This window comes from Thamnophis elegans, chromosome 5, assembly GCF_009769535.1.
Source record: "Thamnophis elegans isolate rThaEle1 chromosome 5, rThaEle1.pri, whole genome shotgun sequence".
Taxonomy (NCBI): Eukaryota; Metazoa; Chordata; class Lepidosauria; order Squamata; family Colubridae; genus Thamnophis; species Thamnophis elegans.
Genome location: NC_045545.1, coordinates 51,252,685 through 51,504,927, shown reverse-complemented (window position 1 = coordinate 51,504,927; position 252,243 = coordinate 51,252,685). Strand labels below are relative to the sequence as shown.

General features: G+C 39.6%; 8 protein-coding genes and 1 pseudogene across 15 annotated transcripts; 6 read left to right on the top strand and 3 right to left on the bottom strand.

Moving 5' to 3' along the window:
• Window positions 1-2,447: 2,447 nt before the first annotated feature.
• BYSL (bystin like) lies at window positions 2,448-25,807 on the bottom strand. The gene is made up of 7 exons (XM_032217448.1): window positions 25,468-25,807; window positions 24,247-24,407; window positions 16,565-16,703; window positions 16,085-16,218; window positions 15,436-15,596; window positions 6,311-6,413; window positions 2,448-5,165 (listed from the first exon to the last, which is right to left on the bottom strand). Exons 1-7 carry the CDS (start codon window positions 25,747-25,749, stop codon window positions 4,820-4,822), a joined length of 1,326 nt encoding a protein of 441 aa, XP_032073339.1. The 5' UTR covers window positions 25,750-25,807; the 3' UTR covers window positions 2,448-4,819.
• A 1,676-nt stretch (window positions 25,808-27,483) lies between these two features.
• Window positions 27,484-35,117, top strand: MED20 (mediator complex subunit 20). Its single transcript, XM_032219024.1, is given in 5 exon segments — window positions 27,484-27,749; window positions 29,528-29,682; window positions 32,042-32,295; window positions 34,456-34,528; window positions 34,531-35,117. Coding segments are annotated over 4 exon segments (612 nt in total). The 5' UTR covers window positions 27,484-27,749; window positions 29,528-29,537; the 3' UTR covers window positions 34,671-35,117.
• Window positions 35,118-49,934: 14,817 nt separating this feature from the next.
• On the top strand, window positions 49,935-82,683 carry USP49 (ubiquitin specific peptidase 49). 2 transcript variants are annotated; one of them, XM_032217974.1, is made up of 7 exons: window positions 49,935-50,009; window positions 64,383-64,514; window positions 66,979-68,389; window positions 69,517-69,721; window positions 72,588-72,696; window positions 75,046-75,251; window positions 75,894-82,683. In XM_032217974.1, exons 3-7 carry the CDS (start codon window positions 67,007-67,009, stop codon window positions 76,076-76,078), a joined length of 2,088 nt encoding a protein of 695 aa, XP_032073865.1. In that variant the 5' UTR covers window positions 49,935-50,009; window positions 64,383-64,514; window positions 66,979-67,006; the 3' UTR covers window positions 76,079-82,683. The 2 variants fall into 2 exon arrangements, with proteins under 2 accessions (XP_032073865.1, XP_032073866.1); XM_032217975.1 differs by having other exon boundaries at window positions 75,046-75,100; window positions 75,894-76,016.
• Window positions 82,684-82,979: 296 nt separating this feature from the next.
• On the bottom strand, window positions 82,980-86,622 carry TOMM6 (translocase of outer mitochondrial membrane 6). The gene is made up of 3 exons (XM_032217976.1): window positions 86,411-86,622; window positions 85,705-85,804; window positions 82,980-83,235 (listed from the first exon to the last, which is right to left on the bottom strand). Exons 1-2 carry the CDS (start codon window positions 86,530-86,532, stop codon window positions 85,708-85,710), a joined length of 219 nt encoding a protein of 72 aa, XP_032073867.1. The 5' UTR covers window positions 86,533-86,622; the 3' UTR covers window positions 82,980-83,235; window positions 85,705-85,707.
• A 6,926-nt stretch (window positions 86,623-93,548) lies between these two features.
• LOC116509111 lies at window positions 93,549-138,262 on the top strand. 3 transcript variants are annotated; one of them, XM_032218082.1, is made up of 21 exons: window positions 93,555-93,982; window positions 99,596-99,677; window positions 103,763-103,869; window positions 107,497-107,597; window positions 108,319-108,368; window positions 110,993-111,100; window positions 112,306-112,449; window positions 117,944-118,084; window positions 123,425-123,565; window positions 123,730-123,873; window positions 124,046-124,189; window positions 124,363-124,506; window positions 124,679-124,822; window positions 128,872-129,015; window positions 129,405-129,509; window positions 130,146-130,615; window positions 131,105-131,256; window positions 132,131-132,186; window positions 135,030-135,134; window positions 136,726-136,857; window positions 137,818-138,262. In XM_032218082.1, exons 2-21 carry the CDS (start codon window positions 99,606-99,608, stop codon window positions 137,989-137,991), a joined length of 2,778 nt encoding a protein of 925 aa, XP_032073973.1. In that variant the 5' UTR covers window positions 93,555-93,982; window positions 99,596-99,605; the 3' UTR covers window positions 137,992-138,262. The 3 variants fall into 3 exon arrangements, with proteins under 3 accessions (XP_032073974.1, XP_032073975.1, XP_032073973.1); XM_032218084.1 differs by lacking the exons at window positions 131,105-131,256; window positions 136,726-136,857; window positions 137,818-138,262 and having other exon boundaries at window positions 93,550-93,982; window positions 135,030-135,117; XM_032218083.1 differs by lacking the exons at window positions 131,105-131,256; window positions 135,030-135,134; window positions 136,726-136,857; window positions 137,818-138,262 and having other exon boundaries at window positions 93,549-93,982; window positions 132,131-134,290.
• A 2,816-nt stretch (window positions 138,263-141,078) lies between these two features.
• PRICKLE4 (prickle planar cell polarity protein 4) lies at window positions 141,079-171,920 on the bottom strand. 4 transcript variants are annotated; one of them, XM_032217951.1, is made up of 10 exons: window positions 171,527-171,920; window positions 167,548-167,668; window positions 158,546-158,633; window positions 154,424-154,595; window positions 152,156-152,263; window positions 149,856-149,993; window positions 148,742-148,945; window positions 146,867-147,053; window positions 144,248-144,571; window positions 141,079-142,512 (listed from the first exon to the last, which is right to left on the bottom strand). In XM_032217951.1, exons 4-10 carry the CDS (start codon window positions 154,577-154,579, stop codon window positions 141,947-141,949), a joined length of 1,683 nt encoding a protein of 560 aa, XP_032073842.1. In that variant the 5' UTR covers window positions 154,580-154,595; window positions 158,546-158,633; window positions 167,548-167,668; window positions 171,527-171,920; the 3' UTR covers window positions 141,079-141,946. The 4 variants fall into 4 exon arrangements, with proteins under 4 accessions (XP_032073842.1, XP_032073843.1, XP_032073844.1 ...); XM_032217952.1 differs by having other exon boundaries at window positions 167,548-167,665; XM_032217953.1 differs by lacking the exon at window positions 167,548-167,668 and adding an exon at window positions 159,582-159,647.
• Window positions 171,921-188,461: 16,541 nt separating this feature from the next.
• FRS3 (fibroblast growth factor receptor substrate 3) lies at window positions 188,462-211,578 on the top strand. 2 transcript variants are annotated; one of them, XM_032217851.1, is made up of 8 exons: window positions 188,462-188,577; window positions 191,653-191,767; window positions 194,331-194,462; window positions 195,357-195,451; window positions 196,347-196,533; window positions 199,845-200,000; window positions 201,625-201,767; window positions 204,438-211,578. In XM_032217851.1, the coding sequence occupies exons 4-8, from the start codon at window positions 195,386-195,388 to the stop codon at window positions 205,374-205,376; spliced, it is 1,491 nt and encodes a 496-aa protein (XP_032073742.1). In that variant the 5' UTR covers window positions 188,462-188,577; window positions 191,653-191,767; window positions 194,331-194,462; window positions 195,357-195,385; the 3' UTR covers window positions 205,377-211,578. The 2 variants fall into 2 exon arrangements, with proteins under 2 accessions (XP_032073742.1, XP_032073744.1); XM_032217853.1 differs by having other exon boundaries at window positions 188,463-191,746.
• Window positions 211,579-222,004: 10,426 nt separating this feature from the next.
• Window positions 222,005-230,036, top strand: LOC116509384 (gastricsin-like). Its single transcript, XM_032218536.1, has 9 exons — window positions 222,005-222,060; window positions 223,459-223,606; window positions 224,058-224,175; window positions 224,320-224,438; window positions 225,286-225,485; window positions 227,354-227,476; window positions 228,459-228,606; window positions 229,159-229,257; window positions 229,884-230,036. The coding sequence occupies exons 1-9, from the start codon at window positions 222,005-222,007 to the stop codon at window positions 230,034-230,036; spliced, it is 1,164 nt and encodes a 387-aa protein (XP_032074427.1).
• Window positions 230,037-243,374: 13,338 nt separating this feature from the next.
• Window positions 243,375-251,406, top strand: LOC116509379 (annotated as a pseudogene).
• Window positions 251,407-252,243: the final 837 nt, after the last annotated feature.

The following is a 252,243-nucleotide window of genomic DNA, read 5'->3' as shown; positions in this document are numbered from 1 at the left end:
TGTTTTTCCACTTCTGGGCAAAAGCGATCCTTGCTGCTCTAAGTATATGTAATATTAGATATTGTATTTCTTTTTTGTATTTCACTGACATAATTCCTAATAGAAAAACTTCAGGTTTCCAATCTATTTTAACCCTTGTTATTGCCTCCAGCCAATTTTGATCCTTTTCCAGAATTTTTTGGCCTCTTCACAGGTCCACCATAAATGATATGTTCCATGTACCGAATTACATTTCCAGCATTTTGGGGAGGTATTTGTTGAGATTTTAGCCAACCTTGATGGTGCCAGATGCCATCTATAAAGCATTTTGTACTGGTTTTCCTTGTATGGAACTAATAGTGTCATTCTTAAATTTATTCCCCAAAATTTTTCCCATTTGTCTAGTTCAATGTTACAGCCAAAGTTCTGCGCCCATTTTATCACTTGTTCTTTCACAATTTCCTCTTCCATTTGATACTTCAGGAGGAATTTATATATTTTCCCTATCATCTTTCTATTTGGACTTTGAATAATTTTATCCAATTCGTGTGGTTCTGTTTCAATGCCATATATTTTAGTATCTTTATTGTATTTAGTTTTAATTTGCAGGTAAGTTAGCCAATCAACTTTCATATTCTGATCTGCCAATTCTTCAATTGTTTTTAAGTTTCCCTGTCTGTCAATTAAGTCTCTGTATCTTAGAATCTCTGAATTTTAATCTATCCGAAAAGCTGCAGTAGAACCATCCTGGAATCAGCATCTACATTTCCTTTCAAACATAGATAACCGGTGCAATACATCGTGTTAATGGAGGGTCTTTACGAGGAGCTTGGAAAAGCAGAATAAGGAGCTGCAGGCAGGAATATATGAGCACATTCATATTAATTGATCCAACCAAGTATGGCAAGTGAGTCTTAGGGGAGGGGGGGGGGCTCTTAAAAAGCCTCCGTAGCTGACTAGTTTAAGAGCAGAATGTCACCTTTATAGTAGGCAAAATACTACTAAATACTAAAATAGACGATCCTCCCTATGGTGAATTATGACCCAATTCAGAAATTGCTGTTAAGCAGAAGACTTGAATGTGTTCCATGGGAATAAAGGGAAGCAAAACTATAATGTAATGCACTAAAAAATCTCCACAAAGACTTCACAAGGAGGTACCTTGTGGAGTTTTTTTTCCTTTAGACCTTCTCTAAGGTATAGTAGTGAACTTGTCAGCTCAGAAGCCCCACCCCTCTTGCCCTTGTTTTTTTTTTAAGATTGCTCAACCTGAAAGTGTCTAACGTCCATTTTATGCCATAATGTAATTTGCTTGTGTGAATATGTAGTTAAGTGTAGTTTGTTCAGTAAATCTTAACTAAGTAAATGCTTTGAGTGAAATTGGCCAATTATATGATTAGGGTTTAATGGAAACTAGAATTCAATAACTAAATTGTCAGATACATTGATAGGTTCAAAAAAGAAAAAGGAAATAATTATATCAGTTGCTCAATAAAGATAGCAAAAAGCTTATAGATAACAAAAGGCAGAGTTTATTTTGGCTTAAGCCTTTTCTGAGAAGAGGATATATATTTCACAATACAACCATGAAGAGAGATAAAAGAGCATGTTTGCAGATTTTGCTTGGTATACAGACAATGCCTTGACCTTCAATGAGGGCAGATGACTTGTACCTTAACTACTGAAGGAATTTACTGATCTGGCCTGATCTTTTTTTTAAAAATTAGAAAACAGGTGATTGGAGATCATGTGTTTCAAGAAGGGGAAACAAAGGAACTACAGACCAGTGATTGATACCTAAATGAATGCTTTCATTTGGATTTCTGCATTGGGCAACAGGTTGGACTCAATAATCTAGATCAGGAGTGTCAAACTGGATTTCATTGAGGGCCGCAACAGAGTTGTGTTTGACCTCGGGGGAGGAGGGCAGCTCGACATTATTCATGCCAGTGGCTCCTGTGGTGGCTCAAGCACTCTTCCAGTGAAAATGGGCTCTCGAGCTCCATTTTCCACTGCCAGGACCTCCTGCAACCCTCTGCCAGCAAAAATGGAGCTCAGAAGGGCCGCATCACGGGCCAGTCCTTCAGTTTCCAGAGCAGCTCTGCAGGCCAGATCTAAGCACTCCCTTGGACCAGATCCAGCCCCCAGGCCTTGAGTTTGACATCTCTGACCTAGATTGTCCTCTCTCTCTCTCTTACAGGTTGGACCCCAAAGTATGTTAGGGATTAACAAAACACAATGGCTAACATTCATGGAACATGCTATGTCCAAGTAGTCAATATTTAGCAATGCTGAACCACAAACAAGCCTTAGCCTATTCTACAGGAATCCTAAAATTCAAAAGATTCTGAGATGATTCTAATGAATGTAAATGCAACCAGAAAATAGTCACACAAGACAGAGACTCCATTCCATTCACTTTGCACAATGTGTACAAGGTCTATTCAAGAGGCTTCTTGACTTGGTTCCTCTGCCTAGGAACACATTCCAGACATTGCCTTCCTTTGGCTTGGCTTTACTGCTTTCACCCTTCAAGAGTCATGCTAGCAACCTGTTCTTAGTCAATAGCATAGAACTCCATCCACGGAAATGGTTTAGGCTGCATCAGACGTTAATTTACCAGCTCTATGTAACATTAACCGCTTCAGCCTATGACCACTTACACTGCCAAATCGATGGATGGGTGACATGCAAATTGTTCAGTAATCAGTGCTCTAACAAGTGTCTTGTCCTAGGGGACGTATGGTAACACGAAAAGCCTGCTGCTCAGAGCAGGCACTCAACCAAATCTCCCCTCAAGCTGAAACCTATTCAAACCAATTACTCTTCCATTCCCAGCTGCTGCAGGAATAGCCAATAAGCTTATTCACAGTTCAAAAAAAATAATGAGTTCTTAGTGCCCCAAAGCATAAAAATCCTAATGCAGCCTGGAGCTGCATCAGTTTGAAAAGCACGGGAGAAAGTGTCTTGCTGACTCCCTGCCAGTAAGTAGGCACTGACCTCTGGTATCCTCACATCTGTGCTAATAATCAGTGTTAGAATATAACTACGGCAGACCCCAGCATGTAATGGGAAGGAAATGTAGTATGGAAAGAATAATGATGACAACAGCTACATCAGAACCATCACAGATGGCATCTGAAGCCAGCCGTTTCTCATAGTTAAAATCTTACATTCTACAATTGTGCCCATCCAACATTCCTGTGGCTTGAATGATAGCTCAAATATATTCCATTTTGGCAAGAGGGAGCATAAAACAAAACAAAACAGTTGGATGTTGTTAGGCATACAACATTAGAAAAGCATTCTGAACAAATCAGAGAGAATTCAGGACACATGAATATAGAATACCAATTCCACTTCAGTAAGGTCTAATACTGACAAGTTTAGTATTTGTGGTCATCTGCTGATCCTCTGAATATTACTTTGCCAAAAAGAAAAAGTGCCATAAGGATCACATCATGCTTATTAAGAATATAGCAACAGGTGTCTATGTATTCAAAGCAGGAAAATTTCCTCTTATGTCCCAAAGATCCAAATCCTCCTCAATTAAGTTGCTTGAAAGATGTATAGCATCTGCCCAGACCCCAGCAAACTTTATATTGTCCTAGATACCTTAAGGGCATTTCTCTATGACAATATTAAGATAATCTAGTTTAGAAGCAGTTTATGAAATAAGCCATTTTCTAAGGACTCAACAATAACATCATTTCTCAACTTCTAGTTGAGATGAATTGATCTGAGATTAATTGTAATATCAGCCAGAGAAGCAAGATAGCAGAAGGCTGCTTCTCTTGACTTTTGAAAATAATATGACTGTGTAGTAAAGATGACCTTTCTGGATGTATCTGTTAAACCAGGAAGAGCAGCTGCAACAAGATTGCTTATTACTGTCCCCATCAGGAGGTGTTTAAATGCCACTTGTCCTTGGACAATACAACTGAAACATGCTGTAGATATCAACTAGTGCCTCAAATTGGCCTCAGTCAGGTCAGCTTCAGGGTTGACAACTAGTGGATCAAAGTCTGCTGTTCATATATGTGCATGTGTGTTTGAGGCAGAGAATCATTTCATAATCATACAAAACTATCAGGATTCAAAACACTGGCTTTCTAAGTGACCAAAATTGAGAATAGAAATGGTCATGGACTTATTAAAAAGTGGTGCACCCTATGCAACACTCGGACATCCCTCTCAGAAAGCAAAGCAGCTCAAGTTCTATCTTGCATGCTCAACTTGCACATCCGTCTGGTCTTTTTATTCAGCACTTGAAAGGGGTAACCCAAATCAGCAACATACACACACCATTTCTGAATCCATAGGGATTGGGTAAGGTGCTTGGGGTCATAGGTCACTATGTGATCATTCCTATTTTAAAGGAACAAGACCTTGATTATCCACACTTATAAGGGGCCCTATTCTACAAAGCAACAATGTCTCTCTTCAGATGTCTAGTTTGCCTCTCAGAATTGGCACTCTTTTTATCTGCCCATTAATCAGCATTGCAACTCTTCAGCTTACTGCTCTTTATCAATATTCCTCTATCAATGCCTCCAAAGGTCATGTCGTTATCAGAGTCCTTTCTGAGAGAGGGGTTTTCCAAGAAACTTATAATTCTATTAACATTATTTAATAGAGGGTTCTCATCTGCAAGAATAATCTTATTTTGTCCCAAGCATAGTGTTGATTTTTAAAAACAACTCTATAAAAGCCTTAATTCCTGCAAAAAAGCTTGCTAAGTTTCAACATTGTAGGAACATTTTATTCTTTTAGTCCCATCATAAACAAATCACAACCATTGAAGTGAGCCATAGAGAGAGTCCTTCATCCTTTACTTTGTTTACTCCATTACAACTGGAATCCCCTCAATGTCCCGACATTTGGAGTTCACCAGCTCCCTGCGGATTTCTGGAGAAATCTGGGAATGGTTGTGAAACTTCAGCAACTCCAAGAGAGCTTCTTTCTGCTCAGAGGACAGGTCTTCTTTGTAGCGCTGGGCGAATGTCAAGAGGCACTGGTGCCAGAGGACAGGTAAGGTTCGCTGATCTTTCCGAAAAGCTAGAAAGTGAAAAACTAGAGCATCTACAACACGGAAAGGCAAGGCATATTTCTTGTCAATCAGCAGACGGAGAAAAATGCTGTTGGCGCCACTGTATTCCATCTCAGCAATCTTTAGCATAGCAGCTCTAGCACAAGAAAAGGAGAAAAGAATGGAAATTCAATTCAATTCAATTCAATTTATTGAACTTGTATGCTGCCCTATTCCCGGAGGGACTCAGGGCGGCGAACAAACACATGGGGAAGGGGCCATACAAAACACACAAGACAAAAAACAGAAAACAGAGACAATTTAAAACTACTCAACAGACGCAGCAATTCAAGTGGGGCCGGGAACTCATCAGCCCCAGGCCTGCCGGAACAGCCAGGTTTTGGCGGCTTTGCAGAAAGACTGAAGGGTGGTAAGGGTCCAAATCTCCACAGGGAGATTGTTCCAGAGGGACGATAATACTTGAAATAATACTTGAATGTATGTTTATATAACAATTTGATCATCTGATTGCAAAACTTAAGTGAAGGGTGATCAGGCACCAAAGCATTAAGGGACTTTCCTTGGGCTTTTAATTTTGCTTTGAAGGAGAAAATTGGGATTCCTAGTGATGAAGGTAGAGAAATAGCAAATCCTGTCCTTCTGCCTCAAATCCAATGGCTCCTGGCATTGGATTTGAGTTGAGTTTGATTATAGTTAAGTCTAACACATGCAGAGAACACCAAATTGGGGAATGATGAGTAAACCAGATGGACACCGGCCAAAAAGCAATTTGGATTGTGGTTGGAGCAATGAAATGCAAAATGTCCACAATTCAGGTTGCTAATGTCTGTTACAGATGGTGCTTCTGTGCTTTGGAGATTTGTATAAATAAGAATCTGAGGCTTTTCTTTTAAGCTTTACCTTCTCCTTGCATGGCTACCTGCTATTGTCAGGGCATCAGTGGAACCAATGGAAAAATTTGCAACCCTATTCTTGCCATGAAGTAATTTCCCCAAAACATTTAGGCCACAACAATCATATTACATTGTTGAACCAAAGGGATATGTAAAAGCTTAAATACAAGAATATTACAAATCAAGCAAGGATTTTGGTTTTCATAATTCCCATTACAGATTATGAATATAGTCTGAAATATATTTTTTCTCCCAAGACACTAAAATAAAATTTGTCAGCAAGATTTCAGAGCCAAGGATACATGGATAAATGGCAAAGGAGACCCTTCTCCACATTCACATCCCCGGACTATTTTCCTTCTGTTGTTAATTAACTCAGTTCTCTTACCCTGAATGAAGGACTGGAATAGAGCACTTGGTGAGGATGCTGCCCACAATGATTGCTTCTCGCAATGTGCATGTTCCAGACTCACACAGAGGGATGAGAATTCCTGAGAGGAAAGGGGTCAGAATTAACATAGCCTCTTTTAATGTAACACACACAAAATTCCCACCAGGAGTTCAAACAAAAACAAAATTCCTATCAGAAGCTCACACTAGCACACCAACTTGAACTTAATTTTTCATGCTTCAAGAACCTGACACTTCAAGAATTGCATTGCTCTTAGATTAACCAATGTCCTTCTACTGACCTTATGGAGTGGACCAGCTACAGGTAATCCTTGAGTTACGAATGTAACGGAGCCTGCCAATTATATTTGTAACTCAAGGATTCATAGGAGTGAATCATGTAACTTGAACATGGTCACTCCCTGCTTTCACCCACAGTTTCGCTAATTAAGTGTGCAGGTCAAGTATCTCAGGGTGGCGAAGGCCAGGAGTGGCTTTGTGATGGAACAGGTCACCCAAGGCCTCCCCAACCCATTGAGATACCTCGTGCTTCTCCCCTCCATTCTGCCATGCAGGAATCACTTAAGTTTGCAAAGATCTGTCTCCTCTCCCGCAGTTTCTTTGCTTTTGAGGGAGATGAGAGGACAATTTCCCTTCCAGTGTCCAGTTGGCTTGCAAATGTTTTTGTGCCGAGAGCAAAAGTTTCTGGGGGCCTTGATCTTGCATGACTTCAGGCACCCATTCTCTGCAAAAACGGGTGGTGCCTGAAGTCACACAAGATCAGACAGCAGAATCTACTCTCGGCACAAAAAGCATCTGCAAGCCGACCAGACACTGGAAGTGAAATCATCCTGATCTCTTATCACTGAAGGCAAATAAACTGGTGCAGAGAGGGGACAGTTCTTTGCAAGGTAAGTGAGTCCAGTGTGGCAGGATGGGAGAGGGAAGCAGTTGTGAGGAACTGGAATGCAGGTGGATAGGATGAATGTTGCAGTACTTCTGCGGTAGTTCCTAAGGGTGAACGACTGCCATGGTACTGCAACATTCATAATTTTGGGACTTTGTTGTAAACACTTGGGAGGGATTATCGCATAGCTTCGAACGGTCACTAATTGAACTGTTATAACTAGAGGATTACTTGTACAGATCATCCACTGATCTCTACTTTCTGCTATTAGCTATAGATAATTAGTATGAACAGGGTTAGCCAGCCTTGGTCTCACCTCTACTAATAATTGTCTTTATCAATAATCCTGTTTAATGTTTTTCAAACACTATGCTACCTCATTATTCTCTTCAAAGTGCATGGTGCTATATAGGAGATGGAGAAACCATTTGAATGCCAAACAGCTTATAATATTTCTCTTCGATTGCAGAGACTTTCGAACTGTAGCTGCAATTTATGCAATTCAAAAAGTTTTGAATGTAACCTAGAGACTTTCAAAAACTGTTTACAAAACTGTTTCAGAGAGAAAGGATGGGGGTCTTATAATACATGCAGAGCTGAAGAGTAACCATATGAACTGTATTTAAGTTTACTTATGTTTAACTGTAAATTAAATCACATCAAGTACAGGTAGTCCTCAATTTACAATACTTCATTTAGTGACCATTCAAAGTTACAACGGCATTGAAAAAGTGACTTACCACCATCTACACATTTATGACCCCAGCAGCATCCCCATGATCACATTCAAAATTCACATGCTTAGCAACTAACTTGCATTTATGATGGTTGCAGTGTTCTTGGGTTATGTGATCTGCTTTTGCGAGCTTCTGTCAAGCAAAGTCAATGGGGAAGCCAGATTCACTTAACAACCATATTACTAACTGAACAGCAGGTCATAAAATGGGGCAACGTTTTTCACTTAGCCACAGAAATTTTGGCCTCAATTGTGGTTGTACGTTGAGGATTACCTATCTCTGATTTCCCTACATCTATTATTGTTTGGAATAATGTATGACCCTCAGACTAGGAAAATTGATGCACCTCCTCTCATTGTAGTCTCTACCAAATTTCAATTTTTCCTGCCATATTGTTCTTGTATTGATCCATGCCAATTTATCTTTAATTACGTATCTGTGCAACGTCATACTTTTGATTGCTACCTTTGTCTCTTGCAAGACAAAATGCATTATCCTTTAAAGTCTAACTTAAGGTTTTCTATTAGATAAATAGGTAGGTAGGTAGGTACGTAGGTAGAATTCTTTATTGGACAAGTGTGATTGGACACACGAGGAATTTGTCTTTGGTGCATATGCTCTCAGTGTACATAAAAAGAAAAGACCGTTGGCTTACCTGAACGGTCGTTCTCGGGGCACTGCGAAGAGAGCCCAAATGCTGGGTTAACACAGCCTATCTGCCCTTGGACTGAGTGATGTTTTTCTTGACCACGCCTCCCTTTGCCTGCACATGCTCAATTCGAAAACGAAGGAACCGTCCTGTAATCAATTACAGTCAATACAGCCACATCGTTCAATACTAACACCCGGGTGGGTTTGGGCTCTCTTCGCAGTGCCCCGAGAACGACCGTTCAGGTAAGCCAACGGTCTTTCTCCAGTGCACTGCTCAGAGAGCCCAAATGCTGGGACATGCCCAAGCTATTGAGTCCCAGGGTGGGGAAGCGCCGAAGCCTCTGGCATTTCAGCCACTCCTTGTAATACTCTTCTGCCAAAGGAGGCTTCGGCTGAGGCAAAGGTGTCAATCTTATAGTTTCTAATAAGGGCCGTGGGGGAAGCCCAGGTGGCCGCTCTACAAATGTCTAGGATAGAGGCCTGGATTGCCCAGGCTGCAGACGTTGCAGCACTCCTGGTGGAGTGAGCGGTGATTCGTCTCGGAGCCGTCTTGCCCTGGTGCTCCTATGCCAGTTTGATGCAAGCACGTAGCCAACGTCCCACAGTGTGAGAGGAGACCTTGCGGCCCAGGGACGCAGGGAGGAAGGAGACAAAGAAAGCCTCTGACCGGCGGTAGTCCTTTGTTCTCTTTACATACGTGCGCACGGCCCGTCTCACGTCCAGCTTGTGCCACTCACGCTCCTTAGGGTGAGAAGGATGGGGACAGAAGTTGGGCAAAATAAGTTCTTGAGTCCTGTGAAACAGGGAGTTAATTTTCGGAGCAAATGACGGATCAAGTCTCAATATTACTCTGTCCGGGTGAACTACGCACAAATCCTCCCTGACAGAGAGCGCAGCAAGCTCGGCTACCCTGCGAGCGGATGTAATGGCCACCAGGAAAGCGGTTTTGATGGTGAGGTAGCGCAGACTGGTCTTTTTTAAAGGCTCAAATGGGGCTTTGGTCAGGGCCTTAAGCACAAATGGAAGATCCCATGACGGATACCGGTGAACAGTTGGAGGGCTGATGTTCGCTGCTCCCTTGAGAAAGCTCTTGATCTGGGGGAGCTGACTCAGCGAGCGAGAGGAGCCCTTTGCCAGGATGGTAGACAACGCTGCAACCTGGCGTCTGAGGGTGCTGACTGCAAGGCCCTTATCCAGACCCTCTTGCAAAAAGTCTAGGGTCTGGGGGATCGAGGCTGAGGAGGCCTCTATGTTCCTAGTCTTGCACCACCGTGAGAAGGCGGCCCAGGTGGCATCGTAGATTCTAGTCGTAGAGGGCTTCCTGGACGCTTGGATTGTTCGAATGACCTGGTCAGAGAATTTTTGCTTTCTCAGGAGCTCCCCTTCAAGTGCCAAACGGCTAGCTGCAGCCACTGGGGCTCCGGATGGATGATGGCCCCCTGGCTGAGGGCAATCTTGTCCCGGGGGATTCTCCAAGGTCTTTGAACTGAGAGGCTGACCAGGTCTGCGTACCAGGGCCTTCTGGGCCAGAAGGGAGCCACCAGAATGAGGTCTGCCTTTTCGGTCAGGAGCTTGTTCACCACTTGAGGGATGAGCGGAAGTGGAGGGAAGGCATACAGAAGTCCCTGAGGCCACGCTGACCTCAGAGCATTGTTCCCTCCGCCTGGGGCGAGTGGTAGCGACTGAAGAAGCGTGGGAGCTGTGTTGTTGTGTGTGGCAAACAGGTCTACCTGTGGCTTGCCGAACCTCCTCACGATCTGCTGGAACAGGTCCGGGTGCAGGCGCCACTCCGAGTGGTCGATGCGTTGGCGGCTCAGCCAGTCTGCTTCCCGGTTGCTTACGCCGGAGATGTGATCTGCACTGAGAGAAGCCAGATGACGTTCCGCCCACCTGCCCAGCGCTTCTGCCTCGAGCATGAGGGCCTTTGATCGAGTGCCCCCTTGCCGGTTTATGTGCGCTTTTTGTCGCCACATTGTCTGTCATCAACAGTACATGAGCCCCTCTTACTAGAGATGCGAACTTTCTCAGCGCTAGGCGAGCTGCCCTCAGTTCCAGCCAATTGATGCTGTGGGCGGCCTCCCTCTGAGTCCATCGGCCTTGGGCTAGGTGTCCCTGACAGTGGGCGCCCCACCCCAGGAGGCTGGCATCCGTGGTGACAACTAGTCTCTCCGGCTCCTTGAACAGGCAGCCCTTCCTGACTGCCTTGGACCTCCACCATGCCAGAGACCGGATCACCTTTCGTGGGAGCCGAACCCGCCTGAGTGAGTTGCTGTTCCTGGCCCTCTGCACTGGCAGCAGAAACCACTGCAGCTCCCTGGCGTGAAGGCGGGCCCAGGGAACCACCCCCAGGCACGAGATCCTTATCCCTAGGAGCTGGGACAGCTGAATGATGGGTACCGACCTGGCAAGGCTGCAGTGCTTCACTCTGCGTCTCAGGTTCGACAGCCGGTCTGGCGAAAGAAATACCTGGCAGGAGGTGGAGTTGATGACCGCACCCAGGTGCTGTATACAGGTGGATGGTCGGAACTGGCTCTTCTCCATGTTGACAGAGAAGCCATGGTACTGCAGGGTCTGCACAGTTAGAGAAACATCGCGGTGTGCCTGCTTGGTGGTGAGAGAGTGAATGATTATGTCGTCTAAATAACATTCCAGACGAACCGGATGGTTGCGGAGATGAGCCGCTAGCACTGCCAGAATTTTGGTGAATGTTCTGGGCGCAGATGATAGCCCGAAGGGAAGAGCCCTGTACTGGAAATGCTTCCCTTCCGCGTAGAACCTCAGGAACCGCCTGTGGGCCACATGGATGGGGACATGCAGGTAGGCCTCTTTGAGATCTATTGATGTCAATAGGTCCCCCTCCCTCACACAGCCCAGGATGGAGTGGAGTGACTGCATCTTGAACCTCTTGTAAGCCAGATGCTGATTTAGGCTCTTGAGGTCCAAGATGGCCCTCCACCCCCCTGAACTTTTGGGCACTAGGAAGAGGATCGAATAGAAGCCCCTCCCCTGCTGATCCCTGGGGACTGGCTCTATCGCCTCTATCTCTAGGAGATGGTAGATTTCTGCCCTCATGCGTTCCCTCTTTTCTGGGTTCCTGGGGTAGGGCAGCGGATAAACTTTCTTTGGGGAAAGGATAGGAAGTCCAGGAGAAGGCCCTTGCGAATGGTGTTGAGGACCCACTTGTCCGATATTATCTCCTCCCACCTGTCGGCATACAGCCGTAGCCGACCCCCGATGAGGGGATCCCTGTGACCGTCACTTTCCCTTACGAAAGGGCCGGGATCCACCACTGTTGTTTCCTCCTCCTCGGAATGGTCTCCGAAAGGAAGACTGGGATTGGTTGGCACGAGCCCCGAAGGATCTGTCTTGGTGCCTATCCCCCCCTGCCTGAAAGGGCCTCTGATAGGAGGAAGGGTGAGAAGATTGCCCTGTTTCCTGGCTCCTGTAGGGTCTCTTACGAAAGGACCCCGCCCCTTTCCGGTCACCCCTTTAAAGGTTGCCGGAAGGATCTTGCGTTTGTCCTTGGTTTCGGTGACAAACTTGTCCAGGGCCTCTCCAAACAGAAAGCCCCCTTTAATGGGGCCGATGCCAGCTTCCATTTAGCCTTCATTTCGGCCTGCCAGTGCCTGAGCCATAGGAGGTGGCGGGAGGTGATATTGGAAGCTAGAGCTCTGGAAGAGAATTTTGCTGCTGTCAAGGTGGCATCCGCCGAATACTCGACAGCGGTAATAATCTTGGTTAGCTCATGGCGCCACCTAGATTTCCTGGGCGGGGGTCTGGACCTGAGTTGGCGCAGCCAGAATAGGGTGGCCCTAATAAAAAAGGAGGCAGAGGTGGATGCCTTGATGGCCCAGGCAGACGCCATGTGTGTTTTCTGACATGCCTTTTCCGACCTCTTATCTTCTGCCTTAAGTCCCTCTAGGAGCTCAGCTGGCAGGTTGGAATTGGAAGTCAGAGACACGACTGGGGCATCTACTTCTGGGAATTTGAGGATTTCCTCCATTTATCTTCTACTGCATATAGAGTTCTATCCCCCCCACTGGGGTTGGTCAGGGTGCCCGGCTGTAGCCACTGGCGCTGTACCGCGTCCATAAATAGGTCTGGCACAGGAATAACCTCGGGAGTTTCTACTGTCTCTTTGAACAACCCATGCTTAAGATCCTTGGAAGTGGAAGCCTGAGAGGCCTCGGGTCTGGAAGTGGGGCCTAACTCTGTGGCCGTCATGGCTTTGTGCAAGATAGACTTGAATAATGACGGTTGAAACAGGCCAGAGAATTTTGGCTTGTCAGGGGTGGGGTTTTCGTCTTCGGAAAGGGCGAAAATCTCCCCTTCTTCCTGCTCAGAACTTGATAACCCAGAGTGAGAGGGGCTTGAAGATGGGGAGGAGGATACAGGCTCCTTAGAGGTGGAGGCCCTAGGTTTGCGTTTCTCCTTTGGGGCCTTGCCCTTGCGAGAGCCCTTGCGCTTAATGCCTTCAGCTATCCCTTGGGAGATGGCTAAGGCAATTACCTCCCTCATTTCATCCGAAAGAGCAGGACTTTTTCCCCTTTTTTTCTTTTGCTTACTGGGCCTGCGACGGCTAGGCCTGCCTGAGCTGGATCCACCCTTCCCAAAGGGGGAATTCTGGACAGAATCTCGTTCCTCTCCGATGGAGAGCTAGGGGGAGTCGGGGTACCCCCAAGATGCTTCAGGAGATGGATCCCTGGATGCATAGTTATCCCCAGACAAGAATTCACTGTCCCCGGGGGATTGGGCCTCACGATCAGGGGAAGCTGACTCCCTGCTGCGACGGTCTGGGCTAGGTTCTGGCTGAAGGGGCCTTGAAACCTCCCTGGGATCCACTGTGGCTCTTGGAGAAGACCTTTCAAGTGAGCCTTTGTGCCCTTTGCCTTTATTTACAGAGGGATCCAGCTTGCAGCGCTTGCTGGAGGGCCCCACCTGATCCCCTAAGGCCTCCCTGCATTCCTCAGCCATTTCAGGTCCCCACGAGGCCTGGAAGATAGCTGGAGTTGGGATGGGCACGCGCTGGCCTTTGCAGTCCAAAAGCGCTGGCAGAATCTCCAGGAGGGAAGGGCCACCTTGGGGTCGGATTTCCTTCCTCCCACCGCCCTCGGTTCCCCGAGACTTAGCTTATTTTCCGGAGGGAGAGACTAGCTGGCTTCCCAGACTAGCCCCCAGCCTCCCGCGGCGTTCTGCAGTCGTTGAGGGCTCGCTGAGGCTCCGTTGGCTGGCTGGGCTCTTCTTGCTGCCTTGTTCCTCGCACGCTCTGAGCTCTGCCGCTCTGCCCAGTGAGTCAGAGCGATCCAAAATGGCGGGGGTTGCGCACGCAGCCGCTTCCCGCTCTTTCAGCCCTGAAAGGCGCGCGAAGGCTCCAGCCGTCGCTGCTGTTGCCGGGCAAAATGGAGCAGGCGAGGGAATCCTAGCAATCCGGCTCACCTGCTTTAGAGCCTTCTCAGAGCCTTGCTGGACTTTTCCTCCCCTGGGACGCCCCTGTTCCAACAGGGAACTTGGTTTATCCCACTAATTGCTCCCTTGCTAGCCAGCCCCCCTGTGCAAGCCTTTTCAACCCCCTGCAGTGCTTGCAATTAGCAACAGCAGGGAAAACCCGGCAGCCCTTCTCTTAAAGCGACGGAAGCCTCACTGGAGGCAAATAGACAGACCTGATGTAGAAGCGTGATTTTCTCTATCTGAGAATTTAAACGTGGTCCAAATTGGGAAACTTTTTCCAGCCTTTCTGCTCTTAGACTGGAGCTCTCCCAAAACAGCCCTAACTCGGGCGGACTGAGTTTTCGAATTGAGCATGTGCAGGCAAAGGGAGGCGTGGTCAAGAAAAACATCACTCAGTCCAAGGGCAGATAGGCTGTGTTAACCCAGCATTTGGGCTCTCTGAGCAGTGCACTGGAAAAAAATACATTCATCAAGAATCATAAGATACAACACTTAGTGATCATCATAGGTTACTAATAAGCAATCAAATCATATTAGGAAACAAATAAAACAATATAAATCATAAAGATTCAAGGTTAGTCATATGAGGGAGGAGATAGGCAATAGCAAGGATGAGAATAATAATAGTAATACAGTCTTAGTAAATAGTTTGACAGTGTTGTGGGAATTAGTTGTTTAGCAGTGATGGCATTTGGGAAAAAACTGTCCTTGTGTCTAGTTGTTCTGATGTGCTGTGCCCTATTAGATTGCAGAGGGATATCAGAAAGCTGGATCCCACCAACTTCTGCAAAAGAACCCTCATCCATCAGGTTCCTCCTCCTATCCTTTGCTGCTTGGCGGAAGCTATTCTGAGGTTGCTCTGGAGGAAGTCAGCCTCTCCTCCGATCCAGCTGACGACGATTCAGCAACACCAGTTCCTCTTCCCTTTGAACAGTTTCTTTTTCAGCTATTTGGACTCCAAACAGAAAAGGGAGCCCCCATCTCACAAACTCTTTGGAGCTCAGATTACAATCATAAAGAATTTGCCTCTCTAAATTTGAATGTCAAAATTTTTTTTGTTCTTGCTAAAGTGGTGCTTGATACAAAAACAATTAATTTATAGTAGTAGGGGAAGAAATACTGTTTGACAAGTAAAAACAGAACAAAGGCAAACACGTATTTCAGATCAAAATGAAACTTCCAGCTCGCATATCCTATCCCTATTGCCTTTCAAAATAAGTGTATTAAGAACGGTAGCAGTGAAGTGTAAGAGAATAAATCTGAAACAAATGCTCATAAAATGAGAACATTAACAATGTATTTTCTAGCTGATAGCCCAGAAACGAAGAATTGCTTGACAATTTTATATTTTAAATTACCATTCAATTGTAACGAACTCACCTTTGAACCAGGCTCCGGGTTTGAACAAGGCCTTCTTCAGTGCCATATAAAGATGGAAATTGAGGCGTTTGTATTCAGCAATATCATCTCTGATTCGTGGGAGAAGCACGAGATTGTAGAATCTCTGGGCCATCCTCTCTTTAAGATTAGAAGAAAAAATTCTAGAGCAGATAATAAAAGCATGGAAGGAAGGGGAGAAGGTGAAAAAGTAAATATTTCAGCTGGGAAAACTAGATAAGTGAGATCAACTGTTTTATAATAGAATATAAATATCATTTTAGTATGCTTATATAATCCCAATAAACATTTTATACAACTACCAGACTTCAGAGATGTTCACACATCAAAAGACAAAAACCTAAAAAGACCATATAAAAACCAGACCTTAACATATCTGCATCTCATAAAATTCTCACAACTATCTTCAACAGAAAAGTAATGTTTGCAGGGCTTTAATGTTCAGAAGAAGGAATGGTAAAAGTGATGATTCGGGAATAGAATTCCAGAGAAAAGGTGGCTTTCATCTACTATCACTTTTATAACACAAGCTTGATTTAATGTGTTGAAACTCTGAATGTATCCAGATCAGAAAGGAGCTGCTAGTGAATGAAAACCAGCGTAACAGGCATTATTTATAGAAGAATCCCACCTTGTGGGCCTGGTACATGGCAGCTGCCGTCCATGTTTCTGGCTCTGTGATATAAAGCATCTGCTCCCAATTCGATAATGCTGGACAATCTTGAAGGCTTTGGGCAACTTTCCACTTCTGTATTTTGATAACACCTTTAGCAACATTTTAAAAGTGATTTAATTATATGATAGCAATAGTCAACGTTGCTTAATTACAAACTATATTTATTGTTCATAAAGTCTTTATAGCAGAGAGATATCGGAGATCCTTCCCCGATATCACTATTTTTTCACATCAGCATGGTTGTGCTAACTAATAAGCTTCATCAAAAACATTTCTAATTAATATTAAAGCTATAATAAACTGAAGTGCAGCATTAGTTATGAACATCACACGGTTGGTGCACTAGGTTTTTTTTCCCAGCAATTAACTCACATTTATTTATATAACATGATATACAAACACATAAGTAGCAAAACACACACTCATTACACTTACTTCTTTGACACCTTTGTAGACTTCCAGGACACGAGGGTTGAGCTGTGGCATGGGTCGGCCAGATATTTCTGACATCACCGTCTCTACCTCCGTCTGTTTTTCTGTTAGCTTCTCCATGATAATGTCTGCTAAGGTGCGCCTAATAGGTGCCAAATGGAGGGTAATGGAGCAGATAACTTATTCATCCCCTTATTAGCTAATTAAGTAGGAGAAACAGCATTAAAGGTGATTCTTAATCTGACTTGTAATAGATCAGAATAAAGTTCTTAGGTAGTCCTTCACCATCACTTGTCTAGGATTGTTCAGTTCAGAAGATTGTGGTTAAAAACAAGCAACTTGAAAGTGGCGGCATCTTTATATTATCACTTAATACTCCTGTCCATTTGAAAAATACAAGCTTATTTTCTATATTTATATTATCTATATTATTCCTCTTTGTTCTCCCATGACAACAAAGCCTTCTTTAGAGTAGATTTAGGGTGCATACAATGGCTGCTGTGGGAAGAAAAGTAACATTGGTCCTACCTAAGGTGTTGCTTCTCAGTGGGTTTCAGGGGGGTTCAGGAATGGGATTATCATGTCCTAATCTGCCCAGAAACTGAGTCATAATTGCAGCCACGACTCTCTGACATTCTCTCTCCTTGGCTCCAGTTTCAACAATGTCGCAGCTGTATAGAGTGAGCTGTAAAAAGAAAAAAACCCAAACTTCCCCGTAACAGGCCTAACTACGGACCTATAGCCTAGGAAGGGGCCTGGACCCTCCTGCAACCCACTTAGAAACATGTGTCAGGTAGGACCAATGTTACTTCTCCATTGTATGTTGCAGGAGGGTCCAGGAATGGCATGTACCAAAGCTGGCGTCCTAAGGGTGGGGAACTTACTGGTCCGGAGTTCCCGATGCAGTGAGCACCTGTTGAAGCACCCTTCAGTTGAAGGATGCCTCAGAAGGTGTGAACGCATCAAGCCTATAATGCTTTATAAAGAGGAAGCCCAAGTGGTTGCCCTGCAGATGTCCTCAATAGGGGCTTGGGTGGCCCATGCCACTGAAGTCACGGTGCGACTGGTTGAGTGGGCCATATTCCACTAGGTACCGTGAAACCGAGCCTCATAGGCCCGTGCAATGGAAGCCCTCAGCCAGCAACCTATTGTGGAAGGGGGTGATCCTTGCTCCCAACGTTGCTACCTGGAAGGAAACAAAGAGAGCCTCCGTTCCTCCTGCTAGCTGTTCATTTTATATAGATATGGAGAGCCCTCCTGACGTCTAGCCTATGCCACCTCTGTTCCCTATCATGGGAAGGGTCATAACAGAAGTCAGGAAGAATGATCTCCTGAGTGCTGTGGAAGGGAGAGTTGACCTTCGGAATGAAGGAAGGGTCAAGTCGGAGGATCACTGTTCTTGGGTGAAAAATGCAAAGGTCTGCCCTGATTGAAAGGGCTCCTAACTCAGAAATGCGTCTAGCCAATGTTATGGCAACTAACAGCACAACCTTAAACATTAGGAACTGAAGGCTAACACTTCTCAAGGGTTCGAAAGGCTCCCTATTAGAGTCTGAAGAACCGTTGGCCAGATCTCAAGTGGAAAATCTATGGATTGCTGAGGGTCTGAGATTGGCCGCGCCCTTTATGAAGCTTTTAATAAATGGGTGCTGAGCCAGTGGCTGACGTCCCTCCTCCAAAAACACGGTGGACAGTTCTGCCACCTGCCTGCGATGGTGTTGTGGGAGAGGCCCCTATCTAGGCCGTCCTGGAGGAAGTCAAGAATTTGCGGGATAGAGGGCCCCCGTTGGTTCAATGTGAGCCACCTGACACCACCTAACAAAGGTAGTCCACGTGGCATTGTAGAGCCTCATTGTGGATCTGGATGCCTCTATTGTCTTGATAACCCTGGAGGAGAAGTTGGCGTTCCTCAGGAGAACCCTCTCATGTGCCAGAAGGTCAACTGGACCACTGAGGCTCCGGATGGACCAGGACCCCCTGGCACAGGGAGATCTTCTCCCGGGGAATTCTCCATGGAGGGGATATGAAAAGGTTTAGTAGGTCCGCAAACCAGGGCCTCCTTGGCCAATGTGGATCTAGGAGGATTACTTCCGCCCTCTCTGACTCTATATTTCTCAGGACCCCTGGGATCAGAGGAAGGGGGGGAAAGCATAAAGGAGCCCCCAAAGCCAACAGCTGCGGAGGGCATCGGTCCCTTCTGCTCCCTGGCTTGTAAACCAGGAAAAAAAATCTTGGGAGCTGAGCGTTCATCTGAGTCGCGAACAGGTCCATCTCCGGATGCCAGAACCTCTGGCAAATCTGTCTGAACGGCTTGGAATGCAGTTGCCACTCGCCGTGGTCCATTGTGGCTCTGCTGAGCCAATCGGCTTGATGATTCGCCAATCCCGAGATGTGCTCTGCCTTGATGGATAGGAGATGCTTCTCCACCCAGGTGACAGGTCTCTACGTCTCTATCCATAGGTCTTCGAATGGGTCCCCTCCTTGCCAGTTGACGTGAGCCTTGGCGGCTACATTGTCCATCAAGAGAAGCACATGTCACCCTTCTAGCAACTTCTGGAAGTGGCAGAGTGCCAGATGAGCCGCAACTACCTTGATGGCCTGGATCTCCAGTAGATGCTGGATTGCAGTCCTCATGAGGCCCCGTTTCACCTTGTTCCTGGAGACGGGAAAAGTTCTGAAATGGTTCAGGGGAGGGGAGAGGAACGCCAGCCGGAGTCTGAATCTCACTGTGCTGAGAACCCACGAGTCTGAGGTGATGTTCTCCCATAGATCCACAAAGAGTACGAGGCGACCATCTATGGGAGGACTGGCTCCCAAGTGATTTGTCCTGGTGGAAGGGATGGCTGCCTGCCCCATGAAAGGGCTGCATGCTCTGTGGCTGAAACCTGGGTCTATCACGGGGATAGGATCTATCTGACTGTCTGTCTGAGCGAGCTTGGAAATACCGTTGTTGCTGGAAATCATTGTCTGGGGCACGAAAGGAGGGTCTACGAAAGTATGCAAGGGGTGTGGATCTGGCTGCCTGGTTGCTGTGGGCAATACTTTACGTTTGTCTTTGTTTCTATCCAGCACAGAGCCTAAAGATTCGCCAAATAAGAAACCTCCTGTGAAAGGAGATTTTGCCAGCTTCCATTTTGCTTTGGCATCAGCCTGCCAATTGCGAAGCCATACCAACCTCCTGCATACAACCGAGGTCGAGAGTGCCTTGGACCCATACTTAACAGCATTAAGAGTAGCGTCTGCAGAAAATTGAGTGGCTGCCAGTAATTACTTAGGTCCTGATGAAGCCGAACATCCTGGGGGGGGGGGGGAATACGCTTCTGTAGTTGGCGCAGCCATAGAAGGGTGGTACGATTGAAAAAGGAGGCCGAAGCAGCCGCCTTGATGGCCCAAGCCGCTGACTGAAGTTTTTACGAAGAGTCAGCTCGGCTATTTTGTCTTCCTCTTCCAGGTTGTCAGCAATGTCCCCTGTTACTAAAGAGGAAGAAGAGGCCAGAGCCACCAGAGGTGTATCTATGGATGGTAACTGGAGGGTCTGGGAGAAACCCTGTTCCATGTTGTAGAATCTGCGCTCATTCTCCCCAGGATTGGGAAAGGCTCCCGGGTGTGCCCCTTGTTTCTTAACTACGTTCAGAAATAATTGGGGAGCTGGTATCTCCTCCTTTCTGCCAAGGACTCTGAAATGACTCCCTCATCTAGATCTTTGTGACCCATGGTCCCCACAGTAGTAGTGGTTCCTACCCCCAATTTGGTAGTGGTTCTCGCCTTGTGAAGGAGAGTCTTGAACAAAGCTGGGGGGAAAACTGCTTGAAGGCAGGGGGGTCTGAAACCAAGGCCTTATCATCCGAGAGATCAAGATCTCTCTGAGCCTTGTCACCAGTAAGGGATTCCTCGCTAGCCAGAGAAGAAGCGGACCTATGTGCCTGTAACACCTGTAGCTCAGGTTGAGCTTGGTAACTTTGAGGAGCCTCATGAATGTCCTCTCTGCTGGAGTTGGGTTTTTCTCCTAGCCCCATAACTATTCCATCAGAAATGGCCTGCGATATAAGTAATCTGAAGCTTTCTGGAAGTTTTGCCATGTAGCTATCTGTATTGAGTGGGTCAGCAACTGATTGAGCAGCTTTGGTCCTCCTAGATGAAGCAGTGGGCCTGGAGTGTTGATTCTCCAAACTTAGGGCACTGGAAGAGGTAGATGGGCCTCCCGCATCCTCGGGATCTGCATCCACCATTTTGCATTCCTCTGACCGCCACGCGGTACTCACAGTTCCGCTTGAACTCCAGGTGTGATGCTGGACTGCAGCTGATGTGTGTGCCGCTTCCCTGTAGCCTCTCAACTTCCGGTCTGCTGGTGCTGGCCGCTCTCCGCAAGGCAAAGTTGTAAAAGGCTTCGCTGCGAGCCCCAGCTCCACATGGTACAAGATAAACGGCCTCTACTGCGCCGGTTTCCCCGCTGATGCTACTTTGCTGCGAGCCCTGGTTCCACGTGTTCCAAGATAAGTGGCCACCACTGCACCAGCTTCCCGAAGCTGCTCTCCCCGCCTGATCTGCCTGAAGACGTTGAAGGAACAATGAGGCTCTACCTGATGAATGGGCAATCTTGCCTCCACGTCAGAGGTGGGTTCCTACCTATTCGGTCCAGTTTGGCCAAAGAGGTAGTAACTCCAGCAGACATGTGATCATACCGGTACTAATCCTCGGCGGCGGCACCCTCTTGGGTTTCTGTTTGCATATAAGCAGAACAATCTTCATGGAAAAAATGTAATTTTTCTCTTTTTTACTGTTGTGCGCATGCACAGACTGTTTTAAATGCAAATGCTCCACCCACTCACGCATCATCTCTGAGGTGGCTTCCCTGCCTCCTCCTGCCTACAGGTAAGTCTCTCTAGCCCTCCCCCCACGGAGCTTGCTGCACCCCCCCCCACCATCCCCACTGGGCTCGCAACCTTCCCTTCCCCCAAATCTTCCAGGATCCCCATCAGTCCCATTTGGCTCCCAGCAGGCTTCAGGGAGGCCTGCTAGGCCCAAATAGAGCGGAGGGGGGCGTCACAACCTATTTTGGCTCCCAGCAGGCAAAATGAATGGCTAAATTGGCCATGCCCACCCAGTCACCACGACTGCCAAGCCACGCCCACAGAACTGGCAGTAAATTTTTTGAAGTCCACCACTGCTTCACATGACTCCCTCCGCCAGCGGGAAGGAGCCCTTCAGCGGCTGCTGATGAATGGCAACTCTGTCCGATGCCAAGTGGAGCTTTAAAATGGCTGATGGAGCGCTGCCACCAGTGCTCCTGGCTGGAAGGTGGCTAACGATGAACGGCCACCATATAATAGCGGCTGGTTGAGGTGGAAATGTTGAAAGAAGGTCCAGGAATGGAAGCGTGAGCCAAGGAGAGTCAGAGAGGCGTGGCTACAATTATGACTCAATCTCCGAGCAGATATGGGCATGATAATCCCATTCCTGGACCCTCCTGCAACATTCACTAGAGAACAAGCAATGCATAATGATGAAATGTCATCACCACTGATAAATATGTTGTATGTACTTTTGAAAATGCCAATTTCAGAGTTTCTCATACATTCACAAAAGTTAAAAATGAATATACCTCGTTACATTCCAAAGTTATGCCAATAAAAATAAATTCTAAGAGAGGTAAACTATATAGTATTTGTGTTGGGTTTCAAATTTGTAAAGATAGTGTATACACACACACACACACACACACAGAGATAGATCTGAAATCTCAAGATTCCAAATGCAATATTCTGTACCCAATAATTAAAGCACCATCTGCTGGTTAAACAAGAAGAAGAAAATAAAGTTTTAGAATTATAGAGTACCTTGTTAGCTGAAGCATTGGTTTCACTATCCACTAAGGAATAATGAGTGCATTAGTGAGAGAACATCCCCAACCCGTTAAGATTTGCATTTGTATATCCATTACTACTAAGGCTCCTGAACAGGTAATTTTTTCTGAAATAGTCTGAAGCTGCTTAGATCCATTTAGGAGACACTGACATGTGGAGAAACTGTCATTCTGATCCTTACCATTTGAACTGCCATATCTGAATACAATGGAGAGTTCCTATAGTGGGATATGAATAAAATGTTGCTCACAGAACTCCTATGGTAAACATAAACTATAAGAGATTACACTTGTGACCTAAATCTGCCCATCTCCTGCACTTACTTATATGAGGAATTATAATTAGACTATTTCTGTGGCTAAAGGAAAGGTAAAGCCTCTGTAGCCTTGATGAGAACCACTGAATGGTTCTATTAAGATGGGGGCTACTGAAAGATGACCAGGGCTTGACCAGTGATGGGAACAAGTGAGTTAGCTGTCTAAACATGTTCAGAATCTTACTTACAGTTGGTAGAAAGATTTAGACAAATCTATCATTTTGAACATTGTAAGACTTGAATGTGAAACAGAATTGTGTATAAATGTATGCTAAAATGTATGGAATGTTATTGACATTTGAAAAAAGAAGCACAAGTGAAAGAACGTTTGATAGAATGGGCTAAAAATCTTGGTTATAATATAGAGCTGGAACAGAAAAAATGTGACCGAAAGGATTTAAATTTACTTATGTTATAATCGGGGGTAGGGGGGTGTGCTCAGCAGTTAAAGATGTTGAGCTTACAGCTGGAAAGCTGGCAGCCTGGTTTGGAGCCGAGTGCCATGCAACAGGGTAAGCTCCCATTATTTGCCCCAGCTCCTGTCCACCAAGCGTTTGAAAGCATGCAAATGCAAGTAAATAGGTATCATTTTGGTGGGAACGTAACACTGTTTCCATGCGTCTCAGCATACCGTCATGCTGACCACACGACATGAAAATATCTTCAAATAACACTGGCTCTTTCACCCCCTAGAATCAATATCAACTGGATAGGGTATACCTTTATAAATTAAATTGGCTTGAAACTCAACATTAAAAAAAAGCCTAAAATCATGACAATCAGTCCCATCACTTTCTCGCAAATATATGGTGATGAAATAGAACCAGTGACAAATTTATTTCCTTGGGCTCCAAGTTCACTGCAGATGGTGACTGCAGCCATGAAATTAAGACACACTTGAGGGAGGATGTAACAAACCTAGACAGCATATTAAAAGCAGATACCTCATCTTTCCGACAAAAGTCTGTATAGTTGTGATTTTCCTAGTAGTAATGTATGGCTATGAGAGCTGTACCATAAAGAAGGTTGAGCATTGAAGAATTATTGCTTTAGAAGTGTGGTGCTGGAGAAGACTCTTGAGAGTCCCACGGATTGCAAGGAGATCAAATCAGTCAATCCTAAAGGAAATCAACCTTGCCATATTCTTTAGGATAGATACTGAAACCTGAAGCTCAATAAATTGGCCATCAAATGAGAGAGACGACTCATTGGAAAGACCTGAGGCTTCTCTTTCCTGTTTTTAGAGATAAATTTTATCTCTTACTTGGTGATTACAACCTACCTCCCTTCTTTCCATCATTTATCCAGCTTCATTAAAACCCTGAATCATAAGTTTTTTTTTCTGTTTTCTGCAAAAGTCCTTTGAGGTGTTGTCAATGAGGAATAAACCTAGACACTGCTTTTTCTCGGATCAATTAGCCACCTCAGCAAGTTCCATTTACATCATCCATTCACAATTTATCTTAGATGTTACCATAATATCAGTATTTGATCATTTGGCTTACCTCACTGGTGGGTTCTTGCTCATGAACATGTCAATGGCTTTTTCATCATCTGGATTTACAGTCATCTCTTCACAATACTCTTCCTTCTCCATGGGCTCCAGCTGCCCCCAGCTCTGGCCATTCATCCTCTGCATCGGAGTCTCCATCCTTTGAAGTAGGTCCTGAAAAAGAAAGAAAAAATATTTTAAAGGAAGCAACTTTAATTACATTTTTATGTAATGAGTAAAGTGGGGGAAGGAGTGTCTGTTACATTAGAATGTTCATTAAATCCCAATGGCATTTAATTAATATCTACCTTATCTATTAATTGAAATGGGATTTAAACTTGCACATTTATACAAATCAAGTAAACCACAATCTATTAAATGGTGAGTTTACCAAACCTATATACAATATTCATTAACAGATTATGTGCCATCATACGTGTGGTGACTGTTGGCACCACATATTATCCATAATGTCTCCCTAACCTGGTCCTTTAAATCTTATATAGAAGCACATTACTCAATATCATAAATACGTCACAACAGCAGCTAAAAATCAGCCATGTACTACTAGCTGTTAAAAAACAATGTTACATCAAATTTTATTTCACTATCCTGGATAAAGAAATAAGACCTCTCGGTAACAGAAGCCAGAAATATTTCATATTTCCATTATTGACTGCAAAGCTAATCATCCTTTCTTCTACTAAAAAAATGAAAACAACCCAGGATTTATGTCAGAAGTTTAAGTCCAGCCTCCCTCTACTGATAGTTTGTATGAAGGAAAATGGTTGTTTTAGTCTGGATTCAGGCATTTTAGAATTTAGGCAGTTTTTAATCTCCCTGAAGAAGGCTATTCAAACTCCTGCTTGCTATCTCACAGCTTCTCATATTCTTGGTGAGGTCGGCGTCTCCTGCAATTGAGAGATTTATATCTTGCAATTTCTCATAGTGGCCTTTCTCTGTAGTGACTCTCACGATGGCATTCTGAAATCCCGAAACCTATGCCATTATACCATTTTAAGACGCCTCCTAAAAATCTTATGCGTTCAGCCTGGCATTCCCTTGTGTAAATCCTATGGGTTACCCCCACCCCCACATTTATTGCACATTGAGTTTAATTCTTTTATAATTTTCGGGTAACTGCAGCAAAACCTTTTTTAAAAAAACACGTGTCTTTCCGAAGCAAGAAAATACTTTGTCCCGTCTTTCCAGCACAAGCTTCCCAGACACTCACCCAGGACTGTTGTCTTCTTCCTGGCTCGTGGCCACTGCCGACGCCATGCTCGCCTCCAGCTCGTCTTGCTGGATGCGGGCCTGCCGCAAGATCCGCCGGGAAAGCTTCTCGGCCACCATACTCGTCGTCCTCTTCTCCCCCACCATGCTTCCCTGCCTGGTCCCGACGCTTGACCCTCGTGATGGGTTTCACGGAATCGCTCTGAGCAATCTGCTCGGCCAAGGGGACGCTCGTCGCCGTCGCCCCACCGGAGGAGCCTCTCGACCGCTTCGCCTTGGGCATGTTTCCCCGCCGATGGAGCACGCAGCAACGGGAGGAAAAATGGCTGCCCAAACGCGCATGCGTTCAATGCGCGTCACCCGGGTGCGGAGCTACGGCTGAAAGTAGCGGTGACTCCGGAGATCCTGCAGACTTTTTAAACCTGCCTCAGAGGCATAGTGGCAATTTCATGCTCCCCCCGCCCCCTCTGGAGCTGTTTGTGTTGTTGTTGTTGTTATCTTCGCCTGATCCTTTTGAGAACAGCTGGGTTAGGATTTTCTGTCTTTCACTGTGAGTATATTGGGGTGGGTGGGGTGCAGGAAGGGAGGCTCAGCCAATCTCATTGTACACATGTTGTACTCTGACAATAAAGGTTTGAATTTGAATTTGAACTTGAACAGCGCCATGCACGGTTCTCAGGGAGGAGGAGGAGTGCGGCTGGACAGAACCAGTGGCCTTTCGTGTAATCTTTGTCTGTCGAGGGTTTACGGTGAAGCTGCCTGAAACTCTATCTATCTATCTATCTATCTATCTATCTATCTATCTATCTATCTATCTATCTATCTATCATCTATCTATCTATCTATCTATCTATCTATCTATCTATCTATCTATCTATCATCTATCTATCTATCTATCTATCATCTATCTATTTATTTATTTTAGTTTGCCACTCATGTACAAGATAACAGGAATAAGAATAAACATGAATAAGAACATGGGAAATGGGCACAAATAATGGGGACAGTAGGACAGAGACATCAGGCACGCTGATGCGCTTATGCACGCCCCTACGGTGTGTTTTTATTGCGAATTGAGAGCACGCAGACTTACATTTAATCAATTCAGCACTATTGATCGTTACTGTCGCCCCCACTGAAAGCAGCCTTTTGACTCAATCTAAAATTATAAGTTTATATTGGGACCGTCCATTTTGACAAGAGGCGGGAGCAATGCCCTTTCTCCACCTCCTTATAGCCGTGCTCACTTCATCCAAGGCACAAATCGTTCAGATTGTCTTTTGCGGAATCCTTAGATTACAGTCGTGTGGTCGTAATTGCCTTACATGTAGTTCAAACGCCACTCCCTTCCAACACTGATGATGTTACCTAGTTGGGTAGTGAAATGTCTGCAAGAGGCGGAACTAAACTCAAGAGAGGATCCCAGTTCAACCCTGACCTACAGATATTCTCTTCTATAGTTAAAACAGGAAAAGCGACATCTAAATGAAAGTAAGATTAATCTGCCCGTTAGAGGCGAAATGGGAATCTACCGGTCTCCAAATAAAGAGCCAACTTAAAATGATCAACTGAGGCAATGCTAGGAGTGATAATTCAGCAACTCATGGGAGAACAAACCTCCTTCGCCTACTTCAAAATTTGCATTCCTCTCGCCTCCATTAAAAAACGATACGCGCACGCCACAAATTTGGAGGCAGCTGGTGCACTGAGGCACATTAAAAAGCACCACTTGGTTAATGTGTTATTATCGCAAACGATCTCCTTTATTTACCGCGCGCTTTCATATCGGGTGTGCTTCTTGCAGAGTTAGGTGGGATTATTCTCCCTAAACACCACAAAGGGAATAATAAGCAAGGTTATTCAGCAAGAGACACCCCCCCCCCCCACGCCACGAGCGCCCCAGTATTCGCCTACGTCAGAGCTATGCTGGCTGGAGAATTCTGGAGTTGAAGTCCACAAGTCTTAAAGTTGCCAAGTTTGGGGACACCTGGGCTACGTCACTTCCGTCCTAGTTTCTTCGTGTTGGAAGCGAGAGCAAGGAAGGCGGGTCTGGCTGGAGTTCGCTGCACGGTTAGCAATCTAAGAGGAAGCAACCCGGGGTTGTGGGCGCCCTTGCTGCAAAGCCGACCCCCATCGCGCGCCGAGGTTGTGGCAAGCATGGCGTCACCTGGTAGGATATTTTGTTGATGTTACGAAGCTGATAATGTAGAGCGCTTAAACTGCGGCTGAATGTTGCGAGAACGAGGTTGGCGCCTAACAGAAGAAATTCTGGGACTGTAATAGGTTTGTATCTTAACGCTGCCAATCGCAAGCAACGAGAGAGGCCATAGAACAGTCTGGGTAGCCGCAGACGCTTTAAAGAGACTTTCGTATGAGTGATGATGGTGGTATTTCTGATTTCTTTATCCTCTTGCTGTCAAGGAAATATTTATAACCAGCCACCTGGCAAGATGCTCTGCCTGGACTACTGCCTTCAGTCTGCTCGATTATAGAAGGTGGGGATCGTTGCCCAACACAGCCGGAGGTTGTCACAGACCGCGAAAAGATGCCAGCTAACATGAAAAAATAATATCCCCAAGAGCTTCATTTTTCCGTGGTTTTGTGATGTTTTGATAGCTGCTGCTGCTTTTATTTGAAGCAACGGTTAGCTAGCCCATGGTCACATCCTCAGCCAATCTGTCTGTCAGCACAGTTCACCTCACAAGCTTGTAATTCTGAAGGAAAGTAGGAGAAGGAAGAACTATGTTCACAACTTTGAATAATTAATAAACGTAATAAAGGCAGGAATAGATAAAATGGACTGCCATCTGTCAGAAATGGTGTAGGGTCTCCTGCTTGGTCAGAGAGTTGGACTAGATGACCTATCAGGTTCCTTCAACTCTGTTAATCTGTTTAAAAAGGTGTTCAATTGTGTAGTGGTGGATTTCCTAAATGTTCTGGATATTCCCCATGAGTGTTTACATCTCCAGAAATAGAATAAGATCAGATGTAGATTCACAATTCTATCAAATCAAAGTTTTATATCTGAATCATTTCTTGGAGTTGCACCATTTGCAGAGAGAAATAAGTCTTTCGTGTTACAAATTTGCTTGATATATTTTATTAAGTACTCTGAATCTAAAACGCTGTTAGAAACATATTTTTATTTAAATTTTATGTAGGCTGTTGCTCAAAAGTAAAATATAAAACTAATAATATACTTGGGAAAGGAGCATGTTAATGTCAGCTCCAAATATGTTTTTGTGTAGTAATGTATTAGTCAATTGACTGTATTGGATTGTAGGTTTCACTGTTTTCAATTTTGTTTGGCCCAAACAGAATTTTTATCTTTATTTTCTTAGAAAAGTATTTGGGCAGCGACAGACTCCATGAGTATGAGACTATGCTTTAGATGTCATTTATGTTTAACAGGAAAATATTGACAGCTTAAAAATCCGGAGACAAAGACTTCAGTCATATGCTGTTTTTGCCAGTTTGCTCTGAGTCCTAATGTATTATCTGAGGGATCACAGGTCAATATATGGCTTACCTTGTACTTTAATTTTGACTCCTCAGGACTCAAGAGGACATGGGTGTGAAATTATCTAAAGTTGGGACTCTAGGTGAAGTCTCTAGGTGACATCTCTCTAGGCAAACTATGTTTTTCTTCTGTACCTCAATTCATTCTCACTGGAAAGGAGATAACAAGGACACAAAAAGTGTAACAGGTTTTTGGACACATTTGGGCAACTGGCTTTTTACTATAGTGTGAAACCAGAAAATGTTATTGGATGGTCACTGCGAATGCAGGCAAAAATGTCTGCTAACAGCTAGTCAATCCTGATTTGTCTGTTATTGGACATAGAACATCTTGCCTATAATTAATACCAGACAATGCTTAGTGAAAGTGTTATTGCGATATAGAAGCGGTCCTTTGATTTGATGCAGAGTAAGGATGCTCCATTTCTTACACTTATTTGTGTGTCTTGTCTCCCATAGCTTTAAAAATAGGTTTTTGGGAGAGTATGTATTCCTAGTTAAAATGATAGTTTCATAGTAAAAAGTCATATTTCTTGTGCTAGTGTATCTCAGATGCCAGTAGCAGAGGGAAAAAGTGTTCAGCAAACAGTTGAAATCTTAACAAGAAAACTGGAGCTACTTGGTGCAGAAAAACAAGGAACATTTTGTGTGGATTGTGAAACCTACCACACTGCAGCCTCCACAATGGGCAGTCAAGGTGAGGGTTGTTGTTTTTTTGTCTTCAAAAATTGGTATATTCAGATCCTTCCAGTACATTTCTATTCTTTAATTGGAACATGGTGACATTTAAATCCATCTCAGCAAGTAACTTTATAGCCAACTTTTTCTGTAAAGTAACTTTTATCATGCAAAGAGTAACTTTTGGACATAAATATCGTCATTAATCTTAACTTCATATACTAATCATGAACTAATAAGGTTATAAAGAAGCATGTTGGAAACCTAGTACCTTGTCTATATAAAATATTTTATTGCACAATGTCTTGTTGGCTGTTTCATTAATTTGGATACTTTACTGAAGCATGAAAGTTTCTGTGCTTTAGTTGTTTCTTTTTCTTACCACAGTCATATGAAGATGACATACTATTAACTCTTATGCAATAGGAAAAGCTAATAGTTTAACAGCAATCGTGATATCTTACAGCAATGCTGTATTTTTCCCAAGTGCAAAAGTATTCTTTTGTGCTCAATGCACCTGGTCAATATCAAGCTTTCTTACCTGATTGCTAGAAAGAATTATTTACTATATAGCTTGGAAATGTAATTGATCACAAACAGCAGCAAGATGTGGCTGAAAATTCAGTTTCAGTTTTGAGTTCCGTCACTAGAAGTATAGTTTCCTAATGACTGGAAAGAATAGCTCCATTCTATTTTATATTGGTCAGTAAACTCTTGCTTACATAACCAGTTACAAGAGCCGTATTTCGCACCTTTCTGTTTGATAGAATCCTTCCTAAAGAAAAACAGTAAGGATAACTGTCTGGAAAGTAAATCCTACAAGGAGAGACTAAAGTAGCTGATTAAATATTCCTTGAGAAACAGTGACTGAGGAGGGAGGTATAATACTGCTCTTCAAATATCTGAAGTGATGTCTCAGAGAAGTAGGCCATGATAATGTTAGAATGGAAAAAATGAAATCTTAAGTTACAAAAAGTCAAATTATTTTGGATATTAGGAAATAATCCAAATGGTAAGAGTAACAGTGGAATCAGTTATCAGTTCCACTCTAGAAGCATTGAAGAAGAATCTAAGTAAGCTGTTGGGAATTCTTTAAATAGGATTTTTGGACAAAGCAGGATTGAACTTGTCCCCTTATAGGTAGAATGCTATTTTAATGCTTTTCAGAACTGCTTATGCATTTTCATTCTGTTTTTTATATAGATAAATATGCTTCCCTTTTTGGTACCATTTTGTTTTAAAATATGCTCAGTAGAGCATACAGAATTAACCTTTTATAAGGTTTAAAACACTGTAGTATTAACAACACTTATTTAGGGAGTGTTCTCCTGATCTATATTGGAAAAGATAGGCAGATAGTATTTTACCTATTCCAGATGCTAGCTTTAAGGAAATTCATATGTCAGGACCAAATATTGAGCCAAGGTGGCGCAGTGGTTAAATGCAGCACTGCAGGCTGATTGCTAGATCAGCAGTTCAGCGGTTCAAATCTCACCGGCTCAGGGTTGACTCAGCCTTCCATCCTTCCGAGGTGGGTAAAATGAGGACCCGGATTGTTGTTGGGGGCAATATGCTGACTCTGTAAACCGTTTAGAGAGGGCTGAAAGCCCTATGAAGCGGTATATAAGTCTACTGTTATTATTATTATTCTATTTAAACTTTTGTTTATGTAAGCTGTCCACAGAATGTACTGCTGCCTCTGAAAATTAATTTTGCTTAGGCCTAAAGATTCACAGCAGAGAAAATCCCTTTTCTTTCAAGTCATCTGGAAGCAAGCTCTATGCTTGTTTGAAAGATACATCCTTCACATTTAAGGCTAAAATCCATTATCTGGAAGTAAATCCTTACTGCATGAAGTCTCTTCCATGTTTTGCTAAGATACCTTCCTTTCCTGGGTTGTATTGTTAAGCTTTGCACATATTGATTAAGGTTCTGTGTAAGAATGATCCCTTCATTTCCATTAAAGTATGGTACCTTAAAGTATGTCCATTAGAACAGTGGTCGCCAACTCCTGGGTTTCAGGCTGCACAAGCAGGAGGTGAGAGTGCAAGTGCACACAGCTCCACTTACGTGAGTGGTAAGTGAGTGTGTCCACCACTTACACAAATGCAGCTGTGCATGCAAGCATGCTTGCATCTCCCTACCCCGCTCCTGTTGGTTTCCCAAAGCTGGAAAGGTTGGGGACCGGTGCATTAGAATGTCAAAAGAAAAAAAAAACACTTCCATGCAAAATAGTACTGATCAGAGCAATAATTTTCTAAATTGAGTAAAGTAACTCAGTTGATACTTGAAGATTCTATGTTAGATAAGGTGTAAATGTTCCTCTAGCATTTCTGAGAAAAAAGAAATATTTTTCTTTTGTTTTGCTATTGTTTCAGGACAGGCTGCCAAACTGATGTATGTGATGCACAATTCAGAATATCCCCTCAGCTGTTTTGCTCTCTTTGAAAATGGCCCATGCCTCATAGCAGATACCAACTTTGACATTCTTATGGTGAAATTGAAAGGTTTTTTTCAAAATGCTAAAGGGAACAAAATAGAGAGCCGAGGCACTCGATACCAGTACTGTGATTTTTTGGTGAAGGTCGGCACAGTCACCATGGGGCCCAGCGCCCGTGGAATATCTGTTGAGGTAAGGTTTGGCTGAAATAAATGAATGAATGAATGAATGAATAAATAAATAAATAAATAAATAACATGATTAATATTTAGAATAATAGGAGCATTTTATTTGAATATGCTGAATGCTTCATCCTGCTGCACATATAGTTTAGTTAGTGAAAGGTGACCATAGTATGTTGACTACATCTTTAGAATAGGGAACCTATCTTGTCTAGAACAGCATGAATAATCTTGGGATAAAACTGGAGGGTTTTTTGTCTTGTAGCAAACTGGCTAAAATATTCAAAACTGACATCTGTGCCTTAGGATTATCAGGGAATGCTTAATGTAGCATGGATATGATTAAAGCTGGTAACGTGTTCCTCTTATTTACTATAAAATATTATATAAGAGCCTGACTTGATAAAAGTCACCACTAGAATAAGAGAAAGTGGAAGAATGATATAAATACGGATGAAATTGCTCTGATCTTGGGGAGTAGAATATAAATAAATAAAAGTAAATAAATAACAGGGTTGGAGCTAAAACATGATTTTCAATCATCAAGATCAGGAGTGTCCAACCTTGGCAATTTTAAGACTTGTGAATTTCAACTCCCAGAATTCCCCAGCCCACCCAGCAGTTCTGGATGCATATGAAAATAGAAATTTGCTGATAGTTGAAGGGTAGTAATGCAAGAACTAGAAATGATTTTTTTTTTTGGGGGGGGGGGAATTGCAACATTCCAAATGGACGGAATCCAGGATTATTTCACTGACTTGATTGGATGGGTAAAAAAAACAAGATGAAATGCTACACAAAAAATACTAGCCTATTTGAATATCCAAGAATGAGCAGACATGTTTAATAAGTTTTTGCTCATAAAAAGGTCTTTATCAAATACATGATTTAAGTCTATTCATACATACAGAAAGAAAAGGAATGGATTGAAAAACATGGGCTCTTGTTTATACTGAAAGACTGAAATAATAACTGAAGGATACAAAGGTGATGAGAGGCTCTGACTATAGGACAAGTTATTATTTTCATGACATCAAGAGTGAATCTTGGGAAAAGATGGACATAGAGGGAAAAAGGGGAATAACTAAGTGAAAGCAGAATAGAATGCAGGAAGAGTGAGAATGGTTGATGGAAATATATTGTAGTGTTCTAGATAAAAAAAATAACAGCAAAGGATGTGGTCAAAGATCAAGAAACAATTAAGATCTTAAATAGCACAAAAAACAAAGAGCAACATCATTTTGGATGTGGGAGAGAAGATTAAAGAAAGAGCCTCCAGAATAAAAATGATGAAATTATTTCAGATGAAGCCAAGTGAGAGAATGATGGCAGGGGTGTTTTAGAAATTATCACACTTTAGACAAATTATGTGAAGACCTAGCTCTGTAGAGAAGACTACAGTATAATTCAGGGAAAGATGTAAGGAAAAAGAAGAGAATGACCAGCACCAAGTTGGATACATTCAATTACAGCAGCTATGGGTAAAACATTGGAAGACCTGAAGGACCAGGTTGGGGATAGACTATCCTAAAAAAAATCTATCTATGTAGTTGCTAAGTCAGTATTGCCAATCAGTCTAATAATTTATTAAATGAATAGCTGTGAATGATTCACAGAAATTAAAAGATGTGTTATATCCTCTTGGTCATATGTTTAGGGATAAAGTATAAGCAATGCTTATGATAACATTAGAAACATATTGATTGGGATTTTGAATATGCATGCTCTTTCAATTACAAACAATGCCATGTTGTTAGTTAACAACTAAATAGTTTGTAGTGAGTACAGGTATTGTTGGAATGCTTAGTAAAAAAAAGTAGGAAATGGATGGAGATATTTTAAGATACAGGTAAAGAGATAGTATAGGTCTGTGGCAAGGAATGAAAGTTTATGAAAGGACTTCTGTTTTTTATTATAATTTTGTTGAATTTTTTAAAAACTTACTTGCTATGAATCATTTTATAAGATGCATATTAAATATTTTGAATCTTATCTGCAAGAAAGCTTTATATTTGTTTTGTCACAAAACAGCAATAAAACATCCCCAAATTCAAACATAACTAGATTTGAGAACATCTGTGTGAAAATTCCCTTTTCCTTCAAGTTTTCTAATTGTTGTTATCTATGGAGCTAATTATGATTGATTTATAATATTTTTTATTGTTGTCAGGTGGACTACTGTCCATGTGTGGTAGCCACTGACTGTTGGAACCTTGTAATGGAATTCATGCAGAGCTTTATGGGAATCATGCCCCCGGTATCCCCTCTGTGTTCAATAATAAGCATGACAGCATCTACAATCCAGCTGATACAATAGTTCAATACATGGAACTTTTCAACAAAATTCGCAAGCAGCAGCAGGTGACTGTTGCAGGTATCAGATGAAGAAGGGTCAGAAAATGTTCTTCAAATAAGCAACCAGTTTGTTGAATATCAAATTCAATCCAGTATTTCAGATAGCAGTTGTTATCCATTAAAGCAATGTCTCTGTTGTAAATATCTTCTTGTTGAAGATGAATGCTGTCTCATATCAGACTCTTAAAATGTGTGCCATAGTTACTTTGCCCTTGTTTTAGATACAGGGAATCTAGTCATGGAAACCAATATCTGTACTGTTATACATAGGTTAATTTTTATATTAATGAAAACACCAAATCTGTACCTATTGGTTTTAAAATGTGATTAATTGTCATTGTATTCTTCTGTCTGGTAGGGATTAATGATTGTTTAGTCTATTTTGCTCCTGCAAAACTTTTGTTAATTCTCACCAGGGTGGGTTCCTGCCAGTTCTAACCTCTTCTATAGAAGAGGTTCCACAAATCTACAGTGCCGTTTAGAACCGGTTCCAGTTCCCTCCCCCTGCCTGTCCGCACATCATCAAGATGAAGAGCGAGAGGAGGAATTCTGGGAGTTGAAGTCCACAAGTCTTAAAGCTGTCAAGTTTGAACACCCCTGGGGTTTTTTTCCCTAAAGGGTTAGGGGTGCAAGGGTCTTGTAACTTGACAGCTTTAAGACTTGCATGCTTCAAATGCCAGTTTCTGAGCCAACATTTTGGTTGCTAAGCAAGAGCATTGTTAAGTAAGTTTCACCACATTTTACAAGTTGGCCATGTTCACCCAGTCACATGGCTGACAAGCCACTGCCACCCGGTCACATGGCCGGCAAGCCACTCCCACAAAGCAGGCCACACCTACAGAAGAGGTTCTAAATATTTTGAAACCCACCACTGGTTCTCACATAAATATATTAATCTTCCCAATTAAAAAGCTGTTAAAAGCTATTTTCGAATTAGTCAAGTCTTGATAAATAATTACTTTATGTCGATGTACCGCAAGTGCCTCTGCTCTGTTGATTGAATTTTATGTTGTTCGATGCAAGAAAAACAAGATTTAATGAGATCCTTCCTTGTAGAGAGGTAACTACAACCTTTAAAAAAAGTTTTAATTATCAATTGGACAAACAGCTTAGGCATATGTTTTTGCTAATGGGAATGATAGCCATCAATAACACGTAACATTACATTTTAAAGATCACTGAACCCTAATATAAATCTAGGTAATAGTATGCTTAAAGGTTATTTAGGTATTTTTGTTCTCTTAACTCTAATATATGTGTGGTAGTATAATTTAAAAAATATTTTAATTCAGGTACACTAATATTTGTAGAATGGCTAAGCATATGATTGAGCCCAGTTTCAGAATAGAGATTTAAATATACCTGAGAGATTATCTTCAATTCATAATTGTCAATATCAAATCAATTCCATATAGACCTAACAACTTGGCTATGAAAAAAGTGTATTTCAGTAATTGATTCTTATTCTCTTCCACATAAAGACTCTGGTGTGAATTTAATATGCAACCTGAGTGTTTTGATTCCTTGCATACGGGTAGTTGTTTAACCTGGAGAACTAGAGGATAAATATACAGTATTTGAAAAGAAATATTCAGTTTTTCAGTGCTAAAGTCATAAGCATGTAAATTTCATTAGGATTTATATGATTTTTTTTATTCTGTCAGAGTCTATAGATGAAAGTATTATTTTGTAACTGATTTTGGAAGGTAATAACTTATTTGTCTATGGATAACTGTCCTGCTGAAAAAGGCAATAAACATTTATTTGAAGTTTTGGTTTTGTGCTCAAACACTGCAGTCGTTAATATTTGGCCTCTTAATATTTTTTTTTATTAGAAAACATTAAAACTATATAGAATTAAACATTATGATCAATACTATTGATTAGTTGAAAACAAATATTGCTCAAATTATTAATGATGTGTTTATATTGGATAAACAACTCTCATTTTAAGTCTATATATTAAAACAGTACATTGGCTATGAGCCCAGAAAGATTTAACAAATTGATTGTTAATATATGCAGAAAATGAATAATGAATAATTTTTACATAAGAAAATTGAATCTGATCCACGAATAACTAACTTTCATGTAACTTTAATATGTTGGGACTTTTATGGTTGCTGATGAACTGCAGGCAATAAAGACTGAAGACTCAGGCCTTTGGGTTGTTGATATTGTGCATTTAAAGGAGTTAAATTTATTTTTCTAAATGTATATACATGGAAGTAAAACATTAAAAGTCACAAAGACTGAAGAATGGGACTTATATGTACATAGAGCTTGCTTTTTGCCTCTCCATCCAGACTGCCTTTGTAAACAAAGTCACAATATTCATATTTATCCTGATCTGTAATCATTTGATAATTCAGTATGTAAAGGTATCCACAATATTATTTGATTAGATTGCTTTGAATGGATTTACATTTTAAAACATGAGGATATAGAGAAGCTTTGCTCAGCTAACTACTTATTTGATCCTTGGGGCTAATGGCTTATTAGATGTAAAATAGGGAGCTTAACTGAGTCAGATTTTTTTTTAAATCCTTAAAAAAACAAAGAATCATTGCATCATCAAATGTGATAGAGGAGAAATTGGCTTAGAGACTTGTAGTCCGCATCCTCTTTCTGGGTTAGATGTTAAATAAAGGGTGGCTGATTACATTCAGTCAATCTTGGATGAAAGAAGTTTATTATACAGTATTTTAGTTGGAGTTATTGCTGAGGTCAGCAGACTTCTCAGCAGTTTTCAGTACCTTCAGACCATCATATCCTTTTGAAACCATGAATGAACCGGTTTTAATTATTCTCCTACTTGCTAATTGGGAAGATAGTATTCAAATGCAGAGCTCTGTTTTATCCTCCATCTGTATAAAATCTACATTTGGTTTCTCAATTTTGTGGAACTTCCAGATGTAAGGATTTCTATTCCCAGAATTCTCCAGTCGGTATAGCCATCTCTGAGAATTTTTAGAGGTCATATGTACGAACATGATTGGGAAATACTTAAATTGCTGAGCACATTCCAAGATTTATACTAAAATGCCATCAGTATGCTGATGACATGCTACTCTGTTTTTCATCTGCTCTGGAAAAAGTTTTGAAATATTTAGACTGGATGCAGATCAACAAATTGAAATTTAACTGGAAAAGGCAGTTATACTAGTAGATGGCTGTTATGTCTGGTTGAAGTGTTCTGAAAAAGATTGCATTTCTCCTGAATGTCTATGGAGATTCTCAGTCATCCATGTCATGGTTGCGTAGAACTGAAGAGGTTTCTTGGATGAGAAGCAAAGGGGAAAAAACCAAGAAAGTCCAGTTGCCATTTGAAAAGCACCTTTGAGTTATTTCCCTAAAGCAGTGATGGTGAACCTTTTCGGCACCGAGAAGGTTCACATTCCACCACAACTGGAATGTGCATGCATCTGTGCATGCCAGAGTTCCAGAAACCCGAAGATCAGCTAGCCGGTGCGCATGTGCTTCCCAACCAGCTGGTCTTCCGAGTTTCTGGCATGCATGCTGGCCAGCTGGTCTTTGTGCATGCCAGAGTACTGGAAACCCGAAGACCAGCAGGCTGGCACACATATGCCTATTTTTTTAACCATTTTTCAGGCCATTTTTGGGCTGGTTTTTGGGCAAAAATGGCCTGAAAATGGCCCGAAAAATGCCCCCAAACCAGCCTAAAATGACACAAAAATGGCCCAAAAAACAACTTGAAAATGGCCCAAAAATGAGCTGGAAATGCCCCCAAAACGGCCTGTTTTGGGGCATTTTTCAGGCTGTTTCTTTCTTTCTATTATTATTATTATTATTATTATTATTATTATTATTATTATTATTTATTTATTTATTTATTTATTTATTTTTGAATAAACAAACAGACAAAATACAACAAACACCACAAAAATATCTCCTATTACAAATTGTAAAAAGTGTGTCAGTTGGTTACAAAGAACTTTCGTGCATCTCTTTCACAGTCATCACCTACAATTCATATCAAGTTATATATTTTAAATCAAATATATTTATATATATTACTATCATCATACCTCAATCTTCATATCACTATAATTATTTTTATGTCCCTTTATATAAAATATTCCAAAATTTAAAGCAAAACCACATGATGGCATTCCATTATCTATTTTCAATATCATCCAGCAAATGTTATGTTTGAAATGTTTATTCAATTTGTATGCTGCCCTATTCCCGAGAGACTCAGGGCGGCTAACGAGTAAAGGTGAAGGAGAATACAACCAAGAAAACAAAAAAGAAAAGCAAGTTAAAAACAAAGCAACAGTCGCAACAATTCAAGTGGGGCTGGGAACTCATCAGCCCCAGGCCTGCTGGAACAGCCAGGTCTTAGTGGCTTTGCGGAAAGCCTGAAGGGTGGTGAGAGTCCAGATCTCCACGGGGAGATCGTTCCAGAGGGCCGGAGCAGCCACAGAGAAGGCCCTTTCCCGAGGGGTCGACAGTCGACATTGGCTAGCAGATGGTATTCGGAGGAGGCCTAATCTGTGGGATCTAATTGGTCGTAGGGAGGTAATTGGCAGGAGGCGGTCTCTCAAGTACCCAGGTTCCATACCATGTAGGGCTTTAAAAGTAACGACTAGCATCTTGAAGCGCGTCCGGAGCCCAACAGGCAGCTAGTGCAGCTCGTGGAGGATAGGTGTAACGTGGGTGTACCAAGGTGTACCCACAGTTGCTCGCGCGGCTGCATTCTGGACAAGCTGAAGTCTCCGAATGCTCTTCAAGGGCAGCCCCATGTAGAGCGCGTTACAGCAGTAGCAACATTACATCTTTATAACACTTTCTAAATAAAAATTATGTTTAATAACAAAGTTTCTAAACCTCCTTTCTTAAATCACTGTTTACAATTTATATCCAATTTCCCTTTTATCATGTCAATACAAATATTACATTATTATCATTATCAATCATTTATTTAACAATATCCATCATTTCTTTTTTTTTGGTCTTAGTTTAATTAAATTTAACTTAAATTTTAATTAATTTTTTTTTAATATTATAAGCTTTCATACATAACAGAGTTTCTAAACTTCCTTTCATGATCACCATTTAGAATTTATACCAAATTTCCTCTTATCAAACCAATACATATGTGTACATTGTTATCATTATCAATTATCTAACTATATCCATTATCACTTCATTTTAACATAATGCTCTAATTTTAACTAAATTTGACTAATATTTTGTTATTAGTTTTCATATCTCAACCTGTGTCTTTCCAGTAATAGTGCAGTCTTATGTCTTTTGCCATTTGTGGAATTAGTCTTCTGGATATTTCCTTAATCAAATTTGTGTGGACTTCTCTTCACAACTTGTTGCTTTTTACATATCTTGTAAAATCTCAAGACCGTCAGCTTCTTTAATCAGCTTATCTTTGGTTATCAGTAGTGCTTTAGTCAAAGTTTCTCTCCTTGAATCCATCAATTCTTCTCTTTTTGCTTCTTCTATACCTTGAAATCTGGGGTAGAGCTCCTTTCCATCTATCTTCATGTTCCATCTCCAACCACACTCAGTTCACCTTCAGTATCCACAATTATCTTGCCTCTTTGTTCATTTCTCCCCTGGGTTTTTAGGACTCTAACCTCCGCTTTTTCCATTTGCTGAATATCTTCAACTCTTTCATCAAATTTCACTATATTACAATCCATATTTTCCAATCTCTTCTCAATTCTCTCTGTTGTTTCTAATAATTTTTGAATTTCAAACATAATCTGTTGTAATGTTATGGTTTCTTTTTGGTGCTCTGGCATTCTTCCGACTAGTAAACACTGCCACTCTAGTTTCAAAACAAGGTTTTGTTTTCACTTCTCTCCAGCTGCCAAGGAAGCATCCAAAGAGCACCCATAAACAACCCATGCTCTTCTCATTTCTTCTTTAAACAAGCTGAAGCCTTTGAAGTGCAAGGTCAAAATGATCAAAGAGAAAAAAGAGAAAGCAATATTTCCAGGACTCAATCTCCAACTTCCAAGTGGCAGTGCAACTTCTTTTCCCTCTAATATTACTACCCTCTTTATATTCCTTTTATATCTTCTTTTATTCCAGGATTAAAAGAAACAAAATTCTTAAATGGAGCAAAATAAAGAGAAAAAACCCATCCAAACCAATATTATAAAAATAAAGAAAAAGATTTAATCCATAGGTAAAAAAAGAAATAGAAGAAGAAAAACCAATACTTTCACTTTAAAAAGTAGGAAATATTTGCAAAACTTCCATCCATAAAAGAAAATGAAAAAAGAGATAACACACTGTCCAATATAGCTTAATTTCGCCGCTTATTTTCTTTTCTTTGCAAGTTTAATTTAGGTTTGATTTTTTTGGGGGGCAGTCTCTTTTATAACAATAATTTTTTACCAGATGGACACACATTCTCTTTCTGCTTTCCTCCTGTTGCAACTGTCCCAACTTCAGCAGCTTTTGGCTACGCTTTTGGCGCCGGCAAGAAGAGATTCTCTTGGATCGATCAGGGACTTTGCGATGCCCCTGAGATCAACAAGATGTACTCTTCCCTGTCACTGTCTCTTCGGGATGGTTTAGGTCCAAAAGGACCATCCAGTGGCAAAAAAAATCGACTGCGATCTCGGAGCTCTGAGATCACATAATGTACTATTGTGACCTCAGCTCCTGAATCGAGCCATTTTCTGGCATCCTGGTGCCTGCAAAGACCAGCTGGCGACAGCACACGTGCCCACAGAGACAGCTCTGCGTGCCACCTCTGGCACGCGTGCCACAGGTTCGCTATCACAGCCCTAAAGTATCAAGTTTGTGTTCTGATGTGCTTCTAGATTTCTTCAGCAATTACAGGAACAAGTAAATTCTATAGCACATAAAAGCTTTAAGCATTTATGATCTTTGCACAGAATTGGTTTCATTTTAATTATACACAGCCTGTTAAGTTCAAACTTCCACTCTGGACTATTGCTATACTGTACAGTATATGCGAGGCTGCCATTGAAGATGATCTGGAAACACGATTCTAAAAATTATTGGTACCTGGTTCTATTCAGAACTCTGAAATTCAGCTTTGTATGCAATATTCTCTATATTTATGAAGCTGATTACTAAGGGCAATAGATATAGAGATAGCTAGCAAAAGTATACTTACTTTTATTTCCTTTCATCTTAAAATTTTACATTTTTTATCCATGTGTATGTAACACTCTATTGATTATAATGGTATTCTTAAGACTGTCACTTCCTTTGCCTCTCAGTTCAGTCCTTTTTTTCCCTCTAACTCTGACCTGTACAGGTCAGCTTCTCACCTGACTTGTCTTCTCTCTATGATGGACTGCACAAGAGCACAGTATAAGTTAGCTATAGACAGACTTAAGACTCTCAGCTTTTTCTATCACTGTTATTTCCTGGATTAAGCTGTGTTATGGTTCACCCAAGGATTTTTCTTACTAAAGTTATTCTGATTATTTTTCCCCCTAAATTTTTTAATTCTACCTGTTAACCAGCAAGGGCATTTTGATCAAAATGAGAGACAGCTTTCAAGATTAGGGGAAAAAAAGGTTTGTCATCTTTATAAAAAAGTGCTAATTAGTTTACAAATACACAAATTAAGCAGTCTGAATGGATGTGTCCAACAGTGGAATACAGTCTATTGAAGATGCCCTCTACACATTTGGGGGTATTGGCAAATTTTTAAGGCTTTATTAGAAGACAACAGAGACCTAGCCATTCTAATCCCTGAGGGAAGGATGTTTTCAAGAGTAGGGACTATACCAGAGAATAATCAGTTTACTATGAAATTTTATTTGAATATACAGAAAAAGATGTTAGAATAGGATTATCGGGTCATTATGCAAAGCAAAATGAAAGATACAATTCAGAAACGTGTTCATTGACTCCATATTCATTAAGGGAACGATACTGTTTTGGAGGGTGCAATATGCAGGTTAAACTGCGGGGACTATTTAAGCAAAGCAGCAGGATTTTTCAGCTATATAATTCTAACAAGAAGCTTTTATTTGCAAAGAATTATCAACTCAATGTAGATTCATTTCTGAATGAGCATTTTAAAGCACTTAGAAAGCCAAAATAAAATATTATCTGAAGCAGCTAAAAGAAGCACATTTTGCAATTTGCCTTCAAAACATCAGGGGATTAATATTAATATTTTTGGACAGAAGAAAACTAAACATTGACTTTATAAGAAGGTAATTTTAGAAAACAGTCTGAGAAAATAAGTAAATTCAAAAGCAGTATGTTTTAAATCAGCAGGCAGGAAGTGCTTCTGGAGAAGCAATCTCCATATGAAAGACTGTGCAGAAGAGGAAGAGAAACTCCAAAGTGATGACTAGATGACGGGGAAAAGAAAGAAGTGGGAGCAAAGCCAAACCTTGTATTGCCAGAGAAAAAATCTGTACCATAAATCTTAATAACTTACCTAACGAAATCAAATTCACTTGTGCACCGGGCTAATATTCTAGTATTTCAAGAGCTTAGACTAGTTTATTTAATTAGTGAAAGTTAAGTACTTGTTATAATTTGCAAGTAGACAAAAATTAGGGAACAATTTGATTTGTAGATCTAATGAGAAACAGATATAAAAATACTGATTCATGGTGTATTAAATGCCATGTTTGGAAAACTGTCATTCAACTACAAGAACCGACAAACCGTGGGTGTAAAATGATTTTCCAAGGAAATTACTGCTTGGTTTATAATGAGCTACTATGTTCATTATGTAACTGAGAAATTGAATACTGTAGAAGAGTATTGGCATGAAAACTCTGTGAAACTATGGAGTCTGGGATTTTGCCACAGAAATATAGCATGTATTTCAATTTAATAAAAGACAAATAGACAAAGGAACTGAAAATACATTGCTAGCCTAAGGGGAAAAAATGTAACAAAAGCTACCTACCGGCCATCTAAGAGAGAAGTCAAAAAGGTAGGACACCACCTACCCCCAGTCTACAACACAGCTCTTGCAGCAGTGTCAAAAAGATTCCACAACCAAGTGCGCACCAAGAGCAAGTGGCCTCAAGAGCTCTCAGGGAGTACTAACACACCAGATGATTGCAAAGAAATACAATCCTTCCATCCGGTCAGAACCTATCCTTCCATCCCCACCACCCAGGGTCAACTGTCAGTACCTATCATTCCTAACCCCCCTCCCCCCCCCCAATCACAACTGATGTTTTCTTGGATGAGAAATTGATGTTTTGTTCTTCCTCAAGGAAAATAACTGTCCAGTTGCCTTTTGAAAAAGAACTTTTGAGACAAATAGGACTTGGATGACTGAGAATCCCAACAAATATTGAGTCAAAAGGGTGTTGAAATTGAGCAGTGAAACTAATGCAGATATCTAAAACCTTTTAACTCAATGGAAGAACTTTTATTTATGGACATTATTGATGATTTAATGTTATAACTTTAATTACTTGAATCTGAATAGCTGCTTTTTCAAATTCTATTTCTGAAGCTTTGAATATGGATAGAAAAAGTGTAACCTTTTATATTAATTCAATTCTTGATTTGATTCAGTATTGCCAATATAATCTAGTTCTTTCACATCTTAACCACTTTTCGTATTATTTAAAAACAAAATATTGGAATTATTTCATAACCTATTACCCATTTTATGAGAAACAAAAATGTAACCCTGGGATAAACTTTCAATTTGTCCTGTTTTCCTACACAATCCTTAATATCTTAATTTACAGCCAAGTACTCAAGCACCATGTTGAACAATTTCACAATGTATGTCTTATTCAGAAAGCCAAGGAGTGAGTGAGCAAATTCTGTAATTCCTGGGTGTGTTTTTTTTTCCAATCAAAACCATGATCTTTAAAATTTGCTTCAAGGTATTTTCAAATAATCCAAAGAGCAACTTCGCTAGATTGGATTGATATAGCTGCCATAAAACACTGATACCCAAATTCTAAAGACTGTCATTGTTCTCTGACAGGTTAATATTTTGCTTTCATCAGCTTGAAAGTAAGCAATAAGCAATAGTTAGGCTTATATACCGCTTCATAGGGCTTTCAGCCCTCTCTAAGCGGTTTACAGAGTCAGCATATTGCCCCCAACAACAATCTGGGTCCTCATTTTACCCACCTCGGAAGGATGGAAGGCTGAGTACTTCTATACAAATTCCTGGTATTTATGCCATGAAGTTCTACAGCATTTCTGCTTTGTGTTCTTTCAAACCATAACATATTTTCCAAATAGACAACAGGCTTGTGTCCAATAAAATTTTTCTATGGATAGAATAAGTGTCTCTTTTACTGTTTCATCTTGAAAAGTCTAGTCTACACATTGCAACAAATATTCTGTCTCTTATTTTAGCCTCTTACCTTAATGAAAAAGTGATCATAAAAACTATGTGAAATAGGTTTATTAGGGACTTGGCTTTGATATTCTGTCAGGTGTGATAATTGCCTTTCATTGAGCAGGGCAGGTTAAAATTAAAATTCCCTTTTTAATTTTAATTCTTGGGGGGGGGTTCTCCCCTTCCCCCTCTCAAAAAACCCCAAGAAAGCATCTGACAGAGGAGGCTTGCTCAGCATGTTTGAAATGAAAGCCGTGTGTGACACTTCCTCATCACACTATAAGGCAGCAGCTAATAAACCAAAGAAATGAGATATACTTGGAAAGAACAAGAGTTTTCTAGATCCGCTCTCTATGCTTTTCTAGTTCCTGAGTGGATCACATCATCCACCTAAAAACAGCTTTGTGATTTTTATAGACCTCAATTGTGATGGGTTTCTGATAGAGCCCTGGAAAACACAAGGGGAGATTGTTCAGCAGAATCCTTTGCCAAAGAGGTGGCATGAGGCAAAGGGAAGACAGGTTCTCCTTTTGGGTCTTGCTGGATATTCAAAGAGGGTTCAGACTCAAAGCTAACCAGTAATCATTATTCTTAAACTAGATTGTTTCAGTTGCCATTATTTCTAATGCACCGTTTGGTTCTTTTCTGGACTCCCAAAGACTCACCCTGGGTGGGCGGGTAAAGGCCTTCACATCTTCAAATTCTAGAGGAGAAAAGCTCATCCCACTGAGATCACTGAAAAGAATCTGGAAGGATAGAGACCAAATGATTTTCCTTCTCCCCCTCCACACACACACACACAACTTCCCAACTAATGTAAGGCATTTTATTGTCAATTGTATCCTTGGGTTGTAAGCTCTCAACCTTCATTGTTGCTGCTTCTGAACCTGCAAAGCACTGGATTCAGCTGGATTTTAACGTAGTTATTCTCCTCAAGTACCTTGCTTTCCAGTTCCCTCTCATATAGAGGAAACTGAACTCTTATAAACTGAGATGTATAATTTTTAGGTAAGATGTTCTAAGATTACAGTTATATCTTTCCCATATTATCATTTTCTTCTATATTTCTTTGTTCACCCCTCCCCCAAAGTTGGCCTCTCTTTCCCTTTCTATTCACTAGTTCCCATAGCAACCAAAACTATCACAGCCTGCTTCTTATCCTAGGTTAACTTGATTTGCCAATACTTCTTTACTTATACATAGTGGAAGTGAAAAGTAACTTTTATGTAGTAAACCTATTTTTTTTGTATGCAGACCATTCAGAAATATTGTAGTACACACCTTTGATTTGCATACATCTGCTTCTGCTGCTTATTATTATTTATCTAGAAGACACAATAAAGCTGTATAGAATTTCCAATTCTGTCATAATGGAAAAATTTAGTAGGGTCAGATTGTTGCATACCAATATACAAAACTGCAAAGATCAATTTAGGTGGATCCGCATATGACTTAGTTCCATACCTAAAAATTGGTTATTGAGTTGGAAAGTAGGCATTGGCAAAAATCTACCTCATCTACCTACCCTCATCACCAGTCATCTGGTTTATAGGTAGCAAATTTAAAAATATTTCATACTGGACTAGGCATAAAGAAAAATAGGGGCTATAATAAGAACACTACTAATTAAACTGTAGATCTGTCACCAATGTGGCACAAGAACATGTCTAGAAGATGGATTTTCATATATCATTTTTAAAGTACTTTTAACCCTGAATTTAACATCTACCAATGTTAAAAATGTACTATAATAGAGTAATTGCTTGATCCAATCAACCTTATTTTGAACCAGATATCTACATCAAAAATGATAAAGAGCATACTTTATGGTATTAGAATAATTGCAAAATTAGGGATTAGGTATTGAATATATCATGAATTTTACATGAATATATCCTAAATCCATAATCTAGTACTATAAATATCAATGCCAATGAACTCAGAAATTAAAGACTTGTATCACTGTGATATAAATCCAGCTTTCAAAAGAGGATGTTCAGGATGTTAAAAACTGGTTAAGATACATATAATAAATCGGGAATAATGGATATGCATATGGCACCAACATGTAATACACAAATCACAAATTACCTAGACTAAATATCAATACTGCAATACAGTTCTTTATGGGGTGACTGTCATGAAAATGTTATTCTAAAACAACAGCAACCTAAAGAACACTGTTAAATTACAGTTCATGTCTATGCCTACATTGCATCACAATACAGCTGCTTATGGAAGAAAGCTGTATGATAGTTATTACATTAACACATAAATACCCAAAATACATTAAAATTGTGTGTGTGTGTGTGTGTGTGTGTGTGTGTGTGTGTGTGTGTATATATATATATATATATATATATATATATATATATATATATATATATATATATATATACACATATATATATATATATATATATATATATATATATATATATATATATATACTGTGATGTTAATGACACAAAGTATAATCAATGAAATCTCATGCATGCATCATCCTATTGCAGGTCTCATATGTACGTATTATGCAGCTACTACACTGGTGTTCTGTGATTCAGTTAAATAGTGAACATTGTATAATAGTACTGAGTAAATCCAAAGGATCAAAAACTACTATCTTTCATTGTTTTAATTTTGATTCTGTAATATATATTCAAACATGGCTATTCCTTTAAAGTGATAGTCAAGAAATTAATTTAGCATCTATTCATGTAGGATTGCAGGACACTGCAGGACACCATATTGCAATGTCTTAAAATTGTTCCATTGTTTTTGTACTGCTATTAACAGCAGAGTCTGTCAAATGGTTTTAGTCACTTATGTGTTCCATTGTCAGGTTTCTGTACTGTGGCACTATTGCAAATTGTGAAGCCTGAACAAGAGATATGGTGCTGTGTGAGTATTGAGGGGGGAGGAGTCCTATTAAAAAAAACCCTCCATGCTTTGGAATGTGCAGTGATCCCAGATATATACAAAGCAAAGTTAATTCATTAGAAATATTCCAAAATATAGTCAGCCTCTTATCTTTAGTAGGACCAATCAAAACAAAGCAAATTTGAAAATTATAAAGTCTTTCAAGTTTTAAATAACTCTTCATTGAGCTACTAAGCAAAATATATTTGTATTTTATGTTGGAATAGTGGATGCAGGTTGGAATTAGCTGTTTTCACTTCACTGTCATATCACAAACCATGGATCCTTTGTTTGCAGTTCATGGCATCATTTGAAAAATAAATTGACCATATATAGATCATATGTAATAATCATTAAGATTCATAGTTCAACTTCATACAGGAACACAAAACACTGATCCATTACCTTTACACTATACTGAATGGACAAGGATGTGAGGTATAATTTGGTGGATTAGTAGAAACCCGATAAATGCTCCATTTAATAATTACTCTAACATTTTCTTATGAAAATGCATTTATGTTAACACATTTTTTGCTCAGGAAAAGAGGTTCTTTTGAACAAGCCTTCTAATGTGCTACCTCATTCATGGAATTTTACAAGGGGCAAAAAAAGCAACACAACCTTCATTTCCCATCACTTTTGTGTTTTAAAACAAAACAAAAAATATTCTATTGAGGAAAAAGAATAAAAACACATTATTATTTGACACTAGTGCTGGGAGGCGTTTGTCTGGCAGCACTATAAAATTCTGGAAGCTATAAAAACCCAGCTACCAAATAAAATACGGTAAATAAACTAATCAACCTTCTTCTACAAAGGTTTTTATTTTTATTTTTTGGTATGATGAACACTTCCCATTACAAAAAGGAATATGTATTGAAATTGATACGGGCTGCTTAAAGACTCCACTCTTCATTCACTGATCACAGTCCGCCTGATTCAGACTAACCCATCTACAATACAGTCTTGCTCAAGCCAGACAAAATGTCGCATTTAGTTCCATGCAGATGCAAACTATATTAAAAGTAGATGTCCTATTAAAACGATTAGGTTTTCTTAATGCTTTTAACGAGGTAAAACCATTTCCCCCTTATTAAAAACGAAAATATTCCCTGAAGAGAATGCAGCGCGTGAAGCGCAATGCCTTCTAGCTAGACGAGAAACCGAAGATTTAACAGATTGATCACCTGCCAGGTCGCTCAAAGACCTTGCAAGACGGCGCGGGTTATTATATTCGTGTGCTTACACCTGTGAACCTGTCAGGTGCTGCCCTGGAACCAAGAAGCCGTCGTCGAGCAGCAGATATTCGGTAGACTTCTACCCACCCCGGGCCCGAACAAGCCACGCTCCCGCATACACAAGGCTCTCTACACACGTTTCAAGCCAAGTCTGCGCTGCTTGGAAGGTCTTGAGCCGAAACAGCCCCTGGCAAAAGCCCTTCACGAAGCTCCGGAGAGGCGGGCAAGCGGAGCGCTAACCAAATGGGTCACTACGACTTTAAGAGTCCCTTTGTCTCGGAAACATCCTTATTTACCCTCCTGCGATTCAACCAAACTTAACCCCATTTCCTCCCCCCCCGATTCACAAATCGGGGATGTCTCAGTTCCTGGGCGGAGCTACATATACACCCCGGCTCCGCTTTTGAGAAACGCTCTCGTCCAAAGCTTCGAGTTTGGAGAACGGAGCTAGGATTTCCCAGATTCCGCCCATGCCACCAGTCGGCCATTGCGTCCCATTAGAAAAGGAGCCCCGAGTTCCTTTTGAGCGAAGCAGTTAGAATCTTTTTTTAATTATTTTTTAAAAGAAACGCGCATCCTCCGACGCGTCACTCGCATAAATCAGGGACCGTTTCCCGGTTTTTTCTTGTTACGTATATGACGTTAAAAAAAAAAAAGAAAACCGTCCCAGAAAACTCTCGACGGTCTTTTGGGAGCAGACGGCGTAAATAAGATAGCTGAATAGTGAAAGCGTCACATGCCGAGGGTGGGATCGCAAATAATGTGTGGCGGGTGTGCTATCCAATGACAATAAGGGGCGGGGTGAAGTTGGCAGCCAATGGCAGGCGAGGGGGGCGTGTCGTGTACCGGTTGGGGTGTCTCGCGCTTGGTGACAGCTCGCGCGTGCTGATGATGGCGGTAAATAAAGGGGCCGGAGGGGGGGCGGGGGCTTTACCCCCTTGGGGTTCAAACCTGAAATAATGGGGAGTAGGAGATCCCTTCCTGAGGTAGAAAGGGCTCTTTTATGCGTGGTTGTAGCCGGTTGGGGAGACTCTACCCCCCAATTGTCGTGGAAGGTTTGAGGGGGCTCCACCCCTTTGAAGCTCAGATTCCACATTGGGGACGTGAGGGCTGTGCTCGTTTAAGCCCCACCTTCTGATTTGGAGGGAATCTCGCTCACGCGTTTGAGCAGGCCGGCAGAGGGGAAGAGGTCTTGACCCCCTAAAGAGTAGAGGGGGTGGGTGGAGAAGAACCTTTCTTCTCTCAGTCCCTGCTTACAGGGGACAAGGGAGGTTGCGCTCACCGAGAAGGGGGAAGCGCCGGCCCCTCTTAGAGAGAGCGGGGAAGAAGATAGGAGCCAACCCTCCCACCAAATGAAAAGGTGAATAATAGTTGTGGCAGGATTTGCCCGATCAAAGATATTGGCCAACAACTGACTTTTGAAGGTGTGAGACAGACTTCCCCCCCCCCTTCTGCTTTGGTAAACACAGGCTGTGCTCTGGTGAACAGCGAGAGTTAGGAGAATATTGAACCCATAGACTTCTGTGAGATAACTTGAGGACATTGGCAGGGGGAAAAAGGGGGGGGGGAGTTAACTAGTAGACATGAAACTTGCAGGATGCTGGAAGAAAGCCACTTTAAGGAGATTAAGAACTACATTAAGAACTGGGTAGGTATAGCATAGTTGCTGAAAGCTAAAACAGTTGTGCATGTGTTCATAATAATTGTCATTTGTGGCTGGAGAGCAGCAAAACAGTTGGAAGAAATAACTGGTGGGCAAAGTAGCAATTGTTTTAATAAGTAGCATATTGTTGGGAGAGATAGCATAGTTAGTGATGGAATGGTGATGGGCAACAGGAAGACTTCATGCTGTTGTTGCTTAGTTGTGTGTACTTCTTTGTTTGCAAGTTAGAATCTTACCCGGTCAATTTCAAGTAAGGTGTTTGTAACTTCTTTTTTGCAACATTACAGCTTAAACTTCTTAAAATTATTTCTAGAATGTATTTTGTGATTTGAAGTTTCATTCTTATTAGCATGTTGATATAAATAGCAAGATTTGGGGAGGTCAGGTGATAGAAGTTGTCCCTAGCATTGATGCAATTGGGAATTCTTGGCCTTTAAACGTGGATTGAGCTTTTGTAACCCATTCATTTTCAAATGCTGATTGTTATATAGCAACTATGCTGTTGAAATTATTACTGTATTGTTAATACTGCATTTTCATCTAAACATATGTTCTGATGTAATTATGTTGATAACAATGGTTCTTTAATATCTATGGTATTTTTTATCATTGAAACATTTTAATATACAAGAAAACAAATGAAGCATTGTTTTTTAAAAATTAACTAGTTGATTTGATAGATGGGCATGATATTATAATGGTAAACTGCAACATAAGTAGAATCTCTAGCCACTTCCATATAAATACTGTTCTATCGCTTAAAAGTTTTAGAGTTCTTATAGTTTAAAAATTTATTAGCTCACTGATTTTTCAAAAGAAAGCAAAATTCTTTGCTTACATCATGTAAAGTTTTGTTTTTTCTTTCCCACCCACATTTAATAGAAAATGAGGTGCAGCCTAGTCTTCACTTTTAACTAATATGCTTGTTAAAATATAGAATATAGAAAATAACAGCGAAGGTGTGTAAAATCAAGCATCTCTGGTTCTTTTATGTTTTCTCCTAATCCTTTTTTGAAATCTTGTTCCCCCTTTTGGTCACAATAAACCATTTTAGGGTAGGAAAACATGGTTTCTTCTCTTTCTCACTTTCTAAAATTAAATTTCATGTTAAATACTATTTAATCCTTTGGTTTTGAACTATTATTTTAAATTTAAAATAAATTTAAATTAGAAAAATGAGAATGCAATAGTGGTGAATATCTGTAGCTTGGATGTAGGATGGCGAGGAGGGTGGGAGGTTTGTTCTCTGAGCTTGTGGGTTGGTTTCTGAATGTTTTATTACCAGGCTAGGTAACATCTTCAGCGGAGTTTACGGAATGTCAGTGTTTATAAACAGAAGAACACTGACACTGACATCCCTTAAACTCCACTGAGTGAATGCTTAAAGTGCAGAATGTGGAAATACTATATTTCTAATAATACAATGTGCTTTTTAAAATGTTAATTATCAATATTGATTTACCTGGTACTAATCATGAACAAACATTGGCAAAGAGGCATAATATTCTTAAACATAATGTTTAATAATGTTCTTAAACATTTAAATATTGTGGGATACAATTCACGTACAATTGCAAAAATACGTTATACTCTTTTAGTTTATTGCTTTTCAATTATGCTGTCCTCTTTTTAAAAATATTCTTTACTATTACAATATTGAATTTCAGCTTGCTTATACAATTTTTATAATGCAAAAGGAAGAATTAAAGCATAGAATATGGATTTTAAAAATAGGGAAATATGGGGCCTTCCAGATATTGGATTGCTGTTCTATCATCCCAACTATTGGTCATGATGACTAAGACTAATCAGCTAATGTTGGAGTTCAACATTACCTGGGTGTACTTTGTTCCTTTTCTAATTATACTTTTACAAATTCAATTTCCTACTCAAAAGCGCCGATAGCTATTTCTTTTTATTTATATACTTTTTTATTCCTAGTTGGCTTTACTTACCAGACTTTTCTAATATAGAAACTCTAAAAGCTAGCATGGTTCTAAGTATCCATGAATACAATTTTAGAATTAATAGTAGTGAAGCAATTGAAATATTGAAAATAGAGAGTTTATCTTTGGTTATTCTTTTCTTTCTAACAGTCAGGATAGGTATTATTTGGCTAAGGATTTGCAATGCTGGAGGAAAGAGGTTTCCTCCGAGAGGTGATTGTATTAGGTTCATTTTGCTGTGGATGGCACCCATAGAAAAATCTTCTGCTATTTTCAACATACTAGTTCATCCTGGCTGAATAATTCTGGCTCCAAGTTGACATGCACATTCAAAATGATCCCTCTGAGTATTTACCAGTCTGATAAATGGTAGACAATGCAGAAGCATCCATCTTTGCAATCATTAATTACAGCAAAAAGATTTGCAATGCAGAATTATGTTTTCAGTTTGGAATATAAAGTCACAATCTCCTCCTAGTTATTTTCTGTGATCCATTTAAATTCAGCTTACTTGTAAATACTGTTTGGCTGTAAAGGGTCTTGATTACCCTCTTTCTTCCACTCCAGCCACTATTTCAACTGCTGAGATGTTGTTGTATTCCAAAGAGAGTTGATAGGCATGGAAATTAGTGGGGGCTGAAGGGAAGTACTGAAACTTGAATGTTATGTATTTGGGGACAAAAGGGTGGGAGGGCAGTCAATGAAAGCAACAGGAAGGAGGTCCAGAATAAAAACCAGAAACTTTAGTAGAAGATTAATCAGAGAAAAATACTCAAGAAAGTAAGCTTACTGAAGGAGTAGTGGATGATGTCTTTGTTTTTGATGCAAATAAAATGTAATTGCCATGATAACATACAATAGCCTGTAAGAAACTATAAGAAAAGTAAGGGATAGCATATTGTGGATATGAAAACTATAGTGGTAAGAAATACTACATTTCACATGATTTTTTATCCTTGCCAGTATACAAGGGTTAGCTGGATCTATATTATCTCCAGAATCCAAAATACCACTGCCACTGGTTCTTTTCACAAATGCTTCAATGGCATTCTTAAATGTGCTATTTTGTAGCAAGTTTAAAGATGGATGTTGAAAATGCTAAGAGAAAAAAGGGATATGTTTAGAAACCATTCTTACATATACAAACAGCCCTTTTAAGCAACTCATAAAAGGAAGATAATTTTATGTAATCCATTATCAGGTGTTAGTTTGCAACTTAGGTGCAGCCCCTCTACCTATCCAGACAGTAAATAGAAGCTAGGTATTATAGTAGTTAATACTAAACTCTCTGGGGGAAAATATCCAAAAAAGTCTAGAAGACAGACACATAGATTTATTCCTTCAATCCTCCTTCAATAGAAGTATTTCCAGTAATGTTTCATAACTTCCATCTGTAATGATTTTGAATATTTATGTTTAACAGCTATGCAGTATATAACATTGTATGAATATTGCTAAAGTTTCTTCAAGTTGCTAAAAATTGCAGTAGAGCAAAGCATATTTGTGAATATTATTTAAATAAATTAAGAACGAGTAATCTTGAAGGAACTGTTTATACCTTGACGTAACTCTATTTATACTCTTAGTTATAGTTTGATTTGGATGATGCTTATATTGCATAAAACTGTTTTATAATCTTAGGATTTAAAAAGGAGATAACATTTTGATCTATGGAAAGTGTTCAGATTAGAAAATTTTCATTACACCTTACCCTTTGTATGTTTAATTGTCAATCACTGAATTATTTAATAAATCTAATTGAATTCAAATTTCAATCTCTGAATGTAACAGACTATGATTGAATTTGTGCTATTTGCAAGTTTGGAAATTCATTTATATTTGTTACCTTAGTATTTTTAAACATTTATTCTTAATTGGTTGTGCAGTAAATTGCATGTAATACTATCATTTATGTGGATTATAGTTACTGATAAAGCTTGTGAATAATTGGCCCAGTCTTTTGCAAGCTAGTTGTGTATGTGTGTGTGCACCCTCAAGAGCTGGTAATATAAAAGAAATTGCCACAGATTTCTCTGTGCCTGAAAGAGTGAGATTCAGCAGTAACCAAATCTATTGTGTCAGGATAGCAGGCAGTTCTTAGTTTTATCTAGTGTATGTTATTCTCTTACTGAAAATTATACAAAATAAAGCTCCAGAACGAAAATATATGTTAAGAACTGTTACATATGACTGGAGATGATAATTTGAGGAGTTGGTGGGTACATCTGGAATTTGTGAACATATCAGAGGAACTCTCACAAAATGGCTGTTGGGGGAGCCTTTTCTATTCACAAAATGGCTGTCATAATGCACCTGGCTGGCTACAGAACATGCATTATAGGTAAATGGGTCAAAGACAAATTGGTCAGGTAGCTTTTCCTATTAATCTCCCCCTTCCCCAGATACTTCCTACTGTCTCAGGTTTTTGTTCCTTTTCCCTAGGCAAATGGACACATTTCCATACAAATACATGGATGCAACCACTCAGAATTGTGGAACCCAGAATTGTCCTTTTAAACAGATACTTATAAGAAGCTTTGTCAGCTTTCAATTTCATTTTCATGCTATTGGGATGTTAATGGTGATGCAAATTGTTAAATACAATATATTGATTGAGCAATATTTGAGGTGGGGAGGACCATAAAATCTTTGCAAACAATCACAATGTACTTATGTTAAATGAGTTGAAAAGAAATAACTAAATATTTATCTGGAAGAAAAAATAATTTTATTAGGGTTTTTTTGGTTGAGGTTAAAATAAAGATGCAAGACATCTTCATCATGTACCCAGCTTTGCAAAAAAAAAGGAACATATTGCCCATCATAGCTAACTAAATCAAAAGACTTTTTGCTGAAAATAAGAAATGAATTGCCCAATTTATAGTCGGAATCAGTCAATGCAATCCCAATAAACTGGGAACATTGGGTTTTCATACAGCATACAGTATATCTTATTATTAAGTTGAAGCTATTACTTTGAACTTTATATAATCATCATAGACTCTAGGTTACATACTATCTGTAAACAGTTGTTCTGATTCATTGCAGAGGGTTTATTTTAATTCTAAATTCTGCATGAATTTTATTTCAGGTAGAAATTAGTGTATTTATCTTGAATGCTATTCAGGTATCATGTAATTTTCAAAGATAAATCTATATTGTAAAATATATTTTAAAATGACATTTTTCTGTAAACTTTTCTCTTAAGCAATTGTTTAATTTAGTTTTTTTCTATTTTTTTCCCAAGCAGCTGACTACAGATAAATTTAAAATTTCAGGCCTCTAAACACTTGTCCTTGATTAGCAAGCTGTCTGTGTGATTCCTGCATGTTGTATAGATCAATTTCCCTCCTCCACCTCTTCAATTCATTACAATTAATGTTGTGAGAGGTAGAGACTTAAACATTTTTGAAAAAGACCCATAACATTGTGAACAGTACTGGAATGGTTTATGTATTTGTGTGTGTGTGTGTGTGTGTGTGTGTGTGTGTGTGTGTGTGTGTGTGTGATTTCCTTTTTTAAAAATAGTATTTTCAGCTATTTTTAAGATTCTTTATAATAAAATATGAATGCCAATTATTATATATTATTGTAGTTTAATCCTCCCATCTCATATATTTATATAGTCATGCATATAAAGAAATATAAATGTGGGATTGGATATGCGTCCTTTTTCCTAAATAAACAAAAGCCTGTCTTTTATTGCATCTAATTTTCTTCCCACTTATTAAAATGTTAGACTACGACTAGGAGGACCCAGATACAACTGACCCTCAGCCATGGAACTCATTACATGGTTTTAGATCAGTCATTCCCTCTCAGCCCAATAGCATTTCTCCCTGGGTTGTGAGGAAAAAATGGGAAGGGAGAGTGTGATGTATATTGAGCTCTTGGAAGGAAAGCAGGATATAAAATTGGATTGCTATATTTTATAGTTCTAATTCTATGTTTTTAAAAGTGATCTATAAATTGAAAATACATAATGAAGTTACATTGAGATAGGTAAGAACAAGGAAAGTTTGGGTGTGTCAAAATATTAAGGCTTGGGGCCAGAGCTAATGAAAAATCTCTAACTTACACTTTCTGCTTGGTTTCAGCAGTGTAGATGTCTTTAAGTCATTTTCTGGGTGAAAGCACTTCCACACAAGGTCTTTCCACCACCCCAGGACCAGCTTCAGATCTTACACTGTTGCCTGCATTCACCAGCTGAGCTGGCTTATTTCTGGTTCAGTGGTGGTATATCCAAAATAGCGCCAAAAGAAGTAATCTTTTTTGCTTTGCAGAGTTTGTGGGTGGCCTGTTTTTGCATTGGTGGGACTCATTTGGCTTCTGGGCTTCAGCTGATATGTGTTTCTGTTCACAGGATCTTAAAAGAGAAAGGTGTCTTAATAGCTTCCAAGTCCCACTTAACATGCATTCAGCGTTTGTGTGTGTGTGAGAGAGAGAGATATTCAACAAATGCATATTGTTTTGCTGGTTTCACCTTAAAATGCAACTCACATGAGCAGTTTTGACTGTGCAAATGCTTGCAAATGTTATTTCATAGCATTTTCTTTTTTACAGTTCTTCATTTGCAAAATCCTGTGTTATTTTGACCATATGAAGAACTGTAAAAAGGAAAATGCTAGCTTTCTTACCATTTTATTTATTTATTACCAGGCTTGTTTAGCAGCTCATCTCACTCTGACAGCATACAAGCATAGTAGCAATTAAACCATATCACAGTATAAAAATATCAAACATATATAACAACAAAAATAAAAGCATAAACCACAAAATAACCTGCAGATAGTAGAAAAACAACCATCATTTAGCCTCATAGCCACTTTGCAGGCTCACCATGGGATCACCAATGTTAATGGAAGAACCATGTTTTCAAAAGTGTACCATCCCACTTGGTCCACACCACATCACACCACTTGTTAGGTAATAGAACAGATTATCACATGAAGGCAAGTTCTCTGACTAGAGATCTTGTTAGAGACAGAATGCATGGTCAGTGATGTTGTAATAAATCATGAACCAAACAGGAGATTAGATTAAAGAATATCTAATATCCCTTCCAACTCTGTGATTCTATGATGTAAAAGACAAATGCATAAATTTCTATAGAGGGTACTATTTATGTAGTGTATGACAAATTCATGGACTTATAATAATTCAATGTCCTGTTAATGTCCTGTCCACTCAACCATTCAAGGACAGGGTGGTCTACATTGAAAAAAAATCAGACATTGGGCTGGTGTAAGATCTTGATGAACATTTGGACACAATGTGGTGGATATTTTGTCAAGGAGCACCACAATACTGAGGGGTAGAGACAAGACCCCAGAGGGTACTGTAGAGCAATGGTCACCAACTGGTGTTGGTCTGCAAAAATTTTTTGTGGTCCACAAAGACATGTTTGCATTTCTCTCAAGGAGCCCAGCTGAGATTTCCTATGCCACTCGTTTCAGTGCTTTGACTCCAAGGAACAGGATGGGGTCATTCAGGCAGTTAGCTTGGCCACCTGTTAGCAGAGAGAAGTGCCCGGAGTCAATCCTAGCTTTGCTATCCATTGCAGCTACAAATCTCAAATACGACCAAGAATGAATGTTTCTCTTGTAGCCAGCCCGGACACTAGGTTGGCCCCCTGCAAACTCGTCTCTCAAGGAGTGCTCGCTGAAGCAGAACAGGAACCTTCGGCCGGGCTCCTCAAGAGACAAGAGTTTACAGGGGGGCAATCTAGCATCCGCAATGGACAGCAAAGGTAGGCTGGCCTTGGGTGCTTCTCTCTGCTGTAGTGCTTCCCGTATGGGGTTTACCACTCCAAGCCCCAAGCAGCAGGAGTTGAGGGTGGCTTGATGCCACCAGCTGGCGCAAATTTACCGCAGCGAAGGTGGGATGCTGATGCCATGCAAATGTAAGTAGCGCTTCACTCTCACACCTTCCAGCTATCAACACCGCCACTTTGGCCCGCTTGGGCTCCCCCCCACCAGCAACAGCACCATTATCTTGCTCCGGCCGGTGAGGGCTGCACTCCTTTTTGCACGTTGCACCACCTGCAAAGTTGCACATTGCATTTGCCACCCCCTATGACGGAGATTTCCAGCCCCACCACAGGCCTGTCCATATTCCAGAGCTGTAGTAGTCACAGGACTGGTTCTTTGGCCATCCCGGAGCAGGTCCTCCACCCATGTGCACTGGCTTGCCGGGAAGCTCTCCTGCAAGCCGGTGCACCACTGTGGAGGAGCTGCTTCGGCATGACCAAAGGGCCAGTCCTGTGACTACTACAGTTCTGAAATATGGGACCGACTTTCCCACCAACATCAGCAAGTCACCATTAGTCCTCCCATCTTCGTTTTCCTTCACTCAGATTGATCAATCTTCTTGAGAGAAGGAACCAGAAGTGGGTTCCTACCAGTTCGCACCTATTCAGTAGAACCGGTTCGTCAAATCTACCGAACCGGTTAGAAGAGGTTCCACTAGTGGACCCGGAAAGCAGGCCACACCTACAGAAGAGGATCCAAAAATTTTTGAAACCCACCACTGGTCCTTGGATATGATTATTCTACACTATCATGCTCATATTTCAATAGCAGTTATAGCAGTTAGACTTATATACCGCTTCATAGGGCTTTCAGCCCTCTCTAAGCGGTTTACAGAGTCAGCATATCGCCCCCACAGTCTGGGTCCTCATTTCACCCACCTCGGAAGGATGGAAGGCTGAGTCAACCTTGAGCCGGTGAGATTAGAACCGCTGAACTGCAGATAGCAGTCAGCTGAAGTGGCCTGCAGTGCTGCACTCTAACCACTGTGCCACCTCGGCTCTTTATTATATATTTATAAAACTCAGTGCCTCTGTGAAAGGTAAGGATGACTACTGCGTTTGTGGTGCAATCAGAACATTGCGTGTGTTGAAGTTGTTTTAACGCAAACCAAAGATGCCTTTTAAAAAACAAGTTTACATCATATTCTTATGCATGCGAGTGCTGTGTGTGAGGTAATTTAAGGTGGTTCTGACAAGTGTCGTCGGCATCTTCATATCCGGTCACATGGGTGGCAAGCCACTCCCACAAAGTAGGCCACACCCACAGAGTAGGTTCGAACAATTTTTGAAACCCACCACTGGAAGGAACACAAAAGAAGTTTCCAGACCAGGCCCGAAAGATGGCTGAGCCTCCCCCAGTGGACTGCGGAATTTAAAATTATGGATTTGGTAGTCCCTGTGGACCAAAAGGTTGGAGACCCCTACTGTAGAGGGTACTGTAATATTTTGTGAGAATTTTCAGAGCCTTTTTGCATGCAGATTCATAGAAGATTTGCACTATATCCTAAGCCTGCCTTTCTCCTCACTTACAAAGTTGACAGATGCAGTGCTAATAACCCTTTTATCTTTCCTTGCTCCTTATAAGATGTATCATTTTAAATTATATAAATGCTGCATTACTTCTAATTGATTAAAGTGATTGTCTTATTTAAACAAATTGAACAACTAGGAAAGGAAGGATTGTGATGTCACACGTGATAGCCAATGAACATTTTACAAAGCAGATGTCTATTGCAAACTGGTAGAATCAATTTTCTCAAAGCTCAACCTTAGAGAAAGGAATAGGTATGCTTTTGAATCATGATTTATTTCTAAAATAATTTTTCCAGTACTGCTTATTTGTATATTTCTTAATATTTATTTATGACTTATTGGCTGAACTGTTTTCTAATCAGGACCCTCAATTTAGAATTTTAAGATTATTTATTATGCTCATTGTGAATCTAAATGTTATATTTTCATAATCTTAAATTATGAGAAATACATGAACATTTAATTTTTTGGGCGTTTTTTCCTTGTCAATCTTGTTATTTCTAGAGTTATATGTAGAGTTGTTTAATTTCAGGCCAATTATTTCTTCTATAATATGCCTTTTTAAGATTGGAATTGGTATTGTTAACTCTTTATACACTGTGTAGTCAAAAAAAGAAACATACTAAAAGCAAAAATTACCCTAAAGCTTTCCAATCAGTTACATCAAATTATTCATTGTTCAATGTCAAGTAAATTATCAGCAAATTCTGATACTGTTCATTCTTCTCAATGTATTAAAACATCATTTCTGAAACTCATCATGAATTAAAATAGACCAGTTAGCTACAATCCAATTTGAAGATACTAATACCCTCTAATTTAAATGTTTTAGCTGCTAAACAAAGTGCTTTGGAAGAGAATTTGTAAAATCCATATATTTTTCATACTTGTACAACTCCCCCGCCACACACATACACATAAACTTTCACTGGCAATTGAGACATATTTCTTTCCCCTTTGGCTTTCACTCCCTTCCTCTTTTTTTCTTTCCATTTAGCTACAGTGTTAAACTTTTAAAATTTTTGGCTTTGACAAAACATCTCTGTTATACTGAAACCAGCGAAGCCTGTTTTTTTCCTCTAAAATATCTAAAAAAACAACCCGAAGAAGATTCCTCTTATATGTTGAACATGCATTTAAGAGGTTTAAGTAAGCATTAAATATATTGAAACATCGGCCTTCCAATGTCAACCCTGGGAGACAAAGTGATGGGCTATATGTTGTAGTATATATAATTCTATTACTGATTGAGATTGGACAATAGAAACAAGAAACAAAATGAAGCAAAGTTTTGTTATGCAGAAGTTAGTTTACTTAAATAATAGTCAGAAGTATGATGAGCTGCCTCTACCAATTGTATAAAATAAAGTTCAAATGAATTAATGTAAGTAGACAGTTATTTAAACAAGATAAAAATATTTTTCTTCCAATAAACATAATTGTTTTCAAAAGTTTGACTAGATGACTATTTCCTAATCTCATATTTACAACAGTTTCGCTAATCATAACACAATTTGCACATGCTCCTGTTTTCAATTATTATGGAATTTTTGTTTATAGGTAGTCCTCGGCTTATAACCACAATTGAACCTAAATTACTTTACTAAGTGAGACATTTGTTAAGAGAATTTTGCCCCATTTTATGGCCTTTCTTGTCACAGTTGTTAAGTAAATCACTGCAGTAGTTAAATTAATAACATGGTTGTTAAGTGAATCTGAGTTCCGCATTGACTTTGCTTGTCAGAAGGTCACAAATGGGGACACTGCAACCATCATAAATATGAGACGCCAAGCATCTGAATTTTGATCAAATGACTAGGGCGTTTAAATGTTGACTTTGTGCACCATATTGTAGGAAGAACACAGAAATATCTGTGAGACTGTTTCTATTTTTCACCAACAGATGGGGCAAAGTCTTTGTTGTGTAGAGATGTTTGAGGTCTATTGCTTATTTTGGAAAAAAACAGCTCTTCTACTTCTATGTAACTCTACTAAATTTCTCCAGCATATGTATGTTTTCATGTGGATTATAAATTCTATATTGCTTATTTAGGGACAAGGTAACTCAATGTAATCTACTTTTGCAAACTTTTAAGTTTTCATAAGCAGTATCTGTAATATTCTGAGAAATAATTGATATCAACAAATAACCAGTACACCACTGATTTCAATTCATATGTAATTCTTATTTGTCTAAGCAAAAAACAACAACAACACACACAAAGAGGCATTATTTATACATTGTCATTAATATACAGTATATGACACTTTAGTAAATAAAAATAACAGATCACTCTTCTGTGGTTGTGGAATACTGCAAGACAACAACTGACAGAAGGCACAGGTTATGGCCTTTTTTTCAGTTATCACCATTGCAGGGTCATCATGGTCACATGATCAAAATTCAGATGTTTGGCAAATGCTTCATATTTATGACGGTTGCACTATTCCAGGGTCATGTGATCACCTTTTACGATCTTCTGAAAAGCAGTCAATGGGGTATGTCACTTAACAACCATGTTAATAACTCAACTGTGACAAGAAAGGTCATAACATGGGGCAAAACTCACTTAACAATTGTCTCATTTAACAACATAAATTCTGGGCTCAATTGTTGTAAATTGAGGATTGCCTGCATATGACAATTCTCAAGATGCATAAGGCTTTATTTATTGGGAGTGATAAGTTGTATGACTAAAATACAGACTATGTAATATGATTTGTTTTGTACACAGTTGTTAAATGTTTGTTAATATCTATGATTATCGCTTGCATAGTTTAATTTTTAAAGAAATAGTTACATTTATGAAAGAAAAAAAATACTTTTCGTTATCTCAGAAAAAAATCTTCAGAGTTCCTTGTTCTTTCTCCACTTCCACCAGAGGTGGGTTGCCAATTTCTTTACTACTGGTTCGGGCGCACGTGTGGGTGGGTGGGTAGAGCCTCCCCCTGCTGCTTCTACCGGTTCAGCCAATCTGAGCCAAACTGGCAGCAACCCACCTCTGAGTTGCACCCACTAGCTTAATATTATTTGATGTTTCTTTGTTCTTTGCTAAAATTCATGAAAGGTTCTCAGAATCCCTACTCTGGTTAACTGGGATTTCATTCCTATTGAAATATGCTTAATGGGAGGCCAAACCCATGAAAATAGAGAGATTCCACATAGGGCTAATGTCAGAGGATAAATTAGATTGTTTCCAGGACAAAGGATCTTCCAGGAAAAGCACACAACAATGTGTGGGATGATTTACTACATTATCAAAGATGTTTTTGGTGTGGGGAATTCTTTTCCTTAAAGGCCCATCAGACACATCTATAACTGTGTTTTGCAGAGGAATGATGAATCTTTTCATTAGCTAGTGCTGTTAATTTGTTTGGTTTATTATTATGCAAAAGTACGATATTTTGCCATTGTAAATGGGACTCAATGTACTGTGTTATTAATCTGATTGAAGAGTAATCCTTATTGTAATTATTTTATACAGGCACAATATAATCCAAAATCATAAAATAACTAAAGCTAAATATAGGATAGAATTTTTCAGCAAAGGCTGTTTTCTCAATCATCTCATATCAAAATAGTTCATTGAACTCATAGTTTATTGCAACTCATAAAAATTGGCCAAAGTTTATGGCTCGCAGATGCTTATAGAGCAGAAGGTTTGCATTAAAAAAAACCTGTGTAACGTTGCTTCATCATTTTCTACTTATCTGGCTTCAGGGTAGCTTTACAGATAGTCCTTGATTTATAACTACAATTGAGACTAGGATTTACAAAGCTTTATAAAGATAGTGTAGCTTTAAGTAAAGAGCACTGCCTTCAGAAAGAAGGAATAGAAGTAGGGAAATAGGAAGTGTTTGTTGGAGAAATTGACTTCGAAAAGAAGTCGGGAAGACACAAAAGATCAGTGCAAGGAACTGGGAGAGAAAGAGGTGGATGAATGATATGATTGCTGGGACAGGCTGAGGGTTCCTGGGGCATGGCAAGCAGGCTTAGAGACTGTGAAGCAGGATGCAGGGCAGCCAAAAGAGCATAAATTGAGCAGATTAGTGATTAAACATTAAAGATGCTTCATCAACCATAACTAAGTCAATTTTTTCAGCGTCATTATAACATTGAACTGTCACTGAACAAATGGTTGTAAGCCAAGGACTATCTGTATTGTTATTTCAATTACATTTTTCTTAAGGGAAATGGAGAAATTGTTCAAATTTTAAAACTGCAGAGTTGTGCATTTGTTTAATAAAAATATTTCATGTAAAGTTTAATGAAAAAGCTGCATACTATATTTGTTTCATGAGGATATTTCTCTCTTCAGGGCTTTTATATTACATTTCTTTTTCTCATGAATATCCAAAGCTGCTGAAAGGAAACTTTACCTCCTATTGACTGAAATGGGGATGTTCCGGCCACTGATTATTGAATTGCGAGAATATTTAAATATGAATCGGTGAGTATTATTTCTTGTCTTAAATTATGTTTTGGTCTGGCCTATTCTTTTTTCTTCTTGAAAAAGCATATGCCACATTTCAACCTGAACAAGACAGAACTCATGTCTTATCACTAAGTACAGAGAATGTACTTTCAGCAGTACTCATGAAAATAATAAATCATTACTGTATGAATAGCTTCTTTTATTGCAATTACTTGCATTTCATTCCCATTATTATTGATATACTGCATAAATTATTACATGCTGCTCATTAATATGTCCCATGTTTTTGTCATGTTACTGACAATTCATGTACCGTATTTTGTAGGTTCTTCCTACTGCAAAACAGAAATAAAATTCTGTTAAAATGTCAAGCTCAGTTTGCAATTCTAGCCTTTTTCCTCCTACCTTTTAAAATCAATAGACTTGTGTTAATCTTTTCTAAATCTTGTAAGTTAGAGACATTTGTTCCATATTTTTATAACAATTCTTTCAGGCCTGATAATAATTGATTCCCATGTTGCCAATTTCAGTTCTTGTAGTAGACCTTTAAATGTTTTTCCATTAATAGTATAATGGAGACCAACTTATTGTTTTTACAAAAAGTTTGAGAAATAAATTGGGCATCTGAAAAGGCTATTATAAATAAACATAAATTCAAAATAGATATTGTGTATTTATAGTGTACTAATTCTATATTCTCCAAGCTTCAACTGTTTCTGATATACATTTTTCTTGCATATGTTGTTATTACTCAACAGCTTTAATTTTATTTATAAATGCAGTTCCTCTTGAAAGTGTTCAGAATCATAGATAAATATTTAAATACAGTTTAGTGTTTTACCATAATTTATTACTTTGGCACAGTTGTCTATATTTGCTTCCATCCTAAAAATACACATTATCTTTCTTTTGAATCATTTAATGCCATTCTTCAATGTAACTAGAGTATTTTAGAATAAACTGCACATTTTACTTCTACTTTCTATCATAACAAGAATAGAAGCAAACAGTCTGTTAAAAACTTCCTCAACAATTTGTATTTAAAAAGCATTTTGTGTAAAAAGACATCAATAATTGAAATCTTTTAATGAAATAATTTTACCAATAGAACATCACCTTATTTACTTAGAATGTTTTTTCTCCAGACATTATTTGCTTAATTTCTGGTATTAATTTTTGGATTGTATTTATCTACTTGAATTAAAGTGCCCTTGGTTGTTGGGCCACCTATTTAGATTTCTGTGCCAAGGTTTTTAGTGAAACAATTCCCAGCAGTTTGATTGTAGATGTAAGTTTCATGAAATCACCTTATAATACTGATAACATCCTAAATCTTGAAAGAGAACAAAAATATACTGTAGACTAAAATCCCAGTTTTTGTACAAAACATGAAAATCCCAAGTTTCTTAACATTTTTTTTTTTACAAAATCAAATTCTTAAGTTAAATATTTAAGGGTATCTTTCTGCAAACTTGCACACAGTTAACAACACTTGTTGTTGACTTAGCTGTTCTCTCATAATATGCATTCAATTTATATCACCAACACTGACTGGAATTGGCTTTGGAGAAAGAAGGAAAACACCGCAAAACAGTATCCCACACTCCCAACCCCTAAAGCTGGTCCAGAAGGATACTATGGCAATACTATAGAAAGCTGCTGAGAAATTTAGAAAGACAAGGATGGATGTACACCTCATCTCAAGCATTTCAAAGGTCAACTTCAAATATGACCAGTACTGTCCCACTATTATACGTTATCTTGATCCAGATAATCCACCTTTTTTCAAGGCTCTCTGAAACTGTGTACCTACTACTTTCTCAAAATTTCCCTAAAAAGGGAAGGTTGGACACTGGATGAAAATTATCTAGTAATGTATCATCTATCTTTTTTCTAACTCCTTGCTCAGTGTTGAACAGTTTGCTTAGTATTCCATTAATTCCCATGGATGTTTTAGTTCCATTGAATATCACTTTTCTTGCATTTAGCAAGAATGCATTCATCTCCATGTTATTACAAAGCATTCTGTAATTCAAGCCTATTCATAATATATTATGTTTTCTTTAAAATGATACATGTAAAATACCTTCCTTTCCACATTTATACATTTAGTGACTTGCTGAAGAGCAAAAATAAATTTTATTATAATTTTCTCAATTTTGTTCACTGTCACCTTTTGTCCAGCTGGATTAGACTCCTCATTCATCTAGTGTGTTCTCAAGAGTGGCCAACCAACTGCTCAAGGAAGTGCACTAGTTTCCCAACAGGCTGTTTTACTCTAACCACAAAAACAAACATGTAGTGATCAGAGATAATTAGTTTTTAAAAAATTACATGCCTGGAATGTATTCAATCTCTTTTTCCTGTTTTATTAATATATTAAGCTCTACAAATATGTGATACTCTGAAGAAAATGATAGAATTTGTATATTTTTGATTGTGTGCAATAATTACATTCTTTTTTGCCTCCTTTGTTAAGGTTAAAGCAGCGGAGTTTTATGTAAGACATGGATAGATGCAAACATGTTGGGCGGCTAAGACTTGCCCAGGATCATTCCATTCTGAATCCCCAGAAGTGGTACTGCATGGACTGTAACACCACCGAATCCATTTGGGCTTGCCTAAAATGTTCCCATGTGGCATGTGGAAGATATATTGAGGACCATGCACTTAAACACTTTGAAGAGACCAGGCATCCTTTGGCTATGGAAGTAAATGATCTGTATGTATTTTGCTATCTTTGTGAAGACTATGTATTGAATGATAATCCCGAGGGTGACCTGAAATTACTGAGGAGTTCTTTATCTGCAGTTAAAAGTCAGAAGCATGATCCTTCTGCTAGAAGTGGTAGGACATTGCGGTCAATGGCTTTGGGGGAGGATGTTTGCAACCATCAAAGAGCACCTCAGGGACAACCTCAGATGCTTACAGCTCTCTGGTATAGACGGCAATCGTTGCTTGCAAAAGCATTGCGAACATGGTTTGATAAAAGTTCTAGAGGCCAACAAAAATTAGAACAAAAAAAGCAAATGGAAGAACTGGAGAGGAAAAAGGAAGTGGCCAGGCAGCGACGTCAAGAGATGAAACGGAGATTGTTAGAGGAGCTGGCAAACACTCCTCCAAGAAAAAGTGCCAGGCTTTTATCGCACATTCACAGAGAGAACCTGATTCCTCGGAAGTTCAGAGATATGGAAGCTAGTTCCCCTACCTCAAGACGAGTGCAAAGTAGCAAATTCAAACAATTCTATTCCATCCGGCGTAAACCTCTTATGACTCCTGGTGTGACTGGACTAAAGAATTTAGGAAATACGTGCTACATGAACTCTATCCTTCAAGTATTAAGTCACCTCCAGAAATTTAGAGAATGTTTCCTGACACTGGACCTTTGTGAAACTGAAGAACTTTTAGCTAAGACTGTAATTGGAAAATCTAGAATATCTGGAAAGCTAGTCACCGGATCTACTCCAACGGAGTCAGGCAGAAATGATCAACTGGGTTCATTTGGCAGGCAAAGCCTATCTGTTGGTTTAAATGGTGGGTCCTCAATAAGCAAAAGTTTAGAACTAATACAGCCCAAGGAACCAAGTTCAAAGCACATCTCTCTCTGCCATGAACTGCACACACTCTTCAGAGTTATGTGGTCTGGGAAGTGGGCTTCAGTGTCTCCTTTTGCCATGCTACACTCTGTATGGAGTTTGATTCCAGCATTTCGAGGTTATGATCAGCAAGATGCTCAGGAATTTCTTTGTGAATTGTTAGACAAAGTGCAGCAAGAGCTGGAATCAGAAGGAACAAAACGCAGGATCCTCATCCCTTTTCCACAAAGGAAGCTCACCAAGCAGGTCCTGAAAGTGGTGAACACTATTTTCCACGGGCAGCTACTCAGTCAGGTATGCATGTTATCCAATCCTTTGCCGAGCCAGAAATACTCATTTACATGCATAGAAAAAGAATTAACATATTTTTCTAATGCAGTATAGTTGTTCCATGATTCTTTTGCTCTAGTTGCAGCCAAAGGTGAGCTTTTAAAATTTAGCAGACAATTCTGTGTGTATTTATGGACTGACATGGTTCTTCCTCTTCAGATTCTTGTTTCTGTTAAGGAGTTTTATGACCAATATAGGTGGAACTGTTGTTTCTTCTTTCCTTGAATATATACCCTTGTATATTCTGATATGTCTTTTATAAACTTTATCATTTCTTCAAAAGCATATTTGATAGAGTGAGACTGGTTTTATATTTTACGCCATAAAAGAATTTTTGCCAAAACAATATTTTCTTAAAATAGCATTTAATACTTTATTTTCTTACTTATATATTCTATAAATATGAAGTTGTTCTTGTGCAGCTGTGATCCTTGGCATTATGCTAAGAGAGCTACAAACTGCTACCTTTCACAATCTCTGATTTCTTTCTTAATGTTTTTATTCATGCTATCTATAGTAGACCACCACTTTTCCTAATGCTGGAACTGTGGGAGAGGGTCATAATGAGGGCTTGCTCAGAGCTGAAGCTCATATACTGTTAAATCATTATTTTTTTACATAGAGGAGTGTGGCAACTGGTCTCCTAATTTGATAAACCTAGCAAATTGAATAACACATTTTCTTTTCTTTAATCTGTTTTATATCACTGACTGTTGTGAGAGAGATATATTGACATTTCAGCACTGCAATATTTTGGTGATTCCAGGGAGCTGGAATTAGGCATCTTATTCCTGACTAATTGTTAAATAGTTGGATTTTTTAAAAGCAACAGTTTATGCTAATAGAATAGTCTTTGTATTATTCAGAGAATCCAATAGAGTAAAACTGATTATTATATTAGAGAGTTGTATGAAGGTAGTAAAATCACATGATGCTTTTTTTGAAAATGATTCTTTTTATCTGAGAAGTTTAAAACAAAATATCCTATGGATGGTTACAGATTTGGGTCATTTTAGACTGGAAAATAAGCCTATGGGAATAATAATTTTTGTCTCTATTGGAATGTTCTGATATTCTTTTTTACCTGACAGGTGACCTGTATAACATGTAATTATAAATCCAATACTGTGGAACCCTTCTGGGATCTTTCCCTGGAATTTCCAGAACGTTATCATTCTATCAATAAAGGGATTGTGCCTCTTAATCAAACTGAGTGCATGCTGACTGAAATGTTGGCCAAATTCACAGAAACAGAAGCTTTGGAAGGGAGAATTTATGCATGTGACCAGTGTAACAGTAAGAAAAATCTGTTTTGTTATGTGTTCTCCTTGAATCTGTTGAGAAATGTTCTTGTATGTTTTTATAATTGTAAAGCTCTGTTTTTTTCTAAGAATTCCCAGTCAATACAGTCGTAAGTCCTGCTGGATGGGAATTCTGGAAATTTAGCTAGATAATACCAAGTAAGTAAAGCTGGTATAGTTTCTTTCATTATTTTTAAATTGCTGTGAAAGAGTTCAGGAAAATTATTAATAATCATGTTTACATAATATCAGCAATTGCAATTGATCATAGATTGTAAAAAAATTACTCTCATATAGAACTGTCAACAGATCGCAGTGTCTTGTATCTCTCTTTCCCAGAACAAAGCAAAGGAAACAAATTTATCATTTCTTCTGGCAGATTGCTGAGATATCTAACATATATGCTGGAGATACAAGATAACATCTCTTGAAAAAGATAGAAATACTTGTTTTAGAATACAATTGTACAGATTATAATCCCTTAAAAAGGAATGGGTAGATGAGGTCCAAAAATTACACTGTTTTGGGATCTCCAGAATCTCTTTTTTCAATCACTATTGTCAGAAACCAGAGATACTGTTTATTGCCATTTTTAGGGGACAACCATAGCTGTATGTTTTAAGGCATTAAATAAAGCAAATTAAAAATCCTAAATTCCCATCCTAATAAGAAAGGAAAGAAAATCAGAAAAATGTTGGACTGTCCAAAAAGAATATATGCATGATCTTGCCCACTTTGCTTCACTGATCAACAATTATAATCTTGCTCCCTTAAAAAATGTACAATGGCCCTGATTATTAAAACTTTGCCCAACCTTACTCTACAACCCTGGTAATTGTCCCTAGAAATCTTCCAGATGTTGCTAATGAATTGTACTTTTTAGGAACTAGGAAAAATAATTAAATACTTCTGTGGAATAATTATGTTTCATTATAATTTAATTTAATTTTTTTCCACTGTAGTTCTTTGTCTGGAACACATTCAGTTTTTGGAGTTCAATCACTGACATACCTCTAAAGCCCATATCTAGCCAATGGCCTAGATAAAGTTGTGTTACCCCAGTTTCAGAATTTTTTACCTTCAAAAAAATAAAAGGGAGGGATGACTGTTGTTTTAAATTGTATTGTTGTTATGTTTTTTATATTTTCTTGTAAGCCGCCTGGAGTCCTTTGGGATTGGGCGGCATATAAAAGCTTTAAATAAATAAATAAATAAATAAATAAATAAATAAATAAATAAATAAATAAATAAATAAATAAATAATAAATAAATAAATAAATAAATAAATAAATAAATAAATAAGAATGGCATATGGGGAGAAAGCAATACAGGCAGTCCTTGGGTTATGATGACAATTGGAAGCAGAACTTCCATCTGTAAGTGATGTCATTGTAAAGTGTTATGTTACATGACTACATCACTTAGTGATGGTACTTCTGGAAATCCTGATTGCTGTCATAACCCCAGGAGCATGTTTCATTAAGTAGGAAGAAGCAGACATTCCAGGCAAGCATCATAAGGGTGTGGGGGGTACAGAGGTGGTGGTGAGTGCCATAGGCAAGGCCCTATGAAGTGTGGGTGGGCTGGTTGGGGTCACAGATGTGTTAGCAGAAGCCATGGGAGGCACTAAGGGGTGGGTTCTGTGGGGGATGCTGCCAGGGATTCACACTACAAAGCAAGGGGTGCTGCCAGTGGGCACGTACTACAGAGAACAGGTAGAGTGTTCTTTAGAGTATGAGAGCTCTGGGGATTTCATAGTGAGGTTCCTCCTCTTACTCCTCATAGTGAGTAAGAGCAGCAGAAGGGAGTTATGATCTTCCCTGCCAACTTCCCCATTGACTCTGCTGGTAGGAAGCTGGCAAGGAAGATTGCAAGTGGTGATCATGTGACCATGGAATGTTGCAATAGTTATAACTTTGAGGGCCAATCATAACTACTGTTTGTTCCATGCCACTTTAACTATGAATGGTCTCTGAACCAAGTGGTCCTAAGTTGAGGACTATCTGTAATGGTTGAAGGAGAATGATAGTTCTAGTCATGTCACGAATTCTATACATACATGAAATACAGTATATATAGATGATTAGGTGCAGGTAGGTTTCAAATTTGAACTGAGATACTGTCTTGAATTTTTTGTATTTAGAACTTTAAACTTAGCAATGCATATATTCAAGCCTCATGTTCCACTTCACACAAGCTCAAAAGAATAGTTCATATATATTGGCTCCCACAGAGACCAACTATGAAAGGGAAACACTGAATTGGGCACAGGCCATCCTTTAAATAGCAAAGAAAGGCAAACTACTTTATTCTCACTATGTTTAACATTTAACTGGTATTTTTTAAAAAAAAAATTGGGGTAAGCGATTTCTCTTTTTATAACTCTTCTGCTAATTCTTTCATGAAATGAGAATTGAATTGGTTTTGAAATCCATAACTAGTCCGTGTATAGCTAAAAAAATTGGCCTATAATTCCATATTACAAGAGAGAGCAACTTGCAACTCAAGGCCTCACTTCAGCACCTTCTTTGTGGTCCTTGGAATTTCCTTGACAAAAATATATAACCATGTTTATGTGGGAAACTGAAATCATAGCCATAAAAATTGCCATATTAAAAAAATTTAAAGCAACTCCACAAACCACCAAAACTAAAAAATTAAAAAGGTATAAGCAGAAATTCCAAGAATGTTTATCCTTCCCACCTTTATTATTTAGATTATGGCTTGCTGAAAATGGTGTGTCCATTTTCAGCAAGCCATAATCTTGAATCTAAACCTCAGTTTGTTGGCTGCAACTTTCATATTGAAAGATGGAAGCCTTTAACACATGACATTTATGTTTTTTCTCAAATGTTACCTAGGCAAACGACGGAAGTCTTCTCCCAAACCTCTTATTCTAAGTGAAGCTAAAAAGCAGTTAATGATCTACAGACTACCTCAGGTCCTCCGGCTGCACCTTAAACGATTCAGGTGAATAGAAGGTGGTAGAAATGTGGAGTCATTTTTATATCTGAAATGGCAGTATAGTTATTACTATACTATTTCTAGAGTAGTAAACATAACGCTTATATGTCATATTATTTTTGAAGAAAATTGGAAGAAAGTTTTACATTTATTTTTTTATTTTTCTGAAAGAAATATTACAGAGCACAAAGAAAGTAGGTACTTGTAAAAAGTACCTATACTATACTATAGTATAGTAAAATATTAGTATACCTTGCAGTTGAACAATTCTGAAAAAAGCCCATTATATTCTTTCTTCATGTATATTCACTTTTGTAAAGAGAGTTCTCAAGTTTAAACATTTGCTATATTTGCAAAAAAAAGTTGATTCGTCTTCTAATTACTGTATACGGATTAAAATTATTGCGTGCTAGAATTCTTTTACGTTGTGATTTAAGGGAAGACTTTCCAAAACTTGACATTAAAATCTACTAAGGTCAACCTAAGGTATAGAATTGATAGAAAATGTTTCAGCCATTTGCCTAGGGATACCGCTGCCAGTGGAGTATGTTTATATACATAGCAGTTGAAACTGCTAGTAATATAATTGCAGCTCTTTGTGTGTTTCAAGTGAAACATTATTTGGGAAGCAACTCATAATAGTGCTACTGTTTTTTTATGGATGCTGATGTTTGTCAAACAGAAGACTTTCAAAGCAGATTGCAATGAATTACATAATTAGCAAAATTAGGAAAAATATTCATCAGCATGATGTATCTTATAATGATCAGTTTACAGTAAAGTTACTTCTGTCCTTTGAAAGTTTTACATTTGTATATTTTTTAAAAAATAATTATGTTGCTTCCATTTCTTTGAAGATTCTGAAAAGTTTCTTTACAACATTTCTGTGCTTGGATTCAGCCATAGTAGAAAAAGTTTGTTGTAGTATTAACCTGTAGTAATGAGAGTTCTTTTGTAGAGCTGGTGGATAGTGACTAGACACTATGCTATTGTTTTAAACATCATAGGTTTGTAACAGAAAAAGAAACATCCTTCCTTCAGGAAGTATATTCCAATATCTACATTTGTTGCCTGAGTTATGTTGAGTTATTGCCATAAAGGTTAAACGGGAGTGTATTTTATCACCTTTTTTGTTCAATTTGTATGCTGAATTGATCATGCGGAAATTAGATCTCAAACTGCCTGATGTTGGAGTGTAGATTGGGGAAGAACCATAAATAATTTGAGTACGATACGCAGATGATACAACACTATTGGCTGAAAATAAGGAAGACCTGGAAAAAGTGATCTGGAAAATCAAGGACAAAAGTGAAACAGTGGGATCGAGTCCTAACATCAGGAAAACAAAGTTAATGACAACAGCTGCAGATGGACATGAGACATTTAAAATCAACAATGAGGAAATTGAATTATTTCAAGAATTTATCTTCCTTAGATCCAAAATTGTTCACGGCAGCAGTTCTACTCCTGAAATCAAGTGCAGGATAAATCGTAGGCCGCACTGCAATGGTTAACATGAATAAGATCTGGGAAAACAGAGATATTGATATAAATACAACAAGCAAGCTAGTTAGAGCAAACATTTCCCCTATAATGATGTATGGTTGCAAGAGTTGGACATTAAGAATGGTTGATCAAAGAATTGATGCCTTTGAACTGTGATGTGTAAATTATTGAGTATACCATACCATGGACAGCCAGAGTAATTAACAGGGAGGTGCTAATTGTATAAAACCAGACATATCACTAGAAGCTAAAATCATAAGACTGCGTCTGATTTACTCTGGCTATGGCATGTGGGCAAATTCATTGGAGAAGGCAATGATGCTAGGAATGGTTAGTGGAACAAGAAGAAGAGAATGCACCCAAAGAACATGCTGGCTTGATAACATCAGATCTAATACAAAGTTGAACTTGCAACAATTGGAAGAAGCCTTTACTTCACAGAGTATAATGGAGAGCCCTTCCTATAAAGTTGCCAAGAACAGGACATAACCAATGGTTAAAACAACAACAAATTTGTAAAATCTAGCAGCACAATCAGTATTGGTAGTTTCCCAGGACATTAAGAACCTTAGCCCTAGCATAAATACATTTATCTTATTAATTATCTATTTCCGAAAAGGACTTGGTGAATAAAAGCAGAATAGTTTTCAAATGTTATATCAGAGAAGTTAGGTAATAACAATGTTTTAAAAACACACATTAAATGAATGTCAATTAAATTTGAAAAAATATTAGTTGAAAATAGATACAATAATGACAATAATTAGTATATTAATTTTTTTCAAAGATGTTGCATCAGATCCTTTTTCATTTTAAAAGTCCTTTTGATTAAATGTTTTCAAATTGCAGGTGGTCTGGACGTAATCACCGTGAGAAGATTGGGGTCCATGTCCTCTTTGACCAGGTATTAAACATGGAACCTTACTGCTGCAGGGATACTTTCTCCTCTCTTGACAAAGAGACCTTTGTCTATGACCTCTCGGCTGTGGTGATGCATCACGGGAAAGGGTTTGGCTCAGGACATTACACGGCATATTGCTACAACACAGAGGGAGGTGCGTGAGCCTTATTACAGGGGAAAAAATTAATGCATCTTATAAATTTATCTCTTCCATGAAAACATATTTGTTTTGTGTAGAGTTTATATTGCTCAGCTTTCATTGTGCACTGATAACATTAGAATAAAAAAATATGTTAGGTTTCTGTAGCTTAAACACAATGAGGATAAACTTAATTGCTTACTTTTTTAAAAAAAGAGTTTACTTTCTCTCTTTCTCAGGCTTGCATTTTATTTGTGTGTGTGTGCATGTGAGACAGAATCAGAGCGATTGATGTTTCCACTACTTAAGCTGAAAAACAAACTTTTGAGAAATCTGCTATGAGGAATTTAATTGCTTCATCTCCAATCAGTTAATTGTGTTTCTTTGTAAAATGTTTGCATTACATTTTTCCAACCTTCTGTAGGAAGAATTAGAATTATTTTCTATCTTAAATATCATTCAGAAATATCAGTGAAACAGAAAAACTGAGATCAGGAAAGTTTTTTTAAGGCAAAATCAGAATCTCAAACCTTATCTTGGGCTTATGGAATTGATTGCATTATTCTTTGGATGTCTTTTCCCCAATGACTATTTAAAAAGAATTTGTTGGACCACAATCTTGCCATTAATATTTTATATTTTTCCCCTCCTTTTTAGGGTTTTGGGTCCACTGCAATGACTCCAAACTGAATGTATGTAGCGTGGAGGAGGTATGCAAAACCCAAGCATACATTCTTTTTTATACACAAAGAACTATACAGGGCAGAGCAAGTATCTCAGAAACACAACTTCAAGCTCAGGTGCTGTCTAAACACAATGTTAGAAGACTGACACTCCCCTGAAAGGAGACATTATTCTCAATCAACTGATTCTTTTTCAAACGCCTTTGGAATTAATTCAGCTAGGCAGGAACAAATACTGTTGCAAGAATTTTGGATCCACCTTCTGGAAAAATTGTCGTCCTATTATGTGCAACTTTGTTCTATAAGATTGTAGCAGAACATCTATTTTTTTTAAAAAGGCAGATGCATTTGTAAACCCTTCCTCCTCCAAGCAAAGAGTAACAGCCTCCAATGTGTACGACCATTTATCTTCTTTCAAAGAGGAATAGCTATGTGGTATGAAAAAGTAGGTACATTCAAAACTTCTGTGTACAGCCAGGATACAAAGCCATTAAACTGACCATAAATCTATACATTACTTAAGAAAATATATGAATAGTAGAATTCTATCTCTGTTCTGTTGATGTGGTGAACTGTTGTTGCACCTCTTGGTGAAAATGACTCACCAATTATCATACATTGTTCTTTCCAACCAACATAATTTAGGTAGATAGAATTGTACTATGCAAAAACTCTAAAACTCTTAATGATTTTTCTAAACTGGGAAAATATGCTCATTGGTCCTTGTTTATATCTTTCGGGCAACAAATGTTTGTACCCTGCAATTACTCCAAATTGTTAGAACGAACAAAAGTGGAAATTATATACACATCTGTGTAATTTGTTGTATACTTCAATTTGAACCTGTGCTAGAAATTACAAGTACTGTTTTTCTTCCCCACCTAATCTTAACAAGACAGCTACGTAAACTGAATTTTCAACCTTTTCTTGTGTAATTATAATAGTTAATATGGGATACATTACTTTCAAGACTTTCATCATCTACTGTTTATCTTATGATGATCAGTGCATGAATAGGTTTTGTGAATCCATTCAGGTTCACAGTGAAGCGTATGTTTTTAGTACTACTGATGCATTGTTCAACAAACACAGATTTTTTTAAAATCAACTCTCTCTAAATGCATAAAACATTTGCATATACAAGAAAAAATGGTCAGGAATATAGTAGCTATTAGTAACAAGATCATTTCACCCTAATAACCTTCTTTTCATGACCATTTTTCCATTCAGTTTTCCCTTTGTTGTGTTTTTGGGAAGTTCAGAGAGGTTTATTTTGGAGTCTTACGGCAAAAGAGATTGCAGCTAAATTGTGCATCTATATTCTCTTTTCCTTCAGTTGCTGTTCTTGCTGTTTCAGAGACATAATACACATACAGTTCTGGAAATCTAACAGTAAAAATCTAGCATACGGTATATCTTAAAGGAAAAGCCCCTGACCACGTCACATAGACTTTAAATATCACTAACATCCAATTTATCATGACTACTTTTCACTGTTAACCTTTCATGATTATCACTATTTCAGTTCTTTGTGAAGGGCATATTTGGACAATATAAACCTCACTGCAGCTAAGCAGCTTGCTGCCTTTCAGTTAAGAAATACTGATGTACAGCATACAAATCCCATGTTATTCACTTAAGATACATGAAATGGACTCTTGCTGGTTTGTACAAAGCTTTAAAAAATTCACAGGATCTTTAATAGCTGACTATTTGTACTAGCCAACCAATAATATAAATTGCTGTGTATAAGATTCAGCTTTCAGCAGGGTGGGAGAAATCAATGTCTATGGAGATATGTAACAAGCCCAACTCAAATTTGGTAGTGTCAAGCTGGAGGTTTTTAAAAACAAAAATGGACATGGTTCTGGCACATGAAGTGTTTATGTGCTTTAATGTGGTAATTCTGAATCGGTATTTCAGCAAAATCCTGGTGAAATTGAATCAAAATAATTAAAGAAAAACCTACCAACTTGTCTCTTCACATCCTGCTAGGGAACAATATTGGAAGTCCATGGGATTGTTATACGCAGTGTTAGTCTTGACCCTCTGATTCGCTTTCTGATTCTATCAAATTATATAGTCTCCAGTCAGACAGATAGGAACACGCAGAGCCCAGATGTGACTTATAAAACAACATAATTGCAATTCTAGAAAGTTTTCTTTTAGCAGAAGCATTCTTGATAATAAATTCACAATTCAAGTACTGTAATTATTAAGAGACATTTAAGGAATGTAAAATAACTTGAATCAAGGAGCAGAGCTTTTCTTGCTAGGATTGACTTTGAATGGTGAAGTAAAGTACAAAAATCAGCACAATTATTTTTTACAGCATGAAAAGCTTTGTAAGGATTATCTCTAGGAAAGTTAGTTGGGGCTGATGTGCAGGCCTCACTTATTTTGCTTCAATATTATCATTATTTCAGATTATTCCTCTATTCAAGAATCTCAAAACAAAAATGAAAGGTGGCCATTTTTATAAATCAAGATCTTTCAGCCACTGCCATTTGTACTTACCCATTCTTTTTTCCTCCCATTATTTGTTTTCTTACTGTCTTCCAGATTGAGTGCCATAAAATATCTTGCTCTCCCAACTCCACCACACCCCAATAATTCAAAGCATGACCAAGAATATCTTGCATGTAAGATTCCAGTTGTTTCTACTCTCATAAAGAAAAAAATACTGCCTGGCAGCTAAACTAAAATTCTGAGTGGGTTCTCAGTGGCTCTAATTCATGGATTCTGTGAGAGATTTGAGTTCTTGAGATCTCTTATGTGCCCATCGCCTTCTATCTTGTCCTTGCAGGAAATGGCTGATGCAGAATTTATCATTGTGAGGTATTCAGAACTGTAGATGCCTCAAAGGTTACCCACCTCCAGAAAAAGTAAACGTAGAAAGATTGAGCAAAAGCTGGCACAGCTTCAATTAATACTGTTTTGAGTATTACATCCATATTTGAACAAATAGGAACATCTGACACTTATAGGAGATATATGAGGAAGATAATAGAGAGGTGGGTGTATTAATAGCCATGAATGTTTTACATTTCCCAAGATTTGAAAAGTCATAGTCTCTCATGTGAGTAATAGTGCCATGGGATATAAAAATGTGCAATTAAGAGTTATCTTGAAAGATGGAAGTAACTTAACTTTTGAATTCAGCTTGCTGTTCCCAACACTGTGAGGTTTCTGTAATATTAGCTTTTATTTGGAAGCGATAGTGTATAGCATTTTATGCTGTTTCTTTTATATCTGCTGCAAGCAGTGTTCTTGCTATTCTTTGTACACTGTTTTAAAGTGTCCTGGTTGGCAGAAAATGAAATAATTGATTTCTATCTATTGTCATTATAATCGAAGCCTAACAGAATAATAAATACCATGTCTTCCCTTATTATTTTTTTCTCTAGCCACATTCAACTCCTTTCCTTGCATATATATTAATTGCAGGGCTGACAGGATCAATCAGCTCTGATTTGAAAATATTTATCATAGAGTGATTCATTCACACAAAACATAGCGTACCAGCAAAGATATGACTAAAAGCATATATGTACCTGTTAAACCATGGCAAGTAGTTTAGTCATGTTAAGAGTTACATGGTCCTAAGAATGCTAACTAGGGAGCAAGCCCCTTAACTTGAGTAATTTACTTCTGCATAGACATCTTTGGGAAACAACTTTTTAATTTACTTACAAAAATAAGCTGGCTACATTTAAAACTTAATCAGCTAATTTTGTGCTTATTGCCAAAACTAGTGATGAAAAATAAAGTTGAGTGAAGCAATTCAGGACACAATTTTTTAAAAAGCTATCAAATAGATATAAATCTGATTTTATTAATTTAATATACCTGTATCTATAAAATTTGCAGAAGAATAAGCAGCTCCTAATAAAAAATAAATGTATAAGAAGGAAAAGAAAATAATGGCTGTTTCCTGTTAGATAACAATGGAAAATATTACCAATTTTATCAAGCAAATTAATTAGGACAATATCCTAGCATATTTCTTCATTGTACGATAAAGCTGAACTATGGAGACCTTTTTTATTGCTGTTGCTTTTGAATGAGCTGTTTTCATTTACTTCAGGGAAAGTTTCAATACACAGAAATTAAAATGCACAAGTAAATGTGTTGTATGGATTCATAAGGAGATGCTAAGAAAAAAGCTTGTCTCTTTATATATACAATCTCTGATTGTAAAATTCCATATTTTATGAATGTTATATCTAAGGAAAGAAAGTGAACAAGTTAATTTTGAAATAATAATAATCCCCAGCACAAATTGCAGCTGCATCCAACAGTATTGCTGATTATTATATTTATGGATTGAGTGAAAGTTGGGTATAGGATTAATTTTCCCTCCTGATAAAACTTTATGAACAATTTTTTAAAGTTTAAAATGGTGCCTTGTACCTAACTATATTTTGCATGGGACACAAGTTTTTAGTTTCTTCACTCCCAGATCTGAGTCTTTACAATACTTAGGTAGCAGGTTTGGGTTTTTTAAAACATTTCTTATCTGTATGTGAATGGAAAAATGTTTCCTACCAGCAACTTGATGTATTTTATTGTATATGTCTAAATACTGTATTTCTAATGATGCAAATGGTTTGCTCAAAAGTAGATCATTTTGGGTTGTGTTAAATCTTTGTTGGTATTTTTTTATTTTTTTTAGATAGGATTATTCCTCTTTAAGCAAGTAATTCGTAATTAAAACACAAATGGTAAGAATGCCTAGAGCAGCTTATTGACAAAGCAGTTTGAAAAAGGCTCTTAAACTACTGATTGGTGCCTTGCATGATAATGGTTCTCTTTTGCCATGATGTTCTTTCTCTTCTGTTAAAGATGATAATGACTCAACATATCTTCATGCAGATAATACTTCAACAGTATGAATCAGGCATATATGTTTCAGTATAAAAAAGATCAACCATATACTGAATACTATTTCATAAAATAAGACCTAACATCTAGTTTCTAATAACTGAAAATTTTTTTTTAGAGATTTTATTAATATTTGTAGGCCGCCCTTTTCCCTGAGGGGACTCAGGGCGGCTCACATAAAATCGGGGAAGGGGAGATACAAGAATGCAAAAATGTATTCTTGAATACAGTACTTTGAATAAGATTATTCATGGTTACTATTGCATAGCTGTAATGTGCCTCTTTTGAGTTGTAGCACTTCTCAATAGGGTCAAGACTGCCGGATTATTTGTAATGCAGAGCATGCAACAATACTGATGCAAGCTGAACTGTGCTCTTCAAATTCACTTTAAATTGGATTGTAAATGGAGATGTTAAATACGCTACCAAGTGTTAAAATATTTCATTTGGACAGAAAGGTTTGGATATATGCATGCATTATCAGTTGAATCTAAAAATTCACATTTCAATTGCCACTGTTCCTTAGTAAAATAAGAATGGCCTCTTCTACATATTCAGCCCAGCAGTAAGGTGAAAAAATGTTATTACATCTATACATTTAATGTAAAATTATACTATTGTGGATGCTATGTAATACTCATAATACATAGTGTGTTGTAAAATTCCTTGCAAATCCAATACAGCATGATTGGAACTGAACACAAATATAAACTTGTTCCTAGTGCTGCTATAATCCTACACTTAAGGAAAATCAATTTTATTACCTAGGAATCCAGGAAAATAGAAGATGAATAGTGATATAATACCACCACTTAGGAAATCCCAATACATATACTGCAGTTCTGCAGAATAAATCATTAACGATTGGGAGACTTAAAAATTTAACTCCTAGTAAGTGAAGTGGTAGTTGAAGCAGTCTGGGTTTAGAGTTGATGTTATTCCAGCAGCAGATAGTATTCTGCCAGCAAACACTTAATTCTTTTCCCATTCCAATCAGTTCAGAGAATTTATTTCCATAAAATGTTAAGATTTAGTATATTAGCCTTATTAGACTAAAATTAAGGAGTAGGCTTTATTTCTACTTGCTTTTTGAAATTGTATAGAAATTGCTTTTACTTAAAGTATGCTGAATGCTTGGATTAGATTGTGGGTTTTCAGTATACAAAATTCAATAGGTCTTCTCTGAGAATTGATATATTTTGACACCAAAACAACCCTATGTCACACTGAAAAGTTGATTTTGAAGGCATTTCCTAAATGCAAGGATTCTCTACTTTTTTCTTACTGCTAATATTATTCTAACTGTAAGAGTAGCAAAAGTTAAAAATTTATCTTTTGGAAGAGTTATGAGTAGTAATTTACAGCTTCACTTTTTACTACTCATATAATCTTAATTATCGAAGTGGTCTTATTCTACATTTGTGGTGTATATGATACTGCCTCTCCTACAAGGTTTTGTAGAATGGAAGTAAATAAGAGGACAGACCTGTCAATATTCAGCAGTCTGTCAATCTGTTTTTAAACTTCATCTAACCTGATATGTTTAGGTGGATTTAAAGTGTTTTTATGAAACAGAAAATGACATTTTCTGTTCATTAAGTACAGCTCTGACAGGATTACATTTTTTGTCCTTTTGTACTCTAATTTTATCTATGATGACTACTGATAGATTTATTGGCTTGTGTTTCTTTTGGATTAAGCTATCTTTTATCCATATTTTGAAAAATATTTCTGATGAGAAATCATTCTGCTTTTGCTAACACATTAAAAGATGTTTTGCAAAGGCAGTGGCAATCTTCCACTGCAAAACATCTCAACTTAAAAAAATACATCTTTCATAAATAGTGTCCAGTTAACTTGAAAGACACATAGAGCAATTCAAGGAATCAAAATGCTATGCAACAGAATTCTTTTTCCATGTATAACATACAATCAACTCCAAGCACCACACAACTGTTATATCGGCTGAAAGTTGTCCATAATTAACCCTCACCTAGGCCTTTTTAAAATGTATTTTTCCATTCAATAGTTAATAGTCCTACTTAAACACAGGACTGGGGCTTGTTACTTCTTTACAAGTGAAATATGAATCATGTTTTTATGATTTTGTAAATCTCTACTCTTTTTACCTTGTTTTGTAAGCTGAAATTTCCTATTAAAAAAGAAAAAAGTCCAGTTCACTGGCATGTCTTTATTTCACATTTCAGATCAGAATCTAAGTTCAATTCTGCAAAATAATGTACATATGTAAAAAACATTTCTGCAAAACAAATAGAATACCGTTATCTATTATTATTAAGTATAAAACCTAATGCTGCCAAAGAATCAATTAAGCACAGTGAAGAATGATGTAAGAGGTAAAATATTGTCTCTGTTTTCTCCAATTCTTCTTGCTATTTTCTCATGTAGAGGGAAGTTCAGATTTGTAAAATCTGTAAAGAATGTAATGATAAAAAAAATTATAGAGGGTTGATGGCACTGCTCAACTGAACAAAAAAGTAATATATAGCCTTTCCACAAATATACATAATCTATAACTTACAACACAACTCTCATTTTCAAATTCTTATTCTGGGAGAATGCAAAATATATCCTAAAAGATTTTATAATTCTATAGCTAATCATAGTTATGGCTACAATTGCTTAGTGACAAGTAATGAAGATTTTAAGAAAGATCATACATTTTCATATTTTCATGAAGGCTGCAGAATTAAAATCTCACATTAAACTTCAAATCCAGTTATTGAAAAAGACATCACATATGTTGAATGTTCTTAGCAAAGGTGTAGTTTCAGGGAAAGAAGAATAACTATAATCATTTTAATAGTTAATAGTCTTCCAACTACCACTAAATACTCTTTTATACCAAATACCCCTCTCTAATGTATTTCTTGCAGACAAGTTCAAATAGAATTAGAAAACCTTTGCTAAAATGCCTGCTTAGGTATGTTTACAATATTCTAGTATGTGAACAAATTGTCTAAACAGGTTTAATGGTTATATTTGTACACATTTGTAGATTGGTAGTATTTTTCTTCTGCATTTTCAAATAAGAACAATAAATTCAATCACCCCCTTATGTTAAAATGGCTGTGGTATAAGAACTATACCTTATAGCAGAGCCTCCATCTCACTGGAGGAGCAGGCGGAAGTTGAACCAAGGTACTATGGCTTGAAAATAGTTTTCCTTGGGAAAGGGAAGAAAACCACCTATGCAAACATTTTCATGGACATAGAGGAGGTGCTTCCTGCTAAAGGGCATTGCCTAACTTTGGTTTTCAAAATTATTCACTTAAAAATACCAACTACCTATTTACTAGGAGGTTGATATTCATATGGCACACAAATCAAATGGTTCTGTAGGACCTAATACCAATTCCTGCCTCTGCAAAGAATTACATTTGATGCTTGTTATTTACCAGTTTTTGCAAGGATATAGCCAGTTGTCAGTTTGCTGCATTTGAGCCATTGAATTCCAGAATGGAAATTCCATGCACTGAATAATAAACATGGGGCATTGAGAATAGAAAGGAAGAAAAGCCTTGGTAGGGGTATGAAGAATATAAGAGCCAAGGTGGCTCAGGGTTGACTCAGCCTTCCATCCTTCCAAGGTGGGTAAAATGAGAACCTGGATTGTTGTTGGGGGCCATATGCTGACTCTGTAAACCGCTTAGAGAGGGCCCTATGAAGCGGTATAACTGCTATTGCTATTGCTAATAGTTTGGCGCAACTACCAAAAAGAAAGAACTGAATTCAAATTTTGTCCATGCCGTTGGATGCACCAGAAACTAGACTGGGAAAAGTCTAATCTTCCTTACTACCAATACCAAATATATATAAAAAAAGATTGGCGCAAGCTCTTTTGGAAAGCTGCCCGCCAATAATGATCAGGGGCTCAGACTGAGCGGCTGCTTCTCCCCACCAAGAAGAGCTAATTTAGTTGCTGAGACAATCATGTTTCATTAAGAATTTCTGACTTTAGGGAGGCAGAATATTGCTTTGAAATCCCAACTTCCATCTGCATCTTAAGGCTATGTAATTTTCCTAAGTTGTTTTGTTTGTAGCAGTACAGAGCATCTGTTCAGGGTTGGCAGGACCCTTCACACAGCTGTTTTTAGAGAACCATGCTATTTTCGGTGAGGGAAGCTAAACTGTTTTTTCCCAAGGCCTGATAAAAGATAGGCTGTGAAAGCTGTGAGTTTTAAGCCCCTTATTCCCATCTCAAGGACAGGAGAAAAATCTATTTGCCCCCAAATTAACTTGACAATATTAGAAAAGGCATAGTTTCTTTAAACTTAAAGATAACTGGACAATTTTTGCCTGATCTCAATTTTAAGACAAACAATAAAAAAGTGCTGGGCTGATATTTAAAGTAAACAATACAAAGATCATAAATATAGCACATTTTATACAAAATTAGGGAAGGGGAGGGCTGAAAATAACAAAACATACTTTATGTCATGCCATGACATATATTTGCATGAGATATTGGGACCCAAATATATAATTGTGGTACATGTGTCACTAGATGGATATTGTCATTTTTGCATAATTGTGGTTTGGTTTAAAAAAAAGAACAAGGGTTCTTAGAATTTTTTAATCCTGTCTTTATTATTTTTAAATAACTTAAGGCAGCAAACATATCTAAAATTCCTTCTATTTTTCTACACCTGCTCTGTGAGGTAAGATGGACTTGTCCAAAGTCACCCATCTGGCTTTCATGCCTAAAGTAGAACCAGAACTTAGTCTTCTGGTTTCTACTCTGATATCATTATCACAGGATCAAGCTGTGTTGCTTTCATAAAACAAGTATAATCAGTTTAATAATTAATTGGGCTTGACATAAATGATTTGCTTAATAAACATATTAAGAAATTACACACTATGGTATATATACTCACCTGTTATGCAACAGGTTGTGGTGCCATCAAATCAATGTCTGTTAAGTTTCTGGCTACCCAGACACCTACTGCAAAGAGTCCCAGATTAACTATGAGGTTTCTGTAACAAATACAAGTAAGAGTTAATGACAACAGATACTGCTTATACAGAATGCTAATATAGAATTTTCTATCTAGAAACACTGAAAGAGTATTCTTAGCTTACAACACTATCAAATAACATTTTTTTCAGTTGCAGAAATTATATGTTTTCCAGTGCTTTGGGGGGGACTTTTTCTAACGCAAAATATTTTAATACTGCTATAAAGAAAATGCATAGGAAGGTGAAGCATGATGCCTGTTGTTTTGATGCAGCTCTTCTGTATATCTTAAAAACACAAGAGCTTAACTGCCTCAAGGCCTGTCAGATTTAGTGGTAGTTCCATAGTGACTAGATACTTATGGAAATTTTCCAAGGAGCACATAAAGAATAACAGTTCCTGAGCAAACAGTAATCCCTGAAAGTCTTAATTCTTCACGATGGATGGATGGATAGATAGATAGATAGTTATAGTATATGCCTCTCTCTCTTTCTTTCTTTCTTTCTCTTTCTCTGTTAAAATCAGGTAGGGAAAAACGAGTTTATAAAGACGAGAAGGAAGGCGCTCCCTCTTTTTTCTAGTAAGGTTTCTGGTCGAGACCCGAAACTCTTCCATTCCTCTCTCACCTGCGGAAGTCATTGCGGTCTGTGGCAAAGCGATAAGCTCCTCGGATCCAGCCGCGCAGACCTTCAGGGGTAACCGCGCCGGAACTCCCGCCAGCAGGGCCTATTTGACCGCCTGTCACCATAGCTAACGACCCGGACTCTCCTTGGCAGAGACTCGTACGAGTTCTTTGAAGCAGAGGAAATATCGCCGGCAACCCCCCCCAAAACGTCACTGCCGGCGCGCGGCCTTTACGTCACTTCCTGTTTTCGGAGCCCTTTAAAAGAGGAGACACCTCGCGCTGGTTTCTTTCCTCTGCTGCGCAGCCGCGAGGAAAAGAAAAGCGCGAGATGCGCGGAGGAGACGATTCCCGGTGTTTTCATCCTTGGCAACTTTAGGATGTGTGGACTTACAACTCCATGTAAGTCCAACTCCAACATGGAGTTGGCTGAGGAATTCTGCGCGTTGAAATACACAAGCTTCAAATTGCCAAGTAGTTGCCCCTACAGTACTTCGTGGAATACCTTTCCCCACTTGATTTGACAAAACACACACACACAAACTCTCTCACACACAAAACAAGCAAACAAACAAGTTTGTCTTCTAGGTTTTAGAAGGTCATCAAGATCTGGCTTTTTAACCAGTGTTCTGAGACAGAATATAATGGAACAAAACGAATAGAAATGAGAGTAATTGGAGTTTGCTGCAGGGCATCCTAAAATGATTAAGGCACAGGGTTTTTGTTTTGTTGTTTTTTACTGTGTTATGGTTATGATAGTACTTGTTTTACCTCTTGCAAACTGCTCAAAGCTGTTATAGGACAAGTGGCCATTCAAGTTGAGATAAATTAGAATTATTCCTGTAAACAAAAGAGCAAGAATAATGCTGTATAACCTAAGACACCAGCTTTTGGACAGTAGCTATAGAATTATGTAAGAATGTGAGGTTTCGGGAAATAAGGCTAGTGATTTGATTAGTACATTCCAGGCCAGGTCAAGCTAACATTGGCAGGAAAGCAGCTGTCATGCTCAAATTAATAGTACTATGATCAAGATACAGCAATTATGGGGATAGCATTTCCGTGAAACCAGCTGTTAGGATTGTACAGCCAAAACTTATCTCACATAAAATGACCAATGATCATGGGCATTGATGGGATGGGTTTTTTAAAAAACTACTTAAATCTTGCATTCATAGGTATCATTGCTCTTCTGTGGCTCTACCTAAAATAGAATAAAATATGGATTAAAAATATAAGAATGAAGACGTGGCATAAAAAGGATAGTTAGAAGCTTGCTTAAAGGGACAGAAATGTCATCAGCCTCTAACCACAAGATGTTCCAGCCAACGTCCCTATGTCAAAAGTCCAAACCACAAGGTTCAATTAAAGTTCGCATAAAGGCACGTAGTCAGTACTTATGGCTCAAGACAAAAGGAGAAGTAAGACTCCATCTCCTTATAAGGCTTTTTCCTCAAGGTAACCAATAAGAAATGAGTTAAGTGTTTCCGTGTTTCGCTGATTTTGAGAATGTATAAGAACGTGTGCTTCGATAATGAAGGTTGTTCAGAATTTGCAATGTTAGCCATTGTGCTAACTTTCTGAACCTGGCTGCCAAATAAACTTTTCCTGTATCCTGAGAAGTCTAAAGCCTGTCATTTTCTGCAACAATCCACATGAGAATAGAAGGCCAACTTTTGCAAAAATTCTAATAAAGCTTTTGTATTGTTCAGTATCTCCTGTTGATTCAAACTGAGAAATTTAAATCTCAGACAAATATATTAAATACTTCATAGTCTGAGAATGCTTGTCTGTCAGCTGTTGCTACAATTCTCATTTGAGAACTGAGTAACAAGGGTATTTTCAGGATTATACCAGTGATAACTACCCCCTGAATCAGTTGGGTTTGGTAACAGTTACCTGTGTATTGATAATATAATTTTATTTTATGAAGCTATAAACTCTGAAAAGAATTCTTACTTACTTATAATAATTATAGGCAGACTGTTAGCATGTGACTGACCTGGGCCTATCAACAACTTTGGAGTCGAGATTTTACTCCTCACAAGAATCTTCCTATTCTGAGCTTCTGACTTTCCTTAGTTTCTAGAAACTAGCTCGCATTCTTGTTGGGTTGTCAGGCCTGCATGATAATGTACATTGTACATGGGTGGTGTAAAGTACTATTAATGCAAAAGTCTGACCTTTCCCAGCTGTTGGTAAAACCTTTTCACTGTGAGGTCAGGCATTTCTAGTTCACCTTTCTCTTAAGGCTTTTGACACCGTATGTAAATTATCTATCACTCAGCCTTATTTGGAATACAAAGACACTTATTTGTTCATGAAAGACACCTGTTATGTGCCCCGGCTACTTTCCTTTGCAATCAGTGGCAAGCTCGTCTGACCAATGACCAGCTAAGATACAGTGAAGGCCTTTTGTTTCATTTATTGTGACACGACAAAACCGCGGTTCACTAAAGCGTGCCCGATTAAAGCGCGTACCTGACGTCACATCAGCAGCGCGACAAATACGACCGCGGAGAAAAAAGGGCGCTTTAAAAAGCGCTTTTAAAGCAAGCCGATTCACCTAAAGGTAAGGGTTAGGTTTAGGTTTAGGTTAAGGGTTAGGGTTAGGTTTAGGGTTACGTTAAGCGTTAGGGTTAGGGTTAAGGGTTAGCCTTAGGTTTAGCGTTAGGTTAAGGGTTAGGGTTAGGTTAAGGGTTAGGTTTAGGGTTAGGTTTAGGGTTAGGTTTGGGGGGGTTAGGGTAAGGTTTTTGCGTTAATTTTAACTTTACCGCTCACAGCGTGATGTTTTCGTCGCGCTGTGATGACGTCAGGTACGCGCTTTCGTCGAGCGCGCTTTAGTCTACCGCGGTTTTGTGGTGGAACCTCATTTATTGCAATAAGCAGGGAGAGAAGCCATCAAGTCTTGATTCTCTCCAACGTTCCAACTCAAAGGATTCTTTTTTATACAGCCCTGTCCCACCCTTCACATCCCTCCTTATATCCCATTGGCTGAGGTACTGTAAGATTACACTCCCTTCGCCCGCCTTCTACATATTTCCTGCTACCCTCCCTAAACATACTAAATCATACATTGCATGTGCATTTAAATTAACAGATAATGTATGCAAGGTGTGTCAAATAATATTCAATAGGATTTTGAGCATGCTCTGTTGCCTTGTTTTTGAGTTCCTGATTATTTGATGGATTCTTAGGACAACAGGTTCTTTCCTGGTTTTTCAATTTAGTTAGTTTTCCTGTTATTCAGTTCAGTTATTTTTCTTTCCTGTTTCTCAGTTGGTTTTATTTTACTTTAAGATAGCTACCTCCTCTTACAATATTTTGAAGACCATTCATTTACTCCTATCACACCCAAAACAATGTAGCTTGAATGACTTGTGGTAATTTCCATTTCCCATCCCCAATTTTATTGCAAACTTTTTAAAAGCCTCCATGCCTGTTTCTCCCTGTGAGAAGTAAAACTCAAACTCATAGTTGTTGAAATACAAAACAATTTTATTGAAGCATTTGCAAAGGCTGGTGGATCTCAATATACACAGTAAGATACCACTCCCAAATAATGAAAAAGCATACTTTTATAATCATCCTACACCCATCACCTTATGTCATGTCATTCCTTTCCAGGCCCAGTTTGGTCACATGCTTTCCGACCTCTATAAACTACTATCATACCTAAATGTTTAAAAGTAGTGTGGGAAGCCCTCCCTCCCAGAAAAATGAAGTATTAAAAAAGGCAGAATATTATATTTCTTTAAAGGAGAAATAAAGAAATATGTTTTTAGAAGCAGGAAGCAGCTCCCAGGTCTTTCTTAATAGCCCACAGCAGATGCCAGCACTTAAGATATATAAAGAGTTTATTGAAAGAAGAAGCCAACTATCTAGATGGCTCATAAGAAAAGCAAATACTGCAAGAAGAAATCCATTCAAGACAGGATATTTCAAAACTCCTTGAAGCGAAGTTCCACAGCTAACATAAGCAGAATGGTAGGATTAAAGAGCAGCCTCTCATCCAAGATCCAACACAGGAAAAAATCCATTAGCCATAATAGGAATTGCCCCAAACCCTTTCAGATCACAACCCCCTTCATTCCACCACCCCCAGAGCAGTCCAAACTTCAAAGTCACAGAAACCTGAGAGCTTAGATATAAAATAAGCCAGAGGTTGACCAGATTAGCTCAAACACCTAGCATTTGCATTTCCTCTTTTGCCTATAGAGCCAGCTATGACCCCTACATGACCCCCACAGGAATCTGACAACAGCCAATATAATTAAGATGACCAGATGTCCCGCTTTCGGCAGGGACCGACTTAACATTCGCCGATGACATTGCCCTGATCGCAGATTCGTTGGATTCACTACAAGGCATGGTGGATAGAGTGGCAAAAGAAGCTGCAAGTCTAGGCTTGGTCCTTAGTAGCAACAAGTCCAAGCTTATGATATGCTGCAACCACATAGACGACCAAACCATCCACATTCAAAATGAACCAATTGAAGCTGTTGATCATTTCACCTACCTTGGCAGCAACATTACGGGAAATGGAGATGTTTCTTCAGAAATAAATGCTAGAATTCAAAAAGCAACAATTGCCTGGAGCTCACTCAAGAAACTCTGGGCTAGGAAAGACATTCGCCTGAAAACCAAAGTCCGTATATACAAGGCTGCTATCATACCAACGTTATTATACGGCTGTGAAACCTGGCCAATAAAAATTGCTCATCAACACAAACTGGACTTATTTCAAAACCGTTGCTTGCGTAGACTTACGAAAATCAAGTACTCTGAAAGAATATCCAATGCTGAAATCCGCCAAAGATGTGATATCAATGAAAATGTATCTGCCATTATAGAACTTAGACGCTGGCGCTGGCTAGGCCATACATTGAGAATGCCAGAAAATCGAATCCCAAAAATTTCCCTGCTTGCAGAGCCTGGTCCGACCTGGAAACGGCCAAAAGGAGGTGTTCGTCTAACCACTCTGCGTCACTTCAAACGGAAAGCCGAAGATATAGTCATGCGCCCATTCAATCTTAGCCGAAAATCATATAATAGCGACTGGCTGCACCACCTGACAACCCTAGCCCAGGACCGAAAACAGTGGCGTCAAATTTCCATGGAAGTCGCCTATACCCACAATGGGTGAAGAGGCGTCAAGTACAAGCAAGTACAAGTACTTTCGGCAGGACAGTCCATCTTTTGAACAATTTGTCCCATGTCCCGGGTTTTTTTAAAGTCCCAATTTTTTTTTGTTACAAAAAAGCCTCCAGCCGCCTTGAGGCTCTCCTAGCATCTGGGAGCGTATATTCTTTGAGCTGAGCGCATTCCCGCCCGTGCGTCCTTGGGAGCTGTTGCCAATGGCTGAGGGAGGAGAAGACTTTACTCCATGTGGAGACCGCGGGCTTCCCTCACGGATATTTTTTCTTCTTCTGTTGCTTTGAGCAGTCCCCCCCTCCCCCCTCTCTCTTGGAGCTGATGGGATGCCTCCAAGGCTGTCCAACCTCAGCCCCCCCCCCCAGGACTGCTGCTTCGCCTCGGCTGCCCGGGGCTTCTAAATTGGCATTGCGTGTTGTTTGGGGAGGGGATTACTGTGCCATAGAAACACAGCATATGTCTCACATGGCTGATACCTTGGTCTCTATACAGAAGGTAATTTTAAAAACTTCGGAGCGAATCCAGAAAGAGGGGAGAGAGAGGCTGAAGGAGTGTGTGCACAGGAGGGGGGATTTTATAAACGTCCCAGTGAATCCAGAGGAGGGGAGGGAGGGAGAGGGAGGGAGGGAGGGAGGGAGAGAGAGAGAGAGAGAGAGAGAGAGAGAGAGAGAGAGAGAGAGAGAGGCTGAAGGAGTGTGTGCACAGGAGGGGGGATTTTATAAACATCCCAGTGAATCCAGGAGGGGAGAGAGAGAGAGAGAGAAAGAGGCTGAAGGAGTGTGTGCACAGGAGGGGAATTTTATAAACGTCCCAGTGAATCCAGAGGAGGAGTGTGTGTGTGTGTGAGAGAGAGAGAGAGAGAGAGAGAGAGAGAGAGACTATCACTAAGTGTTGTAGCTTTTGATTCTTGATGAATGTATTCTATTTTATTTTTCTTTATGTACACCGAGAGCATATTCACCAAAGACAAATTCCTTGTGTGTCCAATCACACTTGGCTAATAAACTATTCTATTCTACTCTACCTTACTCTATTCAGTTCTATTTCAATTCTAATGAGTTTAGCTTCTCTCTCTTGAAAATGTAAACTAGCATAAGGCATTATAATGCAAGCTAGCTTTAGCTTTCAAACAGTTCATTTAGTGACCAAAGTTACAATGGCATTGAAAAAAGTGACTAATGACCATTTTTCACACTTAGCGACCATTTTTCACTTAGCGACCGTTGCAGCATCCTCATGGTCACGTGATCAAAATTTTGATGTTTGGCAACAGATTCGTATTTATGATGGTTTCAGAGTCCTGGGGTCATGTAATCGCCTTGTGTGACCTTTTGACAAAATATAAAATTTTTAATCAAGCCCCCCCCCCCCGGGTCAATGGTGTCCCTCTTTACCAATCTGAAAATCTGGTATATTAAATATAATATTAAAAGATATGTTCCTGCACAGCAACAGGAAGCTCACATACAAAGCTCAAAGAAGGTATAAAAACCTACCCAACTCTCAACTCCATTTTGTAAGCTGCACCAGAACACAAACCCTAGTGGTTTGGTTCACCAATAAATGGACCTTTTCGATCAGCCTCCAGCTTCCATTTTGTTTCCAATGCCTTTCTCCCAGCTTGGAACTGAACCAGATGGATTTTTCTTCCAACATTAGTTAAGCCCTTGCCACGTAAACCTTCTCAGCCTTCTCAAGAGAATAGTTAAACTTAACTATTTTCTTTGATCATGGCAACTTAAGAGCAGCTAAACATAAAGTGGTATCTACAATATAAACAATTGAAATTTTAATCATGGTTGTGTCTTGAATATGTAGCAGTGTGGCTATATGTTAAGATACTAACTCTAGGTAATTTGACCAAAGGACAAACCCCATATAAATGATAAAATACAGTATTAAATGGAAAATTAAAACTTATTATATTATGTTCCACACACCCCTTTATGCATTTGGCGTAATACTAGACTATGTGAATTAATGGGTTAAAATTCTACATGCATTTTTATTATAAGATAATAAACACATCTGACCGCTCCGATTCTTTTTCATCATTGCCCGCTAACTCACGGGTTTTATTTCCCTGGGCCAATTGCCAAAGGAAACGTCTGCAGAAACGTTTGGTCCCTCCTTGCTCTCGAAAATGCGGGAGTTCTTGTGCGCCGCCGCCGCCTTGCCTGCAACTGCAAAGCCGAAAAGAATCGCGTGTTAAGAAGATTGTTGCTTGGTTCGGTAACTTTATTTTCCGCGTTGCTCGACTGCGCTTCCCCTCTGAGCCCGTGGCGCGGAGACTTGGACGTTATCAGCGCGCATCTCAAATCTTATCTTTAGTAAAACTCCAGTCAGCCCTTAATGTTTCTGTGAGCTGTCGAATTGGACTGGATCCCCGTTTTAAAACAGAGCCGAAGTAGACGCTGGCTTGGTAAGTTTTCCAGGACTGGTCTTCTAACCGTTAGAATGTAACGTATCTGGACAAGCGATGAGGAAGCAAGACAGCCCTAAAACCAAAGTAACTGCTATTGAATATTGCGTATTATTTAAAACTATGACTACAAGATTCTGAAACAAGGTGAATCTGTTGACTTTGTGCAATATAAGCCGGTAGGGGGAGAGCAGGCTTTCTCAAGAGTGGTTTAATTATATTTATGGTTACACACATGTTCTAGAATGGTTTATAATTTTATGAGTTGCTACAATAGCCTTAATATTATTGTAATTATTTCTTGATTTCTCTTTTCCTTCTTCCGACTATTTTGAAGACTCTTAAAATAGATTTTCACTTTGGTGATCAAAAAGAGTACGTTACGGGTCTACTTGTGCACAAGAAGTGCCTACTTATTGCTTCAGCCCTATTTCAAAATGTGTTGACAGACACCATAGTCGGGGTGTGTGGAGAAAGAAAGATTGATATTTGTTTACGCGTCTTTTGTGCCGCGGATGGTGAATGGGAAACGGTGCTGAGTTGTTGCGCCTTCTGCGCGCGGTGAGGTGGATGCGGCGTAACGGTTTACTCATGGATGGCGGCTATTTTTAAGCAGGCAGCTCGTGGCTACCATGTCACTTCGTGGGAATAAGGGGCTGCCTCCTGTAATAGATTTTAATAACTAGTTTGTAAACAGCTTCCATTATTTAGAGTCCTTAAGGTGGAAGATATGAATGTACATTCCCAGTTGTAGCTACTAGAGTTTTGAGAGCACCGGGGTGGAGAAAACTACTTAAAAGTCACCCTCAGAGCATAATCTTGAGAAAAGGTTTGTTAGGGCTGGTCTGTCTTACGTTGTTATTCACGCTGTTAGTTTTCTTTCAGTTTTAGCATTATCTCCCACTCACCCCCCTTTTTTTTCCTCGCTTTTTAAAATATTTTTTTGTTAAAAATAAAAGGATAAAAAATAATGCAAACTAATAAAGAAGTGCAGAGAAAAATAGTGGGGGTAGATAAAAATATGATGAAAGAAGTAAGTATGTAACTTTATCTTTGTTTCCTTCCCTTTAAAGGCTGATTGTGCAACTTTTGCTGTTGCAAATACTTTTTCCCCTAAAAGGATTTTTCTCACTTTTTCTCATTTTTTACTTTGCTTATATTTAGTATTATTAGATATTTAGATATAATACCAAATAGAGTTACTATGTTCTATCGATTTTTAATGGATTTTCTAATCTAAATAGTTCTGGATGATTTTTTTAAAAATTGTCTTAAGAACCCTTGCTTTATAGAATATGATGAAAACAAACTACCTGCTCTAAGTTGGTTCTATATTTCTTTTTGTAATTTCAAATTTAAGCATTTAACTCCCCAGTGTAGTCTGTTTTAAAATATTTCTAGCCCATTGAGGCAACCCTTCCCCCTGAAATCAGTTTCAGCAGAGGGTTAAAACTTGTTCATGGAATTTTTAAGTAAGCTTTATGTTTCCTACCATAGAATATAGTAGGAAACATAAAGAATATATGAATATATTCTTTATGTTTATAGAATAATAATTACTTTTGCAAATAGTTTTATTTAGATTGCCTAAACTCTGCACATTCACTCAAGGCATGACACCCTTTCAGTGGTGGTCCTTCTTTCATACAGCTTCCTCTGTAGGCAGGAATAATTTATATAGTTACAGTTTGGTTTATTTAACTAGGAAATTAGCTTGATAGTATTAGGGAGGAGCATCAATCCTGGTCTATGTTGCCATCAGAGACATTTGGAACATTAATTAGCTAGTCCTGAAACCCAAATTCAGGTTGTTAGGTAGCAGATTGAAGTCTGGAGTATCTAGGTCTATGATGGCAAACCTATAACATGTCCAAAGTGGCGCACAAAGCCATGTCATGTTGCAACATTCCTTTTAGCAATATGTATAACATTCCTTTTAGTTTTCGTGCAGAACTGTACCAGCCTACGTGCGAAGGTGTCCAGCACGGGCTGCGCTGGCATTTGGAATATATCAATTGGCAAGCACCTCAAACGGACACAGGAATGTGAGCCATGCATGTATTCCTCACCTCTCTCCCCACCTTTCTCCCCACTTTTCTCCCCGCCTAGGGCTGAGGTTTTTGCCACGCTGTAACATTATTATTGGACTTAGTTAATCATGTGCCTGCTGATGTAATTGTATACACCTTCTCTTTGTTTGTACCTAATAAAAGAGGTTCCCCGAGCCTCGTTCGGGGCCCTCATCCCAAGGAAACATTTGTCCGGTGTCTTCCTTCTCATTCGGCCAAGAGCATGAGCGGCCCACCGGAAGCGCGACGCCGCAATGTCACACGGCACGGCCTTGCCTGTTTGTCTTCTGGGTTTCTGACATGCATGCGTATGCGACAATCAGCTGTCCTTCGTGCACATGGCACTGCGCATGGCAGTGCCAGCTTGGCTGGCTGGGGAATTTTGGGAGTTGGAAGTCCACAAGTCTTAAATCTGCCAAGTTTGGAGACCCCTGGCTTAGACGGACAGACAGAGCTTAGAGGTTTCAAGACATAGAAGAAGTAGTACAAGTAATTCTCAATTTACAACCACAATTGGGACCAGAATTTTTACTGCTATGACCTTTTCTGACATGGTAAGAAAATCACTGCACTGAATGAATCACACAGTCATTAAACAAATCCAGCTTCTCCAATTGACTTTGCTTGTCGGAAGCCAGCCCAGGAGCTCACATACGGTGACCTCACAACCCTGGCACATTGTAACTATCATAAATACTTGCCAGTTTCCAAACACCCAAATTTTGATGATCACAGAGATACTGCAATGGTTGTAACTGTGACGACCCATTCCTCTTTTGATTGCAGTTGTAATTTCGAATGGTCACTAAACAAACAGTTGTAAGCTGAAGACTACCTGGAGGTAGAGGTCTTTAGATTTGTTAGAAACTGGGAACTTTGGGAACAAGAAGAAACCTATGGTGTCCACTTGCACTTAAATACAAACAGTTGCTAGTGCATAACTTTGAAACTGCTAGACAGCATCAAGTTTGGATTGTGTAGCTATTTTGGAAAGTACCATAAGAGAGAAGGCTAATACTGGAAGTAGGTTAAAGGATGTCAAGACATCCTGACTAGAAATTGTCAGAAAAACTCAGACCTGATTTTATGCAAGTCTGAAGATAGGATTTGGCAGAATACCCACAGAGATAGTTTTGACTAGAATGTATTATCTAACTGCTAGATAATAAATGTTACAGCAAATAAAAATGAAGCCAAATGTAATAGTTGATTGTGAGCATAGATCTGTTTCTTTCCCTGGTAACCTTGAACTTGAGCAGTTATTGAGTGTTTCACTAAGTATTCAGTACAGAAAACAATTGGTTTTCAGTGTACATGACAATGTAGTAAAGGCTGTGAATAAAACTCAACACCAGCAATATTTGAAAATGTACACTGTGTACATGTGTGATACTCTCAATGCTAAGTAATTACAGTATTTGGCTATGAACAGGAATATATGATGGAAAACTGATGGAATGGAAATAACCAGTAGGACATACTCATTCCTGGATACAAGCATTGTGTCATGCATGCTTGCCTCCCTACACACACACACACACACACACACACACCACCACCACCACCACCACCACCACCACCACCACCACCACCACCACCACCTCACAAGTAGACAACAGAAACAGGGCAGGGGAGGGATAGATTTGGAATGCAAGGGAGGGAATTGTGAAATGAAAAGAAAAGGATTGTATGCACTGGAGAAGGTTTGCTATTTATATCAAAGAGGTAATAAAATCTAATTTATTGGAAACTTTGGAAAACCAAATCCCTTCATTCTGCCACAAATGTAAAATAGATTTAAGGAAGTTCTATTGTCCACTTGATTAAAATGATAATAGTGATAATAGTGCTGTCTCGACACAGTGAAATAGAGAATGGAAAGGAAATGTTACTTTTACAATGGATCATTATTAAAGAAATGTTACTTTAGTAATTTAAAATTGATAAGTGGTCATCACTTATCTTCATGTAAATAGGTATTTTCATGCACAGAACACAAAAAGAAGCCAAATTTCTATGCATTCTAAATGACTGTGCCTTTAAACATTTTTTGTTGGAACTAAACAGGGAGGAAGTCTAGATTTATTCTTAAATGGTGAACAACTTGCAAGGCTTGTGGAACTATTAAGAACCAGTCACCATAATTCTGTTACCTTTAGCATACATGCAAATGAGAACTTGCAGCAGGATGCAACATAACGATATTTGACTACCTATGGATAGATAGACTATCTGTGAAAAGGATCTGTGAAGATATAGTTACTCCAGAAGAAATGGCAAAGAAGTAATATAATAAAGTCAATTTTCCCTTTGCACATATGATTTTATAAATTGCTTCTACCTGTACATATGAATTTTCCAAGCAAGTTTTATAAATCTACACACAAGTAGTCTTGCTTAATGAATACCTCATATAACAACTATTCACAGTTACAACAAAAAGTGAGCTTTGATGAAAAAGTGACTTGGTTTGGACTGCTCTGGGGGTGGTGCAATGAAGGGGGTTGTGTTCTGAAAGGGTGTTGGGCAATTCCTAGTGTGGCTAATGGCCTTTGTCCTGTGTTGGATCTTGGATGAGAGGCTGCTCTTTAATCCTACCATTCTGCTTATGTTAGCTGTCGAACTTTGCTGCAAGGAGTTTCGAAATATCCTGTCTTGACTGGATTTCTGCCTGCAATATTTGCTTTTCTTATGAATGGAGCCATCTAGATAGTTGGCTTCTTCTTTGAATAAGCTCTTTATCTCCTTAAGTGCTGGCATCTGCTGTGGGCTATTAAGAAAGATGGGGGCTGCTTTATGCCTCTAAAACATATTTCCCTATCTCTCCTTTAGGGAAATATAATATTGTGCCTTTTTTAATATTTCCCAAAATATTTCATTCTTTCATGAATGGGGGCTTCCCACAGCATCATGAGTACTGTTTAAGTGTGGTGGTATTTGAGCACAAAATAGTAAACACATTAAATGTGTGAGTATGTGCATATAACAAGCTCAAGTTATTGCATGATGATAAATAACAGTAATTTTACTATCATTCGTGTGAAGCTCCTGTCTTGGCAGGGGCTCCAAGCTCTTGACATCTGGGTTCACCAATGGTTAATTATCAAGAGCAGAGCCCACTCTCTGTGTCAGCCTCCACACTTCCATCGCCTATCTAACTGAACTAGCACCCACTCTCTGCTACAAGCCTTCCTCAAGAGGCACAAATTTAATTTTGAATTGACTGTTTTGATATAAAATTTAATTTTAAAAAGTCTTTTAAGATGGAGAAGATGTCAGGGCATACTGTACACAAGTAAACATTTCTTAAGGACAATATGTGGGGAGATGGATGTTTGTTTAATCTGGGGTGGGGTGGGGTTCATCCATTTTTTAAATGGTTATTGGGCCATGATTACAGAATGTTTGAGAAACACAGCTGTAGAAAGAGATTTGCATAGTGACATTAGCCATAAATTCCTGTAACTTGCTGTTTAGAAGACTTCTAAACAGAATGTATCTAAATATAATGCTGATAAACGGTATTATTTTTAATTCCACACAGGCCTTGAAATATGGACAGGGGCTTTTTCCCACGAAGACCGAGGTTCCCTAGAAGATGCCATGATCAGTGGTTTTACCAGAATGTAAGTTTTCATAATGGATGGAAACTGACCATGGAGAGATTCAACCTAGAAATAAGGAGTAACTTTCTGATAGTGAGAACAATCAACCAATGGAACAGCTTGCCTTCGGAGGTTGTGGGAGCTTCATCACTTGAGACTTTCAAGAAGAGATTGGACTGCTATTTGTCAGAAATGGTGTAGGGTCTCCTGCTTGAGGGGATGGACTAGATGACCTATAAGGTCCCTTCCAACTCTGTTAATCTGTTAAATTAGAGATGTATGCATTATTTTCTAGGGCTTCATCTTTCTTCTTTAAGAGAGAGGAGAGAAAGTAAAAGAAACAGAGGGACAGCTGGTAGAGAGAGAAGAGAGGAGAAAAGAGGATTTAGTTGAGGCTCAGAGACTCCTTATCACTGTTCTAACATTTGGTAGAACACAGGGTGTTGTAGAAATGACGAGACACAAGCCAGCACTTCAAAGAAGGAAAGGTTTATTTGTGCAGGTTCAAAGCAAAGAATAAATGGCCTGAACCCCGAGGGGATTTCAGGGACCTTCTTATATAGTGGTGATAGCAATAGGAATAGCAATTAGACTTATATACCGCTTCATAGGGCTTTCAGCCCTCTCTAAGCAGTTTACAGAGTCAGCATATTGCCCCCAACAATCCGGGTCCTCATTTTACCCACCTTGGAAGGATGGAAGGCTGAGTCAACCCTGAGCCGGTGAGATTTGAACAGCCAAACTGCAGAACTGCAGTCAGCTGAAGTAGCCTGCAGTGCTGCATTTAACCACTGCGCCACCTCGGCTCTATTGCACATGCACATCACATCTAGCCATATTTGGTTACATTCAAAGACTCATATTTTGGGGAACTAACAATATATGTCTGGTAAACAAGTCAGCGGTTAAGCAGGCAGATACTATGTGTACACTTTAGATAAGCGGATATAGATATCCCACTTCAGTATATTTTGGGTGCAGACATCCTTTATGCTGACACAACAGTCCACATCTCATTACAACATATCCTAAGAGCAAGCTATGCAGTTTATAATCAATATTATGAGATCCAAGTTTGGTTCAGGCTTGAGGCCTATTCTGGTCAAGCTAGCCATCTTAAGGGTACTTGTTCAACATTTAAGATGCTTTCTCTTCTTCCCCTCCCGACCTTGAGTTTTCCTATAGAGATTGTTTTGAACTGATTTTCAACATCATATCAGAGATTCAGAATAGCCATGAAAATAATCTCAAATCCATTTATTTTGAATCTGACATATTTTGTTGATGTTGGCTTCTGAAGTTCAACTTATTAGAGGAGAAAGCTCTCAGAATCTAAGCTGAGTTGTAGTATGGAAGCTATATATTTTTGATAGTTATAATTTACTTCAGATGTACCAGTTTTCGTAGAATGATGTTCAGTAATTCCAAGCCATTATTTTCAGCAATTCTGGTTTATTGTTATATATATAACAGATGGATAACTTTGGGCCAGTCACTCGCTCAGCCCAATCCACTTCATAGGTTGTATGATAGAGAAAAGAATGAGATGGCAATATTATATATAATATATCCACTTGAATTAATGGTGATGTACAGTATAAATCTGTAATATTTCTATTCTGTGATAGCAAGTGCTTTTTTTATTTAATGTTTTGGAGTGCTGCTGGCTCCTTTTAAAAACACTGTGGGAGGAGGCAGTAACATAAGATAAACATTACCCCTTCTCAAGGTTGTTTTAGATTTAGATAAAATATTTGGGTGTACCACCCTGTGTCAAACTGTGCTGTGATAAAAACTATAGCCACAACAGCTCCACTGCTGTTTTCTCTCTGCTTATCAAAGAGAAAAGTATTTCTGGAATTCAACTTGCTTTTATATTAATATGAAGACAGTTGTACATCTACACATTCCTTTCTTTTATGTCTTCTCCTATCTTTTTGAAATAGTGAGAGTAGAGAATATGCTTCTTGTTGTGCCACATAGGCTTCAGATATATAATGGAATTTCAGTTATATTCTTACATACCCATAGCAAGAGAATCTTCTGGCAATTTTTCCCAGCAAATGATACATAACTACAATGTCTTCTGAACAGTGGATCAATTTATTTCAAATTCATCGATAGATCTATGTGATTAAAGTTCTGGGAAAATTTTTAAAAATCAAACTAGGTTTTCACAGATATTTAGTTTAATTGCTTAAACTATGATCTTTTTGCTTATAGTGACTAGATGTTTGATTTGAGGCCACATTAAGGCATTGTAGAGTTTTCTAGAGTTAAGGATATTGTTTTTACTTGTCTAATGCTATGATAAGTGGAGAAGAAAGCATCCCCTATATTAATTCGGAATACCAAAATTTTCTAGGCAGGTTTTCCTTGGTTTTGCAAAAATGCAGAGTCTGACCAAACAATGTGTATGTCTTGGAACAGAAATCAGCCTTCAGTAACGTAGCCCAGTGACTAGTACATAATTAATGAATGAAATGAAAAAGTCTAACACAAAGAAAGAGATATCAGAATGATTCCATTCCAAGACCAGTGACATATATCATTGGCATGAAGTTGCAGAGAAGATATGGGAAATGAGACCCAGTGATCAAAAAATAAACCCTCGTTCTCATAGATGATGACATAATGGGATATGATTATTGGAAGACAACATTACGGAGAACTAAAGAAAATTACCTGTCTTAGTGTCTCCTTCCCCAGTACAGTATAGTAATGACAAATGCACTGTCGGAAAAATTGAAAGACCAAGTTAGGGGCAGATTATGATGGAGCAAATCTGTTTGGTCACTAAAGTTCATCCCAAAATTGATGGCATGATCTTTTAGTCAGTTATGATCCTCCAGAGATTACAAAACTTCAATGGAACAAAACATTTGTGCTCTCACTTTCCCTCATGCTCATTCCTCTCCTCACGCATTTGACTCGTACAACTAGAATTGGTGATGTGTGTCTAGCTCAGAGCATGGAGGTCTTCAGTCTGACAGAGAACCTGGAATGTTTTGTTTCACATATTTTTCAGTTTGCCACTTGCTTGGCTAAATTGCCCGACACAATTCAAAGCTGTCACTGTAAGATGTGACATCATTTTACAAGGATCCTCATTTTACAAGGATCCTCATTTTACAAGGATCCTCATTTTACAAGGATCTGTTTTCCTATTTGCAGGCGTTTGATATGCCAGTGATAAGATGTGAATGTCCAAAAAATTATTTCTTGAGCTCTTTCGTTGATGTTGGTTTTGTTTTCTACCCTTATTTTCTGTCATTATGTATTCTAAAATGTTAACCTTTTCAAAGTCATTCAATATGACTGGGCAGTGGGGAATATTATGAGTAATTTTAATAAAATTATACAATGCTAATATTGATGTTGATGCCATGTTTAAATTGCTAATGGCACTGTATCTTGTTGGAAGTTAATTAAAATATAAATCGTTCATTAAATTATGCAAACATATCCAGACAAGCATATTGAGCATATCTCACATATTACTATATACACCTGTGTCATAATAGTTTATTTCAGCCCAATAAACACTTTTCTGAGAACCTGTTCTTGCTGCTAGTACAGTTCCTTCTCTTTTGTGTTACAAAAGTTTGTCACTTACACTGTGACTTTATATTGATGTTTAGTTTGTAATTTTTCCTAAATGAAGAAATAAGATTTCTTATACAATATGGCATCTTTTAGCAATGATTAGGAGAGGGTAGCCAGAAGCTATTTTAGGTAAGAAATACAGGCTTGCCTAATTTTTTAAAAAGCTCAACCCACCAATTTCTCTTCAAAATTTGTACATCACTCTCTCAGAGGTTGTTTACTTCTAGCTAATATTGTAATTTATGGCCCTCAAGTAGCAATATGATTTTGGGAGTTTAGCAGTTCAAAGCAGTTAATTTAATAGACTAAGCCTGAGCCATAAGCGTTGCTTATTGAATATTTGCATTGTACAATAATGTTGTCAAGCTGAAACTGCTACTTTGTTGGACAACCAGAAAAAATAACCTGCCTTTTTCTCAATAATATGACTTTTGTTACCTGTTTAAAAGATTTCTAGATTAATCACAATTGTGAATAATACTTATTTTTTAATTACCCAGTATATGCCAAATGAAAACTATTGGATGGATGCTTGGGACATGCCACAGAATCAGTTTCCAGAGGGAGCCCCTCCATGGTGGAACCAACACCATCCGGAGCAAGAGGGGTATGTTACTTCTTCAGCTTATATTATTTAATTACATCTTTTTTTTTCTAGGTAGTTTTGATTATTGTTTTAAAAAACAGCTACTTTCAATTTCTTAAAAATAGCAGAATAAAAAGCAATAAACCATAAATAAATAAAAGCCACATAGCACTATTTATTTAACAAGCATGGGCAAATAGTTATTCACTAGAGCCAGGATGGCGAACCTATGGCACGCGTGCCACAGGTGGCGCGCGGAGCCATTTGTCAGGGCACGCAAGGCGTTGCCCTGTCAGCTGGCCAGTGCACATGCACATGCTGGCCAGCTGAGTTCAGCCTTTTTTAAAGCAATTTTTTGCCCTTCCCAGGCGCCATAGGCTTTATAGCCTGGGGAGGGCAAAAAGAGCCTCCGAGGCCCTATGGGCAAACCGGAATTTCGGGAACAGACTTTTGGTTTGCTCATAGAGTCGTTTTTAGTCCTCCTGAAGGTTCCTGAAGCCTCGGCAGGGCCTCCGGGGGGCAGGGGAGGCTGTTTTCGCCCTCCCCAGGCTCCTATAAAGCATCTGGAGCCTGGGGAGGGCAAAAAAAGCATGTAAAAATGGGGGGATCACCTCTCATGCCCACATGCGCACTGGGGGGTGTCGCATGTTGCATTATGGGTGTGGCACACCGGTACACAACCCCCCCTGCGCTCCCCCCCTTATGGCACGCGAGCCAAAAAAGGTTCGCCTTCGCTGCACTAAACAGTGTCTATGAAGATCCTTAGTCATCCAGGTCATGGTTGTCCCAAAGGTGCTTTTTCAAGAGGCAATTGGACTTTCTGGTTTTTCTTTGAAGACATTTTGCTTCTCATCCAAGAAGCTTCTTCAACTCTGACTGAATGGTGGGGAATGGAGGGATTTATACTCCTTGCAGACAGCTGGTAATTTGAATTCTTTTAGAAGGTCATTAAGGTCACCTGGAAGTTTATCTGTGTCATCAGGGTCACCTGAGTGGTGCAAATGTGTCTGGAGCCACCTTGGAACTGTTGAAAGGACTGTCCCTCTGTTGAGAGAAGGCTGTTCAATTTTGACATTGATGGCCTCTTTAACCTCTCTTTTAAATTAGCGTTTCTCTCCATCCATAATATAGGCTTTGTTGTCTTCAAAAGAGTGGCTTTTGTCTTTTAAAATGCAAATGGACTGCTGAATGTGTTTGTTCTCCTATGTTGAGCCATGCGTTTATGAAGTAGTTGTTTTGTTTCCCCAATGTACAGATCTGCACATGGCTCACTGCATTCTACTGCATATACCATGTTGCTCAAACACCCAGACAGAAACTGAGCAATGTGGTATAGTTCAAGAAACATAATCTCTACCATATAGAAAGAATACCATCGATCTTGTATAAGAACCATTATGTGTCAAGTTGAAAGGCATCATTTAGTGAGTCTTCCAGAAAAAGACATTTAGTAAACATTTCTGAACTTCTAGTTTTTACTTCTAGTTTTTAGTATACATAATTGGGAATAGCAGTAAAAGTTTGGGAACAAATTATGAAAATGTTAAAAGAGAGATTGTAAGGATTTTTCATAATTAATCTGAGAGGAACTGTGAACACAGTAATCTACACCAAGAAGATCCTATAGTTCCAAGGCTTCACAAACTCCACAAACAGGAGAATCCCTAAAAAAAGGTGAAGAGACTACGCCTGCAGGGTGCAGGGGTCTCCCCAACCAGTGGTCCACTTCACCAGTGGTCCCCAACCTTTTTATCGCCGCGGACCAGTCAGCCTTTGATAATTTTACCGTGGCCCGCTGAGCGCGCGCAGGGGTGGGGGGGCGTTGTTCGTGACGACACATTAATTGTTTATATATCACGTGCGTACCAGCGCAGGGCTCTCTTCCCTGGAGCCTTTGCACACGGCCCAGGAGCTTTTGCGCACGGCCCAGGAGCCTTTGCGCTGCAGCGATCATGTCCCCCGGCCGCTGCAGCGATCATGGCCCCCGGCCGCTGCAGCGATCATGGCCCCCGGCCGCTGTGCGGCCCGGTGCCAGGTACTCCACGGCTCGGCACCGGTCCGCGGACCGGGGGTTGGGGACCACTGCACTTCACGATCCAATTCCTAAGATCATGCTCAAGAATGACAACGAGGCTGCGATCTGGGTGAAATGGCAAACTGTTTTTCCAGAGTGCTCCTTTTATTAGAAAAAGTTAGTTACAGCGTCATCAAAAAGGAACATATCAAAAGGCATATATAATCACACATGATACAAGTAAACTAATAAAAAGTTCACAGCATTCTACAAATCATGGCAAAGGGTGGGCAAAAGGGGGAACAGAAGATTTACAAGCTGCATGGCATTGGGAGGGGGAGAGAGTTATAGCACAGGGGAGAGAAAGGGCATGTGTGGGAGTAGCTGGCTCACATAGTTCTTGTTACATGAGGCTACATAGTGAGTTATGACCGTTAGGTCAGAAAGATGTTTCTGGTGCGATGTTTTTCATTCCTGTGTATGTGTGTTTCAGACAGCAAAAGCCGCCCTGCACGCAAACACTTTCTTATCTTATCTTATTTTTCTCAGAACTATTTCTTTGACACGACAGCCAACTGGCCTTGATAAATGTCCACTAGGTTCTTAAATTAGATCCTAGCTAGTTTACCTAGCCTGTATGGCGCCAGCTTGGTTCCCACAAAAAGGAGTCTCCTAGAGAATGACAACCAAAGTACCTGCTTGCAGAATAGCACAAAGTTACCATGAGACAGGCAGCATCTGTGATAAAGCTGAGCCTTGCATCACATCAACTGGGCACCTCTGTAAAAAACAGAAAGATAAGTTGCTGCTGGTCCATGGAGCTAGCTGAGCAGCAGGCCGAGTCCTGGAAGTATTTGGATGGATGGAAAGTAGGCTGAAGTTTATGAGCTGCAGCTGCCCTGTGTGTTTCAGAAGAGTCTACTGCCTGGCTTTAGACTCCCTTGGAGGCTGAGTGCCCAGGTTGGGAGCAGCCTGAAGCCTGTGAGGAACCTGAGGGACAGAGGGAAGCCCTTGGGTGGCTGGATGAGAGGTAGGCTGAGTCCTATGAGCTGCAACTGTCCTTTGTGTGCTGTTACCATCTGCTGCCCAACTTTGGTCTCCCTTGAGTGCTTCGTTGGCAACAGACCAAGCAATAGCAATAGCAGTTAGACTTATATACCGCTTCATAGGGCTTTCAGCCCTCTCTAAGCGGTTTACAGAGTCAGCATATTGCCCCCAACAACAATCCGGGTCCTCATTTTACCCACCTCGGAAGGATGGAAGGCTGAGTCAACCCTGAGCCGGTGAGATTTGAACAGCCAAACTGCAGAACTGCAGTCAGCTGAAGTAGCCTGCAGTGCTGCATTTAACCACTGCGCCACCTCGGCTCCATAGGCCTGCAGGAATCCAGTGGGATGGGTAGGTGAGATAGATGGGGGGACGCTGCAGTGTCCCTGAAGTCAGTCATATGAGTGAACAACTGCGGAAAAACTTCAGTGGTCATAACTTTGAAACTGGTTTATAAGTTGCTCTTGGCAGAGCTGTCATAATTTCAAATGGGTTGCTAAGTGACTAGTCAAGGGCTACCTGTATTTTTAAAAGAAATGAAGGCAAGTACTGTAGAATGAGGCCTATGTTTGTTTGTACTTCTGCAGGCCCTACAATGTGGATTTTGATAATTACACCCAAAGTTCCTACCCTAGGCGTCCTTACCGTGGTCATCCTTATAGAAGATTTAAAAAGACCTCATCAAAAGGTTTGTGAGAGTTAAAAGAATGGTACATACTCCAAGCAAAAGAGAATGAAAGAGGAGGAAGCCTCCAAATGGTACAGAAAAAAGTAGCTTATGAATAAGTATAATCACTAACAAAATATATCATTTATATCTACCTACCTACCTACCTACCTACCTACCTACCTACCTAGTCAACCATGGCTCATTTCACCATGGATAAGAATGTAATGAAAATAAACAAGAATCTGTAGACAATGTCAAAGAGGATAAATGAAAATATAAATTGATCTTTATAGAAATCTATTTACCAAATACATAGCAGATATTGCCTTAAAACCGGTAGGTGTTACAGCACATGCTCTAATGGACTGTCCATTATTATTTCCATGATTTCTTAATCCAGGATTCAATTTTTTAAAAAAGTGCCAGCAATCTCCTGTTCAGGAAAGCAGCACTTACATTTTAAAGGAAGAACCTTCCTTTTCCTGGTTCCAGTATAGTAGCCAAAACAAATGGCAAAATTTAAATCTGTTTCTTTTAACTCTTTGGATGGTTCCTCTCCTCTACTATATTTAACTTTCAGCACAACCATAGACACGTGCATGACTGAGACCTCAGTATTCTTTCAGGTACTCTGAAAACAATAATAATGTAAAACAAAGCTTTTCCAAATGTTTGTCTCTTACCTCATGGAATTCATTGGAAACTTCCTAATTTCATTTAACTGTTTCTCTTTCTGCAGGAAGAGGTAATTTTCAAAACCCATCAAGTTCTCGCTTAAACAATGTGCAGGTAAGAAATAAATAATAATTCTTCCTCAGGAACAGTGTGTATTTTTACATCAAATATATTCAGACAATTTCTCATATGTACATTTATGGATATCTGGGGAGGCAAGGTGAGCAAATACTGAGACATGCATGATAATACCATACTTTTGCCATGATTTACCATATTTTTCGGAGTATAAGATGCACCTTAATTTTTGGGAGGAAAACAAGAATATTTTTTTTTGCCTCTGCCTATCAGCATCCATTGGCATTCATCTGGCAAGCGTCCTTGCAGCAAACAGACCGAGGCAGCAAAGGCGCAGGGGGCTTGCTTGGAAGCCCAGCAACATGTTTATGGATGGCAGCGTCCAGGAGGACTGAAGTGCTGCGTCTCTATCGTCCCTTGCTGTGAGAAAGCCAGGCTTTCAACGCCTACAGCTATAGGTAGAAAGATGGGGCTGAATCAGGAGTGGAGCCTTCGGTGCCAAGTCCCTCTTCTGCCCCCATGAAAATCATCCCCCACCCTACCCTCTCCAATTAAATATGCGTAGGGTGATAGGGGTTGTTTTAAATAAATAAAAAGATCTGTGCTGCTCATTATCAAAATCCAAGTGGAAGTAAGGATCTCTGCTGCCTGGAACCACCCAAAAATGCAACATGCGGAGGTCGAAAATATCCGAAGGTTGGGGGCTGGCGGGTAGGTGGGGCTGCATTTGGAGTATAAGACGCACCCAGATTTTCACCCTCTTTGGGGAGGGAAGTGCGTCTTATACTCCGAAAAATGTGGTATGTACATATCTCAAGTCTCAATATGCAATTATATAATTGCAGTATTTGCACCTCATTTTGATGTAGTGAAGTTTGTTGTAGACATCGTTGTATGCCAGTTGGAAAACAAGCAATCTTTTGCTCTTACATGAAGGAAAACACAGTGCTGGTGTCTTAGTGAGGAGTACTCAAAAAGATACAAACAAAGACAAATGCAGCTTAAAGATACATATAGTATTATAATGGCAGCTTGTGATCATTAAATAATTGTTTAGAGCAGTTACTATTGCTTTCTTAACTACTTCCCTGTTTCTGTGCCTGAAATAATTATGTGTCTTAATGTTTGGAAATTACAAGCAAAGCCAAATAACTATTTCACTTAATGATGCTAGACATAAAGGCCTAAGCAAAATAGATTACAGGTAGTCCTTGACTTACAACCATTTGTTTAGTGACGTTCAAAGTTACAATGGCACTGAAAAGATGACTTAGATCAGTCTTTGTGCTTAATACCTTTTCTCACCTGTTTCTCACTCTTACAATTGTTGCAGTATCCCTCTGGTCACATGATCAGAATTCAGACACTTGGCAACTAGCATGTATTTATGATGTTTGCGATATCCCAGGGTCATGTGATCACCCTTTGCAACCTTCTGACAAGCAAAATCAATGGGGAAGCCAGATTCATTTAACCATCATATTACTAACTTAAAAACTGCAGGGATTCACTTAACAACTGGGGCAAGAAAGGTGGTAAAATGGACAAAATCTTGTTAATAACTTGTCTTAACAATGGAAATTTTGGGCTCAGTTGTGATCATAAGACATACAGCCATTCATTTAGTGACTGTTGGAAGTTACAATGATGCTGAAAAAAGCGACCTATGATTGGTTCTTGTACATATGATATTTCAGCATCCCTATAGACAAGTGATCAAAATTTGAGCACTTGGAAACTAGCAAGGATTTATGACAGTTATATCCTTAACGGGTCAGGTGGTTGCCACTTGCGACCTTCCCAGCTGGCTTCCAACAAGCAAAGTCAATGGGGGAAAACAGGATTTGTTTAACGATCATGTAATTCACTTATTTGTAGTGGTTCATTTAACAACCATGGCAAAAAAGATAATAAAATCAGGTGAGCTTCACTTAACCTCCTGGTTTAGTAATGGAAATTCTAATACCAATTGTGGTCATAAGCCAAAGACTACCTGTATAGTTGTAGTGTTTACGAGAAAGTAATGGTGTGGAAGCACATAGTGGTGCAATCTACTTTTTCTCTGATAACCTTATATAAACTCTATATTATCCTATATCACCCATTATTGTTTGCCTTTGCACTCTGTATTTCATTTGCGTACCTACTAGCAGCTTTACCTTGCACTGACCTTGATGCATACACTCAGTTGCCTCAATCAGGCCAGCTTCAAAGTTGACATGCATTTTATGTCCTAGTCTTATGCTGTTTATCTTGTCCTTATTGTTATGAACAAATGTATGATGCCAAAAGGAAGGATGAGTTGATAGATGCCAAGAAAAAACACATTGTTTTGGGCAGGCAATCAGATTAATCTCCCTCACTTACGAAAACATATGTAAGCCAAGAGCAGCTAGGATGGGATGGGAATTCCATTGTAGAACTACCTGGGAGGTGCAGTGTTCCAGCTGGTATGAGAAAGGATCCTTTTTACAGTTCCTGTTAGCAGGAAGGACATATGGGTATACATTCTTTTTAATCAACTTTCAAACACTTTTTTCTATGACTGTGTTTATTGTCTTGAATCCTAAATAACCTATCTGGTCATCAGGTGCCAGAACAATAAAAAGAGAATGTCTATATATAATAAATGTCCATCATGTGAGACTCTTCTGTTGCAGCCAAAGAAAACATTTGCGAAAGTGAAAAAACAGGCAGAAGATTCCAAGAAATTTAAACAGGACAAGGAAAATACTGCAACTTCAGTGAAAAAAGATGTCCCATCCAAGGTAATAATAAGAAAAGATTTAGAATATTTATATAATAAGATGATGAGCTTCCAAACCATAAAAAGATGTTGGCAATGCTAACTTCTATACTTTGTCCTTAAACAATTTTTTTCTCAACCGTGGCAATTTAAGATGTGTGGACTTCACATTTTAAATTCCTTGACAAAGTAGATTTTAATTGGATGCATAAAAATATAGGGAGAGATATTCCTTAAGGCATTTAGGTTCAAAATTGTTCAGTTCTTTAAAAGTAAGCTCTTGTATCTTGAACTGGCTTGAAAACAAGTAGCTAATCAGTGCTGCCTTTTAAAACTGGTCCACCCTGATTCTTCTTGTCTGTGTAACTAGAGGTTAGTTACTGCATACAGTTCTGTGCATATTATAAGCTGCTAGGATTTCCAGGAATAGGCATAGCATAGGAATAACACGATGAAGGAGGAGAGATGGGGAGGGAGAGGGGAGGGGAAGGGGATTCAGTTCAAACCATAATTCATATTCAAATATATGTAAAGTTGTTCAGCTTCAATTTTTTGAATCCTTTTAGCATATTAGTGACTGGTCAATAATGTAATTTCCATAGAAAATTGTAGGTTTATTACAATGCATCATCTGGATGGTTCTTGGAAATGCGGTTACACGTAATTGCAAATTTCAGCAATTCTTTGCTTGCAGTGTTCCCAAGCATGTACAAGGACACAGGATGACAGGATGAAACAATGTATAACCTGTAACATTTGCTGCTTGAATGTATAACATTTGATTCTTTCATTGTGTGAGAAAACATGTATATTCTCACAAACACCAATGATGTAATTACTAACCAATTACTGTACCTTGGAGATTTGTTAACCAATAATGAAATAACACGTAAAGTAGGTGAGAACTAAGAAACCGAAAAGCTATATAAATCCTGTCTGATGCTCAATAAAGTTGCTGTTGATTCTAAGCAGCTATCAATAAACTGCTGTTGATTCTGCTATCCGTGGATTGGTTTCCTTTCACTCATCTTCAGCCTTCGGGGACAAATGCAACAGAAAATTTCTCAAAAATTGGTCATATATCTTGAAGTTTTATGCACTGGTGATTTCAGTTTTAATTTAGAGGGGGGCCCTCTCTTTTCCTAGTAAAAAGACTGCATTTTGTTCTTAGGGAAAGAAGGTTTGCTTTTAAAATCTTCTACCTTCTAATCTAAATAACTGCTGCAGGTCAAACCAAAAGATAGTCAGCCTGATGAAGAGTCCCCTAGACAGACTGACTCTGTTGCATCTCCTGAAGCTGTTGCAGAAGAAGAATCACCATCTGGAATTAAAAAAAACAACCCTCACACCCAGAATGAAGATATTGTATTGGTATGAACCATTTCTTCCTTTTATATATTCTTTTGATGAGATTCCCTGTGATAACACTGTCATCATGTCTTATTAACTCTGGTTGCATGTTTCTTTGATTTTGTGCTATGAATATTTGTATTTTGCTTTATTTTCTCAGTATTTCTGACAAAGTTATTTAACTTCTTGTAGATATGGAGTACAATAAACATTAGAATTTTCTGATTCCCACAAAACCTATTTGATTTTTAGCTGCTACTACTGTGGTATACATCTTCATTTTCTTTAGAAGATTTCTGATCTACAGGTGTAGTTTAGTTAAGCATAAACTGTCTGTAGAATTTAAACAACAATATTCATTAATATTGGATTAGTCATTGTTTAATTTGTATTAAGCACTTGCAACTTCCAAAGTTAGAAAAATGCCTGATATATAGAATTTAAATAATACAAAATATAAATTATTTTATTGTTATCTAGTGATACTTAAGATTCATGGCCATTTATTTTCTTCCATGATTAACACAAACAATATTGTGTGTAACTGTGTAACAACTTCAAGAATCATATATGAAGACAGATCATAAGTTTTATAATTAAGTGAAGAAAAGAAATATGTAATCAAGAGGATTTTCTCAATTTATGAGGCTCCCTAAATTTAAAAGCATATCAAGTTTATATTGGATTACAGGTCAATATTTTCTAAAGGTACCCTTGTTTAGAATAACAAAATAAAAATGTAGCAATTGTTTTATTTGAGTTCAGAATAGGCTACTAAATGATGATGATGATGATGATGATGATGATGATGATGATGATGAATCAGTAGGGTTTAAGAAAATAATTGGGCTGTTTTTAAAAAAAAATCAGAATAGGGATAACATACTGAAAATAATGAGCTACAAGAATTTTAGGTACTACTGAAATATTGTAGTCATTTCAGTGTATACATTCAGTATTCATATAAATGTTTAGTATTAAACACTTTAGTATTTTCCAGTCAGGGCCTTTTATTCCAGCACCGAATACACTATATTTGGCACAATAGCCTCTTTGTGAACATTTTTCATATTGAAATAGCCTAACAGGAAGTGAAACTTCGAGGCAGCAGGAAAAAAAAGCTGAGTTTCACAAATAAATAAATAAAATAACCAAAAGGGAAAAAAAGAAAAGAGGAAGAGGAGCTGCTTTGGAGAGAGAAAGAACCATGATTTATGATGGACATTCTGGGCTCCATTATGATCATAAGTTGAGGACTACCTGTAAATGCTGATTGATACAGCTGTATAATTCTGCCTATAATTAATCATAAATATTTGGTTAATTTTGAATCATTTGTATTATCTGTGTTTAATAATGAGATAGAGTATATAGACTGTGACTAAGACACAAACTTCTCCTGATGAATTTCCAAATGCTCCAAGTTCTGGACTTGCCAATTTCTGTTGTCCTCATAGTCTTGGTTCCATCGCAAACCTCTGGTTTTCATAGCCATTTAAAAACTCTCATTGTTTAGACAGTGCTGGATGTACAGTGTCCTGTACATAGACTACTGGAGTCTAGGCGTAAGAGCTGCGTACAAGTAGAGTTGCTTATTGAAGTATTTTGGAGGTACTGTCCTGGAAATGAGGTACTTCCTAATAGAAAAGTAGTGTGCCTTTCCTCCTATGTTTAACAGTCTTAGTTTCTTGGAGAAAAGTATTTTCCTGTATCATTTATAGATGCCTAATGCTTGGATATGGAGATATTCATGCCTTGGTCATCTCGTTTGGATTATTATAACATACTGTACATATGACTACTGAAAAGTAACCAGAAGCCCAAAGAAGGGCATTGTAACACCTGTGCTCTGCATTGGGTGCCAGTCTGCTTCTGGATCCAATTCAAAGTGTCAGTTGTGACTGCGTGGCATAAGGCTAGGCTACCTGCAAAAGGTCCCATTACATCTTTCTATCCCACCTGATCAGGCAGGGATAGTATGTTGCTGACCCTGTTAGTTAAAGAACTCTTGAGTGGCAGGGTGTAGGAAGAGACCTTCTCCCATTGCCCCCATCCTGTGGAATATTCTTTTCCCGGAGGTGAAGCAGGCCCCCACTCTCCAACATGTGAGGAGTCCAAAGGAATATGCAGCCATGAAATTAGACCTTCCTTTGCCATTTAACTGATTTTAATAGTGCTGAATCACTTTTGCCTCCTTCTAAATTTTAATTTCAATACATTATTTCTTTGGTTTTTGCATTTCTGAAATGCCCAGAGGAACTTTGGACAGTATACAATAAAATGTTAAAATACAAAACCAAAGAAATAATGTATTGAAATATCAATTTCAATACATTGAAACCAAACTCCAAATGTGCTTAATTGACAAGCAAAATAAACCATAATTTCATACAGAGATCTCAGACACAGCTTGCCTCTGTTATTCCTGGATGCTCATACTGTTCAATCCTCCAAGCAATGTGTTTCCCTCCCCACAAAGCTGCTGCTATTATGCAACCCCTGTTGAAAATTAAGACACTACCACACTTCCGTCACCAGATGCTTCTATTACATTGTTTCTAAAGCCCGCAGGCATCCCAATTAAACAGTTTTTTCCACCTCCTCCTTAAGATATAACTGAAGCAATATTCTTGAGTTTGTTTTTTCTGTTTTTGTTTTGACATCTCTTCTTAAAATCTCTACAGAATTTCTTCTAATAGCTTTTGTTGCCTGCTCTACCTTCTTCCTCTCTTCATACCAATTCTTCTGGAGAATGAACATTCCACTCAAATATGTTTTAATTTAATTTGATTTGCCAAAGAAGTGAGCAAGTAGTGGTGATAATGGTGAGATAAAAGTGCTTTTCCATTCTGTTGTATATTTGTAATAGAAACTTAGCTCTACAAGCTTATCTTACAGGATATGCCCATTTAACGCCATAGAGATTGAGAATGTGAAGAACTGAAATCTTTCAATAATACATATAAGTTTCTGTTCAGAGACCTCCAAGCACATACTAACAGCTATCAGTATGGGAATTTGCAATCCTATTCTATCAAGTAAAGAGAGTAGGTGCATTTACCAGCATATTTAATACTGATTGGGTAAGGCATGATGTATCCTCCTCTTTGCTATAGCTGGCTTGAATTGTATTTTTTCAGTAACATTTCTTGAATGATTACTTGCCATTTTATCCCATTCAAATTTGTTTGGTATCTTCCCTTGCGGGTTTAGACATTTGTTTTAAAGAATTAGGAAAACTGCAGTATGGCTGGTGATGGAATTATAGCATCAGGAAACCCTAGTAAAAGTTAAATTAGCTCATCTCTGTTTTTCTAACATTATGAGAGCATAATATATCAAACTGAGTTGTATATTTCTTTTATTTATTAGGAAGATGCTATTATATTCTCTAGATTATGAACATCTCATTCAGGAAAAATATTCTTTATTAAGTTATGATTTTTAATTAATGAGGATCTATCTTCTTTCTTACTTCTGTCTCATTAATTCTTTAAGAGGGAGGGAAGCTAACATAGTGATCATGAGGTAAGTGAATACTGGCAAATGGGAATTCCACAGGTTCCTCTAATTTGTGTTTACTCTAATGCTAATGGTAACCCTAATGTGAGGAGTAAAATTCACTCAAAGTTGTTGGAATACAAAAGAATTTTATTGAAGCTTTTGCAAAAGCTGGTGGTCCTTAATATACACAGGCAAATGGCCCCACGCAAGTAATGAAAAAGCATACTTTTATAATCATCCTACCCTTGTCAGCTTATGCCACATCATTCATTTCCAGGCCAAGTTGATAGACCCAGTCTGGTTATTTCCGACTGCTGCCCTAGAATCTGTTATGTTTAAAGTTTGGTAAGCTTTTATTGTCACCCAACTTTGCTAAACATTCACCCCTCTCATCTCTTACTTCTTTGATATTCCCTTATCAGTTACCTTGCTTCACAAGAATTATAACATAGCCATAAAAAAGAGCATCACTCAAGTAAAATAAACATTTGAGAAAGAAAGAAAGTTTGGATTAAATGCATTTTTAGCCTTCCCAAGGTCAGACTTGGCTATTCTCTTTGTTTTTGGAGACTTGAGAGCAGCTAAAAACGTTACAATATATTAAACACTCTCCTGCCATTCTGGTGGAGAGAGAGGGGGAAGCAGGCAGGCAGGCAGGGAATTATCAGTAAGAAAATGTAAACATGGCTGAAGCAAGGCTATATGTTAAGATACTAACTTTAGGTAATTTGAACAAAGAATAAACCTTATATAAATTGTATAATATGTTTTTAATAAGCTATATGCTAATCTATATTATGGAAAATTACAGCTTCTTATATTGTACCCCACACTAGGAAGGAGGGAGGAAGCTAATTGTTCTTGCATGCCAATCTCTATTCCACAAATTGTTTCTTCTCCCCTCTTTTCCTCCACAATCTTATCCTACAAATAACCTAGAAAGTCAACATTTCCAAGGAAACTCTTAAAAGTAAAATGCATACCTACAATCTTGATAACTAAATTATATATATATATATATATATATATATATATATATATATATATATATGTATATGTATATGTATATGTATATGTATATGTATATGTATATGTATATGTATATGTATATGTATATGTATATGTTGTATTTGTGCTGATAAATAAATAAATTTCTGAATCATAAGTAGTATAAATGTAAGACACTCACCCACTTGCTTACAGGATTGCAGAAAGGATTACAGGTAGTCCTCAAGTTACAAATGTAATTGAGCTTGGCAATTATGATTGTAAGTCCCGATGGTGGTAAAGCAGGTCACCATGTGACCGGACTCAATTTTACAACCTTTTTTGTGGCAGTCATTTAGTGAACCCATTGTTCATTCTGGGTTGATTTTTTGCCAGAAACCAGAAGTACATACCAGTTTTTAGCAAAACTGTTGTAAATTGTAGTCACATGACTATGAGTCACAGCATACGTCCATAAATGTGAACCAAGTGCCAAAATGTGGTCGTCTGACTGCAGGAGGAGTTGACACCAGAACTCTGAAACTAGGTCGTAAGTCCCTTCTGGGGAGGGGGGTGTTATAACTTTGAATGGTCACTAAAAAACTGGTCATAAATCGGTGACTCCTTGTATTCCTCAAGGTGACTGCCACAAAGGAAGACCTATTGACTCACCCAAGCCCTATGAATCTCATTAAAGGAGACATCTTTCAGCCCACTTGCTTCTGATCATGGATAATAAACAGGCTGCTTGTATTCTGACAAATCATTATATCCTGATTCTGTGACATTTAGGGCTTTAAAGAAACATCCAACACTTTAGCTCCATATAGAGTAGAGCATTCTGATCCAAGTGGGGTCATAATTAGAATAACAGCTAAAGCTGTGGTTCCCTTAACCACAACTTCTAGCTACTGTTCAAGTAAGAATTCCACATCCAGGAGTGCCTCTGAGTCTGTATTAAAGGGCAAAAAGGGTTAAACTGGTTCTTATTTTTTTTCCTTTAAAAAAAAAACAACAACTTCAGGATAAACTAAAAGATTGTGACGCCACTGAAGATCTTCTCAGTCAGATCGTCTCTATTTTGTCTCCTGGAGTATCCACAGAAGATAAAACATCTTGTAATACAGACGTCCTTCAAAACATTGAGGAGAAAGATTCTGTATTGGTATGAAGGCTTCCTTTATTTTGCTAAGGAATTGTTTTTTCATAACATGTTAGTCTAAATAAGTAACATAACTTTTCTTTGTTGTCAAAGATGTTTACATTCAGTTACTTACCGTATTTTTTGGAGTATAAGACGCACCTTTTTTCCTAAAAAAAAAAAAGGCTGAAAATCTGGGTGCATCTTATACATCGAATACAGCATTTTTTGCCTCCTGAAGCCCCACCCCCTTTACCAAAATGGCCATGCATACCTTTATGGAGGCTTTCAGAGAGCTCCTGTGGGCTGGGGAGGGCAGAAATGAGCAAAAAATGGGCCTGTTTTTTGCGGCACTCTATAAACCTCCATAAGGCTATGCATGCAATTTGTTTGACAAAAAACGGACCTGTTTTTGCGAAAAATGGGGTGTTTTTTTGCTCTTTTTTGCCCCCCCCCCGAGCACTCTGCAAGCCCCCCCCCCGCTATTCATGTCTTTTTTTTAAAAAAAGGGCCCATTTTCGTGAAAAACTGGCCGTTTTTAGGAGGTTTGCAGAGTGCAAAACTTTTTTTTCTTTTGGAAAGCTTTTTAACTGATTGATAAGAATTACATTGATCAAGTGCTGTGCCAGCAGAAAGAAAGTCTTAGTTGCTGCAGATTGTCAGCAATTTCCTTCTCCAGCACATAGTTAAATACAGCTGGAAACCTCTACCTACCTACCTACTCTTTCTCTCTCCCTACCTATCTACTGTATTTCTCTCTCTCTCTCTATCTCTTTCTATTTCTTTCTCTCTCTATCCCTCTACCTACCTACCTACACATACACTCTCTCTTTCCCTACCTACTGTATTTCTCTCTGTCTCTCTGTCTCTGTTTCTGTCTCTCTCTCTCTCCCCCCCTCCCTTTACCTACCTACCTAACTACTCTCTCTCCCTACCTACCTACTGTATTTCTCTCTCTTTCTCTCTCTCTATCCCTCTATCTACCTATTTACTTTTTTTAAAAAAATGCCTCTTCAAAACCTTGATGTGTCTTATACTCTGGTGCATCTTATACTCCGAAAAATACGGTATTTGCCAAAAAATCTAGGACTACTTCCATAAGTTTGCACTTTTTGTTTTTCATTGGTCTGTGTTTGTGAGGCTGGTTATTTTGTCTGTTCCCCTGTAAGAGTACATGTTGCCATGATTAGAAATACTCCATGGGTGGGCAGTCTTAATTCAGATTTCTAATGAACAGCTAACTTTGCTGGATGAGTTTAAACAACAAATTGCTCTGGGCATATTGAAAAACACATTTGCCAGATCCATTTTAAAGCAAAATCGGTTGAAGCTTTGTGAGGTTTCTGTGGATATTTGAGCTAATTTTTAATATGTGTAGTAGTAAATATCTATTATTTGCATTTATTAATGAATCAATTATTTAAATGATTAAAAATATTTTTCTATCTTTTTTATAATTGATATTGAGGAATAGTGGAAAATACATTATTTACAAAAAAAAATTTTTTTTGTTGTTGCATGTGTCATTGAGGGATTGTCCCTTGTTTTCTCTTTGGTCAATACCTGATTCTTCCCAATTCTCAAACTTCAATCTTTCTTTTCCCTGCAGCAGCAAGCCAGTCAGTCTGCACAAGATTCCAGCCATGTTTTTTCACCCCCAGCTGTAGAAATACCATTCCTGTCAGAGAATGCTAATGACCATCAGTCTGAGAGAAGCAAAGACGAGCTGGCATTAAATTATTGTTTTATTCTTGCTGCATAAATATTAATTTTAATCATGAATAAGAAATTACATTCTGCTGCTGTTGTGTTTCTGCATCACTTGTACCTAGATTTCTAAGTGATATCTCCCCCTTGAACTATACCAATGAATACTGTATTTGTTGAATCAGAATAGAGCTGGAAGCAACCTTGGAGGTTTCTAGTCCAACCCCCTGCCCAAACAGGAAACCCTATACCATTTCAGACAAGTGAGTGTCCAGTCTCGTCTTAAAAACCTCCAATGATGAAGCACCCACAAGGTCTGAAGACAAGCTGTTCCATTGGCTAATTGTCCCATTGTTAGGAAGTTTCTTCTCAATTCCAGGTTACTTCTTTCCTTGATTAGTTTCTTGTCCTGCCCTCTGGTGCTTTGGAAAATAAATTGACCCTCTTTTCTTTGTGGCAGCCTCTCAAATACTGGAATACTGCTATCATATTCCCCGCTCGACCTTCCTTTTTCTAGACTAGCAAAACCCAAATCCTTCAACCGTTTGTCATATGTTTTAGCCTCCAGGTCTTTAATCATCTTAGTTGCTCTTCTTCACACTGTTTCCAAAGTTCTCAATATCTTTTTTGTAATGTGGTGACCAAAACTGGATGCAGTATTCCAGATGTGGTCTTACCAAGACTTTATAAAGTGGCACTAATACTTCACATGATTTTGAGTATATGCTCTGTTTAGACATCCAAGGACTGCATTAGCTTTTTTGGCTGCTGCTGCACACTACTGGCTCATGTTTAAGTGATCATCCACTAAAACTCCAAGGTCCCTCTCGCAGTTACTGTTTTGAGCCAGTTTAGGTTTTCAAACTCAGAGAATAACCTTTTGCACAGATTTGGACAAGAGTTGATATAAAACATGCTTGACTTCTCATCCATCTTTCAATATCTGTGTAATTGGCAAATTAAACATTATGTCAAATATCTTTGTTTTGAGACTACAACTACAATTGAACCCAATATTTTCATTGCTAAGCAAGACATTCATTAAGTGAGTTGTGCCCCATTTCACGATCTTTTTGCCACCATTGTTAAATGAATCGCTCCAGTTGTTAAGCAGGTCTGGCTTACTCCATTAACTTTGCTTGTTTTAAAGCCAGTGGGAAGGTCACAAACTGTGATCACCTGACACAGGATGGTGCAACTGTCAAAAATACATGCCAGTTGCAAAGTGTTTAAATTTGACCACATAGCTATAGGGTTGCTGCAACAATCATAAGTGTGAAAAGCAGTCCTAAGTCACTTTTTTCAGTGCTGCTGTAAATTCATATGGTCACTAAACAAATGGTTGTAAGTTGAGGACTACCTCTAGCTCTTCTACAACCCTGCGCTGTCCAGATGTGCTTGATTAAAGAGTTTAGGGAATTACCGCAGGTAAAGTGCAACATAAATAGAAGCTTTCAGACTGATGAAGACAACCCAGCAAGAACAGCATTCATTCTGCACTCAAGTTGTTGAAATTTTATCTTCATGCCTTCCAACTTGGAGACAGAAAATTAAGATTCCCTTAAAATATTAAAGCTCTTGCGTTACTCTTATCTCAATTGTACTCATAATCTTTAATGTAGATATTTCCTTGTCTTTGGTTACATTGAATATGGGGTGCCGCAGGGTTCGGTCTTATCCCCCCCTACTATTTAACATCTACATGAAACCGCTGGGTGAGATCATTCGGAGGCACGGGATAAGATACCATCAATACGCGGACGATACTCAGTTGTATCTGTCCGCCCCGTGCCAACTCAATGAAGCGGTGGACGTGGTGAGCCGGGGTCTTGAAGCCGTTAGGGACTGGATGAGGGCTAACAAGCTTGTACTCAACCCGGAGAAGACCGAGTGGCTGTTGTGTTTTCCTCCCAATAATTCGATCAGTGTCCCATCGCTCAGGCTGGGGGGTCAAATTTTATACCACTCAGAGAGGGTTCGCAACTTGGGAGTCCTCCTGGATCCACAGCTGACTTTCGACCACCATTTGACGGCTGTGACCAGGGAGGCATTTGCCCAGGTTCGCCTGGTGCGCCAGTTGCGACCCTACCTGAACCGGGAGGCCCTCACAACAGTCACTCGGGCCCTTGTGACCTCTAGGCTGGAATACTGCAATGTGCTCTACATGGGGCTGCCCTTGAAGAGCATCCGGCGACTTCAGCTAGTCCAGAACGCGGCCGCGCGAGTGATTGTGGGTGCAACTCGGTTCGCCCACATAACACCTATCCTCCGCGAGCTGCGCTGGCTACCTGTTGATCTCCGGGTGCGCTTCAAGGTGCTACTTGTCACTCATAAAGCCCTCCATGGTAGTGGATCTGCGTACTTGAGAGACCGCCTCCTGCCAATTACCTCCCTGCGACCAATTAGATCGCATAGAGTAGGCCTCCTCCGAGTTCCATCTGCCAGTCAGTGCCGACTGGCAACTACACGGAGGAGAGCCTTTTCAGTAGTAGCTCCGACCCTTTGGAACGATCTCCCCGTGGAGATTCGTACCCTCACCACCGTCCAGACCTTCCGCACAGCCCTTAAGATCTGGCTAGCCCGTCAGGCCGGGGATAAAGCTAATTTGTCCCCACCCGAATGATGAATGAATGTTGCTTACTATTTTACTTCTATGTATTGTTTGTGTCTATTGTCTGTACCCTCCCTTATTTTATGTAAGCCGCCCTGAGTCCCCTCAGGGAAAAGGGCAGCCTATAAATACTAATTAAATCTAAATCTAAAATCTAAATTTATACGGGTTAGACAACATCCAGAAGGTCACCTTTGGCTTATTATTAAGTTGTTATCTTGCCAGTTATAAAATATATTTTAATTTGTGAAGTATACTAGTTAAAATCCAGTAAAATATTTTGTATTTTAAAGCAGTGTTTCTCAACCTTGACCAGTTGAAAATGGGTGGACTTCAATTCCCTTACTTTGCTGGCAGGGGAATTCTAGGAGTTGAAGTCGCATCTATCTTCAACTTGCCAAGGTTGAGAAACTCTGTTTTAACATATATCCTCACTGCTTCTCAAAAGATTGATGGAAATTGCATCCTGGAGTCTGTTTTATTGAAAAGTATGTCTCTGATTGGAGTAAGTCATCCACGTCTTCCTTAGACAAGAGGGTTATGATGTATCTTGTAAAACTAATGTAGAAAAATTATTTATTAGATGGTGTGTATAACCGATTTATTAATATACCACTAAATTAAGTGGTATTTCTACTATTTAAGCCTGTTGCCCCTTCCTGCCTGATCCATATTTTTTATCATGAAAGCAGCATACTGTTTTGACAAACACAGAAGTTATTTGATCAGAGGAGACTCAAACAGTTAGTTTGTGGACCAGCTGATTATTTTATTATGAAAGTCATACCTGTAACACAGCTTTGCATTTCAGTTGGCCTCTGCAGAATGCACCTGAACCAGTTCCTTCACTCTAGAGAAGAAATATATGTAGTTGAGATTGAAAGTATTCAGGAATTGAAAGGACATACAAAGAAGCAAATTCTTAAAGGGGATGAACAATGATCCTCAAAATGAACAAACTGATGATCCAGGTGTGTGTAGTAACAGATCCATTGATTTTGCTTCGCAAAATATTTTAATTCCGCTTCTGTTTTAAATTGATGCAGACTGAAACTTCAGCCAAGCAGAATGATACAGACCACTGTCAAGCTTGTGTTGCTCCAGCTCTTGATTCTTCCAGCCTTCCAAGTAGCCCCATTGATGTTCACTGTAAGCCTGTGCTAGTCACAGAAAAAGATAATGAATTGGTAAGAATGGGGAAACTCTTTCTATATATTTTCCTTGGAAATATAAGTCCATTCAATTTGGAATCTTGAATTTATTTGTGACTATGGGAATTTTGGTTGTCACTTCCACTTAAGACTAAAAATCTGCTTCCCAAAATGTTTGATTTTGTTTTAAATTGATGTAGATTGAAACTTCAGCCAAGCAGACTGATATAGATGACTCTCAAGCTTATGCTGTTGCTCCAGCTCTTGATTCTTCCAGCCTTCCAAGTACCCCCATTGATGTTCACTGTGAGCCTGTGCTAGTGAGAGGAAATGATATTGGACTGGTAAGAATGGGAAAGCCCTGTGCATATATTTTCCTTGGAAATATAAGTCCATTCAATTTGGAATCCAGAATTTATTTGTGACTATGGGAATGTTGGTTGTTCAATTCTACTTATGTCTAAAAATCTGCTTCCCAAAATATTCTAATCTTGATTTTGTTTTAAATTGTCGTAGATTGAAACTTCAGCCAAGCAGACTGATACAGATGTCTCTCTAGCTTATGTTGTTGCTCCAGTTCTTGAATCTTTCAGCCTTCCAAGTACCCACAATGATACTCACTGTGAACCTGTGCTAGTGCGAGAAAAAGATAATGGATTGGTAAGAATGTGAAAGCCCTCTGCATATATTTTCCTTGAAAATATAAGTATGTTCGATTTGGAATCTGGAAATTATTGTGACTATACAGGAATTTAGGTTGTTTAATTCCTCTTATGTCTGAAAATCTCCTTCCCAAAATGTTCTAATCTCCATTTTGTTTTAAATTGATGTAGACTGAAACCGCAACAAAGCAGAATGATACAGGTGACTCGCAAACTTACGCTGTTGCTCCAGCTCTTGAATCTTTCAACCTTCCAAGTACTCCCATTGATGTTCACTGTGAGCCTGTGGTAGTCACAGAAAAAGATAATGAACTGGTAAGGACTGGAAAGCCCTCTATATATATTTTCCTTGGAAATATAAGTATGTTCAATTTGGAATCTGGAAGTTATTTGTGACTACAGGAATTTAGGTTGTTCATTTCCTGTTATGTCTGAAAATCTGTTTCCCAAAATATTCTAATTCTACTTCTGTTTTAAATTGACGTAGACTGAAACTTCAGCCAAGCAGACTGATACAGGTGACTCTCAAGCTTATGCTGTTGCTCCAGCTCTTGATTCTTCCAGCCTTCCAAGTACCCCCATTGATGTTCACTGTGGGCTTGTGCTAGTCATAGAAAAAGATAATGAATTGGTAAGAATGGGGAAAATCTTTGTATATATTTTCTTGAAAATATAGGCAGGTCCAATTTTGAATCTTGAATTTATTTGTGACTAGAGGAATTTTGGTTGTTCAATTCCTCTTAGGTCTGAAAATCTGCTTTCCAAAATGTTTTAATCTACATTTTGTTTAAAATTGATGTAGACTGAAACTTTAACCACACAAAATGATACAGATGACTCTCAAGCTTACTTTGTTACTCCAGCTCTTGATTCTTCCAGCCTTCCACGTACCCTCAATGATATTTGCTGTGTACTTGTGCTAGTGAGAGGAAAAGATACTAGTGTCAGGCCTGCAGCTGTTCCTTTAAGAATCTTTGGCCTGCCACACTCTTATTAAGGGGGCGGGGGGAGGTTAGCAAGGGGTAGAATGTGTTGCTTTCAAAATAAAAAGTTCCTTCCTAGAAGCTCAAGGTCATCTTTTGTCTCCCAAACCTTTGCACCTGATTGGAAGCAGTTGGGCGTAGGTGCTAGCGTGGAAGAAGAAGATTGGACCATGTGATGGACTGTGGATGTGGGGACAAGATCATGAACTTTTAACTGGGTGGGATTGTGATGTAACTTTCAGAGTTGGAATTCCACAGCACGATGCCAACATGCCTGGCTTATTAAATTGGAACTTTAAGCATAGATTTGCCTTTAACTCTGATTTGCATGATATTTGGAACGCTGACATTATTCCAACTCTCCACTAAGATAGGTTATCAGCATCCCAAGATGGGAAGCTGTCAGGGGGTACTGAATCCCAGTTCTGACCCAACCCTGGGCAGTACGAAAATTCAGTGAAGATGGAGGAAGAAAAACATGCTGCTGAGAAAGCTAAAATTAATGGCTCAATTAATTTGGCCGAGGCTCAAGATGTGCTTCTTAAGGAATTAATAGAAGTTGCAGAGATTAGGGAATTGGGGACCCGGCGAAAGGAGGCCTCAAGATTCTAAGGAATGCCTGCTAGAAGAAGAGGGGATTGCCAGGGAAACTTCGACAGACAACTGGATGATTACCAGAAGATCTGATGAATGGAGAACTCAGCCACCCTCCCGCAGCCCTTCTCTAATGGGCCTTCCAGACCATTTCCTACGGCTAAACATGAGTGAAATAAAAACCCTCCCCTCTTCAGAGACCCCTCAGTGGAACCTGGCACCCCCCACATTCTCCAAGTTGAGCAGAGATGTGGGCTCCTTCCATACAGTAGCTAATGAATCAACCCACACCCTTGCTGCTGGATTAATGCCTAGAGCAATCACATCAGCACCCCTCCCTCCTACTGGACCAGATCCCACTCCAAATAGCAGAGGTCAATCCAGCCGGCAGGAAGAGGCCTAGAACACATGCACCTTCCCTCACCTGCAAAGGGGTGATTCCGAACCCATGAATCAAGCAAACCAAGGGTGGGCATTTATCCCGGATCATGGATGGGCTCAATGTCAATGGATGCCTGCCCTCTTCCAACAGATGGCGCCTTCCCAGATAACTGCTCCTGGACAAACCCAGAAAAAGGGACTACCACCAGGTCCAGCCCCCCCAGCAATGCCTCCACAGGCTTTTGCCCAACCAATGGGTGTGGGTCAGCAGAGGGGCTTACCACCCCCAGCAGCAGACCAACAAGCTACCCCTGCTGAACCAACAGCTCCCCCTCCTCCCACACCCCCATGGTTCCGTGCAACATTCGATGGGTCCCCAGATAAGCTGGCTTATTTCCTGAATCGAGTATGGGTGTATGTTGATCAAGTGGGGCCACAATACCTATCCGATCGAAAGTTGATCCAAGAAATAGCAGAGGGGATGAATAAAAAGGAGGCTGCGCAGTGGATAGCAGAGCTCCACGAGGAAGCGGCTCCTGAGCTAAATGATATAAATGGGTTCATCCAACTGATGCGTGCCAGGTTTAGCGATGTGGCCCAAAATGTGGATGCGGAAGACCAGATCCACAAATTGCGACAGGCTGGTCGTCCCGTGAAGGAATTAGTTTGGGAGTTCCGGAGAATAGCTGGGAGACTACGCTATTGGCCAGAAAGACTCTTGGTGTACACATTCAAAAAAGCCTTAGATCCCAAATTGAAAGAAGCTTGTGCCGTAAAGGGGATCCCGGAACATCTCCAAGATTGGTATACCACTGTAATCATACTAGACCAGGAGATTAACACTTATCAAAAGCCTGGTACCGGAACCCCTGCCAAAAAGCCTTTGGGCCAACGTACGCAGAGGCAGCGAGCTGAGAGGCCTCTACCAACCCCTCGTGGGGCTTTTATAAAGTGCTACCGATGCGGTCAGATGGGGCAAAGAGCAACAGAATGCCTGCCTCCAGCTCCTGTTCCACAACAGCGCCAACCACCTGCCAGTGCAATGAAGAAAAAAACCAAAAAGCCACCCGAAAAGAGCCGTTTACTACAGCAGCCAAGGAGGTAGAGAACCCTGCTATTGAAGAAGCCACTGGGGCCTCGGAGGAGGAGGATGAAAATGCCGAAGACAACCCAATGGTGAGTGCACCTATTCCCTCCTTTACCATAAAATCCCAACTCCAAGTGCCCAGAACGGGGTAGAAGGGGAAGTTGGGGCGATCATAGACACCGGCTGCACCAGATGTTTAATCAGCTTGTCAATAGTGGAGCAGCTAAATATACGCCCAAACCCCTAAACCACCCTATTCGGTTCAAGCAAGTAGGTGGAACCCTAATTGGGAGCGCCCTGGCCACAAAGATCACTGAATTAGTAAAGTTGAAGATAGGCCGCCACTATGAGTTCATCAGATTCATTGTAGCCCCCAAAATGCAGAAGTCAATTATCTTGGGACTTCCATGGTTGGACAACAACTCCACCTACTATCAAGTGGGAGGACGGTGTTAGAAAATTGATCATTGATTTTGGGCTGTTACCAACCGTGGAGCCTAAAGGCCACCCAGGAACAATTAGAACCAACAGCCCAAACCATCCAAAACCTGCAGCCCCCGCAGCATACACCAAACCTCTGGGGATCCAACGAGTGGCAAAGGTCTACTGGGACTTGGCGGGGGTGTTCAGTGAGGAAGATGGAGACTACCTTCCACCTCCTCGCTCCACAGACTGTGCGATAGACTGCAAACCAGGGGTAGCCTTACCAAAACCAAAAATGTACTCTATGACTCCCAAAGAGATGACTGAATTGAGGAAGTACATCGACACCAATTTAAAAAGGGGTTTTATTGAACCAGCAAAGTTGAAAGTAGCGGCCCCAGTGCTCTTCAGAGAAAAGAAAGATGGCGGAGTTCACCTCTGTGCAGATCTGCGAGCTTTGAATGCAGTATGCGAAAAGAACACCTATCTCCTCCCCCTCATGAAGGATATGTTGAACCACTTGGCTAAAGGCAAAATCTTCACTAAGCTGGACTTGAGAGAGGCATATTACCGCATACAAATCCGAAAAGGGGATGAGTGGAAAACTGCATTTAACACTCCCCTGGGAAGCTTCTAGTACAAAGTCATGCCTTTTGGACTACAAGGAGCACCCGCAGTCTTCATGCAGTACATAAATGAGGTGTTACATGACCACCTGTACCGCGGAGTACTCATTTATTTGGATGACATCTTGATTTTCTCTGAGACCCTAGAAGAACATGTAAAACTGGTGCGTCAAGTTCTGAAACAACTTCTAGCTGTCAAGCTGTACGCCAAATTGTCAAAGTGTGAGTTCCACAAGACCTCGCTAGATTATCTGGGGTATATCGTATCTCCAAATTGGAACTTTATGCATAGATTTGCCTTTGACTCTGATTTAATTCTGCATGATATTTGGAACGCTGACATCTAAACTGGTAAGAATGGGAAAGCACTCTGCATATATTTTCATATGCACCAAAGACAAATTCTTTGTGTGTCCAATCACACTTGGCCAATAAAGAATTCTATTCCTTGGAAATATAAGTATGTTCAATTTGGAATCTGGAAATTACTTGTGATTACAGGCATTTTGGTTGTTCAATTCCTGTTATGTCTAAAAATCTGTTTCCCAAAATATTCTAATCTTGATTTTGTTTTAAACTGTCGTAGACTGAAACTTCAACCAAGGAGAATGATACAGATGACTCTCAAGCTAATGTTGTTACCCCAGCTCTTGATTCTTCCAGCCTTCCAAGTACCCTCAAGGATATTCGCTCTGTACCTGTGCTAATGAGAAGAAAAGTTATTGGATTGGTAAGAATGGGAACATTTGCATATTTTTTTTCTTTGAAAATATAGGTAGGTCCAATTTTGAATTTATGTGTGACTATACAAATGTTAGTTGTTCAGTTACTTTTATGTCAGAAAGTCTTCAGGAAAGCTAATTCCTTGGGAATTAGTTGAAGTTTAACTATATATGGAAGGCAGCAAGCTATAATCACACAATTCTGTGTGTCCTCCACTTCCTTTTGTTGTTTTAATCCATGTGTTTTATTTCATTTATCTCTAGTCTTACACTTTGAAAGCTACTCCCTTTCATTCATTCATTCGTTCAATCATTCATTTATTCCCCGCGAAATACAAATAACTCAAGGCAGTGAACATACCCAACCCAATTCTTCCTATTTTCCCCACAACAACAGGCTGAAAACCATAGAGCATGGGCGCCTGAAGATTATCAGGAGCCACCCTGGAATATGAACCAAACTGACCAGTATCTCAAAGTGTCTGAACGTTACAAAGACTCGGTAAGTTGATTCTGGTCATAATGAAAATAATTGTTAGTAAGGGGGAGATGGAGACTAGATGTGGGACATGAGTGAAGAGTGAATGAGGGTTATAGAGAGGAGAAAAAGTTGCTTCCAAGAAAAACAAAGACCTACAGTGACACTTTAAAGTATCTCTAACTTGGTCCCCTATATATATATATATATATATATATATATATATATATATATATATATATATATATATATATATATATAGACACACACACACACACACACACACACACACACACACATACATACATACATACATACACACACACACACACACACACACACACACACACACACAAGTCCTATAGTTCACATATTTGGAAAAATTAGAGGATGATCTCAGTATGTTTCAGAATAGAAAAAGTGAAAATTGTTGTGCTCTGTGGATAAAGTTAAACTTGAGATATTGGGGGCAACGTAACATGTCACAATTATATAGTGGAACTAGATAGCATTCATAGGTCAGGAAACTAAGAGATTAACATTTTAGCCTAGAGTTTAGTATTAATGACATTTTGAATTTTTATGAGTGGTTCTGAGTTTGAAATTGAAAAAGATGGATTTCTCTTGATTCTTTATTGGATGGTTTCATTCTCTTTTCAGGTCTCTACTTCTATTTCTTCTAATGAAAAACATAATATTGAAAGCCTGGCAAAATCCAAGTCTAGTTCTCCAAAGATTCATCACAGCATCAATTCCAAGCATTCCAGTACAAATAAGACCTCAAGAGACTTACGTTGCCAAAGTCCAAGATCCTGTGCCAGGCAAGAGCGTAGCTCAAGATCTTCTGGCAAGCGAGACCCGTCAACAGAAAGACAGGATAGAAGTTCAAAATTATCCTATAGGCGAGAACATAGTTCAGGATCGTCCCACAAACAAGAAGACTCTCCTCAAAGAGATAAGCATAGATCAAAATCTCCTTACAGACAAGAACAGTCTTCTCAGAAACGGGGATGTAGCCCAAAAACCTCTCTCGTGCAAGAACATGGTGTGAAGTCAGTACGCAAGCGAAAGCATAGTTCAAATTCTCCTCCAAAAAAGAAACAAAAGTCAAAATCTCAGAAGCTGGATAGGTACTTTGGATAACTAATTGTGTGTATTTTTTTAAGGAATTGGGCAAGTAAAAAGAAGTAGGGCCACATAGATAGGACAAATTAAGAAAAGGACCTTGAAAAAACAGGAATTCTCATAAGAAAAGAGAAATAATAGGTGGATATATTTAGCTCTTAAAGAATGTTCTAGTGGGTATCAGTCTGAGGTACAGACATTTCTAGATAAGCACCAGCTTTTCTCTCAGACTTTCTATCTTTTTTTTTTACTTCATTGCTGCATATTCACTGCATTTTGTCCTCCCCATTGAGCCATAAGTACTTCATTCAGGTGGCATATGTCTTTAACCAGTAAACATATATGTTTTTAGTTTGTGAGAGTAAGACTTAATCTTACATTTTTAATCAGTACGTTGAGTTTTAAATGTGATATATTAGTTGAGTCGGATTCCTGAGGCTGAATTGAGGCAGAAGGTTTCTGCCGCTCAAGTGAGTCCTTTTCTCCCGCTTCAGGTGGAAAGAGAAAAAGTTGAGAAGAAGTTGTTGCTGCCATTGCTATTACCACTATCAACAGAGCTGCAGTCCATCCCAAGAGAGTTTGTGTCACAGATGTTGCTCTCCTTCTTACTTAACTTGTAAAATAGAACACCTCAATGTTTCCAAAGGTTTGCTTTTCCTGAGGATTTTATGTCAGAAATAGCTCAGAATGTGACCTATTCTGTTTTCCTTCAAGGGACTGAGTTTTAGTACCTTTAGGATAGTTACTTAACAAATTATTGTGGGTTACCTTTTTCTCTAAACTTCAACCAGAGGTTATAATTGCTTTTTTCTTGATAATGTGATCTCCAAAAGGAAAACCAAGGTGGAGCTTAGTATTAAATTAAAAGAAGTGGCCAATGAGATGCCTATGGGAAGCCCAATAATTATCAAGCAAATTGAAAGGCATGTGCCATGAGTTTATTGAAGTGCCTTTCAATGTTGGCAGGAATAAACTACATCTTGTAATGAATTAAATAGATTGGCTGAAATTTTTTTATGAAGAAATGCTTCCTTCCATGAGAATATGATTATATTTTGGAAAATAACTTTGTAAATTAAGAACAAAGCTAATGGTTGGTTGCTGTTGAATATCTTTTTGGAAATTATATGGAAGTATATGACTTCAATTTAATTTAATTTATAGTGTGCCTTTATATTTTTTTCAAATATTTCACACCTTCCTCCTCCTATTTTCCTCACAATAACAACCCTGTGATTTGGATTGGGCTGAGAGAGCTTGATTGACCCAAAGTCACCTAGCTGACTTTCATGGCTAAAGTGGGATTTGAATTCATGGTCTCCTTGTTTTCTAGCCCCGTGCCTTAACCACTAGACCAACCTGGTTCTATACCAGTATTTTATTTTATTTTTTATTTTATATCACCCTGATATTTTCTCCTTCATTGTTTGCATTTGTATTGTTTCAGTCTTGGAATAGAAAACCAAGCATCTGTATGAAGAAAATAATAATCTGTTTCTGATTTTGTTTTTATTTCACAGAAATAAGAAATGTCTATGGCATGCCATACCACCTTTCTCCCAAGAGGTCTATTGTGGTAAGAGAATATGGTTTTATTCTGCTGACCATGCTAGATGAGGGTGAGGAGAAACTTGTAAATTATATCATACCAGAAGAGATGATGCAAAGATGAAAGTGTATTCCCATTTCTTCCGTTACGATAAATTGAAATTTAGTCTGTCTTCTTTAGGAATTCATATAGAGATTATATTAATTTTTGGGTATCCAGCCCAGTTTTTCTCATTTTCTTCTCTCTTGCAAGAGGCAAAGTTGGTAGGAGACTCTGGTGTAGGAGAAAGCTACTAGGCTGCAATTAATATTTCACTATCTATCAAAGAGTCTATATTCATGAATCTCCTGGAAATGTATTTGATAACAATCACATTGTTTATATTTTGATTTGTCTGTTGACATTTGAGTTCTGTTACCAATTTTCATGTGTCTGCTGTATGATTAGTAATACATTTAATATGAAGTATGCATATATTTTTTTCCTACATTCATTCCTTATGTTTGTAAATTGTTATTCATTTACCCTTCCAGGAAATTATCTCACCATAAAAAATCATTCTGGGAAACTGAATATTTAATTATCCATTATGTACTGGATAATTAGTATAAACATTAGGCTTAGTATTGTTATAGTTTGCTGTTATTAACTAAACATATCTCCCAGTGGAATCACCTGTGTCCCAGAAGTCTTTAGACTGCATTGTTGCAACTATAGTTTGTTTGGTTAACAAACAGGGCAGAATGATCCTGCTGTGCAGCTGTAGGATTTGTACAGTATCTGTACTGTATAAGTGCTGTTTAATCTGCCGGTGGCAATTGGTTCCTTTCAACCACTTGCTACAAATGTCTATTCATTCTTCACTCACATATTAAGACAATTACATGACCCCAAAGTGTATATAGTCCGTCTTTCTTCACATATTCCTTACACTTGTATGAAAATAATTAGGTTAAATTGGTCGTTTCAGTAAATCTGTAGGTGAACATATGCTGACTTAATTTCCATATGATACATAGTTAACATCATATTTTCCTGCTAATCTACAGGCAAACTTGCAATTTATGTGCAGTTGTTTAGAAAAGAGAACATGTAGGTGCAAAAATCTGAACACCTTTATAACATCTTTTTGGGGAGAAGTATTACATTCTAAACATTTCTTATCAGCAGTTAAGTGTCTTTTTATTCTTCTGTGTATCCCTTCCAAACTGCTAAATACTGTAAAGTACCATGACGACAACGGGAATCTATTATCTGTTCGATTTCATAATGGCGTTCACCTGCACTGGAGACGGTGGTGTTGGAAGATTACGTAGCCCAGTGGTGGTCACCAGTTTGAGTAAACTGCTGTGAAACACTGGGTGGGTTTTCCCCAACCAGGGAGGCAGCTTTAGTTCTACCGTGACTGGATGGCTAGATGGAAGTGAGGGATAGGCTGGGAATGGGGCCATGATGTATTCTTGCTACTTGACCGGCCATCCCCTCTGTTCTCTTGATAACAAGAACCGCTGTCACGGAAGCTGGCCTCCCCAAACCACTCCCTCAGACAATCCATCATCTGGCTACCCAAGTCAGTGGAGTAGCTCCAATCCCCCTCTTCATCTTCAGTCACCTTCCTTTCTACTGAGTGAGGTGATCCCCCTGGGGTGAAGGCACATGTAGTTCTGAGCTGGTTGTTAACCCCGTATGCTTCCACCACTCATTCACTGGCACCACCGGTTGAGATGTAGGAATAGCCCCAGTGGCAGAGGCCTGGTTTACCACGGGCCTCTCCTTACATCTTACAGCTACCTCTGTTTCCTCCTCCTGTGTTGTAACAACCAAAACAGTGGCCTTGGGTAGGACCACTGCTGCTGCCTCGGCTCCTTCAGACATCATTCAGACCAAACAGGAACTATGTGAAGTGAAGTATTGATGGTAGAGAACTGACTTTCTGTCACGTTCCGGCGTTCACGTTGAATGCAAACAGAGAATCAGTTTGTTTGGTGAAAATTTTTATCTCTATCTAATATTACATGATAATCAGCATTAAATGACAATGGTGCAAAGGTAAGTAAATCCAAGTCAGTTCTAACCAAGTTAACACCATCACTCATATATATACCGTTACCCCACCCAGCTCCACCCACAACTCCACCCAGATGACACCCAACCACCATCACCAATCACCATGACCCTCAGCCACACCCCCACTCAGTGTCATCACAGCCTCCTTCCTGGTTAGCTGCATCCGAGCAGAAGAGTTACGTCAGAGTAGGCAGTTGCACCTGAGTAGAAGAGTTATGTCAGAGTAGGCAGTTGCACCCGAGTAGAAGAGTTACTTCTGAGGAGGCAGTTGCACCCAAATAGAAGAGTTACTCTGCAGAGTAGTGAGGAGAGCCTTGCAGAGCCACATGCAGCTACAGGCTCCGCCAACATCAAGAGAGTCACCATCAACGTGGCAGCATTGCTGGTGTGTAAGCATGGCCAAGTGGGCATGGCGATGGATGGGTTCCCCCTTGAATGGCAGCCCGAGGGCTGACATCTTCCTTTGAAACGTTTATGTTTATCTTCATTTGGTTTGTTTTTTTACTATTCTTCCTTAAGAACCAAGAAATTCTTCTAGTTCAGAAAGCTTAGGACTCCTTATGTCTGCTGCATGTTTGAAATCCCCCCACAAGTTGCAGTAATATTCAAATCTGGATAGTATAAAGTATTTTCATACATCTAAATATCTTTTAAATTTTATTTACTTATCTTCACTGGATAATAAATGTCTGTAAAAAATACACTGCTCCATTTTAAAAAAAAAAGACAAGTGACTTTCTGGTATTATCTTAGTACTTTCCTTTTACTTCCTGATACAATCCTTTCTCCTTCTGGGATGGTAGAATGAAAAGGAAATAAGAGAGAGCAGACAAGTGGTGGAACCGAAGATACCGTTAATTGAAAAGGAAGAAAGAGCAACATCAAGGACCGGAAGAAATGCTTTGAAGGTAATTTATAATACATATTTCAAATGCTATGTGAAATAAGCCATATCTTAATTATATAAATGTTTTTGATTCTCTGAATATTTATATGTATGCATAGACATCTGTGGGGAGTAAAGGAGAATGTTGTCGTGTTATAATGTCATCACAGGAATGATGAGATTAAGTATTGTACATCAGTCTCATCATGCAACTGACATAAATTAGTTTATTTGCACAATTGTCAAAGTTAACATCCAAAAATTCCTTTTAATTTACATCTAGTTTCTCACAATATAGGTCCTTGACTTACAACTGGTCATTTAATAACTATTCGAAGTTAAAACAGCTCAGAAAGGATCCTTTACAGTCAATAAAGCATTTCTAGTTCTCATAAAACATTGTGCTGCTCCCTCCCCCAGTCACATGATTGGGATCCGGGTGCTTGGCAACCATTCACACTTACAATCAGTTGTCAAGTGCCCTACAATCATGTGATCTCCATTTAACAATGCACTCTATTGAATTCCCCAGAAGATCAGTAGGGAAGCCAGCAGGGAAGGTTTCAAGCTGCTGCCATCAGTGAAAGGATTTCCTCTCCATGCATGGAACAGAATTCTTGCGCTGGGCTGGAGAAATGAAGCTTAGCTCAGATCTGAGCTTTGTTTCTCCAAACCCCAGCAAGCTCTCAAAGGCTAGGGAACCGGTCCTTTTTTTGCACCAAAAAGGCAGGGGCAACTTGGCAGAATGAAGGGCAGTGGCAGAACCAAGAAAGGCAGGAGAGCCCAGTATTTTTCTTCCCCATTGTTTCTTGCTAGCAAAACAGCTGTTCAATGGGCATGTGTGAGAGCCACTTGAGAGATGGGTAGAAGAGCATGGGGGTATCTTGAGATGGGGGAAGCCTTGGGAAGCCCACGGCTAGTGGGTTTCAGCCTGCACTAGGCCTTCTAGGATCTCTCCCTCCCCAGGCACACCCTTCCTGCTCTTAAAAGAACTGTCGGTTCATTTAACAAATGCATTGGAAAGAGCAGAGATGGCTGGTCATTACTTGAGGCAGTTCATGTAATGTTTGTCCTGACTTTCAACCCTAATGGGCAGTCATAACTCAAGGACTGCTTGTACTGGAAAGTTAGATCTACTTTGCAGCAAAATTATATCAAGAAAAAAGAATATTTGAGGCTCATAGTTGAAATGAAGGGTCCTTGGTGCTCCCTGAGTTTGCTTGTTCTCCGGTTTTCATTTATCCTAACTAGGTAACATTATCAGTGCTAGTAAGGAGTGCTGTTTGCTGTCAGTTTATATTCTGGTCTCTTGCCTGTCTGTGTGGGTGGGGGTGGTCTTAGGGATTCTTTGTGGCTGGACTGTTTACTGATGGCTCTTTGGCAGTTTCTTCATTGGAGTATTGCTTACTTGATTGTTGATCTGCAGGTTAAGGACCCCTTAAATTATTATACTTCCTTATTATAGACCTCTTTTTTCCTAAGTATTCAAAATATGAATATTTTATACAGTCTACTTTTACGTATTGCTTTGCAGCAGGAGTTTCTTTAAATTGGGGGGGGGCTGTTGTTAGCCTTGTTAACTATATATCTCATTGGGAAATTTATTGATTCAGTCATCAACCAAAAAGAAGAAAACGAGCTCTCCTTGCCACCTTAATGCTGAAGAGACCAATTCTTCAGTCCCATCCTGGACTCCTAAAGACCGATCTGCAGCAGTGCTAGCAAGAAAAGAAGAGCTTGAGCAGGTAACTGAGCTTCTTCCCCACTGGTTCCCAAACATGGCTGATGAAGATGACAAAAAGAAATGGTAGAAAGGAAAGAAAAAAGACAGAGGACTTAGCTTGTGCATTTCATCTGCCTGCTTAAGGATTGGGCTTCTTTGTATTTGTTTATTCATTTTCAAGCCATTTGTAGCTGAGACTATAATGAAGAATGGGAACATAAGCACACGCTATAAACTTAAATCTTAATTTGTAAATTAGATTCTGAGAATTCATGGTTTATTTATAGTGAGTATGAAAAGACGATAACCCTGATGAAAACATGCAAGTGATATTGCATGTTTCATTCAAGGTCATCTTTCTTACTTCATACATCTGCCTTTAACATTCCAGAAGTAGCTGAACAATGACCATCAACATTTCCACAATTTGCCATGAACTGTGGCTGCTAGAAGAGGTTTTTCAAAAGGCTGAGCTTTGCCACACATGCTTTAAAGGAATAACTTTGTTTTTCAGTATCTAGTTCACCACCTTTGTTTCAAAGAATTTATCTTCTCCACCCAATCAGTGTACATTTTCAGTGTTACATCCATAGTTGAGCTGAGTGATGTTCCAAATGTGGATGGGGCTGCAACACAAAGGGAACTTTACCTATTCATTGTGGTTCAGCAGATTCATCTGAATTAATTAATTCAAATAATTATTTGAAATAATGCTGCTACTATCCACATGGATATCACATCCAGTTTATTCCAGGAAAAAATGCAAACATGGATGCTTTGTGCATTCTCTACTTTGAACCTTTTAAAAACAAATGATATATATTTACTTTTATATATTATTGGGTGTTTCCCCTACCCCCTACTTTATGCGCTTCTGATCATTGCCACAGCCCCAATAATTATAGACGGGGTATTCAGTAGTGTGGTCTTAAAAATACATTGCTTGTTCATTGGCCTGATGGAACTTGGTCTTTTACTTTAGGCCTACCTGCAGGTCCTTCTCAACTTTGGAGTAATAGCCATCATGCTGGTGGAAAAGGAACCCTGCATGATAGAAGCAATGAGCTCAGCACTACGAGCTAACCTGAGAAAGATTGGAGACTACTATGAATGTCTGCTAAGGAACTACATTGACAGCTTAACTGAAGCCAGCTGAGAAGACATCACATTGGCAAATCTACCTAATATACCTGAAGCCTTTTTTAAGACAATGGGAAGAAGCTTTCTGTTCAAGCCCAGGATAAACAATGGCCTTGGAGAAGGCCTCCTTTTGGCAGTAGAGCTGAGAAACCACTTTCTCCTGCAACAGCTACAGGATGCAGAAGTGACAGCTAGAAGACTTGAAAATATTATTGTAAAATCAATCCAAGGACTTTGGAAGATAAAATTGGGAGGAGGGAGGCAAAAAGGGTAAAAAGATGAGTGTGATGCCTAATAAATTCTGAATGACTCAGGTAACTCAGATCAGGTGGTAACTGGAATGGGAGTAGAATCTACTAGATTTATACTTTAAGTTACATGAAAGCATCACATGTTCTTGGTAATGGGGAAGAAGTTCTTATTTTAGCTTATTAAAAATACTGTTGAGCAGTATTTTGATTGTTGGTCTTTGTGCAGAAGCAAGCTGGTCTCTGATGGTCCAGTAATACTCAAGAAGCCTGATGAAAATAGTATTTGCATTTTTCAAAACTATGTAGTAGTATTTTTAAAGAAAGAATAAAATTATTTTGAGACAACTGATCTCTCAGAGCTGCCTTTATTGAGTTTGCCTTCAAGGTGGTGTCCCTATTCAGACATATATTTCTTAAACTTCTGGTTGAGATTACCCAGTTAAGCATTCAAATAAGATGAAGGCACACTCAGTTTTTCTTGATCTTTCTCAGCATATTTTCAATATCTCTATGTGGAACTTTTGACAGTAAATAAAGGTCCATCACAGGGTTTTAAGATTTTATGTAGGTCAAATAAAAGGGCTATTATTTAGATCATGTCTCATTATTTGCACTAGAATACATAAAGTATGTTGCTCCTTTTTAAATTTCATGTGGTACAAATGACCTGCAATCTTGCATTTGCAAGATATGTTGGACTAGCAGCATGGCTTAGAGGTAGAAAATTTCTGTATCTTATTTTTGGAAGAAAATTGAATGGCCTACCATAGTTCCCTTTCCTGATTTTGACAGAGCAGCTAAAGGGACCCTTCGCACAAGGAAATATGACAAAAATAAATGTATGCATTATAGGTGGGACAATAGGACAACCCCAAAAATGGAATAGTATTGAATCCGTATTCAGCTTCTTAGCAAGATCCAATGTAAGTAATACTTGCTGTCTAACCCATCTTATCATCTTCCTACCGTTATTCCCACAGAAGCAGAGTCTGTTTTTCAGATCAACAAACACCATCTTGCACAATCAAGTGCAGCTGGATCATGTCTGCATTTTGATGGAGATGGCTGTAAATCCATTGATTGCAACAAAAAACTTGACTAACTGGCTTGTCACCTGGGCCTGACATTAGTTTGGTCTGTGTTCAGCTTAGCACTTCCCTGATGGGCAGGCAGTATCCAATAATAGCACTAGTAGGAGCAGATCTCACTGCCTACTGTCTAACCCATAACAATTGTTCACCTTCCCTTAAAATCTCTTGCCTTACAGCTAGTTTGAAGCAGTATTAAAAACTGATCATATACTGACCATAATTTAGCTCAAGGAGAAATCAGTTTCTGGTCCTTTTTTGGTGGAATAGTTGTCTGCACTCTTGATTTGCCATCTAACTCACTGTTGAAATAATTGGCTATGCAAATGACTACAGGAGAGGTGAGGAAAGCTTTGGCCTGTGGAATATTATTTCATAGTGTTTATGTCTCATCAATAAATTTGTCAACATGTTGGGAAAAGATAGTCCACAATTGAAAGGATAATTTCTAATTTGGCAAAAGAACTGGAAAAATGTTTTCTATTTCTATTAAAACCCAATGAAGATGCTTCAAGATTTGATATATGAGCTTTCAGAAACATTACCATAATAATTCTGTTAATGCTTTCCATCCTCCAATTAACATTTATATTGCAGATCCTGTCCAAGGGGAGAAGTTTTATAAATAGCTATAAAAATTCACCAGATAGGCTATGTATAGTATTTATGCAGAAATTAATTTTCTGAATGTGACATAAAAAGATTGAATCTATCTCAACTTTGTATTCAAATTTATCAAGCCTTCATTTTAAGAAAGCATTTTATTAAAATGAATTAAAACATTGATCATTATGCTACAAAATCACCATCCTTTTGTCTTCCTTTAGCCTAGCAAAATTGAAGGAAAACAAGATTCCTTCTTTTTGACTCATGACTTTTCAAATCCTAAAATGAGAATTTGGTTTTGATTTAATTGACTTAATTCCACAAGAGAAGTTTAAAAATGGCTATCAGCAGTTGAATCGGAGGAAAACACTTCTTGCTTTTTTTCCCCAAGAAGCTGCACTAGCTTCCAATGCATTAGAGACTATACCTGAGCCCAAACTTCCAAAGGAAAGGTGATTATTTTCCTAGTTTCTGCCTCTTCTTTTTCAGTTAAGAACATCATCTTCTCATATTAATCTTTCCCAAGCAAAGTATAACTATGCAAAAGGCTCCTCTTTTAGTAGCATGATATGTATGTGATGTGTATGAATGTAAACATTGTGCCTTCCTTCATTGTTGAAACAATTACCCTTAAATCAATGGTGAAATTCATTTTTTTTACCAGTTCTGTGGGCGTGGCTTGGTGGGCATGGCAGGGAAAGGATACTGCAAAATTTCCATTCCTACCCCACTCTAGGGGAAAGATACTGTAAAATCCCCATTCCCTTCTCACTCCAGGGGGGGGGGAGGGTATTGCAAAATCTCCATTCCCACCCCACTCCAGAGGTATTTGCCGGTTCTCTGGACTACTCAAAATTTCCTTTATCAGTTCTCCAGAACCTGCTGAATTTCACCCCTGCCCTTAATACATTTCTCCTCCTACGGTCTGATAAGAGGCCTCAATGCCACATCTGCTGTTATTTTTCTATCCTTCCTGTCTATAGTTGAACTCTATGCTCCACCAAAAGTGAATCACATCTCCAAAACACTCACCCCACCCACTTTTCTTTGAACTTGCTTAGCCTGTCATTGATTTGAAGACATTAAAATCTCTATAGACTGTTGCTTCAATTCCTAACCCACTGATTTCAGTGTATGATATTAACCTCAAAAATCTCATTTGAGAAATTGTATTTTATTTCATTGTTTTAACTTTCAAAACATACAAATCTGTGTAATAAGATATAGTAAGCAACATCCAATCAGAAGTGCTGCTCTAGGAGGCCCCAGTTTGTTACAGTGACTTAATGTTCCAGCCACAAGTGTGTGTTTAATTAGCCTTGATGGTGTGTGGGAGTCAGCTGCAGACATTCAAATGAGACTGTATGCGATGCTGAGATAGGAAATCTGAGTCAACATGAAAATAAGTCCTGAAGCAGAATGTTTTAGAAAAACATCTTAAGTACAGAAAATAAGTATAAGATCAAACCTGTTTCTTGACAGGTGAAAGTGGTTAATTTCTTCAGAGCAAACTTGGAGTAATAATCTTGTCAACCTGAAATGCTCTTGGTACTTGGCAGAGCCAAGCTTGAATACCGTAGCTTTTCACCCAATATCAACATTAAATACAGTAATACATAGTCTGAGAAGCAGGTAGCATTTTTCTTTCTTCAGCATCTATCTTATGGGATGAAGAAAATTTAAGAATTTTAAACTTTTTTGAGTGAGCCAAGTAAAAGTGGTTTAGAGCTCTTAAAGCCAAGATGGCAGCTATCTTTATTTTATTTTAATAAAAACGTGCTGACTCATTAGAAATAATTCTCTCTGGCATCCAAAATTATAAAACAAATGCTGACTTTTTAATCTGCATTTTGGACTTGGAATTATTAGCCTTGCAGCAGGAAGAGAATGGAATATTCATGCATGCATCTTTGACCAGGTTTCTGATACTAATTTTAATCTACACATTGCAGATTGTGATCTGCCTTCATTACCGTTTCTTCCCCTTTGCTTCACTCTGTTCGGATGGCTGATCATTGCCTGTCTGCTAGGATATACTACAGTGTTTACTATTGGCTCTTGCTCTGGCAGCCCACCCCATTCCCTTCCCAAGTGTTTCCTGCTCCATATTGGCAAAAGCTCCATATCTGGAACCAGGCTTTGGAATTGGCTTCCCAAAGAAGAAACCTTCTGGCTCAGAGTCAGAAGAGGATGAGGATGAGCAAGTGAGGTACTTGGAATCATCATCTTCCATAGTAACTTCCTTTCCCCCAGGGCTGCCTTCGTATATTCTGTCTGGAAAATCCATAATTAATACAGATGCCTGTGAGGCTACAGAGTGCCTGCTTTTGAAGTGGAAGTCCGCTTGTGGCCGAGATGTTTCTTGAAAATATGTTTTCAAGTTGCGATTACCCCTCACAACTGTGGTGCTCCAAGGTGTGTCCATGGGATGAGAGATGGAGATTCGTACATCCTCTTGAGGTGAAACAGTCAATGACTCAAATACATGAAGCTGTGGGGTGATAGTTCTATTTCTGAAAGATACTGATTCCTCTTGGCCGTCAAACTCGGCATACACTGAGGAATTACCACATGAGTGAAGCCTTTCAGTCACTGCAAAAGGAATTAAAGGTTAGCATTTATGAGAAGTGGGGATGATCCTGATTACTGAATAATTCCTAGAAAGCATTCCAATAACCATTTGCTTGTATCAATGAGTTAGCAAGAGGTTGACATTTCCATACAGGCTTGTTCACACATTACTTTAAATTATAGCTTATTTTTTTACCCTGGTTTGATGTATAAACCATAAAAGCTTGATTCACAGAATTTGCTAAGACACAAATCATGCCTTAGAAACTACAGCATCTAAGCTCAGGTACCACACAGAATCAAAATCAAACATTATGGCTTTCCATTTTATAACTCAGCTAAAGGTTCCAGTAATTATTTGAAGCCATTTCACAGATTCAATGAATTGGAGTCATTTAAGTTACAGACTCCTGCTCATTGAAGGAATCCAATTTAAAGCCTGTGTTTGAAACACAGTCAAAGGAAAACTCACCCTTTCTTCTTCTCTCTAGTTTAAACCGGTCTTAAATTTTGATTACCATTCAGTTAGAATCTACTAATGTAACTGTATAATCTGTCCTAAAATTTTGCCTGGTCTGTAGTTCCCTGGATTCTCCTTTCTTCAGTTTTTGAAGATAAGAGATAACTGCTTTTCTCTAGCCATGTTTGCATGGAACAACTGGAACACTACTTCTTTTAAACATAACTGATTGATTGTTCTTAGCATCTTTAATTATGGTTTTATCATCTACATGTCTACATTTAGTCTTCCATGTTTGCAAGCCTCTTCCTTCTCTCCTAATGAGCCTCCTTTTTAACTTTTCAGATCTTCCTTAAGCTTTTGGGGAAATTATACTGGTTTTTTATGCTATCTACATTTTTCCCCTCATTGGAATTCTTTGCAATTATGCTTTTAAAAACATGTGTTCAATAAATTCTTACTTATCTTTCCCAGTTTCTCCTGTTATTTATTGCTGTTCTGAATTCATTAAAATCTGTTTTTACATCTAAGATACCAGTATGTAACCAATTACACCCAGTGTTAGCTTCCATTAATTTCAAGAATTTCCCTATTATATGTCATTTTCATCCAAATGTACCATTTTTACTACTATTGCCATTGTTATCTATTGGAAGCTACCATCAAGCCAATGATTAGTTGGCTATTTCTGAAGCTCTGGAACCTCCTTGTTTTTTCCTGCTTCATATAGCACATGTTCATCTGCAATCTCTGAGTAATGAGAAGAGACAGATAATAGTTGTCAGCTGCCTTCTTTCTACATCACACTGTCATAGATTGCCTTCAAATGTGCAGTGATGAGGTTAGTTGGAAGCTCAGTGGAAGTATATTGAGGATATATTACCAGCAGAATCTTAAACAAAACTGCAAGAGAGATTCAAATAAGAGAAAAGCTTCATTTGGGCAGGATCCAATAGCATCTGTTCCAGTGGTGGGTTCCGGATCCTGTCGCAACCGGTATGATGCGACGGGCTGGGTGTCCACCTCAGGCAAGCGTGCTGCACAGGCATGCACACTTATCACCCTGCGATGTTCCAGCTGCTCCACGGGGGGTCGCACAGGTGCCGTATGCTGTGCGTGCATGCACAAGTGGCTTGGTTAGCTTAAAAGCAAGTAAGGAACGGGGGGGGGGCACCAAAACACCATTCCGGTATGGTGGCCACTGCTCCCAGCTGCCACCGGTACGCCCATACCAGCCAGAACCCACCACTGATGTGTTCCCCCCAAATTCTAGAGGATGATATACAAGACCCTTACCAGCTGCACCTGCCCTTTCCTCACGGCCATCTCTTTGAGTTCTCCCAGTTTTGGAAGAGCAGTCAAGGCTGCTGTTTCTAGCTCTTGAAATTGGGGTGAAGTCTGGGGATGGAGCAGAGATGAAAGCAGAGTCAGAGGAATCCGAGCCACTGGAAGACAAAGCTGATTCCTTTTCCAAACTACAGGCCTCAGAGCAGAAGAGAAGACCATTGTGAATGGTGATGGGCTGACTCAGCAGTGCTTTACGGCAAAAGCTGCAACAGAAACACGAGTCTTTGCTGTGCCAGTGTTGACCTTGTAGTACAATCTGTTTACTGTTGACACCTGTGAGAAGAAAGTAATCAACAAGCATTTTACCTCCTGCACTGTTGCTGGAAAACTATGTCCTAACTTGGTTAAGAACAATTCTGTCTGTTAAGTTGCAGACTTTTAAAAGATAGAATAAAAATTCAAGTTTCAAAATGTGTAAACAAGACAACAAAATAGTATATATTAAATTAGAATTTTTTTTATAAATATGAAGCGGCATTGCACGCTAAATTAAGTTTTAGTATTGTGAACCTTGTTCACAAACTTCACAAAGCTATATAGCAGCACTAGTGATAAAAAGGTAAAGGTTCCCGTCACACATATGTGCTAGTCGTTCCCGAATCTAGGGGGCGGTGCTCATCTCCATTTCAAAGCTGAAGAACCAGCGCTTTCCAAAGATGTCTCCATGGTCATGTGGCCAAATGACTAAACGCTGAAGGCGCATGGAACACCGTTACCTTCCCAAAAATGTGATCCCTATTTTTCTACTTGCATTTTTTACATGCTTTTGAACTGCTAGTTTGGCAGAAGCTGGGATAAGTAACGGGAGCTCACAACATTAGGGAGTCAAACCTCCGACCTTTATGATCAACAAGCCCAGTGTCTTAGCCACTAAGCCACCGTGTTCCTTCCAGCATTGGTGATATTGATTCTATATTAGTGTTTTGCTTTTTACTTTTCTTGGTTCATATCTTGGGAGAGAAACCTCTGGCCTTCCAGCTGTTGTTGAACCACAACTTCCAGTATTTTGTATTATCAGGTGGCTTTGAAAACAGATTAAATTCCTACTGTAATACTATCTCACTCAGTAACAACCACTCCCTGAAAATTTCAATGGAACTTATTCCTAGACAGCAAATATAGGATTCCAGCCACAAACCAATGGCTAACAGCCACAAAATCCATTGAATGAACCCCAGCATTTGTCAAACCCAGAAAAAGCTAGCTAATAAACTATAATTTAGGCAGTCATCATAAGCAATTAACCATATTATTCCAAGGTAAAATGAATCTAAAATTACGATATGCTTGACACCTATCACAGTATCTGAAAGCTCCTCAGTGATATTAGTTTGTACTGAGATTTTCATTTCATCCAACAAAGTAATGCAAAATACATATTTAGCATTGCAACTATCGCATTATCTAAGATACTTACAATGTACATGTAATTCTGTTTAGATTACTACTACTGTTATTGCTTTTGCCTAGAATATGACCTAATCCTAGCAGTCTGTTAATGAAGGTAACACCTTCAGCTGCAAATAGCAGAATGGAAGATCTAGTCATAGTAAAGTGTAACAGATTTTAATATTTGCAACAATAAGAATTGTAAGGAGAAGTTAGCCTAATTATTAAATTAGACATAAAATGTACCTGTCGTGGTGATAAAGGGCATATTAAAGCTTGCTGTCAATTTCTTTTGTAAAGGTTTAGCTTTTTGTGTAGTTTGGTAGCAATAATTTGAATTTAGAACCTAACACCTAGTGGTATGGCCTTAAAATGGAGACAGTAATGTAACAGACACTGAGAGGTAAATCACAAGAGATCATCATTTAAACACTGATGTTTATGGTACACATTGATAATATCATGGAGAATATTAGAAGTGTCAAAAATAATAGTAAGGTGAATCTAAAAGCTTATCAAAACATTCCACAGGAAAAGATGCTGTATAATTGCATCAATGTATTTATCTCATCTCAATACTAATATAATCTGGAGAGTAGGGTTACTGCAGAATCTCTCCTCCGTTTGTTGATAGGGAGCCCAGTGATCATTACAAGTAATTTCCAATAAAGTATGCTTCGTTGCTTCCATTTTCAAATGCTTTGGTTCTCCTTTTAAGTGAGCATTTTTCTCATAACATTATGAACACCAAATACATAATAATTAAAATATCTACCAGACAAAACTTTGAGTCATGGGCACAAATGCCAGTGATGGCATTAAGACGAATTATATTCTTATGTACTTGCATATGGTAGCTTGTGCAAATATGTAAATAGCAAGTTTTGTGTCATGTTGCATCTTGATCATGTCACTTCCCCCTCCCATTATCTTCTCCAGTGCCCATGTGTGTCTTTATAATCACGTAGTTCCAAGTAACCTTTGATTAACATTCAGGCAATCTTTAGGCAAGTTGATACTTTTAAAAAACGGGAAGGGCCATAAGCTCTGTGCACATGCTTTGCTTGCAAGAACATGCCAGATTCACCCTTTAATAGGCAGCACTGATCTAGATGGAGTGATGATCTGAGGCAGATTCATACTTTCCTTCACAAGTCTACAGAAGGATTCTGGACCTACCAACAATCTCACCACAGGCTTGACAGATATCTGCATAAAGACTCTCAAAGCAAGCACAACAGCAGGGTTGTCCACCCTTCATCACATATTGCTGAATGTGCAAGGGCAAGTCACACTCGAGACAGCAAAAGTGTTCTTCATGCCAGCGCATGCCTTCTGCCTCCACGCACTCGGAAGTGAAGATCAGCTGAAGAGACATAAGAGATGAAAACTCACATTGCTATGAACTAAATATTAAGATGAAGTACACAGTGTACCAAGATCAATTTTCTTCCTAAACTAAAAGCACAGGCTACACGACTATTATTTACTCAACCCTTTGCAGTGACCCTATCCTATAAATCTGTGATGGCGAACTTATGGCACGTGTGCCACGCGGACCCATTTGTCCAGGCAGCGAAATGTTGCCCTGTCAGCTGGCGAGCGCACATGACCGCGCTGGCCAGCTGACTTCAGCCTTCTTTTGAGACCATTTTTTGCCCTCCGTAGGCTTCAGAGGCTTTATAGGAGCCTGAGGATAGTGAAAACAGCCTCCCCCACCCCTCCATAGTGCGAAAAATTGGCCCTACTGGCAAACCAGAAAATTGGGGAAAATATTTCCAGTTTGCTTGTAGGGCCGGTTTTAGCCCTCCGGAGCCTTTAGGAGGCTTCCCTGAAGGCTCCGGAGGGCAAAAAAACCAGAAGTCACTTCCTGGTTGCTCATAGGGTTGTTTTTTGCTCTCCGGAGCCTTCAGAGAAGCTTCCTGAAGGCCCCTGAAAGCTCCGGAGGGCTAACCGCCCTATGAGCAAACTGGAACTCCATTCCTGAACTTCTGGTTTGCCCATAGGGCCGGTTTTTCGCACTCTGGAGGCTTCAGGGAGCTCCTGAAGTCTCCAGAGGGCCTCGGCGGGGGGGCTGTTCTCACCCTCCCCAGGCTCCTATAAAGCCTCTATAGCCTGGGGAGGGCAAAAAAAGCACACCACAAATGGGGGGGGAGCACTGGTCGTGAGCGCATGTGCGCTGCGGTCGTGCACATAGCATTATGGGTATGGCACGCCCGCACAAGACCCCCGCTGTGCTCCCCCTGCTTTTGGCACGCAAACCACAAAAGGTTCGCCATCACTGTTATAAATCAAGCTTTCTGCTTAAAAATACACCATATTTATCCAACTGATAATGTTCCCTTGATATATATCAAATAGGTCATAATCTGTTCTTTAAATTTCTCCGAAGTTATCAGGCTTGAAACCATGGTAAAAATGTATACTTTGTTTACTTTTGCCTGTTTTATTTTGATGTTTCTATGACAATTATCACTACCGAGCACAGTCAAGAATTCTGAAATTCCACTAGTAACATATTGGTATCTGCATATTTTAAGTGTTCTATCTTCCTATAATAGTGTTGGTGAACCTTTTTGGTGCCGAGTGCCGAAATAGGAGCATGCATATGCCGAGAAAATGATCTTTTGGTTTCTGGTGTGCGCAATGACACCGGCCATCTGGTCTTCCGGTTTCTGGTGCACATGCACACACAAAGACCAGCTGGCCGGCGCACATGCGCACGCCAGAAACTGGGACATCATCTTCCTGGCCTGCGTGGCCATAGGTTTGCCATCACGGTCCTATACAATGTACCTAATTATCTTCCCTATTGCCAATTACAAAAAATTGAAGGGAAGTAAATGTAGGAATTTCTACAGGGGATAAGAGAGATACATGGTTAAATCTCCTCCAAAATAAAATCTCTTGAGTTATGATGGGGGGAAAAACTAAAAATCCCATTATATCTTGAATGGGTAATAGGATTCTAGCTCCAGTCTATCAATCTGGATTTGGAAATGGCCAGGCTAGATATATCAGTTGATTTAGTTACAAGAGCACAAACATACCTACCTGATCACATGAAGCACAGCGAGGGCGGAAAAATTCTGCATGGTGCCGGCCACAAAAAATCTTATTATCGCGATGGAAGTAAATGAGATCTATGAGTGGTTGCTGGCAAACGTGGCAGACAAAGCAGGTAGGATGCCACCAGCACTGTTCACCCAGCTTAGAGGCAAATACACCTTGGTCTCCTCTGATTATATTCTTATCGCACTAAAAATCAAGCAGAAAGAATTTCCTTATCTAAGAGCCTTAATTATAACTTTCTTCCTTCTGTAAACTATTAAGACTGCTATGCATCCTTTAATTCAACAATTAAAATCAAATTATTTTACTCAGGCAATTTAAATTGTGAGTGAAAGGAACATGCATAATGCAATGTTAGGAAATTGCACTTGTTTGCCTAGGTGTTTTTTCTGCGTATAGTTCTATAGTGTTTGCTGCTTTGTCTAATATATATTGTATTTCATAACAGAGGCGGCAACCACTTTGTAGTCCTCCAACCAGTACAAATATTATATAGTCATTTGTTGCATTTCTAAGATTTCAGTAAACACTGCCTAATCTTTTTCAAATATACCTTCTTCGACATAAGGACCTACTGTCAGGGTTCCAAAAAATACCCCCAATGAAATAAAACTCTGAGGCTTGACTTTCCTCAAAGTTCCACTTTATTAGAGATGTCAGGTTGGCACATCTGGGAAAACCGAATCTGAAGGCTTCCAGGTTTTCCCACCCAGTTGAAAGTTCAAATTCCTGCCCCAACACCCACAATTTCATCACATGGTCCAATCTTCCACTGCCATGAAGACAGAGTCCACCGATCCAGTTCCACCCAGGGGCAGAGACAAAGGATGACCTTGACTTTCTTAGAAGAATGTTGTTATGGCTACATATCACCCAACTCCACATAATCTCCCAGTTTCCCACAGTAGAAAGTGTGGCAGGCCTGAAGACCAAAAAGATGGCTTGCAGGCATGACACCTACAACTTCCACCTGCACCTGTTACCATATCCAAAGTTCGTATAACTGCAAAGATCATACTAAATAGGGGCAACAGAGATAAGAGATCAGCCCAGACAACTTCATAACATGTCCAATATCATGGTAAGAATAGCTCACATTTCTGCATAAGTACTCTTGAGCTGTAAGAGGCAGATGACGTAAAACTCCCTGTCCCAGCGATTCCTGCCGCCGCCATGCAGCAAAGGTACGGAGTTGCTTTCTTTCCTCTTCACCAATGAAGGGACAATATCTCTCCTTAAATTTAAAAAAAAAGCAAAAGTGATGCCAAGATTCAAAAGAAGCATCTAGATAAAAATGTATATTTGAGATGCAGGAACAAAACAGACAAATGTTGAGCAACTAGCAAATATTTTTGAAGTTTTATTGTAAAAGATTATTTTCAGACTTTCCTGTGTTTTTTTTCCTTGAAAACCTTTTGCTTCTCATTTAGCTTCTTAGATGAGAAGTGAAACGTTTTGAAGGGGGGGGAAACCCACGAAAGTCCAGCTGCCTTTTGAAAAGCACATTTGGAACAACCATGATATAGATGATTGAGAATCTTATTATAATAACATAATATTATTTTCACATTTGCACTTTATTCGATGTCTTTGGTCAGCTTGGTTAAAAAAAATTGGCTTGTAAATATTTACATGAAGATCTTGCTGCATGTAGTTATCTTATTAGTCAAGACCGTATCATGTATACGTATGTTAAGAATAAACTCCAATGCTATATTTTAGTTGGCAGTTAATTTCTGTAGACTCTTAGCTCTTTTTCTCTAACATGATTCTGGAATTTTATGTGCATCTACTCAGAAGAGATCCTACTATGTCAAATGTGACGAATTCCTAAGTGAATAGATAAAGGATTACAGTTTGGCTTTTCTCTAAATCCTATTTTTGTCCAATACACATTACTTGGAAGGAAATTTTTTAAAAGCAGCAGGGGTGGGTTGCTGCTAGTTTTACTACCGGTTCACAATCTGTGCATGCTGTTCAGTGTAAATTGTTCTTTATGTAGAGAACAATTTACAGTGAACTGCGCATGCAGCCACTAAAACCCAAAATGGCGGCAGCCCAGTGGCAGCGAGGGAACCGGTTCAGGGGCTTGGCAGGCCTGGGTCACTGCCGGTTCTGCGATCCAGGCCTGAATTCCACTACCGGTTTGGCCAAACTGGGCTGAACTGGGAGCAACCCACCTCTGCTGGGCAGTGTCTCCAAATTTAGTGATATCTTTAATATTTGAGTGCTAATTTTGACATTAATGTTGGAGTCAGTCCTGCCCATATGGAGGGTACCAAATTGAGAAGAAAGTGCTAGGAATTGGCTACGTCATTAGAACAGCACTGCAACAATAGCTTTAATCAAAGCTAGTTACTACCTAGTGGATGTGAACCCAGAGTTTATTTGTAAATAAATAAACATCCTAGAATAAGGCAGTGACAAACCATATTGTTTGAAGACAAAAATGATCTTCTGCATAGAGTCATCAAGGAGCTAGATCTAAGGGAAATTTTACCTCATACCAAAAATAATATTCTGTGTAGACAGAAAAAGACATTGAATTTATCTTTACTTCAATGGGCCAGAAATCTCTTTCAGTTGTTTAGTTCTTGGAAACAGCAATAAAATCCTCAGTCAGCTTTCTGACTGGAGTATCCTATAGCAGAGGTTCTCAACCCCCAGTCCGTGGACTGACACCAGTCCACAGCATGCCAGAAACCGGGCCAAACAAATAAGCGAAGCCCCATCTGCAGAATGCAAGTAGCACATGAAACCATGCCCTGTCCGTTCCACAGAAAACCCTCTCTTCACAGAACCGGTCCCTGATGCCCAAAAGGTTGGGGACCACTATCCTAGAAGACCTTGGTGAGAACATTAGTTGCAAGTAAGTTTGGTGATGCATATATTAGTGGGACTCTGGCACAAGGGACCATAGGAGCCATACAAACATATCTTCCCAATCTCAGTGGTGTCAAAATGACAAACCGTGTCATGATATGCAATGCAATTTTGCATTGCATGTAAGAACATAAAGAATAAAAATTTTGTTACTGTGTACATTTCACCATTCGTCCCCTCTCTTCCCCCACAGGCATTTGAATCACCAAGTTAGTGCATTTTTATTATTTATTAAATTTCTATACCATCCATCTCACCTAAGTGACTCTGGCCTGTTTAAAACATTTGTTTGGTTACCTTTTCTCCTTGTTACCATATAAAGAAAGAGAAAGAATGCGTCTCCTATTGCTGTTTTTTTTAGAAAGATGGTATGACTAGAATTTGAAAAGAATGGACAGCCCAAATACTTTTTTCAGTGCAAACAAGGGACAGAAGAAAATAGTATTAGCAGGACTTTTCAATCAAGTGATGCACAAGTAAAAAAAGACCCGGCAAACTCTTTAAGAAGCTTACATCACAGTCTTGTGGAGGTAGTTGGTAGAGGAGAATTTTGATACGGAGCTGATTGTGAATAGCAGCAGGTACCACAGCTGATGAAAAAGAGCTACTGCTTTGTAATACCTGTAAAAGTAAATGGGATGGAAATGAATTGGGGAAAAAGAGTTTTCTGCATTATCCTCTGTTTACAGGTCATCTTTTCTAAGCTTGATAAAATAACTTTAAGCTTATCTGCGAAATTGGGGGGGGGGAAACATCCTAGAACAAGGCAGTGACAAACCATATTGTTTGAAGAAGACAAAAATGATCTTCTGCATATACTGTGTTTTCCCAAAAATAAGACATGGTCTTATATTTTTTTGTCCCACGAAATATGGCCTTGGGCTTATTAGAGGGGGAGGGCTTATTATTTTTCAGGTGCAGGAAGCAGCATGCCCACCAGTTCTACCTTCTCCGTCCCACCATCTGCTTGCCTGCAGCCTCAATGACCCAAGTTCTCCTTGCATTCTGGCCTTCACCTGCCCTGCTTGCTGGCTGCGGAAAAGCTCATTGTGCTGCTCTGGCCTCGGCGGGGGGGGGGGGGGGGGGCTCTTCCTGGCAGAAGGAACGAACACACACACTCACACACACTCCCCCTCCAAGGCAGCCACATCCCTTCACTAATTTGCTTTCCAGATCCATTCTCCGCTCCATGTGCAGGACAAGAAAAGTAGACTGTGTGCCTATGGTAAAAAAAATACCAGAAAATACCTTCCAAGTTCTCACAAAAAAAAAAAAAAACTCACGAAGTTGGAAGTAGTCCCACAAATTACTTTTCTTTCCCTGCACATGGCAGTGGAGAATGGAGCAGGAAAGCAGGTTAGTGGAGGGATGTGGCTACCTTGGGGTGGTGGTGTTAGGGATCTCTTTCTCACACACACATACACACCATCCTTTCCTTGGGAGCTCTGCACAGACGCAGAGAAGGCTTCGGATAGAGCATTTGAGGGATGTGCGTCTGCGCTGAGATCCCAAGGAAAAGAACGATTGCCAGGAAAAGGGGGGGGGATTTTTCCTCTTATCCTGTTCTGAGTCTGTGCTGAGCTTCAGAACAGGGTAAGAGGAAGGAAAATCTTCCCTCCCCATTTTCAAGCTGTTTACAAAAATGCCTCATTCCAATTCTGCAATCCTGGAATATGTTGAAGGCTCGAAATGGAACGTTTTTGCAAACCATTTGAAAATATGGAGGGGGATATTCCTGCCTCTCCCCCCTGTTCTGAAGGTCACAGACTGAAAACAGGATAAGACAAAATCTTCCCTCCCACATGCCTTCAATCCTGGATAATGTGAAGGCTTGGAATGTGGCGTTTTTCAAACCACTTGAAAATGGTTTCGTCTCTTATCCTGTTCTCAATCTGTGCTGACCTTCAGAACAGGGGAAGAGGCAGGAATATCTCCCTCCCCATTTTCAGGCCATTTGCAAAAAAAACCCATTTCGAGCCTTCAATGTGAATATGCAGGTGAGAAGCGACCTCCTGTAGGCATTAAAATCCATACATTTGGGACATCGGAAGAAGCCCTGCGAGGAGACACTGCTGCCAAAGTGCAGGAAAACTCCCCCCCCCCCAAAACCTGCAGATCATCCTTTCAAAGAGGAGTTTCACCAGGACGAAGAGGTAGCTGAAGGCGGCGTTTGTATCATCTTCATCCTGGTGAAACTCCTCTTTGAAAGGACGATCTGCAGGTTGGGGGGGGGATTTCCTGCACTTCAGCAGCAGCATCTCCTCGCATGGCTTCTTCCGATGTCCCAGGTGTATTGATTTCCATGCCTTCTTTTCCTTTTCCGTGGTTGGAATTGCGAGCTGTGACTGTCACCATTAGGCAAGGAGGGCATGAGGCATTTGAGTTGTGTTGCTTGGTCTCCTGCTTCTTTTGCAGCCGCAATTGGCTGCAAAAGCAACCGGAGTTTGTTGAAGGCAGAGGCCTGAGTGGCACCCGCGAATCAGCTGTTTTGTGAACGGAGTGGCCCAGCTGATCCAATTAAGGGGCCAAGAAGCCCTGAGGTGACCGGGGAAGGGAAGGGCTGCCCCCTGTTCTGGCTAAACCCACCCCTTCACTACAGCTTATTTTCGGGGGAGGGTTCATATTTTTGCCCACCGCAAAAATCTGGCATGGCCTTAGCTTCAGGACATGTCGTATTTTGGAGGAAACACGGTAGTCATCAAGGAGCTAGACCTGAGGGAAATTTTACCTCATGCCAAAAATAATATATCACACAGAGATGTAGACCTGAAAGTGTCTTACTGGCTCTGATGGAGGAAATTCAGTGGTTGGACCTGGATAATCTTCCAGGGCGCAGCCAGAATCACTGTCTGAAGATGAAGCAGGTGTTAGAGAAGTTACAATTCTACTACATGGAGACCTCTCTCTCTCGGACCAAATGTGGCTTGGCTGGGACATCCGCAGAAAGGAAGTGCTAAAAAAAACAAAAACAAGAGTCTATTAAAAAAAACCGACCAATTATTTCCCTTTCCCTTACAATCTTAGAATAATAATAATAACAGAGTTGGAAGGGACCTTGGAGGTCTTCTAGTCCAACCCCCTGCTTAGGCAGGAAACCCTACACCACTTCAGACAAATGTTATCCAATCTCTTCTTAAAAACTTCCAGTGTTGGAGCATTCACAACCTCTGGAGGCAAGCTGTTCCACTGATTAAGTGTTCTAACTGTCAGGAAATTTCTCCTTTGTTCTAAGTTGCTTCTCTCCTTGATTAGCTTCCATCCATTGCTTCTTGTCCTGCTCTCAGGTGCTTTGGAGAATAGCTTGACTCCTCCTTCTTTGTGGCAGCTCTTGAGATATTGGAACACTGATATCATGTCACCTCTAGTCCTTCTTTTCACCAGACTAGACACACCCAGTTCCAGCAACCATTCTTAAATACTCTTTCCCAACATGACACTTCTCAAATGAGATAGACTTTGGCTACCATATCTCACTTCTACAGGATTACTGATATATATATATACAAGTGAGACTTGTAGTCATGTAGCCTTTTAAACCAAAAGGAATACTATGGGGGATTTTCCTTTGGCCCTACATATATTAGTTAATCAAATTAAGAGTTCTTGTTAAAAGAACAAGAATAGTCATGTTCTATAGACATAAGTTATACAGCTAATCACTTTGAATATGACTAATTTCTCATTCACATATGGCTAAGAGGTACAGGTTTCATTCTGCCCTACTGCATTCTTTATATTAAATGCCTTATATTCACAAAAAAACCCTGTTACAATTGTTAACTTTTGCAAAGCTGATGCTTTCTCCAAATGCTGGTGCCATAATCAGAAGAAGAAATGTATTAACATTTTGAAGTAGCCCTAGTCTTTGACTATTTTTGCATTTGAATGTCAGTATTTGAAGTTCAGTACTCTTGTTACTGGAATGTACCTATCACTCTCCCCAACCCCCTATCAGCCAACTATTCAGCATTTGCCTAAGAATGCTGTATTCCCGAAGTTTTGATCTAACTTTTGGTCTCCAAAATGGCAGCCAATATGCCCTTAGATTAGAATTTATCAAGGTCGCTACTCCACTGAATTTACTTAAATACTATGGTAACTGTAAATGGGAAATTGCCATGTCACAAAATAAAGCACAACCCTCCAGCATAAGTTTTTTTTTATTAGCAGATTTTTTATTATTATTTTTCTTCTACAACACCTTATAGTCATTATATCAACATTATTACGGTACATCATCATACATGTACATGTAAATATTTCGCCTCTCTCTCTCTCTCTTATCTATCTATCTATCTATCTATCTATCTATCTGTTTTTCGGCTAAATTAATTTTATTCTGGTTTTGCAACCATTTGTACCAAATTTCATAATATTCCGACTCTTCTTTGTCTTTTCATTTTAGTGTTAATTTGTCCATCTCTGCACAATCCAAAAAAATTTATATCACTAATTCATCCGAGGGGATATTATTTTGTTTCCAGCATTGAGCAACGCTATTCTAGCTGTGGTCAGCAGATGTGTTATGTACTTAATTTTCTTTGTATATTTCCCTTTGATTATTCAGAAAGAGTTTGGGTTTGTATTTTATTTGTTCCCCTGTAATTTCTTGCACCCATTTCCAAATTTTTGAGTTTCTGGGCAGGTCCACCATATGTAATAGAAAGTCCCTTGTATTTTATTTTAACACTTCCAGCAGGTCGGATTCAGGTTTGGGTACATTTTAGCCAAAACTCGTTGGTGGTAAATGCCAACAATAAAACCTTTTATACATATTTTCTTTGATTGCTACTGATCGTGTTAGTTTATAATTTGTGTTCCAAATTCTTTCCCAATCCCCTAGATCTATACTGTGTCCAAAGTTTTTGGCCCACACTATCATGCAACCTTTAACTTTTTCTTCTTCTTCTGTTACTTCTAATAAATATTTGTAAATTTTCGTTATGAATTTATTTTCCAGGCCAATTAAAATTTTATCTATTTGTTGTAATTCTGTGTATATTCCATATTCTTTTACATCTTTTTTGTATCTCGATTGTAGCTGAAGGTATGGCCACCAGTCTATATTTATATTTTGCTCCTTTAATTCTTGATTTGTTTTCAAATTTCCTTGGATGTCTAAAATTTCAGTATATCTAACCATTTTTGATAGATCTAGTGTATTGGGATGTGTCATGGCTTCCATGGTGGAAAGCCATGTCGGTATTTTCAAGTAGTATTTTTCTCTAATTTTATTTCAGACCTGTATCAGTGCATCTCTAATATAGTGTCTATGAATGTATTTTTGTTTCTTTTTACCCTCTTCCCATAGGAAGAAGTGTCATCCTGTTTGCAAATCGTGGCCCTCTAATGTTAGTATTCTTTGATTTTTTAAATTTATCCAATCCCTAATCCAAGTTAATGCTGCTGCTTTGTAATAAAGCTCCCAGTCAGGGAGTCCCATACCACCTCTGCTTCTGTCATCCTGTAGAGCTTTCAACTTTATCCTGGCTTTCTTCCCTTGCCATATAAATTTTAATATAATCTTGTTCAATTCAATAAAAAATGTTTTTCTAATTTTATGGGGATTGTTTGAAATAAGTATAATAGTCTCAGTAATACATTCATTTTTATCGCTGCTATTTTCCCTAATAATGATAGTTGTAGTTTCCCCCATAATTCTAGATCTTTTTTATTTGTTGCACTAATTTTGTATAATTATTTTCTTTTATAGTTGAGCACTTTGCAGTTAGCCATATTCCAAGACATTTAACTTTCTTTGTCACTTGTAGTCATATTAGTCTTTCTAATTCTTTATTTTGTTCTTCCTTCAAATTTTTAGTTATCATTTTAGTCGTTTCTCTATTAATCTTTAACCCTGCTACATCTCCATATTTTTCTAATTCTCGTATCAAACTATTTCCTGTTTCTAGAGGATCTTCTATAATGAATACCAAATCATCTGCAAAGTCCTGAATTTTATACTCTTCTCTTTTAATTTTAGTTCCTCTTATCTCCGAATTTTGCCTAATTCTTATTAGCAGACTTTCAAGCGTCAGGATAAAGAGCAGAGGTGATAGTGGACAACCCTGCCTTACTCCTTTCATTATTTTAAAGGTCTCTGTACTTTCCCCATTTAATAATATATTTGCCCTTTGGTGGAATATATCATTTCTATTAATCTTTCAAATTGGTCCCCTAATTTCATATTCTTAATTTGTTGCATCATGAATTCCCAATTTAAATTGTCAAATGCCTTCTGTGCATCCAGAAAAACAAGTGCCACTTGTTTCTTTGGATGCACCTCATAGTACTCTAAGATATTTGCTACTATTCTGGTATTATTCCTAATTTGTTTTGTTGGGAGTAATCCATTTTGGTCTAGATGTATTTAATCATTTAATAGTTTTTTCAGCATAAGTTTTATTCCCCAAATGCTTCCAGGTCCCATAAGTGTTCTTAGAAAGTTGTTTTAAAAATGGTTAATATAGCCAAATTTGTATTTGAGGTTATGTTTTCCTGCTCTAACAAAAGACAGGGAAAAAATAAGTAGCATGCTATGGAGTTTGCTGAAATGGCAAGGAACACTCACACCAAATTCCTACCCAATATGGCTATTTTGTGAATAGCTATGTCAGCTTTTTTGTGAGAGCTTTTTTTCCCATTCCTAAGATGCACATTTGTATTCCAACTTTTTAAAATGAAAACCATAGCATAATTCCTCCATATAGTACTGGGATATATCCCAATTTATACCTCTGGAAATTACTTCATTCTAAATATTTAAGTGCAATTTTTCCAATTCCTAACTTTATTTTGTGAGCCTGGATTTCTGGAGACAGGAGTGTTAGGTCTGGATCACAATATTTTAATTATTGGTTAAATTGAATTTATCCGCCTTGTATTTGGCTCCATTATACTTACAGAATCCTATCTTCTCACAAGCACGTTAGATGTATGGTTTCTCTCCAGAAGACCTTCTTGGTTGGATTAAGGAGTGGCAGAGTCCCCTCTAAGCAAGAAATAAGGAATATTTCATTGATCACAAGTGATTTGAACGGAATAAATTGCTCTTTGAAACCTACTGATCATTTATTTAATATAACAATTCACAATTATAAAATAGCCTTCCCATTTATAAGATTCAACCTTGCTCTTGATACTTGTATTTGGGAGAGTTCATTCTTACAAACAAAACATGTCTTTCTAAGCTTATTATATATTTTATAGAGATATTTTGTCCTACTTTTCTCATTTTCCTGCTTCTACAGTCCTTCTAATATCACTAAAATGCATTGAAACCACATTTTTCCTTACCATCAGATCTAGACACACATATAAATATTATTTATTCACTCAAACTGCCTTTATTTTTCATTGTGAGTCACATAAAGCTTGGATGAAAGACAGTGGCAAAGATATGCAAATAAACAAGGAACCATATCAGACATATGCTTTGTAAAGACTAGTAGATGATTTCACATAATCCCTAATTTGTTACAAATTGCCTACAGGTGCTTGTTAACTGGAAGAGCATTTGCTTTTTTCCTCCTTCTTGAGGCCATGACTATTTTATAAATGGTTGACATAATACACATTTAAAGTCATGGCTAGTAATATAGATTTTGGTTTTTGTTCCTTTTATGCCTACCACTAGTGTCAAAACCTCATATCTGAAAAGTTTTTCCCAGGCATAAACAGAAACAACTAGTCTGATATCCTTGTGATTGTGGTGTAAATACATAGATTGATAGTGGTAACTATCAACTATTAATTGATCACCCTAATCCATTTGGCAGGAAGAAGAGCACATTCTTTGAAATAGGTGGACATAATTGTTTGGTGCTTGAAACTTACTGAGGGGCAAAACTTTTTGGTGAGCAAAAACAAAACAAAAGCCCAAATGTTTCATCAGCTAGTGCTAGCAACATTAACAGTGTTATTTACAACAATGCTTTACCTATTTTCTGAGAAAATGTTCTCTATACGCCTCTTATTAAACATACATTCCATGTTTCCACAGATTCTGGAATGAAACAAACCATAATGGACAGACATCTTGTCAAGCTAGCTGAAAAAAACAGAGGCTTTGTGATTTCAGTAGTAAAGGGCACTGCTTCAGTTAATAACCTTGTAAGCCACATACTACTACATATGCAAATAAATGTACCTGCATTTAGAGCTAAGTAGCAACTATTGCCACTCAAGAAATGAACATCTATATGGGTACTTCTCCGCTGGTGAGTTACAGAGCTACTTACCCAAGCTTCAGCTGGCAGAAAACTGCTATTTTGCTGTCCCCATTTCTGATCTCTATTCTGACTCTACTGTATTTGTTCTGAATCACTGCTTAATGATGTTGTCCTGATTATCTCTGTGTAATGCATGGAGTACAGAGTGTGATTGATGATTCCTCCAGCCTCCAAAAACCAACTTTCAGATTACTCTGGGTTCTGTTTGGGAGGCAACAGATCAGGTTTGGGCCTATCATTCCCTTGTTGCACAAAACCAGAAAGGACCATGGAATTAAAGCACTTGTAGCACTGTACCACTGCATCATTCAGATAAAGCATTCATATTCAAAAATGAATAATCTTTTGTATCAGTGAAAGTAGCAATGCTTTAGTGGGAATCTCTCAGAAACTATGCTGTGAATGAGACCCCAGTAAATGTCTATGTGAGAATGGACAAATCATAATCCAATGGCTCTGCTGATACCACCCCATATTCCATGGACCTGTCCAAACTCTATGGCTGCATTGTTATAGTCCTCTCTAAACTGGTACCTTCCAGTAGATTGAATTTTAATCAGTCCAATCCAGGAGAGGAACACTTATCAGGTGCTAGTTATAAGTTAAGGTAGATATTACTACATAATTTAAAAAGTGGATTAATTGTGCAAGTATATAATTAACATCTAAAAATAACCAATACAAATGAATCCAGAAACTACCATCTTGCATGTTGCTTGAATTTCAATTTCAGGATTTGGGGAGACTTAACTATGGATTCGTCAGTTATAGCACAACACACACACTCCTGCAAACTATAAAAAGCAGAACATTCACTGCAACTTCCTAAATAGCTTGCAGAAAGCAAAAGTGGTGGCATTATTTTAGGGGAGCCCTTTTCTAGTCTTGGGACCCTGGCATATGCCCAACTTTGCCACTACACAATTGAGGACTCACACATCCTGTTTGTGAGACAGCCTGACAATGGCCTTTTAGATTTGCCCTGGGCGTCATTTCCTTCCTGACTCTTCTGAAAACATTGCGGAGATTTGCTGTTTTAGGTAAACCTTTCAAAACGTCACCCTTTTATTTTTGCTACTTTACTGAGTTTAAATATAATTATGTCGTTTAATGCTGTTTCTTGTAACTTTAAAAAAAATGTTGCTAGGCTTCACAGATTTCAAAAGCAGAACAGACATTTCATTCAGCACCCTTGGACTGTTCGTGCAGTGACTAGTTGAATTAATAGGCTTGGCATGTGCCCAGATTAGCAGCAAAGCCGCTGCCATTGTGCGCAAACTGTTATACAGTTACTGATACATAAGCTGGCACTTGGGTGTGTGGCAAACCTATCAACACTATCCCAGACTTCATTCAAATTGAGTTGATGTAATGAATCCAACTTCCTAAGAATTCTTTCCTAAGAAAGTTATGAATCAAATCCACTTTCCAAAAACATTTTCCATTCATGCAGCCATATATTTACATAGCAAGGATGCAGATAGTGTTCAAATGAGGTTATTTTTTTCCAGAGATATTCTTTTGGTTCTGGTGTTAGACTCAGTCTTTATCTACTCTGGCTGTGGACATCGATTTTTTTCCTTCATGCCTTCATAAGGCTGCAGTGTTAATCATTCCCAGATTCTTGGGCAGGGGGTTCACATACTGGGCAACTTCCCTGGTTAATGGTTATGGAAAGAAACAAGCAGATTTTATAACGCCCTTTTCCAGCCATTGCTGGCTGACTTCCTTCCTCTTGTCCGTTTCCAAACAAAAGGGGTTTTGATGGCAATTTGATGGCTCAGTTCAACTTCTGTGACGACTTGGATACCTTCCCAGAGACCAGCTCTCTCTAGTTAACTTTCCTTTCCCAACACCAAAGCGAGCAGAGAAAAAGAGGGAGAGGTGGCCTTTAAGGAGACTGAGGAAGAATGAAGATGCAACGTCCTGACTCTTATCGGGAACCGTCAGTGGTTATAGCTTTAGTGGCAAGAAAGTGATATGATCAGATGGTGTTTCAGCAGGTAGTTATAAAAAGCTTTTCTGTCCAACCGGTAAACAGAGAGCAAGGATACAAGTTCTACCTGATTCATTTGGGACATTTCACAATTTCTGAAATTCACTTCAGAATAGAACTACTTTGACATATAGTCAAATCAAATATAGCATACATTACTCTAGCTTCAACTACTTATGTTTTAGGTTGGGAGAAGGAATGGACACTTCTATAAAGGGACATGGTGATTCAGTGGCTAAGACATTGAGTTTGTTGATCAGAAGGTTGGCAGTTCAGCGGTTTGAATCCCTAATGCCACATAACAGAGTGAGCTCCCATTATTGTCCCAGCTTCTGCCAACCTAGCGTGTAAAAAATGCAAGTAGAAAAATAGAGACCATTTTGGTGAGTAGGTAACAGCGTTCCGTGCGTCTTCAGTGTTTAGTCATGCCGGCCACATGATCACGGAGACATCTTTGGACAGCGCTGGCTCCTTGGCTTAGAAACGGAGATGAGCACCGCCCCTAGAGCTAGAAACGACTAGCACGCATGTGCGGGGGAACCTTTACCTTTACTTTATACACTGCAATTAGATTGCAAACAGCTGTCCCCAAAGCCAACTTTCTCTTCCCCGATTTCTGATTTTCAGTACATATTGTTTGATTTTATTGGTACCTCAATACAAAATGGCAATTGCACAAATAAAAATTTTCAGCAGAAAGAAGGCAAGGCAACTGGAAACTGTAAAGATCAGCAAACAACTATAGAATTTAATACTGACTAATTCTTTTCAAGTGCTTCAGAAGCATACCTCATTTTTGGTACAGTGCAGTCTTCTTAAATATAATTAGCAAAGAGAGCTCAAGTTGTTTAGTTTCAATTTGGATCAATAATTAACTCAGCAAATGAACTGGAGAGCAGGAGGGAAAATAAAAATAATAACAGGTAATTTTTGAGTTACAAATTTAATGTTTACATTCGTAACCCAAGAATTCGTTGGAGTGAATCACATAAAACAAATGTGGTAACTCCCTTTTGCCTACACATTTGCTAATTGAATGCACTGGTCATTAAGTGCACATGAGGTATCTCCAGGTGAGGAAGGCCATGGGGGTGGGGGCTAGCAATGGAACAGGCCACCTACACTATATTGCCAAAAATAGTCGCTCACAACTGATTCTGATTATTTGGATGGGTGAACTTTTGGCAATATAGTGTATTTCAGACCCACCCAAGGCCTCCTCTGACCCACTGAGATAGCTCATGCTCCCTCCCCTGGAGTCCCCACAATTGCTCCCCCCACAACCTGTGGTGCCAGGTAATTTACCTTGTGAAGACCTAGCAAACTGTATCCTCTCTAGCCTCTCTGCTGTGGTTTCTTTGACTGCTTGCACTCTTGGTACAAAAAGCATTTGCAAGCCAACAAGACTTTGGGGCAGTGAAACTGCATTGCTTCAAGCCTCCCATCTGCTTGCAGACACTTTTCATGTGAGACTGGAAGCTTCTGGGGGCCGTGTTCTTGCGCTACTGGTCTCAAGTGATCTTGCACTACAGTATTTTAGGCCCCTGTTCTCTACAAATGGAGACCTGTAGCAGATCTGTGGGAAAAGGCTTTGCAAACGGAGTGAAGGCCTCTCGGTTTGCAAAGCTTTTTGCCAAAGATCTCTTGCAAGTTTCAGTTCCCAAAGAACAGAGGCCTAAAGTACTGTAGTGCGAGATCACGCAAGATCGGTAGTGCGAGATCTCACACTACTGATCTCACGTGATCTCATGCTACTTTAGGTCTCTGTTCTCTGCAAATGCATGGAACTAGGCAAAGGAACTGATGTCTCGCTAGATGGTCACAAAATAAGTGACTCTCCACAGGCCCAGTTTTTTATGGAGACCTGGAAAAGAGGGTGGGGGGTAGGGAGTAGGTAGGGTAAATGTTGTAGTGCCTCTGTGGTTGTTCATAAGTGTGAACAACTGCTGTGGTGTTGCAACATTCGTAACATCAGGAGTGTGTCGTAAATGTGTTTGTGTGTGTGTGTTAATGTCGTAACGTCAAATGGTCACTAACTAAACTATCATAACTTGAGACTTACCTATAGTTGATTTGACCAGATTCCAATACCTTACCTCCCAAATGCAGGACTAATATAGATAACTAGTATAGATAAGCAGTGGAGAAGACGACTAGCAAGGTTTCCAAGAACAAATGGCCATGTGAAAAAATAATAATTGTGTAACAGCAGAGAGATGGGCAGGAAAAAAATGTTTCTTTAGGGCCTGTACAAATTAAGAGATTGAATTAAATTCAACTTTATCAGTGATATCTAACTGGCACAGACTCACTCTAAAACAGATGAAACAGATCATGCAAGTGAGACAAATCCAACACCAGAAAACTCCTATTTAGTGTGGATTCAGGAGGACTAGGTGAAACTCCATACCATACATATGATCAAAATGCATATTAGCACTATTTTAATTGAATTGAATCATAATAATTGATGCTGTTTATTTGCATATTAGCACAGATTGAAAGAAAACAATAAAATTTAACTAGGTTCTTGCAAATCCATAACAATTTGTACAAATCATAACTTGTACCTTTCAAAACCCTAATCAATTGTAATCTATTCAACAAACCATGGTTAAGACTAATTTAAATTGCACTGAGTGTATTTCCAATTCTACCTAAAACTGGATCTAATCTATTGCATTTTTCTCTACAAATATTTTTTTACAGAAGAGACTTTGATAACACCAAATGCTGAGGAAAACTATTTCTATGAAACTAAAAGACTTACTTGGACGCAAATGACTTGAATCAGTTTCCAGATGTCTTGCTTTTAAAGCAACATTTGTAATGTATGTAACAGTTTCCCAAATGAATTGTTGCAAGAGTGTCAAAAATCCCATACTGTATAGTATGGAAACTTTTCACACAAGTTGTTGTAGGATTTCTATGGTGAGCCTTCACTTTCACATGGCAGGTAGACTACTTGCAGTAGTACCCTGGCCTTAATTTTCACCAGTAGATTTAGGTTCAAAAGCCAACATGTAAATTAAACAACAATTTATAAGCAATGATAGATATGGATAGTAGTACCCTATTTGTGTTTTCCCTAGAACATCTTTACTGGAAATTTTCAGGCAAGAGGACCTCATGACCCTTACCTATAGCACTGAAAAATGCATGCTTTCAGGAAGCCAATTATATCACAAATTATTTCATCAGAGCAGGTAACCACCCCATCAGATGACTCAAGCCAGAAGTGTTGATTGAATAACATAAAAAACGGTCTCTACCAGATGAGAAGCAGCAATCCTGTTCATAACACTGCCTTCATTAAAGACTCTGTCAGCAGCCCTGTCAAATTAGCTACTGTATGGCTGCTCTCATTAAAAACAAGCTTTCTCAAAACTCTGCACATACAAACCCTATGAAAATAAAACTATTTAGATTAGTAAGACATTTAAAAAACCCCACCCCAAAACTATTGGCTGTCTCCCTCCATGATATACTGTTCTGGCCTGACTCCTTTTCCAAATTAATTGCTCCTGGAGAGAACTGGCTTTTTGTGCCTCCACATCAGGTATGAAGGATGAATTCTTTACAATATAGCAAGTTCTCCTCAGTTTAGTTATTCTCTAAATATGCAGAGGCTTCATCTCCCATAATTCTTAGCTATCAATATAGAATTCTGGAACTTGTGGTCTCTGGAGTGCAGCAGCTGAGATAAAAATCACTGTTCTTCCCATCACTACTCTGTTTCCCCCAAAATAAGACCTCCACGGATAATAAGCCCAATTAGGCTTTTGCATGCATGTGCTAAAATAAGCCCTCTCCTGAAAATAAGCCCTCCCCGAAAATATTGCAACACAGCAGCAGACATGAGGTGACCATGCTCGCCAGCTCCTGCACCTCAAAAATAATAAGACTTCCCTGAAAATAAGGCCAAGTGCTTATTTCAGGGGTCAAAAGAAAATAAGACCCTGTCTTATTTTCAGGGAAACATGGTAACTGAGCCCTCAAGTCAAGTTGGCTCTTGCTGAACATATCCATTCAGTTTTCTCAGCAATTTTAAGTAGTTCCCCACTGCCTCTTCTACAGTATCCCCCCCACATCCCATCAGAAGACAGGCCCCAAATGATGACATTCTACCAGAGCCACTATCCTCACCCCACTGTCTATCTGCATACTTTGTGCAACATGAGGTTTCTGCTTCCTAGGGCTTCCATGAATGGGGAACCAAGATGCATAGCACTGGGGAGAGACCTAGACTCAGCTTTGAAAATTCACAGGGTCAGTCACTCTCTCTCTGCCCAATGTATCCCAAACACAATTGTTGCAGGGGAATTGGTTACAAAAAGGACAATGTGAAGGGAAGATGGTGTAGATATCAAAAAATAAAGGCCAGGCAGTTAGACAGTAGGGAAATGGAAAAGTCAGTGTTCCAGCCAGGGTCCTATTCTCATTTCCTAATCTGCTTTCTTTAGCACTCAAAGAAAAAGAAGATAGTGATCTAGAAGTAGAGATAAACACTCTCCATAATGGCTTGACTCCCAGCATGAGATGGGAAATCAGGGAGGGAGAATGAGGCAAACATGTCTGCCACTAGGGAATCTGTCCATACCACAGTTCCAGAAGTGCAGAGTGTTGAACTGTGAACCACACTTGAATTAGATGTTACAGCCCTGTAGAAGTCCTGTAGTAAGGGGTGCAGGAAGCAGCCTCAAGGTCGGATTGATACTAACCCATGGGTGGAAGAGACCTCAGCTTAAAACATGGCAAGAAGACCCTCAGAGGAAGCAGGAACGTCTGCAGCATTTTTCTATACCTCTGGCTATTACTGAAGCTATTGTCCTCATTTGTGTAACCATGGATGGCTCCGTAAACTGCTGTATTACTGGAGATACTATTAGAGTGGATTGTCCTTATTCATTGTGGATCACTGAAGATCCATATAAGAGTTGTTATTTGCTGGGTCAAAGGAAACAAGAAAAGGTGAACTGTAGAAAGTATTTGTAACAGCATGCACTGGGAGCTTTATGCTATGCCCACTGTCACTTGCAACATAAATATTTAAATGAAATAAGGGTACTTTAGAGCTGAAACAGCCGCTTTCAACTTTATTCTTGTGGGACCATGAACCTAAGATTAAGCTTCTGCCTTGACAATGTGGAAAGTAAAGTTAATACCCGCCATAACCTGCATCTGACTTCGAACCAGCAGTGTTGTATTTTCCCATTTTTCATGCATCATTCCAAAAAGATCCACAGTTACAGCTGCAATTAGCCTAGGTGTGGTATTGAGATAGTCTTATCTCATGCCAAACTGTACCTCTTCAAAGAGGAACGAACTTTTCCCAAGGCACATGGAACATATTTGTATAAATCAGAAACAATGATGTCTGCAATTAAAAATAAAGTAGAGTGATGTAGTAGAAGGAAACAGGAATCTACATCAAACAAGGGCTGTTGAAATTTTTTACACAACAAACTACAACATCTGGCAGCTTATCTGCAACCTAGGAATGAAACGTGAGCCATGAGGCAGGGGAGGAGAGGGAATCTACATTTTCATGAGATTATGAAGTTGCAACTATGAAAATAATTATACCTTCAGGGAGCTTTCTACACTCACAGCTGTTTCGTGAGAATAACTTCTGACCATATTCTAACTTTTTTGGGGGGGGAGGGGAGGATACTTACTTAGGCAATAGATCAGATGAAATTATTTTGATGAAAGAAACAAGATGTAAGTCCTGCTAATAAAAGGCTTTCGATTCCTTTCCATTTCAAGTGGATTTTTTTTCCACCACCAACTCCACTGCTAACAAAAAGAAAGCAAGATTATGTCTTTGGGGAGCTCACAGTTACAAAACAAGGAATATCAATTTTTAAATTATTCCTTGAATAGCAGAACATAATCTCCCACCATGTATCCTTCTCCCTCCCTGCCCATCTTTTAATCATATTACTACATTTTCAGCATTTACTTTGTTTCATTGTTTACTATTATGTTGACATTTTTTGTAATTTTACATTTTTACTGTTGTAACTGCCCAGAATAAGCCCGGGGTGAGATAGGCAGCAAATAATTTAATAATCAAAACAAACAGGTTGCAGAAGCAGGTGGACTTGTAATTCTGTATCTGAAGTATGTAACATGAAGAAGGCTGGGAATTATCTTGAATTCTAATTCTGTTAACAACCAATAGTCAAGCATTGTATATCTGCTACTAATTAATGACAGTGTTTGAATATACAGTGCTGTTAAAAGTTGACTTAGAGAACAGATTCAGAAACATGAGCTAAGAGTCTCATCTTTCTCTTGTTAAAACCTCCCTATAGAAGAAAGCAAGCACATCAAGAGATAAGATATCTTTCAAAATCCTGAAACACCCATCTTCAAAAAAAAGGGGGGAGGGACAGACCCAGGAAACTACAGACCAATCAGCCTGACATCAATACCTGGGAAGATACTGGAAAAGATAATAAAAAACAAACAAACAAATCTGCAAACATCTAGATACAGAACATCTGCAATAAAGTTGTAACTAAAAGCCAGCATGGATTGTTTAAAAAAAGATTATGCCAAACTAATCTTATTTCATTCTTTGACAAAGGTGAATAAAATAGTAGCCCTGAGAAATGCTGTGGACATAGTATACTGAGATTTCAGCAAGGCATTCGACAAACGTAGATCACAACCTACTTCTTCGTAAGCTAGAAAAATGTGGGATAGACAACACCCACCACAATGGATTTGTAACTGGCTGACAAACTGTATTCAATGAATCGTTTTAATGGTACTACATCTACATCAGGGATGTCAAACTCGATTTCACTGAGGCCACATAAGGGTTGTGTTTGACCTGGGGAGCCAGTGGTGGGCTTGCCTGGAGTGGGTATACCCAGGCTGGGCATGGCCAGCTCGATGTTACTTGTTGAGGTTCCGTTTTCACTGGCACACAGCTTCCCCAAGCTCCATTTTCACTGGCAGAGGCACCACCAGGCTGGTCCTTTGCTGTTTCCAGGGCGGCCCTGCGAGCCAAATCTAAGCAACCCAGGGCCATATCCGGTCCTGGGTCTTCAGTTTGACACCGCTGATCTACATGGTACCACAAGGTTCCATCTTAGGCCAGTACCCTTCAGTATCTTCATAAATGACTTAGATGAGGGCATAGAAGGAGAACTCATCAAATTTGCAGATGATACTAAGCTGGCAAGAATAGTCAACATCCCAGAAGACAAGCTCAGAATCCAAAAAGATCTTCACAGACTTGAACAACAAAATGAAATTGAATGTGGAGAAAAGCAAGGTTTACACTTAGGCAGGAAAAACCAAAGGTATAAATATAGATTAAGTGAAACCTGGATCAAAAACAGTAACTGTGAAGGTAGACCTTGGAGTCCTAGTGGACATAAATATGAGCCAGCAGTGTGCGGTAGCAACCAAAAAAGCTAATACAATCATTGGTTGTATAAAGAGAGGCACAAATTAAAATCAGGTGAAGTATAGTAGCACTTTATAAAGCTGTAGTAGCCACACCTGAAATACTGCATCCAATTTTGGTTACCGCATTAAAAAAGACGTTGAGACTTTGGAAAAAGGGCAAAGAAAGGCAACTAAGATGATTAAAGGCCTGGAGAGTAAAACATATGAAGAACAGTTTCAGGATTTGGCTAGACTAGACAAAAGAAGGACCTAGAGGGGATACGATAACAGTATCCAGTATTTGAGAGGTTGCCACAAAGAGGAGAGAGTGAACTTATTTTACCAAAGCATCAGAAGATAGTATAAGAAACAACGGATGAAAACTAATCAAGGAGAGAAGCACCTGGAATTAAGGAGAAACTTCCTAACAGTGAGAACAATTATCAGTGGAACAGCTCTCCTTCAGAAGTTGTGGGTGATTCATCACTGGAGGTTTTTAAGAGGGACTGGACAATCATGTCTGAAATGGTATAGGGCAGTGATGGTTAACCTTTCGGCACTGAGTGCCCAAACTGCATGTGTGCGCAGAGCACCTAGAACCCAGAAGAGAGCAGCTGGCTGGTTGCATGTGCACACCAGACCAGCTGTCCGGCAATGCATGCACATGACAATACCTGGAAGAGCAGCTGGCGACAGCGTGCGGGGCCCACAGAGAAGGCTCTGCGTGCAACTCCTGGCACGTGTGCCATAGGTTTGCCGTCATGGGTGTAGGGTCTGCTGCTTGAACAGGGGTTGGACTAGAACACCTCCAAAGTCCCTTCCAGTTCTATTCTGATTGAAAGCATGTATATCATGTGTATTCAATACAATCAGCCTATCGAGCAGGGCACAATATTATAACCATAGTTGTGCTGTTCATTATCTCTGCTTGGCACTGATACCACAGATTTTGCCAGACCTCATAGCCATAGAAAAGCACAACTTGTCAATACTGTTCCTTCTCTGCTATGAAGTATTTTAACCATGAGTGTATGAAAGAGAAAATGCAGTCGCTAGAACATAAAAAGACTTTCACCAGCACTCTTTTAAAGCGTTCTTGCTGTAGGCAAATTTCACAAAGCACAAATATTCATATGAAAAATCAAATATATTAGGGATACCAGCTGTGGGCTGAAAAAATCTAGGAAATTCCACACACCAGCAAACGGATATAGAAAATTCTAATTGTTGCAATTGTTTAGCAATTGTCTGGATTTTGCAGTCCAGATCTGATAAACTAACATATGTTTCACATAATTAATGACTTAGGTAATGTTTAGAGCACTTATAATTTGAAGTTAACAATTAACCAGCCTGTAATTGTAAAGATGCTCTCTATAGAGAATTACATATGATAAAATTTATTTTTATTTATCAAATTTAGGCACCACTCATCTCACTAATAAACATAGAAGCAGGTTCCTAATTGTTCAGGTGATTAAACAAATACAGCCCAGTTAGTATATGTGTGCACCGTTTTGCAGATTCCTAGAAGAAATGTGGTGGACCATGAAAAAGAAGCATTTTTTTTACGTTTTCATTTATTCAGAGGATGTATCATTAAGAAATATTTTGCCTCTCATCCAAATTATCATTAACCGATTCCAATTTCAGTATTTATTTAGCAAACATCTAAAACAAACAGACTCTCAACTCAAAAGTCAGAAAGGTCCTTAATGCAATGTACCATCCCTATTTTAATCTATGAAAGATTTCCAATGGAGTAAGGCTGCCTGTAATCAATCCTATACCAGGTTACCTAAAGAAGAGCTTCCGTTTTTAACAGGTTATTGTATCTACGCGAAAGTGCCGTTTTATCCTAACCGGGGATTTGCAACTACAAATTCAAAGCAAGAGATAATAGTTTGTAGACCTTAAGAACTACTGGCAGATTTTTTTTTAAAAAGGATTATCTCACCCTCTGTGCGTTTCTTCCGTACCCACAAGACTGAAGCGATTCAGATTCCGCCAAGTCAACAACGTCGGCGCTGGTTTGAACACCACTAATTTATACCCTATTCCTGCACAACGAGTATGCGCGGGTTAGGATGACTGCAAGGGGAAATGTGATGTTTATTTCTCCTCTTGCTGCACCGAAACAGCACCGGGACCCACAGCTTTCCCACGACCCTCAAATTTGGGGTTGGGATGAGCCGTCCACTCAAGGAGCCCCCCTCGTCCTTCGTTGAAAAGCCACCCGAGATCACTTACCTGCGGCTGGTGCTCCTGCTTTTCTTTTTTCCCCCACCGAGTCCGGCTCTGCCCGCGGCGGAACGGTCAGGAATTCCGCGGCCAACTTTCCTTCGCCTAACGAGAAACTATTCAGCCAATGAGGCGCGCTCCTTCCGCCTCTGCCCGGGGCTGTTTCCCCCGCTTCTTCTTCTTCCTCCTCCTCCTCGGTATCCTCCACCTGCTTGGAGTGCAAAACTCCTGGCTCTGTCTGGCCGAGAAGAAAAGCCAAACCAAATCCGCTCTGTTGAGGCTGGCGGCGACCGTCGTCGCTTGGACTTTGCCTTCTCGTTCCCGTTTTCCCTATCTGCTTTGCCCAGGAAACGGGATCCGTGTCCGCCCGGGTCCCAATTAGAGCGCTTTCTTGCCTTAAGTCTCCAGGCAGCCAATGAAAGGGAAGCAAAACAGAAGGCGGGGAGGGGAGAGAGCCGCGGCGCTGCGGGGAGGTGAAGGTTAACCCTGCAGGGAAGTCTCTGGCGTTGGCTGACCCTTTCCCGCCCGTTTGTTATCTCGAGCTGTTATGGAAACCGCGGAGGGAGGCTCATGCCACTTTAAAGAATAAGGACATTTCTAAGTGACGGATGTTTTAACGTTTAATGTCATCCAGCCGGTGCCGTATAATAAATCACGAATGAAGCCAGGCATACGGTCGCAGGGATGGTTTTGGGGCCAGGCTGTGCACGAACTGCTCAGTAATTAGCCTGGGAATGGCAGCTATTCTGGCACGTGCTTTGGTGGGCTCCATTTTAACAGATACTTGGCTCGTTAATCTTTCTCTCTCGGATATGAAATGGGCTTATGCAACAACAGGGCTGCAAGTTCACACAACCCAGACCTAAAACCGACCAACGGCATTTTAGCTTAAGCCTGTTGCGTAACTAACAGACTTGTGTAACGCAGTGGTTTTAGGGTGCACTGCGAGGCAAATTGGGTTGAGTTAGTGGTGGATTCTTTATTTGTATGCTGGCCCATCCATAAATCTCTGAAGGAATAACTTTTTTAAAAAGTCATTAAAATAACCCTTCTTTAAAAAAGCATTAAAATATCAAAAATGTATGGCCAATGTTCATAATATGCCTCCTTTCAGGGCTAGTTAGAAAAGCCAAGTCTCAAATGCTTTCCTGAAACCCAAGAGAAAAAGGTACATAGGATTTCTTTACAGTGGGATTGAAAGTACAGCTAATCCTCGATTTACAAGTTCATTTAGTGACCATTTAAAGTTACAACAACACATAGTGACTTATGACCGTTTTCCAGAGTTATGAGCATTCCCCATGATCAGATGATCAAAATTCAGAAGCTTGGCAATTGGTTCATTCTTATGACCTTGCTGTGTCCCAAGGTCTTGTGATCCCCTTTTGTGACCTTCTAACAAGCAAAATCAAAAGGGAAGGCAGATTCACTTAACAACTGGGTGGTTAACTTTATCAACTGCAGTGATTCACTTAACAACTGAAGCAAGGAAGGCTGTAAAACAAGGGCAAATATTCACAACAAATGTCTCACTGAGCAACAGAAATTTGGGCTCAGTTGTGGTTGTAAGTCAAGGACTACTTATACTCATTTCTTAAGTCTTGTCAGATGGTACTCTTGAAGAGACATGACCTGAAGGGAGGTGATTTTGTCTGATCTGATTGGACAGGCTGATGAATTTGGAAGAAAGTAGTCTCATAAATAACTTGGTCCAGCAATTGGCAACCACAATTTGAATTGCATTCAGAGACAACCACAACCAGTAAAAGCAAATGAAGATCATGTTGGCCATGAACAAGGATATCTGTACTATGTGTGTATGTGTGTATTTGCATCCTATCTTTGGTCTACCACTGCTTTCTGGAAAGTACTCCTGTCCTTGTTTTTTTTATAGCAAAAATAAAGCTTTAATTATATGATGGTAGCTATGGTCTTGATTTTTTTGACCCATCTACTGCTTTAGTCAAGAAAGTTTGCAGGAGAAAAACAATGTTGCTTCTACTTGACAAAAGTGCCATATTTCAAACTGTGGGCTCAAATAGAGTAGATGTGTAGTCATTGGTACAAGGGCTTCTCTGTTGTAGGCATTTGTATGAATGCAGAAGGAGATCTTCATCTAATAAGGAATCAATGGAGATTGAGGAATTCCTGGAAAGCGCTTACTGTAAGTGTTTTCTCAGGTAAGAACACCTGAATACTGTGTGGTTAAATAAGTTCAGTCATGCAGACTTGATTCTGATCTTCACAAAGAGACCTAATATTTACAGAATCCAGATTGCAGAAGTTACTATGCACTTATCGTTTTGCTAAATAAATACTTTTTAAATTAAAATTCACTAACCAACTCTAATATGTATATTTCTAAGTGCATGCACTCCGCCCAGTGTTTTCTTTTATCCTCATGATTTTTACCTAATTAAATCTACCGTCATACAACATTTGCTATATCTTGGCATCACGCAAACCTGCTAAAAGCAAATTCTGATACGTATTAACAAAAGTGCACATTTTATTTAAAAATAACTATGCAACCAATAAAAGAAAAGCAAATATCTGATGGTAACAAAAATTTATCATATATTTTCACTTTCTTAATAAAGGCAAGTGTGAGTATGTTGGCCATAAAGAAAGATCCACAATCGGTTTCTACAGTTTTCTTGACAAGGTTTTTTTGTTTGCTATTACCTCTTTCCTAGGGCTAAAAAGAGACTGGTGCTCCAAGGTCACTCAGCGGGCTTTGTGCCTAAGGTGAGATAGAATTCATGGTCTCCTAGTTTCTAGCCTGATACCTTAACCACTGCAACAAACTGGTTCTGTGGAAATATTTTTTACTATGCTGAATTAAGATAATCAAATTATACTGTATATCGTGTCAAGTTTCCGAGATTTCACAACTCACTGCAGAATTCTGGAGGACATGAAAGTTTGCATATTGGTATATTGGCCTTGTATATGAATTCAACAATTTTCCTTTCTTGGGATATTAGTTATTTGCAAGTAAGTCTATGAATGCACACCCTAATCCGGCTAAATCTGATGTCCTAGTGTTATTCAATTGTGTGCTATCTAGTTGGTGTTTTCTCTTAGCAATTACATACATAGATTTTCTCTATAATGATCACTGCCTAATCTGGTCTATTAATGGGGTAGTCAATCAGCACTGTAACTAAATCCATCTATCTTGCTGATGATCATTCTCTTTTCTCTTTCCTTTCATCTTTCCTAGCACTAAAGTGAGAGAGTTAGGTCTTCCCAGGATGTGTCCTAAGTAGGGTAATTTGTGTTTGTTCATTTGTGCCTTGAGTGAGAATCCGGAGTTAATTCATTCAATGGTACATATGTTTATTCTGTGGCCCATCCATGGTATTCTCAAGAATTTTCTGCAATACCAAAGTTAAAAAGCATAAATACTTTTCCTAAACTGTTTCTTCAAAGTCCATAAAGTCCTGGACTTCTGCTCATATGTACAAGGCTCCCAAAGACACAACAGCTTTGAAGACCATCCAGATATTACCATTGCCTTTCAGGTGTGCTGATTGTGAGACTGACACCTTTATACAGACAACAGCGTTGGGAGTCTCTGGACACACCAAAGGAGTACGAGAACTCATTAATTTATCCACAATTGTCTCTTTAAACTATTAGGGTCAGAGTTTGAAAGCAAGTATTAACTCCTTTGAAAACTTCAGTTTGTTAAACTATTAAATCAAACTGTAATGTTCCAACTATAATGTCCAACTAAAGAGATAAGTCATTGTGACAGCACACAGGAATGCTGCAGCTGAGAAAATCAGCTGTGAAAAGGTTTAGACCAGTGTTCTCAACCTTGGCAACTTGAAGATGTCTGGACTTCAACTCCCAGAATTCCCCAGACATCTTCAAGTTGCCAAGGTTGAGAAACACTGGTTTAGAGAATCTTTTAAGTAACTAGTTCCTTTGCTTCCTGCTTGATGTTCCTCATACATCTGCCATGCAAGTGAGCTCTTTCAAAGCCAGATTTCTTGAAGGGTTGGGTATGAAGTCCAGCAGCAGTTCTCCTTGCCTTTACTTTCTCTCTTTAATCAGTTTAAGCTTATTATTTCTCTTATCCTTTCTTTTCCTGCATCTTCAAAAGCCCTTTTCTCCCAGCCTTCCAGCTGTTCAGGCTCATTCATTCAGAGTATGAAAACTACTCCTTCCCCGATAATGAAGCTGGCATTTTCCTTTCACCACAGTGATTAAGGTTTTGTAGTTTAGCTCCTGGGGCAAAATGTATTAATGGGTAGGGTTCCTGGCATCTCTCCCATGTTTTTACAAACTCTTCCTGTATGCATGTGCTCTTATTTTAAAACAGAATAGAAGAAGAATAGAAGAACAGAGTTGGAAGGGAATTTGCAGGTCTTCTAGTCCAACTCCTGCCTAGTGCAGGAAACCCTATACCATTTCAGACAACTGGTTATCCAATCTCTTCTTAAAAACTTCCAGTGTTGGAGCATTCACAACTTCTGGAAGCAAGTGCTTCACTCATTAATTGTCTATCAGGAAATTTCTCCTCAATTCTAAGTTGCTTCTCTCCTTGATTAGTTTCCACCCATTGCTCCTGGTCCTACCCTCAGGTGCTTTGGAGAATAGCTTGACTACCTCTTTTTTATGGCAGCCCCTGAGATATTGGAACACTGATATCATGCCTGCCCTAATCTTTCTTTTCATCAGACTAGACATACCCAGTTCCAGCAACCATTTTTTATATGTTTTAGCTTCCAGTCCCCTAATCATCTTTGTTGCTCTTCTCTGCACTCTTTCTAGAGTCTCAACATCTTTTTTACATTGTGGCGACCAAAACTGAATGCTGTATTCCAAGTGTGACTTTACCAAGGCATCATAAAGTGGTATTAACACTTCACATGATCTTGATTGCATCCCTCTCTTGGAGGGACTCCAAGATCCCTCTCACAGTTACTACTGTTGAGCAAGGTACCACATATACCGTTTATATCTTATGAATATGTATATGTATATACATAAAAGTCTATTAAAGCTGTAACAGTTGCAAACAAGATGGCTAATCTTGTCATCTTACGGTGCTTGAATCTATAGAAAATTACTGTCCTGCTATCTCCTCATGAGGAGTAGCTGTCCAGAGCACATAAGGGCAATCTCTCATCGTCTTGGGTCTACTCTTCAATTCCTTGGTCTTTGCCATGTGATCAACTGCCCTTTCAGAATCGTCTTCAATTCATTATACCTCCTCCAGAAGTTGGAATACTCTGAACTCTTTGTTTAGATTCATACTCTTTTTCCACTGATCTCTCTTTCCAATTTCCAATTATGTTTAGCTGCCAAACCAGCCACTGTATGCCTGATAGTATAATAGTATTGTCACGATACGCAGCTGTATCTGTCCGCCCCGTGCCAACTCAATGAAGCGGTGGACGTGATGAACCGGGGTCTTGAAGCCGTTAGGGACTGGATGAGGGCTAACAAGCTTGTACTCAACCCGGAGAAGACCGAGTGGTTGTTGTGTTTCCCTCCCAATAATTTGGTTAGTGCTCCATCACTCAGGCTGGGGGGTCAAATTTTATACCCCTCAGATAGGGTTCGCAACTTGGGAGTCCTCCTGGACCCACAGCTGACTTTCGACTACCATCTGACGGCTGTGACCAGGGGGGCATTTGCCCAGGTTCGCCTGGTGCGCCAGTTGCGACCCTACCTGAACCGGGAGGTTCTCACAACAGTCACTCGGGCCCTTGTGACCTCTAGGCTGGAATACTGCAACGTGCTCTACATGGGGCTGCCCTTGAAGAGCATCCGGCGACTTCAGCTAGTACAGAATGCAGCCGCGCGAGTGATCGTGGGCGCACCTCGGTTCGCCCACATAACACCCATCCTCCGCGAGCTGCGCTGGCTACCTGTTGATCTCCGGGTGCGCTTCAAGGTCCTACTTACCACCCATAAAGCCCTTCATGGCAGTGGATCTGCGTACTTGAGAGACCGCCTCCTGCCAATTACCTCCCTGCGACCTATTCGATCGCACAGATTAGGCCTCCTCCGAGTTCCATCTGCCAGTCAGTGCCGACTGGCAACTACGCGGAGGAGAGCCTTTTCAGTAGTAGCTCCGACCCTCTGGAACGATCTCCCCGTGGAGATTCGTACCCTCACCACCCTCCAGACCTTCCGCACAGCCCTCAAGACCTGGCTATCCCGTCAGGCCTGGGGATAAAGATCGTAACCTGCCCCCACCCGAATGATGAATGTTGTGTTTTATTTTTACTTGCACTGTTTTCATGTTTATTGTTTCATTGTCTTGTACCCCCCACTTCCCTATAAATTGTAAGCCGCCCTGAGTCCCCTCAGGGAAAAGGGCGGCCTATAAATAATAAACTCATAAACTCATAAACTGGTACTACTGTGAATGTAGATTTGTTACTGGGATCCTGTTCTGAAAGTGCTCTGCATCAGTTAGGGCAACATGCAGTATGGCTTTTTCCTGGTACTTAGATATGTAGACATATTGTTTTAATTTTCTAAATGATGTCATCTAAAAAGCATATTTGCATGCCATAGTAAACTTCTGGAACATCCCATAATATGACTTTGTAGTGACTTAGCAGAAAAGGTCAATCCTACATTTTGCTCATACATACATGCATACATACATACATACATACATACATACATACATATCAAGCTAAAAATGCAGCAACTGTCAATGTAGATTTGTAGATTTGTAGATTTTATTAATATTTGTAGGCCGCCCTTTTCCCTGAGGGGACTCAGGGCGGCTCACATAAAATCGGGGAAGGGGAATACAGACATTAAGATAAGACATATAATAAAATAGTAAACAACATACATTCATCATTCGGGAGGGGAACTATCCTTGTCCCCAGGCCTGACGGGCGAGCCAGTTCTTCAAGGCTGTGCGGAAGGCCTGGACGGTGGCGAGGGTGCGAATCTCTACGGGGAGCTCGTTCCAAAGGGTCGGGGCTACTACTGAGAAGGCCCTCCTCCTTGTAGTTGCCAGCCGACACTGGCTGGCCGATGGTATACGGAGGAGGCCTAATCTATGTGATCTTATTGGTCGCAGGGATGTAATTGGCAGAAGGCGGTCTCTCAAGTATCCAGATCCACTGCCATGTAGGGCTTTATGGGTGACTAATAGCACCTTGAAGCGCATCCGGAGATCTACAGGTAGCCAGCGTAGCTCGCGGAGGATAGGTGTTATGCGGGTGAACCGAGGTGCACCCACAATCACTCGCGCGGCCGCATTCTGTACTAGCTGAAGTCGCCGGATGCTCTTCAAGGGCAGCCCCATGTAGAGCACGTTGCAGTATTCCAGCCTAGAGGTCACAAGGGCCCGGGTGACTGTTGTGAGAGCCTCCCGATTCAGGTAGGGTCGCAACTGGCGCACCAGGCGAACCTGGGCGAATGCCCCCCTGGTCACAGCCATTAAATGGTGGTCAAACGATAGCTGTGAGTCCAGGAGGACTCCCAAGTTGCGAACCCTCTCTGAGGGGTGTAGAATTTGACCCCCCAGCCTGAGTGATGGAATATTGGTCAAATCTCTGGGAGGGAAACACAACAGCCACTCGGTCTTTTCTGGGTTGAGCACGAGCTTGTTAACCCTCATCCAGTCCATAACAGCTTCAAGGCCGCGGTTCATCACGTCTGCCGCTTCATTGAGTTGGCACGGGGCGGACAGATACAGTTGAGTATCGTCCGCATATTGATGGTATCTAATCCCGTGCCTGCGAATGATCTCACCCAGCGGTTTCATGTAGATGTTGAATAGTAGGGGGGATAAGACCGAGCCCTGAGGCACCCCATAAGTTAGAGGCCTAGGGGACGATCTCTGCCCCCCCACTAACACCGACTGCGACCTGTCTGAGAGGTAGGAGGAGAACCACCGCAACACGGCGCCTCCCACTCCCACCTCCCGCAGTCGTCGCAGAAGGATACCATGGTCGATGGTATCGAAAGCCGCTGAGAGGTCGAGGAGAACCAGGATGGAGGAATGTCCTCCATCTCTGGCCCTCCAGAGATCATCGGTCAATGCGACCAAAGCGGTTTCTGTGCTGTAACCGGGTCTGAAGCCTGACTGGAAGGGGTCTAGATAGTTTGCTTCCTCCAAGGACCGCTGGAGCTGGAAGGCCACCACCTTCTCAACAACCTTCCCCAGAAAGGGGAGGTTGGAGACTGGACGATAATTATTAAGGATAGCTGGATCCAAAGATGGCTTCTTCAGGAGGGGTCTCACCACCGCCGCTTTCAGTGCGGCGGGGAAGTTCCCCTCCCGAAGTGAGGCGGTGACAACCGCCTGGATCCAGCCTCGTGTCACCTCACTGCAGTTAGTAACTAACCATGAGGGACACGGATCCAGTACACAGGTGGAGGTACTTACAGCCCTCATGGCCTTGTCCACATCCCCGGGGGTAACGTCTTGAAACTCAACCCAGAGTTGTTCAAATTGATCCTCCTGTGCCTCGGCTGGAGCTGCAGGGGTGGAGTCCAAGTCCGACCGAAACCGAGCAATTTTGTCCGCTAAGAATTGGGCATACTCTTCGGCTCTGCCCTGCAAGGGTTCCCCCGCTTCCCTTTTGTTCAGTAGGGAGCGGGTTATCCTAAACAGGGCGGCCGGGCGGGACTCAGCGGACGCAACCAAGGTGGCTATATGGGATCTTTTTGCAGCCCTAAGTGCCCTGGTGTATTCCTTGGTGCAGGTGGTTACCATTGCTCGGTTCGCTTCGGACTTATCGGACCTCCAACGGTGCTCTAGGCATTTCCTCCGGCGCTTCATCTCCCGGAGTTCCTCGGTGAACCAAGGAGGTCTCCGGGATCCGCCGCCTCGGAGGGGCCGCAGTGGCGCAATCCGGTCGAGGGTCTCCGATGCTGCCGAGTGCCACGCAGCAACCAGAGTCTCCACCGGACTGTGGGCGAAAGTGTCAGGAATAACCCCAAGCTCTGTCTGGAACCTTGACGGTTCCATAAGACGCCTGGGGCGGAACCACCTGGTCGGTTCCTCCTCCCTACAGTGGGGGTTTGGTCTCCGAAAGTCGAGCCTCAGTAGGCAGTGGTCTGACCACGACAGGGGTATGATGTCGTTCCCCCTCAGACCAAGATCACAAATCCACTGCTCCGAGAGAAATACAAGGTCAAGCATGTGTCCCGCCGAATGGGTTGGGCCTCGAATTACTTGGGTCAAGCCCATGGCTGTCATGGAAGCCATGAACTCCTGCGCCCCCTCCGAGTTTTCACCGAGCAACGGCAAATTAAAGTCCCCCAGGACCATCAACCTAGGGAACTCAACTGCCAGCTCGGCTACCGACTCGAGGAGCGAGGGGAGGGCTGCTGCAACGCTGTTGGGAGGCAGGTACGTTAACAGCAGACCCACTTGACCCTTGAGGTCCAACTTTAACAGCAAAGACTCACACCCGACAATCTCCGGAGCAGGGACCCTACGAGGAACTAACGACTCTCGGATAACAACGGCCACACCCCCACCCCTTCCCTGGGCTCTCGGCTGATGTAGCACCTGAAATCCTTCTGGGCACAGTTCTACAAGGGGGACTCCTCCCTCTGGGCCCAGCCAGGTTTCAGTAATACATGCCAGGTCTGCCCTCTCGTCTAAAATTAAGTCCCGGACGAGAGGAGCTTTATGTACAACAGACCTGGCATTTAGCGACAACAGCCTGAGACCAGGGTCCTGACTGCTTACGCCATCTGGTCTCGGAGTGGGACTCCTAGGGCCAGAAGGAGGGATCTCTGTAATGTAGCGAACCCTCCTTCCCCGGTAATGGCCTGCCCTAAAGTCCCCGCCGTATCTGCCTCTCCCTGTTACGACCGTAATACCCCGACCCTCTCCCGTGTCTCTAGTCCCCTCAACCACCCCCGTGGCCCCCGCATCTCCCGGCAGGTCCTCCGAATCATGCGTACTCATACACTCTTCCAAGCAGTCCCCACGTGAAAGTTAAAAAAACACAAAATTTTACAACAATATGGTTATAAAAGTGGGCCATTCATTCATCTCACACATATCTCATACATATCCCATACAAAGAAAGAAGAGAAAGATGAAAGAAAAGGGAGAAATTAAAAATTGCGCAATTGATTAATTTAAAGTGCGAGTTCAGGTGGTAAAAAGTCGGCTCTCAATGTTCAGAGTTGAAATGGCTGAGGACCAGTTATAGTTCAAGCAAAACATATGGGGGAGTGACTTATAGCCCCTCTCTTTTTCTATAACTTTGTTAGTCAGAAGGTCCTGTGGGGGTTCAAAACAAACCCGCGGTGCAATCATCATCTGTCCACCCGCAGTACAAATCCAAAGTTTTTCTTCTGGAAATAGGGCCACTCCAAGAGATTCCCAGTGGCACACCATTAAAAATAAATGGTAAGAGATGAAACAGGCGTTGTACTTGCCTAGAGACCCCGTTGCTGTTTCCAAGATGGGGCTTGCTCCCTCAGTATTAAATAGCCAAGGCAGCCTGAAAAGCTTCGGAGTCTCTGAGGCCAATGGGATCTTCCAGGTCTGCAGGATCCAGAGATGGTCTTTCCAGTTCCGCAATCCCACAGCAGACAAACGGAGGGCAGGGGTGGGGGAGGCAATGGGGCCGCCGAAACACGACACCACTGCCACCGAGCTGGTATTCCTCTCCTCGCCGCCGAACAGCTGGTGTAAATAAGGTAGCACGGAGATCGCTAAAGCCGGCCAAGCCTCCACAGTCCGCGGCTGCAGTGTCCTAATGGCCCGGAGATGGTCCTGGGGGTGGTCGCACAATCGTGGGGCGCTCCCGCCGCTAGCAAGCACAGTTAGAAGATGGAACAGGCGACGGAGCCCCCAGAAAACGCCGCCGCCATTTCCAAGCCGAAATTCTCCTCTTCGCTGCCGAGCGGCCCGACCAGCATGGAAACCGCCAAAGACGCCGGAGCCCTTGCGGTTCGGGGCTATCCCCAAAGAGGTAGCCCCTACCGCTGACTGATCTTTTTGGGCTCCCTGGGTCTTGGGCTCCCCGAACGAGCCTCTTGTGTTGTATTTTAAAGATATTACCCGCGGTTTTTCCTGCATTTTCGTCGCTAGTTTTGGAGCGGACAGAGCCTTGCAGCCATCTTAATCATCGCACATGCGCAGATATAGATAATGTAACTAGATAATGGATGTCATTCCCTTCTTTTTTTTTCTGAAGCTACAAAAACCATTTCATTTTAGTTTGAAGTAGTAATGTATATCTGAAACACAAATGCCTGCTATGCCTTGAAGATTTCTATTATTTGCAAGTGCCTTTTATCCTTTGAATCACTTTCAAACTCTCCTATCTCATGTTTGCTAGCAATCTTCTTGTTAATAAGCTACTCAATGAGCAGCTATTAATATTGCCAACTGAAAGGTATTATGCTCTTTTATAATCCCGTTGTTAAATACACACACACACACACACGTATACATATACATAAATACATATATATACACACATGCATGCACCCTATTTCCCCCCCCCCAAATAAGACCTCGAAGGATAATAAGCCCAATCGGGTTTTTGAGTGCATGCGCTAAAATAAGCCCTCCCCCAAAATAAGCCCTTCCTGAAAATATTGCAACACAGTAGCAGCCATGAGGTGACCACACTCGCCGCCTCCTGCACCTCAAAAATAATAAGACCTCCCCAAAAATAAGACCAAGTGCTTATATCAAGGGTCAAAAGAAAATAAGACCATGTCTTATTTTGGGGAAAACACGGTGTGTGTGTGTGTGTGTGTGTGTGTGTGTGTGTGTGTGTGTGTGTATACGTATGTACCTATGTACGTGTATACATGCATACATACATACATAATAAAAAACAATACACAGTATTATGGTCACCAAGGAAGAGTGCATCACAATTATCTATCAACAGTAAGACACAAGTGCCATGGGCAGGATGTCCCAATCCAGGAGCATGTGCAACTGGAACACAAGAAGATGGTGTGCAAAGGCTTCCTGGGTTACAATTTCTACCTGCTCTTCAAGCAGGAAGTATATGTCTAGTAGGCCCCACAGAAGTAGTGCAACTTCTCCCAAACCCAACAATATAATATCCAGTTCTGGGAACTGTAGGGCCCCTACAGTCACTCAGTGAAGTTCTTCCCTATTCTGACCCCCACAACTTTCAAACACTGGGATGGAATCTTGGTGACCTCACTTGGACAGTCAGGACTAGAAATCTAAATGATCAGTCAACTTTAAGGAAGGTATGTCATTACATAAAAGGTCAGAAACTAACATGCTGAGGAGTTTATTGCCATTAGAATCACTTGTCGTTTTAAGGATGTAATGCAGATGTGGGTTCCTACCGGTTTGGACCAACTCATCTGAACTGGTAGTGGTATGGCAGCCTGGGTTGCTGGAACCAGCAGCGACCCAGACCTGCTATGCCCCCAAACCAGTTCTCCGGTCACTGCCGCCATATTGTTTTTGAGTTCTGTGCATGCTCAGAACAATTTTAATTGAACTGCACATCCAGTGCATGCCCAAAGCACTCAGATGAGCAAAAGGGCAGTAAAGCCGGCCAGAAGCCACCCCTGATGCCATGGCAGCATTCTAAAGAAAAGTTCTTAATAGGGCCTTGCCCACTAACAACTACTTTGTTTAAATATTATGTGCTGCTGGAGACTCAGCATTATCTCAATTATGGACTTTGCTCTTGCTGTTGGTAGACCTCTTTCTCTCAATATATTTTACATTTTAGTAGGGCTGTTGTACTTGTTGTAGATAAGTTTTCTTTCTTTTTATTCTTTTATTTCACACAAGCAGTAAATTGCCTTATTTGTATTAACTAAATATTACTATTAGACTAAAAGTATGTATTTTACATTCATACAAACAGAACACGTCATTACTCAACAATAAGCAACTATTCTTATTACTATGGGATTAGATGTGTCTGTATCCACTTAATGTTTCTAGGCATTTATATCTTTGGACAAAATTGGGTTGTTGATGTGTTTAGCGGGGAAGTTTAAAACTTCCTTTTCTGACCACATATTAGAAGATATTCTTGTTGCACAAAGTCAGGTTAAGGGAACATAATGTCAGCAGGCATCAAAGTGCCCATGAACAATTTGTTTGATGCCTGCCAGGCTTCATGTCCCATCTGTCATTTTTTAAAAACACATTTTAATTGTTTCTAAAAGTGTGGGAAATTGTGATGCTGCTTGCCTGCAGACATTTTTCGTGTATAACGCCAGAAAGTCGTTGCAGCACCTTGCTTTGTTTGGAAGTATGCACACCACCTAGAAAGAAGACAAAGGTAAGTTTGAAAGGATTGTCTAAAGGAGTTGGTGACTAGGAATAACTTTGCTTATTTGTATATTGAATGACCACAGAACGTTTGTAAAATTTACAATAAGCTTACCAGCTCCAGAAGATTATTAACTGGACACTCCTATTTACTAGTCAGCGCATAAATATGGAAATTAAGATGCTTTATCTTTTACAATTTATATTACAAAGTTCTAAATTCTTTATTAGTTCAACATCACTATATTGTGAAGATTAAGCTGAGAGTATCATGATATCAAACTATATAATTCAAAAGTTTATACAGAATGTCTCGGAATGACAAATCCAAGAGTGGGTTTTTTTAATGTGTGTGTGTTTTTCTGTCAGTGTGTCAGGATGCCTAGTCTCTAGCTATAAAAAGTTCTTACTGGGAATTGTCTAGCTAACTTGCACCTGCTACTTGGAAAGAGTTTATTTCAAACTTCCATTTAAGAAAATGATAAGCATATTCTGTGTAGTGAGTGAGTTTGGGCTAAAATGACTTACTTTAGAGAAAAAAAAATTAATTCTTGGGTTATGATAAGATCTGAATTATTTATTTTAAAAGGCCTCCACATTTATCTGTAACATTTGGTACATGTAAAGCATTAGAAAAGTCTCTGTAGAGTTAGCCTCAGATATGGTTTTGTATAATCTGCCTAGCTACTTTCTGGCCCGTGTGGGTGAAACACTGTGTATTACTTATAACTTTAATTAGCAATAGCAATAGCAGTTAGACTTATATACCGCTTCATAGGGCTTTCAGCCCTCTCTAAGCGGTTTACAGAGTCAGCATGTTGCCCCCAACAACAATCTGGGTCCTCATTTCACCCACCTCGGAAGGATGGAAGGCTGAGTCAACCCTGAGCCGGTGAGATTTGAACAGCCGAACTGCAGTCAGCTGAAGTAGCCTGCAGTGCTGCATTTAACCACTGCGCCACCTCGGTAATGCTAAAAGCACACATGGAACAGGAAAACAAGGGCACACCTTATTTTAACAGAATTCAAGGATGAGGAGCTCCCCCTCCCCCTTAAAAGGAAAAATAAATATTTTGCCTGTACAAATTGATTTAAGTGACAGCCCAATGTAGCAATTGGCAGAATAGCATTGTTTGTGTTGTGTTCCTGTGGCGCTCCATCTGTGTTGGAAGAATTTGTGTCAATTATTTGACAAATGTTTTGATTGGAACTGCATGTATTATGCTATGAATCCTGATGAAGCTTCCAAGAATCTTTTTGTCACCACACAGAGTTAAAATTGTATTGATATGAGCCATCCGGTTTTTGCTAGGGACAGGTGTTTTAACTTGGAGTCTTAATGAGACTTTCTTGCAACATAGAAAATGCCACTGATATTTGTAAATACAGTATAATGATCTCTTCCAATCTACCGACTTCATGTGTATCTGGGAGTTAAAGTCCAATAGGTTCTTGCTGACAACCCTCTTCTTTTCTGAGGAATGCATTCTTTAATGCTGTCTTTTACCATCAAGAATTACAATACTTTCCTTCAAAATAATTTGGGGTTGTTTTTCAGAGATAGGAAGCAGGAAGGACCAGCTTGGTGTAGGCAGGGCCTCATTCTACCCCTCCCTGGTGTTGCTTGCCCAATCAACTTCTGGGGTAGGACACAACATTTCTGTCAGAGATCCTACTAACTAACTAGTCATTTGATAGTGCTTTGGAATTTAAGTAGAAGAGTACCTGTCTAGGATGCTTAGATGGAAAGTTTTCAACACAAGAAAATGTGAGACACTACAAATGTATATAACAACTTAACCTCATAAATGTTATATTACATGTTTTGCTCTGGAAATGTTCTTTGATCTAAAGCCAAGAACAGGATTGTTTAGGGTTTAACCTCATTCATTGATGATAAGATACCAGGGTGTGACCCCAGAAAAACTAGTTTGGAATTCAAAAGATCATTATGATAGGATGATCTGTGTTTTACAGATCTTCATATAGTCACTGAAATGTGATGGCCATTAGATGCTAAACGCAAGAGTGTGTTTATTTGTAGCTCTATTTGCAGTTAACCCAGATGCTCTGCCCTCCAACCAATAATATATGGCGAGAACCCAACCCATATTCTGAGGATTGTCATGCATGGTCTCAGTATTCATGTATGAAAGGGGAAAGGAAAAGACCTTCTCTGGCCTCAGAAAGGAAAACTAAATACAATTGAGCGTACAGTCTTTCAAACCTACACATAGATATACACAGAACACTCTGAAAGCAGATAAAAGAGAAGATACTTGAGGAGAGCAGGCAGATAGTTGTCCCCATTCTTTGGATTGGATAATGCTGGCTTAGATGGGGGGAATTGGTCCACTTCTACTACAGTACTTCAGTCTATTCTAGCACGAAATTCTTGAATTCTGAGACATTCTGCGGGTGACACCACACTGAAATCACACCCTGCACTGGGGATATGAGATGTACAACCAGCTGGCCTAGAGGGAGGCAACCCAGAGAGTATTGCTGAGATTCTGGACTACAACTCCCAAAATTATTTCCATTGCCTATACCCTCTAGTTATAACTAGACAACCTCGCTTTCTGCGTGCAGCAGTGGGGATAGGCTCTTTTTTTGGAACCAACTCGCGCCCCGGGACCCACCGGCTCAAACAGTAGCGGGCCAAGCCATCGGCGTGTAGCTCCACCTAGTGGGCATGACATGAACAGCCACGTCCAATTCCGTGCGGGTTGTTTTTTTTGCACCTACACCGGGGACAACGCATCTTATGTGCAGAAATGTGAAACATTTCGCTAAACCAGGGGTCCCCAAACTTGGAAACTTTAAGACTTTTGGACTTCAGCTCTTGAAGTCCAAGTCTTAAAGTTGCCAAGTTTGAAGACCTCTGAGCTGAACCCCGACTTTAGGGTGGTGGGAGTTGAGTTGCGGCATTTGCTCTAGAATAACATTTGCAGCTGCGCCCAGGCTAAATGGCGTCTTAGAAAAGCCACCAGCGTTTGACGAATAACCAACCAACTTCCAACACTAAGTTTTTAAGAAGAGGTTAGATAATTATTTGTCTGAAGTGGTGTAGGGTTTCCTGCGTAGGCAGGGGGTTGGACTAGAAGACCTCCAAGGTCCCTTCCAACTCTGTTGTTCTATCCTATTCAACCATACGTCCTCTCTTCTATCTGCAGCTGCAGGGTAGCTTCTCTGCGACCCGCAGGTGGGGCACAAGTCAAACTCCAACCCGGAAAAGGTTATCCACCCTGATGATGGAAGCGGTTAGCAAATTGTGGTCCACGCTTCATTTTGTAACCGTGGGGTGACCGTGGACTGAACTGGTCTTGGCGTGGCGATGTTTTTAACGGCTCCACGTTTTCCAAATCCTTTCAAAGGCATGAAAATTAGAACGAACACAATTTCCCCTCTTCGTTCTCATCTACTGGAGGCGAGGGGAGGCTGGCGGATCCGCTGCTGCCCAATCAGAACTCCGTTAAAATCTAAAATTACACCCCTCTCTGTGGAAGGAAACAGCAGCCCCTTCGGCCGCTTATAATGAGGTAGGGGGAAAAGCCATTGAAAGCCCCCTCGCTCGACCACGGGTTGGACTATCTACCAATCACAAAGTCTGTGGTTGTGGTCCGCCGCCACTTACGCTCCTCGCCCGTCGAAAGCCGAGTCCTCCTGACGGTGAGCGACGCTCTAGGCTGCCTCGTGTGCTCCTTGCTGCTCCCGGCGGTCTCCGACCCGGGCTGGACTTGGGCAAAGGGACGCGGCGGCAGCGCCTTCCGTCATTTCTATCCCCCGCCGCGCCTGGACGGTGCCGCAAGTATTGACCTCTCAGGTTTTCCCCTGCCCAAACCGGCGCTGCCTTCCCAAGTCACGGCGGCCAGCTTATCTCTTATCCCGACGGTGCTTTCGCCGTCCTCCGGCCTCTTCCTACTCCTCCTGGCGGTCTTCCCGTGGCGCCGGCGCTTGGAAGCGCAACCCGCTCCCACCCTTTTCCCCGGCCAAGGACGGCAGTTTTCTCCCAGTTCCTTTGCACCCTCGTATTTATTGCCGTTGTTATTCTCTTGTTACCATCCGATTCCAACAGTTTCGTCCCTTCCTATTGTATATCTTGAAAATTATGCTCTTGTATTTTAATCTGCAGTCCCTCCGGGGTGGTGTGGATGGGAGAGCCATAGCTCTTTAGTCGTGATTTTTCCTTTTCTGGCAATAGTTTTGGAGAAGTAGCCGTTTGAATGTATTTGCGGTAAAAAGCAAGGGATTTTGGTGGCACTAAAGACTAAAATTGTTTATTCGGATATTGGCTTCATTACATAGCCGTTGCTACTAGATGACAGTGCTGTCACACACATAATTGGCAAATCTAATTTTGTTCATGTGCCAGTAAGTGAACATAATTTGTATGCTTTATGATTAGCTTTAATTCTCTGTAGGCTTCTGTCTTCCTAGTAGTAGTAGATGCCTTAAGAATCAGAACTGCAGTGTAGTCCTTTTTGTGTGAGGGGGCTTTATTTGGTCCAAAAAGACATTAATTGGAATATTTTGCATTTTCTTTATTTGCCATTTATAGAAAATTGGTAGATTTGCTCATGTTTTATGTAGTGTTTGTATCTTTCCCTTAGGTGTAAGATTTTGCTGGCCGGTAATAGAGATGTAGAAAGAATAGGAATTGTTTAGAACTGAGCATCTTTCCTGAACCTAATATTTTTCAACCATTTTGAGCATGATATAGTCCCTAACATCTTGGTTTTAATCACAGTGAATGGAAATTATGCTAGAGCAACAATATGTTAAATTATTTGCTGCCAGATAGAAAAATGAAGATGTCCTAATTGAAATTGCTTCAGCTTTAGGTATGTAATAGGAGGATGCTGATGTTGGCTAGCATGTTTCAGAAGAGTCTTTCTGATGCCTAGATTAAAGGGCTACCCAGGAGTTCATGAGCTGGCAGAAAACTATAGCACAATAAAAATGGCTTTCCTCTGTGGCCATTCTTATCATGTTACAGCCATGATAGCAACAAATGCTGCTGTGCTTAATGTGAGCTTGGGGCAGATTTAGCCATCTGGCAGAACTTGCTGTGGTTTTGCACAGGTGTTTTGTGGAAAGGGCTTAAAGGGAGTCTGGCTATCAGCTGATGTCAGTTGGTAAATGGACCCACTTTAGGCATTTGCTTAGTGCTATTCCAGAAGAGCACTGAACTTGTGCTCAAAAACTGATCAGACAGTAACAGACAAAGCATGAAGAAAGTTGCTCTTTTTCTCCTGTTTTACTGACAGTCACCACTACTGTCAGCTCAAAGATCTGTCAGGTATAAGAGAAGAGTCTGATTTGAAAGTACCTGACTCTCCTGTCCGAAGTGGAATGGAGGACAGTATAGCCCAGGACTATATTTGTACTAGTCTCAATGAGCCAGTGGGGTCAGTCTAATCTACTGCCCCCCAAGGGATTACCTGAGAGTACCAATTGTATCTTCAACAAAACCTACAGTATGTTCGGATAAAGAGGAAACTATTTTAACAACAGTACAACTAAGGACAACTCAAGGTTGCTTCAAGTGTAGAAATCAGATAAAGGCAATGCCAGAAAAAAGGTTTCTGGAATATGTTTATGCTACAGTTAGATGCAAATGAAGAACAACTCAATGTTTATCAAATATTAGTAAGCAACAGTAAGGTTTCCTAAATTGAAAGATAACATGCTAGTTCTCCGAGAACAAAAGTTTGTAAATAATAACTAACATAAATACTGCATGTTTTCATCTTTATATTTTAAATGACTTCTTCCTTTTCCTGTATCAGCTATGATTTTGCACTGGCATCTGTATTGTCTTAGTTCCAGAAATATCATAGTTTGAAATTTCTGCATAAATGGTAGTTAAGAGAACTTGTGCTTTTGCTTTTTTATTTGATATATCACCATAATTAAATGCATGTAAGGAAAAGAAGAAATTGTTCTGAAATGAATATGTTTCTGATTTGCAAACAGTAGTTTGCAGTCTGCAGTGGTTTGCAGTAATTCTTATTTTATTGGGTTGAAGTATTTGAAGGCAAAAACAATCAATATTTGTGGTGCATCCTCAGAACAAAAATTCATCAGTGTTGGATAAATGTTTTGTAATCTTTTGCTTGAGGCCTGTTTGCTTATGTTATTATTCAGCTTTCCCCCTTAATTCATACCTTCACTAAGCATTATTGCTCATATAAAGCAAATTAAAATCCATAGTATATATTGAAATTGTAATATGGATTTCATTAGTCCTGATTGGTTTTTTGCCTGTTCATTTGTTATAGTAATATTCATTGCTTCAAGCAAGAAAATTTCTCAAAATAATGATAAACATTATTGTTGGGAACAGTCGTAATTTATTTTAGAATTGGTTGAGTCTTGATGCTCCTTACAGAAATAATAAATTGCATTTATTTTATTTTAATTTAGTTTAGAATGGGCTTTCAGCTTTGGGGCAAGCTATTCTTTAATTGTATATCAGGGAATTGTATCATGATGGAGAGACTTCCTGTTGCCTAGGTTAATAGTTATTGCTATAGTTGCAGCTTTCTGTACTGTTTTTTGTGAGAAGAAACAGTCAGCAGAACCACTTTAGAAAATTTAGTAGTAGTACACATTTTGTGCAAAAATACCTTAAAAACTTAAATAAAAATCATTTGAATAGCTCTTGGTTATTTTTATGGTTATTTTGCAGCAGCATAATGAAATGAATGAGCTATTCCTGTTCAGAAAAATTGCTAATGCATTGAAATAACCTTTGTATGTATGATTCTTTTTCATTAAGTATTAACAATGAACAAAGTTTGTTTTGTATAGGTTATACCTGTAAACTACATTAGGCTGCAAGTTTTTTTTCTGTAAATTAGTGTTTTTTGATTAATTACAGAATGTTTGGCACTCCAGGCCTGCAGAAACAAAGTGTGATGAACAGCCAAGTTGGAAACAGCCAGCAAAACAGCCAAATACAACATGGAAGACAGGTGAACTTCCTGAGAACTGAAGTATGTTAGATTTCTAATAACTCTTTGATTAATTAAAATGGTTAAAATTAATCTTTGTGCAGGAGAAGTAGGATTTTTCATTCACTGCCAGGGAGAGAGAGAGTTTACTCTAGGAATATCTGGAATTCAGAATGTTTTAAAACAATGAAAGTTGATAAATAGCTAAAGAACTATTGTTATCTCTTAAAGATAGTCTTTATTAATCCTCTCATTTAGTTTTTTTACAAGCTCAGTACAACTCCATTGTTCATTAGTTTATTACCAAATCCTACAACAATCTGGAAAGTGGACATTTTCTATCACTCAAATATAATCAATATCCTTTTTAGCAGATGTCAAAATTCCTGTCTTGAGCAATCATTTTCTGCACCACACTGATTCCTTGGATGTGTTACAAGACAAACAATTTCAGATATGCCTGTTTAAGCCTTCACATTTAAATTCATGTACAATGAGTGCATGTCTTAAACATCTGGATCTAGGTTTTGGACACCAACGTATATAGTACTAATAAGCAAGATGCCTTTCAAGGATGCTTGTCATTAGTTTGTTTTCTCACTAAAGTAACAGAGGAGTACGCAAAGTTCTCCAAAATAGAAAACTTACATTTTTTAGGTTAAGGAACCTTTATAATCCAGTGTAGGGATATATAAATTAGTAACATTGTTTCTTTGTTGATGAAATATATATATATAGTAGATTTTCTACTATAGACTTCGTAGATTTTCATGGGTGTAGGAATGCTGGTCTTGTTGTATTCGGGTCATTTCCCATGTAAGATTGAGATTGTCTTGGCAACGTTTCAGCAAGGTCTCACTCGCCATCTTCAGGCTGGGTTTTGGGCTTAAAGTGTGATCGAAGCTGTCGTCTTTCTATAAATCTTGGTAGGGGTGTGTGGAGTGCTGGCTTTGTTTCAGTAAATGGAATGATTGGTTGTGTGGTTGTATCATGATTGGTAGATTGGTGCTGATTGGTGCTGGCTATGTGTCTATTGTTGTTTCATGTTGTAATGGCCTGGGTGGTGGGTGGGGCTCATTTGTTGACTAGGGCTGGTTTTCAGATGTCTGGTAGGCGGAAGGTATCGTCACGTTTATTCATGTTGTGAGGGGTGTTTCTCTATTTCAATAGCTTCCATAATTATTTTCTTGTTGAAGTGTTCTGTTTTGGAGATTAACCTGGTTCCTTCAAAATTAATTTCATGTACAGAGTTGATCTGTAAATGCACAATCCCATCACCACCCTGCACAGATGAACTCTGTAGCCAAGACCCTCATCTCCAGAACCAAACGCCTAGCCGACAAAGACCACCTGAAAACTGAATTACATACTCTCACAAATGTATTAATCTCCAACGGATTCCAAAGAAAAACAATTACCAACCTAATCCAAAGGGACACTCCCCCCAAAAACCAAAACACAGAACAGGACAATGGTATCGCCCTCCTCCCTTACATTAAAGGCAACACAGATAAAATCAGCAAAATTCTCCACAAACACAATATCAAGACAGCCTTCGACACTGACCAAAAAATAGCCAACATCTTAAGAAACCCCAAAGACAAAATCCAGCTAGAAAACCAAGGAGTCTACAAAATACCATGCAAAATCTGCCCTGCAACATGCATAGGACAAACTAACAGGAGAATAAATGCACACATTGCAGAACACAAGAACGCAGTAAGAAAAAAAGAAAAAACTTCCTCCCTTTTCCAGCACCTTAAAGCTACAGGACATGAAATTAATTTTGCAGGAACCAGGTTAATCTCCAAAACAGAACACTTCAACAAGAGAATAATTATGGAAGCTATCAAAATAGAGAAACACCCCCCACAACATGAATAAACGTGACGATACCGCCCGCCTACCAGACATCTGGAAACCAGGCCTAGTCAACAAACGAGCCCCACCCACCACCAGGCCGTTACAACACGAAACAACAATAGACACACAGCCAGCACCAATCAGCACCAATCTACCAATCATGATACAACCACACAACCAATCATTCCAGTTACTGAAACAAAACCAGCACTCCACACACCCCCACCAAGATTTATAGAAAGACGGCAGCTCCGATCACACTTTAAGCTCAAAACCCAGCCTGAAGATGGCGAGTGAGACCTTGCTGAAACGTTGCCAAGACAATCTCAATCTTACATGGGAAAAAACCCAAATACAACAAGACCAGCACATACATACATACATACATACATACATACATACATACATACATACATACATACACACACACACACACACACACACATACATTTTTCTTATTTTGTAAAATGGAATACCAAATTATCCTAGAAGGCTATAAAATAATATTTTAATTAAACTTTTATGAATTGAAGCTTTCATTTTAAAATAGATTTCTAATTCTCTTTCTGACAAATGAACAGCAAACTTTCTATTATATTTCTGCCAGAGAGTAAAGAAGTTTAAAATGATTTGTTCATGATACTTGACCTATATGAGTACAAAAAGAGACTGTCAAATACAGGTTGATGATTTTGGGGGCTTAGTCATTTCAAGTGTTTTTATTTTTCTCTCTTCTTCATAGGTGAAAGTTGACATAGTTTCTATGAAACCATAAATAACTTCTTGGCATCTTAGTTGCCATGACACCTAGCACAGGATTATGTGAAGAATGTGGGAATCCTCCCCTTAAAAAACTGCTGACAGCCATGGATAGGTAAGGTTTAAGCAGGAGCATGATGGTTTGCCTGAAATCCTGTCCTTATGGGATGATAAAAAATGTTTTTTGGTTTCTAATTCTAATACAACAGATAATAATTGTCCTATATTGTGGGTTTTTGATAGTGTGGATTTGAAGACATTGGTCTTACCATGTTTCCACAGTGCTGCCTGAACATGATCTAATATAACTTAAAAATAATTACACTTGTTGATTGGTCTGGGATTATAATTAAAGAAATCAAGTCACTTGTTACATACTTGTAGCATCAATTAACACTCTGTACAAAAGAGTACAGGCACAGAGGACACACTTGCACGCAGCACAAATACTAGTTTAAAAAGTTGCTTACAGATAATACATGATTGCCATCATGCATCTAAAAGGTAAAGATAAAAGTTCCCCTCGCAGATATCTGCTAGTTGTTCCCGACTCTGGTGTGTGTGTGCTCATCTCCATTTCAAAGCCAGCGCTGTCCAAAGATATCTCCGTGGACATGTGGCCGATATGACTAAATGCTGAAGGTGCATGGAACGCTGTTACCTTCCCACCAAAGGTGGTTCCTATTTTTCTACTTGCATTTTTACGTGCTTTCGAACAGCTAGGTTGGCAGAAGCTGGGATAAGTAAACGGGAGCTCACGCTATTGCACGGCACTAGGGATTTGAACTGCTGAACTGCCTATCTTCTAATCGACAAGCCTAGTGTCTTAGCCACTGAGCCACCACGTCCATGCACCTATTTCCTATTAAATCTGAAGCCCTGCACAAATGTATGGTGTATGCCTTTGATTTTTTTCTCCATCTGCCACTGAGTTTCTGAAACATTGAAAATATTTTGTTAGAAAGATGTGGTTACCATTTTGGTCTTCAGTATTCTGGTTTCCCTTAAGTTCCAAGGTCTGCCCGTTGTTTTGACACCATGGGAACGTGCTGCAGTAGCCCATGCCGAGACAGGGTTCCAGATAACCACCCTACCAAGTTTAAGGTAAGTGATACGTTTTTTGTCTTTTATAATTTGTTTTTCTACTAGTATTGATAACTGTGAATTAACCCAAACAAAATTTTAATCTCAAAACTGAAGTCAGAATGAGAAACATCTTTTTATGGATTTCCCCCCCCAGTCTTCTTGCTACTTTCTTCGGTTAAATATTACTTCCTTTAGCTGAGAAAGTTTATCTTCTCTGTATATTTCAATAAAATAAATAAATTTTGTCCTCCTTTGCTTAACATTCAGCCTAGAGATTCGAAATATTGACAATTTTCTGACCTTATATGTATGGATGATAAAGGCATTGCACAAATCTGAATTTGGAAAGTCTTTCGAGGTGAATCATTTAACTTGGGTCAATTATTTGGTGATTGGTACTAGACAGTAATATTATTCAGCGAATCTTAGATAGCATTCCCAAAGTAGAAGCACAATGATTAATAAATGCATTCTTAGTATTACTATATGCTAAGACTAAGAAAACACTCCTTATGTCACCAGAGGGACCAATTTCCTGAATAGCTGAGATCTGAGACTAGCATTGACTCTAGGTGTACCCGCCTGAAATATTTTTCTGGTAAGGAAGTACTTCTCTTATGCAATGTTTCCCAATCTTGGCACTTTAAGATGTGTGGACTTCCACTCTGAGTCCATTGACTAGGGAATTCTGGGAACTCAAGTCCACACATCTTAAAATTGCCAAGGCAGAAAAACATTGCTCTAAAGCATTTCACCACTGAATTAAGAAAAAATGACTGCCTCAAGGAGACGTAGTTGGGCTGATGTACCTTCCTGAATAAGCCACACTACTAGTTTGTAACTCCACTGTCTATTTATACACTGTTTAGTGTTTATACTAGTAGCTCCTGACAATTGGCTTTGGTTTCTACAGGTGACAAATGTTGATGATGAGGGCAATGAGCTGGGCTCAGGGATTATGGAATTGACACAGAGGGAGCTTGTTTTGCACACTCATAAGCGCGACGCAGTTCGGTGGCCGTACCTTTGCTTGCGCCGCTATGGCTATGATTCCAACCTTTTCTCCTTTGAAAGTGGACGTCGCTGCCTGACTGGACAGGGTACGTACATTTCTCCCCAAGTAGCAGGAGAGCTGTTAACTTGGGATAGCATCTAGTTTCTCTCCTCATAGGATGTTATAAATCTGCTTCAGAAATAGACACAATCTTCTAATATGACACTTTAAGGAAATTCACATTTTTGTTTTCATATAAATATTAGTGAGAGAACATTTTTTAAAAAGCCTTATTTAGTCCAGCGTTCTGCTTCATGAAGGCCAACTGTATATTAATGGAAAGTCTAAATATCTTGTATTCAGGTTTCTAGCGCCTCTCACATTAACAGCATTGAAGGAATATTCTGGCCAATACTCTCCGATAGTCATTTAGATCCATATTGTTTTGTCTGTGGTGAGATGTGCAAGGTTGGGAATAACTCTGAGATCATTTAAATCTTTGTTACATTAAGAATAGTTAGATTATATTATGAATAGTAACATTTTTTAAAACAGAAGTATATCTAATCCAGATTAAAATTCCAATCTAAATCTAGCAGGGTTGGGATTAAATCACTAGCTAGACTTCTGAGCTGATATAGCAAGGTCATTTTATATTTTCTTGCTTATTTTGTTATTAAATCCAGGCACCTCTGCATCTTGTGGAACGATGTGGCATCAATTTTCTCTTATAACATCATAATGCCATTTTTGCATTTATCTATCCTATGCATCATTTCACATGTGTAGATAGTCCTCAAGTTAAGATGGCAGTTAGGACCAGAATTTATTTCTCTAGAGATGCAGTTGTAAAGCTTAAGCTCTAATTGATGCAGCCCCAATCTGTGGCCCCATTTCTTTCCAATGGCAGTCCTAATACTCCCTATTGTCATTATTAACAACCTCCACTTGTTAGCCAAGGGCCTATCCCAATCCAAGCCATTCCCAGCTTGGCTTCCCCCAGCCCCAACCTCATCCAAGGTAAGAGAATGCCTTCCATTCAACTCCCCCTAACTGCCTATTCACCCCAATTCTGCCCTTTTGGCCCTCTGCACTCTGCTTTGTAAAGCAGCAAGACATCCTAAAATTGCACGATTGGGGGTGTGTGTGCTTGTTGTGATGCTGCTCAGGGGTTACTTTGCACACCGTATTCCTATGGCTGCAAGAAGCCCCAGCCTAAACCAGCCCCAGCCACTCTTGCCCCCCTGCATTCTGAGGCCCTTAGTGCCCTGTACTTCACCATTCCCAACTGACCACCTGTATCTTGCTCCCAATTCCGATGAGGTTTGCCTGACCCTTTGCAAGGCAGCTGCTGGCCACATGAGGACTTCCTCCCCCAGGTCTGAGGAAACTGCCACATGTGACCTCAGAAAGGAAGCCTTGTGTGGCCAGCAGCTGCCTTGCAGAGCTATGGAGCTCAGGGGCCCAAAGGGCAAAGATGGGGAAGTAGGCAGGGGAAGGAGTTGAAGAGTCCCTGCGATTGTAAAAGTGGGCAGGCTATCAAGTGACCGATTTTGATTGTGTGACCGCAGGAATGCTACCACAGCCATAATTTCAGGGATCAGGCATATATACCATTTTTTCAGTGCCACTGTAACATAGTTGTTGAACAGATGGTCATAGGTTGAGGACTACCCATAATGTGATATTTTGACTTTGATAGGAATAGTACCTAGCTGGCTGCCTATTTATAACCCATTGTTTGTTCACCACTGGCATTTGTGCCAGCAGTGTGATCTTTATGTTACAGATGAAATAGAAAAAAAATCCAAAAGGCTTTGAGCCAAAAGCAGATTTGATATTCAATGGTTGTAAGATTCATTATTTCCCTTGTATTATATGAATGTTCTTTGATTCCTTTCACATTCTTTTCTCTCATGGTTGGATTTTAAAGCTTATTTCACTTGAATGATCATTCTTAATATCAGGAAGATAGGACAGAAAATGTGTAGGATCTGTTGACGTGTGTCTGTGTGTGTGTGTGTGTGTGTGTGTGTGTGTCTGTGTGTGTGTGTGTTAGAATATTTTTATTCAGAATTGCAGCTGTTGTTGCCATGTTCTTGTCCTTGTTGCTATGGATTTTTGGTTCATGTCTGTGCATGCCGGTATCTGATTTGTTAGTTCAGAATAGAGAGTCAATTGATAAAAGTATTTAGGGGTGGTGGGCAGATGTTGCAGTTTAATACAAAAGCTAGTTATTGAGCTTCCCAGACATGTACCAGTACAATCCTGTTAATCACTAATGATTTGCAAAAAAGGGTCTAACCTCAACATTGAGCTGGCAAATTTAAATAGAAGCAGCTTCTTAGATTCCTTGTGCAGGCTCATGCTGTTGCAGGGTTACTTTGCCCAAAAAAGGTACAGATAATGTTTTCCTCAAAATTTTCATGGGCAGCAGAGTTGACACCAAGTAATACTTGTAACAATAATAGTAATTTTGTGCTTTCACTGGAATATGGAAAGTGCAAGCGAATAACAATAGAAATGGAACTGTAGAAGAAATTCAATTTCAATTCTTAATCTTTATAATTATTTCAAAACACAACAACAATAAGCAGTAATGTAAATGTACTATTTCATGGTCAGCAGTTCTAAATTATGTTCTGACTATGTATATTTATACCACCTGGGTATGTTGAAATGCATTCAAATTATAGAACACTTTTATTCTTGGCCAGAATGTTGCACAAATGAAACCATAATTCCATTTTATGTATAACCCAGTGGCTGAGGATAGCTGCCTGACTAAGAGACTTGTTCAATAACTAGATATCTCTGTTTTGATTTTGAAGTCCTAAATAGTTGGAGCTCAGGGTGTTTCAGAGATCATGGTTTCTTCTCCTCAGCTTCTTACAAATGATGGGCTTGAAATTTCAATAGTCCTGAAGCTCTTCTCTAAAATTCTCAATTTCTTTCTATAAGGTATCATGAAAATGTCACCTTTGATTCATTTTTGTTGCTTCCCTTATTAATTTTATTAGTGTAACTAATTATACAGTTAGTATTTTATTGGTACAGTAATATTTATAATTTTGAAGACATGGCCTCATGTCCAAAGATATAAATTAAGTTGGTAAGTAGTCAATATGTTTCTAAGAGGCTTCTAAATTAAGGTGTAATCTCAGGACCAGACCTTTACTTTCAGTGTGCGCTAATCACATGTTTCATCTTAATCCTATCCTTTGGATTTGTCCAAATGTCCATGCGATCATGTTGCTTTCATTGTATTTAGTAACCTGCTAATGTTTAGAATAGAGGTGTATAGCTGGAGTAATGGGCATTTTGTTAACACCACTTTATGTTTATCTAATATTCATTTCTTGTTTTAGATAGTGTGAACATGCTAGCATTAAAATAGACTTTCTCTTCTTCACCTAGGAATTTTTGCATTCAAGTGCTCAAGAGCTGAAGAGATATTTAATTTGCTGCAGGATCTGATGCAGTGTAATAGTATCAGTGTGGTGGAGGAACCTGTTGTCATTACAAGGAATGCAGCTGAACTGGAACTATCCCGGACTCCCCAGACACCCGATAGTGAGACCATCTTACAAACCGGAAGAGATAGGGGAATGTTAAGCTTTACTCTAGACCAGGGGTGTCAAACTCAAGTCCCGTGGGGCCATATCCAGCCCACGATGTCAGATCCGGCCCGCAGAGCCGTCCTGGAAAATGTAAGGGGCTGACCTGCGTCTCTTTGGCCTGGTCTACCCAATGCAAAGAGGAAACATTGGGGCAGCATGGCTTCAGCCCAGTCTTCCCAGTGTAAAGAGGAAACATGCCAGCAGCTTGGGGAGTGGCATCAAGCTGGCCACATCTAGTCAGCCACACCCACTGAGTCGCCCACGCCCACCTGGCCCCCTGAGGTCAACCGCAGCCCTGATGTGGCCCTCAATGAAATTGAGTTTGACATTCCTGCTCTAGACCATTTCTTCTTGGTGTCTCAAAGGTTCTTTTTTCTTCAAAAGACAACTGGACTCTTTTTTCCTTGTGGAAGAAGAGGAAAAATATTTTGCTTTTCATCCAAGAAGTTTCATAAGTTCTGATGGTGTGGGGATGGAAGGATAGGTTCTGATAGGATGGTGGGGGATGGAAGGATTGTATTTCTTTGCAGTCATCTGTTCGTTAGCACTCTCTGAGAGCTGTTGAGGCCACTTGGGAGTTTATGTGTGCCCTCAGGACCACCTGAATCAGGGTGCAATTGGTTGCGGAACCTTCCATCCCCCTGCCATCAGACCTTATGAAGCTTCTTGGATGAGAAGTGAAACATCTTCCTCAAGGAAAAAACAGTCCAGTTGCCTTTTGAAGAAAAACACACCTTTGATATAATTATGACCTGGATGACTGAGAATCTCCACAGACATTTCTTCTTGGTTAGAATGTTTTGTTTTGATAGGAATTTGAATATTTGTATGAGGCGAAACCATTCTTTAAGTATGTGCCAAACATTTATATCCTATTTTATTTAAAATATTATAGATTTTTGGCCCTGTTTTGAGTCAGTGTTGAGTTGCTCATTCTTTCCATTGCCAACTCACAGTTGAAGCCATAATGTCAATCCACTTTTATAATGCAGATGTAATATGTTTATAGTATTGGGCATTTCTAATTTATGCAAGAGAGTCATGCCTTGTTTCCATATAATTTTTCTCTGAACTGGGGCTACTTGAAGGCTCAAAACATTTGCAACAGTTATATCAACCTGTTTCATCTCCAGGTAGATATTGTTAATTACTTAATGATCTGGTCTCATAAAATCAGCTCTACTCTTCATTCATGTCTTTTGCTTATTGCAAAGTTTTAAGTTTTATGTGAGCTTGTTGCTTTATTTCTAAGGCAACCAAACACAATGATCAGATATGTTTTAAGTTTCCAGTAAAATATCACCAAAACTACTGTTAAAAAGTATGCATGAGAAGTAGGAAGATTACTGTTTGATTTGGTTATCTTGACCTTTGATTTATTTTGTACTTAGATTTGAGATACGGCCTTTAGCCCAGTTTTTATAATTGTTTTGCCTCATTACAGTAGAGAACTTCATCATACAATTTGGGTCCATTAGCCTATTAGCAAAGTATTTTAGGTATCTTTGGTAAATGTGTATACAGTTTTGTGTAAAGCTAATTGTGCTCCCATTTCTTCATTTTTTTAAAATATATAGTCCCAGGCTTTCCTAATGGGTTCCACAACTTCCCTATGGAGCCTTCATCTTGCCCTGCAGCTTGCCATGCACCCATGAATAGTCTAAGGCATTCTTCCATTGGGGAGGATGGTACACATGCTCTTATTATCCCTGATGGGCAAGTAAGTATTGCATATGAACTAGAACACTGCAGCAATTAATACTAACTGTCTCAATTAATTATAACTATGCCAGTGAATGCTGTTATAGGAAAATAGGCATCCGTTATTTTTTTACTTATGTAGCACTAAGTTTCTAACTTTGATTTTCAGAAAAAAAACGCTTATTGAGAAGATATATTCATTCCCAGTTATGAGAAAGTCACAACAATAATAATACCTTCTCATTGCACAGGGTATTGATCATTTTACCTCCATCTACCCTCAAATAAAAAAGGCTAGAATGGGTTTTTCATTACACTCTACATTGTTTTCTTGATTAAACAAGAATTGGGGTGATTGTCTCCCCCCCCCCCACACTGCATACAGGTAGTCCTTGTCCTAAGGCCACAATTGAGCCCCAAACTTCCACTGCTAAGTGAGGCAGTTATTAAGTGAATTTCACCCCATTTTACAACCTTTCTTGGTGTGGTTTTTAAGTGAATCAGTGCAATTGTTAAATTAGGAAGATAGCTGTTAAGTGAATCTGGGTTGTCTTTGCTTGTCAGAAGATCGCAAAAGTGATCACATGACCCTGGGACCCTGCAGCCATCATAAATACATCCCAGTTGCCAAGCATCTGAATTTTGATCATGTGACCATATGCAGCAATGGTTGTAACAGTTGCAAGAAAAAGTATGTGAACCCCTTGGAATTATGTGGAGTTTTGCATGAATTGGTCATAAAATGTGCTCTGAACTTCATCTAAGTCACAACAATAGAAAAACACAGTCTGCTGAACATAGTACTACACAAACCTTAGATGTTGCCATGGTTTAATTGAACATAACATGTAAAGATTCACAGTGCAGGGAGGAAAAAGTATGTGATCCATTGGACTTAATAACTGGTTGACCCTCCGTGGCAGCAATAACCTCAACCAAACATTTCCTGTAGTTGCAGATCAGACCTGCACAACGATCTGGAGTAATTTTGGACCACTCCTCTTCACAAAATTGTTTCAGTGTAGCAATATTCTTGGAATGTCTGGTGTGAATCGTTCTCTTAAGGTCATGCCACAGCATTTCAATCGGATTGAGGTCAGGACTCTGACTGGACCACTCCAGAAGGCGTATTCTGTGCTGTTGAAGCCATTTTTTGTTGAATTACTTGTATGCTTTGAGTCATTGTCCTGTTGCATCACCCATCCTCTGCGGAGCTTCAGTTGGTGGACAGATGGTCGTACATTTTCCTGAAAAATGTCTTGATAAACCCTGGAATTCATTGTTCCATCAATGACAACAATCCGTCCAGGCCCTGAGGCAGCAAAGCAGCCCCAAACCATGATGCTCCCTCTGCCATGTTTTACAGTGGACATGAGGTTTTGATGTTGGTGTGCTGTGCCTTTTTTTCTCCACACATAATGTTGTGTGTTTTTCCCAAACAACTCAATTTTGGTTTCATCTGTCCACAGTATATTTTGCCAGTAGTGCTGTGAAACATCCAGGTGCTCTTTTGCAAACTTCAAATGTACTGCAATATTTTTTTGGGACAGCAATGGCTTCCTCTGTGGTGTCCTCCCATGTACTCCATTTTTATTTAATGTTTTTCTTATTGTAGATGTGTCAACAAAAATGTTAGCATGTGCCAGATATTTCTGTAGGTCTTTAGCTGACACTCTAGGATTCTTCTTTACCTCATGAAGCATTCTGCCCTGTGCTCTTGCAGTCATTTTTACAGGATGACCACGCCTAGGGAGAGTAGCAACAGTGCTAAACTTTCTCCATTTGTAAATAGTCTGCTTAGCGTGGACACATGAACATCAAGGCTTTTGGAGATACTTTTGTAACCCTTTCCAGCTTTATGCAAGTCAACAATTTTGATCGTAGGTTTTCTGAGAGCTCTTTTCTGTGAGGCATGGTTCACATCAGACTGCTTCTTGAAACCAGTAAACCCAAAACAGGTGCGTATTTTTAAAGGGCAGGACAGCTGTCAGCAACACATCCAATATCATCACACTGATTGGAGTCAAGGTTGGCTCACTCCTGGCTCCAATTAGCTCTTGGAGAAGTCATTAGGCTACGGGCTCACATATTTTTTCCTCCCTGCACTGTGAATGTTTACATGGTATGTTCAATTAAACCATGGCAACATCTAATGTTTGTGTAGTATTATTTTCAGCAGACTGTGTTTTTCTATTGTTGTGACTTAGATGAAGTTCAGAGCACATTTTATGACCAATTCATGCAAAACTCCACGTAATCCCAAGGGGTTCACATACTTTTTCTTGCAACTGTAAGTGTGAATAATGTCATAAGTCACTTTCTTCAGTGCCTTTGTAACTTTGAATGGTCACTAAACAAATGGTTTTAAGTCAAGGGCAACTTGTACAAGATTTGACTAAGTAACAATATCGTTTGATAGGACAGGTGTGATCTGATAATGATAAGGTATCATCATAAGGTAATGAAAAGGATTTTCTGTCAGGGAACATGTTTAGGATTATAACAGAATCCAAGGTGAAGATGGGACTATATTTCTTTTTAATATTGTTGCTGTTAAAGAACATCCTGTTTATGCATTTTTAAATGCTGTACAGATACTTATCAATCCAGTGATTCAGAATAAATAATGCAGGATTTCTAGACAACATTTATTCTCAGCACCTGCTAATATACTTTTTTTTTTGGGCAGTCCCACACCTATGTAAACACAGCCAGTGGTGAAGATGATATAATGGGTCACCATTGTATGCACTCCTTACCTGAAGTTCATCCTGCGATTGCTCATTCCAACCATAGCTGCTCCCTGGAGGACCGGAATCCCCAGGTTTACCTTCAGCCAGGAGAAGTGAAGTTTGTTTTGGGCCCGAACCTGGGTTATAGGCACAGGATGAAATGTGATGGCTACTGTCGACCCTACTGGGAGTGCTCAAGGCATTTCTGCACCCCTCACAACAACAACAATGATTACAAAGATGAGTGCCTCGCCCCCAAGTGTGTTTATGAAAACCTCAACAGTCTGCTGCCTTCTCGTGGAACCTTTCTTCATCAGGGTAGCGGGCGCTTGAAAATTCCTCGTGAGGACCTGAATCCTGCCAGTTGCTCCCATCGCCGGGCCACCCTACTGCACTATGAGAACCTACCATCATTGCCTCCTGTGTGGGAGTGCCAGCCCCTAAGACAGGGCCAGGATGAAGAGGACTCTGGTGATGCAATGACACCTTCCTCCACTGGTTATCCAGAAATTGAAGAAGATGACCATTTACGAAATTACATGAACTCAGAAAGGGTTGCCCTACATGGAGGCATGCGTAGGGGAGGTTGCTTGCAACGGCGCCGCAGTTGTACCCCGAGCGTTTTCAATTTCGACTTCTGCCGGCCCTATTTGGAGCAGCCCAGGCAGCTCAATTATATCCAGGTAGAACTGCAAGATGATCCTTGTAAAGGGCGCCAAAGCATACCAGTCCCCCATATCCCATGTGCGGTTGCCCATCCAGCCCACAGGACCAACTCCTATGCGGTCATTGACCATAAAAAGACAGCAGCCATGTCCAGCTTACAGAGGGCACTGCCTAAGGATGATGGGACTTCCAGGAAAACACGACATAACAGCACTGACCTGCCTCTGTAAGAAGAACATTCAACCCAAGCACCTCATTGTGGCTTTTGTATCTGCTCTTCAACAAATCATGTTTCATAACTGCCATTTCCCCATTGTGCCCCCCTGTTACTCTGTGTGAGTCACTGGAATAGTTCCATCAAGCTAATTTAGGAAACGTAGCCTATCTGTGCCTCTTCCGAGCCTCCTATTCCTCTACCATGCACTTTCTGAAGCCCTGTCATGTGCTTGATTACTTGACGGGGTTGATGGCAGGGTGGGTAATGGTACAGTTGGAGTGTGAAGGCTAAGGAAACTCAGTTTAATTTTTGAACATACACAAAAAATATTTATTTTCAAATTTTGCATTAATTTATTTTTTCAGAGATGCTGGTATTTGTTTGTCTGTTTATTTATTTATTCAAGTTAAAGTGCCCAGTAAATGTAACACTGAATTGCTTTGCAATTAATTCTTTTCTCCATGAGAATCAGAAAAGCTCGGGGGGGGGGGGGGATTGTATCAGTTTTTAAAACAAATACAAGGCTAGCCACCAAAAGGCAAAACAGAGGAGGAGAATCAGACTGTCAGAGAAAGTAATCCATGCAAGAATGGTTCTAAATCCATGTGGTTCCAGGAGTGACTCAACATGCTGCCAAAGCTGACCTTCCCAGCTCCAATTTCTGACTGGTGGTGTATCTCATAATATGCCTCTCTTCACCCTCAGAGTAGGAAAAACTGTGGAACTATAAATTTCCCTAACAAATCTTTGGTGAATGTTTTTAACTGTTGCTGTTTGCCTAACAATTTGGGATAGTCTCTAAGAAGTTAATATTCTGATGTTATGGTACTACAATAGTTTGCTAGAATCACATAAAAGCTTTCCTTCCTCCATGTTACTTTATTGCCTCAAATTCAACACTCTAATATTGTCCCAGATATACTTTAATATGTCAGTGAAATCCGGGCCATTATTTGCAAATAATTGATTTGTGTGTGTGTGTGGAGGGTGGAACCGGAACATTTTGAACAACCTTAAGGACAAGCAAAGTTTTGCTTACTTGGGACTTTCACATTTATCTTAGGGTTAGTAATAAACCTACAATAGGGAGTATACATCTGGTGGCCATAATTTATTTTGTGCAGCTTTTGGTCTTCTCAGAGATTGCCCATCCAGGAATAACTCTGATTTGTTCAATCAGTTTATTCTGCAAATCTGTTCCACTGAAGCCATTTTTAAAATTCACTGTATGCAAAACAAGCATTATAGAATTGGGGATTAGAGTTTAGTAGAAAGTTACCATTTCTTTGTTTTCCTTTCCCAATCTATTAAGAACTGTTCTTATCTAATACAGTTTTTCAAAATGCATTTTGTTACTTATTTATTTTTGGAAAATAGAGTGTTTACCTGTTTTGTTTTGAATTTCTCTTGTAATTCCATCTCAAGGAGTTTTTCAAGTGATAAGCTCAACAAAACCGATCTAAAGTATTCATAATTTGGATAAATATTAATTCTAACTTTTACATATGGATTCACACCATTAAAACCTTACCCAAAAAACATATTTGCAGAAGAAGGTTTAAAAACTGCTTGAAATCATGTTTATTATTGTTAATTATTGCTCACCATATAGTCATGAAACACATGCTTTGCATGTAGAATATCCCACATTTAAGCAGGAGTAAGAATTTCTCATCTGAAATATGAGGTATTTCCTATTAACATAGATGATAGCGACTTAAATGATGAATATTATGCTCCAGTGTGTCCTGTATCTTTCAGTTTCTGTTCTACTATTCCTCTGCAGTTCTACTGTAGACTCATAACTAAAAGAGAGAGAAAATACATTAAAGGAACAAGAGAAGAAATGGTTTCATAGAGAATTAATCTTACTTCTGTTACATATATTTCATGTCACAGAGGAGTTTGTCAATTAATGCATTTAGATTTAGGACTAACTTTTATATGATAACTGTATATACAGGATGTGACCTGGGAAGTTTTGAAAGTGGCTGCTATTCTATATGGTTTCAGTATCACAAGCAGGTATAAAAATGTCAAATTTCAGCATTTTTTCCTCTATTTCTTTCATTGCAGTCTTATGACCATGTTCTAAAATTCATAGCTGTAAGGGGAAGATAGACCGATTTGGGTAGACATCAAGATTTCCTCACTGTGGCCCGTTGTCATATAGTTAGGATCATCATGAAGGCATTGATTTGATGAGTGATTTTGTATTCTTGCTGTATAAATTGGGCTATTTCTGATTTTAACCAGTTACTATAAATTCATTTTGCTCATTCAGCACTGCCTTTTTAATTGTTGTGCATAATAGTTGTAATTTATTAGTAGACATTAAAATTAGGTGGTCTTTTATGACCATTGACCTTTGTGGTGTTCCAGTGTCTAATCAAAATCTATTAGAATTAATAGAAGAATTTCTCTGTCCCCTATTTGTACTTTAGATCAACTCAGTCCAAATACATCATCATCAACATCAGATTTTTATTCTTCGATTTTTATATATAACTCAAGGTCCTCTAATTTTCCTCACTACGCATCTGTGAGGTGGATTGGACTGAGAGGGAGTAACTGGCCCCAAACCACCCAGCTGGCATTCATGTCTAAGGGAAGACTAGATTTCTATTTTCTAGCCCAGTACCTTAACCACTACACCAGACTTGCTCTTGAGCTATTATGGGGAGTTTCAGTATGCAGAATTCAGTGTCATCATTTGCCTTGTCATCAGTTTTATTTCACAAATCCACATGTAGTTCATTCTAGAACATCAAATGAAGGCTTCTATATAACTGGTGATGAGAAAGCTGGAGTCCAGAGGACTCCAACAGCTTTATGTCACCACTCAGTAGTGATCACAAAGCTAGGTAGTCTATTGATCTATCTTAAATATTCAGTTAAGATGGGAAAAATGGTCTTCCTTTAAGGTGTAATGGAACTTAAAGGGTAATTAATTTAAAAATGTTGATTAGAAAGGAGGACGTGGGATAAAATAGGGAGCTCTCATTCAAATATGTTTACTCTGAGAGATATTTAATGAAAACAAAGGACTTAGAATACTTTCCGGTTGCTATTGTCTCAGAGTCAGCTAAAATTACACTTTTGTACCCTGATGCCCTAGAAGTATGCTTTAGTTTTAAGTGCTAAGAAATGTGTTTACCATGGTACAATTAAATCAGTGCCAAAAATAAGTGTTTTACCTAATTGAGCCACTATATGGTTTCACTGTTTGACTTGGTTTAGTGTTTGGATATAGCCATTTTGGTTTTTAAATCAGGTTTATGGCTTAGTGTACTCTATGAATTGAACCAGTTTCGGCTTAGTTACTAAGCCATATTTAAACAGTAACTTATTGTGTTATGTGGCTCTTTCCATTGAATGAGATGAAATGAAACATATGAAGCTGGTTGCCTGCTAATGTCTTTTTGCAGTTTACATCCATTCCCCATTTAATCGCTAAATATGTTCAATGCACTGTACCTTATTTTATTACTATTTATTACTGTTATCTTTCAGATACCTTTAAGGAACATTTTCTAATGTGTCAAGAATGGTGCTTTTGCCAAGCCTTTGTGAAGGATAGAAAAGTTCCAACTGGTAGAGATTCTTAATAGGCAGATGAAAAGCAGAAATGCAGTTGGTGTACTAACTAGCCTCTCATAGAGTCAGACTGATAGCCCCCATCAACTTTCAGGGGAACAGGCTGATTGAATTGGTCCACTGCAAGCACCTGATGGATCGTTTTGGTTTCTAATGGTGTTTGGGTAGTGACCTAACAGGCAGCTAGCTCTTTGTGGCATTTGTTCAAATCTGTCTAATGGTAGTAATATTTTTTTTATTAATACTTTTGTTAATAGTATTTATTCGTTTTAATGGCTTGGGGTTTTTTGAGTATTTTATAAGTGTTTTATTGTGTTTGTTGTAAGCTGCCTAGAGTTGTGAGAACAAGGCAGCATTCTAATAGTGGTAAATAAATAGATAAATAATTGTTCAGCAATCCAGAGTCTCCTTTACAGGGGTGCTTGCGCTGTTCCTTCATCAGCTCTGCATCCATATGATCGCACCTTGACATTACTGGGGGAAACAGAGCTGATTAATTCTGAGCTCAGCAGCAGGGCAGGAGGAAGTGCTGCAGATGCTGAAACTGAAGTGATAGAGCTGAGAGGTGGGAAATTTTCCTTTAATGGGAATTCTTGGGTCATCTGGTTCCTGAGTTTTCCATTCTTCCTGATTGGGTTAAGGAACTATGGCACTACAGTGCCTTTTTATCAGTCTTAAAATACATAAAGAGGCAGTTTTGTAGCTGCCATCCTTGTAGCTGATCTTATTTTTGTATGTCAACAGAAACTGTGTGAAGTTTGAGTGAGGGAGTAAGTGCATTGTCTGGCAACATTTTTTTTTTTGCACTCTCCCATTGGTGCAATTGCCAAAATGCTGGCAGTGAATTTCAGGACACTGAATTCCTGGGGGTGATGTGCACAAAAACAATTTCTGATATTCTCGATAGAAGTTTGCTCTTATTCTCACCTGCTATATGTGTAGCATTATATTTAACACTGCGCAAGCAGGCAAAAGTAAAAATGACTTCTCTGGCAATAGTTACAAGCCTCACAGAGTTGGAGAGTTGATAAACATGATGCTTTCCTATCTCTGAATATAATATGCTCAGCAATTCATAAAGTTATTTATCTGCTTTTAATTGTGCAATTGGAAAGAATCTGGTGCAATTGGAAAGAATAATTCAGCAAGTTCCATAATAAATTGCTATTCAAAACAACCACTACTTCCAAACTAATTTGGATATTGCCCTTTTTTCCCCTCATGAAAATTCCAAGCCATTAATAACCATCACAGTCAAAAACCTAGCACATTTCTAAGCTTAGCTGTGCTGTTGTTGCAGTAGCTACCAGGTGTAGCTACATATTGAGCCTTTCTAGAGAAAAAAATAATATGTGAATTTAAAGTAGAGCCATGTTTTATTGCATCTGTAACATTTCCATATTAGTCATCTTTTAGGATCAGCACATTAAATATAGTTTGCAGTCAAGGGACTGTGGTAGCCTAATTTTCTTTAGGCTTCAGTGTCAAAATGAGGTACTTAATTCTCTTGGATACTTAAAGTAAAATAGATCATTATCTATCATCATAGCCCCTTTTAAATACATTGTCAATGAGTATGTGTCTATTTACAGCTACAGTCCATCCAGCAGCTTTTAAAGTTTAGGGCAGGCACTGTAAACTCACTGAATGGAATAATGACAATGGAATACCTACTCATCTCTCAAGGGCATTATGAAGATTAAGGTTTGAGTATCATACATGCCAAGAAACATTAGTACTGTACTGAATTTACTTTGCACGTCAAATGGAATCCCATATTAGTTGTGTTTAGTGTGAAAGGGCATTACCTCTAACCCAATTCCCCAATTCCTTAGCGGCTCATAATGGTTATCCATATCTTCTGATTGGTCTCTGGGGAATCTTGTTATACATAAGATAATAGGCTTTATTTATGTTTTAATATTTCTTTAAAAGCTTTTATAGTTTTAAGTTCTTCCATGAGAGTTCATCTTTTCAAGCATTTTGGATTTTATAGAAGCAGGGAACTGTTGCCTCTTTGCCTAGTGATAGAAGAATGTGAATGTGCCCCCATTTTCCCATTAAGGGGAGGTAGGGAAGAGACAACTCTATATAGTAATATGTAACCAGCTTATGACGATAGTTTTATTTTCCTGGAACTTTAAGTCCACAGATTTATGAAATACTTGAAATGTTGCAAACGGTCCTGTTCTTGAATTAATACTAAAAAGTAACCAAATTGGAGCATGGGATTGTGAGACAACAACTTTCAGTGGGTAGATTTCCCCCCCGCCCCGTAATTCATTTTGAAAAGCCTGGCTATAGCTAGGTAGACCTCAATGTCTTACATTGTGCCGTTTTCTTCATTGTTATTTGTACTGATGATTTTGCTGATTGTTTCTGTCCTGGCAGAAAAACAAGGGTATGGGGGGATGCTCAGTTGTTCTGGCCATAGAAGTTGCTTTGTGATTTTTATTCAGTGGTTTCTGCTGTGTATCTCTGTTAATTCCTATTTGTATCTTATCCTGTGTAGCCTTCAAAGTGAAGAGCATTAGCAGTGCCATGTGACTGAGGAGCACTAATATCTTATGTTAATGTGCACAACGAATGTATCTCAAATAAATTAATTCTGATGCTTATCTTTTGGAAAGTGTGGCTTATTTGGTAACTTGTAAACAAAAAATTTATAATTACCAAGGTACTCTGATCTCTGACAATTTTGTTTGCTTGGCAATCCTGGATTTTCTGTATAATACATATATTAATCTCCAATGTAAGATCCTCCAGATGTCTTGTGTGTCAGCTCTCATAATGTGTAGCTACCATGATTTTGATGGTAATTCTGAGAAATTAATTAAGGTACTTGGGAGATGCCAAGATAAAATCATAGAACATTTTCCCGGCCATAAAGTTGGTGCTTCATTCACTATTTATAAAATAGTGGCCAGGGTCGTTCCCCCCCCCCCCCACAATAATATAAAAAGAAATAGAAACTTCTCATGGGAGATTTTTTCCATACTAAGAAATAGTTAATAATAGTCCTAGAGCCGTAATGGTGAACCAATGGCATGCATGCCACAGGTGGCACATGGAGCCCTCTCTGCGGGCACGTGAGCTGTTGCCCAGCTCAGCTCCACTGCATGCCTCCCACCAGCCAGCTGATTTTTGGGTCTCTTCTGCGCATGTGGGAGATGTGCATGCATGTGGGGGGGGGGGTCACATCATGTGTGGGGGTGGGGGGAGCATGAGGGGGATGTGGTCCCCCCCATAGCCCTTTTGGTTTCAGGAGGCCTAAGGGAGGCCTGCGAGACCCAAAATGGAGCATGAGGGGGGGTCACGCATGAATGAGGGAGTGGGGGTCACGCACATGTATGGGAGGAGCATGGGGGGTTGCATGCATGCTCGGAAAGGCCGGGGGAGCGGGGGGGTCATGCACACATGCGTAGGGGGCCAGTCACATTGCATTATGGGTGTAGGCTTGTGCATTATGGGTGTAGGCTTGTGATTCTGGCACATGAGGAGAAAATGGTTAGCCATTACTGTCCTAGAGAGAGTGGGTTCATTGCAATGAAAGAGACAATGGCTAAAAGTTTATAAAGACCAAAAATCAGTCTTTTTATTCTGGCAAACTATTATTCTAAGGTATGGGCTTTTTAACTTCAGTTACAACAATTTGCAATTTTTAGAAACCCATCAGATAAGGTGTGAGAATCAATTATTATCCTGTTATTTAATGATAACACTCTAGGCGTACTTATCTGATGCATGGAAGTGACTATCAAAAATCATGCCTATAAAGGTATTCTATTTTATTTTGATCAAGGGAAAAAAGGTGTTCTGAGACTTTAGAATTAAATACGGGGATGGGCTTCAAAAATTTCAGCAATAAGTTCTCTGCTCGGTTGCTGTGTGGGCGAGGCCATGGTGGGGTCTATTTGGCCTCCTGCACCACAGTGAGGCCATTTTCGTCTTTTTCAGGCTCCGGAGGCTTTTCTCGAGCCTCTGGGAGGGCAAAAACTGCCCCGGGTTCCGGAGGCCTTCTGGGAGGCCCGGTTCCCCATCTCCCCAAGCCTTTGCGTGGCCCTGCACTTACCTCACACCCAAAATGTGGAGACTCCTGGGTGAAGTGGGGTGGGGTGATGGGCAGAGTGTGGTGGGCGGGGTCAGTCGGAGGCAGGTTCTTCAAACCGGCAATAACGTTAGCTACTTGTTCTCCTGAACCTGGGTGAACCTGTAGCAGCCCACCCCTGGTTAAACATGCAAGCACCTGCCTGGTATGAAAGATAGAAGTCTTGATGGTGAACGTTGCAGTTTCTGGAGACAGCAGAATAGAAAGAGCCGGAGAAAATCACAAAATAGAAGTAGAATCACTGTGGCAAAAGAAAGCAAAGATTAGTAACAGATACCTTGGGTGCAATCCTAAAACATCTGGAGCACTGTTCAAACACCATCAGCATTCATAAAATCACCGTCAGTTAAATCCAAAAAGCACTTCACTTAAAAGCTTACATTCTGCAATGATTCCTCTTAAACCATCCAACAATCTTTGCCTGTCCCAGGTCCTTGGGAAGGACTTGATTGGTGGATAAAATTAAGCCTAAACATGTGGCTGACTGTCACCAAACATATTAAATGAACAATCATCGAGCCTAAACTAACCAGGCAGCCTAAGTAGCAGTAATAATCAAAAGCTTGGTAGAACAAGAACTTTGCACTCTTCAGACACTTTTTGTTGGTATTGATGATACAGATGTAAATACAGGTTTACAGATGATTTCGCCAGCAGCTTCATGTAGACAATCAACCTGGGAGAAAACTGAGTTGTGTGGAACCACAATGAAATACTCCTTAACTGTGTAAACTTCATTAATTTACACAGTGCCTCTAATCAGACAATGTTGATTATACAACACGAGCCCTGTGGAACCACCTTGTGCCACCTTAATATATTTTTAATTGTGTAAGCTTCATTAGTAATGTTGATTAAGATTTGAATAGCTGAGCTCTTGTTAGTTCCAAATGAGTTGTTTGACTGGCTAATGGAGCTCAGTGCATTAGCACTGAGCTCCTTGTTTCCTAAGCCAGCCCTCCTGCTTCCTGATTTAAATTGGTTCTGAAACAGGAATGGAGAACTTCTGGCTTGTCAAATTAATTCAGGTTGCTGAAGTTTCTCATCTAGTCTCTCAACTGGTCTCCAGCTCTCATTTATAGGTGTTTGCCTATATAAGATTTCTTAAAGCTCTCTTTGCAACCAGACACTTCTAAAGAGAGAAGGGCCAAGTAAGGAATTATTTAAGTCCCATATCCCCAAATCCCAGAAATTAGACTTTCTAGCTTAATTCTGTATTTAATTTAGTAACAGTTCCTTGAATACTAATAGCTACCTAGAGTCTCAAGACTGGGGTGTAAATAAATACATACAAACTTGAAGGTAACTACAAAAGCTCAACTGTATCAGCATTGAAGTGAATTAATGGGGAGAAAATACTATTACCATGTACTTCTTAATGACACAAAGTCTTGTTGGGGTAGAAAGGGGAGAATCTAAGAGCAGGCATGTCTGCTGGTTATATAAGCTGTTTTTCACTTGAACCCAAGCTGTCATAATAAGATAATGTAAGTTATATGGCAACATGGCTGCTGCAAACAAAACATTTTTGTTTGTTTTTTAATGAGCGGGGGAAAGGAAGGATAAAATACAGAAGACAAGGCAGGAAAAGAAAATAATAACAGCAACAACGAGGCAGGTCCAGACAAATATATGAGCTGTAAAAGAAAAACTGCATATACTAGTATTAAAGTAAAATATATATTCTGTAAAAAATATTTCTAAACCGCTAAAGAAAATATTTATTCTGCAGTATATAAGATAAATCCAGAAATATGCAAGATGTAAATGGGCATGTATGGAGGGGATTGGATGATAATGCTTAAAAGTGTCAGAAAAGAATTACTAGGTTATTTGGCTGTTGCAATGTTAGATAATGGCAAACTAGCACAGCTTAGAAATGACCATAAAATAAATGTTAGGCTCCAAGAGGGAAATGAAAAGAATTGACTTAGAACTCCATACAACTGCATTTGGTAAGAAAGGTAATTCTTTCAAGAGAAGCAACAGAGAGGAAGATGAAATTGCACTGTGTGTTAAAACATCTCCACAAAGTTGGAAAACCAACTGAATGGATTTGACAATATTGCTGACAGCTTCTGGATAGATAGGGAAAAAAGAGAAAGAAATCAAAGAAGGAAATGTGGGTGAGAAAATGGTGATAGTAAGAGCACTCAAGGAAGGTAACATACTGCAATTTATTCTGAATGTAACTGAATTTTGTTTTGGAGAAAAAAAATGACACAATTTAATAAATTAAAAATCTGAGCAGAGGCAAATGAGATTTTACAGCAGGTGAAGCTAGGGTAAACAAGGAGCTCAAGACAGTTAAAAGTTCCTGAAAAAAACCTCATCAAAAACAATTTTGCCAACAATTTTAATGAAGGAGGAAGAAGAACATTGGCTCCTCCTCCCATTTCAAAAGAAGAATTCTTGTGGGATATGTCACCAGGATGAATACTGTACATACAGTACTGAAGTGGAAGCTCAGTTCAATAAAGATACTGCTAGAAAAGCTAGAGCTCAGAATCTGTGGTTGATGAAATACAAATATGTCTTCCATAGGTGTATTTATTTAGTTATTTTACAGTTTTAATAACTTTTCCAAATTTTCAAAAGCATATAACATAACAAATAGAGGAGAAAATAACTGGTATACCAATTGCTCAATAAAATATCTTATTTCAACTAATGTTAATAAAGTGCCCTGTAATATTCTAAGTAATACACCCAGTTAAATGTGTGCCTTCATATGATAGGATAAAGATGGCTGACTTGCTTTAGTACTTATGAAAACAACCTTAGAACTGCAGCTGGTTATCATTTCCATACTGCAAAATCTGCCAATGACGGTTGATAAATGATCCATGAAACATTCACAATATAAATGCAATTAAAATATCCATCTTACCTAAACTCAAAATATTTAAATCTAAGCATAGTTACAATAATTTAACACAACATGATCAAATAGTCCAAAGCAATAATAACAATCATAATAACAATAAAACAATGATGGCAAAATTTTATCATCATATATACCCCACAAGTCTTCATCTTTGTCATCTTCTGAAACATTAATAACAGGAAGGGGCTAATCTTACTTATAAAAGTTCACTCTAAAGGACACTTCTATAACAGAACACTGGGACCAAAATCAAGAAACAATGTTTAAGGGTTTTTCTGTGTTCATCGTGGAAACAGGAAGGCTCTTTTAGGATTGGCCAACTGTAAAGGATTGACCACTTCCAACTGTATAGGATTGGCCACTTCTGGTAGAAGACTATAAGAACTGTGATATAGCATCAAAAAGAAATACAAATACAAATACAAATACACATTTAGACTTCATTAATAGAAGTAGAGTTTTCAGATTATTCAATTCAACTTTATCCTGCAGCAGTCAGGAGATAGCTTGAAAATTGTATCCACATCTGTGTGCCTTATTTTAAGAAGGATTCAGGAAAATATAATAGATTCAGTAAAGAGTAGCAAAGATGATTGAGCACTTGGAAAGAAAGAGCGCATCTGTGCTTACCGCTTACTGTATGTTGCTCCTGACCTCTGCCAATGCCAGCTTGATTATGAGCCTGTTCAAAAATTCCTATCTTGACCGAGATAATTTAGCAACAGCTTGCAATGTATTCAGTTCAAATTGTACACTACCAAACCCTCCCGTTGGATTTTCCCCCTGATACTGTGCCCTCCCCATTTTCCAGGAAAGCAGTTACTTTTCTTTTCATGCCTTTGTAAGTTAAATATATATAAATTTATATTGGATTTATATATGCAACATTAAACTCTCAAAATGCACAAATATGTAGGCCCATCTTGCTTTTAAAAAATTCACTTCATTCTTATTGCACTTTTTCTTTCAAATGCCTTTGAGAGTTATCCTTACCATAAGCATAACTGCTGCCTTGTAAATGGAAGGTTAGAAACCCAATAATAAAATATTGCTATTTTTTCCTTACTTCCCAATTTTCTTTGTGTGCAAAAGCAAAACAAAACTTCAACAGTGGTGCACCATTTTTCATCTCCTCTAGCGCCTAAATATTTTTTTCCCCAAGTTCCAAAATAGCCCTTAGTTTTTCAGTTGTTTTGAAGCTGAGGGTGAAATCATTATGGGTCCAACAATTATAGACAGCGACACATATTAGATACACCTTCATGTGATCTATGCTGTCATCGGTCATCAGTGCCCTACTGGATTCTATATAGGACACATTTGTACAAACTTTGCACAAAAGAATGAATGAACATAAGTTTAATATCATGACTCAAATCAAGGAGAAAGTAATACCAGAGCATTTCATCCTTCTGGATACTTCATAGTAGACCTCAGAGTGAATGTTTCAAAACAACACATATCAAAACATTTCAGGCAATCTCTGAAGGTTTTGAGAAATATGATGGATATTTAATATATTATTAATTAGTAAGCTACTGGTAATCTGTGACATGTGCAAACTGCATGTGCATAACCAATCTATCTTTCCCTTCCTTCCACCCTCCTTTCTTTCCACGGCACTCCAATTTAAATCCTCCATCAGCCTAGCCACTCTGCCACTTTGATGAAATAAACTAAAGCTCATGAAATCTTTTAATAAAATCTGTTGGTCAGAAAAGGTGTTACTAGATTTCTGATTCTTGTGACAAAAAGATGTGTCTGGGGTGAAAGAAAAATAAAAGAAACAAAGTACACTGCTAGAGTTTGGAGGGATTTTTGGGGTGGGGTGGGGGAGAGGTGTTAAAGGAGGCTCAGGAGATTTTTTTTTCAATCTACATTTCTGCCAGGATTCAAACCAACAACCTCCTATTTTGAAAGCAAGAATTCTACTTATTGTAGTGTTATAGCATGGATGGTAAAAGGCAGTTTTAAAAGCTTGTCACTGACTATATAGCAACCTTTGATTTCTTCAAAGTAGCAAAGGAATTGCTGGGTGAATTTGCAACAAGTATGCTACCTGAGATGAATAAGAGCACTCAGAATGGCATAACATGGAAAGGTGTGCTTTTGAAGCAGAGCAGAAAAATTTGCCATCTGTTTGAGCCCTCCAGAAATGAATGCCTGGCCCTTCTGGTGGCAAAGCAACAGGGCATTTTGGATAACCGTTTAGGTCGTAAATATAGAGACTGAAGGAGATGAGAATGTTTGGCCTTGGGAAAGAAGACTGAAAGAGGATACTAAGGCATTCTTGAAAGGATGTTAGCCAGAAGACGATTTAAATTTATTTTCTATTGTTTCAGATTCCACATAATACATGATTTAAGATACAAGAAGGCAAGTTTTAAAACACAGGAAGACAAATTTCATTTGCTAGAAAAAGAACACTCCACAGTAGTAAAAGTCGTGAAAGATAATGAGTTCCGCTTCACTGAATGTATTTAAGGCTAAACAGGGATACTTTAATCTGAAGGGGATTAGACCAGATGGCCTAAATAGCCTATTCCAATTTATAAGTTTAAGAAAATAGTGAATGTTCCATTGGTTATACTGAAAATCTTGCAAGTGTCAATAAAATCAAAGCATACATGACAGCTTTCCCATTTAAGTTCTATTTTATATTCCATAACTAAGAACTTTGTAGGGCCTCTTCCCACTGTTTATCCAGTGTGATAAATCTCTGCTAAGCAAAAAGTTGTTGAATGCTTTCTTTTATATAATTAAAATTGTAAAGGACATTTGATTTGCTACATGACATTTATTGGTGAATTGAAGGCCACATTCTGCCGAGATGAATTGGGTACTTCTAGTTGCTTATCAGTCACTGCTTTTAGCGGATCGCTTGGTCCCTGTTTTTGGCTGACTTTACATGGTCAAAATGTGATTTGTTATCCACCACGATAAGATTTAAATTTTCATGAAGGTTAATAAAACTTAAGTATATGGGAACTGACTTTTTTTTATCAAGTAGCTGAATTAAAAACTAATCATATACTAAAACTGACAAATAAATTTTCAGAAATAAGGCAGAATTTAACTAGGCCACAAACAGCTTTTGTCTTACCTACAAAAGAGGCAAACATATAGTTTCCTGAGAGAAAGAGGTTTAGAGAACAAAAGGTATCTCAAGGTAATATAATACAATTAGGAGCATGACTACTTTCTAGAATTTTCTACACACTTTATTCAGAGGTAAATAATCTTTAGGCCTTAGTGTCTTGTTTCAGGTTTTCAGGGCTCCAGTCATCAACTGTTGAAAATACAGGCTGAGATTGCCTTCATTTGGAGGTGAGAAACAAATGAAAACCTTCTTAGAAGCGCTACAGTACGCAAATATACTCTTAAGTCAATTATTCCTAGTGTCTTCACCCATTGCCATTTTTTGATCAGCATTATGGAAGTAGGCTGTCATTGTCTTCTCTTGAAATGTTTTGGGACTTTCCAGGTTCACCAACCATTCCTAAATTCATGTTGCATTGTTCCACATATTTGGCAACCAAAAAATATTACTTGAAGCCTTTCCTTTCAAAGGCAGTTTGGAGTGACCATTTATTTACATTTAAACCTGAACATAGTATAAAGGAATGTAGAACTGACCTTGGGGAAATATGAGAAAGCCATAAAAGAGGGGAGTGTGGGAGGATTGCTTGCAGAAAAGATTAAATAGTCTGGGGATAGAAGGAACTCAAAGAACCCCATCAAAAAATGGACATGGTCCCCCCAAATACGATTGCTAGCTGGCTATATATGGATGTGATAAAAATGGAGCCAAAAATCTGTTTTTGCCACAAGACAAATCCTAAGAAGAAAACCAGGGAGGTACCTGGGATTCACAAACAGAGAATCTGCATAGGAACAATTTCATCCAAGGCCATTGTCACCTACTCAAGTGAAGCTGAAAATAAGTTTTCAATTGGCCAGGAAACACTTCAGGAATGATACCAAGTTCCCTCCAGAATTCTGATGAATTCTCATTCTTGACATATCTCCCGTTGCCCTGGTGTTCCTGCTGCTCTCTTCCCCCCTAGCAGTGTCCAGTCACTTGCTTTCCTTTCTGCCCTTGTCAAAGGGATTAACTACAATTTCACTAAGGACCCTTTGGCTACCAAACTCCAGAACTTGAGTGCTTCTACCTAGCATTTAGCAGCTGTGATATAAGCAACCTACTCACCACTCAGTCAACATCGTCCCCTGGGCATCCCACTCTCCCCTGGATAACCAAAAGAAGACAAGTTCCACTTTCAATGTGCAGGGTAAGCCAGATTCACCTCACCCCAGTTTTTCACCCAAGAATGAAAGCATGAATTGCTGCTCCCCCTAGGTTCACTTCCCAAACCATCTTAACTTGAAGTCATTAATCCAGTCCTCAACTCTCCCTTCTCTGGAGGCACTGTCTATGGAGATTCCCAGTCATCCAGGTCATGGTTGTCCCAAAGGCTGTACTGAAGATGCTTCTTCAAGAGGCAACTGGACTTACTTGAAAGTCCTTGAAAATCCAGTTGTCTTTTGAAAAAGCACCTTTGGGTCGGGAGGCACTGACGGAATCCGACTGGGTCTGTCACAAGTTACAGAAAACAAGCTTTCTTAAGTCTGAAATCAGAAGTTAGAACAGAGTTGACAGCCAAAAAATAGCTCCTGTTCCACACCGCTGCTTAAGGGAAGGTTCTTAGGATACATGTTATTTCTTTTGGTGGGCCACCAACTGGCCTGGCCTCTCCACATCCTCTGATCTTGCACAATTTCTTTGAGTTTTTCTATGCTCTGATTGGTGTCGCTTTGATAGTGTCCAGCCACTGTCTTCTTTGATTGCCTGGTTTCCTTTTACCACTAACTCCTCCGGGCATAATTGATTTCTCCAGTGAACTCCCCTGCATGACGTGAATGACATGACATCCTTGTTGCAGGAAATGAGATAGTATGGTCAGAGATAAGAGAAGGGCAAAGTTGAGAAATGGATGATCTCTTCCTGAGATGAGAAGAAGTGTTGACAATCCATATAAACAACATTATGTTATAAATTAGATCTTTACATAATCTGATTTAGAAGAGGAAAACTTCCTGGGTCTCTTCTCCCCACCCCCACTATCAACTGCATCATAGTATAATGTTCTACTCACACTCCTATGGCTTTGTTATGGGAGACTGAATCCAGGGATGACCAACTAATATATTTTGCATTTCCTTATTTCAGCTGCCAAGGATGACAGGGAAGGGATGCTACTAACACAGTGAGTTCACTAGTGTGTGTGGTTTGAAGGTTTCACATTTAAAAGAATGGGAATGTTTTTTTAATGAGAAAAATACCATTAATATTTTTAATAAATAGTAAAAATTACTATATATTTTCTTTATTTGTAAAAATTACTGTACCATGGATAATTGCCATTGTGATGCTGGGTTTTAGATTATTCAGGGATTCCCCAAAATAGAGTATGAACTCTGCTTGCTTATTCCAATTGCGTTTCAGAATGGATCTTCCCTGAAATAAATGTAACTTTTCCATTTAGAATATTACAACATGGAATTGTTGGGCTGCTGATACGACGTAGGTAAACCTTGGATGAAAACAATATAGATTACATATATCTGACTTCAGTGTGACCATGTACTTTTCCATTTTAAATTCAGGCCTATAACCAAAAAGTTTTCTTCTATCTATCTTTTGAAACACACATCAAAATTGTTGTCACATGTACAAGTGGAAATATTTTAATTAAGAAAACTGAAGGCATGATGATAAGAAGTAGTACCAATCTCTGCCTTTAGAACATTATGTAAACAGTATTTACTTTACTGATAAAATATGAGATAAATTTCTACATGTTTTTGAGAAGAATCTTGGTATGAAGTATTATGATCCATTGATAAGGAGTCCCATATGACTTTGTAGAATATGTTCATGAAAAAAATGCCCCAACTCAGGGTATAAAAGAAAGGAACCTTGCATAGCCATCCTTACCTTTTCCTTAAAAAAATTCAAGTTTGCAACTGCCTTTAGGAAAAGAGGACCATGAAGTGGCTAATTCTTGCTTTAGTGTGCCTTCACCTCAGTGAGGCTATTGTCAAGTGAGTATAGCATAATTATATAATAGCTTCAATTGCCTTTCAGCTTCAGTTGCTCTCTTAATTCAAAAAATCTTGTTTGTTTCTCTCTCACTCTCTCTCTCCTAATTGTTTTCTTTCTTAAATGAGGTTTGCATACCTAACTCCAAAAATAGTTTGGATTGATTTGTGGAAGTCATGGGGACAGTAGACATTGCACTTGATGTACCTGCCTTTGGAGACCATCTGGTGGGAAATTCATGGACTTTCTTCAGCAGTTGATTGGCCACTGCTGGATTAAATGAGTCAGGGGTTTGATCCAGTATATATTATGTTTATGCTTTTAAGCTCACTGCATTTCTGTATCAGATGAATGTCCTTTTCCTAAGGTATTCAGAAATTACAATGCCTTTTAGACACAGTTTCTAGAACAATGTATGCATTTACACTTTTGTAAATATACACTACTATCTTGCTGTACAGTACATTTATTTTTTCATAGGATTTTTGCAGAAGAACTGCATCCACAAATTCAAAAACTGCTCTTCTGTGCTGAAGATTAACTGGATTGACTTTATGTTTTAGCTCAAAAGTAGATGATTAGGTAGCATTTTCTTAGGGATGTAGACTACAATTAAAGATGTATACACTAGGATAAGCCATTACAACTCCTAGGAGACCCTCAGATGCAATGTTAAAATTAGGAGTAACAACTCTTTTGTGTAGCTTTTATGATAAATAACAGCTGTTTCCTATGGGGATATTTTCAGAATGATGTAATGCATTTTTGTGTTGCATTAGGTAGATAATTCATCCCATTCCATCTTCTCTCTGCAAAAATATTGAATCAGATTTTTTGGGGGGGAGGGGGAGCATTTAGTCAACTGGAATTATGCAGGTACAGCCTTGGCTTCCAACACTTGATAGCAATAGTACTTAGACTTATATACTGCCTCACAGTGCTTTACATCCCTCTCTAAGCATTTTACAGAGTCAGTATATTGCCTCCAACAATCTGGGTCCTCATTTTACCTTGGAGAGATGGATGGCTGAGCCTGCCGAAATGCAGTCAGCTGGCAGTCAGCAGAAGTAGTCTGCAATACTGCATTCAAACCACTGCGCCACTGCAGCTCCTTGATAGAATAGACAACATTAGATAACATTGTGTTATTATTGAAATTTGTAATCCTATTGTAGAATAATAGAGTTGAAAGGGGGACATTGGAGTGCTTCAGTTTGATTTCCTGCTCAATGAAGAAAAGATTTAAACCCTGACAGAATCAAACAGAAGTTAACATTACTAATTAAATGATACTGAGTTCTGTCCAGGTGAACTCTACAAATCTCAATGAAAAAAACTCAATATTGGAAGTGTCTAGAGCTGCCAGTTTGATTCTCTGCTTAACTGCTTATCTCACACAGAGTCCCCTTAAAAAAATTCAAGTCCATGCGGGAAGTGATGCAGGAGAAAGGTGTCCATGGACCACTTCTATACAAGTATTATGATCCAGCCAGAAAATATTTCAATAGCTTTGCCATTGATGATGAGCCCCTTGCTAACTTCATGGATGTGAGTATCTGGTTAGTTAAAGGCAAACTATCACAATTATGTCAAAATGAAAAATAGACAGGAAGAGTTTACATTAGTTGAGGAAATCATATGCCTGGTTCCAATTGCAATTGTGTTATAATTTGGAAATCTGGATAACTAACATCAAACACACTTACATGTACCCAATTAATCATGAAACAGGTATGAAACCCTAATTAAATTGTAAGTGTACTTATGTGGATATACAGTACCTACTTAAAAAAAATCCTATTTAGAATCAGCTGGAATTTTAAAGCCATGTTTCTGAAATTTTATTTCTTCTACATTTTTACCTATCGATATTCCTAAAATATATCATACAATATGTTTGAAGTGTGTACAGAATGTTCTGTTAGATGTGCTAAGTCCTTACATAATCAACATTCAAGTGTGGAAGACCTGAATGATGACCATGTTTTCCTTTTTCTAGATGTCCTATTATGGAGAGATCACTATTGGAACTCCACCCCAGAAATTCATGGTTCTCTTTGACACTGGGTCATCCAATCTCTGGGTGCCATCCGTCTATTGCCAGAGTGACCCTTGCAGTGAGTATTCTTTCTCATTCATTTAAGAATAAAGATATGCATTTTTTTTTGTCCTTCACACCTATTATGCTGTTATTTAAACCTGGTTTTGTTATGGATTCAAAAGTAAAACTTTCTCTCCCCCACTCTCATTTCCATTACCAGGAAACCATCCATTATTTAATCCCAGTCAGTCTTCTACTTATTCCAGCAAAGGACAAACTTTTGCTATACAGTATGGAAGTGGTAGTCTCACTGGGGTCTTTGGCTATGATACTGTAATGGTAAAGTATTTGTTTGACTTTATATTTCTAACACAAGGCAATATTATTGATATTATACAATGGACAGTATTGGTTTTGTCAGTGACTGAAATCAAAATGATGATGATATTTAGTAATGAATTGAATCTTGAAAACATTCAAGCCTGCAAATACTTAAATCTCATAGATGTAGAGAGAGATTGGGGCATTTCCACTGGTCTTACCTTCTGCTGAAGTATCATGGGGTTTAGCTAACGTCCTTATATTGCTGCCAAGGCTTTGATGGACGAAGAAGGGAGAGCTGCTAGCTGCTTGATGTGGATGACACAAAGGGAGTATCAAAAGCCAATCCTTTCCAAAGATCACTGGATAGAGGACTGGGCAACACACCTTCCTTGTTGTGAGAGGGGAAAATACTAGGAGCTGGTGCAGAATAGGAATTCAACCAGTGTTAGCCCCTTGCTCTGAGAGTCCCAAATAACTTGCCTTCTCTCTTTTCCACATCCAAATCTCTATTTTTGTGCTCCTATTCATTGTGAACACCCTTTTCATGACATTAGCTCTTTCAGTTTGCATATTTATGCGTTGAACATTTGAGAATATAAGAAAACTTGAATGAGGGTTCTCTTGTTGAATCTATCCATTTGTATCAAAAAGGCTAACATTTTGAAAATCTTTTTAACATATTTCATGATCAATTGACCACGATGTTAGACAGGTTTCCCATCCTCTAATACCCTGCCCAGTGAATTATTTCTCTATTACAACAAAATAGATTAGCTAGTCATAATTTCAATTTTCTGGACTTCTGTTAGGCTATTGTGCTGTATACTTTTCCTATCTTCTGACTCATCCTGGTCCTTTGTAGATCCAAGGCATTCTTATTACCAATCAAGAATTTGGCCTAAGTGAAACTGAGCCTGGCACTGCTTTCCTCTATGCGAAATTTGATGGCATCCTGGGTTTGGCCTATCCTTACCTTTCTTCTGGTGGTGCCACTACTGTAATGCAGGGAATGATCCAGGAGAATCTGCTTGATGCTCCTCTTTTCAGCTTTTACCTGAGTCGGTGAGTATGAAGTCTTTTCTACCTTTTTGTTTTAATTTGGCTGTTTCAGTTTACTACAATGATTGTTTCTCAATTGTTGTCTATACCTTTCTATGGAGAGATGGAAAACTTACGATCACAGGTTCTTTTTGACCTTTGGTTTCTCACATTACATATTTGTTTTAGAAACCTATCCAATGGAGGTTTCTGTAAGATACTTACAGTAAATTCTCTTTGGATTACAGATTTCAGATCCACAAAACACTTCTTCATATTAGTTTAAAAGGCAGACAGAGAGAGGGAAGTTTTTGAATATATCAACTTTACATCATTAAAGTCTCAGCCGCTCTAAAGTATTACTGAGTCCTAGCCTTGAAATGCTGCTCATGCCTTTGTTTTAAAATTATGAGAAAAATGTTCTTCCAGTTGCTTGATAATTGTTTTCCTATTAAAATAGATTCTACTTTGTCTACATTATTCTCAGCGTGATTTAGGATTTCTTTAGAGCAGGGGTCTCCAACCTTGGCAACTTTAAGACTTGTGGACTTCAACTCTGGGAGACCCCTGCTTTAGAGTTTCAGAGCTTTAAAAATGGTTCTTGAAATTAGTGATATGAGATAAAAAGTATTATTTTTTACCTTATCATACTTGTCCTTTACTCTGTGTAGCTTCTGATTTGCCGGAGGATCTCACAGCTCTCTTTAGAGATTTAGAGATTTAGAGATTTATTAATATTTGTAGGCCGCCCTTTTCCCTGAGGGGACTCAGGGCGGCTCACATAAAATAGGGGAAGGGGAGATACAGACATTAAGATAAGACATATAATAAAATAATAAACAACATACATTCATCATTCGGGAGGGGAATTATCCTTGTCCCCAGGCCTGAAGGGCGAGCCAGTTCTTCAAGGCTGTGCGGAAGGCCTGGACGGTGGCGAGGGTGCGAATCTCTACGCACTTTTCAGGGTGGATACAGAGAAATGAAAAGACCTATTAACTGTCATCCTGGACAATAGTTTTAAGATATCAGAGTCAGATTCCAGATTAGTATTTTGAAACATTTCCTAACTATAAGAGCAGTTTGATAGTTAACCAAATACCCCGAGAGGTGCTGGGCTCCTCTTCAACAGATTTGTTAAAGGAGATCATAGTGAGTGACCATTCATGACTGGTTTAAACCAATGTTTTTCCACACTTGGCAACTGTAAGGTGGGTGACTTTAGTTTCCAGCATGTTAGCTGAGGAATTCTGGGAAGTGTACCCCACAAAAATGGCCAGGTTTGAAAAAACTTAGTTTAAACTGAATTCCACTCCAGATAGTGAGAATGGATTACCTAAATAGCTACTTCTGTTTCTGGTGTTGCATGATACTGTCCATTGGCATTAGGCCAAGGGTGTCAAACTAGATTTCATTGATTTCATTGAAGGCCGCATCAGCATTATATTTGACCTTGGGTGGCCGATGTTAGCGGGAATAAAGTGGGCATGGCCAGGTTGATGTCACTTGTGTTGGGGGTGCCTGTGGTGGCCTGAGCTCCCTGCCAGTCAAAAAGGCCTCTTGAGCTTTGTTTTCATATGTGATGGCCTCCTGCAACACTCTGCCAGCCAAAATGGAGTTCAGGAGCCTGTTCTGGCTGGCAGTGGCACTATGGGGCAGTCCTTCGCTGTTTCCAGGATAGCCCCGTGGGCCAGATCTAAGTATCCCATGGGCTGGATCTGTCACATGGGCCTTGAGTTTGACACCCTTGGACAAGGCAGCTCCTCATTATTTCACAATGAAAAGCCCCTCACACACAGGTCCTTCAATCAGCTAAAAAGGAAACATTGGTATGAACCAGCAATATATCTCAATAAGATTATCCTTGTGACTTTCTCCATTGATTTCATTAGGCAGCCAAGTGTACAGGATGGTGGTTCACTTATATTCGGAGGAATTGATTCCAGTCTCTACACTGGTCAGATTAACTGGAGTCCAGTCACCCAAGCCTTGTACTGGCAAATTGCAGTTGATGGGTAAGGCTGTTTTCAGGAGTAATATTTGCCAAAGAGCCTGATGGAAAACCAACTGAATCTTAAGTCTTATATGAGGAATAATTCCTTGGAGATGGGATTTTGAAATCTCTATGTCAAAGGACACTAGTGGGGCCCCAGAACCAATCAGAATGTTGCAATTGGTAGTTTTTGATATGACAGAAGGTGAAAGTATTAACTGGAGAGGTATCCAATTGAATGTAATAGCAATAGCACTTAGGCTTATATATTGCTTCATAGTGTTTTACAGCCCTCTCTAAGCAGTTTACAGAGTCAGCATAGTGCGCCAAACAATCTGGGTCCCCATTTTACCCACCTCAGAAGGATGGAAGGCTGAGTCAACTTTGAGCCTGGTGAGATTTGAACTGTCAAATTGCAGTCTGCTGGCAGTCAGCAGAAGAGTCTCTGGCTTCCTACATCAATGCATCTCTGATTCTACTAGTAGCAGCTGGTCAGCAGTCATTAATTTTGTACTCTACAAATACGCCTTTCCAGCTTGCTTTTATTTCTGGGACAATACTGTGTTTCCCCAAAATAAGACAGGGTCTTATTTTCTTCTGACCCCCAAAATAAGCACTTGGCCTTATTTATGGGGAACTCTTATTATTTTTGAGCTGCAGGAGGTGGCAAGCAAAGTCACCTTGTGGCTGCTGCTATATTGCAATATTTTCGGGGAGGACTTATTTTTGGGAGAGGGCTTATTTTAGCATTTGCACTCAAAAGCCTGATTTTGGGGGAGGTATTATTTTCAGGGAAACAGGGTAATCCTTTTTTCCTTCTTTGAAATAAAAAACAACAACAACCCCATGACTCAGGGCAAGAAAAAAACCAGGGCAAGAAAACAATCTGATTTTATACAAAAATAACCACAGCTGCTCCTGTTTCGGTAATGTCACTGAGTATCTTTTGACTAAGTGTGGAAGAACAATTTGACAGCAAATATCTCTGGACTTTCTTTCTCTAGATTCATGGTCGACAACCAGGTCACCAATTGGTGCAGCCAGGGGTGCCAGGCGATTGTGGATACTGGAACATCCCTACTCACTGTTCCTGGGCAGTTCTTTGAAAGCTTGATGCAGCACATTGGAGCCCAGCAAAACAACTATGGCCAGGTATGGGAAAGCTGCTAAATGCAGGGATGGAACTGGCAATCCTAAATCTCAGCACAAGATCTGGGATACTCTTATTGTGGGTATGAAAATATTTCCCAAATGTATCTAATATAAGATGACGCAAAAACTGACTCCCTTTATACTCATTTCATTTATCCAGGCAATGGGACTTGTGAGGTGGGATGGGAGGAAGGAGGTTGCCAGAAAATGTACAGCTATCTGGCAAGACCTACCCTATCATGGTTGCTAGTTCTTAGTTTAGCTTTTGTCAAATCAAACCAAACAAGATGCTAGTGGAGGTTCAACTCCCATCTGCTAGTGTAGGGAAGAGATGGCTTTTTCTTAAGAAGGCTAAAGCAAGAAATAGTGTTTTCCCTTCTAATGCATCTTGATATGGAATTAAGCCAGTGGGCTTGTAGAAGGAAGTAAATCAAAATAAGGTGAGCAAGATGCTATGTAATCTACTTACTTATTTACTCTCTAGTTTATTCCTTAGAATATTGAAATTATGGTTTTTGTACATTTTCTCTATATTTTTTTCCTATTCTATAGTATGTGGTTAGCTGCAATAACATTCAGAACTTGCCGACCATCACATTTGTCATCAATGGAGCTTATTTTCCTCTGAGTCCATCTGCCTATACCCTTCAGGTAGGTCATTCTTTTCAATAGCTGTTTTCATGTTGGTCTTAGGTATCTGAAATTACCTTGTATCAGGCATTTACAAGAGAAAGTCATTTACTAGAGAAAGGCATAGCACAGCTGGATCTCTTCATGACATTTTATTCTCCTTGCTGTCCTATGGAAAAGCAGGGAACATGACTTTGAGATGCCCTCATGGGAAAGCTGAAGAATGGAGCTAAGAAAGTTGGCAAGATACTATGGTATATAAAAAGATATGGGTACCAGAAGGTGTAAAATGGTGTAAAGCATTGTAGCATTTAAAAAATAAATATTTGAGAGGCTTGGGTAATTAAGGCCAACAATTTATCTCCTGGTGGTTCATATATTGAACTTTAGATCACACTTCTCTTGTAGGAAATTGAGTAATAATGAACTGAGCAGGCCTAAAAATGTATTCTTTAAAATGAAGTTTGCAGACTAGTGGATAGTTTTGTGATTAAAAATCTTGGCAGTTATATGTGATTACAACTGTAGAGAGTTGGAATACTGAAAGTTAAACTTTGCTTTCTCAAGTTAACTGCCTTGAGTTATTTCTGATATTTTGCCTTAGCCCCAAAGTTTTAATGTAGTATATGCCTTTTTCTCAACAGCAGTCTAGTAACTATTGCCAGATTGGCATGATGCCTACTTACTTGCCATCCCAGAATGGGCAGCCTCTGTGGATCTTTGGTGATGTCTTCCTCAGGTCCTACTATTCTGTGTACGACGTGGGCAACAACCGGGTTGGCTTTGCAACAGCAGCATAAACATATCCAACAGTCTTTTCCAGGTCTTTTCATCTGCAAAAATCTTCCATTAATAGTGATAATAAATCAATTTGGTTTCCTTCCCAAATTAACTGGAAGCAAATAAAAACGATGATGCAAAGGACAGTCTTATGAGTGGATTTTTACTTGACCAACTTGACAGCATGGTACAGGAGCGATAGTTGGAAGAAATATGGCATCTCACTGTTTTCTTTGAACAACAGAATTCATCTATTTATTATTTTTTAAATCTTTCCCTATTCCAGGAACTAAAGAAAGACTGTATAATATCTTCTTAATATTTCTTCTTACATCATCTTATAATTACATCCTTAGTGTAGTTGCTTTGAATAGACATAACTGCAACCAAAGATTTCCTTTTTAAATATAGAAATAAAATTAAATATTGGTCCTAATAATTCCTTTAAATTCAATAAGAAAGAAGGAAAACCTATAGGCTAGTTTTCTGTGGGGATCAAATCTGGAGAGTACATACTGAGCATATACCAAGACAAGCATCAGCATGTCATCAATTTCCTTTATTGATCTATCATTTTAAGAAAATGGCCGTACATTGTGGTTTTCCTGCAACCCTTTTCACATCCATTTATACATCACACTAGAGCACTAATTGCTGCTATGAAATTATGCAATGATAGATTATAATACTGAAGAGTCTACAGTGTGGAGAGTATTCCACATCAACACATTTTCATGAGTACTCAAGTGGGATCATCTCTAAAATGCTGAAGATGTACACAATGAGAAGGAATATCTTCTCTTTTGCAGAAACCTCAGTAAACTTAATTTAGATTTCCCTCCACTTAATGCAGTTCACTGAGAGTTAGAAGAAAATAGTGAGCAATGTGTCTGAATATATAGATGTATGATTGATAAACTCCATATGATTTACTACTCAAAGTGTGATGGGAAGAAAACAAATGGAAGAATTAAAAGACTTTTAAGACTAACTTTATAAAAATGAAAAACATTTTTGCAGAAAGTCAGGAGATTCGGACTGCAAGATCAAGTAAAGCTTTATTTTGGCCAAAAGACTTAGACAGTGTCAGGGATGTGCAGTCACTAGAGGCAGGGGAGGCGGGGCCTCACCAGTCTCCTAAGGGAAAAGAAAGAATTTTAAATAATTTTTAAAAAATAATTAAAGCCAGGGTAGTTGCTACCAGATTCAAAGTCACAGTGGCTTGGTGTCTGCTCTCAGTGTTAACTATGGGAGGAGGCCAGAGAACTCGGGGCCTCTTTCGCCTAAGGAATTGTTCGCCTTTTAAAAGTTAAGGAGGAGTTAAAACCGAAAACTTTCATATGCAAAAGAGGCACTGATTCTCCCGCCTCCTGATCGGGGAGCAGCGAATCATGCCTTACGAGCATGCTTACGTTGAGCACGCTTACGTTGGGCGGACAAGAGGAGAGTTGAGAGAGTTTCCACAGCTGGAAAAGGTGGATTGGACGGAGGGAGGGGGGGATTCAAATTTATTGTAATTTAATTTGTAATTTTTTTATTGTGAGGTGTGTGTGTGTGTTTTCTTTCTTCACAGCGGTGGGGTCGGAGGAGGCAGGGGGGGCGAGGCGGCGGAGCACGGAGGTGGCAGGGACGTTCTCGCCGCTGTGTCCCAACAGGCCAGGTGTCTCGCGTTTATGTCTGCCATAAACGTGAGATGCCTGGCCTGTTGGACACAGTGGTGGCGGGGGAGGAATGGGCTGGATGGGCTGGCTGCCTGGCGAGGGGGGAGCCCTTTAAAGCCCTGCTGCCGTGCCTTCCCAGCAAGACTTCCTTTTGGCTCGCGGTTTCCCTTGCCTGCCTTAACCAAAGCTTGGCGCCCTGCCTCTGCTTTCGCGCTCTCCCTCTCTTAGCTGTGCAGCAGCTTCGGCGGCAGCTCTCGGCCTACAGCAGCAACATCGCACAGGCTGTGGAAGGAGAAGGAGGAAGGGGAGGGAACAAGAGAGGCGTTTAATGGGCGTGCACCCCACAGCCAGGACCGCCATTGCCCCTCAAGCCGCGTTTCTTCCTGCAAAGCCCTTCGGAGCTCTCGGGTTGCCCGAAGGGCTTTGCAGGAAGAAACGCGGCTTGAGGGGCAATGACGGTCCTGGCTGTGGGGTGCACGCCCGTCAAACGCCTCTCTTGGTTCCCTCCTCCTCCTCCTTCTCCTTCCACAGCTTGCGCGATGTTGCTGCCGTAGGCCGAGAGCTGCCGCCGAAGCTTCTGCACAGCTGAGAGAGGGAGAGCACGAAAGCAGAGGCAGGGCACCAAGCTTTAGTTAAGGCAGGCAAGGGAAACCACGAGCCGAAAGGAAGTCTTGCTGGGAAGGCGCGGCAGCAGGGCTTTAAAGGGCTCCCCCCTCCCCAGCCAGCCAGCCAGCCCACCCAGCCCATTCCTCCCCCGCCACCACTGTGTCCAACAGGCCAAGTTGCTGGGAGGAGAAAGTTTGGGCTGCAGAGCAGAGTTTGAACTGCCAAGTGACGTGCGGTGAGCTTCATGGCCGGTGAGGGTCCCGCTCTATGGCGGACGCGGCGCCGGGGCTTCAAATGTACTGTCTCAAAGATGCTTTTTTGTACCTTGCAAAGTGCAAATATAAAAATGACTAAAGATCATCTAACCTGCCCTGACCCATCTCACTCTTATGTTCAAATCTCACTTTACATCCTGCCTAAGTCCCCCCCTTCAAGACTCTATTTTTAGCTACAATTGAGTCTTGCCTCTTACTGTGTCTTATTATGATATTTGGCATTGCATATGGCAAGGTTAATATCTCAGGAGTACATATTAGCAATGCAAACATATACAGGATATCAGGATAATGATACATAGCAGTGAGAAGAAAGAGACAAGTGATACATATAGAATGATTCTCAGATCGTACTCTCTGAAGACACTTTCTCCAGTCTCCAGGGTGCATGTTCCAGTCTAATTACTAGGTAAGCATAAATACATCTTTCCTACAGAAAAAGACTCCATTTTTTCCTACACACAAAGGGGTCAAAGGGTCTTTTCATTAGTCCAGTCCTGTAAGGTTCCTGCCATGAACATGCCAGTGAGTGGTTGTAATGGTGCTTTTTGCTTAGGGTTCTTTCGCTTATCCCTGAGAACTGGACCTTCAAACAGATAATGGGAACTTGTATTTCCAGGAGGAAAGTGGAAACATAATCCTGATGAGGATTGAATCGTGGTGGCTGAAATGGCCTTGGGCATTTTTCAGTAGTCAAATTCCCCTCCCAATGGTTACTAATGAGCAGTGGGGTGGAAGCGAGAAGATGACCTTCTGTTGGAAGAAGTTGTGGGCAGATGGAGACATACTGCAGGTTAATTTTACGTCCATGAGTGTCTTTCTAGGGCCAAGGTATACTTCTGATGGACATTGCTCTTCTGCCAGTGATCCTATAGGAATGCCAGGTTCCTGATACTGCTTGACACACAAAGAAGGTGACCCTAGGATTTCCACACCAACAGCTATAGGGCCAACAATGGGGAGGTGGCTCATCCCCAGCCTTTTGAATGTATTATAAAAGCCACCTTGCAACTTGGCTTCTGCTGCTTTGGTTCTCCATCTACCACCTTTCTCAAGGACTATTGTGGCCCTGGTCTTTTCCCAAAGATCTCGCTCAACTGGAACTGCATTGTAAGATGAAGGGCCAGCAGACAAGCACAACCAGCATTTTTGAACTAGGGCAGGGGTCAGACTGATTAATTAGGCTTTGACCCAATTCCAGTATTTTAACATATAGTTCCCTTTTCTCAATTGTTGCAGGGGCCCGTTCTCCCTTTGTTCTATCCCACTTTTTACCGGGATTGTCAGAGGCTTGTCCTTAGGTCTTGGGATGATTGGCCTATGGTTCCATCCCCATGCATAGACAATGCGCCTTTGGCGGGAGTGGACATGTCCCAAAGCATCCACACCCTGTGACCTGATCCTCTCTCAAGGGCAAGGGGGGGGGGGTCACTTGGGCATTCTTACAACACTGGGAACTACTGTTCAGGATGTTATCACTTAGCACGCCCTTTGCCAATAACAGGCAATGCCACAAAAAGCTCATAATTTTCCTTTACACAGAACCTACCCAATCACAATTCCCTTAATCTACAAATCACTACATTAGGAAGAAGGTTAGGGTTATATGTGACTTGGGAAAAGGCAATATCAGTCCTAGGTGTTCCACAAAACCAACCCATATTTGTAAAATACAATGTCCACAGTCCTAGGACTAATACAGCACTACAGAGAGCCCACTCCCAGGTTTCCTCAAACATAAATGTCTCCAGGGGTTTCGTACTGCTGTCTGTCACAATCAATGATTTTTGACTCAGCACCTGCCTTTTTGGGGAGGGGGCGATTCCAGTAGAATGAATATCCAACACAGCAAATCACAATATGGGCAAGCACACTCACTAAAGCAACAGATAATGAAGTTATGGCTATGCATGCTCAACTTTCCATTCCCTGATAGGATTACATCTAACAATTGGAAAGTTGTCTTCCTCCTCCAAATCTTTAGCCGTACGTAAAGACATCAGCTTCCAGGGGTGATGCCAGTAAGTGCTCTTCTGCCCCAAAAGTAGATTGCCCATTGCTGGTAGGACAGTTATAGGGGGCGCTTTATTCAAGTGTACCACTAAGGGATGGGCTTCATCCTGATCTGCCTCCCAAGACTCGTCAGCAACTGGCTTAACTCGAGTCCAATGAATCAAATACTTGGATTCCAACACTCTTACTGCAAGTGGAGAACACCTGACCACAGTATACACTTGGGTTCCACTTGGGTTTCAAGTTCTTCTCCTTTCCAGTGTTTTGCCTATACTTGTCTCCCACCTGAATATTATGACTAGAGGTGCTCAGAAACGGTGGGCTATTTGGATTTCTTTTGCTTGTTTAATTCTCCCACCATTTGACTCACCCATGAGGCCCCTAGTTAGGCAAGAGGGTGGCCAGATTTAGGGCATTTGTCTGTTTCAATGTCACTTGAGGATTATGAGTGAGGAGAGTTTGATACTTATAAATTAGTTGGTTGTCCAAAAGTCAATTTATTAGCTTCCTCTATCAGAAGAGGAGTGGCATTATATTATTCTTTGAGTCCACATACAAATTAAAAGGTTTCTCGAGGTTGGGAAGTCCCATAAGAGGAGCTTGAGACAATTTTTACTTCAAGGTTTCAAACGCTTGTTTCTGCTCCCGCTCCCAAACAAAGGGTTCTTTTCACCCCCCTTTGTAAATTCATAGAGTAGTTTGGCTAGTAGGATAAAAATTGGCATCCATTCCATCCTGTCTTTAGGTTGTTTTGTGCACGACAGAGACAGGCACTTTCTTTTCCAAATAGCCCCATGAGCATGTAAAACTCTAAATACATATTTTCTGTCTGTGTAGACATTAACCATCTTCCCTTTTGCCAACTGGAGGGCTCATCATCTAATCAGGTGTGGGGTTCTAACTACTGATTCTTCCGGCAGGTCTCCTGGCCTCCCACTTTTCTGTCTAAGAGCCTCAGTGAGGAAAAAAATGTGTTTCCTCTTGCCTTTTGAAGTTCCTTCTCCTCTGAAATTTGAGCCTAATTACTATATGCTTTGTATGCTAATTCCACAAGTTCAGAGATGCCTTTCCTGGGCCCCCCTCTGTCTTCTGTAATTTGGCTCTAATGTCATCTGCAGACTGACCAATGAAGATCATATTGACCATTCTCTTATTTTCTTCAGCTGCAGGATCTAATTTGGAATATTGCCTAAAGGTTTGATAAATGCCTTCTAGGATTTCCCCTGGATTTTCATCCTGTTTCTGTTGAATTCGATAGACCTTCCCTAAGTTCTTAACATTTGCTTGAATCCTAACAAAACTAAGGTCCAATAGTTTTGCAGCTGAATGGACTAAGGTTCCCAGTCTGGTTCCTTCAATAACCATGTCCAGTCCAGATCTTTTGCATGATCCTTCTGCAAAGGCTTATTCATGGTTCCCTTCACCAACCTTCTTTCTCTGGGGTTAATAAAATTTTCATCAGACATTGTATGTCAGCCCAAGTAGACTGGTGAGTTCAGAAAAATGGATGCAAAAGGACATGCATCTCATCTGGATTTTCTCTATAATTAGGAATTTGATTTTTCCAATTATATAAATTAGCCATTGAGAATGGAGCATATATCCACACCTCATGTAGCTCCCCCTCAGCTCCTGGCAATAAAATTCCCTCAGGGGCAATTTGAGTTTTTATCTCAACTGCTCCCTTGGACCAGGTTTGTGGTCCACTTGATCTGTCCCTTTGGTAACCTTTTTGGTTTCCTTCCTCCTACTTCTTCAGTGTCAACCATTTCATGTCAAAGATACACAGGTGGAGGGCACTGATGTCAGAGACTCTCTCTCTTTTCTTTTTTGTAAAACAAAAACAAAAAACACTTAAACACATCAACAAAGACAAACACGCAAGTTAAACAACACAGGAACTAAATGTTTCATTGAGACTCTCTTCTTATTTTTTATTTTCTTTCCTCCTTCAGGCTTGTTACCCATCCTGGTAACTGACTATATCTCAGGGTTTTCTAAGAGTGTTGTATCCTGTCCACCCAGGACTACACACCTTACAACTCTTTCTTCTTCTTCTTCTTCTTCTTTGTTCTGGGGTGTTCAGTGTCTTCTCTTTTCTACTTTTTTGGATCTCCCAGCAAGCGCTCGCATATTTTTAAAGATCAAGATGTATAGAGTAACATGTATTGAAAAGGCATTTGAGGAACACTTCCTTCACCACCCATGTTCTATTTCTAAGACACTGTCACCGACCTGGGGTGCCGGAGTATCACGGTCACCTTCAGGAACTGCGATGACTTAACCACCCATACAATTCTAGAGCCTCATTAGGTTACGCTGGTTCCATTAGGAAGGGACACTATCCCAGGCTCAAGGGGGTGATCAGGCCCCCTCTTCCACTCTCAAATGAGTGGGTCTACAATTCCCACAATATTTGCCTGCAGGTGTCTTCTTATTTATGAGCTTGTCTTGATCTCGTGGTAGTTCTTGGATCGGTCGGTGTCTACCAAGTGCTCATAGGGGTCGTGAGTCTCCTCCCAGAGAAACTCTCTGTTGGCGCCTGAAGGTAGGACTAGACGGTCTCAATTGGGCATTGGTTGGTCTATGCCGTCCTCAGCAAAATATCGTTCCTCAATCTCCTGGCTAAGGCTCGCCATAAATGTTGCAGAAAATCAGGAGATTCAGACTGCAAGATCAAGAAAATTTTGGCCAAATGGCTCAGACAGTGTAAACCCACATTTGACATCTGAGCGAGGTTCTTAGGGAGAAGCAAGTTCTTATAACTTCCTCAAAACAGTTAACACAGAAATGTGCTAAATCATTTCTATTGGCTGGGCTCCTTATTGCTAGGCAGAGAAGCATGCAGGAAATACTAGTTTTATTCTGACATATGTGGTTAAGCCCTATGTCTGACTCGCAAGTGAGACCTCCAACTGACTCGACCTACTTACAGCAGGTATTGTGGTTTGACATTCAAGTTTCCTGAGTTCAAGCTTCCTGTCTCAAAGATGCTTTTTTGTACCTTACAAAGTGCAAAGATAAAAATGATTAAAGATCATCTAACCTGACCCAGACTCATCTCACTCTTATGTCCAAATCTCACTTTACGTCCTGCCTTACCATGGATGGAGGTGTCTTCTAAACTTTAAAAAGATGCTGATGTAGAGTTTCTCTTCTATTTGAAGCTATCTTTAGGCATATTTATTTATTTGATAAATTTATTTGCTGCCTATCTCGCTGCAAGGCTACACTCGGTTGCTCACAACAGTAAAAAAATGAAAAGACATGTAAGCCTAACGATAGCAAAAAAGTGAAACAATCAAATAAACAATTAAAACACCGTAATTTGAGATTTAAAAAATGGGAGGGAGAAAGCAGGGAATACGGGGGAGGAGAGGTGGGTTTGCTATCAATCTAATAGTTACTTCCAGTGGGGTATTCCCTCATTGGATCCCCAGGCCATTTGGCAGAGTCAGGTCTTCAACCTCTTGTGGAAGGATAGGAGGGTGGGGACAAATCTCACCATGGGAGGGTACCATGTTCCAGGAAGTGGGTTTTAGGGCACAGAAGTCGCTTCTGGATCCCAACAATCAAAGTTCTTTGACTGACAGGATCCATAGCAGGCCATATGATGTAGAGATGCACACCAGTGGTTAAGAGCTTGAAGAATCTATGAGTATAGTTTTCCTGTTTAGTTGCTTCATACCCCCTTGCTAATGTTTTCAGGCTGTTTGTCCTAATGTGAAAGAGGAAAAAGGGATTATAATCTGTGGGTTTCCTTATTTTGGTAAGCCTCTCTGTCACCTCTTTCATCTTTGCATGTTGGAGACAATATACATCCCTTGGTAGATTGTCTGATCTACAAATTGCTGATTCTGTTCCTCTGAAAAGTGAGTCACCTATTCGCACCTTTTTTATTTGGGGAAGTTTGAATCTTGTCCTGTCACTGGAATACTTGATGAAGTCTCTTCTCCGGTTGTCTGCATGTTTCCTTCCAGCAGGGGAACATATGAAATCGACTGCTCCACTCTAGCAGGGCTGGACTGAACAGAAACATCAGAACAGAAATCGGGAAAAGATTTCCAATTCAAATTAGTCTTTCTTGCTTTTCGTGCACATTAACAACAGTATTTGAACAAGCATCTTTTTATTTAAAAAAAGCCTCAGATGCAGAACTTTGACGTTTCAGCATTTTAAGGAGCAAATTCAATATTTTGACATTTGGATTTTGAACATATTCACATTTAAATGGGACCTACAGATTTTTTTTTATTTGGGGAAGTTTGAATCTTTTCCTGTCACTGGAATATTTGGTGAAGTCTCTTTTCCATTTGTCTGCATGTTTTCTTGGGGGGGGGGGGGGTGAGGAAGCATACAAAATCAACTGTTCCACTACGGCAGGGCTGGACTGGAGAGCAAGGACTGTCTTCTTGATTTTTTTTTTCATCCTGTGAGTGACATGCTGCCATTGGACTATCATTAGGGAGTTTATTTTTCCTGATAGTTGTTTCTTCATTACTATTCATGGTGGAAAATCTATGGCATGCATGCCAGAGGTGGCACACAGAGCCCTCTGTGCTGGGACACGTCGCTCCTGGTCAGATCTCGGTGGCATTTTTTCGTGAGCTTCTGTTTCCCTGCAAATGACGAAACAGAAGCTCACGAAATAAAAAGATCTTACCTCTTGCTGCGCTACTGGTGTTGAGATGCCTGCCTCCCACCGGCCAGCTGGTCTTTGGGTCTTTGCTGTGCATGCATGTCCGTGCATGCACATGTCAGTGCATGTCAGCATGCATGCCAGCACATGTGCATGGTTACACATGTTTGTCCATGCCAGTGCATGCATGCATGTTGATAAATGTGTGAGGGTATGTTGGTGCATGCAGGCGTGTGCACCTTTCAATTTGGGCATGCACACGTGCACAGTTTGGGCATTCAGTGTCTAAAAGGTTCCCCATCACTGTTTACTATATTCAGTTTGGACATAGACTTCTGCCTTTACTGGGAATTCTTCATTTTCTCTGTTGAAAGTAGTTAGACTTTCCTCTAGAGACTAGATCCTTCATTTTTTCTTCCAGTATTCTGATTAGTTTACATTTGGTACAAGTATTTTGGGTCCTCTATGAACATACATAAATGGCACATTGCAAATTGAAAAGATTGCATTTGCAACCTACTAAAAACCAAGATTATAAACATATTCACAGTAAAGTTGCTTAACTTAGTGAGTTAAAAATATACAGATGATAGTATACAAATATTTCCTGGATACCTAATGCATCTTATTGCAATTGATAAGGGAATTACTATCATGGTAAAGTATAACACTGAAGGATCCATTAGTACCTGATTCTCAAGATTACTGGGATATCAAACAGGTTCCTGACATGCCTAGCTGACAACTTAATTATCCAAAAGGTATAGAAGGTTTTTAGATTAAAAAAATAACACAGTAACTTTGATATTCAGTACAGGTTATTTATGACTTTTCAGGAGACTCCACTCATTACAACTGCAGTTGGATTTCAGATCAGCTAAAAACATAGCATGGAAAAAGTGCAGAACTTGTTATTCAAGAAACATCAGAACAGAAATCGGGATTTCCAATTCTAATTCGTCTCTCTTGCTTTAGTGCACATTAACAACAGTATTTGAACAACCATCTTTTTACAAAAAAACTTTGACATTTCAGCATTTTAAGGAGCAAATTCAATATTTAAACATATTCACATTTAAATGGGACCTTAGAGATTTTTTTAGTTCAATGGCCCATCCCGTGACAGAGCACCCACAACTCCAAGACACAATCTATTGTGAAAATTTTCAGACATAAGGCAGAACTTAACTGGGCCACAAACAGCTTTTGTCCTACCTACAGAAGTGGGGAACATATAGTTTCCAAAGAGAAAGAGGTTTAGAGAGCAAAAGATCTCCTGAGGTAATATAGTACAATTAGGAGCATGACTACGTTCTAGAAAAGTGGTATGATTGCACATTCACTTTATTCAGAAGTGGATAATCTTTAGGCCTTAGTGTCCTGCTTCAGGTTTTCAGGGCTCCAGTCTGCTGAAAAGGTAGGCCAATATTTCTTTCATTTGGAGGTGAGAAACAAATGAAAACTTTCTTAGAAGTGCTACAGTATGCAAATATACTCTTAAGTCAATTATTCCTAGTGTCTTCACCCATTGCCATTTTTTGATCAGCATTATGGAAGTAGGCTGCCATTGTCTTCTCTTGAAGTGTTTTGGGATTTTCCAGGTTCACCAACCATTCCTAAATTCATGTTGCATTGTCCCACCTATTTGGCAACCAAAAAATATTACTTGAAGCCTTTCCTTTCAAAGGCAGTTTGTCATGACAATTTATTTACATTTAAACCTGAACATAGTATAAAGGAATGTAGAACTGACCTTGGGGAAATATGAGAAAGCCATAAAGGAGGGGAGTGGGGGCGGATTGCTTGCAGAAAAGATTAAATAGTCTGGGGATAGAAGGAACTCAAAGAACCCCACCAAAAATGGACATGGTCCCCCCAAATACGATTGCTAGCTGGCTATATATGGATGTGATAAAAATGGAGCCAAAAACCTGTTTTTGCCACAAGACAAATCCTAAGAAGAAAACCAGGGAGGTACCTGGGATTCACAAACAGAGAATCTGCATAGGAACAATTTCATCCAAGGCCATTGTCACCTACTCAAGTGAAGCTGAAAATAAGTTTTCAATTGGCCAGGAAACACTTCAGGAATGATACCAAGTTCCCTCCAGAATTCTGATGAATTCTCATTCTTGACATATCTCCCGTTGCCCTGGTGTTCCTGCTGCTCTCTTCCCCCCTAGCAGTGTCCAGTCACTTGCTTTCCTTTCTGCCCTTGTCAAAGGGATTAACTACAATTTCACTAAGGACCCTTTGGCTACCAAACTCCAGAACTTGAGTGCTTCTACCTAGCATTTAGCAGCTGTGATATAAGCAACCTACTCACCACTCAGTCAACATCGTCCCCTGGGCATCCCACTCTCCCCTGGATAACCAAAAGAAGACAAGTTCCACTTTCAATGTGCAGGGTAAGCCAGATTCACCTCACCCCAGTTTTTCACCCAAGAATGAAAGCATGAATTGCTGCTCCCCCTAGGTTCACTTCCCAAACCATCTTAACTTGAAGTCATTAATCCAGTCCTCAACTCTCCCTTCTCTGGAGGCACTGTCTATGGAGATTCCCAGTCATCCAGGTCATGGTTGTCCCAAAGGCTGTACTGAAGATGCTTCTTCAAGAGGCAACTGGACTTACTTGAAAGTCCTTGAAAATCCAGTTGTCTTTTGAAAAAGCACCTTTGGGTCGGGAGGCACTGACGGAATCCGACTGGGTCTGTCACAAGTTACAGAAAACAAGCTTTCTTAAGTCTGAAATCAGAAGTTAGAACAGAGTTGACAGCCAAAAAATAGCTCCTGTTCCACACCGCTGCTTAAGGGAAGGTTCTTAGGATACATGTTATTTCTTTTGGTGGGCCACCAACTGGCCTGGCCTCTCCACATCCTCTGATCTTGCACAATTTCTTTGAGTTTTTCTATGCTCTGATTGGTGTCGCTTTGATAGTGTCCAGCCACTGTCTTCTTTGATTGCCTGGTTTCCTTTTACCACTAACTCCTCCGGGCATAATTGATTTCTCCAGTGAACTCCCCTGCATGACGTGAATGACATGACATCCTTGTTGCAGGAAATGAGATAGTATGGTCAGAGATAAGAGAAGGGCAAAGTTGAGAAATGGATGATCTCTTCCTGAGATGAGAAGAAGTGTTGACAATCCATATAAACAACATTATGTTATAAATTAGATCTTTACATAATCTGATTTAGAAGAGGAAAACTTCCTGGGTCTCTTCTCCCCACCCCCACTATCAACTGCATCATAGTATAATGTTCTACTCACACTCCTATGGCTTTGTTATGGGAGACTGAATCCAGGGATGACCAACTAATATATTTTGCATTTCCTTATTTCAGCTGCCAAGGATGACAGGGAAGGGATGCTACTAACACAGTGAGTTCACTAGTGTGTGTGGTTTGAAGGTTTCACATTTAAAAGAATGGGAATGTTTTTTTAATGAGAAAAATACCATTAATATTTTTAATAAATAGTAAAAATTACTATATATTTTCTTTATTTGTAAAAATTACTGTACCATGGATAATTGCCATTGTGATGCTGGGTTTTAGATTATTCAGGGATTCCCCAAAATAGAGTATGAACTCTGCTTGCTTATTCCAATTGCGTTTCAGAATGGATCTTCCCTGAAATAAATGTAACTTTTCCATTTAGAATATTACAACATGGAATTGTTGGGCTGCTGATACGACGTAGGTAAACCTTGGATGAAAACAATATAGATTACATATATCTGACTTCAGTGTGACCATGTACTTTTCCATTTTAAATTCAGGCCTATAACCAAAAAGTTTTCTTCTATCTATCTTTTGAAACACACATCAAAATTGTTGTCACATGTACAAGTGGAAATATTTTAATTAAGAAAACTGAAGGCATGATGATAAGAAGTAGTACCAATCTCTGCCTTTAGAACATTATGTAAACAGTATTTACTTTACTGATAAAATATGAGATAAATTTCTACATGTTTTTGAGAAGAATCTTGGTATGAAGTATTATGATCCATTGATAAGGAGTCCCATATGACTTTGTAGAATATGTTCATGAAAAAAATGCCCCAACTCAGGGTATAAAAGAAAGGAACCTTGCATAGCCATCCTTACCTTTTCCTTAAAAAATTCAAGTTTGCAACTGCCTTTAGGAAAAGAGGACCATGAAGTGGCTAATTCTTGCTTTAGTGTGCCTTCACCTCAGTGAGGCTATTGTCAAGTGAGTATAGCATAATTATATAATAGCTTCAATTGCCTTTCAGCTTCAGTTGCTCTCTTAATTCAAAAAATCTTGTTTGTTTCTCTCTCACTCTCTCTCTCCTAATTGTTTTCTTTCTTAAATGAGGTTTGCATACCTAACTCCAAAAATAGTTTGGATTGATTTGTGGAAGTCATGGGGACAGTAGACATTGCACTTGATGTACCTGCCTTTGGAGACCATCTGGTGGGAAATTCATGGACTTTCTTCAGCAGTTGATTGGCCACTGCTGGATTAAATGAGTCAGGGGTTTGATCCAGTATATATTATGTTTATGCTTTTAAGCTCACTGCATTTCTGTATCAGATGAATGTCCTTTTCCTAAGGTATTCAGAAATTACAATGCCTTTTAGACACAGTTTCTAGAACAATGTATGCATTTACACTTTTGTAAATATACACTACTATCTTGCTGTACAGTACATTTATTTTTTCATAGGATTTTTGCAGAAGAACTGCATCCACAAATTCAAAAACTGCTCTTCTGTGCTGAAGATTAACTGGATTGACTTTATGTTTTAGCTCAAAAGTAGATGATTAGGTAGCATTTTCTTAGGGATGTAGACTACAATTAAAGATGTATACACTAGGATAAGCCATTACAACTCCTAGGAGACCCTCAGATGCAATGTTAAAATTAGGAGTAACAACTCTTTTGTGTAGCTTTTATGATAAATAACAGCTGTTTCCTATGGGGATATTTTCAGAATGATGTAATGCATTTTTGTGTTGCATTAGGTAGATAATTCATCCCATTCCATCTTCTCTCTGCAAAAATATTGAATCAGATTTTTTGGGGGGGAGGGGGAGCATTTAGTCAACTGGAATTATGCAGGTACAGCCTTGGCTTCCAACACTTGATAGCAATAGTACTTAGACTTATATACTGCCTCACAGTGCTTTACATCCCTCTCTAAGCATTTTACAGAGTCAGTATATTGCCTCCAACAATCTGGGTCCTCATTTTACCTTGGAGAGATGGATGGCTGAGCCTGCCGAAATGCAGTCAGCTGGCAGTCAGCAGAAGTAGTCTGCAATACTGCATTCAAACCACTGCGCCACTGCAGCTCCTTGATAGAATAGACAACATTAGATAACATTGTGTTATTATTGAAATTTGTAATCCTATTGTAGAATAATAGAGTTGAAAGGGGGACATTGGAGTGCTTCAGTTTGATTTCCTGCTCAATGAAGAAAAGATTTAAACCCTGACAGAATCAAACAGAAGTTAACATTACTAATTAAATGATACTGAGTTCTGTCCAGGTGAACTCTACAAAATCTCAATGAAAAAAACTCAATATTGGAAGTGTCTAGAGCTGCCAGTTTGATTCTCTGCTTAACTGCTTATCTCACACAGAGTCCCCTTAAAAAATTCAAGTCCATGCGGGAAGTGATGCAGGAGAAAGGTGTCCATGGACCACTTCTATACAAGTATTATGATCCAGCCAGAAAATATTTCAATAGCTTTGCCATTGATGATGAGCCCCTTGCTAACTTCATGGATGTGAGTATCTGGTTAGTTAAAGGCAAACTATCACAATTATGTCAAAATGAAAAATAGACAGGAAGAGTTTACATTAGTTGAGGAAATCATATGCCTGGTTCCAATTGCAATTGTGTTATAATTTGGAAATCTGGATAACTAACATCAAACACACTTACATGTACCCAATTAATCATGAAACAGGTATGAAACCCTAATTAAATTGTAAGTGTACTTATGTGGATATACAGTACCTACTTAAAAAAATCCTATTTAGAATCAGCTGGAATTTTAAAGCCATGTTTCTGAAATTTTTATTTCTTCTACATTTTTACCTATCGATATTCCTAAAATATATCATACAATATGTTTGAAGTGTGTACAGAATGTTCTGTTAGATGTGCTAAGTCCTTACATAATCAACATTCAAGTGTGGAAGACCTGAATGATGACCATGTTTTCCTTTTTCTAGATGTCCTATTATGGAGAGATCACTATTGGAACTCCACCCCAGAAATTCATGGTTCTCTTTGACACTGGGTCATCCAATCTCTGGGTGCCATCCGTCTATTGCCAGAGTGACCCTTGCAGTGAGTATTCTTTCTCATTCATTTAAGAATAAAGATATGCATTTTTTTTTGTCCTTCACACCTATTATGCTGTTATTTAAACCTGGTTTTGTTATGGATTCAAAAGTAAAACTTTCTCTCCCCCACTCTCATTTCCATTACCAGGAAACCATCCATTATTTAATCCCAGTCAGTCTTCTACTTATTCCAGCAAAGGACAAACTTTTGCTATACAGTATGGAAGTGGTAGTCTCACTGGGGTCTTTGGCTATGATACTGTAATGGTAAAGTATTTGTTTGACTTTATATTTCTAACACAAGGCAATATTATTGATATTATACAATGGACAGTATTGGTTTTGTCAGTGACTGAAATCAAAATGATGATGATATTTAGTAATGAATTGAATCTTGAAAACATTCAAGCCTGCAAATACTTAAATCTCATAGATGTAGAGAGAGATTGGGGCATTTCCACTGGTCTTACCTTCTGCTGAAGTATCATGGGGTTTAGCTAACGTCCTTATATTGCTGCCAAGGCTTTGATGGACGAAGAAGGGAGAGCTGCTAGCTGCTTGATGTGGATGACACAAAGGGAGTATCAAAAGCCAATCCTTTCCAAAGATCACTGGATAGAGGACTGGGCAACACACCTTCCTTGTTGTGAGAGGGGAAAATACTAGGAGCTGGTGCAGAATAGGAATTCAACCAGTGTTAGCCCCTTGCTCTGAGAGTCCCAAATAACTTGCCTTCTCTCTTTTCCACATCCAAATCTCTATTTTTGTGCTCCTATTCATTGTGAACACCCTTTTCATGACATTAGCTCTTTCAGTTTGCATATTTATGCGTTGAACATTTGAGAATATAAGAAAACTTGAATGAGGGTTCTCTTGTTGAATCTATCCATTTGTATCAAAAAGGCTAACATTTTGAAATCTTTTTAACATATTTCATGATCAATTGACCACGATGTTAGACAGGTTTCCCATCCTCTAATACCCTGCCCAGTGAATTATTTCTCTATTACAACAAAATAGATTAGCTAGTCATAATTTCAATTTTCTGGACTTCTGTTAGGCTATTGTGCTGTATACTTTTCCTATCTTCTGACTCATCCTGGTCCTTTGTAGATCCAAGGCATTCTTATTACCAATCAAGAATTTGGCCTAAGTGAAACTGAGCCTGGCACTGCTTTCCTCTATGCGAAATTTGATGGCATCCTGGGTTTGGCCTATCCTTACCTTTCTTCTGGTGGTGCCACTACTGTAATGCAGGGAATGATCCAGGAGAATCTGCTTGATGCTCCTCTTTTCAGCTTTTACCTGAGTCGGTGAGTATGAAGTCTTTTCTACCTTTTTGTTTTAATTTGGCTGTTTCAGTTTACTACAATGATTGTTTCTCAATTGTTGTCTATACCTTTCTATGGAGAGATGGAAAACTTACGATCACAGGTTCTTTTTGACCTTTGGTTTCTCACATTACATATTTGTTTTAGAAACCTATCCAATGGAGGTTTCTGTAAGATACTTACAGTAAATTCTCTTTGGATTACAGATTTCAGATCCACAAAACACTTCTTCATATTAGTTTAAAAGGCAGACAGAGAGAGGGAAGTTTTTGAATATATCAACTTTACATCATTAAAGTCTCAGCCGCTCTAAAGTATTACTGAGTCCTAGCCTTGAAATGCTGCTCATGCCTTTGTTTTAAAATTATGAGAAAAATGTTCTTCCAGTTGCTTGATAATTGTTTTCCTATTAAAATAGATTCTACTTTGTCTACATTATTCTCAGCGTGATTTAGGATTTCTTTAGAGCAGGGGTCTCCAACCTTGGCAACTTTAAGACTTGTGGACTTCAACTCTGGGAGACCCCTGCTTTAGAGTTTCAGAGCTTTAAAAATGGTTCTTGAAATTAGTGATATGAGATAAAAAGTATTATTTTTTACCTTATCATACTTGTCCTTTACTCTGTGTAGCTTCTGATTTGCCGGAGGATCTCACAGCTCTCTTTAGAGATTTAGAGATTTAGAGATTTATTAATATTTGTAGGCCGCCCTTTTCCCTGAGGGGACTCAGGGCGGCTCACATAAAATAGGGGAAGGGGAGATACAGACATTAAGATAAGACATATAATAAAATAATAAACAACATACATTCATCATTCGGGAGGGGAATTATCCTTGTCCCCAGGCCTGAAGGGCGAGCCAGTTCTTCAAGGCTGTGCGGAAGGCCTGGACGGTGGCGAGGGTGCGAATCTCTACGCACTTTTCAGGGTGGATACAGAGAAATGAAAAGACCTATTAACTGTCATCCTGGACAATAGTTTTAAGATATCAGAGTCAGATTCCAGATTAGTATTTTGAAACATTTCCTAACTATAAGAGCAGTTTGATAGTTAACCAAATACCCCGAGAGGTGCTGGGCTCCTCTTCAACAGATTTGTTAAAGGAGATCATAGTGAGTGACCATTCATGACTGGTTTAAACCAATGTTTTTCCACACTTGGCAACTGTAAGGTGGGTGACTTTAGTTTCCAGCATGTTAGCTGAGGAATTCTGGGAAGTGTACCCCACAAAAATGGCCAGGTTTGAAAAAACTTAGTTTAAACTGAATTCCACTCCAGATAGTGAGAATGGATTACCTAAATAGCTACTTCTGTTTCTGGTGTTGCATGATACTGTCCATTGGCATTAGGCCAAGGGTGTCAAACTAGATTTCATTGATTTCATTGAAGGCCGCATCAGCATTATATTTGACCTTGGGTGGCCGATGTTAGCGGGAATAAAGTGGGCATGGCCAGGTTGATGTCACTTGTGTTGGGGGTGCCTGTGGTGGCCTGAGCTCCCTGCCAGTCAAAAAGGCCTCTTGAGCTTTGTTTTCATATGTGATGGCCTCCTGCAACACTCTGCCAGCCAAAATGGAGTTCAGGAGCCTGTTCTGGCTGGCAGTGGCACTATGGGGCAGTCCTTCGCTGTTTCCAGGATAGCCCCGTGGGCCAGATCTAAGTATCCCATGGGCTGGATCTGTCACATGGGCCTTGAGTTTGACACCCTTGGACAAGGCAGCTCCTCATTATTTCACAATGAAAAGCCCCTCACACACAGGTCCTTCAATCAGCTAAAAAGGAAACATTGGTATGAACCAGCAATATATCTCAATAAGATTATCCTTGTGACTTTCTCCATTGATTTCATTAGGCAGCCAAGTGTACAGGATGGTGGTTCACTTATATTCGGAGGAATTGATTCCAGTCTCTACACTGGTCAGATTAACTGGAGTCCAGTCACCCAAGCCTTGTACTGGCAAATTGCAGTTGATGGGTAAGGCTGTTTTCAGGAGTAATATTTGCCAAAGAGCCTGATGGAAAACCAACTGAATCTTAAGTCTTATATGAGGAATAATTCCTTGGAGATGGGATTTTGAAATCTCTATGTCAAAGGACACTAGTGGGGCCCCAGAACCAATCAGAATGTTGCAATTGGTAGTTTTTGATATGACAGAAGGTGAAAGTATTAACTGGAGAGGTATCCAATTGAATGTAATAGCAATAGCACTTAGGCTTATATATTGCTTCATAGTGTTTTACAGCCCTCTCTAAGCAGTTTACAGAGTCAGCATAGTGCGCCAAACAATCTGGGTCCCCATTTTACCCACCTCAGAAGGATGGAAGGCTGAGTCAACTTTGAGCCTGGTGAGATTTGAACTGTCAAATTGCAGTCTGCTGGCAGTCAGCAGAAGAGTCTCTGGCTTCCTACATCAATGCATCTCTGATTCTACTAGTAGCAGCTGGTCAGCAGTCATTAATTTTGTACTCTACAAATACGCCTTTCCAGCTTGCTTTTATTTCTGGGACAATACTGTGTTTCCCCAAAATAAGACAGGGTCTTATTTTCTTCTGACCCCCAAAATAAGCACTTGGCCTTATTTATGGGGAACTCTTATTATTTTTGAGCTGCAGGAGGTGGCAAGCAAAGTCACCTTGTGGCTGCTGCTATATTGCAATATTTTCGGGGAGGACTTATTTTTGGGAGAGGGCTTATTTTAGCATTTGCACTCAAAAGCCTGATTTTGGGGGAGGTATTATTTTCAGGGAAACAGGGTAATCCTTTTTTCCTTCTTTGAAATAAAAAACAACAACAACCCCATGACTCAGGGCAAGAAAAAAACCAGGGCAAGAAAACAATCTGATTTTATACAAAAATAACCACAGCTGCTCCTGTTTCGGTAATGTCACTGAGTATCTTTTGACTAAGTGTGGAAGAACAATTTGACAGCAAATATCTCTGGACTTTCTTTCTCTAGATTCATGGTCGACAACCAGGTCACCAATTGGTGCAGCCAGGGGTGCCAGGCGATTGTGGATACTGGAACATCCCTACTCACTGTTCCTGGGCAGTTCTTTGAAAGCTTGATGCAGCACATTGGAGCCCAGCAAAACAACTATGGCCAGGTATGGGAAAGCTGCTAAATGCAGGGATGGAACTGGCAATCCTAAATCTCAGCACAAGATCTGGGATACTCTTATTGTGGGTATGAAAATATTTCCCAAATGTATCTAATATAAGATGACGCAAAAACTGACTCCCTTTATACTCATTTCATTTATCCAGGCAATGGGACTTGTGAGGTGGGATGGGAGGAAGGAGGTTGCCAGAAAATGTACAGCTATCTGGCAAGACCTACCCTATCATGGTTGCTAGTTCTTAGTTTAGCTTTTGTCAAATCAAACCAAACAAGATGCTAGTGGAGGTTCAACTCCCATCTGCTAGTGTAGGGAAGAGATGGCTTTTTCTTAAGAAGGCTAAAGCAAGAAATAGTGTTTTCCCTTCTAATGCATCTTGATATGGAATTAAGCCAGTGGGCTTGTAGAAGGAAGTAAATCAAAATAAGGTGAGCAAGATGCTATGTAATCTACTTACTTATTTACTCTCTAGTTTATTCCTTAGAATATTGAAATTATGGTTTTTGTACATTTTCTCTATATTTTTTTCCTATTCTATAGTATGTGGTTAGCTGCAATAACATTCAGAACTTGCCGACCATCACATTTGTCATCAATGGAGCTTATTTTCCTCTGAGTCCATCTGCCTATACCCTTCAGGTAGGTCATTCTTTTCAATAGCTGTTTTCATGTTGGTCTTAGGTATCTGAAATTACCTTGTATCAGGCATTTACAAGAGAAAGTCATTTACTAGAGAAAGGCATAGCACAGCTGGATCTCTTCATGACATTTTATTCTCCTTGCTGTCCTATGGAAAAGCAGGGAACATGACTTTGAGATGCCCTCATGGGAAAGCTGAAGAATGGAGCTAAGAAAGTTGGCAAGATACTATGGTATATAAAAAAGATATGGGTACCAGAAGGTGTAAAATGGTGTAAAGCATTGTAGCATTTAAAAAATAAATATTTGAGAGGCTTGGGTAATTAAGGCCAACAATTTATCTCCTGGTGGTTCATATATTGAACTTTAGATCACACTTCTCTTGTAGGAAATTGAGTAATAATGAACTGAGCAGGCCTAAAAATGTATTCTTTAAAATGAAGTTTGCAGACTAGTGGATAGTTTTGTGATTAAAAATCTTGGCAGTTATATGTGATTACAACTGTAGAGAGTTGGAATACTGAAAGTTAAACTTTGCTTTCTCAAGTTAACTGCCTTGAGTTATTTCTGATATTTTGCCTTAGCCCCAAAGTTTTAATGTAGTATATGCCTTTTTCTCAACAGCAGTCTAGTAACTATTGCCAGATTGGCATGATGCCTACTTACTTGCCATCCCAGAATGGGCAGCCTCTGTGGATCTTTGGTGATGTCTTCCTCAGGTCCTACTATTCTGTGTACGACGTGGGCAACAACCGGGTTGGCTTTGCAACAGCAGCATAAACATATCCAACAGTCTTTTCCAGGTCTTTTCATCTGCAAAAATCTTCCATTAATAGTGATAATAAATCAAATTTGGTTTCCTTCCCAAATTAACTGGAAGCAAATAAAACGATGATGCAAAGGACAGTCTTATGAGTGGATTTTTACTTGACCAACTTGACAGCATGGTACAGGAGCGATAGTTGGAAGAAATATGGCATCTCACTGTTTTCTTTGAACAACAGAATTCATCTATTTATTATTTTTTAAATCTTTCCCTATTCCAGGAACTAAAGAAAGACTGTATAATATCTTCTTAATATTTCTTCTTACATCATCTTATAATTACATCCTTAGTGTAGTTGCTTTGAATAGACATAACTGCAACCAAAGATTTCCTTTTTAAATATAGAAATAAAATTAAATATTGGTCCTAATAATTCCTTTAAATTCAATAAGAAAGAAGGAAAACCTATAGGCTAGTTTTCTGTGGGGATCAAATCTGGAGAGTACATACTGAGCATATACCAAGACAAGCATCAGCATGTCATCAATTTCCTTTATTGATCTATCATTTTAAGAAAATGGCCGTACATTGTGGTTTTCCTGCAACCCTTTTCACATCCATTTATACATCACACTAGAGCACTAATTGCTGCTATGAAATTATGCAATGATAGATTATAATACTGAAGAGTCTACAGTGTGGAGAGTATTCCACATCAACACATTTTCATGAGTACTCAAGTGGGATCATCTCTAAAATGCTGAAGATGTACACAATGAGAAGGAATATCTTCTCTTTTGCAGAAACCTCAGTAAACTTAATTTAGATTTCCCTCCACTTAATGCAGTTCA

Bases quoted from the DNA above. Each gene is read 5' to 3' on its own strand.
- LOC116509111 (XM_032218082.1), top strand. From the start codon at position 99,606: ATGGACAGGGGCTTTTTCCCACGAAGACCGAGGTTCCCTAGAAGATGC. The intron at 111,101-112,305 runs GTAATAATAAGA...TAACTGCTGCAG, and splicing joins AAAAAGATGTCCCATCCAAG to GTCAAACCAAAAGATAGTCA. The intron at 118,085-123,424 runs GTATGAAGGCTT...AAATTGATGCAG, and splicing joins AGGAGAAAGATTCTGTATTG to ACTGAAACTTCAGCCAAGCA.
- FRS3 (XM_032217851.1), top strand. From the start codon at position 195,386: ATGGGAACGTGCTGCAGTAGCCCATGCCGAGACAGGGTTCCAGATAAC. The intron at 196,534-199,844 runs GTACGTACATTT...TTCTTCACCTAG, and splicing joins TCGCTGCCTGACTGGACAGG to GAATTTTTGCATTCAAGTGC. The intron at 201,768-204,437 runs GTAAGTATTGCA...TTTTTTGGGCAG, and splicing joins TTATTATCCCTGATGGGCAA to TCCCACACCTATGTAAACAC.
- BYSL (XM_032217448.1), bottom strand. From the start codon at position 25,749: ATGCCCAAGGCGAAGCGGTCGAGAGGCTCCTCCGGTGGGGCGACGGCG. The intron at 16,704-24,246 runs GTAAGCCAAATG...GGCACCTATTAG, and splicing joins AGCAAGAACCCACCAGTGAG to GCGCACCTTAGCAGACATTA. The intron at 16,219-16,564 runs GTAAGTGTAATG...ATGTTGCTAAAG, and splicing joins TCTACAAAGGTGTCAAAGAA to GTGTTATCAAAATACAGAAG.
- LOC116509384 (XM_032218536.1), top strand. From the start codon at position 222,005: ATGAAGTGGCTAATTCTTGCTTTAGTGTGCCTTCACCTCAGTGAGGCT. The intron at 224,176-224,319 runs GTGAGTATTCTT...TTCCATTACCAG, and splicing joins TTGCCAGAGTGACCCTTGCA to GAAACCATCCATTATTTAAT. The intron at 229,258-229,883 runs GTAGGTCATTCT...TCTCAACAGCAG, and splicing joins CATCTGCCTATACCCTTCAG to TCTAGTAACTATTGCCAGAT.
- TOMM6 (XM_032217976.1), bottom strand. From the start codon at position 86,532: ATGGTGACAGGCGGTCAAATAGGCCCTGCTGGCGGGAGTTCCGGCGCG. The intron at 85,805-86,410 runs GTGAGAGAGGAA...TATTTGTTACAG, and splicing joins GACCGCAATGACTTCCGCAG to AAACCTCATAGTTAATCTGG.
- USP49 (XM_032217974.1), top strand. From the start codon at position 67,007: ATGGATAGATGCAAACATGTTGGGCGGCTAAGACTTGCCCAGGATCAT. The intron at 69,722-72,587 runs GTAAGAAAAATC...AATGTTACCTAG, and splicing joins TGCATGTGACCAGTGTAACA to GCAAACGACGGAAGTCTTCT. The intron at 72,697-75,045 runs GTGAATAGAAGG...TTCAAATTGCAG, and splicing joins CTGCACCTTAAACGATTCAG to GTGGTCTGGACGTAATCACC.
- PRICKLE4 (XM_032217951.1), bottom strand. From the start codon at position 154,579: ATGTCCCAGCCAAGCCACATTTGGTCCGAGAGAGAGAGGTCTCCATGT. The intron at 152,264-154,423 runs GTAAGACACTTT...TTACTTTTACAG, and splicing joins AATTTCCTCCATCAGAGCCA to GTATTACAAAGCAGTAGCTC. The intron at 147,054-148,741 runs GTAGGTATGTTT...ATGTCTCTTCAG, and splicing joins GCTGTGCTTCATGTGATCAG to CTGATCTTCACTTCCGAGTG.